This window comes from Meleagris gallopavo, chromosome 15, assembly GCF_905368555.1.
Source record: "Meleagris gallopavo chromosome 15, MGAL_WU_HG_1.1, whole genome shotgun sequence".
Classification (NCBI taxonomy): domain Eukaryota; kingdom Metazoa; phylum Chordata; class Aves; order Galliformes; family Phasianidae; genus Meleagris; species Meleagris gallopavo.
This window is the reverse complement of record NC_139418.1, coordinates 8964440-9252797: the sequence shown is the minus strand read 5'-3', so window position 1 is coordinate 9252797 and position 288358 is coordinate 8964440. Positions and strand designations below refer to the sequence as shown.

At 42.3% G+C, this 288358-nt stretch overlaps 3 protein-coding genes across 3 annotated transcripts; all 3 read right to left on the bottom strand.

Moving 5' to 3' along the window:
• Nucleotides 1–136099: 136099 nt before the first annotated feature.
• On the bottom strand, nt 136100–174711 carry NSG2 (neuronal vesicle trafficking associated 2). Its single transcript, XM_085236772.1, has 5 exons — nt 171738–174711; nt 171197–171347; nt 157849–157968; nt 139581–139691; nt 136100–138021 (listed from the first exon to the last, which is right to left on the bottom strand). The coding sequence occupies exons 2-5, from the start codon at nt 171323–171325 to the stop codon at nt 137830–137832; spliced, it is 552 nt and encodes a 183-aa protein (XP_085092898.1). The 5' UTR covers nt 171326–171347; nt 171738–174711; the 3' UTR covers nt 136100–137829.
• Nucleotides 174712–174863: 152 nt separating this feature from the next.
• C15H5orf47 (chromosome 15 C5orf47 homolog) lies at nt 174864–187451 on the bottom strand. The gene is made up of 5 exons (XM_085236929.1): nt 186918–187451; nt 185602–185690; nt 184011–184113; nt 181349–181394; nt 174864–180374 (listed from the first exon to the last, which is right to left on the bottom strand). Exons 1-5 carry the CDS (start codon nt 187405–187407, stop codon nt 180308–180310), a joined length of 795 nt encoding a protein of 264 aa, XP_085093055.1. The 5' UTR covers nt 187408–187451; the 3' UTR covers nt 174864–180307.
• Nucleotides 187452–195477: 8026 nt separating this feature from the next.
• On the bottom strand, nt 195478–234151 carry CPEB4 (cytoplasmic polyadenylation element binding protein 4). The gene is made up of 8 exons (XM_010718963.3): nt 231211–234151; nt 222138–222219; nt 207626–207799; nt 205309–205398; nt 204540–204658; nt 203569–203683; nt 203173–203354; nt 195478–199924 (listed from the first exon to the last, which is right to left on the bottom strand). Exons 1-8 carry the CDS (start codon nt 232330–232332, stop codon nt 199697–199699), a joined length of 2112 nt encoding a protein of 703 aa, XP_010717265.1. The 5' UTR covers nt 232333–234151; the 3' UTR covers nt 195478–199696.
• Between the last annotated feature and the right edge of the window lie 54207 nt (nt 234152–288358).

The following is a 288358-nucleotide window of genomic DNA, read 5'->3' as shown; positions in this document are numbered from 1 at the left end:
TACCCAGTAGTCTGAAGCCTCTAACAGAGGTCATTATGTTTGGTTCTGCTACACATTGCAAGGGATGTGCAAGGATTAGCAAAGAGCTTTTGGGTTACAGAGATGGAGGGAAATGAATGAGCAGTAGAAACAGTCAAACAAAGAGGAGCTTATTTTCTGCACGGTCTGGATGCTTGCAGAAATAGCCAAGGGAGAGGACAGCAGTAATTGCAGTAAGGCTGTGAGTGGTTACGGGGTTTTTTTTTGTGTGCCTTGTATTTATCTCTAGACTGGATTGTCACAATGCACTTTCCCATGCTTGGCCCAGAAAACGTTTGCCTAATCTTCTAGCCAAAGTGATTAATCAAGTGATTAAAAGATCACTTGACAAACTGCTAGGTTCCTTCAGCGGTGGTTAATTTCATGTGTTATATTTCATGGCACTGGGCCTATCTGTGAAGTTTGTATCCAGATCAGCATGTACAACCTCTGGAATGAGCTGTCAGTCCTGCAGGCCCCTCTGGAGCTACGGGCTCTGCCCAGAGAGACTCTGGCCTCTGAAGTAGGTCAGTGCCTGTTTGTGCAGGGACTCCTCTAATTGCTCCTGCAGCTCTTCTGACTCCCAAGCCCAGCAGCCAGTCTCAGCCTTGCTTGTTCCTTGCTTGGCACCCTGCATTTGTAGGGTTCCTGACCATTAGGGTCTCTTTATCAGAAAAACATTATCAAAATACAAGGCAAGTACAGAGGTTTGCCTAGACACACAAAGATACTTCTAAAGATAAAGATAGGTGTGGATTACTTGGAAAGAGGGGCTAAGAGGTTTTGCCTTGCAGTAGCCACACCATTCCCACAGCAGCTATACTCAGGCATGGTTGTGAAGGCAGTATTCCCCAGACCAGGTGATATTTAAATAATATTTCATTCTAGTACTTAATGTGGCCCATTTCTTTAGTTCCTGTTGAGGAGAGACTCTTCTACCAGCCACACGTGATTTCCTTATGATGCAATTAAACTGCATGCTCGGAACTGGCATTACCATTCACAGCCTGTTACAGTCACAGGGGCACTAATTACCCCCTCCCCTCCCAGCATTTGATGTCATGAAACTCACAGGATGCATCATTACCTTGGAGATTAGAGCACTCAAACAAGCTCCCCTCCCTCTGGGGCTGTACCTAAAAGAACAGCAGGAATTACTCATGGCTAGCCATGTTTAGGACAAAACAGGTAGCGGGCAGTTGAAGTTGTGTTTAGGAGCAACCCTGGACTCAGCTGAAACACTTTGATTATAAATTCAGCTTTTTTTTTTTTTTCCAGCTGGACTTTTGTGTCCTTTTCTCGCTCTCTTTTCAAATTGTTTTTCCTCTTTGATGTACTTATCACCGTTACTTTGTTCATTTTGTTATAGGTTCTGCACTCCCACATCCTCTTGCTCTGCATCTTTGCTCCCCCATATCAGCCACAGCAACAGCCATCTGCTGTTTAGCCACAGCAGAATGTGATCCATTTTGGAATAATCAGGCACAGGCAGATATCTCCACTTCAAATCCAAAGGAAGAATTTCCCCATCTGCAAAATCAACAAGCCCATGGCTGTGCAGATGGAAGTTTGGGGAGAAAATAAAAAAATAAGCCTAAAATCGCTTTCCAAGCTGGTAACAGCCAAGAAAAATCAGGCAGGTCCAGTGTCTGGGAGATGAAACAAACCTCAAAAAGAAATGGTGAGGTTGATGCCTATCAAACTAAGCTGTAGTGGCACTAGTGGTTTGTGTACAATAAGTGCACACGGAAAGCATGAGAGTGTGGCTGTGGTATGGAAGCAGTGCTCCTGCACTGGGCAGGAGGCCCTTGGGCATGGAGATAGAAGCATGCAAAGCAGGAGAGGTAAGAGGGAGTCCTGCTCTTTTCACTCCTGGAAGGAGTCATTTATCATGACAGCCCACCTTTACTTTGAAGGCTTGCAGATGCCTCATGATAAAGAACTCAGAACTCTTATTGTAAACATTTCATGGATTCTATGGCTTGGAGGCAATTTTGAGTGAAATCTGTAGGAAGCAGTTCACTTCTGTAACCTCAGGGCACAAAGGTTGTGGGAGTGGAGTGGTGTCTATGGTCTCCACCTGGGTGCAGGCACCAAGGGAGCTGCACCAGCTCGTCCATGGGCTGAACCACGACATGACAGCATTATCTGTGAGGTTGGTATGTGGGCTTCACCACCACCCTCCCCATACGCTCTCTTTCTTCCCCAGGTCAGCTAGTTTTCTAACCACCAGTCAATGATTTGTCCAAAGGCCGTCTGCCCACGTGGCTTCTGGGGGAATACAAGTTCCTGAAGGCCTTGCCTTTAGCCATGCCTCACATGCAATATACAATCCTGGCACACAGAACAATAGACAAAGAGCAAGGAATGCTCTGGGGGGGAAAGATAGCTTTAACTTGGCCTGATAATACCTGGGCAGGTACAGGAGTCCTGACTTCAGAAGTGTTATCTGAAATGTAGTATCTAAACTATTCTGAGACAGCTTCTGCTGGAGGTCTTCACCGGCTGAGATTGACTGCATGATCTTAATGGAATCAACTTTTCTTTTCCCCCAACATTTAGAGCCCTGCTGGCATGATCTATGTGAACCTTGTATCGACCTTTGTCTTACAGATCCATATCTCATCTGCAGATGATTCCCATACTTCTGTCATTCTGGGACAAAGACCAGAAAAGAGATTTAAGTTTGAGCACATTTGCTTCACCCCCCCCCCCCATCTGTCTTGCAAACTACAGGGAATAATTAGAAGATAATCTCTCTTAATTCCACAATACATAAAGCAATAAAACAGATGCCAGGATGGAACAGTCAGTGGAGCCAAGTTACTCCATCTAATCTCTTTCAAAAGCTGTGATTTTGCTAGAATGTTGCAAAACCAGAGAGATCACTCAGCATGCAATGCATCAGATTGGGACAAAGGAGACGTATGAGCTTTCTTTCTGTAGATTTGGAAGGAAATGGGAGCCTGGACTTTAAATGGCAAGATTGGGAATAAATCAACTGTGGATGTGATAATCTTCAATATAATTAGTACACTTACAACTAGCACATTTATAATTAGCACACTTCTGTAGGACTTCTACTGAAGAATCACAAAGCATTTTCACAAAGGAAACTGCTGTTTTTGGGCCCATTTTGTGGATGAGCCAACATTCAAGGAGGGAAGGACTTGCCTGAAGTCAGTAAAAATCATCTGACACTGAGCACGTTCCTACTCTTCTGGACCATTGCTTTTCTGGCATGTGAGGCAACAACTGTGGGTGTAACTTGTCTGTCTGGATAACTGTTTGATAATAAATAACAGATCAAAGGCAGATACTCTCTGGATGCTGAGAGTCTCTGAAAGGGTGTTAGTGGCAAGACATAAAGCTTAGAGGCTATAACTAGTTGCAGATTAAAAAACAAAAATAAACCCTTGAAAGGTGAAAGACCAAGAAAACTGGATTTACACAGGCAGATCATGTTCAGATGCAATTTATCTCTTATGCAGTAACGTGGAGGTGGTAAGATTGCCCAGGACTTGCGTGACATCTTACACACATGGAGTGTATTCCTTAGGCAGCGCTGCATAATAAGTGTCTAATTATTATTATGATTACACTTGGCGTTTTTAATAACAGCGGTAATTGGGTGATGTTGATGGCCTCATTTTAGGATTCTGTACTTGGCCTGGAGCTCCAGTCATTAAGTGCTAGCTGTGCAAAGAATAGCGTTTCATGAAATATATTTCATGTCCCAGATATCTGCCAGGCTGGAGGGCAAATGCTGACAGTGTCCTTAATGCCAGGAGAGGTGTATGTCTTTTAGACATTCATAAGACCTTAGTGACGCACTGTGATTTCTCACAGTAGCACACTCAGGTCACTGAGAAAACTAATTAAACAGAAGGCATTTGATTTTGATCAGCTGCTTACAACTATATTGCCGTGATAAAATCAAATGAAGCTCTGCTACTATCTTAATGCATTCTGAAATGCAGAAGGGTGTGGGTGAGTGTTATAAGCAATATGATCTAATGGTTTAAATCCTGGACTTGTAAGACATGGATGACGTGGATTTAAGTCAGAGAAATAAGTCTAGATATCCAAACACAAAATGGAGACAGCGATTTGGCAAAGGATTTTAGCAGATGCAGAGGTTACTCTTAGAAAAGCACATAACACGAGCAGTTGACTTGAGCCAGATGGGATGTAAACTGGTACTTAAGGATAAGCATATGTTTACATGCTTATTAAATGAGAACAGGTTGCTGAACGAAAGCATAAGAAGTAGTTGAGCTCATTCAAAATGCTGGAAGATTTTTAGTAAAATAAAAAGGGAATTGCACTTCTCTCAATCTTTGTTCTTGCAGTTTGCTACATGGCTCCCATCTCCCAGCAACTTTTGAAACAGGGTACTATTTTTTACTCAAAGTACCAGAAACACAGAAATCTCAGGTAAATTCCTACACTGTTGGTGTAAATCAAAGCCTGGGTTAAAAGAACACAGCTTGGATTCCTGCAGCCTCCAAACTGCCTTTCAAATATATTAGGAGGAAAGAACAGATTCACTCATGAATCTTCAAGCGCTAAGCAATGCAACAGTGTTAAGGACATACCAAGGCACATGCTAAAATTGAGTCAGTATTATGAAAAGCCAATATCCTTGGAAGGACCGATGCTTGGAGGTGCAGTCCTGAGCTCTAGTCCATTACCACAGATCTATAATCAAATGCAGCCATCACCAACTCTGAGTAACTTATTAGTACTCTATTTAGCTAAGCTCCACCAGAGGCCACTGTTGTTAAATATATGTGGGTATTTTAGGGTGTGCAATGCACAGATCATTTACTCTCTGGTTAGCAAATACAATGAGCATTTCCTATTTAGGAAATTTTAAGGCTTTCTTTCCCCACCTTTAGAAGCACAGGTAGATTTCTGAAAGACGTGTACATTTCTCCTTCTTAACAAGAAATGGATATTAATGATCATGATTTCTCAGAGAGCACAGCACGTACTGAACAGCTACTGCCCTCAGCACAGGAGCTTATGGAAAATACAGGAATACATGCATATAATAAAATGAAGGAGGAACAATTAATTGTTCCTTAATTTTTGCAATTCTTACTTGAACAGATGGCCTGAAAGTCTTACTGAACCAGAGCTTTCTTATACTCCATCTGTAGGATTCTGTAATACTAGGAGGAAAAAAAAAATCTCATCATAATTTGCTTTTTAAAATGTCCTGGCACACTCAAGATTCTTCATGATACAGAAGTATGAAAAAAAAATAAAAACACAGTCATGAAAATTCATTAGTTATCTTTGAGGAGAATGGTCTTGCAGGAATGACATTAGGAGTGCAGTTTATTTGTGAGGATTCATATCTCAATGTGAATGTCATCCACAGGGATCCAGCAAACCTATTTGAGTACCAGGGATGGGGGAAACAAGGTTTCAATAAGATATTGATTTAGTGAATGTAAAGAATATTTTAACAAGACAAATAGGAATGATGAAGGGCTTTTCCCAAGTGATAATTGAGTCTGAAAGGGAGTTCCTCTCCCTAACATGAGACAATGTTGAGTCTAACTCCAGATGAAGTTTATTCTTCTGGGATCAATCCCACAGCTGACAGCCTAAAACCAAACACTTTTGTTTTACCCACCTATATTAACTGTGAAGCTTAATAATGATAATTTAGACACAAAGATTTATTTAAAGGTACCTCTCCTCTGCTTTCAGCTTACATAGCAAAAGACTGGCCTTGCTATGGGGTATTAAAGCAATATAAATGCCACCGTAACTGGAGAGTTTGGGAGGGAAAGAGTCTAATAGAGACAGTAGCCTGTGCATTTCTATAACAAACTGCTGTTGACTGGTCTAACACGTTAAGGATCTTTGAATTCTCCAGGATGCAATATGTTCAGTGCAGCAAATAGCTGGCAGCTTCCGTACCATCTTAACAAACTGCCTTAGATTATCTGATGGAATAATCTGCATTACAGCATTCAATTTCCCATCAGCTGATGATGAAATCACTCTCAAACTGCTTTTCTGCTATTTGACTCAGGATATTGATTCTTGGCTAGCCTACAGCCTCCTTCCAGTTATCAATAAGCATTTTAATTGTCAAAATAAAATCCAAAACGTGAATCAAATCTTCTCAGCAGTTCCAAATTCTGTTTCTGCACAGGATCCTGTCCAGGGCTGCTGTTCAGCACTAGAGGGCAATCGAGGTACACATGCCAAATATTCTCCTGTTGGTAGCATTTGCTCTGTGGAACGGTGACAAACAGGGCAGTGATGTCTGTTTCACCCCAATCTCTGCATGGGGAAGCGACACAGCATTGCCCTGGTGAGGTGGGCATCACCTAGAACATAGTTCAGGAGACCAAAGGGTGAAAATGAGCCTTCTGAGGAAGCAGCTTCAGGTTGGATAGAAGAAAATGGGTTGGGGCAACAAATTCATCATCATCTTGGCTAGATGGAGAAGATGGGTGGAAACCCAATGACTTCATCACCTTTCTCAAGCAGAAAATCAGATAAATAGGTTTTCCTATTCCTATTTTGGGGAATTGGAAAATCTCTAGATCTGTGCCTAGATGCCAAGGGCAGATGTATCTCAGTGATATGTACTCCATGGAGCTGGTGCAGCCAGCAGCACACCCCCATCCACCCCATTCCATCTCACAGCTGCAGCAAGCCTGTGCGAGGGTTTCCTTGGTGCCAATGGCCAAGGAAAAACTGCAATAATAAACATGAATTAGAAGTAGTCATAGCAATTGCTATGTGAACTTCACGTCCTAAAATCTATGAATCTCAGAAGAAATCTGCATTGTAGTAAATCCTTCTGAGCTATTCTCTCTGCCACCTTATTTAAATATTTGCTTAGTGCAGCAGATACCCCCATAAAATGGAGTGATCTGTCAGGATGAAATAAATGCAATTTCTCCCTCCTCTAGCCACCCAGCTGCCTGTGCTCCCGCCCATGCTTCAAGCACAGAAAGCGCTGTGCAGCAGTAAGAAATTCTGCATATAATTTGGTTGGAGGTGTTAGGCCCAGCCCTGTGGTTGTGAATTCACAGTTTCTTTAGCCAACACACAGAACTCCGATCTCCTGCAACCATTACATCTGTCTGCCAGGGGTCTCTTATTGGTAACTGAAGAGAATCCTTCTCTGTTCTGATGAGAATAACAGTAGGGGCTCTTTGCATTTTCTATAGTGCTTGTTTTGTGCAAGTACTCCTGTCAAATCTATCACCAAAGAGCATCTGGGAGGGGACAGCGCATTCAAATTCGGTATTTCTGCATATTAATGTAAGTTAGTGGTGCAGTGTAAGAAACGAGCAGTCAGCCATGGCACAGATCGCTGCTACTCACCCAGTGAGAATTAATCACCGCAGACCAAAATGAATGATAGCTCATACAGTTACCGCCTCATTCAAGAAAGAAAATGCAAGAAAATCGTTTTCAGCTGCATTAAAAGTGGTTTTACTCTGCTTCAGTGTGAAGCCAGTACAGAAGATACAAGAAAAAAGGGGATAGACTTTTGCAGGGTCTGTTGTGATAAGGCAAGAGGAAATTGTTTTGAACTAAAAGCAGGGAGATTTAGACTGAGCACCTGATGGAGCTGTAGGTGTCCCTGTTCATTGCAAGGGAGTTGAACTAGATGACCTTTAAAGGTCCCTTCCAACTCAAACAACACTGATTCTAAACTATCTACATAGTTTGAGACCTTCCCATATATCTTGGGATCTAATTCATGATAGCATATCTAGATGAGTTATCCTGTTCACGCAGACCATACATACATATTCCTCAGCATAGCTGATCACATCTCCAGGCTTGCAGATCACCTTGGGTAACAGGTAGGAAGTTTTTATATTTATATTGCATGTGCAGATCATAATAAAAGGACTTAATACTTATACTGCACATCACACAAATGGGTCACACTGCACACAATGTGTTTATAAGTTTGAAGAATTTCACACTGGTTGAGCATTAAGGTTACTTTCAGAGCCCTCCTACGAGCTGGTGACCAACATTCAGAAAATAATCAGATTTCTCATGGCACTGGACTAGGAGCACACTTGCAGTCAATTACCACATCCATGCAGAGCAATATGAATCTGTAGTAATGAGCAGTACCTCCTAAAACACACTAAATTTTTCACGTGATCATCTGACCATATCCTGAAGCACCTAATTTAAAAGTGATCAGATGCACTTGTGGAACATAAAGCACTTAACATGCTACAGCAAACAACAATTCCTATATTCCTTTGTAGCTCCTAACAACACGTTTGCTTATCCATCTGCCTAAACTCTCTCTCTCTGCATCAGGCAAAACCTCAGCTTCCTGTAAGCAGTGCCCCAGGATGGGATGTGGCATATGGCAGAACGGAGCTGCCTTCCAGGGTGGCCATGAGCTGCTCATCTCAAGCTCCCCTGCCACTTCCCATGGGAGAACAAGTCATTAGTCCCAGTGTCGCAGCCAAATTTCAATCTAGGTCATTACTAGCAGTTTAATTTTCCCCAGCGGCTTCATTTGGACATGGTATTCATCACTCTCTCTGAAACAGTTATGGGAGAACCACTGAGCACTGATGACAGAGGTTTTTATTCCCACTTTTGGCTGCTTGACAGTGATGGAAAAAGCCTATCCAGGACAGACACATGAACATACTATACAGAAATCTTTGACATCCCTTCAAACGCTGTACGGAGGAGTATAGCATTTTTGTCTGCATCATTAGAAAACTTTGCACTTCGATTGCAAGTGATGTGGACACAAGACATACATGCGGATCGTGGGCCATGGTGGGACTGTTGTGTCCAAGCACTGTGCTTGCTGGGAGCAGCTGCCTCTACACCATGGGCACAGAGCAGATGAAGCCATACTTCCTCCTACAGCTTTTGCTCTCTGTGTCTTTAATGCTGTAAGCCATGATTGTTTTAATTCAGAAATGGAGTGGAATCTTTTGCCCTGCTGAACCTTGATTTCTACTTCCTACAAATTGCTCCTCCACCTTCAGCAGCAAACTTGCAGCTCTGACTGCTTAAACAGCCTACAATTTACTAGTGCTTTAGACAAAGAATATGGAAAAACAAAGGAAACCTCCATCCTTTCTGAACTATGAACCCCCCAAAAGAGGTCACTCTACTGTGTGTTGTGGGCAAGTCTGTAAGTAACTCAGAGCATGACACACACCTTTCTTGACAGAGAGATGTAGTTTCCTGGAGATGTTTTTGTTGCTGCCATAAAGCACAAGAGACAATACCACCTGCTGGTGTGAGGTGCTGTCTGCACAGCTTATAGATAAAAACACAAAGGAGTGAAGAGAGCCACGTTTCAGCACTGTGTTGCTTCTTCCCTCCCACATATCCAGCCTGCAATCTCCCATTCACAAGATCATGAGTTTCCAGGAAACTATGCAGAGACCCAGTCTGAACACATTAGATCCTGATCAAAACTAAAATCACAATTCTTAATGTTCCCAATCCAAAACAAATTTGAATCACACTGTCTAAGCCCATATGTACTATTGGTCTCTTGGATGTTCAGGAGTCTGAAGTCAAATGGGACCAGATTGTCATACTCTGGGGTGCAGGCAATGTTTTGCTCCTGTGAGTTAATGAGTGGGGTCTCTTATGGGACCTGATAATTCCTACACAGCTTATACTGTATTTCCTGCACAAATTCCTCTTCCAGGCATCAGGATTGTTATGCTGTAACCTATTTCTGAGACTGCAACAAGCAGACACACTACAGGGCAAATACTCTATGATAGCTTCCTCTGAGACTTCATCCTAGACAGTTGCCAAAAAAGCAGAGGACAAATATTCCTTTGAAAATCTGCCAGTGCCAACACCCAAGACTAAGATCAATGGGAAAGCAGCAAACCTCCTTGCATTCATATACCTGGCTCTGAAACCACAGCCTGTTGATAGCAAGCTTTTAGGGCTCCCTCCTCAAAGCAGCCAGCACCACTACAACTAAAGGTCACCAGATATGAAAGGGAGAAATGATACCCACAGGGAACAGAAGGTACAGCTCCCTTCCATTTAGGAGAGGCAGTTCCTTCTACAGATGCTAGTCTTCACTCAAGTAATTATCACCTCTGAACCTTAGATGCAGAATACCTAGCTATATTATAAGAGTACATATATAAATGCATGTCCTAATTATACGTACATAGAAGTGCAAATATAACACACAAAGGACTCTGGACCTTTTGCTTTCCTGAAGTTGTTGGTTGTTGATCATTCCTGTCCCACCTCTCCTCCCTTTCCCGCTTTTCTATTTTGTCCTCCCCCAACCCTCTGATCCCATCATGGCCATATATCAGCTGAGGTTTACAGAGCCACAGGGATTACTAAAGGGAAAGGAAAAGAGAAGTTTTCAGATAATGCATGTGGAATTTATGCCTTGGAGCATCTGCCTGAGAGATGAGAGAGGGGATAGGGCAGTGCCTGTCCCAGGCAATTCAGTGATAATGCTGAGTGACCTGAGCTGTTATCAGACGTAAGTGTGCCATTCCCTCAGTAGCAGTTTCTTTAGCACACAACAGACTTTAAACCCAGCAAAGCTGATTAGCTATGAAATAGTGACACAGTGGTGCTCCTAAAATCTATCCAGGATGCAAGCACATCATCTGTTCCTGATATCTCACCATAACAAGAGCAGGCTGCTGCCCTGCTCAGCACCCTGCAGTGGAAGCAGGGCTGAGCCTCCTCCATCATCACTAGTAATGCACTGCAATTGAACACTGAATGATGTTGCTTGTCCCTCCCTCGAGTGGGAAGCATAAATGAGCAGAAATCAGTGAGAAATTTGTTCTGAAGTCTGATCTCTGAGCTACTCTAGCCAGGGTAAGAGGCAAACAGGACTGCTGGCATCTCACTTAGCATGGTGGTATTTCACAGTCCAGTATTTTCCCCTTTTCAGAAAGAAAAGCAGTCACTGGGGTGGAAAGAAGAAATCACATGACAGGGAAAAAAAGCTACAGTTGGGAATGGGCTGTGCTCATCTCTGTGCATGAGGTATGTCTAGGCATCTCTCATTTTTCTTTATTAGCAAAATCTAACTTTGCCAAGAGCTGCTCTGCAATTTCAAAAGCAGGCGCTGGTTGCAAATAAACAGATGTCAACAGCATGTAGTCACCTAGAAGATAGCCCCTGCATTTCTCACCCCACAGTCCCCAGTCTCGTTAGAAACAAAGCATGTTTCTCACTGGTGGCTGAGATCACAAAGACAAATAGCCAGTGGTGCTGCTCTGCCCTGTGGCTCTCCCTTAGTTCAGGCTGTTAGTTGTCAGAGTGCATTCTGAGGTTGTTCTTGTGGCTTCGTCCTAAGCTACACCCCTTGAGAAACTGTAGGTTGTTTCCCTTCTTTGAAGGGCTTCTGGATCTTGCTATAGGGCCTTCAAGAAAAAAAAAAAGTATAGCTGGGCAAAGGAACATTTTCCACTGAACACAAAATCCTGTGAAAATAATTTTCGACAAAAAAATGGAAATCATTACTACATTTTGCTCTTTTGTTGAGGCAAAGCAAACCAGAAATGCAGATTTGCTGGAGAAATGTTTTTTTTCAGACCAGCATGGAGATGTGTCCATAGAGGCTGAGAAGTTGTCAGTTAAACAAGTCATGCTTGGAAATGCCCATCTCATAGGGATACCCTTGTGCTACTAAAGTCCTTTCAGTCTGACAGTGGTGTTTGTTCAGGAGGGATTTGATGTTGCTTTGCAGGAAAGTGGGGATCTTTCAGTCAAATGCAATCTTGCTGACCAAGGCTGCATGGCATGAACATGTTCTCCTTGTGCATGATCCTGTCTCTGCGTATAACAGTCTATCTACCTGGATGTCCTGAAGGATGAGATGTTGGATGATTCCATGTGCTGACAAAGGAGAGACTGGGTAAGGGCAACCAGCTTGGTTTTGTAATGGAGATTTATGCGCTGTCTTGTTCTGTTATTCATGTGCCGAATTGCAAGATGAAGAAAATTTTGTTCTGTTTTCTGCAATGGAGAGAGAGTAACTTTAGGGAGAAATGGCAGTGGAAATGGCTGGGTTTGAGCCACAGCTCCTCTTGCTTAAGGAAGGACAATGCCCATAATACTCTATATCAAATATCAAACATGAACATAGGTCTGCTGCAGTGAGCTCCAGATTCACAGCCTCAGGGACATTTCAGGGGAATAAGAAGAGAGTTTTCATCTTTTTTCTCCCATCGTTCTGATTTGTTTCTGACAAATACCTGTCTTCTCCATTTCCCCTTGCTAAATGCTGAGAAATTACCACTTGGATGTATGAGAAGTGACCCCTCTTCCAGTGAAGGAAACCAGCACAGATTAATGATGCAGGATAAGAGAGCAGTGTTGGTATCAAGCAGATAGAAGGCTTTCTTACCCTGCTCCTTCAAGAGGCCATTTCTTAGAGCAGGCACGGGGACATCACATTCTTGCACAGCTTGTTAGTGGTGTCAGCGACAAACAGTCAGGAATTAACATTATCTGCACTCTTGAAGGCAAGTTTTGATGTTCAGAACAACAGAACAAGTACTATGTTTTTCTCTGAGTTAGCCATAATAACAAAGCAAATACATGTCTCAGGTATATTTTATGAGCACTCATTTTTCAGAGCTTTTCCAGTGTAGCTTTCTCAAAACTCTTGCCATTCAGAGTCCTGTATGCCTCAGGTGAATAAGGCAGGGAGAACTGCTGTTTCTTTTGTTTGTGAATGGTCTTTGACATTCCCTGCCTGTATCATTAAGTGAAGGTCTGGTGAGTTCTGATATAGTCAAAGCTATCTGTTATGTTCTCCATTTTTAATTGTCTGCACTTGCAGAATTGTTGTGTTAAGATATGGTGCCAAGGTACAGAAACTGTAGACTTGAAAGATTTTACACTGCCATCACAGACTTTGTTCATGCATTATTACACTTATTAATGTCTATCACCAGGACATATGGAAGAGCAGTTACACCAGTCCTGTTAGATCATCGCTCAGAGATTAGAAGCGAGTAAAAACTGCAAAGCATTCTCCATAAATATTCATCAGAATTGTTTACAATGCAGTTACTCTGAAGACAGCCAGGCATCATGGCTGTAGGTACTGCATCGATTTTCTCCTACAGCTATCAAGATTAAATCTGCTCATTGTAGCAGTCAGGAGATTACTTCATGAAAGGAAGTTCATGTAAAGCCAATCAGCAATGTTTCTGATAAATTAAGCTTCTCAGAAAGTGCTGAATCACAAAACTAGAGCTGTTCCTGGAGATTTACTAGATTAAAAAAATTCTTTTGGAGAATTACTCACATGCATTCTGGAATTTCTTTGAAGATATTGGGCAAGACACGCACTAAGAAATGTCTTGAAAAAAGGAAACAAAATTTGGGATGCTTATGTTCACATCTTTCACAAGACAGATTAAATTAATGGCTGGGGCAAGGAAATGAACAGGACCACATCCCTCTTGTTTGTTTGTTTAGACAATGTCTTTAATAAATGATGTATTATCTGTTTATGCACAGATCAGACATTGTTAATTATGATTAATATTTCTTAAAATAAGCCTAAAAAGTCATTCTAGTCTCAAACTGAATATGAACACCAGATTATCCTTGCTTCATATGCATTAACTGACTAATTCAAAAGCTGTCTTCTAAGGCAACAACTAATAACAATACAGTAGGGAATAATTTGTGAACAGGGTGGTGAAAGCAACGAAAATACCAAAGGACAGCAAAAACTATAAGCATTCAACATACTTCCAACATCATCTACAAGACTTGCCAGAGAGGGAGGTTCAACTGGGCAAGCAGCTGTAAATATAAACAGCTAGGATCATGCATGTAGAACAGAATGGGTGGGGTAGGGAGCACAAGGTGATGGGGACATAAAATCAGTGCAGTATGCAGCAACAAGCTCTTCAAGCCATCTGCCTGGTACTTTCTCCTGTCCCCATTAGAGCTCACTTTCACGTCGCATAGATCAGCTGTCTGTTTTCACCCACACCCTGAGTGACAGTCTAACTGTGTTTGACAGAATATGTTTCTTTCCCACCTCCTCCACAAGCCCTTTTCTTTGTCCTCTTTTCAGCAGTTCTGGTTTCTGCCAGCAGATTATGCTGGCAATCTAGTGTGAAAAAGAAATTAGAAATGCACCAGTGTTCCTCACATGAGCAGAGCCACGGCTTGAATGAAGACATTAATTCAGATTAAAACTGAATCACTCAACAATTCATCTTTCCAGTGCACGTGTGCATGTGTATGCATCTTATGTGTACAACAGGGATGTTATTGTGTTAGGTCTCTGTATTGCGACCTACCCGATTAATAGAACAACACAGTCTGCCAATATAATTCCTACAGTGAAACTAGTGCATCATGCAGCACATATATCCCCAAGGAGGGGAAGCATGGTCTAGAAACACTAAGAAAGACAAGCTGATTTCTAGACTCTGCCTCGTAACTGTGCAAGAGCTTTGCTGCATACAGCTCAGCCTGATTCTCATACTGGCAACTAAGAGTCTCAAGCAGCTCTGCTCATTGAGCACCAAACCCAGTAAACTCCCAGTGCATCACCCTGAGCTGTTCCACCCAAAGCCAACAAGTGAGGGGGAGGTTTTAACCTGTCTTTGAGGATGCTACCTGCCCAAGGGAGCTGGCTGCCTTTGAAACTCTCCTGTAACACCTCTGACTGCCACCGTTTCCCTTCTGTAAATTGGAACTGTAATGAAATGTAAGGGAGTTGTGAGACTTCATTCCTAAAATTTTATGTGATTCTAGTGTAGAAAATATCATATAGAAACAATATCTTCCAACTAAAATCTAGCTGTAAATGCAATACTTCCTGACACGGGTGAAAATGAAGTGTCAGAGGTTCTAGTTTGTAAAGGCCAGGAGAGTCTAACCCTTGAAAACAGCAGAAAAATCTTTTTCTAAGTTTTTTCAGAGAGTGTTCGGTGTCAAGGAAAGAAGCACTCGTAGGTTGCCAAGGGCTTGTGGAACAAGTGACTGATTAAGTGCAATAAGAAATAACTCCATGAGACTCCATGACATTGTCTGGTCTACTCAGCCAGGAGTTAAGAGAAATGTACTGCTTTTCCAGATTCTTTCCAAGACAGCCTTCAAACTGATTAGTTGGAATGATGAAATAGCAGCACGAATCTATGACTCGCTTCAGATTTCTGTTCAAGAAGTCATCTTTTCCTTAGCAATTGCCATGGGCATCCCACAGAATTACACCAAAGTCAACAACAACAGCAGAATTACACTCAGTGCGCCAGGTTCATTTGAAAAAAAAAAAAAAGCAGTATAATTAGAAATAAATTAAATATTATCAGTTGGTGGGGCACTTCATGTTGTCCCTGCATAATTAAGGAGAGGGATCACATGGTACTGCAGGCAGCAGACGGTCAAATGAAAAGGAGAAGAAGATGACAAGGACACAACCAGAAAATGCAGTACTCATAGGAAGCAACAAAAAATCCATCTGTTTGCTTTTGCTGATTCTACATAGAGGATTGGTTCCTGTGATGTGATGTTTAGCTTCCTCCCTCCAAATGAATATGGTTTCTATATAGATAAGAGCAGACTAGCTGCAAAGGTTAGCACTAAGATCCCAATGCCCCAGCTCCTGTCTCTGCCAGTTGCTCTTTCCACATGTTCAAGAGAAAGATTCAAGAACAGGTGAAATGAAGTGACCCTTCCCCTTATCTGTATTCCTAGCTTTCCTCACTCTGTACCTTACTGAGATCATACATATCCATGGATTTATCAGCATCTCATCAAGGAATTTCCCTACATTAATTTGTCTACTAGTTTTTAACGTAAATGAATCATAGAATCCTTGCCTTGGAAGGGACCCTTGAAGATCATCTAGTCCAACTGACTGCAAGAACAGAGACACCTACAGATAGATTGGCTTGCTCAGAGCCTTGTCCAACCAGAACCTTGGATGTCTCCAAGGATGGGTCACCCAAGGAACATGACACCAAAATATCCTGCAGCAATGAGTCCCAAAGATGCCTTATAGAGGACAAAATTCCCTTGATTTTTTTTTTAATCTTTCCTGACTTTTTGAGGCCTGCAGACTCATGTAATGGGAAGGAATGAAGAATCATCCCTTGCTTTGTCTCCCCAATGAGGAAGTTGTTTTGCACTTTTAGTTATCACTGCTACACTGTGTGCCTTTTCTTGTTCTTCTCCATCTCAGGGGAACCAAAGATATACACAGATTTCAGGACATCTGAACAGTAGTTAATTACATTTCCTGGTATGGTCTCCATTTCTTCCCTGATAATTTCTAAAACTCTCTGCACCTTCTGACTCATTCCCACTGAGCCTTAAGCTAATGTTTTCATAGTACTATTCAAAGTGAGTCCAAAATCTCTTTCCTGAATGCTAATAGCTAATCTACAGTTCATCACTGTGTAGGTTATAATTACTGTTGTTTTTCCCAATGGTCATTATTCTGCAGTTCTTAACATGTGAATTTCATCTCCTGTTCTATCCTGCAGTCCCTTGGTACAACAAGAAGATCCTGCAGGTTCTTGAACTTATTCTTTCCATCATGAACAAATTCATATCAGAAAATGTTATTACCTTGCTCTTTTCAGCTCTTTGCATGTTGTTTGCCAACACCTTGAATAACACAGCCCCAAGCACAGGTCCCTACAGAATGCCATAGGGTAAACTCCCTCCAATGCCAGACCACTGTTCCACGCTTTCATCCACTTACTCACCCAAGGACCTTCACCTGTAGATCATGATAGCCTAACTTGCTGAAGATCCTTTGGGGAGGGAACTTCCAAAAAATTCTTGAAAATCATAGTATTTTGTAGTGACCAGATCACCTATACCTACATGCTTACCAATTTTTCAGAAATGAATATTTTTTTAGGCATCCCTTCTCTCTGCAAAGCTGTGCTTGTTCTTTGCTATTTTGTCATCTTCATCTCTCTGCCTTCTAATTCCATTCTTTAATACAATTTTTGTCCTTGACACCCAAAAGATTAAAATTTAGCCACAGGCTAAAAAAAAAAAAAAAAAAAAACAACAAAAAAACCTCCCTTCCCTTGGGCTTTGAGTTTGATTTGTATTTCAATAAAAATAAATCAAAGTGGACAGATTAGTGTGTTTTGAAGTGCAAATGCTTTGAAAACATTAAAGGACAAATATCAACGTGACATGTTCTTACAGTTTATTTTTGGTTATTATTTTTATTTACTCTTTGTTCTTAAATAATTATGTGTATCCTATATGCCTAATGGAAAATTTTGTTCTCTGCAATAAAATGGCTATAGGAAAAGCAGCAAGAATCTCTTCTCCAGTATTTTCTTACCACTGAACAATGCAAAGTAGCTATCTGAAAATACCCATGTAATTTGAATGTTGATCCCAAGGCACATCCTAAAGCATCTGAAAGTTACTCGGTTGTTTTGACTGAACCTGAATACAAGTAAAAAGCAGCAAACTGTTTTTCAATTTATATTCAGAAATTGGGTTTTGAGGGCTTGTTTCTGATCTCACTTTACCAGATGAGAGACCACAGAAGTACCAGAGTCAATGCTGAAAGGAAACACAAGGCTTAAACCAGACCCAAACATGGTTTCAGGAGGTAGGGTGCTCATTCATAATTAATAAAGCAGCATTGTGGTTCCAAACTAATTGGCAATGAATAGACAGCAAATAAAATACTTGCCTAGGATAAACAACACCTAATCTCAGAGGCAGTACAGAAGAGTTCATAGATTTTCTCAGAAAGCTGTTTTGTACAGAAACATTTGCGGCCTTCCAGTACTTTGAAGAGAGCTTATGAGCAGGAGGAATACCAACTTTTTACACTGTATCATAGAGGTAGGATAAGGGGGAATGGCTTTAGACTAGAAAAGAGGTGATTTAGGTGAGGTGTGGGAAAAAATTATTTACTTAGAGGGTGGTAAGGCACTGGAACAGGCTGCCCAGAGAGGTTGTTGATGCCCCATCTCTGGAGGCACTCAAGGCCAGGTTCGATGGGATCCTGGGCAGCCTGATCTGGTGGGAGGCAGCCCTTCCCATAGCAAGGCAGTGGAACTCAATCTTAAAGGTCCCCTCCAACCTAAGCTGTTCTGTTATTCCATGATAGTCTAATTACATTTGTCTGATGCAGCTCCAGCCCTCTTAATGTTACTACCAGAAGCCTACCAACACCAGAATACTTATGCCTTCATGCATGGCATCAATATAAGAATGAGAATTCACCCTGACACCAGCCTCTGGCCCACAGCACATCTGCATTCACCACTACAAAGGAGTCAACCCATGCACAAAGCAAATCCCTGATGTCCTCCACTGACAACTGAGCCAAACATGATGGATCTTTTTTTCTTAACGTGGAAAACTGAGTAAACAGAACTTTTAAACTATTTGCTTTTATTTCTTCAAACAGTTTAAGGGTTGAAGGAATGCTTTCTCTTTGAAATGGATCATAAGATCTTGTGAAAGCCCAGCAAATAGAAGGAAGAGAGACAGAAAGGCTTTCAATGTGTCTGAGTGCTGAGTAACAAAGACCTTTCTAAATTCCTTAGACCCCTCTGTGTTCCTCCCAAGATAATTTCATGTCAGTATTAGAGGGAGAGCTTTAAACCCAAGTATGACTCCAGTCTCGTGTTCTTCTAAACATCAGAAATATCTAGAGCTTGGCTCTGAGATCCAGTCTCATTTGAAAGAGGGATATTTCAGAAATTGTAGAGAAATAACCTCACAGCATCCAGCTGTCATACTTAGGGATATTCTGACCTCAGAAGTGGTATAAATCCACATGTATGCTGTAGTTTACATGATGCATTCATGATAATGTCCTTATCTAATAAGATATCTTAAATCTCCCTATGAAGCATGGCTGTGATAGATTGCTTCTCATACTGCTACTTGCTGTTGCCAGGGAAGCACAAAAAAGAATGTGCTTCAGTGGGATCTATCAAGAAGGAATTCGGCCCACTATGTGCCATCTACCCACCCACTAACTTAATTTGTCCCTGAAGATAAAGCATATTCACCAGCTTTCTATTGTACAGTCACCATTGCAGCCCCTTTCACAAAGCAGAAGAGCAGTGGAATGAATTTTTAGTAGTCCCATCTGCCTCCAGGAATTACCTTCTGTGAGATAAGTAATTTAGTCCTGTATTATGAGGGATTTAGATGCTCTCACTATTTTAGTGCATCAGTATCACCTTCAGACCTATGAATTACTTCAGTGTAATAGGGAAGAGCCATTTAACCATTTCATAATGGATTATTTAAGACCCTATTTGCATACTCAGGATGTTTAGTATCTGCACATCTGAAGCTTGCTATTCAGTACCACTTTTATCTAACATAAATGATATTTGATTAGAAGTTGAGAACATTAAACTTGTCTTTTGTAGCAATACAATATTTCACAACCATCTTAAGTGACAAAGGAGGGCCAAGATATCACCCTTTCCATATAACCACTCTGGGCAACATGAAAAGAGCCTGGAGAAATATAATATGCCTGAAGAAAACCTGAATTTCCCCTTTTATTCTTTTTCCCATGCCAGGCGCAGAAGCCTTTTCCAGAGGCAGCTTAGAAACCAGTGTGTGAGTGGAGTGAGAACATGTATCTGATTTTATAAAGCATAAACCATCCTTAAAAAATTACTGGCAAGGAAAAAAAGAAGTGTTAAACCATTTATTATGGTTTCAAGACTAGAAATGGCTGAGGAGCTCCACATGCACTGACAGAGGAAGTCAGTCTGTTGGCCAGGGCACACTGCCTCACATGGCATGGTGCTCACCAGCTGGATGCTCAGGTATACCTACAGCAGCCCTATTCAAAACAGAGTACTCAAACCTGCAGAGTGCTGGAGTGCCTACTACTACAGCTCAGCTACTCTAAGTAGCTACTCTCTAGCTACTTAGCAGCAAGAAAGACTGCTAAAGGCCAAGGCCCTTGCTACAAATAACAGCAGAAAATACTGACACAAGAACACCATTGAAATAGTCAGGATACAGTTAAAAAAATGGAAAATTTCAAAGCTATAAGTGCTCTCCTCTTAAGGACGGGTCTCATTCCAGAAGCAGTTACAGAGTACTCTTAGTTGAAACTCAGAACCATGCTGTTTACTACCCTTCCTAGGAGGCACTGCCACCCTGTAGTCAGGCATTCAGAACCCAGGATACAGCCTGGAGGTTGGATGAGGCCTGGCTCTATGCACAGCCCCTTTCCAGCACTCTCACTCCAGTACTTGGCTCTGCTGCACCACAGGACCCTTCAGCTTCACCTGGAGGATGCAGCTAGGAATCATCAACAAGGAGAGCACAGTTTAAAATTTGTTCTGGTACACTCCAGACTCAATTCTCTACCTTGCCTATTACAGATATCTGAAGTGTTTAGCACAGTTAAACAGGCTGTGTACAATCTATCAAGAGCAACACGCTGACAGTGAACTGCAGCCCTCAAGAATTAAACGAGTGCGTCACGACAGCATGCACCAGGGAATGAGAATCAGCTGGAAATAGAGGAGCCTCTCTCCTTTGCAACCAGAGCATGACAGGGACTGTGCAACACAAATACAACTGCACTTTGTATCTTTTTGCACGGATGTAAATACCAGACCAGCATGAGAATTGGCCCCTATTTTAATATACCAATAAGGCTAAGATGATCAATTCAGAACATAATCTTGTTTAATCCATTAGCTTTTAGGATAATACAGTATCACAGGCAGCTGCAGTTACTACAGAATGTAAGATACCTTCCAAACACCAAAGATTTTTGAAGCAACACCAATAACTTCGCTCTCTCTATATACATTTTCTCTATATGAATTCAGCAGAATATCGCTTGCCCGGTTTCAGCAAAACTGCAGCCAGATGTCAGCTTTGATCTCATCACCACATAATGAGAACAGATAAAGGACAAATAGGTTATACTGCACTTCAGCAATAGGAAGAATTAACTTCCCTGTTCCTTGCAGCACCATCTGGGTTTGGCAAAGTTAATTCTCATCCATGTCAAGAGTTCATTCAAGGAAAATAATTCTGTTTCCCAATTGCTATTCCTTCCTGCTTCTCCTGGATATGTAATGCCTGATCCCTTGACCTGCTCCTTCTGTCCTGATTATTCATACTTTAGGCATCTTAAAACAAAACAAAAAAAAATACTGAGGACAACTGCCAGAATTAGTGCAAGGCATTTAAAGCACATTTTTAATATGTTAAGTAACATGCTACAGTTTTTTTTCTTACACAGCTTGAAAGGAAAGGACCACAAATCCCTAGTCAGTCCTGGAGACCAGGAAAACCAGGATCTTGCCTTCCAGATCTGCTTTGTAACACCAGACACCTAGTAGACCTCAGTTTCTCTCCTGTAGAGAGGAACCAGCCATGATAGCACCGCAAAAACACGAGGCAGCACTTCCAGAGCTTTTTAAGACAAATTGCTACAGAAACACAGAGGGTGACTATTTCAACATAAGCCCAGGCTCTAAAAGCAAACAGGTTACAACCTCCCCAGTCACTCACTGCTCACTCTCCATCAAGTCAGTAGTGGGTCACCAACTCTTTTCTAAAACATACACAGCATTTCAGAGCCTCCAAAAGACAAAGTAAACCAGCTGCCCATCATCTCCTCACCCAGATACCTCCAGCAGTACCTTTGCCTTGGTGGTTGCCTCCATATAGTTGAGCAGCAGGCACAGTCAAAACAGCTCTTCCATGAGCTCAGACTCCCATCAACCACCATAGGCCACCTTCCTGACTTATATAATGGTTGCAGGGTGGAGCTGGAGGGCAGGAAATTCCCTTAAAGGGCCTATTTGCATTACAGAAGACCTTTGCATCAGCAGGTTCATGGGTCCTTGCAAGCAGACCCTTCTAAAAAGTATTTTGATCCTAACTGGAAAAAAAAAAAAAAAAAAAAGTTATTAAAAAAATAATAAATTGTATACAATTTGTTTATGTTTTCTATTCATTTTATTTTTAAATTTAAGTTGTAATGTGCTTTGGAAATAAATACTTCATGTTCATAACAATATTTTATTTTTGGATAGCTTCAATAATTGGTTTAGACTCTATTTATTGTATTTTCACTTTCAGGTTTCTAAACTCATGTTTCAATATGTCCAACACGTGGATACATTGATGATGTGTCACATGACATCAACTTCATCTATGCTTTTCTCATATTATACATGACATCATCTTCCCTTATGCTTTTCTCATACTAAGCATATAGCAAGCATGACGGATCATAACATATTTTTCCATCATATTTATTGTAAAAATCTTTAAGGACAGCTGCTAATTAACACAGATCTAAAACACCTGACTTTTTAGATCAAAGTGTCCCCTATTTGAGTTTGTAATGAAATAGGCTAACGCTTTGAAGAAGAAAAGGAGCATATTAATTGGAGGAAAAAAATGTTGTCAGTGTGTGCGGACTCGCCTGCAATCTCTTTTTTTGGTACAATTTAATGGACTTTCAGTTTCACTGGAAATGCTGACATACCAAAATTTCCAGAGAAATAGAAATTCAAAGTTTTAAGTTGCTTTTGTAACTTACTGTAACTTACTCCTCTTGTGGTTGCTCCATCCTTAGTGGTTCCAGATGTCAAAGGACTTCAGCTACAGAGATGAGTGATAGCTGTGATTTCTGCACTGTCATTTCTGCCAAATATCCAACAGGTTTATTGATCTGTCTTCGTGTCATTGCAAAATATGATAGCGCCAGGATGTTCTTTGCTGCATTACATTTCATTGCAGCAGATAAAATAAGTGGAGAGAAAACAGAGTCAGGGCCTTCATGGCTGGCGAATCCAAAGTTACATCCCCCCAGATGGATCAGATATCTACAGAGACCGGCAAGGCACAAAGATCATGTCTGTGGTTCCAGGAAATCTGTGGGAGCTGCCCCGCCGAGAATTTGACCCAATGCATTTTGTGTGGTTGGAAACGTATGTTTCACTTCTCCTGGCATGTGCTTGATGGCACAGTGTGGCTTTGCATCTTTCCTCCCTTTTACTTGCTGTCACAAGGAATATCTACAATAGCTCAGAAAGAGCACGTTGTTATTTTGTCGTGTGTGTGAGAGTATCAAAACAGGAGAGGAAATCACAAATCTTAGCAGGGTGAGGGAAAAAAAAAGTATTTTATAGATATTTTAAGTGCATTCACTGTCAATCTGCACACAAAGTGTCATATCTGAAACTGATTCTCACAATGCTGTGAGGTTTCCTCTTAAGGTGCAGAAATTTTGCGAGAGGAGATGATGTAAAGCAGCTCAGGGCTGAGGTGAATGGACAGCATTGTGTGAGATATCTGATCCAGCAATCGTTCTCTAGTATTTGAGATGGCTGTGTTGTAGGGCAGGCAAATTATGATAAGAAATCATGTTTGCCTCTGTAGTCATTGGAAGGGTTTTAGTGCTGAAGCTATGTTAGATCTCACTGCTACTTATGCTAACTGCTTTTATAGGTCATTTAATTATTGCCTCATTGTAGAAGATTGGACTTATTAATATGCAGGAGATAAAATCCTCTACATTTTAAAATGCTAATTTTTAGGTGTCCATATGGCAATAAAATCAGGCTTTGAGCCATCCATCCGTATCTTTATATGTCTGTCTATATAAAAAACAATTTTGTGGTCTAGTGAGTAGGGTACTGAACTGGGAGCTGAAACTGGGTCTGTTCTGTTCCTGCCACTGACTTTGAGAATGGGAACATGGACACATTATTATGGGGTACACACTGCTGTCAACTATCCATATGCCATCAGCTTTTGAGTAATGGCCCCAAAATAAACTTCTGTCCTGCAGAAAAGCAAAGTAATTCACCTCTTTAATGGAAAGGACCGCTGCTCAATGATCATTGAGAGGCACCACAGCTGACTGTGGGCTGTTACAGCCCCAGGCTGCTCATTGTACAGGAGACTCATATCCTCAGATGAAGCTTGTTTATGCATCTCCTGCATTCCCATGTTCTTTGGACAAAATGTTTTGGATCTCTGTGCATCTCTTTTCTGCCTCTTTTTTACTGCTAACCCTATAACCAGGCTAAAATCTCCCACTACAAGTAAACTTTGGGGGCAAGTGGTAGGAGGGTGGTGAAGGATGCTCTGCCTGGGCTCCTGAGCACTTCCATGTATCAACAACAAACATGGTGAAGGACTTCCCCGATTTTCAACTGATTTTCAACATTTTCCTGTGATTGAGTAAAGAAATTTGCATCATCTTTAGGTACCACAAAGCGTTAACTGGACTAATAAAGACCCATGCAGATGCAGCATTTTTACTGTTTCCTCCATTCTTATTCCTGAATTTCTGCTGTTCTGTGTTCACTTCCATGTGACATTTTCCCTGTTGGATTTTACGTTTGTTTTCAAACACATAAATGAGGGTTTGATTTCTTTAGCTGAAGACTTTGGATGACACTGGAACTGTTCTACCTGGTGAGAACAGAACAGCATGTTCCAGCTGAGATGCTGAAGATGGCTCCTGTTGGGATAGCTTAATTGTGTTTCTGTTAATTATCTTTCTTTCCAAGTCTTACTTACTAAGTCTGTCGTAGTTCCTCTAAGTCAAAACCTGCACAATTAGTATTTCTAAATTCTGCCTTTCATCTCCGTCTATACTCCTTATTCAAACCCAGGTTGGAAGAGAGAGAGAGATCTAATTGTGCAGCTCTTCACAGACAGAATTAGTGACTCATGGGCCATTTGTACTGATTTATGTTCAGAGATCACCAAAGTTAGCCTCTACTCCTTAGGAGAAGTGAACCTATCTGCTCCTCTCCTTGCAGAAAGCTTTCTTAGTAGGGTAACCTAATATTCCCCCCTGAATCAGCAACCCCCAAATTACTTTTTCTGCTGCAGGAAACATTTGGGTAGAGAACATAGGCAATGTAGCCTGCAAAAAGCTCTTTTTGTATTGCTGATATCTCTGACAGCAGGCAGAGGCTCGTCAGTGGTTAAAGATTGGTCAATATGTACTGGCTAAAGGCTGTTTTTTTTTGTCTGAAGTACTCCTCTAAACTGAAGGCCCATTCAACAGAAAAGGCTTCTATTCCTCAGAAAGCAAATTAATAATATTCTTTTTCTTCTCATTATTTAAGTCTTTTTTTTCCCCAAAACAAAAACACTATCTGCAACTGCTGCAGCCAAGAAATGACATGAATAATTCATTTTAATTTCACAGCATTTAAGCTACTTTACTAGCTTCTAATTAACACGTGTAGATTATTTAAGGACAAGAAAATTGCTTTTAAATGCAGGTAAGACTAAGCTGACTATCCCCAAGTATTACGTGATTTGATGTCTTTTCAGAACCCAGCTGTGCTGTTGAATTTCTCAGGGTCGTAGTAGCTGAAGATGAAAGCTTATTTTTATAAGATTGGGCTAATGACATCACTACAGAGACCATTAAATGTCTGGTATATGATGCAGACTGGGATTTCTTACGAATGCTATTTAACTACCATTTCAGCAAACGTTCACAGTTACACAGGATAACACTTTTTCTGTCATTCTCGCACTGCATTGCAGTTGGGATTCAAAGTTGTGTTCTATTCTGTCACCAGGAGTGGGACAGGAGGGGAATGAATAAAGCAAGCCTGGAAGAACACAGTGCCTATAAATAGGTGGTGCAACTGCTCTTTACAATTCAACCCACTCGGATTTTGTGCACTTAAGAATTGTTTTCTGAGTGTCCAGAAGAGTCAGTTTGAGTGTCAAGTTCAAGTGAGAAGGAAAATTTTCCCTCTGCTGGAAAGCCTAAACTTCTTGGGCTGTTTTCTTCCTTTACACACAAAGTGGGATGTATCCACCCTCATGTGGACTCTTTCCCAAGACTCCTCTTGTAGACTGCAGATAGAGCTCAACTACCTAGACCACTCACCATCTCATCTCACAGCAGTCATTGAACAATATGGGAGCGCTTATTTTGTCCCCTGGAGAAAAGGATCTTGAATAGGTAGCACAGAAGTGGATGCCTGCCCTGGATATGAGAGAAATCATTCACAGGGGCCCTCTAGCTGACATCTATCTGTCACAAGCATGAGTTTTTGCATGCATGGTGTCATTGTAAGGATTGCTTAAGGATTGCTTATGGATTAAAAGCCCAAAGCAAAAAGTTCATAGAATCATAGAATCATAGAATGGCCTGGGTTGAAAAGGAACACAATAATCATCGAGTTTCAACCCCCCCCTGCTATGTGCAGGATCACCAACCACCAGACCAGGCTGCCCAGAGCCACATCCAGCCTGGCCTTGAATGCATCCAGCGATGGGGCATCCACAGCCTCCTTGGGCAACCTGTGCCAGTGCCTCACCACCCTCTGTGTGAAAAACTTCCTCCTAATATCTCACCTAAACCTCCCCTGTCTCAGTTTTAAAACCATTCCCCCTTGTCCTATCACCATCCACCCTCATAAACAGCCGTTACCCCTCCTGTTTATATGCTCCCTTCAAGTACTGGAAGGCCACAATGAGGTCTCCCTGGAGCCTTCTCTTTTCCAAGCTAAATAAGCCCGGTTCCCTCAACCTTTCTTCATAGGAGAAAAGTTCTAACCTAACCTAAAGTTCAGACCTAACTGTCTGAGTTGGAATGAGATTTGTATGGCGACAGGGCCTGAATGTTAGCCAGGGGGAACAGCAAACTTACCTCAAGCTCAGTAAATGGGATAATTGTGTTTAAACTGCACTTTGTAATTAAAAAGATACATTAAATGAATCAGATCTTATCATCAAATGAAGTTATCTGAGGGCCAGGATTTGATCGTTGCGAAAGGAAACAGCAGTTATCAGATTCATGACAAGTGCATTTTCAGGCTGATTAGTTAAAAAACTAAGAAAACGGAAAAACAAATAAGATGCTGTTTATATAGGACAATCTGAGCATTTCCATACCATTAGTTGAGAGGTAGGATAATAACATTCTCATTAAGCTGCAGAGACCCATTTATTTTTGTTTTCTATTTAAGGATATATTTTAACTCTGCAAACAAGCAGAGGCAAAACTTGGGTTCACGCAGGGTTTTAATTGCCTGTTAACGCTTTGCCAAGTCCAACATAATGCTTCTGAAAAGCTCCTGCTTGTCACATGCCCTCTATCTGGCTGATCCTCACAGATAGATCAGAGAAGCATGCTGGTGTGTGTTTTGGCAAGCATTACCCTGATAAAAAATAAAACAACATGATTTTATTTCAATTTTAGATCACTGAGGAGAGACTGCACTGAATTCATTTTCCTTGTGGAAGCAAATGGCCAAGCAGCCAATGGGAACAGTCACATATACCACCTATTTCTTCCTGTCTCCAGCAGAAAGGTTTTGATTGTCAGCTGGGATCGATGGAGGATGACAATGATTTAATACTTTGAGACTGAAAGTCCCAGCTGGAATCGCTTGCTGCTCAGTGCACCAAATGGTGCTGAGCAGCAGACTCTCCTCTGAGGTCTTTACAGTCGTGGGTCCCCACCCTGCAGCAGCACTATGCCTTGCTTATTTTTACTAATCTGCCTAAAATTAAACATGGGTAAATATTTACCAGATTGAGACACAAATGGACAGAACAGGCAAGAAGAATGAAAGCCGGGAGGAATTATCCTCATTTCGCAGCTGCCCTGATCTGCTGGCTCGGAGTTTATCTGTGCATAAAGGCAGCATAAATCACTCCTGATCTGGATCAGATGTGTCCTGCTGGGCAAGCAACAGAGCACAAATCGAAGATTAATGATCACCAAAGCAGAGACCTTGGCCACTCCACCAGGAGAAGATGAAGCACCCTCTGGGGGACTCTGTCTCTCTCCCTGCCAACAGCAGGAGCCATGCAGAAAGCTTGGAGCACGCACCAAATTTTAGATGGCTGAAGTTAGGTCAGATGAATTTCCCTCCTGAGAAGCTGAGTGACTTGACCAAAATCAAACATGAAGTCTTGGGCATAAATTAGATTCTGCACTTGTGGAAACAAAGGAATAGGGTTTTTCAGGCTGCGGAAATGTATCAGTAAAACAACCAAAATTTCACAAGTTCGGAGCTAACTGTTCATGCTGCCATTTATTCTCCGAGCACATATACACATCAATGTTAATTTTGTCCGTTTTTGGCCACTGCTGGCCAATAGAAAGATCTATACAATAGAAACAAATTTGGATGAATAAAGGATGTCTGTGAAGAAAGGTGGTTTAGCTGGGTGGAGGCATCTTTCAACTACTGCATTTTTAATAATAAAGTAACCACATCTGTTGCTGGAATAGATTAGTTAAATTGAGTAGGCTTAAGTCAGTGGGCAATATCTGGGAATTTGAGTGGAGAGTGATTATTATTTGAAGTGTTACTTTTCTCAGAAACACGCAAATAGCAATAGGAAACAGGGGAAGAGTGTGCTTCTCAGGGCACGTGGCACCAGCACTGTAGTTTCCCAGCTGCAATGGCAAAAGCTGTGTCCTGTACAGTGGGAGAACACAGATACATGAGACAAGATTCATTAACTGTAATTGTGGCTTAGTTGCCATTATTGCTTTGTTCCGTTACCGTGCTCCTGGACAGCCTTACAAGAAAACATTTTGCAGCATAATCATCTAGTTCAGCCTTGTGAGATATTAATACAGAAAAAAGAAAATAAAAATAGCTGTTTTGGATAACAAATCCTCCTATTCTGGAGCAACTTCAGAGGCTTTGCTCTTTGGCTGAGATTGAAGACAGCGGAAGACCTCAAACACATTGTTCCTTGGCGTCTGTTTGGGGAAAAAGAGAGGTGAAGAAGAAAATGGATCTGTGTCACTCCTGGTGTCCCCATGACACTGCTGTGCAGTGACATTTATCGCACACCTCCTCCCCTCCATCGTGTGGCCAGGGGGAAATACATGTAATACTTCCACAGAATCCTCCAGTTCTCAAACAAAACAACATTTGGATCTAGCATGCTCTAGAAATGTCTTAATTTTCTATAAATTATAACCCTACTGCACTGGCATCTACCCAGGCACTTGACCAGCTGAGTGATGAGGCGTGTTGCTCACCTTTACTTCCCCCAAGCCAGTTGTTTCCCACAACGCTGCCATGTTGCAGTTACAGGTAATGTGATGTTTTACGCTCAGCGCTGCTATTACCTCCTTGCCGTACCTTTATAGTCTGAGCATTCAGATAGAGATGAAACTCATTATACTTCTCAGCAGTTTGAACACAGGTCCTTGAGTTGATTTATCTCCTTTATGCCTGTGCAGTTGGGTTCTCTTCACTACCTCCCTCACTTCTCTCTGATTTTTTAACTACGGGATGTAAGTAGCAGCTGAATAGTAATTTTCCATGCTTTCAGACATGGTTAAGGTATAATAAAATCCTCACGCTCACTGGCTGCGTTTGGATCAAGGTGAGTGGAGCTAAAAATAGTCATTTTGAAAAATAAGCAGTTTTTTCCCTCTAAATTTGCAGTGCTGAGCATGTTTCTATTTTGCTGAGGCTTTGAAAGTTGTTTTAATTGGGAGCAGTGCTTTATGGCTTTTACACCCTTTCTTCTCCAGCACTGAAGCTGTCTCTAAATATAAACAGAGATGCAAAATTCACCCCTGAAGTATGCTGCAGCTTGGTTAATGCCAATAGACAGTGGTGTAAGTCTGTTTCCTCTCTGTGTTCATTGGAGGTTGGGCTGTTCAGTGCTTCATGGCTTTGAACCCTATGCCATTTTTGCACTCAGCAATAGAAACTGAGCTGTAAGTAAGGTAAAATTGAATGCTCTCAGGTTGGATATTAGGAGAGATTTCTTCTCAGAAAAAAAAGTGGTCAGGCATTGGCACAGCTGTCCAGGGAGGTGCTGCAGTTACTGTCCCTGGAAGTGTTCAAGAACCGTGGAGATGTGGCACTGAGGGACGTTGTCAGTGGGCATGGTGGGAGTGGATTGGGGCTGGACCCGATGATCTTAGTGGTATTTTCCAACCTTAATGATTCAGTGATACTGTGATTCTTTGAATATTTTTTCCACCATCTCCTTGATCCCAGTACAGAGCATGTAGGCACATACTCCAACTTGATGTCCGGGGTTGTGTTTGCCCCTGTGGTGCCTGAGAGCCATGCATTTGCAGTGTGACAGTCACTCATGGCATGCACAGCCACTTGCCGAGGTGGCGAGGTCAGCTGTTGGTTGTGTTGTTTTTTCTGGTGTCCCGGTGACAGCCATGACTCACACTGGCTGAGCTGTGACATCTGCCTGCTGGAGATGTTGAGTTTTGTCTTTTGAAGGTCATTGCCTGGATCTGATCAAGACATCCCTTGCAAAATGTCATGTCAACAGCTGCACAGAGAGGGGGAAACAGGACCAAAAGAAAAAAAAAAGGCCTCTTGAGTTTACACTTAAACATGGTGCAGTGAAGCCCGGTGTTATTATTAGCCAGCAGCAGCATTTTGGGCTATTATCTGACTTGACAGCTCCAGGCCTCTAGACAGCCCTTCTAAATGCTGGTGCTGATTTGTTGCAAATGTTAAACAGACATATTGCAATTGTTTGTCAGCAATATAACTCTCCCCTGTTGCCCTCTGGTCTTCATGTGCATATGGTGATGCATGGCTTTCATGAGAAATGATCAGCTTGTGCATGAGAAAGCAGAGAGCTCCCAACACAGGTCTTCATGACAGAGCCACTGGATGACAAGCATACATCAGAGAGATGCAATTACCCATCATAAAGCCCTGTCAACCAGGCAGGTGTGATTGCATCTTCCTTGAAAATGGATGTGAAGCACTTCTTCTGGTCAAGGCTATTTACACTCTCCTTGCTGGAGCTGCAGAGCTGCCAGCATAGGGAGGTTTGCCTGCCTGTTCTTATTGAAGTCACTGAATAGCAGCTGATGCTGATGAATTGTTTTCTTGCTTAAAGATAAGGCTGTACTTAAATGCTTCACTGCATTGATTTTGATTCTCATACAGCATTTAAAACTTTAATTTTGGCGAAAGAAAGAGTATCAGAGGGGAGTTCCATTTATTACTGAGATTTATATGCTGTTTGGGTAACACTTGAAGCCTTTTTATTACCTCAGCTTATTTTTTGTACAAACAAAGTATACATAAATCTTGAACAAGTTTTTGATAATAACGTCATAAGTAAATACTGTTATCCATAACAAAGAATTTTCCTAGCTCAAATTTTAACTAGATGCAAGGAGAGCCATACAGGACTGCCAATATGATAAGCTTAAGGGGTTTCAATGACTGGGAACAATTAAGAAAAAAAAAAAGAAAAAAAAAGAAAAAAAAAAGATAATAGTTCTAATTTTACTTTAATAGAGCAGTAGAAAGAGCAAATATGAAAAAAAGAAAATTATACTAAAGATGATCTAGGTTCGGTTTTAGAAAATTTTGCTAAACCACTGTTAAATCATCCTACAACAAATTCTTTTGGGTGGCTCTTGAGCAGACAGGATTCTTTTCATTGCAAGTCTCAGGCTGAATTTCAGAGCTATGCAAAACATCCAAAGCCATCATGGGTCCGTCCTGCGTCTTGCCATCGAGATGCTTGGAGGATATTTCTTGAGATGAATACAGGAGCCATTATGTGCTCTGAGCCTACGTACCATGCAAGATGAAGCAGCAGCATCCACCTTCCCAGACCAACCATGGGGAGCAGCAGCCCGTTGATCCCATCGGTAAGGCATGGACTGCTTTGAATTGCTAAACTAAAGCAGTCACGAAATGGAGAACAGTGTCTTTCTGCCTCACTGAAAGATCAATACTGTCAGAAATGCTGGAAAGATCCTATGCATTTCTTGTGTTGCTAAAGTTTCATTTAACATAACAAGTAAATTAGGGTTTCTGCTTAGCCCTCAGGCTTGGCACGATTTTTTTGCCTTCATGTGTTTGGTGAATCTCCCACTGATTTTACTCACAGAGAAGTTACATCATAGTTTTGCAGTTCTCACTCAGAAAGTCTATAGTTTTCAATTATTAGGATTATCTTGATAGCAGTTTCTGGTGGACAAACATTCCTTTTACTGACAGAGGAATGCAGACCAACAAACTCAGCCGTGGCTTTCAATGTCTTTGCAGCCATCAACCAGTCTGAGTAACGATTTGCCATCATTATTCCAGAAACGTGTCTACAAACAAATGGAAATGCAACAAGTGGCTCTTTGGTAACATTTCCCAGTATTGACTTTTGAATTAAGTTAGTCTCATTGGTTTATACATTTCATCTGTGTACAGTGGGCACAGGAGTTCCCTTTTCTTTCTATTTAAGACACACCATATGCTAAAATGTTTTTAAAACGTTTATTTCCCAGTTACACACACACACACTTTTTTCTTTACAAATCAGCCTCTCTTTATGAAAAATGCTCACTCAAGTCTTACGAAGGGAAGAATGAAGGTTTATATCAGGACTTCAAAATTAATAAGTGTCAACACTGTCTTTCATTTCATTTCATCTGCCCCTGGCCCATTAGAGGTCACTTCAAGAAACAGTACACAAAATCAGGCCAATAGTAGTTTTACATGAATTAGAAAGAGATCTGGGTGAGGTATTATCTGGTGCTGAGCTGTCTATGAATAAAGTCAAATTATCCATTTCAGAGCCACTCATTATCTGATCACATTTCTGAGTGGATGATGATGGTTTTTCACTTGGAACATAGTAACCTCCACTTAGATCCTGGCATTGCTGATGAATGTGGTCATGTACCCACAACACAACATTTATTTGAATAAAATTAGCTTCAGAAAACCTATCACTAAAATTAAGCAGATACATTTTCTGTTCCTCTGCCATGGCATAATCTGGCTCTTATGCTTAGCAAATAGCTTCCACGTTAAGATGTAAGGGGAGACAACAGACCAGATTGGTCTTATTCCTCATATCACCAAATACCACATTCAGGTATCTCATTCAGGTATCTTATTCAGGTTCTTCTGATATGAACATGGAAAAAAGTTTTGGCTGGTAGATTTTGAAAGTTTCTGTCTTCTTTCCCAACACTCAAATTCATTAAAAACACATTAAGCACTGGGAAGCATTCACATACAAAAGTATAGCGGGTCATATTCGTACGTTGTCTCTCATCTGCATTTCAGTTGCTCTGTTTGCACAGAAGTAGGTTTGTTAGAATTGGAAGTGTGTGGATCATTCTGTGTGTGTTGTTCAGATATTTACATACACATACAAGGTGAAAAAAAAAAAAAAGGCGATTTTAATTGAGCTAAGTCAAGTAAATTTAGGCATGTGAGTAAATCTACTGAAATCATGACAACATTAAGACCAAAGTCAGTGATTCAGATGTTCAAATATGGGAGATGAACATCCTACCTCTATTCCCTTGGATGAGCAAAGCCACTTTGAAGCTGTTTGCCAGCAGGAGATCTGAATGCAGGATGGACCCTTGATCAAAGATGTGCGCTCCCAAATGAGACCTGAGACCAGAGTAATGTGTTTGAAATGAGGATGGCAGAATGGGCTTAAAAGACTCAAATATGTAAGGATAGAATTTCCTGCCACCTGGGAGTGTCTCATTATTCAGGAAATGCCAACTTTTTAATTCTTATAAACAGCAGTGTGTTATCCCTCCTTCATTAATTTAATAAAACATCTGGAAAGAGCAGATATTGTTTGAAGCATTGAAGTGGCATGTTGCTCTTCTCTACTTGCTTTCCATGCCTGTTTCAAACAGCCTTTTTTTCTGCTCACTTTTGGGTACATTCTGAAAGGTTAGACCTTGAACAGGAGTGGATTATATTTGTTTTTAAGTATTTCCCCTCCCCAAAATAAAAGGGATACCTTGAAACATGAAGGAATATTTTATATAACTGCAAGGTAAAGGAGGCTTTAGTTTCATGGATTAGCCATGCCCGTCTTTTTAATTCAAGGGCAGAAGATGAACTCTAGCTGTACTCATTCCATAATAGCAGGGTTTTTATGAATATAATTAGAATTTTCTCTTTTTTGCTCTGTCCTGCTCTTTTTTTACTTTCAAAGATTTCTTTGTTTAGAATTGTAATGACTTCAGTTAGAAATAATATTCATTTCAGCTCCTGTCTTTTATAGTATTGATGGATGCTGTTAAAGGACAGCTCTACTTTGCTCAGTGCTGGCTGCATTTTAGTAGTGCATTAAAAGATTTCTGCATAATGGTAGACTATGGACTTGCCAGCCTTGAAGAGGGGCAGTAAAGGGAGTCATTCTCTTAATCACCCCAGGGATATGCAGGATGTCACCATTGGCATTTTTTTCTCTTTTTGCATCCTGTGCTCAGTTGTTCTCTTAGCCCGTTGCTCCATCCACCACTGTTTCTAGCAACTCAACAAGAGACAAAACTCCCACCCTCAGTACATTACCACCATTGTACTACTCTTGTTGTAGAGTAGGCTGAATGAGTGGTGTGTTCCCACTTCATATAACCACCAAACTACTGGCCCCTCCTGCAAAGAGCAAAAGGAATGGGTGCACAGGAGATATGGCAAACCTCAGACAGGTTTATGAATATCAGCTTGATGAAAGCATAAAGATAATAATACAAACTTCCCCGAGCGCATCAGGAGCCAGAAGCCCAGCAGGGAGTCTGGAGAGCAGGTGGGTGCCTTGGAGCCCATGATGAAGATGAATTATGCGCATCAGCCCAGGTCAGAAGTTCAGGCAAGATACCTTACCAGATCCTTTCTCTGTGGGGGATAATGCAGAACTGCCTCACACTAGATTTCTTGTAGAAGAAGTCTAGGGATAAATGAAAAGAAACACGAATCATAAAAATTTCCATGAGCAGATGGGTTTTGCTCATGAGTTCGAGAGGAATTCAAATATGAAATTACTCAGCTGTTAATAGGGGGATGTTAATCTGTGGTTTACATCTTCCTCAGCACAGAGGAAGCCAAGGTATGCTGATTTTTCTAAATGTTACATGGGAAGGGAGCCTGGAAAGTTTCAGGCTAGCAGAATTTCTTTTAAATCTATTCTAAACTCCTTTGTTCTTGTTCAGTCAAAACATACATGGATTTCAATGAGTTTTGCTCAACCAATGAGTAACAGTACAGTGAAGAAGTTCTTTGACTGTTTGTAGCTTAGTAAATGCCCCCAAGTGTTGCAAGAAGGTCAAGAAACTGCCCTACTGCCACGATTACATGGAAAACTACACGTTTGTGGAAAATGAGGGGACCTACGGCAAAGATTCTTTGATAATTACATGACAGGCAGAGGATGTTGGTGACTGACAGGGCCCTTTGCTCCAGGGAAATGCAGGAGGAGTTCAAGCAGTTTACTCCAGGCTAAGTTCAGCTTCTGCACTGGGTACAAAAGCAGCTTGTGTCAAGAGCTGGAGTTCCTCATAGGTGTAGAGCGTCTACATTTCGATGCTCAGCATCAAACCACAAATTCTCCTATAATCCTAATGAAAGGAGCTGTCAAACTGGTGCAATTTAGAAATCTGCTTTTGTTTTAACAAGCCATCACTTTCAAGGAGGAAAAAACACATTGAATTCCTAATCAGTTCAGCTGACCCTATCAGATTGCAGGCAAGCATCCAGAACCCAAGGGTGACCAACAAAGTGGAAGCCGCCATCCCACTCTTCCTCCCCTCAGTGACAAGAAGGCACTGGGAGGTGCAGTTCACCTGCTGTGGTTAAGAGCTGAGGAGGAAACTCACCCAATTCATTGCATCTCGCTGGGATTTGTTAATGTACAATGCCTTCCAAAAGGCTGTTTCTCTGGTGAAAGGTGAGTTTTGCAAAGAAAGGGTTCTAAGATCCTTCAAGTAGATGTTATGCAAGTGCTGCCAGGTCTTAGCTCTAGGCAGGACTACACCGGTGAAATGGATGAAATGAAGAATGGCAGAAGATTCCATGTACGAGGCAAAAAACTGCAATGCCTCTTATATATCTTTTCCCCTCAGTGCTTCTTTCCTGTGAGCTAAAAGCTTACCTTAAATCACATTTGACTTAATAGGCAGATAGCATCACAGTGCTCACGGCCATTGCCTGTATTCTTTATTCCTGTGGATCGCTTCTACAAACAGGTCAGAATCGTAAGACTGAATATATTAAAATCAATGTATTCACTCTTCCAGGAGAGGTATTTTCTTAAATTGCTAGCCCTACCCGTCTTCTCTCTCCTCTCTCCACTTGCTTTGTCTGAATTCATCATATGTGAACTGACAAAAACATCTTCCCCTCATACCATATTATCTGCATGCAGAGAACACAGAACACTTCTCAGATCAGTGAGTGTTTTTAAGCATAAAGACAGATGATAGCTCTGTCCTTTTTAGCTGTGGATGAAATGGGGATTAGTTAATTGTCTAACTAGGAATTAGGGAATGGAAATGTAGGGAATTAGCCCAAGGACTTTATTTTTCTGCTGGAGGTCTGATGCTTCTTGTTACCATCCTTAATTCCTTTCTGAAGCGTTGTCCCTTGACAAAACACCTGGTAACTGAGAAGATACCTAGAGCAGCAGAGTATTTTCTTCACGTATGTCAAATGTTGAGTGTAGGGGTGCTAATCCTTACTTGCATAAAGCTGAGTGTACCATGTCTCCCCTCAGATCCCTCCCAAAGGGAATGTGTACGCAAGCAGGTTATGCATGGTGTGGAAATGTTTGTGTTTGCAAGTGCAGTGGTCTGTTGTGAAAGGACTTCTTCTTTGTTCTACGTGTGTGCATCTGGAAGTGCATGCAATGGGCAGTACACAGGGGGGAATGTGAGGGGAAGATTAGCAGCCAGAGCACAAGCTCTGAGGAAGAAGAATGACAGAAAAATGGAGTGGAAATTTACAGCTGCGGCTGGAAACACTTGAACTGTATCAGAGTAACCTCAATAATTCTACTCTCTGGAAGATGTTGCAAACGACTAACCCATTTCTTGTGTCTGATGAATAATGGAAAAGGCACTCCAACATTACTAATTAGGAAAGATTTTATTCTGGAAGAATTTAATAAGGAGTATTAATAAGCATCAAGTAGAACAACATTACAGAAGCGTGGAGATGTGCAGAGAAGCTTAAAGTGCAGGGCTCTGGCAAACACTGCCAATGAAGGAAGCTGAAAAGTCCACCCAAAGTCCTGTATGGAAAAGAAGCTTCTTGCCCTATTCCTAAATCTCAAGCTCCAGTGATAAGTACTGAGTTATTTTCAGAATTTTGAGGATAGTCATTTTTAATTGTACTCATAATTAACAGACCACTTGTCTCAGAATCTCAAGGATTAAATTTTCTGGATGTTCCGTGTTGGTGAGCAAAGCAAGGAAGTGATGTTTTGATTGCATGTCTCAACAGAAGTAGCGATGACTGCCAGCTGCTTGCACGCTGCAGTTTATTGAAAGCCAAAATGTACTCAGAAACAGCATGTCTGTGAAATACTGCATCAGCTACTAAATACTGCAAACAAGACATCATCTTGCAAGGCACGAACAAGCCAGGGGTGTTCAGGTTCACCACTGGCATCATGCTTCTGATTGTCCGAGGCACATGTACAACAGCATCTCATTCGGAATGGATCGAACATAATGGAAACATGGCTCAAGATTCAATCCTCTCTGTAAGAAATTTATGTGCAGTGTTTCTCACAGACCTTGTCTGCAGTGGCACCTTAGGTGACTGAAGCAGAGAAAGAAGGCACGGTTCTTCTTATTTTGATAAAATGGACAGTTATGACTTCTGATGTGAAGTGAGTCAGTTGATGAGAGCTATGTCCTAATGCTTTGTAAGTGCTCATCGTATATCTTCTGCTAATTAATTCTGGGCTGCAGTGTTATACCTTCTGCTATATTTTCAGTGGTAATAGTGTATCCGGCACAGCAAAATTCCACTAGAACTTAACATTGCTGTGAAAGCCATACTAAAATTTGAGGAAAAATTCTGAAATTGCAGAGCAACCAACTCTTCACTAATTATGCTCAACGAGGCTTCAGATAAGAAAGCTCATCACAAGAGGTCCACATCATTCCACAGAGGTCCACTTCTGCTGCTGACTAATGCTCCAGCACAGTTTGTTATCAGGACTCCTGCTGAGTACTCTGATCCATTTGGCCTTCCTTCCAGGATAGCTGCAATGTAGTTGCTCATACCACGTGCACCTTCAGGTCACAAGTGAAGTTGCCCCAGTACCTTCTTTTATTCAGCTCTGTGGTGCCAATTGCTTTGGCTGCTCTGACTAAAGCAGGGACTTGTTGAAAAGTGAGACATAGTCAGTGGAACTTCCCTGAAGTTGTGGAGAGGTGAACTATCACTGACTGTGCTGCAAGAGGGTTGTACTCCATTTAGGAAAATCTGTTTTCACAAAGATATCCTAACAAGTGCACCTGCTGGTACACATGCTTAAGCTCTGTACTGGAAAATCCTTTTGGAGGGAGATTTTAATTGAAGAGATGCAGGCCTATCCCTAATATGATAGTTCTCTAGCATTAATATTGAATTTCCTTATAGCTGTCACTGGAGAAGGCTCTCCTGTGGAACAGTTCAGCTTAATCAAATACAGATCTTAAAAACAGACCAGATGTGTCTACCTTCCCCAGTCAACTTTGTAGATGTCTAAAATTAGACAAATGAGTCCCTACACTACATATTTCTAAACCGCATCGCAGTTGCTGGTGTTAATAACTTGGCAGCAAGGTGCCCTTGATCTTACTTATTCTGCATTTATAAATATTTGGTGCATGAGTGACTCAAACCCATTGACTGAGGCAGTTATCTGTGGTCTAAATTGATTTCTTATCCCTGGCCAGGTGAGTATTTTTCTAAGGCTTGCCAATTGACTACTGCTTAAGAAGCTCATCAAAATGTCAGGCTTAGTTTGAATCCCAGCCAGAATAAGAGCAGTTCTGTCCAGTCCCATATTCTGCATAAGACCCAGGGAGATGCTATCATGAAATTCTCCAGAAACTCATTTAGGTTTAAAAGATATCCCACCTGATAAAATAAACTACAGTGAATAACTGTTTTTTGTTCACAGGTCCTCATGGCAAGAATCTTTCCTGAGTCTGAATAACTTAAGATAATAGATTTAATTATAAGCGGACTGGGGATTTTTCTCCATTGGAGATCACACTCCTGTGTATCGTTGCTGTTCACTTACTATAAACTAAACCAAAAAATCTTTATATAAGAAAGGGGAGAGAAAGGCATGGTGGCCATTGTGAGTTTTCTTTCTGCTGCAAGCTTTAATCTGATTGAATAGCTGCCTATCACTGAGCTATCAAGTTTGATGATGAAGAAAGGAACAGAAATGTGCTTTTGGCTGTGCTCCTTATCTAAAGGCTGTGATCTTTGTCAGGAAGATTGACAAAGCTTGTATTCATGGGATTTATTTATGCACGCTGATATGTACAGTCTGGGGACAGACTACTTCTAATGTTGCTTTCTTGGAGACAGATGTCAATGCTGTTCATAGAAAGGTGCTGTTGTGGACTGCAATGCTCTGACATGCTGTCCATCTTGTCATCTTGAATATTTCTCTCCTGAATTAGCTCTGTGCAAGGTACAAACAGGGAGCTACAATAGTATTTCTGTATATGGGCTGCACTGTGGTCTCTGAAAGTGAAGAGGTGACAACTTCCAAGCGAAAGCTGTTGTTGAAGCCACTGACCTAATAGTATTTAAAAGCCTGGTATTATTTCAAGTTGGCTATCAGAACCCAAGGGTCAAAGGCTAGAAGGAGTTAACATCAACCCGCATCTTGCTTCAGGATCACTAGATTTGAAAAATAAGAGGACCGGGAAACTAGAAGGAGCATAAATAAATGAAGCAAGGGCAAGTCAGTCACCCTGGAAGACTCCCTCCCACTGAACACAGAGCAATCCATTTGAAATGATTGGACTTCAGACTACCTTTAGTCTGTTATTTCTCATCGGCCTACAGTGGAGCATCACTGAACTTTAGAGGTTGGTCTGTCTCTAAAAAATCCTTGTGAATAGCAGCTGTCCAGTTATTTCCAAAACACTTCAGTCTTATCTAGCTTGTGTATTATCTTATGGGAAATGGCTGACAGATGCTGGCTGATAAACAGATGGGCGATCTTCCAGTTGTGGGGCACAAACTTAAGAACAGTCAAATTCCTTGAGAAGGGATGCTTTGTGTCTAAAGCAAAAGCAATTTTCTGGTGAACTTGCTCAACTGACTTCTACATTGCTTTTCACCTTGACTCAATGGCATCTAAATCTGTAATAATTTGTATCCACGCTAATATGTATAAATAAGCAAAAATTGTAGAGGCATCTCTCTGAAGCACGACAATACCTTAATGTCTTTTTGCTATTAGCGTAAGCGATACTAATCTCACATCTTTCCTTTAGTTTCCTTGTCCCTCAAGGAATCTGTTAGCAAATGATGTACTTAAGCTAATGGACACCACCAGCAGAATCTCCAAACCAGATCGCCCCAACTGAACTATTGTGTGATATTTCAGGATTTTTTAATACTCTGATCAGTATGTGCAGAGGTTTCTTGCAACAGAAGTAAACTACTGTTAACTAAGAGAGAATTCACTAGTTTAAGCCCATCATGATTTGACTGCAGGCCACAGCCATATCTAATGCTGTCTGCTTTCAGTCTGCCCATGGGTGACTTGGCTCCATGTTGGCAAGGTACAGTGGTTTCTGGAAGAGTTACCCGGACATACTACTCAAAATACAAATTCATTGACCTAAATTGGTTAGATACTTAAACAGAGCAGGAGTGGGAAGGCAGATAAGAATTTTATTATGGCCCTGTAGAAGCAAATTGAATTCAGTCTCAGCAGGTGTACTGCTGGATGCAATGTCTGGATTGTTTTGTTAGTTTTGCTGGAGGGTAGTGCTCTAGCCTTGCTCATCAGTAATCAAGAGTAAAGAGCCCATTTTATTAGTTACTGTGCACAGATTTTCCCTTTTGCAAGATATTTAAAACAGTACAAATCGGCATTCAACTTGAAAACATTAAAAGACTTGGAAAGGAAATTTCAAATAAGTGCATGGAAGGATATAAAAAGTGGGATCAATTTAACTGGAAAATGCATTACCCGTGTAAGTCCTAAATATCTGCTGAGTGTGGAAAGGCTGATAAAAACAAAAGAATCAATAGAATTAATTAACTGGGAGGTGGTGTGGTCTAACAGAAAGACCATAAGGATGGGAGCAAATCCTCTTGTGATTTCAGCTTGTACTGCAGTACTGAATAACTAGGTGTTTAGGTTTCAGTCTCTTTGTAAAGCTGTCTGAAGGATTCAGGTTTTCTCATCAGTAGGTCTTAGATCCTCAGACACCTTCCCTTTGACTGCACCCAAGATAAGAGTATCATGTAATCATTGTGCTTCCTAAGAGATCTCAAGGCAGGTAGTGGAAAATCAGACGTCAGAGGCTGAAAATTTGAACTGTGCTCTGGTGAATGCAATGGCAATCCTTGGCCTTCCCACTGAACAGGAGTAGAATGAAGTTCTGTTTTCACTTCTGCAAAATTAATTGTCTTGAAGTTACTATTCCTTGGGTCACTGTTTTCAACAAGGAATGCACTACTTGTAGGGAAAACCTGGTACGCTCTATGGTTCAGCACATGCACCACTTGTAAAAAGTCCTTTCTAGAAGAATCTTGCTCTGCATTTCATTTTCCTGAAAGTGCCTGGTTTCCATGTTGGCAAGGTAGCAGTGAATTCATCAAGCTCCCTCCCTACCAAAACCTGTCCAGCTATCAACAGCAGAACTTGTGGCATCCTAGCCATGAGACTGTGCTTTAGTAGAGTGAACAGAGGAAACTGTATAACAGCTGAGCTAAAAGCTACAGGAGACTTGCCTATTATCTTGACTTATCGCTGTTTTTTCATGAGTTTGAATTTTCATCTGGATTTTGAAGCCTTTGCAGCTTTAGGCATAAGCTTCCAGGGAGCTTAAAAGCACGACCTGCAGTAGAGGTATGCTTGAGAACCAGAGTAGTGGAAGATCTCATCTACTGAGCACTGTCCTATATCTGTATCTTTCTTTCAATACAATATTTTTAAAGCAGTCTTGTATCCTTGCCACCTGTAAATCCATTTCCAAACTGTTATATTCTATATGCTGTGTTTATTCAGCTTGACTCAAAATGCAATTTCTCCAGGGCTGGGATCACAGCTTAAAGTCTAACTGCTTGGCAAATCTACAGTGATATAATGTCTTCCAATGCATTTGGAAGTGTGCGCATGGAGACAAGGTCTGGCAGAGGCCATAAGTGACTGAATCTATAAAGGAGCTGACAATTTGCAAGGCTGGCAGCAGATTACTCCTACATTAATCACCAGCTACCCCATCTATAGTACGAGTTCTGTGTATATGACAGTCCTTTGACATCCCGGATGGCTTTTAGATGCCAGCCCTTTGCACTTCAATAAAATAATCCATAATCATCTCTGTAGCTCCTTTAGCTTGACCCCAGTGGGGTGATTTATTTCTGCAAAACAGCTTCACAATTCATCTTTGCCTTGTCCAGCCTTCTTGCCAGAAAATAAGAACAGACCTCTTCCCTCCCTCAAGACAGCAAGACAAATCTAGAGATGGACAGCTTGAGAAGGCAGACAGAGCCTTTTCCCTCTGCATATACCTGCCTCTCCCATGGCTATCATCAGTACAGTTCCTTTTCTGCCTCTCCCTGTCCTCCTGCAAATCCAAACTGCAGTTCTGGGTGAACTAAGCTTATACCAAAGCCTTTCTAGGGCTTTGCAGTCAATCCTACGATTGGCTGTCTTGAGTCATCCAGACCTAAATGGGCAGCCAGCTACCAGTGACCACAGTGCTGTCATCCTGGGCCATGCACAATGTGATCTGTCCCTGAATATTTGCTCCAAAATTATTTTTTTTTTTTCACTCTGATGTTCTTTTTATACAAATCTTTGAGTGACAGAAGCCTTCACTGACTGTTCCAAACATATGGGGCTGCTCCTGTTGGCCCATAACATCAGAGGTGGATATCAGAGATATGGCAGCAGAGGTTGAAACTTCCCACCAATATCCTGTTGCATTTTGTTGCTGTGTGACAGATGGCAGCACAGGGGCAGTCTGACACAATGGCATCTGACATGGAAGTGCAATGAAGCAAAGGTGTGTCACCAAATTCCTCTGTGCAGAAAAAATTGACGTTCTATTTCTGAACATTTATGGAGACCAAACAGTCAAACAGTGGATGGGAGCAAACTGAGGTGGTGGTTGGTGCAGTGGGGACAGTGACAGTGCCACCACCTCTGCTGGTGCAGGTTGTTGTGAGTGTGGCATGCAGAGGCTTGTTCACCACTGGCGAAAATGCATTGCTAATGCATTTGGTGGTGGCTGTGCTGAAAAGGAGTGTTTTGTAGCTGAGAATTTGCTTAATCAAATAGTGTTTTCATGCTCGTTGTATCTGTTGTAATTTTCATGGAAATAAATAGGAGGTATTAATTTCAGAGTAACCTACGTATATTTTCACAAAAAAATCAACACTTAAGAGCAGGGAACCTGGCTATAAAAATAATCTAAAATGTTTTTCTCCTATGTAGTGTTGGTGGCTGTAAGCCCCAGCACAGACTTGACTGAAGCTGCACAGCATCTGCTCTGATCCCTGAAGTAGTCCCTGGGTAAAGTATCATTCGGAGTGAGAGGAATTATGCTAAACTAAAAAGTAGCTGTAATTAAAAACCAGAATCAGTTGTTCTAGGAAAGAGAGAGAGCTTTCTTTGATGCATAGGAGGGATGTGAAAGTCTGCAAAAACCACGTTCCTGTCTCATGCAGTCACTCAGCCTTGTGGTATGTCTGTGGCTATATCACATAGGAAGTCACAAAGAATTTACTACATTTTAGAAGTTGACTTTATGATCAAGATGTTGCCAAGATGACCTTCAAGCAAAGTCAGCTGATGCCCTGCAGCATCTTGGTGCTGCTAGAGTGTAAGGAACTGGCTGTAAATGGCTGTAAGGCAGACTTATGACTGCTGAAGGAGACTAAAAAAAATGGGTTATACTGTACATGAATCCAATCTTGGTCCTGTCTAAAATGCTGGCAAGCTTATGACTGTTCGTAGTGATGCCTTAGGTTGTTTTTGTGCATGGGATGATAGCTTGCCTTAGAGGTGGTAATTTAGAAATTCACTGGTGTTTTGAGGCCTTAGACTGAAAAATATCAAAAGCCAGAGATGTCACAAAAGGTTCTGTTTCTGACTGCGTAGACTCATCTTTGTGTGCTGATTCAACTTGTAAATGCAGCTTACACTCGCTTTATTACCTCCCTTTAAGTTTATGTGTATCAAATTATCTTCAGTCTCTTCACCTCATGACTCCCCCAGAACATCCAAAACTTCAGCAATGGAAGCTTGCCAGCATAGGTCTGGTTGCCAGATGCAATACAACAGACCCCATATTTTGCCCCACAGTTATTCGTTGTGCATAATCTCCATCACTAGTCGGTAATTCAAATGCATATTTGCATTTTTGCGTGATGAAGGCTGCAAGAAGGCGGGACATAAAAATGGACTGCTTTCTGCAAGGCTCTATATGGTATTCCTTATTGTGACAGTCATTAAGCATAAATAGGAACAGTACCAGTGTTCAGAAGGCCTAAACACAGTTAAACGCTGTTGCTGTGTTAAGTCCTATTCTGACTCACATCTGACAGCGTTACCTTCTTCACACCAGGCAGCAGTATCTTGACTGCTTTAACTGTGCAAAAATAAAGGAAAAGTACTGTCCTTTTGCACTAAGCTGGTTTTACATGTGGTGCTGAAAGATCTTATCATGGTCTCAAAATTAGAATTTCTGAAAAGGAGTATCTGGCATAAAACTAAGGGATTCAATTGCATTTTCATGGCTGAACAAAACCAGTGGCTGCAGAGACATTTGGAGAATGTTTGTGATCTCCTCTGGGGATGTCATAGGACTGGTTATCCAGACAGCAGTTGTACTAGTGGCACTGCACGCAGACAGCGGTGTTTCATGGCGTATCTGGAGACAGCACATGCCTGGCAGCTTAACAATGTCAGCTCGTTAAGCAGCTAGGTGGGCTGCCAGGTTGGCCTGAACATGCTGTCCTCAACCACCCCACAAAGCACCAATCTGAGAGCTGTGTGCAGACAGATCACAGAGGGCACCAAGCTTGTGGCACTACACATCTTCATCTAAAGACTGCAGGGACTGTACTGCTCTGGTTTATTTGTGACTCTCAATAGCTATTACTGTGAGGAGAAGCAGCTGGGGAGTAGTTAGGGCAGCTAGCACCTCAATGAATGTGGGGATGTCACCAGGCCAAAGATGATTTCTGGATTCACTGCACCTCTCTTTTTAATGGAGGAAAAAGGAGCAAGGGCTTCCCAAGCTTGAGCTGGACAGAAGTGAAAAGAAACCTGCAGAGATTCAAGCAGATGACAGAGCATTTATTTTTGACAGCTGGTAGATCAAGCAGGCCTGATAAGTGGGAGCTTTCATATCTTGCACATGGGGTTAATCCTATCTGGAGGGAAGAAATGAAGGAGGAAAAATCTTTTAATCAGAAGTAGCAGAGCAAAGTGAGCATGGCAGTGGGAGAAGCCTTCAAAGGGTTTGACAGAAATGGTCTTTTCTCAGTTCAGCGGACTCTCCACCTTCCTGGTCTCCATGCAGCTATTTTAGAGCATAGAAAAGAGCCTCAGAAGCCACACAGAGCTCATCTCCCTCCACTGATAGCCAGATACTCAAGTTCCCTTTTCCCCAGTGCGATGATGATGGTTTGCCTGTCTACTTGCACTGCCCCAGTCTGTCCATGAGCATAGGACAGTTAAATGCATTTGATAAAAACTTCAGTCACCATTTTGAGCTAAATAAAGATCAAAGGTAAATTTGCTTGGAGCAGTGAATTGTAAATCCTGAAAGAAGAACTATATTAGCATCAACAATAGGATTAATTAGTCTGCTATTGAAGCCTTTCAAATACATACATAGCCAGTCCATGTCAGCTTTGTTTCTTCTCAATGCCTTACTGGTTCTGCACCCCCTCTGAGAGAGGTATGCTATTTTCATATCAACTTGAGCTCTATTTTGAGAGGGGAAGGAATAAGTGAGCAGGCCGAGCAACTGGGCTGTGTAAAGAACAGATAAGCTTTCAACAGTGCCCTTTCAAGGCTTTGTGGAAACCAGAGATAACAGCTGAACAAACTCTTTGTAGGAAATTTGTAACATACAGGGATGGAGTGTGCTGGTTCTCCATGATGGGATGTCAAGAGGGGGTGAATGTGCTCATAACAATCAGGGTTATCCTGGGAGCTCTGCCCTGAAGTTTCCCAAATTCCATTTCTTCAAAGACTTCGCCTATATATCTCCTTCATCAACAGGCTGTATGATCTCTGTAAGATAGCCATTGAACTGCACATTAATTGCTTTATGGACAAAATGCCAATCGATCTGAGTGTCTGTGTAAAGCCAAGTTTTTTCTTCAATTCCACTAGAGCTTGTGATGAAAACCTAAATTTATTAATAGAACATCATTGACTCCCATGAGGTTTCTCCAATACTGCATTGCTCATTTATTTGAAGCAGCCTGACATGCACATTTGACACATTCCCATAGATGAATGGTATGAACTACAAAATGCACCCAACTGTGTGCAGAACTGGCCCAGCTTTGCCAACAGTAAAATACAGGAGTCAAGTTAAGGTCTGAATCTGTGGGATGGAGAACAGCGTCTCCTCCCAGTTACCTTTATCCAGGCAATGAAATAGTAAGGGAGGGAAATGGATGCAGGATTCTCAGCTGAGGGGATAGGCAAAGGAAAGTGATACAGAAAATGGCTGTCCTATCTATTTATTATTATTAAGAAGTTGATTGACTTTCCACTCAAAATGAATCTTCCCGTGAGACCAACGTGACATACAAAGGAATAGCACAATGGATACTCATCTCCAGAGGCATCTGTTCAAATCTTAGCTTCAAATCACAAATTACAAAAAAAAAAAAAAAGAAAATCCTGTCTCTGTTATCATAACTCCCATGTGTGCTTCATAAAAGGAGCAGACGACCTGCAGTCTGTTCAAGCAACCCTTGTGCCTGCAATGAGATAGGGCAGAATTAGGGCAGACATGATAAGGTTTGCTACTGCATCGGTGGAGCCAGTGCTGTTTACTTGCTGACATGAATAAATAGTATTCTACTGCTTGTGTTTGTAGGCTAATGTTGCAGCTTTCCCTTTAGCCTTTTTTAATTCCACACAGCCTAAAAGACCTTTATCTTTAACACCTCTTTGCTTTTGGGAATTTTTTCAGGGTGTCGTGACATAAGCCTTGTTTCCAGAAAAACTGCTTAAGACACAAAAGAAATAAACTCACTGTTGAAACAAAAAGTCTATAATTCTGGAGTTTCACATAGGAATGGAGGGAAATTTAAGGGTTATACCAGATGCATTAAAGGGAATGCAAACTACTTCTGAACATTGCTTTTCCGCTTGACATCAATCTAACATTGGAACTGTAGTAACTTCAATAGCAGTGCTGATATCCAGAATAATTGCCATGACTGAGGCTTTTACTGTTTAATCTTGGAAGCTTCAGGATTTTCAAGTAACTTTCATACGAAGTAACTTCATCCATTGTCTCTCCATAGTTCCATTTAAGCTCTGGTGATTGATGGTGAGTGCATATCTGAGATTTGTGTGAATGGGAGATCTCTGTGCTGGGCTGAGGCAGCTGTAACTCAGAGAGGAGGTTCATCTTATTCACAGGAATAAAGAAAATACTGAGGAGTATCACACAGTGGCAAGACTGTCAAATGAACAGAGCAAGACAAGGAAAGCAGCCTTTACAAACGTCCTTTTCACAGCACTGACCTTGGCTGTGTTTCATAGGGTGGCACTCGCATTGAGTTTGGTCTTGCAGTGATTAAATATTAACGCTCTTGACTTAAGAGGGAGAAATCTGCAGCACTTCTGGCAAGGTAACAGTAAACACAAACAAGTTTATCCCCATTAGGTAAATCATTTAAGTTCATTCTCAAGTGTTCTGTTTAATGAACCCTAATCACTCCGCAAAACTTTCTGTGTATATTTGGGTGAGCCAAAAATAAATCCAGCGTGCCTGAATTCTGAACTATACCCCAGCAAATACTGCCTCTTACTCAGTTTGCTTTAAAGCTGCTGCTTTGAGAGCAGTATTTCTCACTGCTGATTCTCCACTAGTTTTAGCGTGTCTGTTTAAAGGTGGACCATAGAATTAAATGTGCCATCAGTTTTAGCAAATTTTGTTCAGCACCTCATAAAATACCAGCCTCCCTTTTAAAGTATCCAGAATGATTTGTGTGGCAGCAGTAATCCTGTGAACTCTGAATGCTGAAGAAATCAAAGAAAGCAGATGCAGTAAAATACATGCAACAAAACATCCCTGTGAGTATATGTGCTTTGCTCAGATGCACACAAGTTGGTGAAGAACCAGGTGTTGCTCAGGTGAGCCCTGGGGAGAAGATACTATACCTGAGCTCTGGAGCCTGAGGAACATCTTGGCTCCTCTGCTAAAAGGAATATGACTTCACTTCTGCTCTGAATTACTCTGGTACCAGGGAGGTCTCTATCTTGATGGTAGTTGAGGTAGGCTGATCTCGGAGGAGTGTGCAGCAAATGAAGTGTTGTAAAAACAAAATCATGTAATTCAAGGAGTAGGTTAAGAGCACTTGTAGTAAGTTTTGTGACGGATATGAACAGAGGACTGTACTTTTATTAGTGCAACTGTCTCTTTCATCCCAACTGCCTCGAAAATTTCACCTGTAAGCATGGGGAAGAGAATATTGCTCAACAAATTTAAGTTAGAATTGGTGGGAAGAGTCAAATGAGAGTCCCCTTGAAAGGACAACCACGCTGCAGGCCTGAATGGGGTTTCTCAGCAGCGACTCAGGAAAGCGGGCTTCTGGTCAGTCTCTGCTAATCATGCATCATTGGCATCAGCTTCTATGTCCTGATGTCTGCCTGGAAGAGCCAATTCAAATCTGTGAGGAACTCTCCAACTGACTGCAGAGCTCTCAAAGTTGTTTCTGAAATTTGTTTAGAAACCTGTTGGTGCTATGGAAGCAATTGTGTACTTGCAGCTACTGCAAAAGGATGAAGGGCATCCAATTTTTCTTCCACTATTGCAATGCTGATTCAGTGTGCAGACTGCTGTAACACCCTTGGTCCAGCTAGCAGCCCCTGAAGCTCATGGTGGTTGGGTGCGCTCAGAGTTGGTCAAAACACACTTGGCATCTGGTCCTGTGGAGATATGGCTGCCACATCTCACTGGTCTAGAAAGCACTCATATTTGCATATTAAAAAATAATCATGGTTAATGGGAGTGACAGATACTTATAACTTCTCATTTCGAACACAGGACTAATTGTCTTCTCTCCCTTGTAAGCAATTTAAAGAAATGCTGGTGCAGGAAGAATTAGATAATGAGGCTCTTTTCATCTAACACTTACATGTAATTTACTTCTAAATCAAATCCCCTGGGAGGTGGCACAAGCTGTGACAGTGCAGAGAATGTTTTAATGGTTTTGGCAAGAAGTCAAAGAGGAAAACTTTCCACATTTTAATCCTGTCCCCCAAGCGAGTAATATTTCAGAACAGGGGATCTAGGATTGGGTGTTAAATGCAACATAGACAGCTAGGGTCACTGATCAAAAGGAGCTGGTGAGGACTGATTCACACATCTTAAATATCTGCTTATTGTGATATTTAACTGCTATTACTGACAAAAAGCCTATGGAGAAGGTAGAGGCAGAATTACATCAGTTAGCTTATAGAATTACTCAGGTGGGAAAAGACCTTAAATATTGAGTCCAACCACAATCTAGCCATACTACTCTAACAACCCCCTGCTAAATCATAAATCATTGTGTTCCATCTTAAACTCCAAGAGAAAACAACTACTTTCAACAAAAGTACAAAACCTATTGCTTTGCCTTACTCTATAATTAACACTTACTCTATATAGAGTCCTATTATGGGCGGTCAGCAGTCTTTTCAAGGCTGCTTTGTCCAGACCAGGATATAAGTAGAATCTGATGCTAAACACTACAGAACAATCTCACTGTAGCTAGAGTTAACAACCATTGTTTTTCCTTCACTTTGGGAAGTAATGTTTAGAATAAGCTTATTTTTAGACCTTCTTAAAAAGTCCTTTAGGGAGTGTGGAAGAATTGGGCCTGGTCCTTCCTGAAAGCTTTGAAGAGAATGAATTCCCTGCATCTGAAAGGCTCTTAATAGATTTTTTATTTTTTTCTGTACTCAAAGATATTTTGCCAAGAAATGGTTGGTCAGTTCTAGCCACTTAATTCCTGGTTGTAAAGCATAAGCAAAGGGAATTAATCTCCAAAATGGTACTGTGCAGTCTCCCTTTGTTACAGGGCTCCATGCAGGCTCTTAAATCAGCCTAATTTCATTCAAGTCTTACTCTGCAGCTGCTGTTAAATTGAGTCCCCGAAGAGAATATAAGTTTGGAGGCATAAGAGGGCAGAACAGAGAATGTTCCTTTAATTGTTATTATCCACCACTCAGAGTCACTAGAGTAGAGGAGTAATTAGGGAATTGTGGTATATTTCAGTAAAAGCACCATTTTCCTCCCTTCTCTCTCTTCTTCTGTGGAAACCATATTTCAGGGTCTGTCATGTTTATAAGCCCTAGCAAGAATCTCATATGCAATAATCCCCACCTAATCATATCTTAACTAAGCCCTTTCTGCCAAGATTTATGGTAACTGAAAGAAGGCCATCGTAAATAACCATAACAGCAGGCCCAGTGAGACATCAAGGCTGTGCTTCGTGCTGTTTTTGTTAGCACCCTTTTTGCATCTGGCCCAGGAACAATTGGTTTGTTCTCTGCTGCTACCCAGGAGGTGAAGTTCACAGTGCACTGCAGTAAACAGAATTGCTTTGGGATCCCCAAAACATATGCACTGCTTCTGACACAGTAGGGAACGGTGCCAGCATCACCCAGAAAGAACAGACAGTACAAAGAAGGCTGAAGGATATGGCTTAACAGGCTGTTTCCCCACAGGCAGAAACTGCATGAGGAACTGAAGGGAATAAGATTCAGATTTTATAATCATTTGGGCTCAGAGCATGGAACTGATATAATCACTTTCTGCCATGTCTACATCACTTGTATGTAATGTAGGATGAAGAATACCTGCATGAGTCTGCAGTCTCCAGCTTGGCTAGTCAGAGCAGTTGGGTGAAAGTTTCTGCTGAGGTCAGCACAGTGGAATTCTATTTTAATTTAAGAATCACAGTTCTGGACCACTGTTCTTTGTCCAATAACCTCTCACATTTCAACTGGAAATGACCTTTTCTATCAGATCTGAGAAATATCAGTTATGGTAAGACTGTCCACCGCAGCCCTTGCATAACCACTTAATTTAGAAAAAAAAAAAATGCACATTTCAGAAATAAATGGGAAAGGTTTAATTTTTGGCAAAATTTAGTCTCAGTTCCCCTCACTGCTGCTTCCACCAGCAAGCAGAGAAGGCAAAGCTATGGGTACGGATGCCTTCTATCTCACTAAGCATGTTATTTGCCTGTTGAACCCATGCTGTTGAAAACTGAGCATTTTATCTTCCAGTTGGTAAGAATTGCTGGTTTTCTGCTCTCAGGCTGCACAAAAACTATTTTCTCCAGGGTACCTTAGAGAGACTGAACTTCTGTGGGATCACTGTAGCTCTGATAAATCCACTATCTCTGCTTTCCCATCTGTTAGCTGCTCCTCAGCCTGGATATCCGCCTCAGTGTTTGAAATTCATTGGATATACTTCTGTAGTGAGCAGACTTCAAATCACTGCTGCTTTGCTCCTCGAATTTGATTCAAGAAGTAAGGACAGTCCAAGAAAAAAGGATAACCTCTTTTGCCTGAGCATTTGTTACAACAGACGACTTCTAAACATGTCCAATGTTGTGAGGCTTGATTCTTCTTCAGTTGTATCAGTTGCATGCTGATGTAAATCTGTTGATTTAAGTAAGGGTACATCAGAGATGCAGCAAGCATTCCTCCTTCTCAGAGGAGAGCCTGGAGTTCCAAATCTGCAGGAAGGACTTCAGCTGCTGAACACAGATAGGCCTTTTGCTCCTGGGGGAGAGCTCACAGCAGCTTGTGTGCATCAGGTTCTTAAATAGTGGGAAACACCTCCTGTCAAAGATGTGTTGCATCTTAGCATTGTTGGAGGGATGTTGCTTTGGCATTAGTGAAGAGCACCGTAAGAAATGGGAAAACCTCCTGTAGGTATTACTCATTTTTGCCCAGCAGAGCTGAACTGTTAGAGTGTATTAGGTGAGCTCTGTGAGAATGGCTTGAGTGGAAAGAATCACTGTTTTTGAAGCCTGCAAGATTTTGCTGTGGAATCCTGCGGTGTTTCAGAGATGGTTGTCGCTGTTCATCCTTTGTAGATTTTCAGCTCTTTTAAGATCTGGTACAAAGTCAATGACAATTTCTTTTGTTGATTCCAATGGGGCTTTATATTGGCACTTAATTGATTTACTAGCTCTTCTCCTAAAGCAGCTACACATACCCATTATTAGATACGACTGATATTTTATCACGCTCTCAGATCACCACAGCTAGATTCCTCAACTTCCAAGAGACACTATGCAGGAAATGGGGTTTCAGCTGTTTCAGTTTCCCCAGACCTGCAAGAGACTTTTCCTTGCTGAGAATAACAGAATACAGACTGGTTCACTTTGCAAGTTCTGGCTTCCTTTGTCTGCTGAATTCAGCAGTCCTTAGTGATAACAGTGATGTCGAGATCAACAAAATGAGAGGGCGAAGCTTTCACTGGCCTTAATATCTGTAAAATGGCTGCATAAAGATTTTTTTTCTGCAACTTCTCTTGTATAATTTTTACATACTTTTTGCAAGGCTTTGGTTTTATGATATTTTCATTGTATATCAATGTCTGCTTTCACTTCTGTTCCTGAAAACATTAAATCAGCACCATAGCTTTCTGGAGCTCTTACTTTTTTAATGTCTTTTCTCTCTAAATCAATAAGCCTCTGCAGCAAAGTCTTATTCCAGATAAGCAAACAGTATCTGCAAAGCTGTTGTATTCAGTGATGCTTAGGAGTTCTGATAAACTGGTACATTTCTGAGGGAGAGATGGTTAAATCCTGAAAACCCTGCAGTGGTTTCTTTCTGTCAAACAATATTTGAGATTTGAGATCTTAGAGAAGAACCAGGAGGTTTCACTGAATATTTGAACACAAAGTATTTCTATGCAGAAAAATGCTGTGCAAGTCTTCACTGATTGATTACATAAGACTTCTTCATACTACTAAGATGCATACTTGAAGGGAGGACTGTGCAACATTTGTTATTTCAAATCTTTCCAATAGAGATTAAATTCTTCAGTCTTTAATTCAGCGGGAGATTGTTATCTTAAAAAAAAGTCATGGAAAAGGAAAGGAGCAGTGGGGGAAGGAAAAATGATAATGTGTCAGGATAGTGTGAGAAATGCCCAGGGGAGGTGGCAAACACTTCTGCAATTAGCAGTGTGAAAACGGCAGATTTGTTAGTGATCTCCATGCATTATTAAAAGCAGCAGAAACAAGGGCTGCCCACTGTTCCCTCTCCTGATAGGGATAGGTTCCTTATTTTTTCCTTGTTTTCCTTCCCATCTGGTCACTTTCTGACACACTGGCTTCATTTCAAGCCTGGCTGAGGAAACCATCCTGGGCACTTGCTCCGAGCATCACTTTTTTTTTTTTTTCCTTGGCAGACACAGCCAAGCCCCATCACCCCTGCTCCAACCCAGATAAGCTAATCCATGCTTGACTGGCAGAGCTGGGCTTGATGATGGAGTAGCTTCAGGCGCCATGGGAGATGGTCATCCTGCACCTTTTCTGCGTATTTACCTTAATCCTTCACAAGCTTGCCCTCAGCAAACTCACACAGGGATGGGAGACGGGGGTGAGCAATAACCTTCCCTCCTGCACTGACAGTTGATTTGGTCTGTCCACATTCTCTCCCTGCTGCCAACAGCTCCATTCATATTCACCTTCTTCTTTAGAAACATGGCTGCTTCCATCATTCCTTCCCCCATGCCAGAGCTGAGCCTTCTCTGAATACATCCAGCTCTCCTCTTTCCCCCAGTGCCAAACCTCAGTCTCTCTGTACTCGCCTCCTCCTAACACTTCCTGCTACAAATCATTGCACTCTGTTTTCAGATCTGATATCGTACCTGCTGCACTCTGCACCACAGCTTTCCTTCAATCTGGAGTGCTTTGAAGCACAGCTAATGAGAACTTAATAATGACACCATCTGGGTGCTAAACTACATCTTCTCACACAATTTGTCCTGCTAACAGCACTGGTATAAGGAACTAATATACATGCAAAATGTCATAAAACAGAATTGTTGCATTGCTACAACTTGTTAGGCTGGTGCAGAGAATATCCTCTAGGTTACACCAAACTGCTCTCATACCAGGTTTTGCGCTGTTACATCAATAAGTGAACTACACAAAGCACAAATCTTAAGCAATAGGGAAAGGCACCACTGAATTTCTAGAAGCAACAGCGAAGAGCTGTCTGTCGCTAGACTGTGTTTTGCTCTGAAGCCTCCCAACAGCAGCTATCTATAGAGAAAACAGCTGAAGCACGGTCCTTCCTCTGGGCAAGGCCGCTACCCTAACGTCACTAGATGACTAGATGTGAAATCCAGCTTTGCCGAAAGATGGGGCTAGAGACCTCCTTCCCCAGCAGGGCTGCACCCGTGCCTGCCCCTACCCCCAGAGCAGCTCTGCATCCTTTGCACCAACAGGCAGTGCTACCAAACCTGGTCATTTCAAGCTGCCGGGCTTCAAGGAGCAGTTCTAAAGGCAAGCATGGGCAACTGTGGTGCCATTGTGTTTGTACTACAGGGATTTACGCCTTTTGAGGCTGGCAAGATGGGACAAGACATATTGAGCCTCCTGGATATGTATGTTAAATTCTGATTTATTCTTGCAAGAGGGAAAGCATCCTTTGTTCATGCTTATTCAGTATCTGCACAAAACAAAAACTAATTAGGTCAGTTCAGCTCAAAGAGGAGCTGTAATTTGCTGGCAGCTCAGCCATTACAGTTAAAAGTAGTTTATTATGCTAGACAAAAACATGCTACTGTGGAATCACGCTATACAATTAGACCTTCAGTGCTGCCAAAACAATGTTTTTCATTAGTCCCACAGATGCAGGTGTTTTCTCTGAGGTCCTTTGCAGCTCTGACTTATGCAGAGATGCGAGTGCAGGCTTCTCGTCTTCCTGCATGCACAAGGACCCATGTACACCACTGACTTTTCACAGAGGAAAAAAAAAAAAAAAAAAAGCTGTTGCAACCCAGCCCCCCTGTCTTCAAAGCACTTTGGCTATTGTGAAAATCTGGCTGGATTTCCGTGAAGATGGCTAGTTTTGCCTACTGGAGGAACATGATTTATCTGGCTGGCGTTGAGATGGATTGACAAAACCCATGGAGAAGAGGGAAGATTTCTCTATCACAGCTTTTGCAATATAGATTTTATGAATTGACAACAGGGCTTAATCAGTGAGTAAGCAAATTCCAACCAAGAGCAGGTCCCATTAATTCTCAGGCTTGTACTCAGACGTTTTATAGTGAGGGCTACGTTATAGGAAAATACTACAGTTGCTTCAATTTTCAGGACCATCTAGATATGATAGTTCAAAATACTCTAATACATTGCTAAGTTGTTGCTCTATATGCAGCCCTTGAAGGCAAGCACATACATAAGCTCTTGCAAGATCAGAATTTAAGAAATAGGCCTCCAAGCTCCAGTTGTGGTAGGAATTGGGTACCTACTGTGTAAGCTGCTTTCAAAATCGTATCATCTTCTCTATTAACCTGCTGAGACAAAACTGATAGCAAGATGTATTTGCACTGAACTTCTTTTATGTATACATTTGGTGCATTCAGAGCAGTCAAGTCATTCTTAATACAGCCACTGTGTTCTTATTCGCTATCATCACTGCACTGTCACAGGCAAAGATGGAAAGTTGTTTTTTTATTTCCTGGAGGCTTAAATTGGTTTAAGATAGACCTTTCACACCACTCGGATGACTTCTAGATTTCTGCCTTTGGAGAGAAGAGGTCAACATAGGCTTTACAAGTAATTTATTTGAAAGAACGCTGTCAAGGTTCATAGACTCAGAACTGGAAATATTCAGCTGCCTGCAAATTCACATAATTCTTTCTATGTGTTGTTTCTAAGCAAATCTACCAGAACTCATCTTCCTAAAAATAAACCAGCAGATGTAGCCCAATATGCCTGAGCCCCTCTAAAATGTACACCGAGTACATAGTATCTGAAACATGTTACTATGAAGAGATGGGTAATCATACCCAGAGTGTTTATAGGTATCTGAACATATAAAATCTGGCAGTTTGTGAACCTTCACATTTGGGGCTTGATTCAGTGTGAGCCTCTCTATTGATGCTGATATGGGCATGAACATTGCAGAGATGCATTGTTTGCAGAAGCGTTCACTGACTGCAAAAGGTCTCATGTTATTTGGGAGGCTGTTTACTCACCCTTTCCATTTTTAGCTGCAGATAACTCAGAAAAAGGACTTCTACGCACCGCTAAACATCAGTTAGCAAAGACAACAAACACAAGGAGTCCAATGTTGACCGATCACAGGTGCAGAATGAAATGAGGGCAAACCAGTTAACAAACTGCATGGCAAATGTGATCATAGAGTCACCAAGGTTGAAAAAGACCTCCAAGATCATCTAGCCCAGCCAGCCACCTACTACCAATATTGCCCACTGAACCACGTCCCTTAGTACAGCATCTGAATGTTCTGTGAACGCCTCCAGAGGTGATGACTCAACCACCTCCCTGGGCAGCCTTTTAGAAAGGAGAATGGTGAAGAATTGCACTCAGAGTGGAATGGAGATTGAAAGTAGGAGCAATTTAGGACTGGGTATGTGAGGTGCTCTGCCCAGCTTGAGCAGCATCACTGCCACAAGCAACAGGTAAAAATCTCCTCCACCAGGAGCAGATGGGGAGAAGGCCAGGGGTATGATGAGTACCCACTTGGGCCCTGGAAGAGCTGAACAAAACAAATCCAATCTGGGATACATAGTAAGGGGAAATAAACATTTCTTGAGGGCGAAAAACATAAATACTTGAACAGCATCTGATAGTGCTTGTACTATTTCTAGTGAAAGATGTAATAAACTAGAAGATTAAATGTGTATCTTCTCACTATGAAACAGGCTGAGATTGCTTGCTGGTTACAGCAGAGGGATTTGCACAGCCACATGAGCAAAAGCAATTCTGTCTGGGTTTCAAGCTCAATTTCTGCTATTCAGATACATAAAATTATCTAAATCCTATCTTGCAATTGACAGGTACCAGGACAAGGTCAGTTAATCACAGCAGAGCAGAGGAGGGAGGGCAGGGTTACTCTGATACAGTTCAGAAACAAGAGCATGTTTGCCAGGAATTCAGCTGATCATTGCTTCTCCTATCTTGGTGTTGAAGGCAGCTGTGTGGGTGGCAAACACAAAGAGATGGAGTCTTTACTTAGCTGGGCTGCCATGCAGAGGGCCGTCATGAGGCTGAAGAAGGGTTTGCTGTGCTTATGGGGAGTGGAAGAAGAATTGCTGCAACTAATTGCAAGGCTCTGGACTGCAATTTAGATGTGAACTGTATTTAAAAAAAAAGCCAAACTCCCTTAGGAGGAGGACAGTGTGCAGCTGGAAAATTTTAAAAAGGAAGAAGAAAGGTCATATTTACTTCTTTTTGAGAGGGAGAAAAAGGGAGGCTGTTGCCGGATGATGAGCTCTGTAAGGCTGCAAAAGCCCCAGTAGTGAAGAGAAATTGACATATTAGATATATGTATTTACCTAAAATTTGCATTGTTTAATCTGTTAGTCACTGAGTTAGGATTTAAGGACTGAAGCAATTACACAATCCATCCCCTTGTCTCAAGGGAGGATCTCTTACACCTCTGCTGCCCCTAGTAGGTACCTGGTAACCTGTTGTTGGAGGCCACTCAGCAGTGTCTTCTCCAGACTGCAGAAAGCCTTCTCTATAGCTTTGCTGTGTATGGAAAGCATTTCCCACTACCTTATACCTCACCTATGACACCCCAAAGTCACTACAGCCAATTCCCATGGGAGCTAGCACAAATGCAGATACACTCTTTCTTTGACAGCTCTCCTGAATATTCAGCATGCAACTGTAACAATCAGAAAGATCAACACAACTGAATAGCGTTACAGTAGATGCAATGACAAGGGAACCAGAGCAATAGGAAGGCATTACAAGGTGAAATGGCTCACCTACCTCTGAGGATCCAAGTTTACAGGAAAAACACCACAAGAGAGGGATCTCCAACCAGAAATCCTTCCCTAGCAGCAGTCAGCCCTTAAATGAGGTCTAAGAGAGGTGCAGCCCCGCTGCAGCCCTTCTGGTCACACAGCTGAATTGTCTTCACCTGTGCTCCCAGGGCTGACTGGGTCCTTTCCCCAGGTGCTCAATCAGTGGCTCAGGCCATGACTCAACAGTTACCACACAGTAACATTCTCAGTTTTTTCATGCATATTAGTCTTTTGTTAGGGATCAGATTTTCTAGACTGTAGACGGCACTCATTTGCCTGTCTCCTTTGTGCAGCACACAGAGTGCAGGTGACTCCAGCCATAGCCTTTCTAACTCAAACAAATAATAGTTCAAGGTTCTGGCACTCTTTAGCCTTGTGTATTCCTCCTTGAGGCTGGCCTTTCTGCCGTGGTTAATATGACATGTAATATATAATATGCAGTGCCATAGAGGTGATTAAAGAAAAAAAACCTCAGCTTTTGTAGGGAATATCCTGTATAAGAGTGACACAAAGCAGCACAGGCTGCCTGTGATCAAGTGGCAAACTTTGGATACCTTGCCTGTGGCAGATGGAGAGTCTGTTCTCCTGCAAGCTGTCGCTTTTCCAGTCTGTGTGCAGGGAAGGTGTATAGGGGTCCCATCATATAAAGTCCCTCTGATGCCAAATGCCTTGGCAGCCTTTCCTCAGCCACAATCACCTCTAGGGCAACGCAGACCTCTCCCACTTCTCCCCTGCTCTCCAGTCCCTCTCTGTGCTGTTGATGTCCCAAAACAGCTGGGTAAAACACAGCTGAAAAAATCAATCAGCCCTTAGGGACAAAAGTTATTCTGCCTTTACAAAGTCAGCCTGATTGTGGCAATATTTTGTTTAGAGCAGCAGGACTATCCCAGGGTGTCTGACCTTGTACATTTGAGTCTTCAGTATATCAATAATGGTATCTGGGGAACAGAGCATCCTCTTGTGCTAGTAACAGTGCTAACTATTAGTGTGCAATTACTGTTGTCAGTCCCCTTCTCTCAGACATTTACAGTATCACCCATAATATCTCTAGTGGCTAATTTAAATAACTTCTGCAAGAAATACTAAACTGGAGTCTTAGAAACAGGCCTTCCACTGATTAGCTGAGTTCTGTGATGCAGATCCAGCAGGATGCAATTAAAATCATCCCCATGAGTGTGTGCTGCTGCAGGATGAGAGGAGGGTTCGTCTCACGCAGTGCAGCCACTGAGGCTGGAGCCTCCAGCTCCCTCTTTCTCCAATGGAGAGAAAAGTGCCCACGGAGGGAAATCCATCCCATCTATTCTAGTAAGGGTGGGAGTAGTCAAGCCAGGTTATCTTAAGCCCACCTGTCTCTGGCCCAAAGCATGGTCAAGAGTTGCTGCTTTTTCTCCTTGTCAGTAGCTTACTGCAGGTGCTAATTCAAGGTATATTAGTGCCTAATTCTATTTTGGGTCTGACTTGTTAGTCCTGCAAAGTATAACAGCTTGCAGGTGTTTGGAGGAATAGTTTAGCACATTTAGCACACTTTTTTTGGTGATTATTTTCAGGGAGCTCTTTAAATAACCATTAAACTTTGACAACACCAAGCAGAGACAGCAGGTATTTAAAAATAAAATGAGAGAGGAAAAAAAGCATATTGATTGTAAAACTAAGCAGCAGGGCCCTGGACAGCACACCCCTCCCTTGTGACCAGGCTGCTTTTTAGGAAACCAGTGCTTTGCTACTGCAGAGCTATAGCGGATTTATTTTTCATTTCAGAGGCATTTATCTGCCCTGGTGATATTGCTGTTCTCACTTCTGTACGAATGCATGGTCACAGGTCCAGCCTGAAGGGGTGAGTTAAGGAAAAGTCTAAACCCACTCTTAAATTTAGCTTCTTCCCCCAGCTTTGTCATGCAGTTGAGCTGCATTTGGTCTGAGCACTGGTGCTTGCCGGGGGCTGTTTCTGGCTGTGACTGCTTCTGCAGCACCCACTGTGCACCTGGACCTGTGGTTTTGATGGATCAGGTGTAGCTGCCACACTATGTCATGGCCTCGTTACATGCCTAGCACTTAGCACAGCCAGTCGCAGCTTCAGCTGATTTCCCTTTCATTTGTTTCATGCTCTCAGTAATAGAATTATAGAATCATAGAATGATTTAGGTTGGAAGGGACCTTAAAGCCCATCCAGTTCTGGATGTGCTGTGGGCTGTCTTCCCCCCCATGGGATCCCACTGCCCAGCACCCCATTCAACCTGGCTTTGGGCTGAACAAAAGCTGAACAAGGCATCTCTTTCTATTTCTATCATAAGGGCCTGACTGCTACACAGCCATGCTTATGTAACTGTGAAACTCAGATGTAGTAAATATATATATATATATATTCTGCTTTTTGTTTCAAAAAGCCTTGCTTGGCCTGAATCTCCAGAGATCCACAAAGTATTCATGTTCTGTTTGTCCTGTTGTCATTCTGCAGCAGTACCCTACAACACAGACACATGAAATATATCATCTTGAGGCTGGTTTGGTTAAGATTGCCTTCAAGAAGTAGTGGGTAAAGCGTTGCTATGAATAACTGGCAGAGTGCAAACAAATGCACATCACCAAGGTAGCAAACGTGTGAGTGTAGACTTTGACCTATTAACTGCCTCAAAAACATTTTTCACTTAAATGCTTGCAATTTATCCTGTACTTCCTCCTGTCTTCTGTGATATCAGGGTAAATGATGACTGTGCTGCTGAGCCCATGCAGTGGACAGGGCTGCTGGGTATCTCAGACACCCTGTTGAAGCCATGGGGTATTGAGCAGTGCTGGTTGTGCTGATGGCATGGACCTCCTGCCACGAACACAGCATAATGGGATGAGCTGGGAGTCACTGTGTTTGGGATGTTTGCAGAAGACTGTTCAAACAAATATTGCAACACCTGGAAAACAAAGATGCTCACAGAGGTAAAACGGAGAAAGCAGCTCATGTTGCAAAGCAAAGAGGCAGGATTAAACGCGTGCTGCTTGGAGATATGAGCAGAGTGAGTGGAATAATGGGTAGGAAGTATTAAGGGTTAAGAAAGAAAGAGGGAAATGGGTCCTTTATCTCGGTATTAAAGGTTTAACCCAGTAATTCTCCCTCTTTCTCTTATTTCTGGGATAAAAATAAGAACGCTTGGAAAGCTTAAGGGCTAGATTTGAGATGACAGCCGTGAGGGTAAAGATGCTCAGACGCATCTGGGGACTTCAGAAATCCCTAAGCTGCTTTTTCTCTGGGGGGAGAAGTCATCACTTGACAAGAGGGGGAAAAAATAATGTGACTGCATTTTTAGATGACTGCAGTCTTTAATAGTGGTATTATAATGGGGCTTGTTTATTTAATTTTAGCCAAATTTGTCATTGGTGAGAGCAAAACATGAGATCTACCCTTGTCATGCAGCATCCTTCTGCTGTCCCCAGAAGCACCTGGAGAAAGTGGTCTTATCCAGGCTAAAATAGGTGACCAGCGTGATGAGCCCTCAGGAAGTGTGTGCCTCTCTTCTTACATGTTGTGAGGGATCTCTCCCACCAGATCTCCCAGGAGATGTCAAGTTTCAGATAGGTAAAAATGAATGCTGTTCTGTGAGTACCCCAAGCTTATTTGTCTATGGTCTTTTTCTGCAAAACTTCTCTTGGAAAGTTTAACTTTAAGGTCTGAAGTCAATGTGGTCTTAAAAATCAGAAGATTAGTGGAATCCCCACAAACTTCAAGAAAATCCAGGCAGCGTATGTCTCAGGCTTCTAGGTAGCATCATTACCATCTCCATAGTAGCTTAGCCCTGAATTCAAAATTCTGAAACTCAACAGGAGGCCTCAACTGGTATTGCTTTTATTACTTTCCTAGGAAGATCTTGTAGGGAATCTGTTTCTCTATCAATTCCACTCTGTTTTTGTGAAGATCAGATGTGAGTAATCAACCACTGTGAGGCTTTGTGGCTTTATTTGCCTGTCCTGGTTATAGAGGACTGTCCCATTCTCTATAAAGGGAGCCGCAGATAAAATACAAAGACATCTGCAGAGAAATTACAAAGCAGCTTTGATTTTTTTCAGAAATGCTTTCCTGAAGGCTGATTCTCCAGTAGAAGGAGATCTTGGGTTAGGATCTCTGTCTTCATCCAACTGACCCTACTAAAAGAAGAAAGAGATCTTATGCTGCGTTCCCCACCTTGGAGAAGGGAAGCTTTGCCATGCTTTCTTCTTGTTCATCATCTTCAGTAGGAAGGATCCTGGAACCAGACTCTGCTCAGCAGTACTCACTGATGTTTGCACGAGATGGGCTGGAATACAGCTCTGCAGCTGTTGGATGCCCTTAAGAAATAACTGCCTTCCAAGTGAGGAAATGGAGCTGCTCAGGGGACATGCACCTAGCGTACACAAAGGAGCTGCTCTCAGACTCAGTTTTATGACAAGAAACGCATTTGAAGCAGGTTCCTGTTAAGACAGGAAATACTGTTCTTGTTGCAGAAAGATGCAGGCCTGTTCCGCAATGTACTCAGGATTATTTGCATTTTATGTCAGCAATAAAATACAGCAGATTTACAGGAAATCTGCCAACCTGTTTATTGGGCTTAAAATCTGACTTCCCCCTGCTGCTTTGTAATAAGCAATAAATGAACAAACACTGTTCTCTGAGCAGAGCCTATTCCATCTGATAATACCCAGGATGCTTCTCCATAGGGAGAGGCTGAGGAAGGGGCCTCTATTTGTTGCCCAGATCAGATATATTTGTTATCCCTGCAGTGCAAGTTGGGCATGAAAATGAAATGAAAGTGATAGAAGAGGGTGAGAGGAGACGTTTCTTATCCAAATGGAAGGAGAAAAAGGACTTCAGCCTCCACTTGTAGTGACCTACTTGCTGTTCATTTCTTGACTGCACTGTGTTGTGAAGTGCTGGTCATGTGAAAGGTGAGCGTGTGTCCCATGGAACTGAGCTGAGGCCACTGGTTGGACAAAAGTCTGAGAAGGTATGGTTGAAATTTGAGTTTGAGTCAAACACTTGTATTGTGGAGACTGCTCTCAGATGGAATTTACCTGGTAAGCATGTGGAGTGCTGGCTAAAGTCTCAGACGGAAGGTGGGTTGGTACTAAGGACAGTTTCAGTGTCCTCAGCCTCGGGAGTTTCTGTCATGCTCACAATGACCGAGTCAAAACTGGGAGAATGATGGGTCAGTTGTACTATAGAAACATAGATTCAAGTTGGAAAGGACCCTTAAAGATTATCCAGTCCAGCTCCCTTGCAATGATAGACACCCACAGCTCCATCCTGCAGACCTGCATTCTGTACTGCTTTGGCTCTTGATCATCCTTCCTGAAGCTCCATTGCCTCTTGCACTGCAACCACTGCACTGACTGAACCTTCTCCCACCTAATTTAAGCCATCTAATGATTTGGAGTGAACTGTAATCCAGCCCTCTAGTTTCTCTCTATGGTTAGTGAAGTAAAATGGGGAATGATACCTCAGAGGTACTTGGTTTGGACACCTACTTTAATATCACTCAAGTTTCCATTTCTGAAAGCGAGGAGAGAAGATCTGTGTGCTGTGATAGGTCTCCCTGTTCACCCTTCCTTTTAATTATAGCAATTTTTGTGATGCTTAAATGGCTGCCACACAGGCACAGGAAAAGACGATTCCTTCTTCAAAGCAGAGATGGAGGGAGCCCAAGAATCTGCTTCCAAAATGCAATGGAAGAACAGCCTCTTCCTCTCAGGTCCTGCTCCTTCCACCCATAACCAATGCAGCCCGATTTCTGTTCCCACCATTCTACCTCTCTGTGCTGTTTGCAGCTCAGCTTTTATCCGTGCCAGGTTTCAGGTTTCTCTTTGCTCGGCTCACCTCTGCTGCTGCTCTGAAAATAGGTGGACAAAAATGATTTTTCTCTGTGTAGCTAAATGTCTTTGTGGTTCAATGAGCTCCTTAAGAGAAACACAAGCAGATATGAAGTTCTAGAATCAGTGAGATCATTATAATTTAGTGGCTAAAACCTGCAGCTGGTAATGGCAGCTGTGGAGCACAAACAACAGTTGTTAAAAACAACATTGCAGTCCAGAGTCTCCCCAGAGGAGGATAGGATGTGACCTACATTAACTTGACCTTAGTTTCATTGAAAAACTTGTGGAAGAAGAAATAAGAGATTGAGTGAAGCACTAAATATACAGAGCATAAATAGGAAGGGACAACTCTGAAGTGGCAGAACTACCATTCAATCTATTTAGCAAGGAACAGAGAAAATGCAATTGATTAAGGTTATCAGTAATAACAGAATAGCCAGGAAAAGAGCATCTAACCAGAAAAAGAAGGTATCTTAAGCGATAAGAAACAATCAAATGACAGCAAAAAGAAAGTTGGTAATATTTATAAACTTGTTATAAACATTCCAAGTTGTCACTAAAAACCCAACTGTTCGGTAAATAACCTGTGTTCAACTGTTTGGTACAAAGATGGAAATGCAAAATAAAGCCAGTGTGCATAGTGTGTGCTTCTTACAGCATACATAGTGTTTGATAAGCCCCTGGTACCTTCTGGTAGATTTTGATGAGGTAAAGGCTCTGTTTATACTCACCAATTCCCAATACAGTAGTTACTTACCAGCATATTTAGTCTAATTATACTGTCTTCAATCTGGCAGTGTGAAACAGAAATAGGGGACATCATTCTGTGCATCACACATCCATTAAACATGATTTTAATGATTTACCTGCACAGGTGAGATGTTCACTTCTTGGCAACCACCTGGAGTGGATGCTTCAGATTCGTAGGCAGCACTCAGGAACAGAAGAAATACTTTGGATTTGATACTTCATCTCTCAGGGAAAGCCCAGTATCTAGTTGTGGTTTTTGATGGTCAGTTAGATTTTTGTTTTTCCTGATAGTAGACTCATAGTTCATTATGGTAAATAGTCTTTAATGGAAGCCGCTTGTGGGAGCTCAGAATTAATATTGGCATATCAGTGTTTCCAAATCAGTTTTGGTTTTCCCTCATTGTCCACTCATTCTGGAACATTATGATTATTTCTTCACAGTTCAAAATTACATGCTCATATTTTTCAGTTCTGCTTTTATCACTAATGTACTCTCTGCTCTCTTCTCCTCTTCCTGAAGCTTGAAATTAACCAGAAGGGCAATTGTTGAGGTTAGAAAGCAGAGCAGAGTCTGGGTACCAGCAATTCTGAGATATCAGCTTGAATGCCCTTATTTAGAGAAATGAGAACATGGTGAATAATTTAAACATAATATGCATCTGTGCACAAGTATTGTTTGTCTTTGGTACGGCCATCCAGCAACAAAGAGCAGAACCTGTTCCTGGCAGCGCTCGGATGTTATTGCAGCTTTGCTCCCAGATCTCCCCTTAGCCATACTTGGAGCTACTCCTGCAGAGTTTGAGGAAAGGTTTATCTCACTTTAGCCTCTAAGGATGATAAACAAACCTCCTGCTGTCCTTCCCTCTCCCTTTTTAAAGATTTACTTTGCCAGCATATTGCGGTGATTGGGAAACTGTCATTAGATGCCTGTGCTTCCCCTGCAACAAGCTATTCCTCAAGCTGGTAAATCAACCTGCAGGTAGATCCTGTCGCCAAAGGCAGGTGGTAAGCATAAAATAAAACTTGGGGTTATATAAGCAAGGTGGTAACTAAATTAGCCTGAAAATCTGTCAGGCACAAATATACAAGTTTATATCTCAGAGTAACTAAAATGATTCTCTTCTAAAAGCTGCATGCTGTTTGGGTCAGGATGAGTGCAAGCAATGAGGTTCATTTGCACATACTGCATAAAAGAGAGCTCAGACTTAACCTGCAGTCTGAGTCAGGGGAATAAGCAATTGAACTAAAAATAGTTCAGTAAATCTGGAAAAGGTAGTCTGCAGCTGCTATCCAGCTGAATGGCAAGTCCAAGTGAATGGGACATTTTAATATCAACTGCTCTTATGTTCTGCAAGAACTACCAAAAATAAATGCAGCACTTCTCCAAGTATCACAACTTGATGTCCTGTCTTTCTACATCCTAGTGCTGAGCATCACATAAAGGCACAGTGATAAAGCAGTGCAGATAACAACAAAACAATTGCTTTCATGAAATGTCTAATGTGTTGTTAGAACAGGATGTTCTGTGCTTATTCTAGCAAGAAGAGACATCAATGTGGTGTGTCCTCAGGAACATGAAACAGTACAGAAGAGGGGAGAAAATGAATTGAATTCTCTGTGCCTGCATCACAGAGGGACAAAGAATAAAGTGAAATGTGTAGAGATAAACAAGCCTCTGAGAGATAGGAGAGTCCAGGCAGATAGGAGTCAGATACCAAATCATCAACAAAATTAAGTCTCCAGCAATAAAGAGAATACATGAAATTGGACTGAAGAAAGGTGAGAGACAAATGAAAGTGTGAAGTGAACCCAGAAAACAAAACAAAGATTGAATCAGTGTGGGTGTATACGCAGGTGTCTGTGTTTGCAAGCACAAATATAGAACAGGAAACATGCTAAAGCTGGAAGGATGAAAAAGTGATTGGAATAACAATGTACAGTAACAGCCATTCCTATTCTGTTTCATTCTCTCAGAAGGAGGCCACTGCAATATCACCAGTTGGTCTTCGAGACTCCTTGCTGGTTAACTTGAACCCACAAACTATTATGCTGGTATCCATGGATGTGCTGTAGATATTGCACCGGTCATGATGGGGGGTACAAAGACATCGACTATTCCATCTGAGGGTATTGCCATGAGAAATTGAGCCTCTTGTCTTATTTTCTGGATTTGCAGTCAACCGCTTGTGCTTGTGCTTGCTGAGCACATTGGAAGCAATTTTCCAGGCACCAGGGAGTGGAATAAAAGCACATTCAGAGTTCAGTCATAGTGCAGTGTGGCAAGTTCTGGGGTGAAACAGAAGTATAATGGAAAGAGAAAGCAGTTCCCATTTTTAAAGCTTCTGTAGTATTTTTTTTTTTCCCCCTGATGTAACAGCAACTGTGTGATAAGTCTTGCAGGTCTCCTGAAAGCAGCTCTGAAGAGTCTTGTGTATTCTTTCTTTCACTTGTCACCTACTGACGAGCTTAGCCATAGGCCTCATAAAATCCTGTGTGACCAGGGAGCTAGCCCTCCCTTGCTGAACAGATCGGAGTCCTGTATGCCCTTCAGCTCACTTGCAAGGCTATAGCAAGCCATAAAGCTCCCAGACATCTGGGGCCTGGTGAGTGGTTGGGGTAAATTGAGGAAGACAGCGCAGGCCTTCAGGGATGGCCTTCTGTCTGACTGCTGCCTCTGTGACCAGATGAACCTGCGCATCACTGCAAGCTGCTTGGTCTCTCTGGTCCCTTTGTAGACTGGTTGTGTGTAATGCAGCCTGAAAAGAGGCTGTGCCGCAATGGGATCTGTGCAAGAAATACAGCAGTAAGCAACTGCACTGATGTCTCTGCTTTTGTGAGCACATTATCTTCAGGTTGGATGCCCTGTCAGGAGCTGCTCAGTATCAGCTTGGCCTAATTTGTCTGCTTAGCCTGTTGATACAGGTTAGAGATTGGATCTGATACATGACTCAACTCCTCAGGAACTGACAGACACAGTGGTTCCCCAACTCCCTGAATTATTTTCAGATGCCTTAGCAGTGTTTAAGCAGAATACAAATTGTGACACAGGAGATCTCTTCACAAAACACTACACTCAACTTCCTCCTAGTCTATTATATATTGTGCCTCCACAGAATACCCTTTGAGACAGCATAAATCATCCAGGGAAGCTTAGTCATGTGCCCATGTCTGATTCAGAAGAGCAGCCTGAACACCTGAATTAACACAGCCTGATTGTCATCTTCCCCAAATCTTTCCCTGTGCCAGATCTCTCTAAGCATAAGTGACCCATGACTAAGAGAAGGACATGGACCTCTGTGCAGAAAATGAGGCTGTTCAGCAAAATGTTTCCCTGTTCCCACTTCTGTGCTGCAGCTCACCACTACTTTGCTTTTGGCAGCACAGGCCTCCATCAGGCTGAGCTGTGAAGGAGGTCACTGGAAGGATCTAGGCTAAAAAAAGACACCAAGAAAAGGGAGAAAAAAACCCAAAAACACCACTTTGGACTATTTTCAGCAAGGTGGTCTCCTAAGAAGCAACTTCTTGATGGGGTCAGGCATGCAGAAGAGGAGCTCTGACCCTGCTTGTTCCCAAACGGAGCTTCCTGCACAACTAGCACTTAGCGTGCAGTAATCCCATCTGCAGGACCTTTCTGGCACTGCGTTGTTAATTAAATGACCTTCTGAAGAGCAACAGGATGTGGAAGGATGACTCATCGCTAGTCTTACTAATTTCAGTTCAGACCGATCTGGATAATAAGTGTCCTGGTTCCCACAGTACTGGAAAATCCATGTCACCTCACGTCCTTCCACCCTGCTCCCTGGGTTTACTTACACAGGCAAGGTTCTGTAAAAGCAGAGCCATTCGTTCTCCTACAGCATGATTTGCAGTGATGATGTCCCAGTCAGACTGCGTTTTGCTTTGTTATAGTTCACCTGTAGTTTCAATGCTTTATGGAATTCGTCTTTATTTCTATTCACAAAAAATGCCCTGAAAGAAAATCTATATCCTGCTTCCCATCCAGCAGATACTGAATTTCAATGGAGAATGAAGTAATTCATGTCATCTCTACTGAGTATAAAACAGTGGGGATCTGTCTGACACAATATAATCGGACTGTATACCATCAGTAAAATGTCCAAAGGGATTTCTTAAGCATCAGGTCCTTTGGTACCTCTATTGCTCAGGTATCTCTAATAATCCTAGCAAGGTATCCTGCACTATTAGGCATAGAAACAATTTAGAAACAAGTCACCAGTTTTACTCATTTCTGCCACATAGTTCCAGCATTTTCTGTTACTCTTTCAGCAACAGCACAACAGCAATAGAGAAAAAGGGAGACCCCAACCCTATGCACTAAACAATACTGTGGTTTAAATCTGTGCTTACCTAATAGTGAAAAATGTAGAATAGGTAGATAATTAAGTCCTTGCAGCAGTTGGATAATTGTACTTGTCTCAAAAACAAAGCAAAAAAAATAAGCATGCATGATGAATGGCTCAGTGCAATGAATGCAAATACCAGGCTATTATGTATTGAAGTTAATAGCAACCAAATGTTAGTAAGATGGCTCGAAAAGAACAAGAGTAGGAATGTCTGATAGAGTTTAGATATTCATCAAACAAATGTGAGTCGTTAGGGGAAAGTGTCATGGAAGAAGAATGGGTGATATAATGCAAGGTGTAAGGTAAAAGTCATCATCAGCCTCTGATTTACTACACATGCAAAGCACACCCTCTCCCTTGGCAGTTATAAAACAATATATTTTGTCATTTTTCAAAGCTGCAATCTACAGCCTGTTTTGGGTGCAACCTGCACGTTAAACAGGCCAGGCTGAATATCATCCCCATATAAATATGACTGAAGTTTTCAGCCTGTGCCAAAAGCAATCAAGAATTCTGGCTCTGGGTGTGTAACAGTGGAAACCTTGGGAAAATGGTATTTACAGAATCACCTTTGCAGTCCTTGCTTTGGCCTTTTTCCAGCATCACCTGTCCCTCTTCTCCAGCTCCACGCTGCCATGCTCTCCCACCTGCCTCTTATTTGCACTGGGGAGGATTTCTTGTCCCTCTCTGTGACCCAGGTTCATTCCCTGCTCTGTCTGTCATGGCATTTCATATTTTCAGGAAAATTGAGAATTTCCTAATAGGGCTAGAGAAAAAAAGCTAATAAACATTGGTACTCAATGGAGTGCGGGTTTTAGTATTTTAAAGATAGTTTTGCAGGTGTTTTTTGGTATCCTTGTGGTTTCTCAGCACCTTTACTCTTATAGGCTAGCTCAGATATGTGTAAGGTACCTGGAAGGGAATCTGTTCCAACCGGGTTCCAGTGTCCAGCTGGGATGCAGTGGAGCTAACAACAGAGAATCCTAGCTGCTCTCCATGATGCTTCTGGGCTCCAACACTGGATGTTCTCCTTAGCTTTGCCTTCCAACACACCTTTGACTTGTTTGTCATTTCAACATTAGACCAGTCCTGGAAACTCAATTCTAACCCAATGCTGTCCATGGGCACGAAGAATCTTTGCTGGGTATCTTTTCTTACTGGCTTACAAAGCCACCTTTGCTTTTTTGCTGTGTGTTGATGAGCACAACTTTGAAATACTCCAAAGGTCTAAAGTTTAGATAAAGACGCAGAAGCTCTGATGCTTATCTGAACTGACTTTAAATTGACTATTACTCATTTTCCTTCCCGCAAGCAATGAATTGATATGCCCTGTGAGGGGAGTAGGGGTGGGAAAATTATGTGGCCTGGTGAAAGTTTTCCTGAGGTCAAAAATTATTAAATTTCACTCGTTCTCATTCTTTGCCTCCCACTTGAAACTTTTTGAAGGAGGGCAGCTGGTGTCAGCCAGATCCTTTCAGACGTGCATCGTGCTGTAACTAAGCAGCCATCCACTTCAATGGTGAGGGATGATAATTGCAGGTCCTCGGCTGCCGACTGACGTCAGCTCTTCAGAGGAGGATGCTGACTGCTTAATGAATAACAGTAGACACTGTTTAGTTTCTGCTCGGAAAGGAAAATTCAAAAACGACTTTTAGGGAGCAGTCAGCATCTATTATCTTCTTTTTGATGATTATAGATTATCTCTCCTTTAATTTGAGATGGGGGAGGGAGGCCCTGTTAAGAGTTTGCTCCTGGAGCAGCAACTTCAAGCCTGATTATATGGCAAGCAGAAAAAGGTGACATAAGGGTCTAATTACAGGATCTTTTTCCAGGAGAAAATTAATTTCTATTACATGCTCAGCATGGAATGGATAGTCCCGTACTGACTTCTTGCAGAGGCTCTCTATTTCCTTTAGCCTAGCCTTCCTTCATGCTGCTTCTTTCCCTACATTTAAAGCCTTTGGAGTGTTGAGCTGCTCGGGCAGTCTGAGGGTAGGAAGTTGTTTCCTTTTTCTTAATAACATGGAGAGGCAGAATTGCCAAGAGGCCTATTGCTACGTATATTTCTTGCGTCCTGCTGTTACCCTTTACTATTGGAGGACAGCCACCTGTTTAATGTAATACACATGCAATCTGGAGCTAACCCAATTTTTGATAAATACCTGAAGCAGAGGAATTGGGCCTGTAGGATCATGAGGTGTCTTTTGAAGGCTAAAGCAATTAAATATGTGCTGTTTAAGCTCTTTGCTTGCTCTGGCATTGCACCATTCCTGTATTCTTGCCTTTGTTTCCACCACCAAGTCCCTACGAGAGGTCATAACGAAGCCAGCTGAAGTAGATCTCTCAGTCGGGAGTTGTCTCCATCTCAGTGGGCTGGATTCTGCCTCTTTTTGGTCTGCTTGTGATGTCTGTGAAGAACAGAGCATAGAAAATTAAGGAGCGTGCATCTCCCAAACCTGGGCTGTATTCATCATGATATAGCTCTGCAGAACTCAGGTGTTATACCTGGGGATGAATTTGGCCTATTAACTTCTCCATAATGGCCAACTTCTAGATTGGATGTACTTGCTTTGGGGTCTTGGTGGAGAAATTCATTTGAATTGCATCCCTGAGAAAGGGGGAGAAGGGCTAAAAAAGATTAGGAAAAAATAAAGTGTTGAAATAAGAGCTAATAAGCGTTATGGAATTGAGCTTTGTTTTCATTACTATAGTACGCAGCAAAATGCATTTCCCAGTGTTCCTCAAAGCATTCCAGTAATTTGTCTTAATTAGTATGATTTAAGTGGTTGTTTCTAGCCTTTGGAATTTAGCACAAGGTTAATGTACATAAATGTATGATGACATATAAAGAAAGTATAATTGCCTTTAGGATGAAGTGTTCTAGCAGCACAGAATAAGTAAAAAATTGGCTGAGTAGGTGGACTTTTACTGCCAAGACAAAACATAATATGCTATATTTCAGGACTGCAGATGTGCTATTCACAGGAGGTTCAGTGGCAGGAAAGAAGAGGTCAGAAGTCCTTCTTGAAATGCTTTTTCTTCTATACTTAAATGAGAGCTGGTTTGTTTTTAAGATTGTGGCTCTTAAAAACCTACTGTTTTGTATCCAGTAGGTGTCTCAGTGTATGTAACTGTATGGAACTAGAAGATTTAGTTCATACTTGTCCTTGAGAACTAAACTTGCCTGTCCTGGAAGGATGATAGTGAGGTGTAAAACAGATGGACTTACCTGCTCGAGTCTTCAAGGGCTTTTGCTCTTCATAAGCACAGAGTTGCTGCTTTCTTTCTGCCCTGACAGTTACATGCACACTGCATGCAATTGTCCCTTTCCTTTTGCTCTGGCACAGCTCTAGAAGCCCTTTTCTCTGAAATCCATCCTCTGCCCTTGAAGTTCTCTAGTCTCCATTCACAGGGGTCTCAGCTTTTGTTCACACCCCTCAGCATGGGGCTGTCAGATCCCTCCTTGCCCTCTCTTCCCCAGCAGCGTGTGGAGGGTGCTGGAAATTTATGAGCTTTGCTTTTATTATTTTTATTATTTATGAGCTCTTTTTTACTTTGTAATGCACTGGGGTGGGACTGACTGCAGCCGTTCAAAAGGAAGTCTCAGAGCAAAGAGCTCTGTTCTTTGGATTGCTTTGTCCTTCTCTTTCATTTTGCCTTTCTCATTTTGAACAGTAATACATGTTCATATATCCCCACCCATACTCTGCACATACACAGCTGCTCAGTGTTGTACAACCGAAAAGGCAGAGGGAGTGACAAACCACTTAATCTTACATGCCCAAAACAAGGTGACCACACTGTTGGAGGAAGATCTCCAGCAAACTTTGGGATTATTGCAGTCATGCTAAAATTTCTCAGCTGCCTGCCTTTGGGAGTTATGTAATAATTTCAAGCCATCAGTCTTCTCACTGATGGGTCCCCACAGTCCTCTGACCAGCTTCTGATTTGCAGTGGCATGGATGGTTTTCCCATTCTCCTCCAGGGAGTGACACATCATGTTGCATGTCTTTGTTTCCATGAGAAACACCTGCTCTGTTACCATAGCTCCTCCAGCTCCAAGATAGCACAAAGCAGTGTCAGCACACACAAACTCATACGGCAGTGGGTGGGAAACAGCAGCGTTGTCCTCCAGTGCAAGTGGCTCCAAAGTTTCCATGGAAACATTTGTTGTTCCACAGCATCATTTATTTATTTGTTTATTTCTGAGTCCATTTTTTGTTCTGATCCTTTGGATTCTATTTCCTGATGCTGAGAGCTGTATTAATGGCTTACACAGCAAAGCTACCCTAAGGAATTTACCCAGTGTCGCAGTCTCTTTGATGAGACACCAGTGGTCATTTTTCCCCCTTGAGTTCTGGTACAGCTATTCAAGAAGTGTTGCAGCAGCATCTCATTTGTATGGATAGAATTCTGTTACACAGATAAAGTGATAATCCCCCATTACTAGAAGCTAATTAATTTAATTCTTGAGTGTTCTTTGAGGTACCAAATGGAAATAAAAGGACTGAGATTGATAGGAAGGAATGGAAAAAAGAATGTTAGGATCTATCAGATCTTTCTCTCTGAGTCTGCTTTGAAGGAGATTGTGCTCTTTGCAGACTGTCTTACGGCCACGTCATATTCAGAATGCCAAGGTAACACCTGAGGAACAGTTAATGTTATTTGGAAAGTCTTTGTCATGTAAGAGAGGAGGAGGAAAGGAATTAGGGAGGAATGTAGGCATGCCAGTAATGTCACAACTAGATATTTATTGCTATTTTCTCCAACAGTTTTGTTTAGCACAAGTCAACATTCATGAGTGCGACTATGAATATGTGCCCATATCTGCACATACTACACATTATCCGTTCTGTACTCATAGCACACAGCTGGCAGAGGTGCAGGACTGGTTTTACCATGGGCAAACATACCTTTGTTGATCTGAGTGATGTAAGAGCCCCATAGGTCAGCCAGAAAGAATTATACGTTCAGAGCATATTCCCAGGAGTAAAAGCAGCAAACCCATTTTTACAGAGGTGTTCCAGAAGCAGTATGCAGATCAATTCTTTGCAATCTAGGGGAAGAAAAAAAACTCTCAAGCCGTGTATTTATTGCTCTACTCAGAGGAACTTTAGGAGTAAAAAGTCTAATCTTTTCTCCATTGCCTTGAATGGAGACTGAAAAGCACAATCCTGTGAAGGATGTTTCCTCCAAAATCCTGCACCTTCTCTGTTGAAAGATCTGCAGCATTAAGCAAAGGGAGATCTGATGTGAATACACTTGGCTTGATTCATGCAAATTGCTTCCACTGCTATTAATGAGCAAAGGCAGTGTGTGTGTGTGTGTGTGTGTGTGTGTGTGTGTGTGCAGAACGGTGCAGAGGGAGGCATCCCCAGGCTCTGGTGCAGGTGCACATCCTCTGCAGTGGGTGGGTTAAGCATCCCGCACGGCTGTGTGCTGGGGAAGGCAGGCTGTGCTGGCATGGAAATGTCAGCCTGCAAGCAGGTGTTAACCTACTTCCACCAGTGAGGCTGGGAATAGCCCTGGTGCGCACTCCCTGATCTCTCCTTGCCGTTCGTAAGCCGTGGCTGAAGAGGAGATTTATTTTCTGTGAGTCTGGAAGTGTGACTGAATACTCGTCGGGAGGGTTGTTTTGTGTTTTGAGGCTGCGGCTTCCCTGCTGTATTTCATGTTTACAGTTTATGATACACTGAATCCTTTGGTGCCTGGTTCTCAACTCTGCAATAGAAATGTCACGAAATCCACTGCAGTACGTGGTGTCTTGATTTTTCCAACCACTTGCTAATGCTTTCAATAAGGTTTAAATCACAGCTCTCCTGGAGAATGCTTATTACGGAGCTCCGTCATCTGTGGCTGTGGGTTTTATTCCTTCCCACTAACTGCCATAATGTTGCCCTTTGGGTCCCACCAAAGCATGCACACTCAGCAAGCAGCATTAGGAAGGCAAGGTGATTTGGTTAACGTGTGTTCCCTTGTCCATCCCTCATGAGCATATTGTACAGTTCATTGCCTTTTTCCAGGCCAACATGTCCTTTCAGTTGCTTATAATCTCTGTGGGTTTAAGAGAAATAAGAAGCATGTAGTAGTTTTGCATATTCAATAGGAACTTCTCTATTTTGTTGGTTACCAAATACCTTTACAAAGTGAGCGTCCTGGTAATGCAGTGGAAGACTTAGTGAAGACTTAGCATTGTTCCATTACATGAACATGCAGTACTGACCTTCTTTTCCACACAGCAACAGAAAGTGCATCAAAATTAGAGAGACAAAGGTGTTGTAACATACAGAAGAGAACTGAAAGGCTCCAGATCTCTCCAGAAAATAGCCTAATAATCCTGATGAGGGTTCTCCCTGCTGCAGTACCACCACAGAACCATTTGAGTTGGAAGGGACACTTAAAGGTCATCTGGTCCAACTCCCCTGCAATGAACAGGGACCCCCACAGCTCAGTCAGGTTGCTCAGAGCCTGGTTCAGCCTGATCTTGGTTGTCTCCAAGAACAAGCATGCTATGGCTTCTCCACTGTCTGGTATTCCAGGGGTTATTTGCATGTATTTCTCCCTAGGTCAGACTTGGGACTTGGCTTAGATCCAGGGGCTCTATTTTGAAAGAGCAATATGGAAATCTATCTGGTAAGGAGAACAGAGGAATACCGTGAGCTCCTGTATTTTTGCTGGGAGTTTCTCCTCCTGCAGCAGTATGTCATTGGAATAATGAGGCAGCATGCTGCTTGACTGTGCGGTGGCCAGATCAGCAGGGATTTCAAAAGATAAGTAATTCTATTTGATTTTGAATCCAGGAATGATAATTTACATTCTTTTCCACTTTAGAGAGAGAAAGGGAGTCTGAGCTATAATTAGGGTTTTTTTCCTGTCTGCTTTGGTCTTCTGTTCCTGTTATTGTCTGGAAACAGTGGCAGCAGCAGCCTTAAAAGCAGGGAGTCATGACAACTGACTCTTCCTGGAGTAATTTGGGTTGCTAGAAGGAAAAAAGAAATATCCCTAAAACACAAGTGCCTGAAAAACACAATTAGATCAGAAAACTGAGGCAGAAGTATGACAGCAAATGGCTGGGAACCACCCATGAGTTGGGAGTTTATCTTTCTACTCTGCTTCTGGGCTTGATCTTTCAGTGGTAAAGAACAAAAGTGAGCTGGAATCATTTATGTCAGCTGAGGGTCTAGTTTTATGCTTTCAGATAAATAAATGCCCACACAAACAGCTAATTAATTGCAGGAGGAGTGTCTTGCGTAAGAACACTTTAATGACTTCGGAGGAAATGCTGCACTGAATTTCACAGGATGAGATCTCAATCAATTAGCAGTTTTGAAGATGCTATCCTGAAGCAATGTCCTTGTATCAATGCACAGAAGTCCTCAGTGCCTGTCTTTATTGCAGGCTTGATTGGATGAATTCGAGCTTCCAATTGACAAAGTTACCCCCAGCAGTGAAACATTTGACCCAAATGTTAGATTGCAAACAAAGGAAGAGACACTTCGAGGCAAGCAGTCTTCTGAATAGCTGTGATTTGGTTTCTGCTTAGCATAGCAGGGAACGTTTTATTAATCTCCATTCTTGCTTGCATCTTTCACACTAATATCTAAACTTTGTAGTCATCCCCAACCCTTCAAGGGGAAATTGTTATTCATTGCACGCACTGACCAGGTGGATCCTTTTAAGTCCCACAAGGCATAACAACCATACAGTTTAGCCAGCTCACAGGTGCTAAGAAAGGAGACCCCAAACCTATCTATGGCTTTCAGGTAGCTTCCTTCCAGCTAGATTCCATACCTTCCATGTCAGCATAACATTAGTGCCTTTGTCTTGCAGGTAAGTACCAAAATCTTAAATATGAGCAGCCAGGGCTCCAAACTTGTGTTCACCTCCTAACCAGCAGGTGATCCAACATCTGTTATCATATCTGTGAACTGAATTTAAAAAGTCTTCTGCTCTTCCTCTGTGGTCTTCATTCTTCTCAATTGCACTACCTGTCTGCTCAGAAGGGTGTCGTGTGGGAAACCCCATATGACAAAAACCTTTGCAGTTTCCATAAATATCCAGTTTATAATCTACTAAAAGCAACCAGAAAAAATATTTTAAGAATGACTTTATCTTCAAGTAACTCCAGATGTAAAAGGCTCCATGGCTGTGTGTCAGGATTGGAAAAAAAAATATGAATAGAGCACAGTGAATTAATTTTTCTAATGAGCTTTGCAGCCACATTATGCACTTCAGCATCTTCAAGCAATTAAACTACAGTGCTATGCAAGGGGACCCCAAGTGCCACCCTTTGACACGGTGCTTCTAAAAGACCCTCCAAAGAGTTTTGTCTCCCCTTTAATTTCTTTCCACTGCAAAGCAGAGAATATATCGTTTGGTCACTTACCAACTGAAAAATGATGTGCAGAGTTAGTTGCAATGGTATTTTTGTAGCTCTCATTTATTCTGCTATCCAGACAGGAAAGGCAAAGCAGTAGCAGTTTATAGAGCAGAGAACATTTTTACTCAGTTCTCTTAAATCTTTTTAGCAGCCCTTGAGCAAAATGTTTATACTGTAAACAAAATTTAGTAAACAATTCAGAAGAGTTATTGTGACAACCTGTCTGTCCCTCCTAAACTGTTGTATTTCTATCCCATTCATTCCTTACACCTACTGCTGCTGACCATCTAGCCCATATTTACCTGTAGTACTCTCTGCAGTCTTAAAATATTTCATATTGATTTACATCTGTTTCTCTTCTATTGTCTTTGGCTGCTAGATTTTTCTTTTTGTAAAGAAGATGAAAAATGCTGATTTCTTACTGCTCATGACTAAGTGGATTAGCAACATGACTAAGTCCTGTACATTTGACTGTGACCAGGTAAAGCCATGAGTGAGAGATGCACATTCCTCCCCAGAGCGCTTCAGCCTCCAGTTGTCAACCCTGATCAGCTGGTGTCACTCCTGTGCTTTCATCCTGCTTCTCCTGGTCTTCAGTGCTCCTGCTTCCCCATTCTGTGTGTCACAGCCCTACTCAGACATCACTGCTGCTCAGTGTGGTCCTTCAGCGTCCAGGTCCTGCAAAGTCTAGAGGCTATTAGGCTGGTATTCAAGGAGAAGAGCAATGGTAAAAGAAAAGAGCATGCCACAGGATTACAAAAGTCAGGCTCTGTCACTGATACTCTCAAAGTGGAAACATTCACATGAACCTTCTACACAGCCAAACTGCTTTAATAATAAAAGAAAACCCACTTTTTAGTCTGAGTATATTAGTAAATGGAAATCTGAGCTCTGTGGACTTAAGCTTCCACCAGAAACCACCTCTGACACTAATCTTCAAGCAGAGACTTGCATCTGTTCTTTCCTTCAATGTGATTTTCTTCAGCTGAGGTCAGCCATATAGAAGCAAAGTTTTGTAGGCAGAAAATAGAGCAATTACCAGTAGTGTGAAATAGCAACTCTATTTTTGTAAGCCAGGGAAGTGTGGCTAATTGCAAGCGACTTCCCCCTTCATCATCAGCTCTTAAGCACAAGGATGGCACTTGGGAAACCAGTGTTTTCAGCTGAGTTCAGTTACAGACTTACTGGGTGAATTTGGACAAGTCAGCGGTGATACAGAGGCAATGGGTCCTCAGTTTTTAGCTCCAAGTAATGGAGTGAGGCAGAATCCTGGTCCCAGACACTCCATGTACTGGGATTTCAGCACTGGACAAAGCAGAGTCTAGAAAGCCTCTTTCTTCAGGTGTACAGTCCCTGTCTATTTCATGACAATTCTATTTCATATGCATTTCTCAAGATAACTCTGTAAAAAGTAGCACTTGGAGTCCTGGGGTACTCTCTGCTGGGCAGACAGATTTATCCACTCTAAACATTTACCTCCTATAAAAACAAAAGAAACAAACCTGCCATTCTGTCCAGTCTGTCCCATCTCTATCAGCTGGTTAAGTGGGCAGCTAATTTATTTTGTGTTACTTTCCATTACAAGTAGAGGATTGATACCTGGAAGTATTTTAATGGCACTGTTGACCTTGATAATAAAACTGTCTATTCTAGTTCACAGTGGTAATGACATCCAATACCTCCTGATGCTAGTGGGGAGGCCCATCTTCCATTCTGTCTCCCTTACATCAGTGCTATCTGCCCATCCTTTAGCAGATATTTGAGGCTATAGTGATGCCCAGAACCATTTCTGCGTTCTCTCCTGCAACTTGCTGGGTGCTCAGCACCATATGACTCTGACAGCTGCAACTGCTACTAGCTGCTATCTCAGGCCTGTGCGTAATTTGGAGAACAATTTACATAATTCTAAAGCCTAAAAATACCTCACACAAATGAAAAGCATTAATATGTGCTGTTCTAACGGGTATGGAAATGGTCACCGCTTTCCCTGTGCACTCTGAAACAGGGATTCTCAATGCTTCTTCTTCATCTGACAGGGCTGACATTTGTAAGGGATATTTAAGGACAGCAGAACAAGCGATAATTATCCTTACAAGCATCACAGGCATTTTGTCAAATGATTGGAGAAGCGCCTTCCAGAACAATTAGCTGTCTGAAATAGCTGAGCCCCTGTCCTTTACACATTGACTAAAAAGGATGTGAAGTCTAAAGATCAAGCAAGAAAATGCAGATCCCCACCTGGGGGCTCACCTGTCCACCCATTTCCATCCTCAGCCTGATAATGTTCACCCACCCCACTTTTCTCAGTTAATTATCATGCATTTTTCATGTCTTCTTGGTGGAGTATAGGGAATATCTGTGACCTTTTCACCTCCACGTACCAATCACCCTCGCAGGTCATGGCAGAAGAGTCTGTAACAATACAAGCTTCCTTGTGCTACCAAGGCAGCAGATAATACTGTTTGGACCAGCACTGAAATGCATAAGCTAATTACATTCAGCAATGCTCTGGAAACTCAACCCAGATAGATCTGCTGGAGGTCATGGTGACTTTAACACTTCCCCACAACAGTGATCATGGAACTGGTGATGAAAAGTTCTATCTGTATTCTGCAGTTGACTTCCCAGCACACTGCTTGGGGCCAGGAGTTTGCTTGCAGAAGAGGCTACACTATGTGATTTTAGCCTTCAGACTTTCCTCCTTTGAAACCTAAAGGTCTGTAAAAGATACAGCCAAAGAGTAGCAGCAAACCATATGAACTCCTGCTCTCTTTAAATAAGCATCAAGATAAACGTGCTAGCTATGCACATAGGCTGTAGGCTTCAGGTACTGAAGCTGCCTTGTACATATGCAGCAGTTCTTAAGAAGGAGAAGGTATGTGGGAAATTATCATTTTCAGGATCAGCGTATCAAACTGAAAATGATGAAGCAGACAAAGGCCCAATCAAAAAGCAGAGTGAAAATGACATAGGTATTGCACCCCTTGCTGTGATGCCCTACTCGTAGACATGCAAGTGGACTGCTCTGACAGAAAGAGTCAAAAGCCTGATTGCTGAACTCACTGTAAATAGAGATACTCAACCAAAAATCGGACCCAAGCTGTTCAATCAATTTGAGCGTGTTTCAAAGCTGGCTGTAACCTTCAATGGGTTGAGGCTTTCATGAGAGGAGTCTTTGTTGTAATAGGACAGTAGTCAAGTGGTTTTGTCAATTGGAAGATGCCTAGACAGCTGCTGCTGAACATAGCAGGGGTATCCAAGTACAGTATATGGGCTTAATTATCCCTCTTTCCCCATAAAAAGCCAAAGACTTTCTTTGTGAATATATTTGCTTGGATAGGCTGCAAAGTTTCTTAACTACGTTCATCAAGAATGTACTTCTGGCACTAAAACTGCCATAGGCATGCAGCCATGCAGTTTTCTCAGCTTAATAGTACTGCACTCACATCAAAACTCAAAGTGCTCCTTGTGCTGTGCTAGTGAATCTTTTAGGAATACCAAAAGCCATATAACTGATTGCAGTGGAAGACAACAGCTCAAAATACTCATAAAACCTTCTGAGCTAAAATCAGTTCATGAGTCAGAAGATACCACCTCCATTTATTGATTGATTCGGGATAGAGCTTGTCTCTCTTGCTTCTATCAGACAGAGCCCAGCAGAACAGGAACTCAGCTCAGGGTGTTCCCACAAACAAACGAACGGAACAACAAACAACATTTTGCTGCCACTCAGTGTGCTAAAAACTGTGACAATTTAAACCAGGACAAATTGTTTACCTTTTTCTCAGAGGCAGTGGACTAGTATTTTACTGAGAATAGCAACTACTTGGCTTAGAACAAAAGCATATTAATCTTGGTTGATTCAGAACTCCCTACCTTTCTTCGTCCCCTGCTTCCTTAGAACTCATTTGGCAAAATCAGGCATTTGTTCCCCCTGGTGGCTTATTGTTGAGTCCGCTTGTGTATAATGGAGACATAACTGGAACTGCTGTCAAATTGAACCAGTCTAGGAAACGGGGATTGACTTCTCCTGGATTAATCTATTTTGCTCTTTATCCTAATACTTTTCATTTCCTGGTTCTCAAATCAGTGTTTTCTTCTTCCATCTTTAGTAGCCATAGGTAACTCTATGGAAATCAGCTGATTTATAAGGATGTCAAAAAGCTGTAAAGAAACAATCACGCATTTTAGTGATTGTCCTTCATGCCCTTGATTTGTTTGCTACGCTCTTCTGCCTGTGATGCATGACTTGCAATCCTTTTGTACCATCACTGAGAGTCACAGCAGTTGATGAAGTTGTGCTTTATTACAAGCATTTGTTTTCTTTCTTGCTAACATGGCCAGGCTGATTCTCATCCCACTTGCACCGGTTTTACAGTACTTTATGACAGTGATCACAACAATTTCTCCTCATTTTGGTTTGACATAAGATCCTGACCAGCTGTAATACTAAAATGGGATGGAAAGTACCTCAATAATAGTAGAGTGGCAAAACCTTTGACTACAGCAGATGAGAATAAGCCCAGATATAGCAGCCACAAACACAAAAATAAAGGAAAATAACTGCCTACCCTTGAAAGACCTCAGGTAGGCACAGATCACCATCAAAAAATGCCTTCACCTTAAATGAGGTCTGGGAAGGGGTGGATCCTGGCTCCACCCCTCCTGGTCTCTCAGCTGCATTGAATTCACCTGAGCTCCCCTGGGTTGGCCCTGCCTTCTCACCAGGTGCTCAATCACTGCTTCAGGCTGTGAGTTGGTATTTCTGCTATGCCAGTAAAATACCGTTGACACAACTACATTGGTGGCCTGAAAAGTGTTTGACTTTGTATGTTTAAGATGAAGTTGAATGTGTTCTCCTCCTGTTTTTTTCCCTTTATACAGAACTGCCTGGGATGAAAGAGTTCAAGCCAACAATTCTTTCATCTTTTCCAATTACACGTGGACAAAGCAAATTGGCACATCCTAAAAGAAGATAAGACCAATAGGTTTCACACAGACTTGCTGTGCAGGCACAATTGATCTGAGTATTTGCAGCACATCTGATGTACTGAGGGTGGAGTGAACTCTGTGGATGTGCAGATTATTTTTAAAGGCAATAATGGACACCTAAAGCAGTAGGGTTGGGATGCCTTGTTCCACCCCTTACAAGAAATATGGATGTATTTGTATTTTTTCTGTGCTTCTGTTTCAGATCAGGAATGCTGGATGCCAGTTTCCCAGCTCCAGCAGTGATGGCAGAAGGTGTATTTGTTGCACCTCTGTTAGGGTCTTTTGTTAGGGTCAGGCAGCGGTGAGGCTAATTGTACACCTCTTGCCTACCCTTTGGTTCTCAAAATAAATAAATAAAACTACCAATTCAGAAGGGTTATAAAAAGAAACCTGCGGTGTGATTTTAAAATCCAGAGAAAATAACTGTGGGAATGTGGATGCATGCTTGGTCTGTGTGCTTTCAACCCCACTTAAAAGAGAACTGGTCCTAAGCTGTTGCTTCGCTGTGCTCGTTACAGCTCAGTGCTCTCCCCAGGCGTGTGTATTCACTCAGAGCACAAACAGCTGTCAGTCCAAGCTCGCCAAGATTTCCTGTGTGGAGTAATACTTCTGCAGTTATTCCAAGGTGCTTTTCCCAGGGGTAAACATTACCTCTCAAATCAGGAGTAAATACAAAGGAAGAGGAGAATGTCAGAATGTGATTTTGCTTTGGAAGGGAATGACTTCAAAGCTTTCTCGTATATTGTCTAAAGGAATTGACTTTTTTTTTCTCTCTCTAATTTTGCCCCTAGAAATGAATGAGAAGGCTAGGAGGCACATATTCAAATAAAAAAGTTTTCTGTAAGTACAGACACTATTAAAAATGGCCTTGTGTTTTGTCAGTTGGTGGGCACGGACCATAGTATACTGAAGACCATTCAAGAAGATTAACATATGCTCCCTGGAAAACTGCACTTCTCTTTAATCTTCCTTATTAAAATTCTTTCCTGTCTCAGAAACCATCTATGAATCAAGCAAACAAGGCAGCACTTGGCTCAGTCCTGCAGCTTCTTCCTGCCACATGCCCAGCTGTCACATCACTGAGCAACCAGCTCAGTTGATGCAAACAGAAGAAGGACGTTACCCAACTGTCAGGTGGTTATTCCAGGCAATATGGGCTTTAGGCTAAATATGCCAAACACTTGAACAGGCGATTAACTCACAGCTTTTCCTGAAGTGCAACTTCAGAGCTGAAGAGCACGGCTGAGTAAGAGTGGACATGTGTTGTAAGTTAAGAATGTGACTGAGTGAAGAATTTCTGCTCAGTCCCACGACACTGAGATTAGCAGGAGTTCAGCCAGTTCTTCCCCTGGGAGGTGGACTGGATTCTTTGGACCAAGGTCAGAAAACATAGTAGGCTCATTGGGTAGACAGTGCTGTTTTGCAAGGAGATGCAGAGATGGTAAGATTTGATAGAGGACCTCAGACAAAGAACTCATGAAGAATGAGAACAAACGTACATTTGTGCTGAGCTCTAACAAAAGTCTATTGAATAGTTGTTCAATCTAGTGGTGTTTTGATTATTTCCATTGTCTCTCGTTTCCTCTATGTGGTTGTGATGCATCCAGGAAAATATCACGAACATTTGCATTGAGAGTTATCCAGAATTTCCATTAAAATGATCTACTTTGTTACTGTAATTAGCCTTGTAAGTGGAACAAAGCACACAACATTGACAATAGTTGCTAGTGATCACTTCACTTCCCAATCAGGCTGCTCCTTCAAGCATTCTAATTTATTTCACTAATGATTATAGGGCAGATGCTGCACTAATTTACACCTCTAGGAAATTCAGAGAAATAAAGCATGAGATCTTACCCAATATGTCTAATCCTAAAGTATTCAGAGTCGTGGGAGGGGCCGATCCTAAAAGTTTACACCTGGTATTCAAGTACTTGTTTTGTCTAATCATAAAATCATTAAGGTTGGAAAAGACCTCTAAGATCATCTAGTCCAACCGTTGACCCATCACCACCATGCCCACTGAACCATGTCCCTAACAGTCTAAGCTGCAGGAACAGACTTCATACCCAAATTCTGCTCTGCTGGGATGGATTTGGAGTAGCTCTGTGTATTGCGTATTCATCTGTCCTCCTCGCTTCAGTTTCTCTTTTGTCAGACAGGGATGGGATAAATGCTAATTCATCCAACAGGACGAAGATGCATTCATCAGTAGTTGCAAAATGCGCGTTACTGAGAACATAAAATATATTTTGTGTTACCAGAGGGTTAAGATGCTTGTGAGTAGCAGAGTCATTTATCTGCCAAACTCATCCTAGAGGCTTTGAAAAGAAAAAGGGGACAGATTTCCTGCAGTCACTGCTCAGGCCTGTGTCTGCTATGGCCAGCAGCAAAAGAATCTCACTGCAGCCAGCAGCAAGGGGCTCCAGCTCTCCCTGTGCATAAAGCAAAGCTGTCCACAGTGCAGTGCCCGAGGATGACTGAGGAATTTAGCCCAGCAGTTCAGAGTTCGGCATTTCCTTCTGCTCACAGATTCTGCAGAAAGGCAAAAGCAGCCTCGATGAGACCAAAATATTAATTTTCTGTTATTGCATCAAGTTTGACTAACAAGCTGCATGAATAAATCTGCAGTCTTAGTTTCTGCCAGCGCTAAGTTTCTATGGCAACAACAGCCCATCTCATCTTTAGGAATTTCATTAGCAAAGGAGGGGAATGAAACAAAAAAAACACCCCAAATCAAAAAAGATTTGTCAAATTAAGAGCAGCATGTTCCTCCCCTCCTCCTTTTTTTTAGGGAATGTCCACTTGGATTTTTTATCTTTTGTAAAGGTGTTTTATCACATTCTAATCATTGTCCTAGACAGAAACAAAACAAAAATAGCAATGCCTTTGTCCATCCAAATCAGAGGAGGAGGGATCATAAGCATGCAAACTGGAGATGTGCTGGAGGACCAAGGAGGGCCATGTAGTGCACTCAGCATCCAGATGAGCCCTTTGTATACGCATAGCTCAGCACTATTTCCTCTCCCTACCCATGGAAATGAGTAGGAGCTGAGAATGAAGGACCTTGTAATGATAGTAGTGGAGGTCCTTGGATAAAAGCACAATGGGGGGAAGAGGCAATGTTTGAGGAGCTACAGTTGAGATTAATCTGTTTATACATGTGTGTTTCTGAGTATAGAACCTCAGTGTTTGATGTTCCTGATGTCAGAATTGAGTCTGTTGGATTTATAAAGCCAAGTTGTGCCTTCCCCTCCTCTCACCTTCGGTTGCCCTGTAACCTTGTGACAAATGAAATAAATGCAATTGAAAAACTCAATTGATTCAAAACATTTTAGAAAAAGAAACACAACCACATGAACAAAATCCAAAACGAAAAGGGAAAAAGGAAGGAAACAATGCATAACCTCCACCAGGGGAAACCTCTTCTGTTTAAGTAGGCTGATTTCACCTTGTCCCATCAACCTGCCCTCTGGTTTATCCCCGCAGCAGGAGGGACTGCCAAACTCTTTGCACTGGGGAATTTGGCTTTGACCACATATAAGAGGTTAAAAATCCTTACCCATAATACAGAGAGCACCAGGGGCTCAGCTTTCCAACCTCCCTCTGGATCAGTGCTGGAGGGAGATACAGAACCCTGCCTGCAGCACAGGAAGGACACTGACTGCTGTCGCTGCTCGTTGTGTCCACAGAGACCAGAGGGGACATGGATGGGAAATGATGGGTTGGAGGGAAGAGTCAGTTGACAGCAGAGTGGAGAGGACAAGGGCAAACGAGCCGATGCTGAGAACTTGAGTTAGGGTTTTGGATCAAGGAGGATGTGGTTTAGGCCACTGTTTTTTCTTGCTGTTCACCTCGAGGGAGCATTGCTAGTGGAACAAAATGCTGCAGCCTGTACTGCTATAAAGCAAATAGCTGCCAAAAAAGCCTTTATGAACCTCTTCTCCTGAGTCACGACTACACAGTACACCAGATTCATTGGTGTATTCCCATATAAATGAAATGAAAACATGGTTAAAAGAATATTCTGCTGCTTCTGTCTTTTTTTACCTGTGACCAGATGCCAGCTAGGAAACCCCTGGAGACTGCATTATTTCAGAAATACTGACTGTAATGCCTTTTTCACCTCAGTTTTACAGCCAGAGTTTCTGCTGACATAAGTTAAGCAATCTCCAATTATGTCAGTGTAAGTGGATGGAGAAACATACCTGCCATTAACAAGCATCCACGCTTACATTATTTTTCCCACTTTGCCTAGAAATGGCCAATCAAGACTTTTACAATCACAATCCACTGCACACTCCCTGGTGAGCTATATAATTCATCCAGTCAGAGATGGTATCACAAAACATAGCAAACATATCAAATCTCAACATGAATTCTGTATAGTGAATTACAACTATTCACAAAAGGCTGTTAGTGAACAAACTCCAGCCCAATTTCATTATTCATGGAAGAATTTTATAAGCAACTCTGAATAACAAACAAATCTGAGAGTTTTGTGAACCATCCAGAACCAATTCAGGAGCTGGGAAGGGAAGCAATATTTGTGGAATAAATTGTTTGCTGTGAAATTGGTTGGATGGTACTTTACAGGACACCCTTGGGGGCAACTGGCTTGATACTTAAAAATCAACTAATGCATACTCCAAAAAAGGGAACAGCAGTATTTATTCAACTGTATTAGTGAAGAATGCAAAGCAATGGAGGTAAACCAACTCTTTGCTCAGAATTTGCAGACCAGTAAAGAGATGATTTCTGCGGAAGGCATTAGCAGTTTCTCTTTGATTTGCCTTCTTGCTGTACCTTTGGGTGGTTTATGTTTTCTCATAGCCACAGAAAAATCCAGGTGATTTCAAACAGAATGTCTGCCTTCCAGTTTTTGTCATGAGTATCAATCCTTGCATCCTTTTTCGCCTCTGTGCTCTGTTCTGAGTGTCTGCAGGAAGGCACTCTGCAGTGGAAGCTCCAGCAGGGAATAAACGCTGAAAGTGTTGTACTTGTCCAGCCACCCTCTAATGAACTAAGCTGAGAGCATCCCCTTGTTTAGCAGCAGCTTGCCTTGAATAGAAGTTGGTGTGAAGTTGGTTTCATACTATTTGGATGGTGGTAAGTTATATGGAAAGCTCTTCTAAAAGAACTTAAGCATGGTTCTGTTACTGAAAATAAGAAAGGCTTCAGTGGCCATAGCTACAGTATTAGGCCTAAAAAAAACCCTGGGGAAAAAAAAGAAAAAAAAAAAAAAAAAAACAACCAGAAAAATACAATATTACAATGTATTCCAGTCAAACCATTGCTGCTCTGAAAGGGATGCCGTGGGTGGTTTTAGTTTTAGATTTCTTAAGCAGCCAGATCCCCTCTGTACCCTTGATTCATCCTTGTTACGTGATTCATCTTAATTGCATTCATTAGTATTGTTGTAGATACTGCACAAAATGATCAAAGAGAGCTGGCTGGGGAGCTGGAGTGGCTGGCATCCTTAATGCAGTAAGACTATTGCTTCTTTTCTCTTAGTGCAGTAAGATAGAGTCTCTGTGCTATTTTAATGTTATTTTTCATTACACAACTTTCTTGTGCCCACCAACAAGAAAAACATTAGCAGTGATTAGAGAACTTGGATCAGCTGCAATCAGGGTCTTGGATCCACCCTACAACTCACCACCCTACATTTCACCACCCAAAGAACCACACAGCATGAGGATATGGTATGAATGATGAGGATGTTTCCCATTAGGGAAAGTGCTTTCCATTGTCATTGCAGACACTCCCCTATTGTTTACATATCCACCAGGCATTCTGCAGAATTCTCTTCTCAAAACCAATCTTGCATTCATGTAATTACCATAAAACCACCCACTCTTGCACCAGCTTTCTGGGAGAAATCTTACGCTGCAGGATTTCTTGTATTCTTCAAGGGTTTGATACTCACATTTGTCACTCTGTTCGAATACCTTTCTTTAGAGATAGATGAGACTTGCTCTATCTCTTTTCACGGGTGATAGGACAAGAGATAACAGCTTTAGGTTGTACCTAAAAGGGAAGATTCGGGTTGGATATTTGGAAAAATTTATTCTCAGAACGAGTGGTAACTCATTGGCACAGCTGCCCAGGGGGAGGTGGGGTCATCATCCCTGGAGGTGTCTAAGAACCATGGAGACATGGCACTGAAAAGCATGGGTAGGGGGCATGGTGGGAGTGGGTTGGTGGTTGGACTAGATGACTTAGTGATCTTTTCCAACATTAATGATTCTATGATTCAGGGAGACAGAAAAAGAAAAAACTAAAGCAGGTAATTTGGTAACATGCTTTGGAATGCTTAAAGCTGCACTGATCCTTTGCCCTTCTTGTTCAAAAATAAGAATGAAACTAAATCTCTCCTCTGATTCTTCTGTGAGCTCACAAGATAGGCAAAGTTCCATATACTGATCTCTGTCTTCTCCACGGTCTCTGCCGTCTGCCATGCTTGGCCCCAAGGTTAAAAAATATCCATAGAACTGGATAGACATGAAACCTGAAAAGGTGGTATAAATACAGCTCATGTTATATACGTATATATAAATATATAAGTTTTCCGTGTGAACTGATACTGGCATTGTCCACAGCTTTAACAAGAAGGTTTAAAATAAACCACAGAACTCTGTTTTACAAAGTGGTTTTAACACATCAATAAAGAAACCACTGTATAGGCCTTAATAGGAAAAAAAAAAAACAACTAGCTATAATGTGGCAGTTTCTCCTGTGCTGCCACTATTTCATCATTTAGTTCTCAACCAAGATGTCTTCTTATCTGTGGATATCTGCTTGTGCCCTTCCTCCATTCCTTGTATGCACATCGCCTGTTTGTACGTGTTTACAGAGTTCAGCATCCCTAATAAACATCTCTGCATCCTGCTTTTACCCAATGAAAACATGACGTGATCAGGCAAGAGATTTAGCTGAGCTCTGTACTAAAGTAAACACCATTTTATAGCTCTGTTTGAAACATTATAAGCAACTAGCAAGAACCTCAGAAAAGCAATGACAGCACATAGATGCTGCTGGATAAATCTTGCCCTTGTTTGCTGTGTTCTCTCCCTTCCCCCATGGATTTCACACATCACTCCAGTGAGTGCTGCTATTATTAGGTAGAATTCTCTCTGATACTTCAGAAGGCAGTTTCCCTTCTTTCTGTGAGAAAAGAGGGAATATGGTAGGAGCCTAATTATGAATGCTTTCAAAAAAAACTCTACCAGAAACCAAAGCCTGGACCAGCTGATTTGCACTTAGCCCCTTCCACAGAAAACAACTGAAAAGTATACTTGAGCTGTAACTGTTATTATCAGTTGCTTTTCATAGTGACAACAAATGACTATTTTTAAAAAAGCATGAAAACAGAATTAACTCTTTCCTCAGCCTTGCTCTCCCTGGGATGGCATGGTCAACTGCTGTCGCAGTTATGGATCTGTTGTCTTTGGGTTGTTCTATATTGCCATTGCAATACCCTGCACTGAGCTGAGCACATAGTTTTCAACAGTGACTGGTGATTTTGAGTCCCTCAGCACATGCTGGATAGCTTGGCATGTCCAGGCTTTGGAAGGAGATTGCTTTGGTTCTTTTTTTTTTAACGATCAAGACTTTAATGGAAACTTCAGAAATGGATGCCAATTCCTGGCAAGACCTTTGGATTTGAAGTGTAATGATTCATTAAAATTTTGACACAGAAGTGTGTTTCTGGCAGTAAAAAAGCCCTGTCCTGGATTCACCTTGTCCCGGTAAGCACTGTAGCAGTTGCATCAGGAGCGTGGTCACATCAGGCTTTGTATTGGACCAGAAGTTCAGCACCTCTCCACCATCCATCTGGGACTGCTGTCACCTCCTCTGCACCCCATCAGCCTGAGCCCTGTCCTTATCTGCAGTGTCTACTCATATTTGTGCTGTCCTTCAGCTCAAGAAGGTCCCAGATTCTCTAGGGTTGAGATCTGATTCATTATCCATGCCTGAAAGGAAACCTAGTGTCCAGAAAATGGTGAAACAACACAGAGAGGAAATATTTCAATGAAAAACAAAGAAACAAAAATACACACAGAAAACAACAACCAAAACCCATAAGGCCAAGCCGACAAGAGTTTTATCTTCCATGATTATGATTATGAACAGCTTCCATGCTCCCAAGGATGGAGCCTTGGCAGGTGCTTGTTGCTCTCCTGGGATGCTGATGCAGTTGTAGGACAATGAAATCCAGAGAGGATGGGCGGAAGAGCCAGAGGTGGGGGACCACCACCCCCCAGTATCCAACACTCCTTTCTGTAGGCAGCAAGAAAAACCAAATCATGAATCTTAAACCACATCCTAGGATGCTGTAGTTTAATTTATGGCTTTCTTCGTATGTCTCTGTATTTTAAGACAATCACAGATTTAGCTGGATGGTAGAGGTGGCTGTAGCCCCTCTTTTGGGACTTTCTAATGCAGTGTTAGGCTCTCTTACTCATCCCTTTCACTGCTGTGGCTGCTTGTAGCCGTGTAACCATGTGCGGGCTGAGGGGTGAGGGGTGCTTCAGCCCTGTTAACTCAGAGTTAACCACATCAGAATTTCTTTAGGTGCCAAGGCAAATACGTGGAATCAGAAGCACGTATTCCTTCCATTCTAATAGATTTCACAGCCTTTGATAACAGGGGAAAATATACCAGGGCCATTTGTACAGAGAAGGCAACTGGGCCTGGAGGAACCGAGCGCTTCACCTTCACCCCCAGACAAGCTGGGCCGGTAGCAAGCTGGGAACAAAGCCCTGACTCCCACAGCTCCTGGGCCAACCCTCCTGCAATGGCAATGTGTCTTTGGCAGCCATCCTCGTGCCATGTGCTGGCATGGAGCATCGTCCTTGGCAGTACACAGGGATGAGGTGGCTGAGGGGAGGAAATGCAGCAGCACAGGGAAAGAATGAGACGATCAATAAGCACATGATTTTTAATCAGTTCAATATGTGGCCAGTGTCTGTAGGAAATCTGTTTGCAATCGTTTCTTATTAAAGACAAATGACAAACTGTTTTCCAAGGAATAAACCCATGCCTTTCTTCTCTAGAATGCCAAGACAATTATTTGTGGCATTATTTTTTTTCCCTTGCTTTCTTTCCCTTTTCACAAACGCTTCTCCCACACACAGAAACTCTGCATTTCTAACACATTTACAGTGGCAGGAGTTAATAAATAGAGTGTTGCACTGTTAAATAACAACAAGCTCAAACATGGGGTGGAGAGGAGGACCTCCCCACTGCTCAGCAATACTTTGATTCAAACCAAAGGAAAGAAGAAAACTCAGGGAAATTTGCAGTTTCAGAGCAGGCACCTCTTTCATGATCTTTCCCAGTTTTCCTGAGCATTAAGACAGAGTGCATTGTGCATCCACAGAGCTTCCCAGGCCATGCACATGGTGTAAGGGGAGGAACATAGAGCACTAAAGTGGATGTTTAGCACCAAAAGATGAGCAAGAGAAGCAGGAAAACAGGAATTTTGTTTACTTAAGGGATTGCTCTGAGTCTGGCTTGAAATACTTCTCAGAGGTCAGTAGTACACTTGCTTGTCCCATTGGCAAATGCAGAAGTTAGAACAGTCAGTAGGTCCTGTAGGAGTCAGTGTTGCTCATGGAGACCTTTAAACACTCTGATATGTGACTTCAGCTTCCATCTGTGGCTCCTGAAGGCTCCTTATGCTGATCAGAAATTCCTCCTGTTCCCTATCTCTGTTCAAGGCAAAGCTGTATGTAAATCTGCAAATCCAGAAAGTCAGATGCCAAAAAAGGGTTAGATGGTTCCCCTCAACCCTAAAAAGCTATTGCACGCTGAGGCAAAGGGCAGATTCTGGCAGGTCCACTTGAAAGAGAAAGACTTCACCAGAACTGCCATTACAAGAATTGAAACAGCTAAAAGCAAATCTCTACCACCCTGTCCCAAATGCCGATCATGCTTGTTGGCCCTAACCTGAGCTGAGCTGCACTGGTCACTATACAACTGTACAAAACAAGAGCTTTGCCCAGGAATGTGCACTCGTTTGCTTAATTCCAATTCTTCAACTCAGGGGACCCTCCTGGCAGATGCTTAAGAGGTTATGTATTGTTGAGGCTGAATAGAGCCATCAGGACCTGGCCCTAAAGAAACAATAAGGTAATCACAGCTAGCTTTGCAGAGTCAATCTGAGACTGAAATGAAGCATGACTGCATGAGTAATTGAGAAATGGGTAGATAGACTTTTGGTAAGGTAGTATTTTTCTCTTATTTTAAGTATGGAGGGAACACATCATCTCAAATTATATTTACATCCTAAGAAGTGTGCATACATAGTTAAACCAGAGTTGCGACCAATTCATTCAATCTCCAGTGATTTCTTTGTAGTCCTTTTTCTGGTGTTGGTAATTGTTCCTTCCTTCCTGGATGCAATTTGCATCAGAAACCTGGCCAAAAGTGAAACTGAGTGCACCCCCAGGGCTTGCTGCAGGATGCTCCTGCTGACACCTCAGACCTCTGAGAGCAGACAGCAGCCATTTCTTGCCTGTCTCTTTGCTTCTCCTGATACATCCACACCAACCCACGCAGGGCAAGGAGTGTAAATCAGAAAAGAGAACAGTGCGACAGCTCTGTATCTGCAGGGTTGATGCCTTTTCTTTGAACAGTGCTATACACGAGGGCTGAGATTAAAGACAGAGTAAATTGCATCACTTGCATCCTGCCTGCTTTTTTTCCTTTAGATGTTCGTATAGAGAGAGAGAGCATGTGGACACAGGGAGACAAAAGCTTTTAACCTGTAATATCCTGATAGTGAGAATTGTCAACAACACAACTCAGAAAAAAAAGGTTCCAAAATGTTACACTTGACAACACCATTATGAGCTACGAAAACAACTCTGAAATGGTGGGACATGAATAATCGAGTGAAATGAAGCAGATGGAGGGAGGGATCGACACACGGTTAAACATATAAATGAGGATCTGTATCTCGGATGCAGTTAGGCAAGTGACTCTTAAAGAAACCAAATGGAATCAAATGAATATCTTGGAAAAGCCAAGTCTGTATCAATACAAAGAGCCAAAGTGAGATTTGGCATGAATTCCTCACTCTGTTACAGATAATAAGGTCTGCGTCCCTCCAGGAGCCGTAGTTTCATTCATCCTTCTTCTGCATATCTTGGTACTTTCTGGGCATGATAGGCTTTTCCAGAATTGATTGGCATTGACCATCTGGGCCAGATTTTCAAAGGAATTTTGTCTCCTTTGAGACAGGGAGCAGATTGCATGTCACAGTGCTCCTGGAGGGTATTGAGATGGTTTGAAAATCTGGCCACAAGTGACACAAGAAAAGCAGCTGGTTGCTGATCACTTACAAATGTGACTCTAAGCCTTTGCAAAAAATCCCATATTGGGCATTTGAGGGTGCAAGCAGTCAGCTTCATCTTTTGTTGTGGATTCTTTAGCAAACGTCACATCTGAGAAATATCTTTGCTGTGTTAAGTTTTTGACATCAGTGCTTTCCTCTCTGTCTGTCTGTCCTGCCAGCAGCCTACTCTCTAATTGCAGTCTAAGGGTCTTTTTGTATATTCACATTGTTCTTTCAATTGTCACCTTCATTCCAGTGTAAATAATAGTGCTAACTACAAGGAAGGCCTTTGAACTAAGTGATTTCATCCAGTTATAAGTCAGGGACCTGTGGGTATGTTAGATAAAAGTCTAACCTCAGATAAATCAGATTGTGTATTTCCACAAATTACTGCTTTACGAAGAAGAGGGAAAATTTACATTCAGAGAGAAAGTAGGAGAAGGTTATTATGGGAGTGAGGGGAGGGAGAAAGGAAGGCAAGCTATGCACAGAATGGGCCAGCTATTTTTCCTCTTTTATTTCAAAAATCCCTGCCAATATGCGAGCTGTGCCATCTGGCATCCATGATAAATTTGACTATGTGTAATTGCAAGCTGCAGAGAATTTTAGAGAGGTTGGAAATTTCTCTTTCTAGGTTCTTATGTGGCCATTATCACTGTAATCATTGAATACAGGAAAGCAAAATTTTCTTTTTTAATACTCTCCTGGAATGAAAAGCTCTTTAGTCACTTAACTGTCTTTTTCACTTCAGTTTGTTTCATTTGAACAGTAAAGCAAAGGTGATGTTGGTACCCTCCCCATCCTCCATGAATATTTCATGTAATTTTAAAACTGTAATTTTAGAGAGACAGAGAACATAAAATTAATCTATTCCTAAACAAATTCCCACCACAGATTTGTAAATGAGAAGAAGAGTTTTAAACTTCTAATTTACATTTCAGCTTTTCTCCATTTCTTCTGCTCCGCGTTTTCTTTTCACATTTCATTTTGAAAGATGAACCTCCATCAGTCATTTCCACTTCCAACTATTTAAGCATTCTGCTTCCCATGTATTATTTTTACATTTCTGGAGTACGAAACTTCAGTAAAGCTGAACCAGAGAACAAGCCTTCAAAGGAGGTCTTGCCAAGCCCTTTTCTGTATGTATCCATCTGGTTGTCTGATATTTTTTCCTTTCTAGCATTTACATTTACCCAGACAAAAGCCAGAGATTTTATTCATCATTATGTCAAGTGCGGGATGAGGAATCATCTAGGGATTCCTGTGCCCTAGAGAAGACTTGGTTCCCAGACAGCTCTTGCACTCTGTACAGCTACAGGGGGTTGTTCTCATTTGGCTATGACTGCTATGGACTATGCACAAGCTCTGTGCACATAAAGTATGCCACGTTTGGGTCACGGCTCTCCCCATCCCAATGCACCTCTGCACTGGAGTTAAGTGGGCAGCAGCAAACATATTAGTTCAGCACCACCTGCCAGTCTGTGCTGAGCCAGAAATTGATGGCTGAATGGGTGCTGGATGCCTTCCAGTCGTGTGAGTGATGGGGCAGGGCACCAGAGGGGCTGTAACATCCCACAGCACTCAGAATAACCAGGGAGTGCTTGTTGATGAACGAAGAGGAAACTCTGCTGCGTTCCCCACAAGTGAAATGAACTTCCCATTGTGCAGAAGCTGGGTGTAGACAGCCTGAAGTAACAACAGGAAGAGAACAAGCAGACATACGTAGTGCAAATAACAAGATTTATTTGCGGGAGGAGCAACAGGTCTGCAGCCTTCTGACTCCTGTGCCAGAAACATTAGCACACCAGCAGATCACAACCAAGCTCTCACCTCTGCCTGCCATGTGTTCATCTGGTTGCTCATCAGCTTATTTCAATGAAGGGAGCCAAGCTACTTTAAATAGTAGATCGCTGCTAGCTTAATTTGTTTTGATCGAAGGTCATTAAGGAGTGACCACAGCAGAAGCTCAGCCATCGCCACAGGGCGCTGAGGACAGGTGGCAGACAGTGGGGATGCATTCCTTCCCATCCTCACAGATGGTGCCAGAAGATGACCCGTGTCCACAGCACCGGTCTCAACTCCTCAGAGAGGAGCAGAATTACCCAAATCGTTCCCTTAATATCTTAATAGATCAACTGTTCTCTGCCTTCACAGCAAACATCTTGCTATAAAAATAATTTGTTTGGCAGCAAAAGAAAAACCTGAGCAGGAGAGAGGGATGTATTTTCCAGGGATGCAAAGGCTAGAGCAGTGGGGAGAAGGTGATCAAACAAGGAAGCTGAATCAGGTGTGTCAGACGGCATCAGCACCAAGCAGCCCAGAGCAAGCAGCTTTGCATGTGCATATTCCAGTTTTGACACTGGTGCTGCAAATGGCTGTGGGTGACAGCACAGCTGGGTGCTGCAAAAGCAGCTGCTGCCTTCAGCTGTGCACACCAGCTTCTTCCAGGGATCCTGAGGAAATGTGCAGTAATTGTGCAGAACTTACCACAGACTGGTGCAGGAGGTCTGCAGCCTTACTTGCTCCCCCTGCCAAGGCGACTGGATGCAGGCAACGCAGGAAGCACCCAGGTCCATCTTGTGGGCAAGTGCTGAGTGTGAGCGTTGCCCTGTTCTTGGAGGGCCACAGCAAGCAAGCCCTTAGCCTTGGGGGGGGCTCAGTCAGAAAGCATCATGCAGAGATGGGAAAAGGTATGGTATGGAGAAAGTTGGTACGGAGTTCAAACAATGTCACTGTCTCCTCACTGATAAAGGAGACACAGAAGTCAGGACTGGTTTAACAACCTCCTTTCTCAGAAGTTCCCAGCCATCAAATTTCAAGGGTTGCTCCTTTGATCTTGAAGGAACTAGAAAAGATGTTTTTTTACTTTTTTCTTTCCCTTTTTTTAATTCCACGAGCACACCCTGGCACTGTACCTAACCTGGCATAGCTCAAAAGGCATCTCCTACTCTGAATTGTTTTTGTTTCTAGCTGGTCTCTAATTATTTGCATCTTGCAGAAAAGGGAAGGGGAAGAAAGGAATGCTGTCAGTTTGAGCATCTCACTAAGTGAAAATGAGAAACCGTAGTGAGGGAAAGAGGAATTGGTACAGTCTGTAATTGTTTTTTGTTCTTCAACCACTCAGGAAATAAATTGCTGTTAAAAAAAAAATGTCTTTGAACATCCAAAGCAGACAAGAGCCAATAAGGGCACTGCCTTTCCCTCAAACACAACCCCTTTTTCTCAGCCCACTTTCATTCCTTCTCATTAGTTCAGATAACTCTCAAAGCGCTAATTCATTAGGTTCTTCCAGGATTATTTCCCTTCAAACAGCTGCTGAGGAAATAGAAATAATCTCCTCGTGGCTGATTGAGCCCGTGATTACAAGCACAAGGGATACGGCTGCTGCAGCACGCAGGCACTGCTGGGGCTCAGCCCAGGGCGGCTGCTTGATGTGCAGGAGAACAGAGGGAGCGAGGGTGGGAGACCTGATTTGGACTGAGTTCTACGAATTGCATTTATTCCATCTATAATTGGCAGCCAGGACTGAAGGAGGAATCCATCTCTGAAAGCAAGTCTCTCCTCATGACTGCAGATTGGGTTTTCATGGGGTGAAGGTTAAGTAGATCCTAGAACATGTGAGGTTTTTTCCCCTCTTTTTTTCCACCTTTTCACCATCATCTCACAGCTGCAATAACTGTGAGTATCATTTTTTTGTCTGAGTAATGGCTATTTCCCAGTGGCAATTTCAGTCTCCCTGTGTCTCTCTGGGAGGCTTCGGTCCCAGGCAGGGAGCACACGTGCAGTCAGAGAGTGATGTTCTCCATCCACCTTCAAACTGAGCACCTCAGTTAATGAAAATATTGAGGGAGAAAGATTAAAGAAATCAGAGAATCATAGAATCAGTTGATTTGGGGAAAAAAAAAAAAATCACTGAAGGCTATCTGGTCCAAACCCCTGCAATGAACAGGGATACTCTGAGCTCCATCAGTGCTCAGAACACCTCCAGCCCTGACTGTGGGTGACTGCAGGGATGAAACACCAGCACCTCTCTAGGCAACCTGTCCCAGTGCCCCTTTGACAGTGCCCAGTGACACTTTAAGTTTCTTCCTTCTTTTTCTTCTAAAGGCCTGAAAGCAGAATCTAGAAGCCTATCCTGTAACCCAAGATGCTGCAGTGGTTTGAACTGCAGTAGCAAAAAGACATAGAGTAAATCCTTGTATAATCAATAGATATACAGATGGAATAGTGTACAATCAATGAATATACAGATGGTATAGTATATCCAGGAGCTTGGCTGATGTAAGTGTTATATTGGAGTAAGTGTTATATTGGAGTAAGTGTTATATTGGAGTAAGTGTTATATTGGAGTAAGTGTTATATTGGAGTAAGTGTTATATTGGAGTAAGTGTTATATTGGAGTAAGTGTTATATTGGAGTAAGTGTTTTATTGGAGTAAGTGTTATATTGGAGTAAGTGTTATATTGGAGTAAGTGTTATATTGGAGTAAGTGTTATATTGGAGTAAGTGTTATATTGGAGTAAGTGTTATATTGGAGTAAGTGTTATATTGGAGTAAGTGTTATATTGGAGTAAGTGTTATATTGGAGTAAGTGTTATATTGGAGTAAGTGTTATATTGGAGTAAGTGTTATATTGGAGTAAGTGTTATATTGGAGTAAGTGTTATATTGGAGTAAGTGTTATATTGGAGTAAGTGTTATATTGGAGTAAGTGTTATATTGGAGTAAGTGTTATATTGGAGTAAGTGTTATATTGGAGTAAGTGTTATATTGGAGTAAGTGTTATATTGGAGTAAGTGTTATATTGGAGTAAGTGTTATATTGGAGTAAGTTTTATATTGGAGTAAGTGTTATATTGGAGTAAGTGTTATATTGGAGTAAGTGTTATATTGGAGTAAGTGTTATATTGGAGTAAGTGTTATATTGGAGTAAGTGTTATATTGGAGTAAGTGTTATATTGGAGTAAGTGTTATATTGGAGTAAGTGTTATATTGGAGTAAGTGTTATATTGGAGTAAGTGTTATATTGGAGTAAGTGTTATATTGGAGTAAGTGTTATATTGGAGTAAGTGTTATATTGGAGTAAGTGTTATATTGGAGTAAGTGTTATATTGGAGTAAGTGTTATATTGGAGTAAGTGTTATATTGGAGTAAGTGTTATATTGGAGTAAGTGTTATATTGGAGTAAGTGTTATATTGGAGTAAGTATATTGGAGTAAGTGTTATATTGGAGTAAGTGTTATATTGGAGTAAGTGTTATATTGGAGTAAGTGTTATATTGGAGTAAGTGTTATATTGGAGTAAGTGTTATATTGGAGTAAGTGTTATATTGGAGTAAGTGTTATATTGGAGTAAGTGTTATATTGGAGTAAGTGTTATATTGGAGTAAGTGTTATATTGGAGTAAGTGTTATATTGGAGTAAGTGTTATAATGGAGTAAGTGTTATATTGGAGTAAGTGTTATATTGGAGTAAGTGTTATATTGGAGTAAGTGTTATATTGGAGTAAGTGTTATATTGGAGTAAGTGTTTTATTGGAGTAAGTGTTATATTGGAGTAAGTGTTATATTGGAGTAAGTGTTATATTGGAGTAAGTGTTATATTGGAGTAAGTGTTATATTGGAGTAAGTGTTATATGGGAGTAAGTGTTATATGAGTAGGTAGGTATAGTGTTATATTGGAGTAAGTGTTATATTGGAGTAAGTGTTATATTGGAGTAAGTGTTATATTGGAGTAAGTGTTATATTGGAGTAAGTGTTATATTGGAGTAAGTGTTATATTGGAGTAAGTGTTATATTGGAGTAAGTGTTATATTGGAGTAAGTGTTATATTGGAGTAGTAAGGTGTTATATTGGAGTAAGTGTTATATTGGAGTAAGTGTTATATTGGAGTAAGTGTTATATTGGAGTAAGTGTTATATTGGAGTAAGTGTTATATTGGAGTAAGTGTTATATTGGAGTAAGTGTTATATTGGAGTAAGTGTTATATTGGAGTAAGTGTTATATTGGAGTAAGTGTTATATTGGAGTAAGTGTTATATTGGAGTAAGTGTTATATTGGGTAAGTGTTAATTGAGTATATTGGAGTAAGTGTTATATTGGAGTAGGTATTATATTGGAGTAAGTGTTATATTGGAGTAAGTGTTATATTGGAGTAAGTGTTATATTGGAGTAAGTGTTATATTTGAGTAAGTGTTATATTGGAGTAAGTGTTATATTGGAGTAAGTGTTATATTGGAGTAAGTGTTATATTGGAGTAAGTGTTATATTGGAGTAAGTGTTATATTGGAGTAAGTGTTATATTGGAGTAAGTGTTATATTGGAGTTAGTGTTATATTGGAGTAAGTGTTATATTGGAGTAAGTGTTATATTGGAGTAAGTGTTATATTGGAGTAAGTGTTATATTGGAGTAAGTGTTATATTGGAGTAAGTGTTATATTGGAGTAAGTGTTAGTAAGTTATTGGAGTAAGTGTTATATTGGAGTAATGTTTATATTGGAGTAAGTGTTATATTGGAGTAAGTGTTATATTGGAGTAAGTGTTATATTGGAGTAAGTGTTATATTGGAGTAAGTGTTATATTGGAGTAAGTGTTATATTGGAGTAAGTGTTATATTGGAGTAAGTTTGGAGTAAGTGTTATATTGGAGTAAGTGTTATATTGGAGTAAGTGTTATATTGGAGTAAGTAAAGAAAGACACTCACCCTATCCTGGACTCACAAAGTAGACTCCAGTAGAGCAGATCTCCAGAAGAGAACCTTCCCTACTGGCTGTCAGCTCTTAAATGGGTCTAGGAGAGGTGGAGCCAGGCTCCACCCCTTTCTGCAGCACAGGTGAATTGCCTTCACCTGTGCTCCCGTGGCTGACTCACTGCTTGCCTCAGGTGATCAATCAGAGGTTCAGGCCGTGATTCAGCAGCCCCATACAATCCTAAAGCTCCTCCACTTTCTTGCAGTCTGTTTCTGGTCTGCACAGTAAACTCCCAGCCCTAGAAGCAACATGGAAAAATAAGGTGATATATATATATGTCCTTTTGAACTCAGTGGGGCATGGACCACGATGGGATCCAGCCATGGTTTTGCCCCAGCCTTAGTGAATAGCTGCTGGACAGGTGTCAGTGAGGTGCTGCATGCTTCAGTTTCCCCATCTAGGAGAAAGAAAAAGCAGAGAAGCATACAAAATCCTATGCATTAGTAGCAGTATAGATAAGGTTCTTTGTACATGGAAGGTAGTGCATAAGATTCTCCCTGCTCACAAATTTCCTAGTGTATCTGCTGTAGAGTGCAGCCCCAAAGGCTGCTTAGGTTGCCCAGTGCTGGTTCCCACATGTGCCTAAGCACAATGGGCTTCAGCCCTTGGTCTGAGCAGAAATCACTTTTCTGCATCCATTTTTCACTTTCTTACCCATCTTCTTGCCTTCTTTTTAATGAGATCATCTGAATCCAAGCAACATGGAAAGACCTTGTGTCTGTGTAAATGCCAACAGCTTTTAATTCCACACTTGCCAGCCCTTCATAGGTTTTCTGAGGCATCAGTGCATTTTGTAAAGCTGTTTCCAGCTCTTTCCTGGCATTTCTGGAATACAAGACAAATTATCAAGGATTCAAAATAGCACAAAAGTTGTCATTTGATATTCATTAGTCAGCCAGATATTTCATTATGGTCCCACACATCTTCTACCTGTTTAAGCAGAACCACACGCATTCATATTCACAATCTTTTTTTCAGACATACAGCAAAGAACCCAATGACCAGAGGATCCCAGCACTTGAATATCTTCTTTTTTTTTTCTGCCCGTCTGTCCATCCATCCCCCATTTCCTCCCAAAAAAGCTAAAAATAGCCCACCATGTGAGCTGCAATCTGACGCGAGGTTACCAGCAGCGATGGGGATTTGCAGAAGGCAGCCGGGTAGCCTAGCAACAGGGTGCAGATATTTGAGGCTGGTCCAGACAGAATGCAGCACGGGACCTGGTTTTCCTTGCTGTGGGGGTAGTAATAGGATGAAGGCAAGCTGTGCCCAAAGAGCAGAATGTACCAAGGGTTGTGGGTGCATTTATACCTCCATCCTGCTGTTACTGTTCTCCAGGACAGGGCTTGCAGCTTACTGATGTGACTATAGAGGTGCTGACATCCCGCTTGCATCAGTGGGGTGGAAAGCAAGACCTGAAATTTATTAGGACTGGGGGAGAGGAAGTTACACCTGAAGAAAAATGCCTCTGTTGTCAGAGCAATCTATAAGGGTCCCTATATACTCTGTGTTAAAGGGAAGGTTTGTCTCTAATCACATCCTTCACGCACACAGAGCCAAGATTCACATGATAACTGGAGGGAATCTTGTGCAATTTATGGGCTCAGCCTGCATCCTTGTAGCCCACGGGGCTTTTGCTGGAAGCTTCAGCGGTGCTTCATCAAACTCTCATGTCGCATCCTGACAGGGCTGCCCTTTCAAACTGACTGCATGGCAGCGATTCAATGTCCCTTAAATAACATCTGGCCCTTCTTTTAAATGCTCGGTTCTTGGAGCCTGCAGCAGCAGTAGCATCGCCCACCCCTCGGCGTAACATTGGGTGACAGCAGGTGAGGGCTGAGCCGTTCCTCATGGGCTCATGGGTAACCTTGATTCAGGTCTTTGATTTCAGCTTTGGGAAGGAGGAACAATGATATTTATCCCCCTTTGTGTGGCATTCTGGAAGCTAGGCATGAAAAACACCTGTAAAAATACAAAGCATGGCTGTGATTTATTTAACAGCCTTCCCACCCCAGTCCTCAGCCTCTTCATTAGAAGGATTGACAATGGTGCTGAATGCAGGAGAAAACAATGTGGGGGGTCCTTGAAACAAGCCTTGGAGGAGGCAGCAAAGAGGGCTCAGCTGGAGGGGAGCTCTGGCATGCCAACTAAGGGATGAGAGCAGAGGGGACACCTTCATCCCCAAGTATAACTCTGCATGTAAGAAGGGTGCTGGCAGGAAGGAAAACGTAGCAGAGCAGCTCTTGTGACTGCAAGGCACAACGTAGAGCAAAGCATGGCACAGCTCTGCTCTGGGAGCTAGGCAGAGACGTGGCCACAGTGACAGTGTGAGTGTGTGTGACGTGGCACAGGGTTTTGAACCACAGATAGCGTCTCTTTCCTGGGCACATTGGGCAATTTGTCACTTTCACTGTCAATTAAAATAGCCTGCTGAGGAGAAGGCTTTGCTGTCAGGATCAATAAGTGGTCATCTTCCCTTTCTGTGCTTACTGTGACCAGTTTGCATTCATCGAAATGCAAATCTATTACCAGCCCAAAGTCTCAAATGAAATGGGGAAGAGAAGTCCACAAACAACATACAGGGGACTGATTCCCTGATGCCAACACTTTCAGTCCCCATCAGCCAATGTACTTTGGTGCTGAATCCTGGTGAACAGGCTGAGACATCTGGTAAATGATCTCTGCACTCCTCAGTAGGGACTCCCTGCATTCATCTCTAAAGAGGGGCATTTCGTTTCCATCATCCCATGATAATTAATCTCAGAGAGGTTTCTCTCCAAGCTCTTCAGATGTATTTGCAGTCAGCTCTCATCCGTATTTCAAAATGCTCTTCAGCCCAGAGAGGAGAATTTGTAAAAGGTTTATATATCTACGTGTTTTATGAGTGGCATCAGCCACAGAATCTTTCAATGCAGGCTGCTGTGTTACTGTTAAGCATTAAGTTGCACCTGGAGAGATTCCTTTTCTCCACTTTGCTGATCATACACAAGACCATGCTTTCATGGACACAGCATCCCACAGGTAAGCAACAGAGTTGTGTTTGCCCTTCTATTCCCCCCAAGATCTCAGTGCCCATCTTCACTTCTCTCATCTTTCCTTCCCTCCCAGCTCCTCTCTCTGCTGCCACTGAATAAAGCTGATGCAGTTCTCTCTGCAAATGCCCGTCCTGTGTCCTTCTCTCGAGAACAGCTGTGACTTTTGGAAGAAGCAAGTTCACCTCTTCTGACCTGTGGAATGGCTTCAGATATTTCATAAGAGCCCAAAAAGCACTGAAGCAGACCGTTCTGCAGTCTCTTTCACCCTGATTTAACATCAGATCTCAGGTCTGAAATGTCATCAAGTTAAGCATATAATGATAAAGCTAGGTCCCACAGCAGCGGATCAGTTAAGCGTGTACTTTAATTTAAGCACGTGAGTAATCTTACTGAGTGTGTATGGAAACTGAGTTGAGGGGGAAGAAATTCTTTGTCCCATTGGGGAGTTTGTAGCCTAAAATATTGGTGCGTACCCAGGAAAACGTATACATAGTCATCTTAAAGCTCTTACTGGGGAGATTACTTAAGCACAGATGCAACTATGGCAACACTATGGGTACTTGGCTCCTGCCAGGGGGTCTGAGAGTTGTACAAAATCCATGTGTTTTACCTTTTATTTCCTAAGCTAAAATTAATGCTGCAATACCCAAAGTGACTTCCTCAATGCATCTTTTGTACCTTCTGCTGTAGCAGATCCTGAAGACTTAAGTAAAACTGCTGCTTCATTCCCAGGGGATAGAGACTGCAACGCAACTCAGTAGTTTGCCTTTTCCATATTTATTGCTTCAGCGCTCTGTCTGGCAAGGCTCTGCATGGCCGAGCTGCAGCTAAGAAGGATTTAGATGCTTTCTGCCTCATCTTGTACCCAAAAGCAGGACCAGAATTGCCTGATGAATCTCATCCAGTACACTGGGTGAAACGGGGGAGAATTTCCTGATCCTTTCTATACCAGCAGTGCCCCCTGGAGCAGTGAGAAACCCCAATGGTTGCATCACCACAACCTCTTGGTTCTCGGAAGAGCTGCTCGATATTTTAGTGCAGCATCCCCAAGCCCCATGGAGGGCCCTGCTCTTGTCCTGAGCTCAACCCACATTGACGTGCAGAGTTAACCTGGGGGGGGTTTCATCCCCACAGCCAGCCTCTATTATGCCAGATCTGCTCTCTGGCTTTGTTTCCTAAGCTTTCATTTAGCTGCACCGCTTCTGCCTCCTTTAGCCCCTCACTTGAAGAAACTGCCTCCAAGCCCAGCATCCTCTCAGTTCCCTGACACACAGATTAGCCAACAGCTACAAGTAAAGGCACCAGCTTTGCTTTTCTGGAAGGGATTAGTGTGCTTCCAGAAGAATATCAAATCCACAAGCTGGTCCTTTTGTTCTGCTTCACTTTGTACACATGTGTTTTTGTTGAGCTTTATAAAAAAGAAATGAAAAAAAATAGGGGGGGAGGGAGAGGGCAGTGGGTGAGGGAAGGGGGAGAGGAAGAGACAGATTGCTTTGCTATTGCCTGGTGTTCTCTGTCTTCAACTCTATCAGGGATGGAGAAGAGGCAGTAGTGTCAGCACAGCAGTGGATGCTGCGAATGGTGCAGCTCGCCATTGTACGAGTCAGATGTTAATAATTATTTAGCAGTTGAGTGTGCAGGGGGTGGAGGGGGGGAACTGAATTTACATGCATCACTACAGTGGCCTTTAAAAGTCTTAGTATGAAATATGCATGGCTGCCCATGCATTATTTATTCAGCAATGAATAGAATTTCCCAAAGATCAGACTCGCAGGTCAAGACTGACAAATTTGGCAGAATTAAGCATCGTGTCTATCAGCCCAATAGCAGAGATGAAGGGGAACAATGCTACAGCATGTAAGGATGGCTGCTTTGTTGCATAAATCAGGCTTAGAAGGACATGCAGGGTTTACCCCATCCAAGCAGCGCCTTGCCAGCCTGTTTTCAGCAGAAGAGAGTTGTGTATTTCCATTCATCTTGGGTTCAGCTTGGTCCCACTCCCCCTTTCCACAATGAAAAGCTTTTTAACGCTAAGTATCTGTGGCAGAATCTCATCTTTTTGATCCTCGAAGCACCATTTGTTTCAGGTTTTCCTGTCTTTATTCTGTCATCAGCAAGGCAGCTTGAATACAACCTTGAGGCTTTCAGCTGACAAATGCCCCCAGAATTCTCCCTCTCTCTCTCTCTTTTTGCCTTTCCAATTGTAATTCTTGTTTGAAAATAATTTTGTGCAGTCTCTAGCCTGGCTGCCACCAGAATACCAATGAAGCACGTCTGAGACAGCAACTCTATTTTCACTGGCTGGTCTGATCCAGTATCAGGCAGTATGCAGCCCCTACCAAATCTGTGCTTCCCTCACTGTACCCACAGGGAATCATCACAGTGTTCTGCAAGCTGAGCTGCTCAGCAAAACCAATGCTGTCTGACAGCATGTCCCAACAGCAGGGAGCTGCTGGTCCTCACAGCACGGAGTGTGCAGGGCACCCAGCTCTGCAGCCCAGACCAGTGCTACCAAGGGTCATTAGCTAATGAGCGGAGGAACTTCTGGCCATCTGTGGGCTCTTACTGGGGAGAGAGAAATCAGGAGTGCTGCGAGTTCTCTCCCTGTCATGGCCAGAAAGCCACGCAGACAGGCACATGTCAGGTTTCTTTGCACAGCTTAGCATAAAAAGGAATGTGTTTAACTTGCATGAGGGTCTCCTCACACAAACATTTGTTAATACAGACTTTCAGCTCTGCTGGTCAGACCCTTGACATGGGATGAGCGACAGGTATTGAAGCTTAATAAATTCCAGCCCATTGTTTAGTGGTGGGAGGAGCAGATCTGTAATCACATTTATTTCCTTGCAGGTCTTCCAGCAGTTTTGGATGAGAAGTAATTCCCTTCTGGTGTAGCTGTTCCAGGAGTGGACAGGACAGGCAGACACTGGGCAGCCCAGCAGGATTTAGGGAGGCAAATGGCCCAGGGGAATGAGAGGGGAAAGCTGGGAAGGAGGCAGTTTGGTGGAAATCCTGTTTTCCACAACAGGTGCCATGCATGGAGATGAGCAAAAATGTGAGCGTGGGGGGAAACTGAGGCACAGCGCTCTGCAGCAAGGGAAGCCAAAGGCTGCAAAACTCTATGGAATGCAGACTGGAAGACTCCAGCTGAAACCTTTCTTACTTTGGCTCACTCCTATCATGGATGACTTTTCCTGATCGCAATACTTTCATCTGTGGAGGGCTGGGAAACACTTCTTGGGTGAGTTGAGCTGCCGTTTGCAGGCTGGATCTCTCCCATGGAGACAGGGGATCTGGGAAAGGATACATCACTCATCCACATAGGCAGCAAACATCTTCTGTCCCACCACTGTGTCACCTACTTCGTGCATAGGGTCTGTTTGAGCCCTAAGTCTGCACTCAGAAAATAAATGAAAAATGAGGTTGTGTGAAACAGGCATAAACCTGCACACACTAAGAAAGCTGTGGGGCTTATCAGCTTGGTGCACTGTTCCTCTATCAGGTCAGCAAGCTTCCCCATTGCTACCCCCCTCATAAATGCATAACACACATCCTACAAACACAGAACATCTCAGGAGCAATCTATTCTGGAGCTTGCTTGAAAATTGCTGTTTGCTGTAACGGCACCCAAGGGAGCACTGCTCTCTAATATTTGTTTAAAGCAGACTGGTGAAAGTGAAGTAATGCCCTCAGACGCTCGCTGACTGCAGGCTGTTCCCCACAAGACTGGGCAAAATTGAATATCTAAGCAGAGCTGCAACAAAATGTTCTGCTCTGGAGTGAGGGTTCCAAATCCAATTGAAACATAGAGGTAGAGGAGCAAAAGGCAAATAATTTTCTGCAGTTGGCATTTGATGCCTATAGCAACATTGCTTCCCTAAACACGAGCTGCCGTGGGGCTTGCATGGTTGTCTGATTAGGGAGTCATTTTTTTAAACAGCTACGTGATCTTATCACAAACTTGGAAGAGGGAAAAGGCAGCTGCAGCGGCAGGGGGTGGCTTTGGCTCATACCAAAGCCAAGCTGAGCAGTAGTATTTGGGAAGACTCGAGCTCTGAATGTCTTTAGGAAAGAATCCAGTGGGACAAAGCCGTCAAGGTGACGCCGCTTACCATGCACTGACCTCTGCAATGAAGCCAGAGGGAGAAGGAGGAGTACAGTGCTGCCGGAGAATAACTGGAGGCACCAAAAGTACCTGCCTGCCTCAATGCACAACACTGTGTTTCTGCACTGGGGAGATGGGAGGACCATTTCTGCACCACTCACACCCTAGAGTTCTATGGGAGCCTGGGCAGACCCCACTGTACCCCTCCCACTCACAGTTGTGCCCAGAAAATAATCACCCTCAAGCCCTTTTGGGGGCTCGAGGCTGTTGCCTTTCCCTGCCCAAGCAGTGGTGCCTGGTCACACGAGGGACATAGTGCTTCCACTATTGCTCTCCCTAATGGCAGCAGCAAAACCCAGATCTGCAAATTACCCATGCAAGATGTGTGACTCCTGGCATTAATGTCTGCAACGAACTCAGAGATCTCAACAGGGAAACTGCTTTACAGTGAAATATTTAACAACGTAGATCCCTACCACCTTGCAGGAAGGCACCAAATGACCCGCGAGGCTTTTTCTTCTTCCTCAGCCTCTTGGTTTCTGTACAAACTATGGTTCACTGGGTTCAAGATCATCTGCAGTTCACTTGTAAGGAATATCTTCATGCTATTTCCAGGGAGAAAGGAGGGCTGATAATAGTGTAACGCTGACTCTTTTGTTGCTTGAGTCATATTTATCATTAATTCAGCTACCATGCACAGATGCAAAGAGAGAACTAAAGTGACGGTCCTTAAAAAATATATCGTTTGAAATAATTCCAGGCATTGTTATTCCTATTGCATGCTGTCGTGTTCATCGTTATCAGAATGGCTCTGTGAAATTGCCGTGGATGTACAAGGCTATTTTCATAATTCACTCTTGACACGCATTCTGGGCTGCTGCTTTTACGGTGGACTTCTGCTTCTTGCCTTTAATCATTTGGGTTGTATATTGCTTTCTCTGCATTCTCACTGAAACAAGCAATCATCACAGAACAGGTATATATCTCTCCTCAATGTGATACTTGTTCGTACTGTGAGCTCATGAATTCTCATCATGCCTCAATTTATCCTCGTGGATTGGAGCCCTTTGAGACAACCAGCGTTGCACACAGAACTTGCCACGCATTCTTTCAGAGCTATGCTTCACTTGGTTATTTGTGATCACAAAATACTGAAATCAACCTTTTTTGAAAGATTTCTTACAATGCCTTGTGATTCCTGTAGTTACCTTCCATATGAAGACATCCAAATGTACATTACCAAATGGGATTTGTAGCACTTCTGGAAAGTATAAATATTATAATTCCCTCTTTATGGGCAAGGAATTTGAGTAATGAAAAGGAAAGGCAACATAATTAAGGTTGTGCTGAAATAACGTTGGATAGAATAGGATAGCACGAAACCAAATATAGCTCTGACCTCCTAAATCTCACTTCATTAATTTAAAATTTAAATGGTATCTCTTTCTTACCCAGAGGGCTGTACATTGATGTACTACCACCAGGGCATTTTTCTGCAGTCTATGAGGTTCAAAAGGGCTATGAGCCCTCATGTAGAGCTTGGTTGGGGATCTGTCTTGGCTACAGGCTCCACGAATGGAAAGACAGAAATGAGTTTTCTTCATTTGAAGGTGTACTTCCTAATGCTAAGAAAACTTTGTCGTACTAAAAGAGTTTCTTTCATCCATTTAATGAAGTGGATGCATGCTGTGTCTCTGCCGCCCTGGAGACCTCTGGCAATGGAAATCTGGAGCTACCTGTGCAGATGGCTTTTTGAACTCTGCAGAGCTGAGACCTTGTTTATGTCCCTGGAACCAGAATGAATTAGTGGACTTAAATTTCAAAGCTACTCCTTTTGTGTCTACCTCTCAGTAACCTTTAATTATGCTTTCGTGCTCACTCTTGCAGGCTCTGTAATTGACCACAAATTTAGTTGTACGGCCCAAATCAAAGGCAAAGGCACATAACTGTATTAAGGTCAATTATCTTGTGCTACAGTTCTCCTGCAAAGTGAGCTGCTTCTGGTAAACCCTATTATTAAACAGGCGACCATTCAATGCTGAAGTTGCTTCGGTTGTGTCTTTTCCTCAAAGCAGCGCTAACAGGTCATCAGCATCACAGAGGATTGCAGCATGGAGGCAAACAGTAAGGCAACCAAATCTCTTTGCATGCTTCTGATCAAGGCTTGAAATTCATTAAAAAGGAACAGTTGATAGTGGACTGTGATTTTGTCTGTTTTACATCCTGCTCTTCTGGAGAGTGTAACATCTGAACCTATCAAAGTCTTACCATATTAATTAAATTATCTAATACCCTCTTGAATTAGTAAGCATCTAACAAATGAAAACGGAGCCTTCAGAATTCAGTTTGTCTAAAGCCAGTCTGAACATCAGCAGCAAAGGATCATAAAGCCCAGAGAAGAAAAAAAGCCTATGAGAACACTGGGTCACTTCCCTCTTAATGCAGGATTATTCTTAAAGAATAATAGGCTGAACTGAGTGCAGTAGAGGTTTTAAAACTCCATTTTAAAAGAAACTAAGAGTGTTACGATGATTTTAGTATGATGCTAACTGGGAAATCAATCTATTCCCTTGTTTTCCATCAAAAAAAAAAAAAAGCCAGAGAAATAAAACATCTATATAAACGTGGAGAACCGTGTCGGGTAGAGTAATTAGGGAACTTCTTGATCTGTGAAAGACAAATTCTACCTTCTTTATAGCAGTACAGATTTCAGCAGCTAGCAAGGGACTTCATATTGCACTGTGTTTTCAGAGCAAGGCATAGCGAAACAGAAATAGATCCTTGTATTGAACAAGGGGGGGAAAGAAAATCTACAGCATTGATATTTTCTCCCTTGATAACAAAAGCTACGGTCAGCAGAGAAGTTTTGCACACACCTGACTTTGGGTGAGCACATGGTGAGGTGTGCACTCAAGCCAGGTTGGTATTCCTAGCCGAATGGCATCAATTACCATTGTACACCTGTTACAGATAGCCTTCCTCTCTGATGTCTTTTCAAATAGGTGGCCCCTGCTGGAGTTGCAGATGCTTCTGCTGTTTGTTAAAAGTCATTGCTGTGTGCAGCCAAGCAGTGCTGATTATATATCAGCTAGAAGCACCTGCAACGTACAACTGCATTTCCCATCACACACCACTTTGCTCTGCTGTGAAATACTGCTTTGATTTTATTTATTTTTTTTTAAGAAACATCACATATATAGAAGAACATACACGGGGAAAATGTTGCTGTTTCCATTTATACAGTATAAGACAGTGACTTTTAAAAGAAAGATAAGGAAATTGTTCCACTGTGTAAAAAATGAACTTAGTAACTGAATCAGAAAATAATCATAGTTTGAGAGAGAAATGCTTCACATTCCACGAATGAGGGATTTCAATCACACAGATATCTACTGGGAAAAAAACATGATGACCTGCAAGCAGTTCAGGAGACTCCTGGAGTCCATTGATGACAACTTGCTGGTTCACATGTTGGACAGACCCACTAGAAGTGAAGCATTGCTGGATGTGGTGCTCAACAACACAAGAGAGATCACTAGAGGGGTTAAGATGGGACGCAGTCTGGGCTGCAGTGACCAAGCCCTGGTTGGGTTCATGATCTCAAGGAACATGAGCTGAGCAAAGAGTGGAATCAGAACCCTGAACTTCAGGAAAGCAAATTTCAGGCTGTTTAATGGGTTGTTGGATGAGATCTCCTGGGAAACTGTTCTTAGGCACAGAGGAACAGAACAAAGCTGGCAGCACTTTAGGGATGCCTTTCTGAGAAAGTAAGAGTTCTTCATCCCCCAGAATAAGAGATCAGGCAGAAGGGGCAGGAAACCTGCATGGCTGAGCAAAGACCTGCTGATCAGGCTGAAGGAAAAAAAAGGAAAAGAATAAGCAGTGGAAGCAGGGATGGTGGCCTGGAAAGGGTACCTGGATGCTGTCATGATATGCAGGGATGAGATCAGGAAAGCGAGGGCACAGATGAAATTGAATTTGGCAAGAAATGTGAAAAACAGCAAGAAGAGTTTCTTTAGATACATTGAGCAGAAGAGACAGGCAAAGGAGAGTGTACTCCCTCTGATAAATGGAGAGGGAGAGCTGGCCTCCTCAGACATGGAGAAGGCTGAGGTACTTAATCAGGTCTTCGCCTTGGTTTTCCACAGACAGCCTACTCACGTCTCATGTCCCTGACCTTCTGAGCAGGGTCAGGGGAGCAAAATCCCTCCCAGCGTAAGAGCAGAGCAAGTCCAAGAGCATCTCATGAGGCCAAATGCGTACATGTCTGTGGGTCCAGATGACACAGATCTGGCAATGCTCAAAAAGTAGGCACATGAGAATCTAATGAGGTTTAACAAGACCAAACGCAAGGTGTTGCACATGGGTTGAGGCAATCCCAGATATGAGTACAGACTGAGATGAACTCGATGAAAGCAGCCCTGCAGAGAAGGACTTGGGAGCCTTAGTGGATGAAAAACTGGACATGAGCCAGCCAGCAGTGTGCGCTTGCAGTCCAGAACATCAACAGCATCCTGGGCTGCATCAACTGAGGGTGGCAGTAGGACAAAGGAGGGGATTGGTCCTCTCTACTCTGCCCTTGTGATGCCCCATGTGGAGAAACATGTTCAAACCTGGGGTCCTCAGTACTGGAAGGATGCAGAGCTGTTGGAGCAGGTCCACAGAAGAGCCATAAAGATGTTCAGAGAGCTGGAGCACCTCTCCTATGAAGAAAGATTGAGGGAGTTGAGCTTGTTTATCTTAGAGAAGGCTCCAAGGAGACCTCAGTCTTCTAATGCTTAAAGGGAGCTTATAAGGAGGAGGAGGACTGACTTTTCATACAGTCTGATAGTGATAGGACAAGAGGGCACAGCTTAAAGGAAAAGGAAAAGGAAGATTGAGTTTAGATGTTAGGAAGAAATTTTTTACTCAGAGTGGTGAGGCACTGGAACAGTCTGCACAGAGAGAAGACTGCAGGTACTTCAACCCTGGAGAAGCCCAAGGCAGATAGGATGGGGCCCTGGGCAGCCTGAGCTGGTGGAGGTATTGGAACTGGATGGACTTTAAGGTCACTTTCAACCTAAGCTGTTCCATGATTCTTTGAATAAAGGGCACCTTGTTATGAACTGAAGGTCTATGAATAATCCATTAACTGGAATCTGCAGAGGATTCAGTAGGAAAGTTTCCTTTACACTTGCTGGAATTCAATTTCATTTTGTATTCTTCTTTGACGTTAAAATATTGATGTTTACAGCACTACTACACCTAGATGCCAAAACGCGTAATGGGAAGACAGTCAAATGCAGCTAACATGAAAATCAGGAGAAAAATAAGTTCTCTTCTGGGAGATTTACAGCTCCCAGCAGTTTTGTGGTGTGGGGTGGCTTGTACTGCCTCAAAAAATATATTTTTTTAATTTTTTTTTTTTTTTTTTTTTTTTTTTTTTTTTTTTTTTTTTTTTACAGCTCAGGGTAAAAAGTAGTTTAGGATTTAAAATCCTGACTAAAATAGCTTGGCTCTTTCTTTTTAATTTCCTTGTAGCCAGTGGCCAGGATAGTCCCTGAACCTACAGTGCCCTCGCCATTAAAAATAAATAGATAAATTCATCTCATTTCTAATTGAATCTTTGTTGAATTCATCTTTCAGCAATTCAACATCTTTTTCAGTTAAACAGCCCTCTTATATCAAATGTTCTCCCCATGTAGGTACTCACAAACTGTGATTAAATTGTATCTTAATATTCTTTTCAGTAAGTTTAATCGAACACCATAACATCAGTTGAATCTCCTCAAAAGGACCACCTCTTAGTAACTGATTTTCTAAGGAATCCTTAAGCCACAGGAATTGATGAAGTACCCCCTTCTCTCCCTTCTCTTTTTCTTCTCCCTCTATTAAATAAAAACAAAAAAGAAGGCAGAGAATCAGCCTTCCTTCTTCTTAGGCGAAGCTCATTTCCAAGGCAGGCTGATGACATAACAAATGAAAATGTTAAAAGTCCTCCATGGTGCCAAGGTGCTCCTGGTTCTGAGTTCAAAATGAATTTGAATAATAAAGGAAATGGAATAAATTCTAAGATATGTGGATAAGAGATATAGTCCAAGATGTGGTAGAAGAGCTGTTAAATGGTACCTGGTTATCTGTTATTATCACTTTCACAAATCAGAATTGCTTTTTCCTCTTTATGACCCTCACCTGGCCATGCTGCAAGCAGGATTGCCGTTCCCCAGTGATTGCAGGGGTCAGGGTGGAGCTGGAAGGCTCAAAACCTTTTGTATCAAATTAAATCAATAACTGTGCTTACTAGACAAAATTGAGAGCTCTGTTAGGGGACACATGGCAGGGAGGGTCTGCTGTCAGCTACACTGAGTGCTGGGTGTGAAGGGGAGCAAAGCATCCAGCAACTCTCCAACCTATATAGAACCAAGCATGAGGAGGTGCTTTCTTCCTCTTTCCCCTTGTGAGATCTTCACTAAACTTTTTTTTTTTTTTCCTGTTCTCATTGTAAGCAATGAGAAAACAGCATCAAAACAGCAGATTCCAACTCTGTGTGATCCCAGGTTAAATGCACAATGTGATCTAAGGATACATAAACAGCTACTCCTCACAGCACAGCAAGAGCTCCTATTCCCAAGGCAGCTAACAAAGCTCAGCATACTACAGCTTCCAAAATAATCTAAAGCTTGTTAGAAATTTTGCAGACACCTTGCAAACAGAAGGTCTGACCAGCAGCCTGCTAACCTGTTCCAATCCCACGTCATGCTGCTAATAAAGCTTGTAGGAATCAGGGCTGCAGGAAGGTCTCCAGAGCAGCTGGAGGGCCAGGAGCTTATCATGCATGAGTACAGCTGGTGCAGACACCCTCCTCTCTTGCCAGGAGGTTTTCTCAATTTTTTTTCTGAAGTTTTAAATCTAAAAACTCTGATCTGAGCCCAGTGCAGTACAAGAGATGCTTCGATCAGCAAACTGGGGGTGTCCTCACACTTGTGCCTTGCACGGTCTTCGGCAACGCTGTGAAACACAGTGTGGTTGTCACGTGAGAAACACAGAAAATGAGCAATGGTGAGCTAAGGCCTGGATGTCAGCTTTGCCATTTCTGCCTTTGTATGTCACCCTGGCAAGGTGTCAAAAGCTGCAGCGTTAATGTATAAGCAGAGTTGCACCCTCGCTGTTCGCATGTATGTCTGATCTGAACACATTCCTCTGAAAATCTGCTTCTCTACAAGTCTGTGCACATACATCCTCCTGCTTTAACCATGGGTAGGATCTGAAATAGTATCTGTGTGACAGATCTGAACAGATGGAAAATACGAGTGTCAATGTCTCAATTATTGAGCTTCTGTGTTTTCCCAATGCTTGCTGCTATGCTCTGAAGAGCTAAGTACATGCAGTAAGCCTCTTGCCTGGGCTTCCAGGTGCTGGGGTTGGAGTTTTTAGCTCTGCAGAGCACTGCTGAGAGCAACTGAGCTATTGTAGAACTGTTTTCACTTCACTCTCTTAACTTCCTCCCAAACTGTAGACATAAAGGCATTCCCAAACAAATGTCTCTTGCTCATCCACCACTGTTTTTATGTACTGCCAGAAGGCATGCTATGGGCCACTGCCAAAATAAAACATTAATTGCAAGGAGATGCTTTCAATGCCCAAGCTTCAATGAGGAAAAAAACCAAAAAAGTTCAGTTACTTGCAGAATTGCAATCTTGCATCCATACAGCCACAGGCAGCTCTAGGGACATGTACACACAGAGTGGAGAACACAGTCCTATGATCTCACAGTCCTATGATCTGGTTGTATCTGGTGTTTAGGAGTTGTGTGGTTTCCAGGTCAGGGGAGCTCCATTGTTCTTGGTGCAGGTGTGTTATAACTGGAAAGATCAACACAGTAAAAAGGCAATAGAAGAACCTAACAGCAAAGGGACTAGTGCAGATGGAACGGCATTACAAAAGAAAAGTACTCACCTATCTCCAAACACCTAGGCTCACAGAAAAGACTCCAGAAGGGAGGGATCTCCAATCAGAAATCCTTCCCCAGTGGCAGTCAGCCCTTAAATGAGGTCTAAGTGAGGTGCAGCCCGGCTGCAGCCCTTCTGGTCACACAGCTGAATTGCCTTCACCTGTGCTCCCAGGGCTGACAGGGTCCTTTCCCCAGGTGCTCAATCAGTGGTTCAGGCCAGGACTCAAAAGTTACCATACAACATCCATGACAAACCCAGATAACGTCAGTGAAACTCCTCTTGACTTTAAAGTTAGGCCTGTTACTGTGCTTAACTGGGGGTTACACTGGAAAAAAATCAAAGATATGTTGCTCCAAATGACTGAGGAATGTTTAGAATAATTTTCAGGAACATATGGTGTGTGCACACTGGTTCCTTTTCTTCTTGCTAATATGTTTCTGGTTGCCCATTCATCTTATAATTAACAAACCCAGTGGGATCAATCATTGTTTCCAGCAGCTTAGTGTATAGCTGGCCTGGAACCATAGCACAGTGTGACATATATCAGCTAGTTCCCATACTCTGGCAGCCAAAAAAAAGATCTCTGTGATTTAAAGTTGTTCCCAGCACATTGGTGTGCTTTAACCTCTGAGCTGCCTACACTGTCCCTCGCAGGGCTGCTAGACATGGTTTGACTGCACCACTCAGCCTATGCTATGGGAATATCGATTATTTATGCCCCAGCTGCCTTATAAGAGAGAAAAGCAGCATTCCCAGGAATGCAGCTGAAGCAGGTCCAGCTCACGGTTAGTTCACACAGTGATTCTCCTTCAGGAAATGAGTATTTGAATCTGTTTTTCTTGAGGGAAGTGCTTAATCAGAAGCGTAATCCTAAGCAAGCTTGCATGGGTGGGTGGGTTTTTGGACCAAGGAGACAAGCAGGTGGGAGGAATGAAAATAAAGTAAAAGAGCCCAATAGGAAAGAAAAGAAAGCAAAGGCAAAACTGAAATAACACATACACAAGAAAAACAGAGCTGTAATGAAGACCAGAAGAAACAAAGGAACCAAAATTAGATGTCCAACTCGGAGGTGGAAAGGGAGAATTCAGAAGTTGCTGATGAAAAAAAACAACCTAGCCTTCCAAAAGGTTTGGAAATGAAAAGCAAAACCCTTATACACCTTTCTTAAAAACTTGTTAATATTCCAGTGACAAAAAATTACTTGCATTCTACAGCCTGCTTTCTGTTTTCCCGATAGACAACTGGAAATGTTTACTATTATTATTGTTATTTAGAGGAGCTGTTCTGGGGGCAGCCCTAACAAACCAGATCTATTATTTTCCTTTCCCCTTCCCGCTCTCCTGCAAGATTACCACATATGTTGCGAGAGCCCCAGCCCTTTGCACCGCAACACCGTGCCAGCTGAGTATTTGCAGCAGCAGCATTGAGGTGAGGTGCTTCTCGTTGCATTCAGAGGGAGCCAGGCAGCCTCTCTTCTGCTCCTGTCTGCGCAGCCCTTGCCCAGCAGACTCAAGATGGATGTTAGAAATGCAGGCTGAGAGCTGGAAAGCATGCGCTGTAATGTGTAGCTGTGTTCTGGGCTAGAGCTGCAAAGTGTACATCACATGTGCAGAACTAAAGATAGTAATGGAATTCTTACACTGTGTGTTAAAATACATATAGCACGTTCTATGGGGAGGTGGAAGGTGCATGGGTGGTTTGTTCAGGGCTGTACCAAGGAAGCAGGGAGAGAAAAGCTGCCTTTGTCCCTGCTGACTGTAGGGAGTGCAGGAGGGAGAGAGACATTCATCCTGGATAACAAAGTGCCTTATTACAGTCTGAAATGTGTTCTGCTCCATCAGACACCTTGCTGTTCAGTGTTGCAGGTGAACTGCTAAGCTTCGAGACTCAAATCCTCACCCCTCAAGTGTACCTGCTATTGATGCTGATTTCAAAGCCACGATGCCAGGAAGAGTCACTGAACTTAAGAGGAGGGTAAACTCAAATCCTTCACCATTCCCTGCCCTGCTGGGTCTCCTAAGTACATCTGGGCCACCTAGGCTGGCCTTGCGCTGGGTTTCTGTGTTCACTCAGGGGTTTCTCTCCTTGGGTGAACATAGAACTCAAAAGGCAGCCATGGAATAAGGAGTTTTCTCCCAAGAGATCTTTCCAGAGCAGATCCCACTCTCCCATCTCAGAGTACCAGCCAAGTCAAACTCCCACACAGCCTCTTTGCTCCAGGGAAGGAACACAGAAGGACAAAGGAAAGTGTTCCTCTAAACCTTTTCAGTTCATAGCCAAGAATTTAATTACGTGCCATTTTTGCATTTAGCACATACCTTCCTTCCTCAGGGGATTGCTGTTTTTTTCACTGTTGAAACAAATCCCTATCAACTTGTTTGGATGGTTCAGCCCCTTGGCTGGCCCAGGTGCCTTATTGCTTCTGCCAAAATACTGTTCTAAAATTCACAGTTTCATGGCAGTCTACTCCTGATGATACCATTGATTTTGTTCAGTGAACAACAGCAATCAGGACATAAGGACGTACTAACAGAGAAGTGTCACATGGCTTGCACTGCCACTGGATGTTTTTTTCCTAGAGGACCTGTGCTGTGAAGATTATGTTCTCCTTGCAAAATAGAAGTCATGTCCGGGGACCTCTCCCTTCCAATTCCGTGCCTTTGGAATCATCCTTTCACAGCTGCTAAGAAATAGATCTTGTGAGCATCTGCCAACAGCACAGTTTGCTGGTCTCAGCTCAACAGGACATATGTGTAATGCCAGTGATCTCAGTAAAGATGTGCAGTAGTCTTTGTCAGGAGGGAAGATCCGAGAGGTCTTCAGTGGTATCTCATAGGCTGGTCACAACAGCACTGCCAGGGCAGGTCCAGCATCCCTTGAGCATTTCTTGAACATTGTGACAGGGAGATTTTGCATCTTGGAGCACAGCTTTTAAGGCAGCAAAGAAGACACAATGGCTTACAGGCAGGAAGAACATCACCAATCTATCTTGGGCTTCGGGGTTTGCTGTAATGTGGGTAAACAATGGGATAGAGCAAAACACGCTATCCATAGGCCAGGGACCATGTGTGACCTTTGCATTGTCATAGCAGCTTAGAGAAGAAGATACTCAGTTTTCTTCATAACCGCTGAAGTACCCTCCACAAGTGGTTAATGCATTCCACCAGCACATGAAAGAATAATTGGATAGCCTCTTTTTTAAGCTGTATGTAACCAACCATACCAAGTTTATCACTAAATGTCACAGTTTATCATAATCTAATCACCAGAGAGCAAGAAAAATGAGCATACTTGTCTCCATCAATAAACAAGTGATTATTCAGACAATAACTGGGTTTATTTTCTTTATTTCCATAATGTTTGAAGTCTTATGAAGATGCTCTGGAGAAAAGATTATTTATGTTGGCATCCGGACAGTAGAATGGTAGGAGGTTTAGAAAAGCAATAGAGAGAGATGTTCAGCTAGGAATGATCCTAAAAGACTTAATGATTTTCATTCTGCAGAAGGAAATTGGGACAAAAGATTATTTGTCAGATTAAAAATGCACTGCTTGTTCCATCTTGTAGCATGCAGGCACAATGCACAATAGCATCGAGCACTGGAAGGCCAATAATAATGAAAGAACCAGCATTTCTGCTTCGTTTTTTGTTTCTAAGTTCTCCTGCCAATTGGCCCTTCTTCCATGCCCCATTTTTGGAAGTTACATAGCATCGGATGCTGACATGTTACCACTCCACTGACAACAGTAAAAACTGTTTTGATCAGCATCAGCAAGATAAAAAATAGAAACAAAATCTGGCCCCAAGTCTCCGCTGTGTTCTAACACGAAGAAAGTTACAGCTTGTCCCTAGGGGGATGACAAAGTGCATCTCTGATGGCTGAGCAAATCTAATGCCACATGACACCTGCGCACCCACGCATGCCAGGAGACAGGTGTGTGCTGTAGTATTTCATACAAACAGATGTCCTCAGCGAAGGCAGTGGGTTATCTGAGCCTCATATGAGAAAATAGAGATGTCAGGAAAGGAAAACAATTTCCTCTGTGATACATTTGCCCTTGCGGCTATTCCTCACGCCTCCAGACTTATGAGTGAGCATCTGATGGCCGCTCGGGCAGAGGCACTGCTTCTGGGGCTGCGAGAAGGAAGCGTCTGAGGGAGAGCTGGAAAATGTTTTTGTGACAAAAAAAGCAATCCATCGGCCTGAGTGAATGATAAGAGATAGGGACTTTTTTCTCCTCACCCATGTAGGAAGATCAGTGTCAGCCATCTGGGGGAGAGCTCTGCCCAGGCTTTGGCCATCGGAGTCCAATGGGTGCCTGCAGCACAGACCTGGTTAATGACATCCCTGCAGTGAGCTGCAGTTTTGAGAGCATCTCCCCTCGGTCTCCTTGGAAACACGGGGACATCCCAAGAGGCAAGAATTTCTCTGTGAGAACCTCCCATACTCAGGAGTGTAATCAGGATGATAGGCTGAAATCCTGGAGCAAGCATCCAGGAGATCTTTGCTTATTCTCTTCTGCCTTGACTTTCAAAGCTGCCACATCTCTTTAGATGTCAGTTGCCCAATCTGACTGATGGGGAAGAGCCAAAATGCCTTTTCTCTGTCCCTGCTGTTTTATCATATTACACATGCATGAAATACTTAGAAACAATAAATCTGGATCTTTTCACTGCTGTTGTAACATAAACAAGAAGCCAGCTCCACATATTTCTTCCTTAGGTTGCCAGTGACCTCCTGTGACCCTATGGCCAACCCGGTTTAACTGGAGGCACTGAGCAAGGGCTTGTGCTGGAAAATATGCAGGGACGTTTGTCCCTGTAGAAGGGTTAAATGAGAATTAAGGAAAATTGAAATCTGTGGCTTGGTGAGGATTGGCACACTGTGACTTGGATATATAGCTACTAGAGGTTTCCTTTGAAAAAGTATTTTAACCCCTTTATAACATTCATCCTTGAGCTTCTTTTGACCTGACATTTCTGTAGTATGTCACTGCAAAATATCATCTAAACAGCTGCTGGCAGATCATGGCATCCTGGTGACATAAATGCTGCTTTTTGGAGCAAGTACTCTGGGTACTCACATTTCCAGTAGCCCCACTGGGAAGAAGGAAGGGGGACATGGTGACAGGAGGAGGCCCCAAAGCTGTGGGCAGGAGGCACAGGACAAGATGATGAAGGTGACTGGAGTGCAGCAGGTGCCATTTCTGGGAAGTGAGTTGAATTCCAGTCTTAGTGGGAAACTGGTGATCCGCTGATGTGTGCTATCAGAAAGCCAGCTTAGGACACACGAGTGCCCTTGCTGCCTATTGCTGCTGGGCTGCTGCTTTGCCCACACAGTAGAGGACATCAGCTCAGCCACACAGGGCACCACAGCATCCCTACAGTCTTGGATGTGATTAGAAAAAAAAAGAAAAGTCACTCATAGAAAAATCACTCATAGTTTAATAAGCTTTTGGATGGCAAAAAATGGTAGCTCAGAGCTGGTATGTGAGAAACCCATTTATTTCTGCTCTCTCCCTTCTTATTTTAATGTACCACAGTTAGATTAGCCCTGGCAGAATTTATGGCCCTCTGGTCTATTGGCTTCTCTGAGCCTTTAATGTCCCAAGTGGTCCTATGATCTGTTAATTACCTTATTGCACGCAAAGCTCTGTAGGGCTATTTCTCTACAAGAACTATTCGTCAGGATCAAATTAGTTCTGGGGACCTCTCTCTGTGTGATGTGGAGTGTCCTCAGCTCTGCACAGGGAGCGTAAGGTCCTCTGCTCATAGCAGGAGGCACTCAGCCCTTTGCAGGATGAGACAGCGTGTGAAGTAAATGATCAAAGTGGTGTTTCAATAAATCCACACTCTTGTCATTAACCATCCTGAAAGTTGCAGGGGAATGGTTTACATTTTTCATTTTGCAGTCCAAGCACTGTGCAGAATTTTGATGTTTCCTCTCTTTGTAAGGACTGTTCTGGTGTTCGGCTCTGAAGGGCTGAGCAGCCGACACAACTGAGCTGAGGCAGTAAGAGATTTTCCTGCTTCTTTCTAACCCTGAAGAATTGTGACAAGAAAGAGGAGATTTTGAATGATTTTTTTTTATTATTTTTTTTTTAATTTTTTTTTTTTTGTAACAGACAGCGGAATTCAAAGGTAATATTTGAAAAGGCATGGCAGCAAACATTTCTGGGAGATCTGAGTTTTCCTCTTCATATACAGTATCATTCATCCCTGCCTAGAAGAAACACCAGTTGAGTAGAAGAGTTTTCTGTCCCATCCCCTGAACCCTGTAGCACAGTTAATGGCATTTTTCTGCTTCTGCAAGTAGCAAAGACCCTGCAACTGAAGGCTGCAGCCCCAGGCTGCAGGTCCAGCATCCATCACTGCACAGTTGGCACAGCCAAACTGGAACACGTCTTGCAAGAAAAACACAATTCCAGGCAGATGAGTACAACCAGGCATTAGAAGATGTTGCTTTTTCATGAGTTGGGGAGTGTCCTGCAGGTGGAAGACATTTTGCCATCTGTTGCTTCTGCATGACCCCAGGCCTGACATCTCTCATGGCCTTATATCCCTTCCCCTTTGCTGACGTGTGTCTGTTGAACATGGCTGGCCCTGCCTCTTGTGGGTGCCTTGCTGCATGAAGTAGCTGACAGGATGTTCCTATGGTTGCCACAATGGCAGTGTATTCTGGGTGCTCCTGATGGCTTTACAAACCTCAGTGACTGAAGGGTCTCCATTAATGACATCACAGTTGCATTGCTTCAGCTCTCTTTTCTGTCTCATCCGTGTAGGGGAAATTCATAAACTTTCTCCACCTGAGGACTGCTCATTAGGAGAAGTTGTCACTGTATCCTCCATCCTGAGCATCTTTCTTGCCAATCCCTTCCATAAAAGGGGCTCAGGGCTCTGTGCCCCATCCTCAGCTCCTGCAGCCCAGCTGGCAGCTGCAACAGTCCCAGCTTCTCATCTGGATTAGGAATCTGCTTCAGCACTGGATTAATGCATGTTCAACTTAGGCACCGGGGTCAGACTGCACTGTGTGGTTTAGCTGAGCCTGAAAGAGGATGTCTTTTAAAAGCTGCTGTATTTAGGCCATGGAGGAAAAAAAAAAAAAAGAAGAAGAAGAAGAAGAAGAAAAAAAAAGCCTATAAATCAGAGAGAAAAGGGGATAAGAAATAGGCATCAAATAGAGCTATTATTTCTTTGTATATCTTACTCTTCAGCAAGCCATCCCTGGCTTACATTTGGGCTGGACAGTTCATTTTACCTGTTTTCACATTGTCCTCTTTTTGGGTCTGGGCTGGGGATGTTACAAAGAAGGAGCAGGACCGTCCCTAAGGAAGAAGCGTTTTCAGCTGTGTGGCAGTGCTGAAGTGTGCCCTTGATGAGCAGATCTTATTCATACCATCCCCAGCAAGCAGCAGTCATTACCAATCACAATTATTAGGTTAACTTGGTTTCCAGAGAGACATCCAACAGATCAGCTTCTTAAAGTGGTGCAAACTGGCTCTTGCTGCCCACAGCTGGGGAAATGCAATGCCCACATCACGTCTTACTGCCTTCCCCAAGGCAGCTGGGTCAGACCAACCAGCTCCGATGGGCTCTTCACTCTCCATGTTGTCTCCTTGCCACATAACACATCACTCCTGGTGCTATTAATATAGTGATGGGCTGAACAGGAGTTAAATTATGCCAGGAATAGAAATGTGTAGGATTTTTTCTTAACTTTCCTTGTGGGAAATAACCACTTCAGCAATATTCCTATTAGCAGTATTTGTGCAATGTTAAATATAAGATTCAGTGCTGCTATGTGCAAAGAAAGAGTATTTCATTCCAAAAATAAGGCCTGTTTTGCATTTCTTATAATAGTGAATCTGAATTATGGGGCTGATGTGATTTTTATGGATAAAACAGCAGACATTTTCCTTTTGATTTCTAAAATATATAGGAAAAGTCTTGACATGAAGCAGAGGTATTCTGAGGTGTTAGATCGCCACCAATGTGGTGGAAGTCATGGACAGTTAATGGGATATTAGGAGAGACTGAGAGTGCACTTGTATCATCACTTAGAACCTCCTCAAAAGGAAAAAAAAAAATCATAGAATCATAGAGTATCCCAAGTTGGAAGGGGCCCATAAGGATCACTGAGTCCAATAAAATTAAGTATTAAAGAATGGTGTTGGGGTGCCAGTTAAGCTCTTAAGTCCATCTTCACATTTAAAGCATAAACAAAGAATCATATATATAACATTCAAATACAATTATAAACTGGATAGGGAAAACAGAAGGATTAAGAGGACATTAGTAATGTGCAAAGACACAGTTGTGAAGTTATACAAAGACATGTTTTATGCCGATGAGAAGGTCAGAAGAAAGGATGTGCAGATGTTGCAGAATAGGGGGATATAATGATAGTAAACTATGTGAGAGATTAGCAGTAGAATTCTCTAGGAGCACAGCAAAATGAGGACTACGTTGAGATATGGAATTAGAGAATGTCAAGAAATTCATAATTAAAGATGGAAAAAAACAAAACCCAAGGTGGTGATGGTTGTCTCTGAAAAGACCATGTTGGAAAAGAATGTAGCAAATGAGAGTCTTGTCAAGGCTGGTTTAAAAGGAAGAACTACAAGTGTAGTCGTGTATGTGCCGATATTCAAAAGCAAAGATAAAAGGTAGAAAGATGTAATCCTGAATATGCAGCCATGCTGCGGGGTATATTGGTTGTATTACAGGAGGATGTACAAGGGAGCCAGAGGGAGATATGAAGCACAGCATCTGGACTGAGCACTGGACGCTCTGCTGGTATGAGATACGTGTTCCACCATGAGCCCAACAAAATGATAGAGGAATAAGAGAAGAATGATGGAGTTTCTTGTTAATTGCTCTTCTTAAAATGGTTCCTAAAGGTCTGGCAAGGCTAGCATAAACATACAGTATGATCGTGCTTCATGGTGGGCTTTGCCACTTATTGCAAGTGCTTCATTAGAAAGAGAAATACATGTATATAAAACTACAGCTAAAGATGTAAATTGCTAAGGATTGTAAAAACAGATAGGTCTAAAAATGATGCCACTTATTCATGCAGGTCTGGGATGTCCAGAAGCTGGATCTATGGAGCCCTTCTGAAAGCTGTACTGATGGCAGCAGCAATAAATCGGAGGACAGCATTTGAAAGGATCCCTGCCCTTGTGCACCCTGCAAAAGTCAGTAGCTGATGGCAACCATATCCTCATTACTATGTCATGGTAGTGTCAAACTGGAAAGAAGGGAATGTCAGGACTAGCATTGGTGGAGGTTCTCATCTCTCAAGCATGTTGCCACGCTGCACATTTACAGTCATTCCCTTTGCTCCTAGCCCAGCAATTAGATGTGCTTCAATATCTTGAAACTCCATGCTCAGCATTTTGTATTTTGCTGGCTGGTACAATTTACTACAGCCTTTTCACATTCAGCAGCCCATGCAGGTGTATGAAAGTCTGCTTTGTAAACAAAAGTGCAGTGATGGTGCATCCTTTGCTTGGATTGTAAATATCAGCCAAGTGCTTTGGGGGTCAGGGCTTCCCATTGCACACTCATTTTTGAGAGGGACTCTATTAAATGATGGAAGTACTTGTATAAAAATGGCAGGCTCTGGCTGCAAGTTGGGTTAATAAATAAGTACACTGTGTACTCTAAAGAGTACATTACCCTGCCTTAGTCACCGAAAGCCAGAGCTAGGACCACAGCGGTCTTCATTCTTTCTGGCAATGGGAATGTTTCCAGTACTTCTGCAGCCACAGAGGATACCTACTTATTCACCTATAGCAAAACTCAGCAGGCTGCCAGGGGATACCATAGGAGATAACTGGGAGAGACACCAGTCCAAAGGCCTCCTGAGGTGATAAGCAGTGCAAATGGTTTCTAATATCCTGTGTATTACTCTGATTAACAGCCATTGGTCATTAGCACTAATGCAGTTTACATGGCAGAGCTGACTGGAACAAAGGCAACAACAACAAAGCCTTTCTCTGATTCCTAAGCCCCCTACCTGGGATGCAAGTGCCAAATTTCCCCATCCCAGGAAAAAAATAAATGATCAGATGGAAAAGAGTGTGAAACAAGTTGTCTAGAGAGATTCTGGATGCCCTGGAGGTGTTGAGGGCCAGGCTGGATGGGGCCTTGAGCAACGTGGTCTACAGAGGGAGATGTCCCTGCCTACAACAGGGGGGTTGGAACTAGATTATATTAAGGGTCCCTTCCAACCCAGACCATTTTATGATTCTAAAGTCAGCTTGAACTCCCCATGGCCATAGCAAGCAGTTCAAGCACAGAGGAAAACGTTGTGCGTCAGGCTCTGTCAGCACTCCTTTAACTACACCATACCTCTGGAGTGTCTGAGATGTAATATTGAACATTAATGCAATTAAGGTGAGATAAAAGTGTTTACTTTACTGTCTCGTGTTGATTTTTTGACAAAATGTAGGTGCTGAGAGTGAAAAATAAAATACTTTAATGAATAGCTGAAATAGTTGCTCTTTATTTCAACACCTCCCTAAATTAAATCATTTCTTTTCAGTATGCTTAGCTCCTGAGTAGGAAAATTGCTGAAAATGGACAAGACCGTTAAAGAGAGTTATAGCTGGCATAAACAGACCATTGAGGAGAGAAATGGAAAAATAGATCCTATTGCAGCCCTGAAAAGCAACTGCCTGGTTTACATCGTAATTTCTAAAACCTGCAGGTGACTGTGGGAATACAGACAGGTAGAAAATCAGAGATGTGAGTTATTAAAAAGTAGGCATATGGACCCTCTATTAATATGGCTGTGGGCCCTCAGCATCTTTAGGATATATGGATAACTGTGAGTATAGCTGGGCAGGTTTTAAGATAGTGAAAGGATGAGACAAAAAGCTGCCTCATTACAATTTAGGAACAGCTGTGAGATAATTGTGAACATAGCAGGGTTTCTTAAAGGAAATCTTTTCACTGGTTATTGGTTCACCAGTTGTCTCTCCAGTAAAACCCCACATGATCCTGCCCTAGCAGAGGAGATGCTCACCAGCCCAGGGGCTCAGGGAATCCACCCCAGCAAGCTGCTGCCAATGGGGCTTTGCTTTTCAATGTCAGGAAGGAAATTCCCTGGAAATCATCAGCCTGAATTCAGATCAGGGAGCAGCCTAAAGCTGGCTGATGGATCGTGTAAGGATGGGCACCAGAACTCCCAGCGCATCAGCATATCCCTCCTTCTGTACACCTCAGCAGTCAGCACCCACCCAATTCCCATTATGGCAATTTGGAGGTGAGGTTACTCTGGGATACGTTTGTTAGCCTCTGCACACTCCATACTCCAGGGGATCTGGCAGTTACACACTCTTATTTCTCGATCGAGCCATTTGTCAGCAGGTGCTTGTACTCATTCTGTGTTATATAGCATCAGGTCCTTTTTATAGTACAGTCATTACATTGATAATTAATCCAATAATGTCTATACGTCTGCTGTTATCTCAGAGGTGCAAGCAGTGAGCCATTAGCACACTTCTCCAGTCATCTCACAGCAGTGATGAAACTCCCTTAAACTTCAGTGACTGCTTCCAACCACCCATCACAGTCAAGGTGAGATTATAGCCAGTATTTTATTTTTTAATGTGATTTTTTTGGTGATGTAATCTACTCTTGTCTTTGAGGCCAATGGTGACGTTCCCAGTCCCAGTAAATTTGATCATGGGCTGACAGATAAGTCATAGAATCATGGAATCATTAAGATTGGAAAAGACCTCTAAGATCATATAGTTCAACCACCCATCTACCACTAATACTGCCCACTGACCACATCCCTCTGTGCCACATCTCCACAGCTCATGAATGCCTCCAGGGGTGGTGACACCACCTCCCTGGGCAGCCCGTTTTCAGAAACTTATCACTCCATTGAAAAACTCTTCAATAATATTCAACCTGAACTTCCTCTGGTGCAACTTGAGGCCATTCCCTATCACTGTTCTGGGAGCAGAGTCCAACCCACACCTCATCACAACCTCCTTTCAGGGCACTGTAGAGTGCAATAAGATCTTCCCTAAGCCTTCTCTTCTGCAAAAGTGAGACATACTTCAGCTTTGTACTGAAAGCAGAGAGCACAGGCGCTCACTAAATGAACTAAAGCAACTTTGAGGAGGGAACAGCATGAAAGTGATTTCTGCTGAAGCCCACGAAGATGTACTATAGAGAGAGGAAAAAAAACTGGAGGGAAAACAGAGGCAGCACATCAGTGACAATGGTCTTCTTCCTACACAGAATCTAATGTTTTTCAGACAGTCCAAAGAAATAAAATGGAGATCTATTTTATTTCACAACCCAACCACACCAACTAAATTTCTCTCCAATTAGGTGATGCAAATCACATGGCCAAAGACAGTTCACCAGCACAGCTCAGTGTCTTCCTTACTCGCAGATGGCACAGTCACAGTGTGGTCCCTGCCTCCCTGCTCAGCTGTGGCTTCCAGCTCTGCTGCCTGGCTCAGAGCTCAGCAGTTTGCTACATGTCTCTGCAGAGAGAGCACATTCTGCAGGCACAGGCCATGAACAGAGGGCTGGGAGCATCCTGCACTCACAGCTGGTCCCAACCATGCCCCCAGCCCAAGGATCCAGTTGGGCTGAGCACCTGGGCTGCATTCCTGCTCTATGGAATTGCTAGCATTGCACTTACCAATGTACAAACCACGGAAATGTGCAGCTCCACACAGCCCGATCTGTACTCTAGTCATTCTCCTTCTCTTCCTATCCCCCAAACTTCCCCTACTCTGCTGCATTTCTCTGTCTGGTGAGAAATTTAAAGGGCTCCCTGAGGAGCACTTACATTATCTGTTGTGCATAGAGGCAGATTTCAGTGCTCTCAGATGAGGTTGTAACTCACATTCTTGGAACAGGCCACTTGCTATTACATGGCTGTGAGTTCTGCACGCATGGTGTGATTACAGGGAGCCAGTGTTGGGATTTGAGGCTGAACTTGGTGCCTTTCTTTCAGAGACTTTAAAGGGAAGGAGGGGAAAATCTCTTCAATGAACCAGATGATGCGTGGCCGGGCCATGCTGCTCAGTGATGATGCTGGAACTTGTGTGCAGCTCCACGTTTCCTTCCATATGGGTCCAGGATGCTGTGGGATTAGTGGCACTTCCCAGCCCTTGCAACACAAAAACTCGCAGCAAAGCTCTGCAAATCCTGCGTGCAGCACATCACTCATAAAGACTTCTCTCACTGAGACTTGGACAGAAAGGCTTAAATAACCTGAGGAACAAGCGGGAAGTCAATAGGCACTGAAAGTACAGAGGAGCTGCCAAGTGCTCCTGACTTCCAACTGGGAGATGAAAAACTGCCGGGAGCTTCTGATGTTGTTTGAAGGACTTTTCTCTGAGCACAGCTCAGGCACAGCTCCTGCCTGCTGCTGCCTTTCGGGGCAATACGTGTGGCCTGGCTGTGCACTGGGGTTGGCTGCACCCACCCCGCAGCTCCCAGCCCCAAGACACCCCAGCTGCACTGCCAGGGCCCTGAGCTGTCCCCCAGGGCTGTCCCCGTATCCTGGCTCTGTCCTGTGTGCTGCTGGTCAAAGCCCACATTGGTGCAGGGATGTAGTGGTCTGAAGGTAGATGAACTTGTGGAAAATATCCCAATGGACAGACACATGTACTATCCAGAAGAGGCCAGTCTAGGGGAAATATACTACATATTCTACCTTATGTTTATGCAAAAGCATGTGATCTTAGCTAATGGAGAGCTGTGCCATTTCTCTCTAGGTTACATGGTGCCTCCTAAAAACCTGTGACTCCTTAATGACATGTTGCTTCCCACAGGCACCCAGTGACATAACACAAAGCCCACAGCAATGCCTTCCAATGTTTCAGTCCTCTGCATGTGGTTCATCAACATGAGCCCACCCTCCAGCCAAAGCCCAGTGCAGGTTACCTGACACACAGTGCTGCTGTGGGGACCATCCTCATCATCCTGCATTGCTCTATTCAGCATCTCCTTCTTTCTGACCAGCTGGAATGAATATTTCCCATGTGTTGGTCTTTTGCATTTAAAACTCAGCTGTTTTCTAACTTCCTTCACACCTGAATCAAGGTGGTCTGTGGGCTGAATTACTTCAATTCTCAATGCTTAAAACATCAACAGGCTGCAATCCTGAAGCAATTGGTGGGCATCTGTGTCACATCCAGTGTCATCCATTTATTTATTTTAATAAATGAGAACAAACTCTTGCAGATAACTGGTCTGTGAGTTTCAACTGGGTGGAATATTAGCCAGTGCTGATGGGGTGATCAGCAAGATCAGTCCTGAATACTCTTTGTTTTCTGAGTCCATCTCAATCCATTTCTTGCTCATGGACAGAACACCTGAACTCGGGTGCCCAGGGCTCACAATGCCTGAGGAGATTATTTTCTCCTTATGGTATTTAGTAGAGCTTCAAAATACTGATCTTGCGTTGGGCCTCCATGTCTCCCTCTGTGCATTGACGATGCATAGATGGGGCCGAGAAAAAGCAGTGTAAGGCCCATTTTGTAAAGAGTGATGATATTTCAATAGCACTAAATCTCCCTTTAATCAGAATTAGTTCTGGCAGGTGTATTATGGCTGCATGTATGTCCCTTAAAGAGGTACTAATAGTACCCCCAGGAGATATTTGCTTGAAGACATACTTACATTTTAGCAGAGTTTCATCTTCTTCCTTGTATGTGGGATTTTGTGGGGAGTGCCTGTGTGTCTGCAGCTACACAGAGAGGCAGATGTATGCAGGTAGATGTGTGCACGCCATACTCACAGATCTGCAGGGATGCCAGCCCAGGTATGCTCCTCTTTGCTCCCTCCAAACACAGCAGCTCAGCCTTCATCTCCCATCAGTCTCTGATGCTGCACTCAGACCCCTCTGTCCTGCTGCATTTTTAATGGACCTCATAATAACTTACTGCAGAAGCAACCAGTGATACCTACTAAATGTCAGCTGATGCAGGGACCCGGGTGTTTTATTTCCCTCTCCCTTCCTACTCTCCTGCCCTTTCTTGTGCTCCTTCTATTTGGCAGGTTATTAATGTGGGTCTGTGCAAAAAGCAACAGCTTTTCCATCTGACACATGCCAAAATATTACTGGAAATAAAAGGGCTGCAGAGGAGGCCAGGTGTCCCTTCTTTATAGACAGTCACTGCAGCACCTCACAGATTGAGCACAGCAAGAGAAAAGCAGCAAAACCACTGCATTGAATGAGAAGCAGAATAGCTTTTCTGCCTTTCTTTGTATATTTAGTTGGAGGGGGTTAAAGTGACACATCTCACTTTTTTCAAACAAAACCTACATAGTCAGCTTTTTAAAGCAAGGTCAAGATACAGAAGTAAGCAGATAATGGGGTATGCAGTGAATTGGGTGACAGCCCTGTTGTGGAGCACGCATAGATTGCTATCATTTGTAGAACCCAAAGACTTCAACGTGTTAATTACTCATCTTAAGGTCTTGATGATTATGCCAACAGATCAAAATCATCAGCTGGCATTTGAAATACTGGTTCTGCTTAAATGCACGGAGCACCATTGCTCTGTGTGTTTGCTTGAGTCCTCCTTTTGTTATAGGAGCACAGAAACAGCCATGGCTCCTCTACCACTGTGAGGTCTGCAAAGCAGATCTCTGAAAATCTGTGTGCACTCATATGGAAAAGTATAAGCTATTTGTATGGAAAAGTATTGGATATGTGGGTGGATCAAATGTTTTTCTAGCAGAAAACTTGTGGAAAAAAACCCAAAAGGTCTTTTTCACTGTTTATATACTTTCACTCCTATCTCTGTTTTTTCATAATTATCCTTACTTTTCTTTCTTTTTTTTTTTTCATTCTATTCCACATCCCCAAGACAATTCCAACAATTTCTTCTTTATGATGAGGGGAGTTTTTTTTCCTAGTGAGCCAAAAGTCCATAATTCACAGAGTAATTCTGTTTGCTGCAATTAAAATAGCCACATCTTCCCAATGGATTAAGCTGTCTTGCTCACCAGACTAGCCAGTCCGGACCACTGCCAAATGCTATATTTACATTTCCAAACTGGAATCTGTTTCTAATACATTTTTATAGGGAGTTTTGACCCCTTATATTTATTGTTAATGAGCTTTCATCTCTATAATAGGCTTTCATCCCAAAGGATACTGAAGAGTAATTGTAATAACCTGGCATACAAAATATACACAGAAATCAATTTACCCATCATGGAAATGTAGCCACAACTGGAGGGGCTGAAAGCAAGCAACTGCTCAGCAGAAACCTGTGTTCATTTGAATGGCTGGGAGAGCTGATTACCTGTTCTGGCTGTTGGCCAGCTGATCAGGATTCACCCTTAGGCCTGCAAAGCAACTCACTGAAAAGGTTTTAGTGACTGAGAACTCAGGAGTTTGGGTTTTCGGGTTGTCTGAAGGCCACCATTAGCTGTACACTCATCCAGCAAAGCAAAGTGTTGGTGAAGACCCCAGCACCAGTACAAGCATAGACTTGTAGAGCTTCCAACCAGCATCTGGAAACTGCTGGCATCGTTGCTACAGCAGGCAATAGATCCCACGGGTTTGTACCATGCTGTGCATAGCTGCACTTGGTGCTGTGCAAGTAGAGATGAGCAGTGAGTATGTCCTGGAGCAGCCCAAGAGGGTTTTCAATGAGGCTGAAGCACACTCAGAATGAAAGCTCAGGACCTACAGGCTCTGAGGGAGAGGAAGACTCATTGTGACTTCACTCCCCATGTAGCACGAGAGCTGCTCTTCTTAATCACCAGGTCTGAGAAGTTGGATGCTCCTTGACCATGGGCAAACACTGGCCTACAAAAATCACATCAATAGAGAAGGCCAGTGGAGGGGTAAATAATGCCATCATCAACCCCAATATACATGGGGATGCTTTGGCGCTTGATACATCTAAAACACCCTGCTCACAAGTGTAGATATTGTATTACTGGCGCCGTTTTCAGCATTTTTATTGCTGCTCACACTCTATCAGCAAGGGTCTGTGCAGGTTCTCCTTTCCTACCCCCTGTCACTGTGCTCATGGGGTGCAGGCAGCAGCATGGAGGGGATGTGCAGCCACAGCAACCAGTTTCTGCTTCAGGCATGGCCAGTGCCACCACATCAGAGCAGAGCAGGGCAGCAGCTGTGCCAATGAACTGTGTAACATGCTGCTAAGAGGCTTTTCCACTTCCTCTTTCTCTGCTTTTAGCAGCCATAGACTGCCTACTGTGGGACAAAAGCCTCTTCAGGACTGATCCTGCTCAGCTCTGACAAGTGATTCAAGCATAATGCCACTGCATTTGTTGTCTTCCTGTACTTTAGCTTACCCTAGATTATTATCCATGAATTCATTGAATGACATCTCAGCCACCCCCCCCAGGTAAAGTAATGTTCTTAATCAAAAGGATTTTTACTTTTTTGCCCCCAAAAGAACACCAGCCCTGCTCGGAAGGGGATCTGAGACACCCCTGACAGTCACTGTGTTCTCCCAGTGGGATCCCAGCAGTGCCCCAGTACTGCACAGCATTCAAAAAAAAAAAGCATACGAGGCAAAAGATAAAGCAGGAAAGAGCTTCCATTCCCCTGTCCTCGCCTGTAAGTCATCCTCTTGGCCTATTTTACAGGAACAGGAAATCTATTAGAGCAATAGCTTAATCCGGTTTGACTGTAATAATTAGGGTGCTTTAAAAAGACCCTGACTAATCGTATAAAAAGTGATTGTAGACAGTTCAGTGCATGACCCTTACACTTATCACTTGAGGTATTATTACAAACCAGAAACAGCTGGCAAACATGGAGGAGGATAAAGGGGGGGAAAAAACCACATGTGAAGGGACAAAGACTGCTCCTTTTCTGATCTCGCAGCGAGGCACTGCCAGCACTTTGGGCTGTCTGTCAATGCAGATCCAGAGCATGAGATCCCCTCGACTGACATTTGTGTTTTCAGAAGGGGTCATCACCAGCCAGCAGGGTCCTGCATCAGCCCCTCTCTTTCTGACACTGCTTTTCCAGGCAGCCCAAGACGATTTGCACTCGAGATGTGCAGTGATTCCCCTTGAGTGTGCTGCAGTCAGCAGATATTCATAGCAACAACGGGCAGCTTTTCCAAAACAAGGTGATTTGTATTAGTCAAGCAGGATATAGTGCTTTGGGGTCATTAGGTCAGAATAGAAAAGCCATACTTACTTCCATGCTGGTAGCAGCCTCTTTTTCTCTTGCTCTCAATTTTTCTCAGGCTCAATCACTCACAATTTCTTCCTCCTACTCCTGAGCCTTGGCTGAGAGCAGTTGAGTTCCCATCATGGCATCCCCATCTCTTTAGTGATTCCTTATCTTTTCCATGTGTTCTGCCAGTAACACCATGGGATGGCTGCCTGCTCAGGATGCCCTTGCCCCTTTAGGTGAGCTCATTCACGTGCTGATACTTTTCATTCATCCCTTCCTGCAACTTCAGATAGGACAAACAGTTCCAGAACCCACCTCTTAGATATGAAATCAACTCTTCCAGTCCCAGTGACTCAAATACATATTTTGGTGGAGAATTCAACATTTATCCATCAGAAAAGGAGTCTCCCATGTGCCAGAAACAGCCAACATCAGGGAACGTCTATAGAGAAGACTCTATAGAATGTTTTGAGAAGCTGAGCCCACTGCAGCTATCTAGCAATTAGGAGAGGCTTGCCCAAAGGGACTCGTGGCACAGACAGAGTAAGTCACAGATGAAGAAGCAGGAGATGACTTGGTCACCACACACACATTGGAGAAATACAGGGAAGGCTCACTTTAGTCAGCTTCATGAAGAGCTGAGATGGAGATCCCACCCAGGCCATAACCTGCAAAAACACGACTCTGCAGAGCCAGTCAGAAGCTGCAGATTTCACAAACAGGTAACAGCCAGGATGAGATTGCACTGTCACAGATATGCTACTATAATCACCTCTGAAAACATATGATCGGCTTTGAAGGAGGCTTTTAAAAACTGAAATTAGATACGCTGCAACTTCAATATAGCCTATCTCTGTTTGTTACTGAGTTTAAAATATATTGTTGTTATTGGAAGCTCTACAGCAGCTTGTACAAGAACCATAATAACAACATTTGCAGTAATGGAACTTTCAGCTGGAGTTGGGTTGTTTGCTTTCTTTTGCTCTCCCATGAGTCTTCTCTGGGTCTGGTTTTTTTTCCTCCACTCTGCTCCATATAGATTTTGATCTTTCCTTTATTAAATAGAAATAGCTATCCCCACTGACTCACTTATCTAATAATAACTAGACCCTTTCAATTCAAATGAGTTATTAAAGTAAATATATGGTTAGGGTATTACTGGGAGAGTGGCAATAGAAATACCATGGTCAAATTATCCTATGACTCAATTCTGCAAAGCGTGCTGAAGCCATTTAATACATTTCACAAGTACTCAGTAGTGACCTCTAACACCAGAGCGGTTTCTCTCCTACAGTAGCTCAATTTCACAGTTCTGAATACACTTTTTTTTTTTTTTTTTTTTTTAAGGAAAGGTTTTTATAAATCATTCTTCAGCCTTTGGGAATGAGCCAATTTAATGCCAGAGTATCATTCCATTTCAAAGACTTGAAGGATTTGAGGAAACACAATCTGCTTTCTGAACAATGTGAGATGAATAAGTTGTGGTTTCATTAGAAACTAAGCTGTGGAGTTTACATTCAGAGCTCAACTTTTCCAAAGTTCAGCAGCAGCTCTTGGCTTGTCAGCAGTATTCCCCCGCAGCGCTCTTCTTGCACCAGCTCTCCTTCCTAAGCTTGCTGCAGCAGGAGAGCTCACTTGCCCCAGGAGCAGATGGCAAAGGACACATTGCTGCCAGCCAAAGTTTCTAGCAGTCATTGGCCTTAAAACAGCAGGGGAAAGGAATTCCCTCTGTAAAGTCAAGAATCACCAATCAAAAGCATAAGTCCTTATTTTTAGCTGTTTAATCACCGTGTTTGAGAGGATGCTGGAGAAAAGACTGATGTTGCTCCAAGCCTAGATTCTGTCCCAGATCCATCCTGACTCTGAGGCTGTCAGAACCCACCTGGGTCTTTTCTCAAGGTCACAGGATAGGTCTGAGATGTGCCCTGCTCCACAAGGACCTGTGGAAAATCGATTTTGTAACCGCTGCATTTCTTTTCCACCACGACTGCTGCACTGCAGCAAGTGCAGACATCCTGATAGGAGTAGCACATAATAGCACATGATGATGCAGGCTAAAGAGAGGTATTTTTGCCTACTTTCCATGTCAAAACATTTGGGAAAAGAAAAATAGGATTCTAATAGAGTAATGAGTTCAGCCTCATTCTGCAGCTCCGGACATGCACCCATCACCATCCCCACCACCACCTCCCAACATGTCACCAAAGAAACCTGCCCAAGCCACAGAGACACTCAGTCACATCTAGCTTTATTTTAATCCCGTCAGAAAAGTTCAAGAATTACACCAAAAAATACTTCAGTCTCTGCTACCTACTGACAAAAAATACACCACAAAATTATAAACTGTTCAGTGGTTTGCTGGAGTTTGGATTTTTGGTGGAGGGAGTGGTTTGTACATTTTGAGTGAGAAATGAATTTACAGATGGAAGGAGAAGGGAGGATAGGAAATCAGACAATGGCATTTGGCACTACATTTTTAGCTACACTATACAGTTATTTATCATGATGCCTGTTAGGACTGAGGAGTTCTGCCCTCATTTACACCCTCTAGTGTCTATGTATGCAAAATGGAGGACAAAACTGCCCAATGCGGGGAAGAAGGGGTCAGTTCCTAATTTCCATCCCAGTCTAGCCACAAATCTGAAAAAAGCAGCCTTAGAATGACGTAAACCTTGCACTCTGCTCCTGCTGCTCAGCATCTCCTGCCAAGCAGAATAACCTCACAATAATGAGCTGAATGGTGGCTCTGAATAACAGAACCCCTTTTTTTAAAGTCCCACCACTCTGTTTTAACTGCCATTTGTGGGGAGAAGATGTTTTACACCAGCTGGTATTGGCCAAAGCTTGGGGTCTGGTCTGGGTATGCAAGAGATCCAATGGGACCCTTCTACTCTGAGAGCATGTTATGGCCAACCCCTCCCTGACTGCCCAGAGTGACATTAAAGATTTCGGTATTGGGAGTTGGAGGAGGGAAGCTGGAGCATCTTTTTTCATGGGTGAGGGGAAAATTAAGTTAGAGGCTTAACAGTATTTTATACTATCACCACTCTTGGGAGGCTCCTCATGCTATAATAATGGCATTTCCTGGTCTCCTTGTGACCCTCAGGAAGAAGGCCTCAAAGGATGAAACCTCACATCACTTACTAAAGGTCGCTCAGGAAATCCATGCCAGAAGTAGATAAAGCCCTGATCTTCTGACTGCCACCATCTCTGTGCTCACAAATACACTCCTGCTTTCACTACAGCAGTTTTTATCCTGCTCCACATCCACACACCAGCCAGGGCTTCAGAGCCCAGTTGAGATCAGCGGAGCAGTGACAGCTCTTTAGGAATGCCTGGATCTTCCTGGATTTGCATAAGCCCCTGTTCAGGTATGTGTGCATGTGCTTTTGCACCTGTGCATATTTGAGGGAGGAGGGGATCCTTGTATCTATCAGCAAATGCACATTGATATTGGATTCGGTTTGATACCAATTATCCCCCCTTTGGCAAGCTAAACAACACTACAGTGTCTTTCTGACAGGTTCTCACTACCCTGTCTCTTAAAAGGGTTTCAGCTATTCTTCAACTGCATGTTAAGTCTGAGTCACAGCTTTCAGCAATGGCAATGTTTTGCAGGATTCCCTTTGCTGCTTTTATCCTCTCTGGCTGTTTATCTAATTTGCTTTTTTTGTTTTTTAATTTCTTTTTCTAACAAATAGTTAAGCAATGATTTAAAAATATTTTTACATCGTAAGGTACAGTCAACATCAAACATGCCTTTGTACAAGAGCTCGACTCGGTTACAAATCAACGAGAACAATGCACAAAAAGAAATATCCATTAAGATGACTCCCGCACTTGGGTCTTATTTATTCCCATCGTGCTGCTAGGACAGCACCCACTCTCAATTAGAGCAATGCAGTATAGACACGGTGTTGTCCCCCCACCCTCCCACTTCGCCCATCACCACTCGTTAATTTTAATGACCTTCTGTTTTGGCAGCCTTGGCTTCATGGTTTACTGATCCTGAGGACAGCCAGGGCGATACAGCCCGGGAACTGGTCTGCTTGGCCATGCTGTAGTGGCTGATGACGGTGTAGAACCTGCCCCGGGAGTTGGAATCCTGTGCAGAGTAGTAGGCATCCAGGGAGGCTGGGATGCACCGCTTATGCTAGAAAGGAGGAGAAAGCAAGAGAAGTAAAGAAGGGTCCTATCAGCCTTAGGCTCTCCTTTTAAAAATCTCGTTGTTAGGTGCTTGCGTAGATGAAGTTTGACTCATATGCTGCAGTGAGAGCATCTGCTGCACAACCCCTACTGCCTTTCAGCAGCCATGTGGGAATGCACAAAGTTTAGACTCGGCAGCAGCCTTTCAAGCCTGTTGCTACTGGCAACCCTGACTGTAGGCAGATTTCGTTGCTGGGTTGGAAATGGGGGCTGTAAAATGAAGATTTGAGGGTTTCAGTATGTTACTGGCACAATACAAGGGCCGATGTCCCTGCCAGGAGTCCTACTAGAGTACATGGGGCAGCTTCCGTCCTGATGCAGAGAGAGCTCCATAGAGTGAAGTTCAGAATTAATCCTCAGCCAGGCAGAGGACAGACAGAGGCAGAGTAAGCTGCAGATATGCAGCTCTGTTGCTATGCCTCGTCTCTGACCTGTAGGATAACCACCTTGGAAGGATGGCAGGAAGCATGGCCCAACTGTCCGGACCTTGTCAGAGTTTCTTGGCTGTGCAGACACTGCCAGTGTGTCTCCTCTACGCTACTTGGGTGCTAAGAACTGCGCAGATAAATCAATTCACTTTGCAACAGCTGTAAAAGAGCAATGAAACAGTACAAAATATCAGACAGGATGGCATTCACAAAGTAGGACCAGTGATATAAAGGGCCCCAGGTATGATTATTATTAAATGATGAGACAACCCAGCTCCCATACCAATGTGATTAGCAGAAATCTGAGTTCAAAGCCTTTAATCTTTCCAGAAGTTCAGGTCTGGATCTGATTCTAAAATTCACGTCTGAGTCCTAAATTCACTTTTATACAACCTAAGAGAATAATTCACAATAGCTACTGTAAAAATAAGCTTACTCTATTTTCCAGCTCACAGACCATTCTCAGTGTGGTCAAGCCTCCTGTGTGTTTATGAGTTCATTTGTAGCAAAGAGTGAGAGACCTATTTTGCAATTATTATTATTATTTTTTAATCTCAACAGAGCAAGCAAATAGTTCTCTGTGAGTATTTGATGTAAAAACTGCAGGGCAGAAAGTTTTCAGAAACTAGGTTGCATGCTTTTGTTCTTGATAGATGCTCAAAAGCACAATAAATGAATACAGTGGGCAAATTTGGATTTCTTCCAGAAAGGACACATGTGCCTGCACTCTGGGAGCTTGCCTTGCATTAAAATGTATGCTAGTAAACCTTTGTCCCTTCAATGCGTGGGAAGCAAACATGGGATATTCCAGCTGCAATAAATCTATTCACAAATAGGAGGGATTGTTCCTGAACATCTGTCTGTAGTGTTCACCAAAGCTAATCCCAACAATTACAGTGTAACAGTAGCTGATGGAAGCAGATGCAACCCCACATTTCCCATAACACTTTTCCCATTTCAACACATTCTTGCCAAATGTTCTGTTTGGCCTGGTCAAAAAAGCAGACCAGACTGTAACCATGTAGTCATTTAGAGTCTATCATTATCTCAGGCAATTCATCCGTCTGAAGTTTCTTACCTTATAAACAAATCCATCTGGGCAACTGTGGTCATAAGTAAAGGCTTTGTATACCACAAGAAACACTATGCAGGCAAGGAATGCAAGAGCCAGACTTATGAGAATAGTGACCTACAAAAGAAGGATAATGTTACTCTACACATGTTAAAATGGCATATGAGCAACCTCATAATTAAAAGACTTATAGTAACATCCATCCTAACAGACTGCAGCCTTCACTCCACTGTGCAGTACTTAACTAAGCATGGTAATTGAATGAAGGCTAGATCCAATAGCCCTGAATCATCACATCATTTCCATTCCCCCCAGCCCCCTACCCCAAGACTTTCAGGAGTGCACATTCCTGTGTTTAACTCTTGCAGTGCTTTTGGCCTTCTTGGAGACTTTGCGTTCCCAGGCTCTCATCACCTGCTGGCCCAGCAGGACCCACCAGCAGCCAGAGCTCCACATTCAGAGCCTAATCTGTGCAGATAAGCTGCCTCACAGCCGTGGCAAGATATAATTTTTCTGATAGCAGAGGGAGGTGAGCAGTTAGGAAGAATGAAGCTTTAGGAGCACGTCCCTTTGTGTCTTCTGCTGCAAGGTGATGTTACTCCTTGAGTAGCTTGCAGAAAATGGGAAGAAATCCTCAATTTATCAAAGCTGTAAAAAGAGAACAGCCGACCACTGACAAAAGCCAGCACGTATACCCACAGCATGCCCAGGAGCAGGGAGGCAGAAGGTTTACTCTCCCCCTTCAAATGCCTGGATTGAAGCCCTGACCCTTGGTTTTAGCTGAGCTAAAACCTGTGTCCTTCCTACAGGCTGAGCAAGAGTCTCAAACACACATTGTTCAAATGCACTGAGGTTCAAGTTGATAATCACTTCATCAGAGTGTATGCATAGGGGTGTATGTCTGAAACACCTGGGACAACACCAACTCCCTTGTCCCTTTGCCTGAAGCTTTCTTCGTCCCAGCTGGTAGTTCAGCAAATGCCATGCAAAAGCCTCTGGACTTCTACTATCTTATTACAGTAATTCATCCTGTTGAGACTGCTGTCTCATGCCAATCCAGATTGGCATGAAAAAAATCATAATCCCTGGAGCTTCAGTGTTAGCACGCAAACTAGGGCTCATAATCAAATAAAGACACTTAGTGAGATGATGGGGGTGGGAACAGCAGTAAAGGATCATTTAGAACTGTTGCATAGCCAGCAGCGTGGGCAGGGAGCTGGAGCTGGGCACCACCAGGCAGAATTTGGCAGAATGTTTGCCTGCATGAGGAAGGTGCTGCAATTTCCTGAGCTCTGTGAGCCTATCGGAGCTTGCACTGAGGATGATCCTACAACAAAAGGTTGAGGTTAAGCATGAGTTTACAAGAGGGATGAGGATTTTTGAAGCTTTTTCCTACCTGCAGACTCAATCTGCTTGCTCCTGGCTCCAACTTTCCCACCAGGAGCAGAGCTCAAGACTGCAGACTCTCCCTGATTACATCAAAACTGAACCACTAAGGGAACTGCAATGGCAGGAAAAGGCATGGACCGTGTGTTTACCCTGCAGGCATATTCCCACCAAACCAGGCATGTGCTTATCCTTATAGAGAAAACAGACATCCAAAATATGCCCTCTCCCCAATAACAGGGCTGCACTTACCTGTATGAAAGGTAGCTATTGTCATTTACTGTCCTAGCAAGGAAGAGCTAGATTTTTTCATTTCTATCTAATTATTCAGTAATTCTAATTATGTTGGTCCACCCATCCTTCTGCTGTTCCAGTTACATCACAACTATTTTTATGTTCTTTTACAGGTGTCTAAGGAAATTCAATAGTATGTACAAGCAGAAGTTGTTCCTTTACTATGCGTAGGAGATTGGTCATAGTACAGAGGGGAAAATCAGAGTTAATTCCCACAGTATAGCGACCAAGCTTGTAAAGAACAGCAGCTAACAAATAACACACTGGATACATCTCAGAATTTGTCAATATAGTATTGCTTCTATATCAATAACGTAATATATCAATACATGCATGCTAATTGCTTAACATTGACTCACTCTGAATTTTGCTCCAAGTCCCCCCTTTAGTCATCGCAGTAGCTGTCATTCTGCGAACCTGTAAGACATGCAATCCCTGCACAGACTCAGAGGGATCACTGTCATTGCTTTGCTGTGCAGAAGGGACATCCCACACTCACCGATCCTGTAGAGGATTGCAGTGCCTGGTGAGATGCATTTCTAAGCACGTAAGGCATTGGCACATTTTCTCAGAGAAGCTAAAGCAGCCTTGGCGAATTCTAGAAGATCCAGAGCTACAAGTTTGGTGGCTTTTTTAAGGCAAAAAGTAAGAGTGAAGTTATGTCTACATGTACTATGCCAAATCTGACCCATCACATCCTGTTCAAATCCCAGGAAAAAGAGAGGTATGGAGACTTTGTCTAGCAGAAGCAATTCATAAATTCATTGTTAAATCAGAATATTTTAGAATAAAAGTGCAAAAAGGTAAGATGACTGGGTAAGATTGTAGCTAATAGGATTTTCTAGTGGTGAACAGTTCATTAAAGTCCTGACTCTCCTTTTAGAATAACTGCTCATATTAAGCCATCCTCCTTAGGGCTTAATCTGTTGCAAAATGGGTTAATTAAGCAAAAGGCAGGTGCACAGGGGCACAGGGAGAAGAACTTATTACTGGGTCTCATCAGAGAACATGTGTAAAAGTCTTGGTGTGCTGAAGAGATAGCTGGTAAAAGAGAAGAACAGCTGTATGAATTTGACCAGTGACCAAGAAAAAATGTGCTCCACTTCCTCTCCAGCAAAACACATCTGACTGTGAGTTTGAACGGACTTCCTGGATTATGCATGCCTACACTCTCTACTCTTTCCAACAGAAGACCTGCAGAAAAGAACCCTCTCCAAAAAGACCCTGATCTTGCAGGTCAATGTGAAAGAGCATGTCTCCCCATAGAAAAAAATGTCCACCAATTCTTTCTCATCTAAAAGAAGAGCACAGTAGACCCAGTAACTCCTCTCATAACACTGTATGTAGTAATGCACATACGAAGGCAGTACCTTCCTGGTCTTGGTCTACCAAAGCCAGTGTTCAGAGGCTAGTCTTGGCAACGGGCTCAGTAACTAAGAAATGCTCAGTTCTCCATAATTACAACCTACAGTGAATGAAGAAATCTTGCTTTGGTTAACCTGGAGGAACAAACTTAGGATCAGCTTAAAGGAAGTAACAAAGTTCACTGAAATTATGCTAAATACCATCCATGAATATACAGAGCATAACTCAGTGAGAAAGCATCTCTTGTTTCTGAGAAATAAGATGCTCATTCTCTAGCTTTGTTTAGCAAATAGAAGGGCTAGCTAAAGATCAGTACATCCCTAAGAGTAAGAAATCAGACAAAGATGGCAGGAGAACCACATGGGTGAGCAAGGAGCTCATGGAAAAACTCAAACAGAAGAAAATCTACAGAGTGTGGGTGCTGGCAACTTGGGAGAAATAGAGGAACATTGTCAGGGCATGCAAAGATGCAACAAGGAAGGCCTACTTCAAATCAAATCCTTCGGGGATCCTTCAGGGCTGACTGCAGCTAAAGAAGAGGCTGTGAAAGGGGAACATTCCCTGAGTTGTTGGTTGTCTCTCCCATCCAGAACAGTCCCATGCCTTCCTTCCGCAAGAGCTGTTGCCGAAGTTGTTTTGAAAGCCTCTCACTCTAAGCTAGATAAAATGGCCAAGTTCTTCTTTTGGCTTTCAAAACCAGAAAGAACTGAGCTGTCTGGAGTTGGAATGAATGTCTCTTCTTTTTCTAAATCCCCTGTGTGCACACAGCCTACGGAAATGACCATTAGTAATGTGATTTGACTGGTTCCTTTCCTCTTGCCTGCCCACTGAGCCCCTAAAATAATAAATTCCCATCCGCTCTGGCGCTCTGCTCCAGCAAAGTGCTGACACCCAATTCATTACCTCCCAGGAGCAGGTCCCTTCCGCTGAGCTTTCTTCTCCCTCCTGGGTGTAATTGAGCCCATTTTCACCTCCCTCCTGCCATTTCGTGCACTTGCAAAATTACAGCGTGACACAATATTACACATGATGATGCATAGTGTAAAATTGTTCTGGGATGAAATGTTGCATCCGATGTTAAAGCCCAGAGGAAAAGGAAGGAAAAATACATTCCCAGATATTTTGTCAAGTCAGAGCTAAGATCCACCTCTATTCCAGAAAATACAAAGCTTAATTAGCATTCAAACATCAAAGAATCATAGAGCTGGAATACCTAATAAACCTCCCTTTTTTTCTTTTTCTTTTTTTTTTAATGAATAACATGAACCTTGGCAGTCTCTGAGCAATATAAACACACACAGAGGGGAAATAAAATTTAGTGAGCAGATAAAACCTAGAAGTGCTACAGGCATGAATTTATCATGTGTGACTGCTTGAGAGGGTAGCTGGAGGGGGATACTTGCCCACCCCTTCCCCACAGTCATATACAGCTCCCAAAGGTTCCCCTAAGAGTGGAGTGTGTCTGCTGGAACAGAGCAGAGATAACATCACAGCCACACCAAAAGTCTCCCCATCCACCATAAAACATGGAATAAGGTTTGATCTGAGCCTCCTGACATCACTGGAAGATGTTAAGCTCCCACCAACACAAGCGTGTTGGCTTGTGTTCCTTCCCCCCTTTCCCATAGAAGTACACGTTGCATTTTCACAACAGCACAGACAAAAATAACATACATTCTCAACAAGCAACATGAGATGCCTCTAAGTTTTTTTGTATCGTCCATTCAGGTATCCTTTCTGCTGTCCTCATTTTGCAAAGACAGTGTGCACCCATTGCTCCCCAGGGTAGTCAGCAACACCTGGGAGCAGTGAGTCACTCCAAAACTCAAACCTTAAGGCTCTGACTTGCATATGAGGATTTGGATGCAGTGTTGATGACCTGCTGAGCTACAGAGCCTTGGGCTGTTCCTGACTGCGGCACAGATCAGGGACATACTGGTGCCTGAGAGTCCTGTGAAATCTAAATTCTCTAGAAGTACCTGGTAAAACAGAAGAAAGCAGAGAAAGACAGATCCCGAGCTGCGGCTGATGGGAACACTACCACGTACTGCAGATATTCTGAAGGAATATTTTTCAGGCAGTGCAGGTGGGGGAAGGGTTGACAAATATTTTTTTTCCCAGTGAGTATTGGATGCAGACTGCTCTCTATTAGTGTTCAGCATCCAACCTGCGCTGGTTGGGTTGAGGGATTTGTAGAGTAGTTTTTTTTTTTTTTTTTTTCCCACTTAAACAACATATTACTTACATTACCAGCTGGAAAAATATAACTTATAGTCATGGCTCAGGTGGTGGGGCTTGTCATTCCACCTTTATATATTGTTCACCTTGTGAGAACTCAGCATAAAAATGGTTAAAAACAAAAATAAAAAATTGGGCAGGGAGAGAACAGAACATGAGCATTCAATTTTAAGCCATCTCACCATGAACATGATGTCTTACAAAACTGTGAAGCAATACCTATTGGAAAAAGGACGTTGCAGGTTTTTTTCCTAACCAAAATAACAACTGTTCTATGAAATTAATCATAATTAATCTAACAAATTTGCTCTGAACAATATGGTCAGCAGAGATCTCAGTAAAATTCCTGAAAGATTAGACATTCATATGGAGATTCTCCATGTAGCTTAAACTAGGACTTAGTAAAACTAAAGGGGCAGCTCCCCCTTTCCCCATTGAGCTCTCATATTTAATAAATTGAATGAGTCCTTCAGATTCAGACCTACAAATGTCTAAATCTGCTCTAGTTTCCTACAGGACACTAAAATCAGCAGTAATTCGGCACTGTCTGTAGGCCCAGGTGTCTCCAGGGGGGTAAGAAATTGTCCATTCTAGGCTTTCATATATTCCTTTGACATATCTCAGTCTGGGTTTCCAGTTGAGAACTCAGCTCACCAGATAGAACATTACAATGCTAAAGCTCAGCCCCAGCACAGCTGATACTCAGGCACCAGTCTTGTCATCTGCTGTCTGAAATTTCTTTTGAAGACCACTGTGCTGCTGTTTCTTTGAGAGGAAAACAGGTACAGGGAGACCAGCCTTGGAGAAACTCAGCAAGAACCTCCTGCTCTTTGTGGACCAGGCATAAGTCCTGGAAGCCACAGCTGGCAGAAATTCTGTCAAGATCATTTTCGTAGACGAGCTACATAAGAGCTATGCTCGCATAGGCAAAAGGGTTCTTTCCATGTTTTATGCTAATGCCATTCGACCTGGAAACCTATCAACCCATTGACAACCTTGTTAACAATCTACAACAAAAAGGCAAAATCATCAGTCAATTTGCCACTGGGCCAGTCCCAAAGATCTTGATACTCAGGAGAAATTTTTCAGCTGTAAGGACATCACACTCTCATATCATACACTCATGATCTTATTATAAGAATTTATGCTCGACAGTGAAAAATTTAGGAGAGTAATTTATTCCCCTTCATTCCATAACTTCTTCCAACTGATAATTAGATGTAAGATTGACAACATTAAATCTTGACATGAAAGCTACAGCTAAAGTGAAAGACTCTGGAGCAGTTCCTAGCTCCAGATCCAGCTATCCCGGTTACCTCCTACCTGCATGCCAAGAGGAAATCCAAATGTGAACCACTCCAACCTTTGCATCCTGTAAGAAAACCCAGAAACAGGCAAAGAGGGAACTACTGCATGACTCATATGGTTTGACCAGGGAGACAAGGGCTCTGAAATACGCCTTAAAAAGAGCTACTCTATTGTTTAGACAACCAAAGCAGCAATGTAGTGAAGCAGCACCATGTTATACAAGATGATCTGCTGCACCAATAAAATTCATCCAGCTGCACTTCTTCAAAAATGGCATTTCTGTCCTGATTTATAACAACCCTTTTGTAATATGTTGCTGGTTTTGCTGATTTTTTGAGAACAACAGCCTCTAAAATTTTGAAAGGCTAACAAATAAAGTGGTAAAATAGTCTTCTTCATATTTGCCTAGTACTGTTCAAGAAGATGTAAGATTTGTCCTTTATTATTACAGCCCAGTTTTATTCCAGATGGTGTCCAGATTCTTAAGTAGCCTCTAGGAGATGCTTTGTCAAGTGCCTAAATCTTCAAAGTTCTGGGAAAATACTTCTTTGTGCTACATGGCTTCTATACGAAGCTTAAAGGTTTGTGTTTGGTTTTCTTATCTTTGAATTCGTGACCATAAAATAACTTGGCACCAGTCCTCCTAGAACTGCTGAACAATATCTGTGAGGATATTATAATCATGGGGTGCAAAAAATCTATCATCTGCTCAACCGTTTCATAGGTTTCTTTCAGCCCACACATCCCAGCAACCAAACTCCAAAGGACTTACAGGGTAGAGGCACGTCTCCAACCATTCTGAGCCACAAATGTAGCCACTTATCACCAGCTATCTCTGAGCCAGTTTCCTGTCTTTGCTATGTTCCTTTTGGCTCTACTATGACTGCATACAGTACTCCACCACATCCCCTTTACATGCTCACAAATCTTTAAAGTAAGTATCTATCTGCTGAGCTGACTAGATACCCACCAGCAATTCCTCAACTCTTTGCCTCTTAATACTATGAGTGCAGCACAAGCATGGAACAAGAACACTGTGTTCCTAAGCAATTTGTCAAATAATTAAATTATGTGCAAAATAACTAGCTGGCTCAATTATATTAGCCAGTCTCCATCATGTAATGTATTCCTACTGGCTGTTTAGGCACCAACAGCCTCAGATCTTTTAACTGTGCCTGATGCCAGCTGTGGTCTGCAGGATGTCTTTCTATGCCAAGTCAAACCCCTTGAATGGAAAAATCAGGGCTCAGTTTACACCTGTTGCTTACAGAAGTTCTGAAATGCCATTTTCAATAAGGATGCTTCGATTGCTGAATATTAGTGAATTTCTACTTAGGTGTAGATAAAAAAGCTCTGTTTGTTTTGCTTTCCCTTTTCTGCCATTTACTGCCATTAAAAATGTTTCCTCCATTACTCTAATTCAAGTCCATTGGAAGATGAACCAAACTGGGCTTTTTGCCTGCTAACAAGTGCTTTCCAATACGTGCCATGTTACACATGACACACAGATTCTCATCATTCAAACCATATTATGTGTGTAGAAGACTTGATGATCTCTTCAAGTGCTCCACTAGTGCAAACAGTCGTATTTTCAGCTCTTTTAAAACGTAAAGCACTTCTCCTTACAATAGACTCTAAGAACAGTCCCTAAGGATAGGCTCAGGATAGGCTGTGTGTATTGAGATGATGTACTATTACTTTTAGGAACACCAAATAAATATATGGCCTTTTTGGAAAGGTGTTAAAAGGTCTTTTCCCCTCCTAAAGGAATAATTGTTTCCTTTTCCAACTACACAAGCCCTCTCTACTTATTTCTGTCACTCTGTACGTTTAGAAGAACAGAGCAAAGAAGCAAAAACCTAAAAACAAACAAGTGGAAAGACTCAGGAATACTGCTTGTAATGGTAATTTTCTTCCCAAATCCCATGGTCCCATTCATAAAATGGCACACTATTTCACAGGGAAAAAAAAAAAAAAAACAACCAAAACTGATCTGAGCAATGCTGGAAGAGACTTCCTTCTATATCACTAATTTTAAATGTTTTTTTTTCCGTTAGTGGAATTATGGTAGAGAGACACATCTCTAAAGCTAACCCTTCCTCTTTCCATTGTGCAAAGTCTTAGCAGTGACGTTTCCTCTGGTCACTGTGAGCAGAACATGATGGATACCTTTTAAAATATACTGACAGGAATACAAGAGAAATCAAGCCATCAGAAAAATGTCTCCTGGTCTACCCTTTTCCAAGACTCAACCTATAAAAAGAGTTTTATACGTGCATAATCTTCCCCCCCTCCCTGCTTACCTCAAACTGGATTTGGCACAGAAAAAGCATTAGGAACTCTAAGAATAGGTCCAGGGATTGGCACATGGCTGCACACTTGAGAAAGGCCAGTTGTGTTCCTTCTTCCATTACTGCCTTTCTGTGAGACCTAACACACACTCAACAAAACCAGCCAAGCACTGACACTGTCTCATGGCCAAGGACTGGTGTGGCTCTGAGAAAAGCTGATGTCTGTTTGCTTTATGCTTTATCTTCTTCCATAGGGTAAGTTTTGAAGCAAACCTTTCAGGCTCAAGTACTGACGTACTCAGTCTAAGGCAGAAAATGGTATTCCTCCATGCCCTCTTTCCCATGCATTTTCCTCTCCAACTACTTTCTCACATTTTCATTTTGCATATGGCACTACCGTTTCCACATCACAACAGAAGGCTGGATTTTAAAATGTCCAGAATAATTTAAGCTCTTCATATTTCAGAGAACAAGATAACTCCCCCCTACCATTCTCCAATCCTAAATACTTCTTAGATAAAGTGAAATCGAAGGTCAAGTTCGCATATATTGAAACACATACGTTCACTGCACCCTTGTGGTTAAAATAAAATGGATTGGAAGTTTATTCCTTCAAAAAGGTTAACATATTCACATGCATTTCAGCTTCTATGTCTACCATCTCAGGAAATAAAGCTAATAATGTGGCAGCATTCATGGTCCAGTACATCCACTTCTCTTTAAAAAATTGTTGTGTGGGTGATATATAAAAGTGAGGACTTGGAGAGCAAAGTGTTCCCTAGGTAACTTGTGAATTAAAAGCCTTTTCATTTTAAATTGGAAATAAGAAGCTTTTTGCTGCAAATGACTTAGAAAAGCTATTCTTTTAAAAACAAACAACAAAAATAAATTATCTTGCTGATTATGATGCCTTCAAAGGCATGAGGCCAGCTCCATTAGCTGGCCCAACAGGCTTAATATGTCTGCAAGTGCTAACAAGAGAGAGCTCAGGTTTGTTTAGCATTCAATCAGCAGCCTGTGCTGCTTTATAAATGGAGAATGAAACATTACGTAGAAAAAAAATATATGAGTAAAGCATTTCACATCTCTCTTTTTTTTTTTTTTAGCATTCCGTGGTTTGGCTACAACAGACCAAATGGACTCTACAACTATCAACAAACTGCCTTGGCTTCAGCTAGCTGAAATCTCTTCCGTCTCCATTCCATTAGGTCCTTTTAGCTACAACAGCCAAACAGTGTTAAGCATCTTTCATTCCACCTGAAGTGCTAACAAGAAAATTACTCAAAAAATAGGCTTTACTGTGGGGCAGTGAAGACACCACAATGTACCATGGCATTGTGTTGTTGAAGACAAAGATATAGTGTAAGAAATCATTCAAATTAAATAGAAACTGCAATTACATTTTGTAAGCAGGATGAGTATCACCATGCAATCCCTTATGAAAATCTTTTCCAAGCATTTTATTCCAAAGCAAAGGGTCAGGTGAGGTTCCTGCTCTATAACTCCTTTTTTTCTTCCAATATATCATGGTTTAGAAAATCCAGATTCAGCAGGTCTACTTCACAAACCTTTAGTCATGTGAATACTCTGCGACTTCCATTTTTAGACATTTTCTGCATAGCAATTAACTTCTTTCTTCTCACCAAATATCAAGTTAAAAAAAAAAATCCCTGAAAAATTCTCTTCTGCTGATTACTCTGCCAGTACTCGCAGATGGTAAAAATAAAACATATTTGAGGTTTGTTTTTTTTTTACTTTGGAAAAGTGTGCATGTGTTTTCTTCATTTTACTAGGCAGCACTCAAGCCAGTCTCCGACCATTCTAGTTAAATCAAAATGTACTTCTGTGCTTTAGTCATGGAAACTCTTTCTGGCTTTTCCTCAGACCTCATCTGTACCAGAAAGCTAGGTATTACCTAGAAATGCTCATAAAAACTTCAAGCTTTTACAGAGACACGGCAATGGGAAGCTTGCAGGGTTCATAGGGATTGTACCTGAGAATGTGATTAGAAATATCTGTTTTCTAGCACAAATCCACACTCAGCTCACTGCTCTGAATTGTCACTGATGATCACAAATGTCTCCATCAATCTATTTCCGTGCAAGCTGTGAGACCAACTAGGACAGATATAACCTATTCTCTTCTCTTCCTATCACAGCCAGAGGAGAAGAAGAACGATCGCTGAGCTGGGGCAAAAAGATGATGAGCAATGTTTCTCATTTCCTTTAATAGGATCACAAGTGAGAGTATAAATCCACTCAGGTGCTAACCCACATCAGATCAAGGCCAGGCTGGGCAGTGGATCTGTGAACAAGGAGAAATGGAGAACCTCTGCATTGTAGTGAAAAGCACTCAGCCCAAAGACAACTCAAAGCTCAGACTCTGCAGATAAGCCATACTACAGAATCGTTGAACCATTAAGGTTGGAAAAGACCTCTATGATCATCTAGTCCAACCATCCAGCTACCACCAATATTGCCCACTGAACCATGTCCTTAAGTACCATATCAACACACTTCTTCAGCACCACCATCACCACCTCCCTGTTCCAATACCCCACCACTCTTTTGGAGTAGTTTTTCCTGATATCCAACTTCTCACTGTCTGGTGAAGACTTAGGTGGAGCAAGGGCTGCCTGCCACCCCTTCAAGAAGAACATGCCTGAAGCAGGGAATAGAGAATTGCTAAGGCAACCTCAGATGGAGCAGAAGAGCACTTACAACCACCAGAAAGTGAGATTTCCTGATGACTGCTGGGAATTTCCATAGGGTTAAAAAAGCCCCCAAATCAGTCTCCTCATACAGACACCTCCTCAGCCCCCTCTTTGCGGCTCAACAGAAACCCATTGCAACATTCTCTGTGCTGATACAAGTGCAACAAAATCCCAAATGCTATTGCCAGTGCTAATGTGCTCCACATTACATTGTCTACCACTTTTCTAGTTTTTTCTCCAATTTGTCCCTTGTTCTCCAGGATCACACTGCCCACAGGAGTACTGTGCAGCCTGGAATCAGCCACAGTAGCAATTATCAGAAGAGTGAGAAAAATCTCTGTTTTAGAACATGTTCCCTCCCTTGAGCACCACTCAGATTAGTCAGTGTAATGGGATCTTTCAGCAACCACTCTGCATCTTCCAGATTACTGATGTGATGCGGCAGTCACCATGGTAACAGTGTTTTATTAGCATTAAAAAGCAGTAAGGAAAATTGCCCATCTCACACTCAGATAAGCCATAAGTTGCTCCTGCCCTGTGGAAACTAAACAGCTGAAGGAACCTTTAATTTTATTTAGCTGTTGAATGGACATGATGAAATGCCCCATGCCATTTTCCTGGGATTCATGCCTTTGCAGGTTAGAGGAAGAACTATCAGCATAAATCAGCAACATACCAGTGGAAGCAGAACTTGCAGACATTTGCAGGAAAATGAGTTCAGGAAACCACATTCAGAGTGAAGAAACAGGAATGCAACATTTAGTGAGGGTGCTGCAGAACAAGGAAGAGTTATCATCTACCCAGCTGCAATTATGATGTGTCCTTTAAAACCAAGGACAGGATGGACAGGTAGATAAATATATGCATTCAGGGAAATGATGCATTTCTCAAAGCTATGCTCAAGGTGCAGTCATTTGGCAGAGTGTCTGTAGAGGTCACACAGCAATTCTCTGCACCACTCTGTAAAGACACTATTGCTCACGCCTCAGTAGATCTTACCCACAGAGATAAAGCGATTCAGACCTGTTCCTGCTCATGAGTAAAACTCTACATCTTCCTCCACAAGCATCCAAGCCCAGAGCCTGCCTTTCCCCCTGAATTTCAGTGCTTGTCACATGAGGAACCTCCCACTACAAGGTTGAGCTGAACGCACTGGGATTCAATAGGTTACATTCTGGTGGTGCAAGCAGGGAAAGCACCTTCCATTTCAGCAGAGCTGTTACCAACATGAAATCAAGCCCTGGCCCTGGCCCAGAAAAATCTTTCTTAATTAAGTGTTTCAGATACTGGCTTCTTTTTGATAAGGAACAAATATTGCATCACAGTCAGCTTTGTAGGGTGCGGTTGGAGACAAATACGTTCTGTTCTACATCGTTCACATTAGGTCAGAGGAAAATAATTGTTTCAGCATGAGTATTTCAATAACAGAAACATTTGAATGGGTTCCACTATATTTTAAGGACTTGATGAAAACTGTTGAATCATAACATCCACTGGATATTGCATGTGTCAGAACTGTTTCAGGGTGGAGAGAGGGGAAAGGATTGATCTGGAGATAAGAAATATATTGGCACTGCATACTCAACAGGAATGGATTACCCAGCCAGCAATTTTAAAAATGAATCTTCCCAACTTGTAGCAAAAAGAGTGAAGTTCCCAGTATTCTTCAGTGAAGTAGTGATCAAGGCTTTCAGCTGATTTTTCCAAGTAGATAAATCACTTCTTAAATATCTCAATTTCTCCCCCATACACCCACTCCCAACTTATTCTGTTGGAGACAAGCACATGGTTTAATTATTCCAATCTGAGAGACTGAGTTCAGCTTTCTCAAGAAAATATTCCAAGAAAAGGAAAGAACTGTGGAAGATCTGAGAAGTCAGACAATTACAGTAGGTAACTATCACCTAGATGGTGGTCACTGAAGCACTGTCTCTCTGAAAAAGCAGTAATTAACAGCTCTGTGGCATTTGGTGATAATAGAGGTCAAACTGGTTGCACATAAGCTTGGGTAATAAGAAGTGCAACTTGCACAAACAAGCAGATGACAGTGCATCAGCCCAGTTCTCTGTGTTGTAAATTCTAAGCCTATGCTGAAAGGCCAGCCCCTGGTGCTATTAGGAGATAGACAAATTCGGGTCCAGCACATGTCTACCAACACTCCTGATTTCTGATTAGATCACATAAAAAAATCCATCAGCAACTCCTCCAGCTTGTTTCCCCACAAGCAGGTGCTGACGTCTTGAACCCAAGCACAAGTTCAGTGACAGCTAAGAAAGTTGGTAGAAACTCACTCTTTACCCTCTAAATCCACCTGGTTTCTGTAAAATCTGGACTGCTTGGAAGAGAAACAGAGTGATTGGAAAACTCGTCCTCCAGAAGTAATATGATTTTTGATTCAATGGATAATCTGCTCAAAAAACAAAGGAGATTTCAATTTCATTTTGACATTGATGTAAATTAGGGCAGAAACTCACTCAATTCATGTAACTTGCATGAGATATTCATTCTCTATATGTATAACATGCAATATAATTGGCAAAAAGAAGCAGTAAGATCTACTTCAAATGTGTAGACTTAGGTGTACTGTTCTGCAAAGAAACATGAGTCATCACATTTGCAGACCCTTTCTTTACCCACTTTGATGTCACTACTGATGGCAAAGCATGGTAACGTGCAGTACCATGAAAAAGTGCAACATGGAAGGCAAAACACCAGGCACTATTGCCTTCAGACTGAGAAACCTTGGTGTACATCACTACTGCACAGTAAGATCATTACAGTTCAAAAACTTCCTCAGAGGGATGCGCTCCAAAGGCCTGGAGGAGGCAAGGTCTACAAATCACTGCCAGTCTGCTTATAAAAAAGTGTTGCCATTGCTTCTCTGTGGAGGAGTGAAACAATAAAAGAAATTTATTTTATATATAGATGGTTCAATCATAATGCTCTTTTACATCACTTTCTTGTAACCCATCTACGCGCAACTATTTAAACATTTCTTATAAAGTATGTATGGGGTGACTCATCCAGCTGAAGAATAAGCCTAATTGGTCAAACTTCCAGGACACTGTGTGCTGAGCTATAGAGAATCATAATCTCATCTATTAGGAGATGTGACAAGTTGCAGAAGCTATCTAAAATTCCTGGAAGAGGTAGTGTGAAATAAGAACTGTTGCCTAGGGACAGTCTCTTCTTTACAATAATTAAAGAGCTCGGTCCTGTTCTGGATGAATGAAAAATATTCATGCATAAGCTTAGATTCTGGCTTTGGCTTGCTCATGCTAGAAAGCTGCCTAATAATTTATTAGACTCTTCAATAAAAGATAGCCAAAAGGCAGAGTAAAGGGCATCTACAGATTTGACTGCCATGTCCATAAGGTCCCACACTTTCCCCAGAGAGTCTCCTCTTCTTTGTAATGCAGCTATGACTCAGAAAAAAAAAGAAAAGAAAAAAAAAAAAAAAAACAACAAAAACTTGGGAAGTGTCCTTCTCTAAGAATTTTCCCGTATCCAGCGATCAGAAGAGCAGAAAGTACTTCCCAGATTGAAAGAAGAAATTTAAAAAATGCTCCAAATAGATACAAGTGAGTGGGGAGCACAGTCATAAATACGGCATTTTTCTACAAACACTGATTAATGATAGGGACTCACTTTGTCAAGTTTCTGTTTGAACTGAGGATAATTTTACCTTTCGAGTGCAAAATAAAACATCTCTCTTTGCACTCTACTAAAAGTAGAGTAATAGCAGGCAGAAGATGACCTCTTGGCTATTTCTTTACAGTTGTACCATCCTGCCTGTTCCCCCAGACAGGTATGAGGTGCCTCATATACAGAGCAGTAGAACAGCAATATCAAAATGGCTCCTTATGAAAATCCTTGAATTTAAGATTATGGTGCACTCATACTAGTTGTACGTTGGGTGGAAGAACATGCAGTCTGATACGCGTTATTGGATACAGATCTCACGGATTTGGAGTGTGCTCAGCTAATAAACTGGCTCAAGTATAGGTTGATACTTTAATCAGTGAATTAGCAAGAACGTGTGGATATTTCCAACACATCTATTGGAAAGCTACACAAAGCAACCAGCCAGCAACAGAAAATATGGTGATCTCACTTATATTATTTTTTTTAAGCTTTTAAAATTGCAGCCAAACTGAGATAATAAAAGTATTTACTATGATTTCCTCTTACAAGAAACAAATGTAATATGATTTCATCAGTACCAGATAATAGGCTTCCTTATAACCAGAGGGCAGTATTTTTAATAACTTCACTAAAAATATAAACTGTTATAAAAATGTGGTGCAATAAAAAAAAAAAGTACAAAAGGTAATGAAATATTACCTATTATCTCAGCTCATTTTTGTCAGAAAATAATACTACAAACTTATTATGATACATGGAAGCGTTATGAAAAGCAGGCAGGGAGAGGCTTATAGTCTTATCCAGCATTAGACGAGAGGCTGACTGATTAATAAGTTGACATTGAACAGCAGAGAATGGAAATCATATGGACTTTAGGGAAAGGAAATAGCTTAAAAATGAAACTGTCATGTTGCCAGGCTGCATAGGAATAGCCACAGCTCCCACAGCCATCCCCACTGTGCAGCAAAGGGCAGCTTAAACCTTCACGTTGGTGCCAGTGATGTGCATGCTCCCAGAGCCTCCTACTTCCCTGTGCTTGCTGCTGCATCAGTCCTTGTGCACACACGGGCAAAAGCAAAGGCAAAACAGCACAGAAAATAGAAAGGGAAAAGGAAAATGCAATCCAAAAGAATTTGAATGCAACAGCAAGCTGAGAACTTGAAGAAAGGGAAGAATAACTTATGGAAGGAGCTGATGAAAGGAAATATATCCTTTGTAGTGGATGAGCTACGCTTTAACTTTTGGGCCTTTAGAGTGCATAGTGTGTAGGGATGAGATGCTCTTCATTGCTTTTTTAACTAATGGAGCTTTTGATAGCACCAAACCTTGGTCTAACACTCACACCAACGTTGTTCAGGGCTGCAGGATTAAGTTCTAAATACCCAGTGATCACCACCACTTCCAATATCAGCAATAATGCCATTTATTGAGGGTCAGAACCCAACCCTTCCCAGAGACTCTACATTTTACTGTTGTTTCTCAGGCACATCGTATCTGGTTCTGATTTGTATGTTGTTCATGATGGAAAATGTCTGTTGTGGTATCCAAGACTGGGGATTTCAGCACAGCTAATTTGCTGTGTACTTTACCAGTGGTAACAATGAACTTGGCTATGCATGCAGCAAGATCAGTGAAGAATTTAGTTGAAATCAATAGCATGTAAACCCTTTGTAATTTAGATCAAAATATGGGATCTCCACTGGAAAAAAAAGTAGAAAAAGGAAGCTATACACAATTATTCACAGACTCCTTAGAAATAGATCATAGTTTTAAATATCATGGATGAAAGCTACAGAATTCTCCTCGTGAAATAAATTATTGAATTTCTGCAGAGAACAGAAACAGTTCCATTCTGTGGTACTTCAGAAAGAGTAGCTGAATTTTTTTTCCTTTCAGTCAGTTCAAATAAGCCTTATCCCTCATTTTAGAAATAAAGAATGATTACAAGTCTTCCTAGATCATATTACAATTTTGAAAATAACACTGTCTTCTAAATTACTAGAAAATAATTACAATTAACTTCTCTACTCTTCGCAAGATTAAGAACAACTGGGCCAAATGGAAGCTACTTCAGTCAATTATTCAGTTGCTTGGGAGAATTCCTGTTAATTGTTGAGGATCATGTTCCGTTCTAAAAATGTATAAGCTCCATCTCAGTTTTTCAAGGAGAAGAACTATTAATTAGGCACTGCCAAGTCTCTACATTTTCTACTTAAATCATGGATATTTCCTCTGGCTTTAGAACTGTGAAATCATATCTTGCATTTTTTTTTTTTTTCCCAACTTTTATGCTCTGTGCTTTAGTAAAAGCATCATATCTTTTCAATGAAAAGGCAGCAAACACTAGCTGCTACATGCTTGGAGTCTAATTTTAGGAGGAACTGAGCCATTCTAATTTGCTGCAGTCAACAGGAACTGAAGGCATTCAATAATTCATGAGTTTCTTTCCACGTTTCAGTAGAGCCTGTTGAAAATTTCTCAAGGAAACACTTTTCCTCAGAAAATTCTAATTCCTGTGAACAAGAACTGCTTACTGAACAAGATATGCTTGGATACTTTCTAATATCTCTTCTTTTATCCAGTTTGAGTTTCCATCTATAATGAAATAAATGCATAATAAAAAAAATTTTAAATATGAACAGGGTTATTTTACTACAAAACAAAAGAATTTTTGAAAGATGACGAACCGTTTCAACCCATTTTCACTTTTTTTCTTAAACACAAATGTTTGAGGAGGAAAAAAAAGATTTAAATCTCTTTTTTTTTTTTTTTTTTTACTTTCAGTGTGTGCTGGAAAACATTTTCATCACTCTTCCTGGGAGAAGAAAACCATTTCCTATAATATCTAGTTATAAAGGTATTTTCAAGCCCGTTCTAAAAAAAAAACAGCTTCGTATTCACTCAGATAAACCTCTCTTTGACACAAGTGATGACAGGAGCATTAAATTTGTTGTGTCTTTACTGTCACTTTGATTTAGCATTTCTAAAATGAATGGCATTCACATCAGAAGGCAGCAGGATAATCATTTCTTACCTTTAGTCTTTCTGTTACACCATCAGTGAAACTGACTGTGAATTCAGCAATTTTGGGCACTCTGAGTTTTCCTTTGTTCTTCTGGTCAGGCTGATACTCTGTTCTTGTTTTCACAATTACCTGGAAAACATCAACACTTTTAAGGTTCCTGCACACAGCATGCACTTTTTTTTGTTGTTGTTGTTATCTAAGCCATTGTTTTTCTACTCCAACTTTCCCTTGAACCTACAGCAGGATCTCATAACCATCAATTAATAACTCATAACTCTCTCAGGAACTAAAATACAGATAAACAGACAAGCAGATAACAGAGACCTTGGACCATCTTAAAATAGCTGAGAGCAAAATGCTTAACATTCATATTGTTTAGGGTCAGGCATATAATTTTTATTCAGTATTTAATGGGCAGAAGATGTAAAACAACAAACAGCTCAAAGAAAAGAAACTCACGTACTAAAAGCCCCAGCCTAACAAGTTCCATTAACCCCAAATTAAAGTTAGGCTGTTTGGCCTCTCATTTGTTCAGGCTCCATATTATCAATATTAATCTCATTCTATCACCTTGGGTTTTCCCCAGAAGATCTCACTGCCATTTGCTGACTAATCCAGTTCCTGCTAATCTTATAAAACCAAGGTGGCTTACGCCAGTGGAGCCGTCTGCAAGTGGTTTTTAAAAGGGTACAGTTAAATTACCAAAATTGCATTTTCAATCTACATTGAATTTATTTGTAACCTAGAATGATCCTAAATATTTTGGGTAAAACACATCCCACCACTGTCACCATGACAACCACAAACACAGAAAATATAACACCTAATGCCAACTGCTCCCAGAGGGTTGTGCACTGAAATCAATAGTCCTGATGTATTAGTGTGAGCATATCCATCCTATTATACATGCCTAAAAGACTACTCGACCATGAGCCTGTGCAAGAAAACAACATTATGAGAGGATGCCAGCGCAGATGCACTGTCTTAATCTAGCTGGGGAATGCTGGAGGAGGCAAAATGTCCATCCTCAGCACCAGCCAAGGGTTTGAGCTCATCCCTGCAGAAGTGGGGTTGAGGCTCTGAGCAACCACAAACAATGGTGGATGCACAGCATCCCATCAGACACAAGGCACGTAACAGTTTGGTGTGACTTGCAAGGCTCAGAGAGATTAAGTACATTAAAGCTCCACATGACAGGGCCAGCACTTCCACATTTTGGCCTCCCATTCACATTTTGGCAGAGCTACGCAGGTGTCAGCCTTGCCAAGGTGAAAATAAAACACTAGAGGAGGTCACAGGGTGGATCCTAAAGCTCTGCGTTAGAGACAAAGTCTTGAAGGTTTGTAGGGAAAGATTATAAGGCAATCCATGAGCTTGAGTTACCAGCTAATGAAGAACTTTTATGCAAGTGAAGACAGTAAAGTGTGGTTTAGACCACAGAAAACCCCAGGTATTTAATTTTCTAGCACTTAATGCCACATGGAAATCAGAGTGAGAGAAAATCAGCATGGAGTCATAAGCCAATTTTCTGGATTCAAATGCAAATCATTAAAGACTAATGAATATTTACATCCTTCAGTAAATCCCTCTCCATAACATTTACTGCAGCAGTATTTGCAACATTAAGTCTTGAAAAGAACAGAGAATAAAAAAAAAAAACACACAAACATACCTATGTTAGCATTTTGGATCTCAGGACTTCTAATGACACAACATACATGCTAGGATGTAACATATGGAGACAAGTTTGATTCAGCATATTTGGGATGAACCCTAACTCCACAATGACTCTACTACTGAACTGAGCTCTGCCATCTCTGAAATGCAGCCTGACACACTTTGGACCAAACCAAACAATGCTCCCTCTCCAGTCAGGAGAAGCTTGCCCAGGTTAGCTCTGTATTAACAATAAGCAACAACCCCATTCTCTTGCTCAAAAGAGGACAGATGTACTCAGGACTGCATACAGCTGGGCCCTAGCTTCCAGTCAAGGAAAGGCCTTTTGTAACCCAGTACAGTAAATTATAGAGTCAGCCATCAACACCTGCCAACCAGGGCAAAGAAATTACGCTCACTCAGCTTTTAAACCTACCAACCACAATACCAAATTGTCATCAATCCATGCTTCTTGCTTGACAATAATGTTGTTGCCGAAAAGATTTTTAAATAGGACATTCCTACAAGCTCTAACATTAGGTCTTAGAGAAAATCTGTGACACCAGAAAAAAAGAAAAAAGAAATTAAAAGCCTGACATGTTTTTATATATATAATTGACTTTTTCTTCCACTCCTTGTCATCACATTCAACAAATATCTCCTAAGCAGGTAAGTATGAAATATGCTGTCTACATATATGCATTTACATACACGCATGAGATTGAAAATAAAGCCACTCAACCCTGCAATAAGGCATCAGGTCCAAGTCCAATAGCAACATCTATCAGGTTTGGGGATAAGTAAATCAGATCAGCTCCCAGGCAGATCAGAAGCTGCTTGAAACCCAGTTTGCTGACTGTGCCAGCAGTGAGATTCGTGTGTGTAGAACCACAGACATCATCGGTCAGTGTTCTGCAGGGACATTTGCAGAGGTATCAAAAGGCTTTAGTAGAGGACCGAAGAAATACCTTAGCTAAATGCCTTTTGGCACTGCAAAAGCTAAATAGCTGCTCTGCAGAAATATCTTTGTCAGACACCTGGTGGCATTACTCAGCAGAAGAAAGGGCAGTCACTGAGGTCTCCTCTTAAAGGAGAGCACAGAAATAAAATGAGAAAGGAAAAACAGAAAACTGAAGACCTGTAGCGTGGGGGTAACGCTCAATATTGTGGCAGTAAGGATAAAAACGCAATTTTGCTGAGGGCTCTGGGCACACATTTAGAAGAAAAGAGCTACGTCTTGTTCAGTCGCCTACAGTCTAAATAAATAAGGCAGAGTACAGATCCCACTGCTGCAGCAATGCTCACCCCCTCCATCCAACAAGCTGCCATCAGGAAGCCCACGCAAAGGCTTCTGGAAATTGAGTTGTGTTCATCAAACGCTTGTGCCTCGGGCCCTAGTGAGAGCACCCCAGGCAGGGCTGCCTCGGCAGCACCTGGGGATAGGAGGGAGCACTGTCAGGTGGTAATGTACACACGGAAAGAACAATGAGTCTCATAAAGAAATATTTCCTATTTTTTTGCATGATTGATTGCTGCTATTTTGGTTGTTTGTTCTGTTTCCACTTTCTACTTTATGACTCAGGTTGTTAGGGTGGGACAGGCTTTCTGCCTCCCCCCGTTTCCCTGCCATCACTTCTTTTTCATTTTTTCTTCCCATTTTATCATAGAGAAAAAAAAAAATCCCTGCAGCGAAGTCTTCCAGAAATTCTAACCAAATTGCTGTTGGATGTACAGTAATAAAACTCCCACTGACTCCACAGCCATGGCAATGATCAGAGCTCGTTTATCACCAGCTGCCCCAGAGCAGTTCCATCAGAGACCAGGATCCTACTGTTTCACTGCAAACAAGGCACATTCATCTCACTCTACGACATGTTTCTTGGGAGAGGGATGAGCGTTTATTACAAACCAGAGCAAACAACGATCCTGATTCTCTCTTCTTGTTCATTTTTTGCTGACTTCGGTAGAGTTGTTCTCGACAGAAACTGGAGAAAGGGGATATAAAACTGGGGTCCTGTCTAGGTTACAATTCAAAGCAAACTGAAGTGGGAGAAATGCCCATCACTTCATTCCCTTCACTGCAATGCTATTACAATGAAAATGTGCTGCAGTAAGAGGGTAAGTACCAGAGCTGGCAGCAGGGCTTGGTTGTGCTCCAGCCTCATGAGAACAGGCAACAAATGCAAACAATCAAATCAGTGTTTAATTGGACAAGAAGTCTCTTGAATACTCCCAAAACAGACCATTAGTGCCTTTGCCACTCCTAGCACAGCAACACCGTTCAGCCCATCCTCTGCACTTGGCTTCCTGAGTTCTCACCTCCTCCTGCACACTCTCTAAATCTTAACTCATACTCCTCGTGATTAAACATTGGGCTGTTCTGGGTCACCATCCATAACTGTGTGAGCTTTCTGTGGCAGAGAACTGTTACTCTTATTTTCATTCATCACACAGAACAACTTGCATATCTGCAAATAAATATTAAAAAGCAAGAACTGTCCCACCAATCAGCCTTATGGTCTAAGACTTTGTGATTGCTGGATGAATACTCTTAGAACAGTCCTGGATACCTATCAGCCTTCCTGTTTCCTCATCTAAGCCCTGATCCAACATATTCTTATGCCTCATTTTGTATTGAGTTCATCCATGAAGTAGAGCAGCTTCCTGATAGCTCATCCCAACACTGCTGTACGCCTTTAAAGCCTGCATTGTGGATGGAGTCTGGGTAAACATCATCTCAGAACATCTCCCTGCAAATTAGGCTGCTGTTGTATCCCATTCTCAAAGTTTTCACACTGCTTCCCAGAGAACTTCCACTTTTAACTGCAGATACACTGTGCCATGGCAGATAAAATAAGGAGGACACAAACAAATTATCTGGGACTTTCTTCATTTTACAGCCAAGATCAAACTGTTCTTTGAAAGTTGCTTCCTAGAGAAGTTGACAGAGGAGATTACAAGAACACAAGAGAAAAGGGCATCCACAGAGCCGCAAAAAGACACATCTAATTACAAGAATCCACATGCTTAGTCCTGGCAGTTTCCTCCAAAGCTAAGTTTATCTAGCATTTGAACTCATTAAATTCTAATTCAGTGAAGCTTTTAAGCTTGCACGTAGTCTTATTAACATCAGCAGGATTAGTCAGATATTTAAAGTTAAGTGTGCATTTAAGTGCTTTTGCCAGATCAGAGCTTAAATCTGCTCCGATCACCTTCCCACAGCCAATTGTAACTATGAGGCACAGGGCTCCTGTGGCATTCTTCTGCAGGACCACTCCAAGAGCTTCCCACAGCAGCATGGGCCCAGTACCTGCAGGGGCAGCCAGAGGAAAAGCTCAGTGATGTGCTGAGTCACACCAGCAACCTGTGGCTGCTGCCGACAGAGCTCAGGTTTTCATTAACTGGGCAATAGGAGCTCCATATAAATGAAACATTCTTGGGATTAAGCGCAGGCAAATGATACGGCTAGGATGGGGAGGAAGCCAGACGCTATATGGAAAATGGCAGTCCTCTGCAGAACTGCTGCCCTCGGTCATTCTAGGATAGCAGATGCAACTTCACTATGTCTTGAAAGGTTTTTACTTTCTATTTGCTTTCTTGCATCTTCTCCCTCTTTTTTCCAATCCCACAAGTGCCCAGTAGCAGCCTACACAGTACAAGCTATCTAAGTTACAAAAACCCAAACACAGCAAGACAAGCCACATCGATCACGCTGGCCCACGCAAGCAAGATTTTTCCAGTGATGCTGTTTGCTAAAACATATATTGAGTACCAAATGTAAATACGCTTACTATTCTAGGCTTAACACTACTGACACCAGTGGAGGTAACAGGAAACCTTTCCTTGTTTGTGATGAATGCAGGACCAGGGACTTTCTCTGTGGTGCTGCTTTGGAAAATTATAGGTGTGCTGAGGCGAGAAACAACAGATCAGAGGCTGCATACACCAGCAGGAAACGCAACGCGGACAACCTTGAGACAGCAAACAGTAGGAGAGTCTGGGAAATCTAGACATTTGGGATGCTGAAAGGAAAAGAAGGGCAGCTTCTCACCAAATGGACTATATTAAAAGCATTTGCTTTCAGAGGGAAGGAGCAGCCCAGACATGAAATGTGACAAATGGAAAAATGCCACATTGAGCATGGAAACTTAAAAAAGATTTTCCTGCAGTGGGATGAAGTAAGTGTTTCAGAAAATGAACCGATATGAATTCTGAGTCTTGTCTCGCACTGACTAAATGTAACATCATTTATTGCCACTTTATATTTGCGTTTGAGCTCAATGGTTTTCCCTGAAGAAATGAGTAATAATATTTAACATAACTGGCATTGTGAAAACTTTAAATTATTCATTTGGAAAAGGACATGCAGCCTTGCTGTAATTCCCACTTCACTGCCACGGTGCATGTAATATATTGTGGTTCAGGTGCTGCAAAGTGCAGACCATAAAAATTTAAAATACTACTTCCCAGGATTATTAATAATGAAGAGTCTCTCACTCAGAGTGGCTTTCAGATTGACAGAGGAGATAAACAAAATGCACATCTCCTACCAAGGAGAAAGGTTTCAGCCAGGTTCAAAGCTGCCCTTTGTAGTCCCACAAAATGGTTGTAACACACCCATCAGTTTCCTTATGGCTCAGTCATGATCACTTTTAAATGACAATAAGACTCTCAGCTTGCAAAGACATGCCTGTATTCATTCCATGCAAAGAGAGAACAGAAAATAAAATCTCTTGCCACTGACACGGTGGTTTTCTTTGCTGTCATTACCCAACTGAGCATCAGTATATGAGAAAGACCTTTGACAGAGTCCCAGCTGCAGTGTACTGTCCAGGTTACTGATGATAGCAGAATGGTGACCCCCCAGTCTTGGCACTAAATCTGCTGTCACTATGTCTGTTTCTATGTGTATGTCTACGTGCCAAAGGATGGCTAAAATTCACCACCTGCTCCCACGCAAAAATCTCCAGTGACCTACAAGCTCTAATCCTCACACACAGCCAGCCTCAAAGGGCAAACGAGCTGTGCACAATGCCAACAGCAGCTGAAGTTAAAATACTTCGTAGTAAAAGAGTGTAAGGAAAGAGATGAAGAAAAAAAAAAAAAAACCAAACACGTTTTGGGGCTTAAAACAATCTCTCTCTTTACAGGCTTAGGATGGAATGTCCATGGAGCAGAGCAGTTCCGTATCTACCAGTGCATCTCCTGTATGTCCTTCTGACACTTGCACAAGCTAGTGCTAGAAATGAGGCACGCTGGTCTGGATGGATCAGTGATCTGAGACTACATGTCAATCAACTCTTGCAAATCCCCAGATTTATAGACAATTAGTCTTTAAAAACTTTCTCAAATAATTGCAGCTATGTCCCACCTCATGGGAGAGGCAGCAGTGATTCCAAAGCTAGAGGATGATATATCTTAGCAAGCAGACTTCCCAGAGATTAATAATAAAATTGGTGTGTTGGATGGATGCAATTCTGGTCCCCATGACACCCTACATTCTACTTGAATGCACAAAATGCCTGAAACACCATTCAGCAAAAGGAAAAAAAGGAGATAAAGAAAAAAAGGAAAAGGATGTCCAAGGATTAAATCCACAGCCTCCATAGTCAATAAAGAAAGGCGCATTCTACGGGAAAAGGCTGCTTTTTGCATTTCTCTATATGAACTCATCTAATGAGTGTTGTACTAGAAATGATCTTCACAGAGGATGGTAGAAAAAAAAAATGTTCTCTTGAATCAGTGCCAGGAGGATATTCCAGGCATAAGGAACATCACAAAAGGACAAAGAAAGCAAATGTAATCAGCCCTGGCATCACCAATGAATGGCAGCACAGAATGCAGAGGCTGCACTGGGAACTGAAAGCAGCTGAGAAGGAAAAAGCACAGCTCATAAGCAAAGAGGTGATTGGAAATTATTCAGTTAAGTCTTCCTACAAATCTCCAGGTTACTACAACCAGCAGGAACCCATGGGAGGCTGTGAAGGGGCGACAAAAATTGATTTCTATAGGTTCAGATGAGGAAGGGTGCAGCAAAGCAGACAAAAGAACCAATCGCTCAGCAGTAGTGACAATAAAATTGTCCAGGGTAAATTAGCAGAGCTCCATTGATTTCGTTTAAACACCACAGATTTACACCAGTCAAGAATCCTTCCCAGTCTTACTTCATACATCAGTAAGCAACTGGTATGTTGGGTTCAACCAACAGCCTTGCTGAAATAACTTACACCTCCAGCAAAGGCATTGCATCTTTAGCAAAAAGAATGGATTGCAACAGGCTTAACCAAACACCCATACCCCAACACATTTTTCCTGTGTCCATTTCTGCTGCTTCTGCAGAACACAGCTCTGAGAAATGCAGTGCAGACATAATAGGGTTTCAGAGAGGCAAAGGAGCTCATGTAAACAGGCATGAGCTGGCCTTAACTTGCCTAATTCAGACACCGACCGACAGCAGTGCTGTTAAGGAGAGACATTTCTGCACAGGCTACACAAATCCAGAGACTCCATCCTCCAGAGCTGCAGCAGCAACACGTTATCTGTATGCAAGCAAGGTAGCTGCGTGCTGCCCCGTGCCTGTGCAGGCTTTGAGCACACTGAGATTGCAGCACAGTGTTGCCTGGAGTGGACACAGAAACCAGAGATCGTTGGTGTGTTAGGGGAGGGCAGCCCAACAGCATCACGTCCAGAGAAGAAGAGCACCAAGTGCCAATAAGGGTTGTCCGAGCTGAGCAGATAAAATCAGAAAGGTTACCCCAGAAACACAGCACTGCCAGCGCTGAGCGTTGCTGCAAATATTTATTATAGCTTAATGAGCAGAGGCGGTGTTTACATCCAAACACACATTTAGAGGACAAATGGATTTGCACAGTGCAGAAGGGGGACAAATGTCAGCGGGGAGGAAGGCTCAGGCTTGGTATTTGTGGAGATTAGGCATCATTCCCCAGATGCAGAAAGGGAAGAATGAGGCAGGACAGCCCCCCCATTCCTTCCGATTTGCAATAAAAGATATAAAATTTTTTTTCACGCTTTCTTTCCCTTTGTTCCCTCCTCCTCCCTTTCACTCTTCCTTCTTTCAACTGCCCCGATCACTAACCCTGCCCCATCACTTCTTTTACCGTTTGCTCCCTCCCACTGAACACCAAAGGTCTCCAGCAGGGCGAGCAGGAACACAACACCCAGAGCCCTCCAGCCAGCGGCAGGGAGTGCTGAGCTCTGCCCATGCAACGTGCAGCAGCACCCCAAACCAGCCCCACGTTGCCCTACCTGCTCTGAGGGCTCTGCAGAGGGCAGGCAGACATCAGGGCTTCAGGACAGAGCTGCATGTATTCCCTTGGGCACAGGAGCACTCATTCAGCCTACTGTTAATTATGCCTGCTCAGCTGGCCAGGACAAAACATTATTTTCTGCTAAACCAATAGGGACAGGCTACGAGCTCAAGGGACCCTCCTGATTTTCAGGAATTCTTGATTACACCATATAAAAGCACAGCATGGGCTGCAGCCACAGAAGATAAGCAATGGACCATAGGGTGGGAAGCACGTTTGAAGAGAGCAGTTCCATCAATTTTGTTTCTTTCTTGGGCTGATGGCAGGAATTTGTCACCAGAGAAATGATTTCTCAAGCCTCCAGATGCATTCAGAACGAAGAACAATGGACCACATGATAAGTCTTCTGCAGCCTTCCCCACAAAAGACACGCTGGATGTTTTTTTCAGCCCTGACAATAGCTTCCATGAACTTCGGTATTATGTAAAATTAGGATTTTTACTGCCAGAACAGAGGCATTTCCTGCAGGATTAGCACTGAAGCCGCTGTGACCAAGAAGTCCCCGGTTGTTGGTCTCATTTAAGATTTCAGTGAAGCAGTGTGGCTGTGAAAAGCCGCAGATCAGTTAGGATTATCATTGTAGGGACACGTCACAACTACAGCCAAAGCATTTTGCCTACACCTAGGAAAAGAAGTGAACAGCTACCCTTCTGCCCTCTGCTCCTAAAAGAAAAATACTTCTTTGTTTTGCTTTTTTGAATACAAAAGAAATTACATTTGGAAACACAAAAAGCTAGGTCAAAGGCTTGACACCAGTGACAGCTATTATTCCAGCAAAAATGATTCAAGAGTGTCTGTCCCTGCCTTCTGCAAATGCTCACCAGCAAGACTAGGGAGGAGCAAGGGAAAAGCTTGGAGATAGTCAATAAATATAAATGCATAGCAGGCTTAGCACCCTAGTGGGAAAAATTACCATCCGGGTATATTTTTCCCCTTTCAGCCATACAGCTGCAGACAGAATGTTGATGCTGCAGGAGGAAGAGTGTGAGCCTTTGCAGGAGACATCCTTGCTTGGTGCATCAATGTCAACAGCATCAAGGTGGGAGCCAGGGGGAGCTGCCAAGCTCACAGCACATCAGAACACAAACTTGTTAGGGAAGCATCCCCAAAAGGACAGCCAGTAAGTTAATGCATAGCTTTAAGTATTTCTCCCCTACACCACGTGATTTATTCTAATCAAGAACTGTCTGCAAAGAGATGGGTTTCAGGAATTACATCACATGAGCAAGTCTCACTTTGATGGCCTTTCTCTGTATCCTTTCTCTGAAAGTGGAAACAGACACAAAAAATCACTTGGAAAGAGGTCAAGCTACAGTGAAACACCTACAGAGGCCAACACCAGTTACAAAAATATTCTTAAAGCAAGGAAAAATTCAGATATCTAAAGCCCATAAGAATGATTTTCAGTCTGTAGATGCCATGGGCTTTGTGGGTCGCTTTTCAGGAGATACACAGATAAGTATGCTGTCAAACCACAGGATTGTTTTTCTTTGACGTGCATGTGTGTAAGACTGAGCTGGAAAAGAAGCAGTGGTCTACGTATTAACAGTGCTTGAAAATCTTTGCCATGCACTGTTCACACACCAAGCAAAGGCGTCACTTCACACAGTAATAGCAGTGGGCTGCCCAGCACAGACCCAGTATATCTTGGATCAGAGCCTTCCTCACTCCACATGTACTAGACTGGAGCTAGAGCAAACACACAGACCCAAGCTGCTGCCAAACCTCTTTGTTCTGGTTTTGATGCACCCTAAATTGCAAAACAAAACAGGATAGATCTGGGTTGAGAGCTTGCAGCATCATAAATGAAGATATCCTCTAATGGCCAAGATAAGCCCAGAAAAGGGAACACAAAGCAGGTGTTCGGGTATTTTCCCCCCTGTAGATTTCAGCTACAGGAAAATGTCAGGGGGTACAGCCCTTTGTTGCAGTGGCACAAGAGATGTTGTTCCTTGAAGGAAGCTTGGAGGCCAGGAGCATTGCCTCCTGGTGGATAAAAGCGAGCAGCAATGGATTTGCAATTAGGAAGATGACAGCAAAACCCATCTGAGTTCATACACACAGACCCCAACACCAAACCGCTTTTACCTCCAGTGATTTCTGCAGCGTTCCATGCAAGAGGCACAGGAAGCACCCTAGCTTGTGCTCCCAGTCTCACAAGTTAAAATCAACTGCTGGCAGGTTTGGCAAATACACAGAAAAATGTCAAATTGATTTCTGTGTTGTGTTGGCTTTTTCTTTCTTTCTTTTTTCTTTTTTTTTCTTTTTTTTTTTTTTTTTTTTTTAAACTCTGCCTGCTGACTGCAGGGCAAGTCCAAACAAAAATTCATTCTGAAAGACATGAAATCCATGTTTGCTCTACCTCAGGCTCACAGTTTTACTGAATTCAGTAGCAGCTTTGCTTTTCCAAGTACAAAGCTGAAGTTTCCCCCACCACTTAACCTTCACCCAAGCCTTTCACCCAAGGCCCCACTCCTTATCATCAGGTCTTTATGCAAACCCTTTGCCCCAGGGTGAACTCACCCTCATAGAATCTGTTCCACAAAGTGCAAAGGAAATGGGCAGTGAATTATTTTGCTTTTATCCTAAATAATCTCTCCTTTTGGTAACAGATCTTCAGTTACTGTCAACTCTGGGTCTACTGCAGACAAGAGCTGAACCACAGCCTGCAGGTATCAATACCATTGATTCTAATGAGTTCTGAATCATGCTTAGCTCTCCTGGAGATACATCCCACTCTCCCAGCAAAGAAAAATACGGATGTCAGTAGATGCATTGACACTAATGTATGCTAATGAAGGTAATGTAACCTAACAACATGTGAATTATTGATGTAGGCATGTTTAAACAGGAAAATCAGCACGGAATCACACCGGACCAATACACTCCAATATTTGTGCACCAACAGGCAATTGGAATGTGATGGTCATGAGAACAGTCATTACCACTTTATTAGCTTGAAAGGATTTTTGTTAGGTTGTCCATGTCTCGTCTGATACACGAGCCATTATATTTCACATCATGCAACAGCGTGCATGATATCAATAAAGCACTTGTACCAGCATCAGATGAGTTACTGTTACACACCAATACTCTCCTCTGATCTTCCCAGACATTTGTCATAAACCATATTGTTTTGCTTAAGTTATTTTGCCTAATTGTTTTTATGAGAGTCATAGACAAAGGCCAGTTTACCCTCTCATTCACAACAATTCATGGGAGCAAAACTCTCCTGAATGCAGTAAAATTTCTCCTAGTTGCCATGAGGCCCATGGGGAATGAAGCTAACTCCTTTCTCTGGTTTGCCTCTGGTTCCCAGGATGTCAAGGCATTTGACTCAGTTCCATCATAAAATAAACTAAGTTTGTCTATTGAGACAGTTTTATCACATCATCATCATGTTCTCCTAATGTATTTAGAGAAATTTCACTGCGCGCTACAGTAAAAAGAGAATGTATATTCAATAATAATCAGTGTTAATTTTACTATTATTCCATTATCCTGTGAGATCTAATCATTCTGTCATGTACTTTCAAGTGAGTTGGCTCCATCTCTGTGGTATCTGGGAACTACACTGCAGACAGGCTTTGTTTTTATAAGCACTGTTGGGGCATACAGATTTTTACGATCTCATCATGTCTTCACCAAGTTGTATTGATATGCACCAGCACTGCATTGATATTGACAAAAGACTTCCAGCATATGCATTGCATCTAAGAAACCCTAGCCACCAAACCTCAGACAAACACTAGGACACCTTTCTGGACATTTTAGTGCTGCATTCAGAGCTGAGAATGTGGAGTGAGCAAGGGAGGAAGCTGTTCCCTGGCAGGTGGGACTAGTTGGGGAAACCAAACGTGGGATAGCTCCATCACCACCCTATGGATGGGGGAATTCATGGGTAAAAAGCAGCATCACAGATGCCCAAAAGAGCTTTGCACAGACACAGAAAAGAAAACAAAGCTTGAGTGAGATAATTAAAATAGCTTCTTATTTTGAAAGAGTCATCACATTACTCTCAGTGCAGGCAATTAATCTTACTGATAACAATTACGCACTGTAAATGCTCCTCAATTTCTCCAGTGTTCATAAGAGAAACACATTAAACATTATCCACTTATACATATGAAGGAATATTTGGATATTTTCTGAGGAAGGAAAGAGTAGGGGACAGCTGTGTGCTCATTTGCCTCTTTAAAGCAGATAAACATGGCATGAAAAACAACCTCTTATTTACTGTACAGACACTATGCCACAGCCTTTCTCATCAGAGACCACTGATTGACACGGGGCAGTGGAACCCATGGGGCAGTAAACCCAAGGGGATGTCCGTGTGTATGGCCATGCAGGAGTGCTGTTGGGTTCTGCTTTACCTTTTCCGGAGCCGGGAACTGCAGGTGATTTACTTCCAAAGGTGTGATCAAAGGAACTGTCTGAAACCCATCTTCACTGGATGGTGGTTTGCTGTTCTTGTCGTTCAAATTACTCCCCAGCTTCACCATGCTTAGACCTTTCTTTCCAGACCTAAAACCATTGAGACGATCAATGTCAGAGGGGCAGCAGGAAGAGAATTTCTGCCTTGCCCAACTTGCTCTGCCCTGGCATATTGCTTCCCTGGCTTTGCAGGCACACGGCGTGCCCCACCGAGGCTGACCTCACCCACGGATTTTGCAGTGCCTCATTCAGCCGCCCCACAAACACATCCCTGTGCAACACAGCCGCTCCCAATGCCCCACCATTGCCAACACCATCCCTCAAGCAGCACCGACCACCCCAAATCCTGCCCCATCCCTCTGACCGATGCTCCCCTCCCGCTGCGCACCCGCACCCAGCTGCATTCCGGGCTCCCACACCCTCCCCGGTTTCCCGCAGCCCCAGGGGTCTCCCCTCCCGCCGCCCCCAGCCCCTACTTACTGCAAACCACGCGGTCACTGGCGGCGGCTCGGCGCGGGGGCGGGAAGGTTCCTCTTAATTTTGACTCGCCGCAAGGAAATGAATGCGACGGGAGAGCGGGCGGCCGCCGCGTGCCGGCGGTGCTGAAGGGACAGCGCTGCGCGCGGCTGCGGCTCCGCAAGCGCGACTGAGGGCGGGCGCGGGCGGCTGCTCCCACCTCCCTCCTCCCGCCGCCGCCGCCCGCCGCGAGCGCGCCCCCGCGCGGCCTCGGGCACCCCCTGGCGTCCCCGCCGCGCACGGCCGCGCGCCCCGGCGCCCCCTGCAGGCACCAGAGGGAGCCGGGGGCTGCGAGATGCCCTTTGGGTTCAGCTCGAGACCCAACAAGATTTTCACCGAGATTACACCTCCTGCAGACCGGCCAGGAAAAGATACCTACGTATAAGGGCGGCAGAGCATATCCCAAAGAGGCAGGAGAATGTGGGATTGTAGAGTCTGTCATACAGTCATAGAATCAGTAAGGCTGGAAAAGGTCATCCAGTCCAACAGTCCATCTATGGATCCAATCATAATTCATCGTGGATTATGCTCTGTGCGTCTGAAGAGGCAATTTAAACCCACTCACTTACAAGGATTATTACACTGTACCAATTTAATCAATAACTTATGTTTGTACTGATACCAGAAATCAACCAATCATTACTTATCCAGGATGGGATCTGTGAAAATACATCATAGAATCATAAAATCACTGGAAAAGTCCACTAAGATCATTTCATCCAGCCCCAACCCATCCCCACCAATACTGCCCACTGTGCCACACACGCACGATTCTTGAACACCTCCAGGGCAGTGACTTCACCACTTCCCTGGGCAATCTGTGCCAACACCTTGTCAGAACCAGCACGTTATAAACCTTGAAAAGCCCTTTGCTCACGCTCTGTGCAGAGATTAATGTCTTGTTGGCCGTTTGGCTCAGGATGATCTTTAGGGCATTCAACACGTGAATGTTGTAAGGAAATCTAAAAGCACAAAAAGCAGATGATGACAGGAGCCCAGTCTTGTCCTAGACATTATCAGCACTCCAGATTCTACACCAACCCTTAAAGAGCTCTGCAGGTGTACTGAAGTAGGCTCCCATCAGACCACCCCATATCATTCATGCATCCCATCCCTCAGGCTAGCAGAAACCTCTGCACAGTGCCCACTTCAACTGGAAGAGCTGATCCTCCCAACTCTCTCAGCCTTTTCCCATATGACAGATAAAAAAAAAAAAGTAAAGGCAGCAGCTCTTTCCTCAACATTCATTACATTATAGATTATACCACGTGAAGTGATTTGACTATCCAAGGAGTCACAGAGTCTGCAGTTACCTTCTACTGAATGCATACATTTGAACTACTCTGGCTCCTCTCTCAGCAAAAGAGCTGTTTTCAATTGAGGGATTGGGAAATACTACCAAAAAAATGCAGAGGAAACAATTGCATTGTAACTCCACAGAAATGGCATGGTGGTTTTCTATCTTTATCTGGCAATTATGAAGGGGCATGAGAGTGCTTTGTTGAGAAGCAAAATGATGCCTTTCATAGCTTGAAAATGTGCACCATGACATGAAAACCAAACTATTTTTATGCATGTCAACATCAGAAATGAATGTTCTACCGTCCAAATACTGTCCTAGCAACAAGTAGATAGATCCTCTTACTTAAGAAATGTCTTTAGCAGCAACTTTTGCAAAAACAGTCACTGTATATCTGCAGAATCACTTGCGCAAACCCATGGGAATTGCGGTTGCACCATGAAAAATGAAGTTGCAAGTAAGGCACCTGCTTGTTTAGCTTGTCTACTCCCATGGATGCAGTGATATGCTTGCAGAATTTAATTTATTATCTTCAGTTGGTTATACCTGAGTATTTTTCTGCGTAACATAGCTAAGCAGTGGCGAGGTGAATCCCATACCTTCTTGTGCATTACTTCCACTGCTAAATACTTTCCACGTAGCTGCAAATCTGATAACTAAACAGAACTCAATTCTGCTGGGGATACTCTGTATAACCCAGAGAACGCAGATCAATCTGCCAGCACTCCAGCACTGGCCATTAGAGCCACGTTATCACTAGGAGAATCCCAGCAGGAGAACCTGCGATAAGTAAGCAGAATCAGTTTCTACCTTACGACTCTTCAGAATAGGAGCACATTTCAGGCAATGTCTTTTGGTGGCACCAACTGAGAATGGTGGTAAAGTAGCAGAAGGAGGTGTGCAGGGAGATACCATATCCCCCAAAGCTGTTCCTTTCATGACATCCTCAACTGCCATTTTTTTTTCCTCTGTGAGACTGAACCATCCCTGTATCTACTTCAGGTCATATGTTCGATTTCAATTTGAAAATACCTCTTTGCCAGATGCCAGCTTCACAGGCAGACTCAACTCCCAGCAGTAAGTAAAAGCAGGGTGCTTTATGGAAAACCACACATGCTTAAAGTTGCTAGCAAGATCCTAAGAGAGAAGATTTTCTGCAGACAGCATGAAAGTAAACCCAAGTGAACACGACAAGTGAATTCACTCTTACAGAACGAACACAGAGTCTGACATTTCCACCCACACAGAGCAAATCAGTGATGGCAATAAGACAAAGCAGCAGTATGAGCAACATGAGACTCCAGAGGAATAAAAAACACATGCCTTCTGTCAACAAAAATATATGCTTCTCTTGATTATTTTAATAAGACTCCCGTGATGTATTTTCTAGTTTCAGTTAAACAAATCAAAGCGGAATTAATGTTTTCATTACCAGTTTACACCGAGGATTATTGTCTGTCTTTAAGAGGCAGAGTATTTGCAGCAAGGTTTGAGAAGAACATCTCACTGTATTCAAGAATTCTGCAACTTGTAAACAAAATGTCAGCCTCTCCGAGTCTGAACACAGAAATCAACTGCTCTTCAATGCTCACGAACATTATTTTCCATATTTGCTCCATGATCTGTGAAATTCTTATGGTCATTATCTCTCTTCATCAGACATATTTCCTCCACACGGTGCACTTTCCTTGCAGTGTTCTTGTAAATTATTGCACGTAACATTGTTTTTATCTGCTTTCAAACGCTGAAAAAGTGGTGTTAGGCACTCAATAGAAGTATCTGAAAACAGATGGACAGGCTGAAATTATTGAGCTGAAAAACTGCAAAGCTTGAAGGCGCACCATGAAGACAGTCTCAGGAAACCAGAGCTGCGGAGGCAGGGCAATGCTAGAACACCAGCCACCTCGGGCTCTTCCAATGAAAGATCAGGTTTGTCTCTCAGACATTCCCATCAATTCATTTCAAAATGAGTCCGAAAGAGCACTAACAACCACTGAGAGAGCTCAAGAGGAGCTTGAGGAGACATTCAAGAGACAGCTCAAGGCAAACTCAGCCCTGAGTTGTCATCTGACTGAAGAAACCTATGCAGTCACAAATTCACATCCAAGTTCTCCTCTAGATAACACCGTATTGTGATAGAAAGCAACATTTAGAGCACATCGACATGGAGAGCAATCTCACAGCATCGACTGAAATCCCAAGTAGACCCGATGAGATTCTAACAGGGCAAGTCTCAGTGCCCAGCCATGCTCTAAGCTGCCCCTCATTTCATGTCCCTGTTGTTCTGCTCAGTCTGGGCTGACAGATTGAAGCGAGGAGTTCATGTGCATTCTTTTCCTTGGGAGATCCTTCCCTGGACAAATTAGCATCACAGTCAAGAATTTTTATCCTGGAATTCAATAAATTTTAAATAAAAAAGAGTGTAAAAAATGATCACGGGTATTTCAAGTTGGGTTTAACTACTTGTAGCTTATGCTATGGAGATCACCCATTATGCAGAATTCCACCAGCAATGCTGACTTTCTTTCATACATCCACTGGGAACAAGAAAATAAGCATACAGAAGAACAGGGAAAAAAAATGCTACGTTAATTAAGTATTCATTTCAAAATACAAGAGTTTGCAAAGATTCTGGAGGAAAGGGAGCATTGATCAGTGCCTTAATGAACCTGCATGCAATAAATTTCACGCATTCACAGCACGAACACACTTTTGTCATCATCTCTGGTAAGACTACAGTAATCAGACATATTCTTAAGCAGCCAAGCAACATTTTGAATTCAACAAAATCTCTCAGCTAAGACGTGTGTGAGCCTACAGTTTAGAGCAAGAAGTAGAGAATCTCTCACTGATAGGCCCCTGTGCATACTGTGCAGAAGATGCAATACAATCTGTCCTAAAAGGTGCCACAGACAATGGGAGATTCAAATATACAGCATTTTCCAAGAAGTTTTCCTCCTCTCTCTGCATCTAGGCATACTTCCATTTAATTTACAGCCTCCATATCTTTTTCCTCTAACAAATGAAGCTGCAGCACCTCCATTTTCACTAGCTACAAGGCAAGCAGAAAAAGTTTCAAATATATATATATTTTTTTCCAACAGATGTCTGTGATGCTGACACTGACAACAGAAGAGCTTCCCACAAACATTTGTTAAAATTCACTATCTTCATATACTTAACATGGTAGGTTCATCTGCTACTTCCATTTGCTGGAAATGCTATTATGCTACACTCACTGTAGTATGGTCTCTTCAATTTTTATGCAAATTTCTATCATCACAGTTACATAAGTGCTTATGCAATGAAAATATACATAACACACAAACCTGTCACTGAGTGTTATTTACAAGAGCTATAAAACAAAGTTGTACCCTGTTTGGTTTTATATTTAAGGATCTACTGCACACATACATAAAATGTCACTTCTGCACAAAATTTGTTTTAAGTCCCCTTCTTCCCCCAAAGAATAGAATTGAATTGTCTGCTGAAGGCTGTTCTTTAGTCAGAGGCCACGGAAAATTGTATTAAATGTTTTGAAGTGAAAACATGAACATCGATACCAGCAAGGGCCCTAAAGACAAAGACGTTTACTGGCATAAATGTTCAGTGAACACAAAGGTCACCTTATTCTTTCCCGAAATCTGGCCATGGTTGAAGCTTCACATCCTGCTCTCAACTTTTCTCAAGAGCTGAAATCTTTTTATGGGAGGAAATAGCAGTGAAATACGATTAGCCTTGGTGATGGCCAAGTTAGAACCTCATAGGCCATAGGATTGCAGAATCACTGCTGTTAGGGCAGCAGAATCTGATTCATCTCAACACCAGAGCAGATGGGGCACAAGTAGAAGAGCTGCCTGGCAAGGCAAGCCTCCAGTTTGCAGGAAATGTGTTTTTATCTGAACTGGTGGCTTTGTTCCAAATCAGGCAGGAAACTAACTCCTCTGAAGATGTCCACAAACTGGAAATTCCCAGAAAGGTCACTTCAGAAATACCAAAACACTTCCAAAACACAGATCCCAAAGTTCCTGAGTCCAAGCTGATCAGTGGCACTGACTCTGACAGCAGCAGCTCAGCACAGTAGTAGTGAGAGCACCCAGGACTCAGTGCAGCCCTATCACTGAGATCTGCCCAGGGAAGCCTGCCCAAAGTCACAGCTCCTCATCAGGCCTGCTGCTGGCCAAGCCTCCTAGCACTTCCAGGCATGGAAATCAAAGTGGAGATCAAACTGCCAGGATTTTCTAGTAGTTTGGAAGTGGTAGCCTAACAGCATGGGCTAGAGTTTCAAGTCCTCTAGCCCTGGTGTCTCTGGGCAACATGAGAGGCTTCAGCTCCCAAGACGACAGACAAGAAATGCTCCAGGAGCCAGGGGACCTCGATTTGGAAAGAACTCACCAAGTTGGAAAACTTCCAATTAAAATATTTTGGCCCCAGCAAATGTGCTGTTTCCCATTAAACTTTGTTTTACCAGTAAATTTCTAACTGAAGACCTTACTCTCCATCACTTAGTTTCCTACAGAGTCATCTGTATTTATGAAAACATGGTACAAAACAATGGCTTTTCAGACCAGCTCTGAGATCTTGAGACAAAATCTGGCTCTGGTGCTTACTGATAGAGGAATTCAGCAGCAATGCCTCCAGCTACTCTGCCAGCTCCAGCTGCTCCCTCCCACCTCAATACCACAATGTACCTCCTCAGATCTCTGGCAGCTGTTCACAGGGCTGAGCTGAAAGGATTGTTCTTGAACTTTCCAAATATGCTAGTTTTTGTTCTGTGTAGAAAGGTAAATTATGTCCAGAGAAAAAAAGCTGCAGAGCAAAGAAACATCATGACCTCTATATTCGCACATCTGCTTCGGTTCACACTTCAAGTGAGATTTGTTATTAAAAACTTCAGGTATGACTGTTATGAGTTCTGAAGAATGTGAAAGAACAACACTGCTACCCAGGATCCACAGCAGGATGGAATGACACTTGGTTTTGCTTCTGTGGTGATGATTAAAAACTTCAGAGAAGGGTCAGCTGTTTTGATGAATCTCAAGTGAACGATCTAGTGCCCTGAGGTTCCCTTATTTATTTCTGATGCCTTTTAATGAAGAGATTTAAAATAAAGTTCTTCCTGTATAAACAATTCATTTTTTTCCTATGCCACTTACTTAGATCATATAAGCATATTTTAGCACAACACAGCAATTATTTTCTTTTTTGCAGTTTTTACCTAACTGATCATAGGAAGGAAAAAAAGAATCCATTGCAACAGGGATCTGAGAGGATGGTGACAGTGTACATGCCAGATGGATTTCTTCGTACATCCTGAATTCAATTCTTCTCTAGGTTGGCTTCTCAGTAGCTTAACTGCTCTGACTGCCATTGTTCAAAACAGTACCTTAGAAAGCTGGACACAGCAACAGAAAGCTACAGAAAGAACTAGAAACTAAACCCAGAAGAATTAGAAATCATGCAAAGAGTTAGAAATGGAACCTAAACCAGCAGGTATCTTCCTGTCCTGCTGCATTAGCTGATTTGTCCCACAGTGATTTCAAACATAAGATCCCTTTCAAAGTAACACCAATCAGAAGTTCTTTTCTATTAGCAGACCCCAACCAATTAATTATATTGTCACCACCACAGGGTTTTTGGGAGGCAGTTTCTGGCCCCTGCCTGCACTATCACACACCCCCCAGGCTGGGAAGCACTGCTGCTCACCACCTTCTCCTCCAGACATGGGCTGTATTCTTGAGTGAGCTGGAAGTGGGGTGATGGCGGAACAAGGGCATGTTGGAAAAGGGCTAAAATAAGTAGGTAAGAAGACAGATATTAACAAATATAAAGTCATACAGCATATTAATGCTATGTAGGCTCTCTCCTCAAATCACCACCACACCTGTTTGAAAAAGCTGCAGAACAACAGAAGCACTAAAGCTTCGTTTCCAGGGCCACTTCCATCTTGCGAGTAAGGGGACAAGCTGCAGCTTACAAGGAAAGAAACATCAGAGCAGCAACTCTACAATTTACAGTCTGTGTCTATAAAGTACTCCTCATGCAAACATTACACTGACAGAACTGGAAGACTATATTTGTTATTAAATAAATAAATAAATTCATGCAACTCCAAACACGAATTTTGAAAATACCAAAGAACTGTGACATTTTTGCTCTGCCAGAAAAATAATCATGTCTTGATTGAATACTTTGCTTTCTCACTTCCTTTTACAAGCTGAAATGTCAACTATTTCAAGTCAAATCAGAATATTACTCAACCGCAAATCAGAAAAAAAAACCACCTTGATGCCAGAACTGTCGTCAGGAGGACACATGCCATTTACATATTTGCAGTTGTGCTGTTAAGTAAACAGAGGTTAATCCCTTCCAAATGCTTTGCTGCTTAATGACACAATCACTGGCATGTTATTAAAGCTCAACACTCAGACATTCCAGTTACCATGTCTGCAAACAGTAAGACATTATGCAATGAGAAAACCATCCTTTTATTGAAACCAATGATGTCTAATTGTGACAGGTGAATGTTTTATCTATGAAGGTTGTATACACATTATTTGTATGCAGTCTTTGTGTTCCATTTACACAATTTGCTAGTTTAAAAGGTTTTAATAGTCAGGAGTCCAAGTGTAAAACTCCAAAATAGAAGAAAATGATACTGTGTTAATGAAGTCAGCTAGGTAAATGCCTTCTGGTTATGATGATATCATTATGGGCCTCATGATGAACAGTGAGGCAGAAAACATTCACCTGGTTCTAAATTCAAAATATTTGCTGAGATTCATGTCTAAATGGATGAATGAGCAGAAAGGTAATTGTGTGTTATTTTAATATAACAAAATCAAAATTATTCAAATCACTAAGAACAAAAGTGTTTCTATATGCTGCGTGGGGTTCTGCTTTACTGAATTTATGTTTATGATTCTGACAGGCTACAAAAAAAAACAATAAAATAGACATCAACACTAAATGTGTGCCTTTATTCTTTTACAAGCAAACTGTCACAATACTATGCTCACTAAAAAGCTTTCAAAAACTAATAACTAAGTGAAATATCAGACTTAATGAGTTCAAATATCTTGCAACAAGCTATTTAAGCCTCTCTAAAAACAAACCTATTGAACAGCAGAAACATATATGCCAAACAAACAACAGAGAAACAGTGTTCATCCAAATCATTTGTAGTCTTCTCACTAATTTTAGTAAGATCTAGATGAAAACAATTTCAGTAGTTTTATATTTCCTTTTGGCCTGAATCTTCCTTTATTTTCTTGCTACACCCAACCAAAGATGGACTCCTCCTAGAGAAAAGGAGATGACAAAAGTGAAGTGGTACATTCACTTTAACAGAAAAAAGAAAGTTAGATGTGAAGCGTGACAAACAGACTCTGTTCAGATCTTCAGGCACACATCACATGGATAGGCAGCCCAGAGAGAGAGCACTTAACTACGTGCAGGAGATTGCTGTAAGGGGCCAGCTAGAGCTCATGAGAAGCTTCCACAGCACCTAAGCGAAAGGACAGCCTTACACTACTGTTTCTCCTTCCCCAAGCTGTTATGCCCACTCTTCCCACTCAGCCTCTCTCCAGAACAGACCAACATGTACTTCTTTTGATAGTGTTCTCAATACCAACTACCAGCACTGCTCAATGGATCACAGAAACAGTTTTATAGCCATAGAGCTAAAATGTGAAATCACATGAGCATGCAAGCTTACACATTAAACATTTCCTAAATGCTGTACCTTTCTGTCCTCTGCAGACCGTGGGTGTCCCCTCTAGTATTTGCTGAGGGCAAACAAATGCGTGCATGCATTTGAATGCTGACACCATATGGACATTGACCTGAGTTTTCAAACATGCTGCGATTAATTTTTTGGGGTTAAAGGAGAGAAACTGTATGATGAAATATTTCCTCACCCCAGTGAGGAAGCCAAGAATAAGCTGCAGAGGAGAGGAAGCAAACAGCCCTAGTAGCAGACTTGGTCTAGAGCAATAAGGGCAGTCATTAACACCACGTGCACAAAGAACTGACGGGCAGGAACACGGACTGTGCCTTTGTAGGGGAAAACCCACTTCCTTGTGCTGGGGTGCATACAACCCTTCCTACTGAGCACACACTGCTCAAAATCTTGAAAAACAAGTGAGGCAGACATCATTAATACTGAAGTGTAAGGCTGGTACTTATTAATAACATTAAACAGTATCAAGTGAAACTTTTTTATTAATATTTTGCTTATTATTTAATCTTGTTTGGCAATTGACTCCATACATACCCTGTCCAGGGGGAGCCCTTCTGTGAACTTTGGTTTGCATTGTTGCCTGTGGGATAACATCAGTTGGAGAAACATCAGCATTTTCACTAAACTTAATCTAATCTTGCAGCATTCCAGAGATTAAATAGGTAGCATCAATAGTCGCATAGATTGTTTCTCTCAAAATAGTTTATTAATAGAGGCAATAAAAAGCAGCATTAATTTTCTAGATCTATTAATCCAGAAAAAAATGATGCAAATTTATTCGGATTTGTTGATCCCTATCTAAAAGTCTGCCAGAATTATTTCCTTTGCTTCTCATTCAATCAAGCATTCAGAACAATAGGATACTTATCTCCATGATTTGGTGTTTGTAAAATCTACTAATTAGAAAAGTGTTAGAATTGATGGTTTCCAGCTAAAAAGAGCATAATAGTAGATTCTCAATTAAAGCTCCTGAAAAATGAGGTACAATCATAATTAAAGACACAAGAAATGTTTGGTTGGGTTTTTTTAATTTTGTTTTTGTTGCGTTTTTCTTGTTTGTTTGGTGTCGGGGTATTTGGTTGGTTGTTTTTCCTTTACTTGTTATTTGTTGGTTTGGTTTTGTTTTTTTTTGCCTTTTTTTTTTAAAAAAAAAAAAAAACAAACTTCTTTGGGGTTTTATTTGTTTAAAGAGTTAGTAGAGATTACATAGAAAGGTAATACTTTCCTTCCAGATGACAAAAAGAAATGAGTATTTGAAAATGAGAATGGGCCATGTCTGCTCAGTCCCACGATTAAATACAAGCTCAAAAGAGCGCATTGCATATGCATAAAAACCAGAAAAGCAACCAGACTGTTGAGATGGTAAATCCAAAGAGGAGATTTTGTATTAGCAGCACTTTTTTTTTTTTTTTAAATAGTTTGAAATTTTGGAGGCAATCACATATTAAAGATTTCCACTCCTTTTTCCCCTGTCTCCTGTTCTCCTTTTGCTTAAAAGCAAGCAAATACAAACCCTAGAAGACTTATTTTTTTCTTTATTGACTGCTAAATCCCACATATACATAAACATTTGTGCACTAAGATTTTGCAGAGATACAAGCCATTGCAGAAAGCGCATAGAAGCTGCTGGATCAAAAACCTTTAAGTTAGGTAGAGAAGCACAGTTTTACAATGGCTTCTGCGACAGGTTTATCAAGGGATAACATCCTAAGACACCTCCTGTGAAAGGCTCCTGTTTGATCCAGGCAAACCTCCCCTGGCTGGGAGGAGCCATTGAGCTCAGGAGGAAGGGTACCCACCTCACCTCCATGGAGTTCTTAGTGGAGCTACTGACTTGTGCAAGCATGAGACAGATACAATGTTAGGCTTGCCTTTAATTAGTGTCTCTAATCACCACAAACAAATGAGCAGTAGTAATATCGATGAACTGTACTGCATATAGAGAAGCAGAGAGATAGCATTCTAAATGACAGAGACAACAGACAAAATTATCACAGCTGAGAAATAGTTCATATGAGAGAGATTTCATAGGCTAAATTTGAGCAGCTTGAAGGAGAACTAGGTAGAAAATTTGACTAAGGCCAATGGAATTATGATTGGTATAAAGAATACAATAGCACATCATTAATATCCTGCATCTTGTAATAGCAGAATTAATCAGAAATTGGCTTTTAAACAAACAGAAGTAGTGAATATTTTCAGAATAATTGCAGATGTTGTGGTGTTTCCTCTATTGTTCCAACAACATCCACTGTAGGTTGCACAGGACAGGCTACTGGAGTAGAAAGATTTCTGTTCTGAAGCAGAAATGCACTTCTGTTATTCTTATGAAGGTGAATGTAGGGAACAATGTAACTTTTACGAAAACTGGGAAGAATTGACATAAGTTTTGGCACATAACTCTTAACACGCATGCTTGTGGAGAACTTCTATCAGCCCAAAGGTAAACTAAGCAGAAGCACTGCACATGAATACACTGTTTTTAATTTACCTGGTAACTTTTCATGGATTAGTATATTCTCTATCCTAAAAACTCATCAGACTATGAGGCCAGAAACTCCCATTATATTTATAAGTGTACACTGCATTATCTTAAATTGTGCAGCAACTACAATGTCTCTAATTGAAGCTGTCTCAGGGCAGAGCACCACTTTTAATTCCCTAGCCTTCTGCCAGTAATGGAATAACTGTATTCAGGGCACAGTGTGAGGACAGGTTTGACAGTTATGTTAAATTGTATTACAGTTACCTTTGGGGAGCATCTAATTTATTTTTTGCCAGTATGAAACCAACTACTATTTTCCACTTTACCATTGTGAAGAAATAAATTATTATTCACCCAAATGCTGCCTTAGATCAGTCTGAGAACAATAGTTTAATTATATTTTTAACGTGTCCAGAAAAAATTGCAGATATTTTGGGTTCATATTTTTAATCTTACAGACTGCAGAGAACACTCTTCCCACCTTGCAAAGTCATACACTTTTTCATAGAGCCTTCAAATTAAACACAAGTCAATCAAATATGGCTAGAAGCATTTAAAGGGTGGGATGAATTCCATTATTTGTGAGCTATAAAGCATTTTACCCAAAATAAACAGCTCAATGAACTTCAAACCTAGACATCTTGAGTTAAAGGACTTGCAAAAATAGCTTGTATTCTCTAGTATAACAAATATTATCAGTTCATTACTTACCTTCTCCACTGAACTGACTGCTACTCAACAGTCGATATCTGAACTTTTCATTTTCTTCAAGCATTTTTGAAATTACTTTCCAGACTTTAAGCCAGACTTTGGACTGAAAGACAAAAATGAATTTTCTCAATGAAGCATATAAAAAGTTTGTGTAAAAACATCTCTTGTGTTGCAGAACCTCGAACTCTTCAGCATATGAAGTCTTGCTGTTTTTCTGGTGGAGGATTTTGGGAGGGAGGGGAGGAGGAGAAATGTGACATCAAGGGGGAAAACCGGAGGAAGGATAAATCAGTGGGATATACTGGAAGAGTCATCTCAATTTAAAAGACAACAAACTCGGAATTACTCTGTGCTTTTCCACATGAGATATCATGCTACTTCCTTGCCTAGCATTCCCTTTTATCCAGGACTTGTGAACTACCCTTGTAGATAAGAGCTTATGAAAACCTGTGCAGACAGTAAATTCTCCACAAAGTCATTCAAAATGGGAGAAAAATTAGAATAATACAAAATTGCTCATTTTTTCTGAAAGCAGGAACTTTCCTGTCTGATTCTACACCAGCAGTGTAATTCAGATCCTGTGCTTAGATTCCAGCATAGCAGTGGCCTGGCCTATCAAGTTGGTATTAATCTGTTTCATAAATGCTGAAGACTTTTATTTTAGAGGCATAAAAATACATCTATAGTGGGTTTATTTCAAATACACATTAAAAATACTAATTTGGAACTGTTGACAATGGCATTCAGACAAAGAGGCAGACTAACAAATATAAATGGATGTTAACATGCTAACGTTATGACTTTTGCTGGACCCCATCTGTGAAACTAGTTGAAATCTAAAGGTAATTCCTCTCTCATGGACATTTATTACTAAAACATAATGCATTTTCCTCATTCTTTTTGAAGACTATTTAATGTACTAGAAGAGTGATATTACAGTATGCTATTAGCTGTTCCTCTGAAGTCTGTAATATTTTTCTGGTTTTAAATCAAGTATCTGTGACATTACTATATTATAGTCTAGCTGATTACTTGTACCTAACACATTACAAAATCTCATCATGAGTTTCTCTTTTAACAAATGTGCCTTTGTAAATTTCAAGCATTTGTTGAACTGCTGAACAAGAACAGAAATACATTTGAGAAACAGAAAGTAATTTCATATCACTGTTACTGCCATGTTAATACCTATTGTTCTTGCCTTCATTTCTTTCTCACTGGTGGAATTTCTTTGCTTAGAACAAAAAGGGAGGAGGATGTGCAAAAGTTTTAACCTGCCAGGTTTCACCAAGCAAGGTGTGCAGTGCCCTGGCCACAATGCATTTCTGTACATGCTGTAAGTCAACAAAATACTCTAAATCTTCGAGATAAGCACAAACTTAAGTGCTTTATTGAATGAGAGCCAGAATTTTAAGGTCCCCAGAGAGGGAAAATAATCACATTTTTCTTTTCAGTAAGTGAGGCTTTCAGTAACAGACTACCAGTTCAATCTTCTAATCTCCCTTATGATCTCACATAGACATATACAGAACAAGCAGGAAGCTATTATCTCAAATGCAAAGGCAGCTAATTCAGCTCCCACATTTCATACCTCCTTCTTCTTTCGTTTAATTACTTTTTCAACATTTCTTGAAGGGAAGGGGAAGTCAAAGGCATCAGCCTTTTCCTTTCGAGGGCCACCTAGGAGGAGAGTTCAGAAAGCATATCTTCAGTGTTTACAATAAATCCCTGAGGAAGCTGTACTTCCCTTATCTTCCAGAGATACTTATTTTTGGTCCCAGCAGGTTACAGAACATCGGTCTTCACATTATGTTGACTATCATCTAGCTTGTTTTCTGCATTATAACCATGTGGCAAGTCTCACAAACTTCACTGAAAAGATTTCAAAACAATACAGCTAGTGAAGACAGCAGGCTTCTGGGCTCCAGAAGTCTGGACAGCAGCTTTCCAAGGAGCTGCTGGGAAAGCAGTGCAGCTGAGTGAAAGTGTGAACCATGTGGGGATGCTGAACTCAGTAGTGGCTGTGGGCATGTTCCCTCTTGCAACAGGGCTGCAGGCAAACCAACATCCTGCAGGCCACCACAGCCTGCCAGTGGGAGCCATGTTGTGGGAGCCAGGCTTCCAGTTCCCAGCAGCTGCCTCTGAGCCACCGGCTGGCATCATCTAATAACAATCCAGCAGAACTGATGCTATTAATTACAGACTAAAGTAAGATTTCCTTTTGTCATCTTTAGAAAAACAGCTTTTAAGAGGAAGAAAAGATACAAAAAAAAAAAAAACCCTGCTCAATTTCTTTTTCTACACTTTAAATAAATAGAAGGCACCCACATCCATGCCCATCCCAACTTTGTTTGGTCCTAGCCACACAGGAAGACAATTAAGAAACATCTTCAAGCAGTTGCAGTGGGAAAAGAGCAAGCAGCTGCAGTGGTACCCTGCTTAGACAGAAATCACTTGAGAAAAGACAGAAAGAGCCCAGAAATAAAGTGTGTAAAGCAGCAGTTCTGTGCCCATGCTTCGGAGTTGGACTCTGATTCTTAAGGGTCCCTTCCAATTCAAGATGTTCTACACTTCTTAATTTGTCTCATCACAGGAAAGGAATGAGGTAGACTGCTCCAGACATGGCCACCTCACCTTGCAGGATGGTGACACAGCAGCTCAGCAGCACAAGAGTTTGCAGCCAAAGTAACGAATTTTTCACTCACATGAGTTTAACATATTCCAGCTCCTCCCTAAACACCCAGTCTGCCTGAACCCAGCACATTACAAAACCTTTAGTGCTGTGTTCACCTCCCAGCATACAGTCTGACTGGGCTACCACATGGCTACGGCCTGCCCCAGAGCAGAGCATGGCAGAGATCTCAGTGTAGCCCACACTCCTGAGACACGGGGTTCCCCAGGTTCAGCAGCACATACCACAGCGCAGACTGACGTGCTTCACCCCACTACAGCTCCCTGTGGCCTGCACCCCATCAGCAGCAGCCATCATCTCAAGGTCAGCCTCTTCCCTCAGCACCTGGGCAGCCCTCTGCCCCCTGCTCCTGTCTGTGAGGCTCTGCCGGGAAAGCAGGCTCCCAGCCCCGTTCCTCTCAGCCTGCTGGCAGCCCTTGCCATAGCGGATGATAGATCCACAGCGGTGGGAGCCAAAGCTGTGGATGTAAACATGCTGCACATGCAGCCTCGCCTTGCCACGGCCCGGCTCCATGCTGGCGGGCAGGCTGCTGTGCTGTGAGGTGCTGAGCACCTGGCGGGAACGCAGAGCACTGCCCCGTCCCATCAGCCACCACTGCCCCAGTGCAGTGTCCTGGCTTGGCAATAAGAAATTGAAAGGATGTGCAGTCTGAGCAAGAAGGAAAAACAAGCTTAGCGCAAAGCAGGCCGTGTACCATCCAGTCATATGTACACAAAATGGCTGCCCACAGAATTCCAGCAGTTCAGGAAACACCCTTGCTTTAATGATCTTACTCCAATCTGGGTATAACTCAGTTCCCTGCCAAAAAAAAAAAAATAATATATATATATATATATATATATATATATATATATGGAGATAGTAATCTACTCCACAAAATTGCTTTTGGCCACCGTTATAGAGTCACAGAGTGGTTTGGGTTGGAAGGGACCCTGAAGACCATCTAGCACCAATCCGTCAGCCATGGCAGGGGTAGATCCACCTGACCAGTTTGCTAAAGGCCCATCTGACCTGGCCTTGAGCACCTCCAGAGATGGAAAACCCACAGCTTCTCTGGGCAGCCTGTGCCAATGCCTCACAACCTCACAGTAAATAATTTCTTTGTTGTCTAACCTCAGTGTATTCTCTTTTACTTAAGATTTAGCACAATGCACGCAGTCTGAATTCATACATTAATATATTTGATGCAACTTACCGATACAGTGATACGCTAGGCTCCAGGCTAAAGGCAGTGATGTATTGTTGGCCGTTGCTGCAATTTCCAGGAGGGGAACTAGCAGCATCTCTTTAGTGAGGGCATTCCTACAGTTTTTCTGCACTGATACCATGAGTACACCCCAAGCTAACAGCCAATCTGCCAGTGGATGGGTGGGTGCCCAGCTGCCTAGTGAGCATATAGGGAACATTAAATACATGTTGTCATTTCATCCTTCAAGCAGCAGCTGGTGGACACAGGCACTGTGTGACACCATCACAGCAAGGAGCCCTTCCCCCAAACAGGCTCTCCATGGGAAGAGTGCCACTGCAGCACTGGGGCTAGGAGGTGACAAGCAGGTTTCTCAAACCACTTAAAAGCATCCTATTGATTTTTGCTTTAGTATTGAAACATCTCTCAATATTATTTCTCAGAGGTCATCAGAGGAGGGTGAGAGCCCTCGAGGTCTCAGGGCTGCTGCCCCTTGTCCCCTTGGCAAGACAGGGTGCTGTGCAGAAGGACCCCACCAGATGGCAGCCTTACCTACCGAACTGGAGCTTCCAGCCCTGCGGGAACCTGCAGTGCTACGAGGAGCCAAGGGGAGGGAAAAAAAAAAAAAAAAAAAAACAACACACTGTGAGAAGTATCCCAGGATTTTCAGCTATTTTATACACTGTCAGAAAATGGCAGTTTGTGTACACAGTTGAAGAAAAGGGAAGTAACTTCCAGAGGCACAGCCTGACTGTTTGCCAGGGTATTTTTATTTTTTTTTTTTTTCCACTTCCCAGTGATAAGAGGGCATCTTTTGCAGGCTCCAAAACATAAGGAGCAGAAAGGAAGTTGTGGATATTTAACATAACCACCAAACCAGTCACCTCAAAAAAAAAATAAAATAAAATCCACCAGGGACTGCCTCTCTTCATTTCAAAGATTTGAGCTGACATTCTGGCCTGGTGAGTTAGCCAGTGCATCTAATTTGGGGGAATTAAGCACAGAGTGAGGTAACCAATTAAAAACTGATCCTGCAGAGCAAACTTCATCATGTCCATTAATCACAGAGCCTGGGTAAAGAAAGCACGTCTCTTGCTGAAATACACATCTCGTTTCACATGTCCCCCAGCACAGAAATACAGACCTAAGCAGGACCCGATTCAGTACATGCTCTCATTGCACTTTGCAGGAACACTTGCTGCTGTATGTTCCTGAACAGGAGCCCACCTTGCCAGCTGGCAGGCTTCTCCCTTCCTATGGCCTTTTCAGGGCATCAGAGCTGCCAAATCAGCGGTTCATTCATCTGTATTTATGGTGTATTCTCTCACCCTAATACAAACACAAAATTAATACAAATCCACATCGCTTGTGTGACACATTTTGCCTACTTTCCACAACAGCACATTGCCAGGACTTTAATGTCAAAAGCAAATTCAGCTCAGACCCCATTTAGAAACTACTTCTGCTGACAAAATCAGCTCCCCCCCTAAAATCTCTGAGAAATCTGCAGAACTGGGTACTTCAGCTATTCTTGCTGTTCTGCACCCCCCCTTCCCAGTGTGACCAGACCAGCAGCCAGCCTCTGGTTTGCTACTTGTTGCTGTGAACAAACAGCTCAGCTTTTCACCACATCTTCAGCTGTGAAGGTAAAAATAGAGCAGGCAGTAACTCTCAGCCTGCACCTCATCACACTGCTTGTTTTGCATTCTAATGTCAGCCTCTCCAGCTCAGAACTCTCATTGTTTCCCGAATTCTATTGTTTCGGTTTTACTTCAGCCAAGCATGCATCATCTTCTGCTAACCTCAAATACCATTTTAAAATTAGATAGGTTTGGTGGTGGCACGCCTTTCAATTTATACCAGGAAGGAAGGAAGGAGCCAACGGGGCATTGCTGCATGCATTTCTAGTGATGTATCTCATGTCACTGCCCTGCAAAAACAAAACTTGCTCTTATTTGAGAATTGTTCTTCTATGAGGATTCTTTGCAGTGCACTACAAGGAATTATTCAACATAATTCTGGCAAGGCATGTTGCTTATTAAATATTAGCCTGATCAAATTGTGAATTCATCTGAAATATGAATTTTAACACTGTTAACAGAGGTTTTTATGTGAAAAATATGCTAATTCTGAGAACAGCTCCAGTCAAACCTTGTTAATTATATCCTCAACAGCAGCACAAACAATTACTGTATCTCTGTCATTCTCACAGAAGACTTGATAGGAGTTGCTGGAGTGAGGTATGCCATCAGAACGTGATGACTTCACAGAACACACTCACTGGAGAACGTTTATAACTAGGAATCATCATCAAAACAAAACTCACCACTTCTGGTAAATGCAAGCAAGGCATTATGCCTGCAGTTTTTGCTTACTTGTAGCATTTCTTAATTCGCAACAGATCTCACAGTTAATTATGGAAGCGACAAACCAGCGCAGCAGAGATGTAAAATGGCCAGCTGCCATTTCAACACACCTGCACTTCATATTAATGAACCCACGTATCTCAGACTGCCTTACAAACCATACACGTGGGAATCACTTCATCCACACCACTCATGAGGAAAGGCATGTTTTCCCATTTATTCGTGCTGCAGATAAAAATATTTAGCAGACTATAAACTAAGTTTGTTACATAAAAGCCTGAGTCCCCCCTTGAGAGATTTTCAAGTCACTGTGAAGATCCATAGGCCTTATAACCAAAAGCCAAGCCAACAAGACTAAAGCCTTTGGTTTGGAAGTACTTTGTGTTAGGGTATTTGAACAAAGATTCCCAATCTGAAAGAAAAACATAGGGAGGGGACTCAAAAAGGAAAAAAAAAAAAAAAAAAAAAAAAAAAAAGAATGCTGCTAACACAAGAATTAAAGGGAATTCTTTCTGGGAAAGACGTGCTGTCCAGAGGTTATCACAAAAGGCAGGTTAGGACTTCTGTTTCTCTGATTTCACTTTTCCATGTAAATGTGCAAACTATTGTTACGTAATATGGCATCCTTTGTTTCCAAAAGAGAGAGATGAAAACTTTCCCCTGACTCTTCCAAAGGCTGAAGGCTTTATAATAGTAAATGTTACAATTCTAGTTCTGGGCAATGTGCAGTAGGACCCTGCGTGAGCAAACAGATGGAAGCTTAGTCCTACCTGAGACAGAACTGCAGATTGCCTTCTCACACCATGGAAGAATCCTGGCTCAGTACTGCATATAAAAAGCAAAAAGCAATAAATCATCCTCCAAATTTAGTATTCAAGGTCTTCCATCTGTCCCAGCACAGAAACTCGTGCTTTCTGAGCTTCAGACATTCATCACAATATCAGCCCAAGGCATGCCTGCAGCCCAGTGTAACCACCAATGCACCTGTCTGCACACACAAGACAGTCTTATCTACCTGCAGTACAAATATATCACTGAACATACTCTCCCTTTATATATCACTGAACATACTCTCCCTTTAGCACGACATCCACTTTGTAATGGTAGTTGGGCCCTAGCAGAACTGCTCCAGTTTACTCCCTTCCTATTCCCAAAGACTCGAGGATGCTGCCAGGAAAGGAACAGAGCAGGGCCTCTGTCTGCAGGGACTGCCAGCTCCGCACAGAAAATTGAAGCAGTGGCTGCTTTGTTCTGCCATAGATTCCTCCAAAGACACCCCTCTGTATAAGCAACCCATGAGCAAATGTCCTTGCTACTGACTGAAGAACTGAGTTGATTGTGGCACTGTGTACTGAGCAGCATCTGCCTGTGAACAGCTGGCTCAGTACAGCAAAGCTGGGGGCTACTGCCCGCTGCTTACAGTAATAATGTTCCTCAAATACCTAAAAATCACATTTAACTCACTGAAAGAAAATTCAGAAATGCTTGGCAGGAGTGTGCTCCATACACAAACCAGTACTGGGCACGTGCTTATAGTGGCAAAGATTGTCTTGAAAAATGACACTTTTCTAAACTGACAACTTAATGCTTTCACATGGATATCAAGGCATCAGAGATCACTAAGCAAACTGGTCCTGGCTCATAAGTCAAAAGCAGTGAGAAATGGCAATTTCGGTTGAAATAACATTTTCTGAAATGTTGGACCAGAGAAAGTCAGCAGACCTTTTTTGTAATGCTTTGCTCTGTGTGTGAATTGGTATCCTCCACAGATTACAACACCATGTTAAAAGTTACTAAGGCATGCAGTGAGCGCGAACTGCATCTACACAGCCTGTCACATAAACAAAATCAACACTTCTCAGTGACACGAAAAGCACCAGAACTAATGCAAAACCAAAAAAAGTGTTCTCACGGTGCTGTGCTCAGAGGATTTAATTTCAGTTTTCACCACTCACCAAAATTAACTCTGAGGAAGAAAAACACGATCAAAAATAAATTTTATCTACTTCCATATTTTATAGTGTAATGCTATAATGGGATGGAAAGTGCTGCAATACTAGCAGGGTAGCAAAACCTTTGGCTGCAACAAATGAGAACGAGCCCAAATACAGTAGCTGTGAATGGAGAAATGAAGGAAAAGAACTGCTTACCTTTGAAAGGCCTCAGGTAGGCAGGGATCTCCAGCAAGAGATGCCCTCACCTCCACTGCCGACACTTAACTGAGGTCTGGGAAGGGGATTGACCCTGGCTCCATCCCTTCTGGTCACTCAGCTGCATTGCATGCACCTGAGCTCCCCTGGGTTGGCCCTGCCTTCCTACCAGGTGCTCAATCACTGCTTCAGGCTGTGACTTTGCATTTCCACTACAAGGAGAACTGAGAACTTTTCCAAGTTCTCAAATTCTGTGAGGGACCCCAAACAGAATAGCACCACACTATGGTTTCCCAAGTGTCCTAAACAAGACAACTGAGAGAGCTTCCTTTAGTAATAATCACATTCAAATTAATAAACACTCATAATGAAAAAACTTCTGACAAGCCATACAAATAGTCAGCAAATAAGAGTTTGGGTGTCGTGAAAGCAGGCAATACCTGATAGCACTAATGAAAGCACCAAGTTTCAGAATGACCTTCTCTCTGTCTTAGGGAGTTCAATAACACCTTGGGAGCACTGATTCAGCCTCTCTACACCCCTTCAATTTCTATGACTGGGAAGACAGCTGCAAGTATATTCTTATCCCAGAGGCTGTTTTTCATACTGGCAGACTGAATCAGCTTATTTTACGCAGAGGAAGAGATGTCAGTGTTTTTTTCCTCATCTATCCTTTCTAAGGCTATTATTTGTCTTAGATTTCCTGTAGGCTAGCAATGTGCATTTTGGACTGTGGCTGAGCAGGCTTTCATTGCGCTGAATAAACAGCAGCTGGAGAACCAGGACAGACAGTAGAAACTGTCCGACAAGAACTTGACAGCCAGGAGACTCTCTTTAAAACATACCTTAGCCTTTAACTCTGTCCTAGATGGGTTTTATCCATCTGCACCCAAACTGAGTTCCTTCACTGATGCGGAATGTAGCAGTTCATTTAGTGAAAGCAGCACCCTAGAGAAAGCTGGTGGCTGACTGTGCTCAACGAACAGTTTGTGCTGAAAGAAAATATTTGAGATTCATGTACTGTGGAAATTCTGAAATTCTACCCCGCAGGCAAACCTCCACCTTCTGGAGTCAGCTTGGAGCATTTATTTATAGTTTCAGGACAAACTGAAACCCAGAAGAGATTTGATATATTATCTTTCCTAGAATGTTCTTCTCAGCAATTCAGAATCAGCCAAGGCCATTGCTAAAAAGGTGATTATTTTCAGTTTGGAACGCCCCAGACTTCTGGTATTTCACCTTATTGAGGTGATTTTTTTTTTAGACTCTAATAAATTAAATCTCATTACACAGGCAAATATTCACAAAGTATTCTGCAGTCTCCAGAGGGGAAAAGCTCTTAATTAATTTACACACCAATCAGACTTCATCTTGATAAGCATTTGTGAACTCAAACGAATGTGGGAGTGCCTTGTCTGTGGAAGACACCACTCGTTCTAACACTATTAAAAACCCCCACCGCAGGACCAAATTTCAACTCCATCCTACTTGTTAGAAACCATTATCAGATAAAGCACTGATAAGCACATGCTTTCTAGAAGACCACTCTGCACTTGAAAGCAAAGTCAAGAACTCGTTATCACACTGGGAGAGGCCAACCTATAACTATTTCCTAGCAATACAAATACAGAGAATGGAGAGATACTTCCCTTACCAACCAGTGCTCTGCCTGGTGCAAAATGCAGCAATGTGGAATTCATCATTTGCCAGGCAGACTTCCCATCTCCAGCCTCTGTATTTTTCCAAAGTTTACCAGCATTTTATGATTATTTTTAAGTAGCCATTTCAAAGGATTGAAAGTAGACGCACAGAGTCACCAGCAATTTTTTTCTTGTTAAAAAGGCATTAGCTTCTAAGTTTGCATCATCCGAAGCCAATGGGAATTCAAGTGATTAGCACCTTGCAGAACTAATCCCATTACAGCTCAATTCTACATTTTCTAAAGTGCCCATGGAAATAATTACACTCAACATCTATAAAACATTTACAACACCATTCCTCAAACGGAGGCACAAGAGATTAGTAGCCCAGATGCCAATGACAAAGCACTGGTCAGTGCAATGCTACTTGTGTCAAAGTTTAGAAAACAAACAAAAACAAATTTGGAACTCCTAGCCGCTAAGGATAGCTTCTGAAGACCAGATATAGTAGGTGGCAACCATCCACAAGACTCCTTAGACATTTCAAGATCAGGTATTTTAAATTAATGCCAACACTAGCAACCTCATCTAAGAATGTTCTTTAAGATACCAGACTTATTCCTTCAGGGAATATCAGATCACAGCTGCGAGACAAGTGAAAAGCAATCCTTGTCTGTCTGTGCCATGCTTGGACAGGTCCTTGCCTGGTTATCTTTTTGTCCCAGCTGCACGGTGGTTTCTGACTTATGTCATGCATTGCATGTGCTTCAGTGGTATCCTTCTCATTAAACATATCACCCGCCAGTTAGCTTGATTTCTCAGCTGCATAGCGGTTGTCTTTTGACCCCATGAATTGGAAGCAGAGAGCAGAAAGAAATGATCCAATTCCTGGCTAGGCTGATACTCTTATAGCTGTGAAAAAAAAACAGAAACAGCAGTGCTGAAGCTGCTGAAAGGTTTTTCCAGAGATACATAAGATTACTCAACAAGCACCAAATCCTCAACAAGCACCAAATCCACAAAATTAAGTAGTTAGCATTCAACATTCCCTAAAGACAACATCTGCATGTAAGCAGAAACAATGGTTCTTCTTGCAGCCTGATTCAACCAACAGCAGTTCTACAGCCCTCCAGACATCGCCCTTCCCATTTCTGCTGCTCTGCACATTTATCTTGCGGTGCTTTAATGCACTGTTCAGCGCACTCAGCATCTCTCCAGTGGTTACAGTCTCTCTCACACACCCTCTACAAAACCATGCTCAGTGTTCTGACCAGAACAGGACCACAGAACACAGCCTTGAGTACTTCTCATATATACAGTCAGACATGTGCCCACTTCATCAGCATCACCTCCCGAGCCCCAGGAGCTGCAGTCACAAAGGAACATTTATCCACTGAAAGCTTAAAAAAAAAAAAGAGGTTAAGGAGAAGCACTGAGTTAAAAGTTTTATTCATTCAACATCTCACATTACAAATATTTAAAAATTATATGCATACTGGTATAAATAGTCATTTGCAAACTATTTAATAACATTAATTTTCACTAGCACTTCAACAAATGAACTCTTTAAAAAAAGTAACTTGTGTTATATAACTTAGAGTAGAACATACAAAAATATGAACTTAAACGTGAAAATGACTTTAATAAAAAATGAATTACCCTTATTTAAAATGCTATAATAAATACTACAACCTCCCCATACACAGTAAAAACTATATGGAAATTCAGCCAAGTAGTACAATTAACTGACATACTTAAATAACTTTTCCTTCTGATAATATGAGCAATACATTGGGGGGAAAAACATATTAGGGATTAGTAAAAACTAGACACCCACTTGCTAAAAGTTTCACTTCCAAAAAATATAACAAAAAAATCTGATGAAAATTATAAAAACTAATTATACTTTAAGATTTAAAAATATAAAAAATAAAACAGTTGAATACAATATTGTCCCAATTCTTACAATGCTATCACAGTAGCTTTAAAATAATAAAATAAAGCAAATGACCAAAACCTTTTATTCCATTTTTTTTTAAAAATAATCTCAAATTTACATTAGTAGAAAGATCGATTTCTGATTCTTTTCTTTAGAAACGCCAGCAAGAAAGAGGATTTACTAGAACAGTAGAAAATGACATTTTTAAATGTCTGCAATTAAAAACAAAGAATTACACTGCAAAGATCTTCCAGAAGTCTGAAATAGGTATTGCACATAACTTGAAGTTAACTTGCCACAATTCATCACATTCAAGTTTTAAATCACCTTTTAACAGAAGGTTTCAACTCCTCTAAAAACAAAAGGGGTGAATTATCAAGTCTTTCCAACAGCATCCTTAGAAAACGCTAAATTCATTCACTGCAAGTTTTAAATTTGCATTCTGCAGAGGTCTGTGTATGGAGAAGTAGATACTATACCAAAAAGCACGGGGCAGTGGGGTTCCTTTACATACAAAATAATCAGAAACACTTTATTTTACATTGCAAAAATAACCATGTAATTACTCTGTAACTACACTGTAAATACATGGCCGGTGCCATGCTAGTGTGATAAAACTACATGCTCATCAACCCCTTTGCAAATCGAAGTGATACCCTAAGACCGGTAAACTAATTACATGTTAATTATGTTTGGAGCTACACGGTAACCCCAACTACAAATCCCATGTAATCAGAAGGACGTGTGGTCACTACTTAAGTACAGAGTAATGCCTATAATTGTTTATGCCCTGTAAATCGAAGTGTAACCAAATAATCTGTAAACACGCTTGTCACACAATCACAAGTGAATATTAGTAGAATAACAACTTCTTACATTAGTCATGCATACTAACATTACGCGCCCGCCACCTAGCAGGCTCTCTTTTATTCTTTAAATATAATTTAAAAGAGTAGACACATTTCTGCATCAAACACCTAACATCAATTTTTATTAATATTAAAAATGGCTAAACATTCACCAAAAACGTCTGCATTTGTGTATCATCTTTAAAAACTCAGTAAGAAGCGGTAGACAATTTTGATGTTTCTTTGCTTTTAAATCCTACGCTATATTTATGCATTTAAATTTCAGGGTCTAAAGACAGTGTCATTTGTCACTTTCATGCTTTTCTTCTTTAATTCTCAACTTTACATATACTATTTCTTAAATTATATGTACACCAAATACCTGGTGCTGGGCTAAGATGTTTAAGCAACATGCTTTCTTTTCTCTGCAGATTCTAAAATAGCATTGCCAGTGCACAACATCCATAATTCAAAATGTATGCAGAGCACTGAAATGTATAAAAAGCAGAATATAAGAAAATAAAATTTATTAAAATTATTTATATTAAAAAATGAAGTATATGAAGATCTCTCAGTAATAAAAGTACAAAAAGCTACTCTTTGCAATATGAAAAATTGAGGTATTGCATAAAGAGATATCCCGTCAGTGAAAAGTGTGCCTAAAAATGCTCACTGTTGGAAAAACAAGATATACAAAAGTAGTGCATAACAAATATACATTATGTGCATGACAAAATAAGTTAGCTACAAAAACACTGTACCGAAATTCAGCAGGTCATGTACAAAGGGAAAATTATTATTCAAAGCTAGTTCTCAAACAGTGTTATTTCTCGTAATGGTAACCCATCTCACCTGTTTACTGGGTAGGATCGGCACAATAGCACACCCCAAGCCACCTACAAGCATTAAAAAAATTAAAGGAACATTCCAACTCTAATTATGTACTTCAGAGAAAAAAAAGTCCCTGACAATCTACACAAGAGCACTCTGCATTTGCATTACTGTTGTCAATATTTTCAGGGATTTCATTAAAAGCAGCTCCCTTTCTATACTTGACTAATAGACAGCAAATGTCTCCATTTTGACCTTTGGAACTCGAGAAGGTTCATTAAAGCCTGTATTGAAAATAAAAACTGCTTCTCATAAAGATAATCTGGGCTGGGGGACGGGACGAGGGGGCCGGCAAACGCTTTCAGCGCAGCAGATGTTTCCCAAGCAGTGCTGAGGCAAGTCTTTGGTCTGAGAGAATCTAGGATGGTACCACGCCGGTCGGGCGGTTTAGAAGATTGCCACTGAACCTGTTTGGTTGCACACTGCTAAAGAGTAGTTTCAGAAGTTGGCCGGGGCTTTAGTTCAAAAGTAAGAAAAATAATGTTCAGAACTACTCCTTCATTCAGCTATTTCAAACTAAACCCCTGCACCCACTCTTTGTCATTCCATTAACATGTACTGTGTTAATGCTTCTCAAGGTAGAATTTGTTTATAATAAAGCAGGCATTAACTTAGCAATGTTGGCACTTCAAATACCTGTGTTTCTCTATTTTTCCACATTAAGTTCTGAAGAAGACGAATTTTAGCTGGGATTCTTTCTACAAGAAGCGTAAGAAAGGCATAGGCATGCTTGCACCGTTTCATGCACAAAACAGCGCAAAACGGGACCTGGAAACTATGGAGGTTCATGCCTTCTGTTACAACTAAGTTAGAGAGTATTCAAAACTGACTTTACATCCATGATGGGAAACCAGTAAGCAGCCCATTTTACTTTGTGTGACACACTGGAATATCAAAACTTCAGTAAAAATTAGTGATATCCTTGAGGTATCTTAAGGTTTTCTAGTTTTTCATGTCAAAATGGAGAGCAAAGGCTGGCCCCTGATGAATGTTAGTATATTAGGATATAGAGTTATAATATAGCCATCAAAAATAAAATCTATATATTTATCCTTCAGGAGAGGAAATGCCAGTTAACTAGTTGTCATTACTCTAGCTTTGGTTGGACTTCTAGGGCTGTAACCAGACAATTGAATTCTCTTAAACATAAAGAAAAAAAAAGTGCACTCCCCCCTCAGTAGTAACTTTACTCAACTTTTACATTCAGGAATTCTTAAAATGTAATAATTTTGATGAAAATATAGTAAGCTCTGCCTATCTCATTACTAATTTGGATGTGGGTGGTAGTCAGAGGCAAGGTCAGATAAATACCGAGCAAAAATTTCAGCCTCAAAACCCTTAAAAGATTAAAGAAAGAAAGAAGGAAAGAAAGAAAGAACTATCGTTATTAAAATGCTGCTTCAACTTTACTCATGCATTTTTGTTGCTTTAAACATGCTCTTTCCCGTTGATAGGTAAACGCTAACTTCATCTGTTGCTGGAAAAATCCAAAGTCAAAACAAAACGAGAGGCAAAAACAGGCTTCCCTGGGGAAAAGTGTCAGAACAGACTTATAGTGTTATTGTTACACGGTTATTTTAATAAAAGTATTCTTATGTTCTTTATTAACAATAATTTAATTAAAAAACCAAAATACTCTATTGTTTCAATTCTCTTTTCTTAATATTTTTCTCTCCTCTAAGAAAATGTTGCATGAAATTAAGTGTTCTCTCCCTAGTAAAGACAAGAGAATGCAACTCACTTGCAACATGTTATCAATACGAAAAGGAGTTCCCAATACAGTTTTCAATGACAAGATTCTACAAAATACCCATATTATAGGTCATTCTTTCATTATACTATTGTTAAATTACAGACTACTACAAAAGGACATGCTATCTTGAATAAGAGAAAGGGCAGGGTGGGTAGGGACAATCAGGATAACAGAAGAGTGCACTTAATTTGAGGCCTGCATATGAGCGCTGCAGCGATCATTTAGTTCCAGCGGAATGAAATATGTCTTGGGCGATCTCCTCCCTCCTTCACCAGGGGCTTGTGGAATTCCCTGCCAGCGCGTGAATGGATAGCAGCCCAGCAATATTCACAGTAATACTGCAGACAGGTAACATTAGCACAGAAAAATGGAGCAAATTTTCCACCGCAACGGGCCCCCTGACATTCATCACAAAGCTGATCATCCAAGACATATGGCTTAACTTCCACCTGCATACAGAAAATGAGAAGAAAGTTTACAATTCTTAATTACAATGTAGATGAAGTCAATTCCACAACATAGACTATTTGTATTCCAGCAGAGAACAACACAGACAAGAATTACATGGCAAAACGCATAGGCACTTAACGCGAGAACAATCTGGTTCCCACTGCCTTCCTTCATCCTTCAAAAGCCACCAGAATCCAATGCTCAGCATCAGTTTCACACAGGCTGTCGTTTGTTTGCAGAAATCAACATGTGGCTGTAGAACTGATACACACAGATTCACATCAGAACACTGGAGAATTCTGAGGATTTATTTCTAAGTAGCGTGATGCACAACTAAGCTCCTACCCGTTCAGGTAGGAATGTAAACTGTTTACACAACACTGCCTGCAGATTAAAAGCAGTTTGCAAATTTCAATGTCTGAATCCCCAGCTTTAAAAAAAAAAAATCATTATCTTCAATAAACAGCACATCTCTGTTCTCTTTTTCTGTGGCTTTGTCCACTCAGCAGAAAGAGACCCACCTACTCTTGCTGGTATCAAATACGAGGCTTAAAATGGGACTGATGACCATCTACTCAGTTGGCATGAAGGGCCAGATGAGCAGCAGACAAGAAAGAAGAAACATTTAAGTACTTAATTGATAATGACTCACAGGAACTTACCAGCTGGTGCTACAAGGATACATCTACACTACAACATCTGCAGGCCACTAGCTTTTAATCTAGGCATTTGCATACCAAAAACAAACCCCTGCCCACAGTGCAGAATGCTGACTGTGTGACAGGAAGGCAAAGCTCGCTGCTCTCAGTATACAAGCTGGCTGGAGTACAGCTTGTTTAGGCATGCCTACGTGTTCAAATAGCACTGCCATCCCTTACAGGCTGGGTTTCACCTCATAACCAATATCACCTCTGCTCCCACTCCTTCACTCCCTAGGACTACGAAAGGTCCATGTGTGCATCAGAAGCGCATTAACAAAACTTAAACCTCACCTTAAAGAAGCATACAAACAAGTTCCTGTCCTGACAGTGTTTGTGAGCCCTCCATGAAGCCTGTGCCATCAGGCATTTTCACAACCATTTCCAAGTATCCAGACAGCAACTGGTGTCTCTACGTTGTCCTGCTATTTCTGCATCTGCTTAGGGATGGCTTCAACTCACAAATCTCAGCTGTATGCCAGCTGATTCACAGTTCCTAGCATTTTAAACTCACCCAATCCTAATAGGCTCCAGAGAAGACAATGCAGTAGGTTCACGTCATTTGTGCTTACAAACTACTTGAGAGACAATACAGCAGCCTTTTCCCTCCTTCTTTTTCTCCTCTCCCACTGATATTGTTTCTCAAACACTCCTCCACACCATCTCAGAAGAATAGATGTATAAAAGAATAGCAGAAGACTGAAGAGAGGGAGACTTCACTTTCTCCCTTTGTCATCTAGTTTGCTAAGCAGTTTAAGGTTGGGTACTCAGTGGTGAGTAAGAGGACAAAATACAGCTATGCTGTACTGACCTCCTTAACATGGCAGCTTTGCAGCTTTACTGTACTTGAATATAATGCATTCAGAGGCTGGCTTAGGCTGCAACCTAAAGGCCATACTACAGGACGGGTAATTACACCTCTGCTTGCTTTAGCCTGTTATTGCACCACTGGTTTCTGTGCAAGTCTATAAACCACAGGTATGAGTCAGAGTCCTCAACACATTTATTCAGTGTGTGCTATAGTGCACAGGACCAACATGGCCTGCATTTCATACCTGTGCTGGCTACATGGAGGCTTTACAAGAAGTACCTTAAAGTACAGCAACTTCATCAGGCACACTTAGGGTGGCAGCACACAGCAGAAGCTCAGTAGCAGTGGGCACTGCAGGCCACTGAGCATTTACCTTGCACTACCTCTCTGAAGGGCACATCTCTTAGCAGCTCCTCCTTGCCTAATTTTATAGGAAATCCCTTCTTGTTATTACTTTCATTTTTATTTGTACAGAAAAACTTAGTTAGAAAACAAAACAACTAGCAAGTAATTAATGAAAAGCATTGTTTCCATTGTTGCCTTTTTATGTCTTTTATGCAACCAAATGCTCTCATAACGAATCCTCTGAGCATTTATCTCCCCATGGCTTTTCTGAAAACACAAAATGGGGAAATACAGAGGAGGAGGAGAGAAGGAAGGGGAAACAGATTGCAAAATATTTGCCAGAGTTCACAATTACTTAAATTTCTAGTCCCGACAGCTTCAATGGACCTATTCACCCAAATGTCTGCTTATGCAAGCAGAAGTTGCACAAGGGCAGCCCAAATTATTTGTTCAAAGCCATACAGAACTTATTTCAGAGCCAAGATCAGAACAAAGACATTCCATCTCACAGACCCTGAGACAAACAGTTGTTCTACCCAAGCTTTATAGCCAAGAGAGAAGTGAAATGATAATCAGCTCATCAGCCAAGTTTGGGGGTTTTCTTCTGTAGTGATAATAAAATTGAAATAAATAGTGACAGTCATGTAAGAAAATTCAGAGACAAACCACCAGTGAGAACAATAGATAGAGGGATCTCAGTTTATCAAAATTGAGGCCCAAAGATCACTGCAATGGACTAAGTCACATTTGATACAGATGAGGGCAGACACAAGCAAATTACAGATCTTATCAACATATTCCTTTAATTTATATTAACAAATTAAGCAATAATTATAGATTATCACGGAAACAACTAACTGGGCAGCTTTTACATAAGATGTGCAGGATGACTGTGAGGCTGTAATGCCTGCTGAAGAGTTCACAATGCATTACTGCGATGTTCTTCCGAACCACTCAGCATACAATGCATTACAGTAGAGCTACATTCTGCCCATTCTCTACAAAGATGCAGAACAGGAGAAAAAACTGCTCCACTCTTAGCAGATACCCTCCTCTCTGACATTATACAAACACTACAAGTGCAAATCCTTGCAGTGGGAGTATATGACGAGTGTAATATTCTTATAAAAGGGCAAGGCAGCTGACATGCTTCCCATTATGCTAAGCAATTTGAGAAAGTCAGCTTCACAGTTGCCTCCCACGCTCCACAAGAAACAGCTTTGCACCACTCCATCATTTTTATTCTGTGTTGTATCTTAGTGGCACAATCTAGCCTTAAACATACAATGCATCTGATATAACATTTACAGTCTTCACAATGACACACATTCACATGGAAAGCCATTTCTAGAGAAGGCACTGAAAAAAAACAGAATACACTTGAAGACCTTACCCGTTTATCTATCTCTCCATGCTGCAGCTGAACAAAGCGAGCACTGATAGCAGCTATGTAACTCTGTTGATTAGAAAATGCAACCCGCCCAGCTCCTTTTGGGTACTTCAGCTCAGGGTCTGTGTCAATTCCAGCATAGCACACCCCTCCATAGAGTCGATCCATTATCATTGCAAGTTCCACTAAACCAGAAAGGAAAATGAAACAGTGTAGGCTTGGTTATTTTTTTCCCCCTCTAAAAGCATCCAGTGTGATAGTTCATTTGTATCCATGTGCCCCACTGCAAGTGTCAGGAACACTTCATAGTTCATTTGCTGAAATAACTTCTCTCCCCCCTTGCTCCCCAAATCAGACTGCATATTCAACATGCCCAGTGCTGCGGAACACGCAGTGTACCTGCTCGTAAAGGCCGAGGAACACCACCAACAAAAATGGTTTTTCGTGGGTCAAGAGGCTGTGAACCATCCATAACAAAATCACTATCACTAAGGTTCCAAGGCCGGATCTGAACCTATGGACAAAAAGCCTTTTTTTTTAACCATTCACAATTCAAAGTATATCAGTAATATAACTTAAAACAGTATTCTACAAAGTAGAAAGCCTCCTAAACTACACTATTTTTAACTCCCTATTCAGCAATCATTTCCCAAAATGAAACGTTAATAAGCTCCACTTGATTGTACCAAATTTCACCACTTCCTTGTTACATTTCTGGGAAAAAAAAAAAAACTCCCCCCTTACTTACGCATTTACTTAATCATGGCCAAACGGTGCTGCATGAACCACACTACTGCACACATATCTTCACTATTCGAGTTGGTCTAGGCAAGTAAGCACCAGACCAGTGTTATCTCAATGGAACAGGCTCAAATGTGTGTGTTTATTTACTATGACAAAACTAGCAGCTTTATATTTACCTACTGCTGGCTGGATTTGAAGTGCAAGAATATGACAGAAGTCTCCCAGCTATTAACAGACTTGCATCAGTCACAGAGTCATTTGTATTAATAATGTACAGTTCTGTGCAATATTACGCTTTTTTTATTTGTCTCTGTCAAAACAGGTTGCATGCAACACTACAGATAATATTACAACTTTATTCCACGAGAAGGAGAAAATATGTTTATTACATCAAAGGTGAAATTCAGCAAACCTTTTTCTAACAAAACTGAGAATTGTAACTAGACTTCAACACTTCCTGATGTCTACTTTAAAAATATGTTATTCCTCTTTTTGAAAACTTAATTTGGCAATTTGGAGAAATTTAAGCATTAGCATTCTGAAGACAGGAAAAACAAAAGGCACCTGAAGAGTACAATTTCTGGTTATCATACAGGAATTGTGTAGGTCCTGAAAATTCTACCTACCGGTTTGTCTTTGATAGTGGGGCTGGAAACACAAAGATAGAGCTTTCCATCTTCTTCAATACATGCATCAATCAGTGCCTGCACAGAGCTTTCATCTTGGAACAGCAAAAATGCATATCCTACCAAAAGGGAAAACAAGCACACAATTTCTTTCCTCTATTCACCTTATTGTACAGTAACTTAACCCAAAATTATGCTTGGCACCGTGTCATCATGCTACTATATGATAAAGGACAAACTTTAAGATGCCCCCGCACATTCCCAACCAAACTTCCTGCAAGCCCTCTGACAGTCACAAAGGAAAGAAGGGAGGGAGATTGCTGATCAACACATTCTCTCCCCATTTCCTTTGAAAAGGAAAAGCCAGTAGTAAGAACTGAACAAAAGCCACAGCTGTGGAGGCATGCTTCCCAGCACGGCTGTTAATATAAGGTGCTAGTACTCTCTGGCATCTGTGAACAGTATTTAGCTGCTTTACAGAAAACTAGCCTTGATTATTATTACAAAAGCAAGTAAAGCAGAACGAAGAACAACAGGGGAAAAAAAAAAAAGAAAGAAAAGGAAAAACGAATAAAGTAATAACAGGAAGTTAGGGAATAATTGTTTTAGTGCAGAATAATTGCAAAGCCCATTCTAAAATCATTTTATAAGCCAAGGATTCATCGATCTTTCCCCTAAACTTTGGTCTGATGACCAAAATCTCTTTTGAAGTTGAGTCTTATCAAGAAAAATAAATTCTAGAACAATGATACCATTATCAGATATTTACCCTTAGGAGGAAAATAAGATTTGCTTTCTGCCTTGTGTGGCCAGTCTACAATCAAAGGTCCAAAGCGACGAAAGCTAGCAGTGATCTCATCTACACAGAGAGGAAGAAGGCATGAACTGAAATTAAAATCAGTTGATTGCAAGACAACTGAAAAACATAGACTTCATTTAGCTTCACTATATAAACAAACATGCCATAGCCCTAATGGTTTACCAAATTATAGAAGTGCTTATTAGCTGATGGGGCATCTTTAGGACAAGTCAGAACACATGTTACAAAACAATACAGTTCAAAGATCCATCTTTTATTTTTACTGATGATTTCAAACCCACTAATAAACAGAAACTGAATCTATACAGCTATCATAACACAACTTCAACTATTCTGCCACAAAGAGTTTAAAGGCAACTTGCTGACTTGCTAGTAAGCAACCAGCCCTGTCAGTGGGTCTTAAAACTGCAGAAAGACTGGAGAAAAATGAGCAGCCTATCACAGGAGTCAGTCACACCTGCTCATAGTGCATGCCAGTGCCACATCAGCAAATACTATCTGAGTGTGACCTCCAACTAATACAGAGCGAACTTCCACAACACTGTTATGCAACATTATAGGAGAGGTGGCAAACAACATTCAACTACAGCAAGAAGCAACTCTTGCATCCATTTCAAATTTGCCTTCCACCTAAAGTTGCTGGTAAAAATGTGCATATGCTAGTCCTGTAGGAGTCTTCTAGTTCTAATTCTTGTTGAAACTGATTGTTCCCTTCTCCACAAAAGACATTTGAACCATCACCAGTTAAAGTTCTCTGAACAAGAATTTTTCAATAAAAAAAGGAAACGAAAAGAACAAACTTTCTGTTGCTGGAGTGCCATCTAAATTGGCACAATGCTTAGCTGAATTCTGCTCAAGGTGTTACAGACCCTTCTACAGCAGCACAGTGTTGGGGTTAGAAATCTGAAAAGGTGCTACTGGTTATGTTCCTTTCAGTCTGTTTATACCTGCTGATGACATTGCTAATGAAATAGCAGCTCACAAGCCATAGTACTGACAGCTGCTTTGTACCCAATGATCATCAGAAATGCACCCAGGAAAAGAAGTGTGTCAAGGTTATGTGGTGACGAAGATATTAACCAAAGAAAACATTACTTATTACATCTCTATTCCTACAACAAATCTTCATCTAGAACAGTAGTAAGAAAAAATTCATTTTAAATTACATTATATAAAATGCATTTTAGAATTACAGTCAGAAAAAGTTCAGACTCAGGTGTGAGACGCTTTAAATCACATTGTCCTCTTTCTAATTCACACTCGTGCATTTAGCAAGAGGAGTGCTGACATGAAGCAACTCTGACACATTCAAGCTACCCTCCCAGCACACATTTTGCAAAGGCTTTGTGCCTCGATAACTCGGCTTCACACAGACAGAACTATTTGTCTCATCTGTTTTTAAATCAACAAAAGTGACAAAGACACAAACAAAAAAAAAAACTGTAATAAGATTTTCCTCTTGTAAACGTCATGTTAGACTTGACCTTTTAAATGCTGAAGGAATAAGTTATGTTAAACAGGATAAATGTAGCTCTTATGTTGGATGTGACAGTCAGGTTGTCATGCTGCAGTAATACAAACTGCAGCGCATAACAAGCTCTCTTCCTGACAAAAAGTGGGGATGAAAAATAATTCTGTGGTTGGAAAAAAAAAAATAAAAGCAACTTCGCGGATTTACAGTTGACGTTCTTGTAGCCACCCCACATCATGCTCTATACACACAAAAAAACAGAACTTTCTGATGAAAAGAAGCTTCACCACAATTGTGACCCTCACCATGGACGTGTTAGAAGCTACCACAGGATGTGATCATGGCTAAAAATCACCTCTAAGAAATCATACATAAACTTCCACATATGAATTACATTACATACACCTTACAAATCTACTAGAAATCCTTTCCCTACTACTAACTTCTGGTGCATACAAAATGACTGCAAAGTACTGTGACTTACAACAGGGATATTTACTTGTTTATTGTTGCATCACAACCCCCTTTTTATACCTCTTATACTGCAAACTTCAGTGCGATAACGTAAGCTTTTGTCCCTCAGCAGCAAAACAATATCATAGCCAAAACTAGTCTGAATTATCTCGCATTTGCCACGGAGTAAAAGTGGCAATATACAAAACCTTATTTACACATCAAAGCTCTTCTGTAGAGTTAGAAGAACATTCTTTCAGTCACCTAACAGGCAAAAGTTTTCACACCTCTTTTCTGCCACTAAGCCAAAAGGAGCTCCTGGGTAAGATTTTCGGAGCGTACCTTCATCGATGTCTGGGGGCAGCCCACCAACAAAGACCTTCCTGGAGTAGCGCTCCACTCGCTCCCCATTCTGATGGGAGAAGCAGTGAGGTGACCCCAACCCACTGTGCAGAGTCTGATCGCCACGTCCGTCATCCAAGAACCCGTCTTCCATTGGAAACAGCGAAGACTGACCTGAAGAGGGGGTTAAAAGAAAAAGAAGGAAAAAACATACTAACAGAACAAAGCACAAACTGTTTTAATAGGTACTAATGCATATTAATGTTTTTGTGTTGGCAGTAGAACTGTTTGCAGTCTTCCCTTTTAATGAGCAATTCTGTTCTTGATTTCATATGACTCTCAAAGTTTTCATTATCGTTCAGTAATTCAAATGTATTGTTTCAGAGAAAAGGTCACGACCTCCTTCATAAAGGCACCACAACTAACAGAAATTTGAAACAAAATGGTACTTCAAATGGATGCTCAGACTGACTACTTTCCATAAATGTCATGTTTCTAATTAAAATTCTTTTAAAAGAACTTTCAAATGAAAGAGAATAAAAGCTCCACTTTCCCCCACATCCCCACCTCTTTTTAGGGAGTTTCCCAATTGCAGACATTAGAACCTAAGCTGTACATAATCTCTTCCCAGTGAACAGCTTCTTACAAGGCAGAGAGAAAATTTCACAGCGCAGATGGCAAGAAAAAGAATTCTGCAACTAGATACGTTACACATTTAGATCTCCTGATAGCAAAACAAATCACAAGCCACCCACTTGCAAATAACAAAAATATCCTGATAAATCTGGGAAGACCCACTCTCATTTACCACAAATGAAGACTGAAAACTCGGCAACACTGAGACATTCTCAGAAGAAAGCTCACTTGGATGTTACAAAGGAATTGCGTTCATGAACTCGCTCTAAGAGAAAATGTAAGCATGCTTCCCCTCACTGCCCAATATTCTTCTGTGGTAATCCTTTTATCATAGATTTCTTTAATAACATTCATTACTTTTAAATAAGATTATCTGAATGCAACTGTATAATGTAATAAGCTGAGCACACAAACTGATCTCATCCCTGAATTCTTTCTTTGGTTACAGTATTCAACAGCTAGACAACAAAGTGATTTCTATTCACTTAATGAGTGCTTTAGGAATAAATACACATAGGGAAAGTAACCAATTAATGAGGTCTGCCACAAGTTTTGGGATACATTTCCTTTCACCTGAGCTATGATATAATGTGTCTGCTTTTCCAGAGTTCATTACAATCCACCACAGTAGTGTATTGCTACGGTTAATCTGTGCTGCTCTGCTTCCTTCCTCTGAAAAGAAATTACTGTCATTTACTCCATTTTAAAAAAGGAAACAATATATTGAACAGCAGATTTACCAGATCCAATATCCTGGCTGTTCCCATGCAAAAATCAAACAGTTCACAGGTTGAAAGCAAAAATAAAACAAAATAAACAGCCCACAGAATTTATATGAATAAAAACATGGAAGACTTGGCCAGCTTTCTTTATTTGAAACTTCAGGGATCTTTTTACTTCTTTGATTAACAATCTCTATATAATAAGACCTACTTCTGTAACTAGGTAAACTTGGCTCTGTACTGTGACAAAAATATTGTAATATATACTTAAATGATGCTTTGTTTTTCCCTAATGAACTGAGGTGTATTTCATTTCTTTCATCTCTGAAGGCCCCAGTCCTGCAGGCACTGTTGGAGAGGAGCAATTCTCTGTACCTTCACATCTCTTTTTAGGTTCATTACCACTGCTGTGAGATAACTCAATACGCATGCTTGCAGCATCAGGTTCTCTAACCTAAGAGGCCAGGACAAATACTCACTACAGTCTCTGCTGCATCAAGAAAACCATCAGCTCTCAAAGAACCAAAATAAGCTTCTCCAGCATTGGCATTCATAACATACACACAAACAGCAACACAGCTCTACGGTATAACATATCATACAGATGTCCACTGAAAGGACTGTGATAGCCTCAATAGCACTGTTGTGGAGTACAGCCTAATTCAGTGAAAATGTTTACTTACAGCATGCAGACTAGGGAAACTTGTGTGAAACTGATGCTTTATACTCAAATATTTTGGAGTTTGCCCACTAGTAACAACTTAATGTTTTTTCTCCCATGAGACATTGTCAACATTAGAAAATTAAATAGGAATATTGTTACCTCGCCTTCTCCCATATGTCCTTGCTGCATGTTAAATGAGAAAGAAAACAGCCTTTCAAACATTGTTATAAGGACCAAAAGACCTTGATTTATTGCCTTTATTCTAACTCGGTGATTCTCCAGCCTTTTCATATTCCAGGTCATTTAAATTGGTGTTCATGAGCTGACCTCCCCTCCCACCCACAACACCACGCCTTCCTTGCACCATCTCTTATTGACAAAACATGTTGCTTTGAAGCTGACAAGGTATGTGTGCAGCCAAAGAGACTTTCTGAAAGCAATGTAACTTCTTAAGTTGCACATTTCTTGTAGCATCTATACCTCAGTCCCCTGCTGGATGTGCACTCGTACACAAATCCATCTTTTCTCATGCAGCAGGTGTCCTGCACTCAGCCCACCATGCCCTCTCCTCACCAACATCAAGCACTGCCATCGATGGTCATCAGACCTGCAGGACCAGGCCTAACATCAGAACTGCAGGACCAGCCCTAACAAACACACTGGACCTGCAGGACCAGCCCTAAAACAAGGAAAGTGGAGAACAACAGTGCTCATTTCTGTTTTCAAATTCATTTGCTACAAGCACTTTGAGCCACTCACAAAATCCTTGCTTGAAATTATTACCGGCAAATAACTAGCTGAAAAACTGAAATTCAAGGAGAAAATGTCAGGGTGGATAATCTGGCTTTCTGACCTCCCGCAGTTTGTGCACAACAGTACAGAATCCCTCACACTGACTTTGTACTCCACTGTAATAATTCAACAGCTTCCCACTGCTTCCTACTTTTCATTTCCCAAAACAAATCAACTCTACCAGCAATAAGTTCTGCACTTTTCGGTGCCAGCTTCCAGTACCTGTTCAGCACGGTTACACTTTGTCATCACATTTGCACATTCTTTCTGTTTCAGCCTCATTAAAATCTGTACCTGAAAGAAGGCCAACAGTTTGAAAGGCTCGGGTTCTGCTGGCAAGTACTATGAGAAATTCAGAGCACATCACACGTTTTATTTTGCTTCCTCGTTCAAAATTGAGGCTGACAATTAGTTTAAGTATTTAAATATCTGCAAACCGCAATAAAACATGAATAGTTCCCGCTTTCAAAATAAAAAAAAACATATCAGTTCAATTTCCCTCACAATTATTTGGCACCTGTAAGACCATTTACGTCTCTGATGCTTGGCTGATACGTTCACACTTAACACGGAGATTAAAAAACAAAGCCTTTGTCTTCAGAGTGCAGCACATCACCTCACCTTCACACAGATCCTAGCTTTAGGGAAGAACCTGGGGGCTTTACATGCCTTGCTTATGCACAGAATCCAAGACATAGCTCACATAGCCCTCAAAGTGAAAAGTTTTGGGAAACTTGGCTTTCAGGGAAAGCAATCAGCAGCCTTCCAACATTCTGACAGAGATCAGAAGCATGTGCACGTTTCAGAGCACTTTCAAAACCAGCCCTGCCTATAAAGCCATAAAAATCCTGCATGCAGTTCCTGAATCAGAACCAAACCGCATGAACTCCTTGCTTGGAACACCCACCCTTGGCAGCACAGCTCTCAGCCCAGGCTCGGCTCCCACTGAGGATCTGTGTGCACAATTCAGGTCAGTCCTTCCTCGCTGCTTTGCCACCTGTGTCACTCACAACAATAAGACCTTTTCTCCTTTCCTGGCATGGAAAGCAGCAAAAAAAAAAAAAAAAGCTCAGCCAGCAGCTACAAAGCATTTTCAGCGCTAAATACCACTGAAGAAGGTTTGAGAACCAAATACTGAGATTTTTTTTTTTCCTCATTTAACTTGTTTTGTGCATTTGCTTCCTCTAACCCACAAAATACCAGCACTTGACATTTCAAAACGTTTCTCAAGAGCCACTTGTAAATTACCCCAGCACAGTACAGATACAAACTTTCTCCTCTCATTGAATTCAGAGCTCATCACATGCCATTAATTTTGCACAATGTAAAACAACCCTGAAACAAAAGAATGCTCTCTTGGCAGGCCAGGAAGGCAGTTAGCTGCCATCTACCAGCCCTGACTCTGGCTTTCATAATTTCATATTAAGAGAAATCTTATCCTAGCTGAACTGCAGCGCAGCTGAAGTGCCTGCTGTCTCCCACTCTGCAGACTGGTAGCACTTGCAGCTGTACTTTGTGCCACTGAGTGCAGGGGATTTTCACAAACAGGTCAGCATCGGGGATGGAATGTTTCAAGCAAAGGGACGAGCAAGCAAGAGGCACTGCATCTCCTGTGGAGAATGTCACCCCAACCACTGAGGGCCACGCTGCAACTAGGAGAAATATGCCAGCATCCAAACACAGCATTCATACTTAGTACTGATGTAAACATAATGCTCCAGAATGATCAGACCGACTGAATGCCCAGAGCTGAATGATGACTGTATCCTCATTCTCACTTCCTTGCTATAGTCCAGGTTGATGTAACACCTGTACAGTTCTGTACTTAACTCCTCTTTGGTCCACAAGCTGCTCAAGGCAGTGATTGTGTTCTGTACATCAGCACAAACACCAATCTAACAACAGCCCAGTCTCTCATTCTCATGTTAGGCACTGATAATGATGCACGCAACACTTACGATTCTCCTTTTTTTTTTTTTTTTCTTTTTTTTTTTTAATTATGGAAAAATAATTGAAGTAGAATCTGACTTCATTTCAAGAGCATACACTTCTATGCCAAAGCAGACTACCGGCATAGCAACATCTTATAGTTTGGTCAGAGACAACTTTATACATCAAACACTGGGGGGTCAGCAAGGAGAGAAGCTGAGATACACTACAGTGTGTGTCAGTTTATTAAAACACACAAATGAGGTTTGTGTGAGAGCTTCCACCACCATCATTATTCCTTTCCTGCAGATGCTCTCAGGTAATCTGCCAGGCTAACACAGTGCCACGCAGACTGAACCTCTAAAGATCTTTCACACATTTCAAAAACCACTTAACTCCTCCTGAAAGCTGACAAACCAAATCCAGCCTCACTCCTCACAAAAATATGGAAGCTTCAAAGCTAACTTTGAAGTTTTCTTTGCTATCAAACAGAATAATGCAGAGCCATCTTTTCCAAAACAGACTTGCTTAAAATCCTAAACATAGCTACAATTTTGTCTAGAAGGTACTCAATTTTTTTTTTTTTTTTAATAATTCCCACTATGCTAAAGCTGGGTTATAGTAAATCAATCTAAGTGGAACCCATAAATATCACTGATACTTGAATATTTCTTCCCTCCAGGAATCCCCATAGGATCAGAGATTAAAAAAAAAAAATCAAAAGCAGAGAAGCAAATCATGAAGCACACTTCCCTGCTGCAGAATGGATGTTTGAATTATGTGTGTGTTTCAGAGAAACAGCCACCCCACTGCTGGTGGCACTGAGCTTTGCCTTATGTTAATGTATGACTTCTAAGGAATACACAAGTTATAAAAAATATCCAATCTTTTCCCTCTGTACCTCTCCCAGTTTATGAGATGGAACAACTAACAGCATTTATTTTCCAGACATGTGTGATACTGCTATACTTCAAAAATAAAAAGATGAAGGCAGAGTTTGCAGCTGGGAGAAGAAAAAGTATTAAACAACTTTGCCAATAAAGAACCAAACAAATTCTCAGATACAAAACACACACAAAGGATGGACTTTCCAATAGGAGAAAAAAAGGATGCCACATGCTAAAGATCAGTAGATAGAATTTATGTACTGAGTGACAGAATAAGGTATTATTAACCCACAACAACTTACTACTGATTTTATTGAAACACATAGAAAAGATGCAAAAAACTTCACAAACCTTGCCTTCGTAGTTCTGGTTCACACACACTGTTCCTGGAGCTTTATACTGAGCATACCCTCAAGAGAGGCAGATATCTGCCCATGCCATCAGCCTGACACTTCTGCAGAAGGGCAGGCTGAGCTCTGCCCATGCTTTAATGAATACCTTGAAACGATTCCTGCATGTGACTCAAAGCTCAATTTACATTGGCATATAGCAACATGCTGCAAGATTTAAAACCAGAGTTCCTTAAGCACAATAATAGGTTCAAAGCAACTTATTTTTGTCTGTGGAAGGAATGATCACAAGGCAGCCTGGAATGCAACATGACAGCTTTGTTCCTTTTTTAAGCACCCTCATGCTTCAGTCCCAAGCAATACGGGAAGGGTAGCACACACAAACTCAAGTCTCTGCAACAAAACATTTCCCCATTTTTCATATTTACAGTAACGTAAAAAAGACACTAATTTTTCCAGTAATTTATTTGAAAAATAAAGACAGAACTGTACTACAACCCTACTCCAATTAGCAAGAGAAACAGAAACTGCATTTTCAAGGAACCAGCACTTCATTTCCTCTGCCTAGATACAGCACAGCAACATTACTACAACAACTCTAAATCACACATGAACAACCAAGACAATATTTAGAATGCTTTCATGAAGTTGTCTCCACCTCCCTAACTCTTTGTGCACTACTGACAGTATTTGTATATAACATTACTACAAAACACGGGAAAATTATTTATTATAAATAGTTTTATATGTGTTACCTATCACAAGTGTCCCCATGCTCCACTTTTCTCGTATCCATGCACTCTGACTGCCAAGCTAGGAATCCTATTATCAGGATTTCTCACAAAGTAAAACTTAAAGAATACATCTCTGTGTACCTCTGCATCCCTACAGCTATCAGAGATATGCAAAGGACTGCTCTACTCATCTAAAAACAACTGCTTGATTTACTGAAAACAAAACCCAAGACACTCAGCATCACAGCTAACCCATCTGCATTGCAGTGAATGACAAATTAAGCCAAGTAAGGATGAATCTACTTCAAGATGTATTTTCAGACTCCTCTAATCAAACATTCTTCTTCTTATGTCTCATGCTTAAGTACTAAAGAAACTAGACAAAGAATGCAGAGCTTTATACTCCCAAGAAGTCTATAAAAATTGCTGAAATAATTTGAAAGAATTTTTATTTTTATTATTATTTTTTTTTTTTTTAAGATAAAGCACCTGGTAGTAGACTTAGGATATATATCCAGCCTAGAAGAGTTGAGTAATTTGTTCTGATTTTTAAACAAAAATGAAAAAAAGAAATTTTTAAGAGTTGTTAACATCTCTTCAAAAAGCAGAATCCAGGCACAGAAGTTAAGCATGGACCTTGCTGAATCATTACTTGTCGACAATAAATTGAACAGCATTCAAAATTTAGTTTTCCTCTCTAATCCTTTAAATAAAAAGCATTTCTGAATGATTAAGAAACACAACCAGACATCTCAAATGTGAGAAACACCACACTTGTTTGCATGTACACTCTTTAATCTGTGCCTCCTATGCCATCACACTTCACTATCACAGCCAGTACGTCAGCTGAAGTCTCCTGTGCTGCAGAGCCTTGAAATGACAAGCATTCAAGAATCAGCTCCCTTATTTTCACACCCAGGCTTTCAAGACAAACCAGTCCAAATTGGATTTGTTGCAGGTATGCAGAACTCCAGCTGGAAAACCACTAGTAGAAATTTGATAGTGGTCCAATAGAATTGATACATTAGTGGTTGACATGAAGGAAGGGTATTATAGAAAGGTTTGCTGCTTTGCAAATAAAAATAAATCCCAGGAAACTGCAAGTCTTTAGCAGGTAATCCAGTTAAACTCCTGTGTTCTGATCACTTTCTATGATAGCAAAGATACTTGCAGAACAGCCTGTCCCAAAAGATTGGCTTAGCAGTGCCACTTGACTGCCTTCACCAGAAGAGTTCTAGTAACAAACCACAGCAAGGTAATGCAGTGCTGTTACACAAACTCTTGTCCCATTTATACCTAAGTCTGATCTGCTTTCATTTTTCAAAGCTCATCCTCCTTTTCATTAAATCTCTCATTTCTTCTTGTTGCTCAGGTTTAAGAAAAGCACATCAGCCCTTTCATTCTGCTCCTTTCCTGCAATTCTGTCCTGATAAACATGGTAGCGAGCATGCAAAATGTGGCTAATAAAGGATTCAAAGAACAAACGATTCAACATCAAGGAAAAAAGCCGAACAAAGTGAGCAAAAAGACGAAGGAGAGCTATTTCCATCAGCCTGGGAGGGGCAGGGAGAGCTCTGTCTTCTAAAGCCATGAACAGAGACTACTCATGGAACACAGCTCCAAATTAAAGGCTTCTTTGAAGATGATCTAGAATGACCAGAGATTATCAAAGCAACGATTCAGAAAAGAAAAAAAAACATTTGGTGGACAGTAACGCTGAAACAAAGCAAAAGATTAAAAACACTTAAAAAAAAAAAAAAAAAAGGGTGGGGGCTAATCTTAAAAAAAATAAAAATAAAAATGTAAAACAGAATCCAAGAAAACTTTAGAAAAGATCTTAACCAGATTAGCAAGGCTGTGGGTCTGGTATTCAGGACAACTTTGTTGGCTTTAACACCTGTCAAGATCAAGTCAGTGGTTTCAACTCTAAATACTCTAGCAGTATTGTTGTTGCTTTGTAGTATTTTAAACATCAGGAACTGCCTGCACTTGCAGCATGTACATCGTTAGAAAATATCTTCTGTAAGGAGTATGAAATGTATTTTATTTAATTTTCCATGCAGACTCTGGAGATGGGACCACATGGCCAGAAGCCTATGAGAAATGTTTCAAGACCGGAGAAAATAAAAACACAGAGCTCATACCCTAATGAAGTTAACAGGAATCTTCACATTGATTTCAAAGCTGGACCAAGATCAGAAAACCCTGGGATATTTGTACTGCTCTGTGATGGCAGGGGAAGGAATTTCCTGGTCTCAAAGGGTGGTTACATTAATACCCTCTGCTCTTTGCTCGATGGCAGCACACATCGAGGTGTTATTCCTGCTTAGCTGAGTAACTTCACCCAAAATCCTACAGAAGTATAAACGTGTCATTCTTTGACATCTGCATCATCAAATCCTGTACTTCTACAGAAATGCAAAGGTTATGAGAGGCAAATTCATTTTCAAGTACTCCTCAAGTATTTCCCTCTGAGCAGTGCCATCACCAACAGGCTACTTTAAACACTTAAAATTAAGGGTGTCAATAAATCCAGAGGAATTAATTTAATGTAAACAGTAATTCAGCTCTTCCAACAGCTATTTCCTATAACTGGAAACAAATGTTTCTGATCATTTCCTAATAATTTTGGACGATTGCTAAAAATGTTTACAATACATCACCTGAAATACTGCACCCCTGCCTTGGCATTTTTGTAGTATTTGTGGTACAACGCAGATTTATAGCAAAGAATAAAGAAGGCAGCAACAGCAGTTGGACTCAATGATCCTTATAGGTCCCTTCCAACTGAGCTCAGTGGCTAATGGCAGAGCTGGGAATTCCCACTGTCAGGGGGCTTTCACTGTTCCTAGCTGAGGGCTTTCGTGCACTCTGAACAGCTCAGCAAAGTGTTTCAACCAACATGTGAGAGGAGCTGAGGGAAAAGCACAGCAACAGACTAAAAAGTTAAACTACTGAATATTGCCATTAAATTATGAACAGCAGATATATAAATAAAGCTCTTATGGTACTTCTGTTCTAAGCCAGCTGAGAAGTGTGGCTAGAACAGCAACAGGAGCTGCTGATGGTAAACAACCACACAGTTTCCCCACCACAATTCTGTCAGCACAGGGTGTGGGTTATTGCTATTAGATCCAGTTCAGCAGTACCTTGAAACAACGTCACAATTGGTTTTACCCTTAACTAATATGCATCTCAGTCTGAAAGTGCTGTCAGCTTTTCCTGGTTACAGCATAAGAGGTGAAATTCAGGAAGATCCCACGCAAAAAAAAATAATATCCAAGTCCTAAAGACCATTACAGCAAGCCCTGCTGGTGCCAGAAGCAGCAGAGAGGAAGTTTTTGCACAATTTACTGTAAGTTGGGTGCATCAATGTTGCAAGTGAATGATCCTTTGATAAAGACAGCAGGCACACAAGTGCTGATGCTGTTCTGCAGCCTAAGGGGAGACCACAACATCTGCCCTGGACAGGACACTCACAGAGGCCACGAGGACACCTGCAGCATCGGGCTGCAGATGTATGCTCTGCCAGAGGCCTCTGACTTTCAGGGCTCAATAAAGAGAATGATTTGGGTTGGAAGGGACCTTAACATCATCCAGTTCCACACCGCTCCTGATTGTGTAACTGCACACAACAAGAGGGAAGAAAGTTTCACCTCGGCCACCAAATTAAAGCTTTACTCATTGCTACGAAAACTTAAAGATGTTTAAAAAAAGCGATCTATTATTTTATATTCTAAACCTCAGTTAAAGCTCAGTTTGTCTGCAAACATAAAGGCCCACTTGTCTACAAAGAATCACAGTTTTTCTTATTGAGCCCTTAGCAAAAATTGGGCCATATTCTCACTCATTTTCTGGTTCATACAGGAAAAGAAATGGCCCATTTTACTCAATATGAATGTGTTACATAATCCATACAGCTAGAAAAGAAACATCTAGTTCATCTTCTCCAGCACTCCAAAAATGCTGTCAAAACAATTTTTCTCCTTCTGATCAAAGAACACTTTTTAAGGTTCACTATGGAATCCCCACGTACTTCCTTTACAGCTGAAATAGTTTTTCAGATCAATACTAAGGTGCTGATGACTTCTTTGAATATACAATTGGGTTTATACCAGCTCAGTCAGAAAAACCCCAAATGGTGCCAGTTGTCATCATTCTGGCACCCCTAAAATGCAGAGCTGCTGGCTGACTCACTCTGCTGGTGTCTGTATGCAGACTCTGACCTTGCCCTACCTCTGAAACACTTCTTTTTGTGCATACTTACGTTTTTTTTTTTTACCATGCAGCATTCATACGGATAACGAACTATTCACACCCAAATTTTAGAGAGCTGCGCAGTGCCATAAGCAGATGTGCTGGTCTGCTTCAATTTCAGCCCGTGCAATTTGCAGGCAAAAAGCCTTCCACCCTAAGCTGAACCATAGGGTATTTCAGAAATAAAGCAGTCTGCTGCTGTAAAGTATTTAAAGACATTTCAGTGTCACTTAACAAGGAAATATTTAGTCAACCTACTACTATTACAGTAATGCTCAAATTGCCATCTGGAAGAGCCAGATTCAAAAAATGAGGCTCCGGATCCCAGGCTCAGCACACGAAGGCCGAATGCACAGCGGAGAAGATGCAATTAGTCTCCGGGGAAAGGCTTCTGCAGATTGTCACTGGCTGTGCAGAATGCAGCACGCTCACTTGTGTGGATAAAAATAACATATTGAAATGGCAGCTGCTCCGCAAAGGAAGAGGATTCACGCAGGGGTAAAAAATATACATCAGAATGAGGAAAAGAAACGGTGAGAGGCCTATCAGAAGTGCTAAATGGGAAGGCCGAATACAGTCAGCAGCGGTAGTTAAGATTCACCTTTGAACTTCACACAGCTGGCACTACTTTGTATAGTGAGACAAGGCAATAACATGACTATAAGGCTCCTAAACAAACTGAAAGCATGGCTAACCACCTCAGTCAAGAAGTACAACATGCTGTGAATGGACTTGGTTCAACTTTGAAGAATTCCTGTTTATTCATTTTGCAGGACCCCAAAACCCAAAACCTGATGCTTTGAACACAGCTTTTAAAGATAGAAAGAGTGGGTTCCAAACTGATTGGTATCTCCTGTCTTGTCCATACTCTTGTTGCGAAGGTATATTTTAACATTTTCTCTCTCTGGAACTCCACTACAATATATAAGAGGCTGGCGTTAGCGCTGTGTACTAAACTCACATTAAGTCAACATTACAGCCTCTCAAGGACTTGGAAGATAGCAGAGAGACCTATTAGATCATCTAAATTATTTCCATGCCATTCTGAGATTGCTCTCTGCAGCATGTGTTATTAGTGTCTTGTCCAGGCTATTTTTAAATCTCAAACCCAGAAGCTTTTCCCTTTTGAGAGTATCCAACCTCAGTTTAAAAGCATTGCACGCACAAATTAGCTCATTTAAAATAAATAATGAAAATCTTCCTATGAAACTGATAATCTAACTGCAGGTATTTGAAATGGAGTGCGAGATTTTGAACTGACACCCATAACTCACAATATTTTAGGAATTCCAGATCGAAAGTTCTTAGATTCCTTTCAATCAGTTTAAATAAAGGCAAGAAAAAGAAAACAGAAGAACCTGTATTAAGACAATCTCACCAACAGATATTGATAGGAAAAAAAAAAACATGTGAACCCTTCTTCAGAGTTGAAATGCACTTTGCACTGGCAAGGTGTAATTTTTTTCCAGTTCTAACATTTGATTTAGCTAAAGGTATTTCTTCTCCTTAGAAATCCCACCCTGCTTACAGATGATCACTACAGCATTACCACACCATGGGAGGTCCTAGTTTGAATAAAGATCCATTTCTAAGTATATTACAGCAAATTTATTTCTGCATCAGGTCTGCTGCAGCAGATAAGCAGCTGCCAAGTTCAACATTCTGCACTTTTGAGTACAAGCAAGCTTAACACATGTGCTGTGAAAATCCTTGAAAAAAAATGAAGAGACTTCACAACAACCAAGTATTTCACATGGGAATACTTGAACTCTTCTTCTCCATTTTGCGGCTTTTTTTCCCTTATGCTTTACACCTATTAATTATGAAACATAAAAATGTATAAAGAACTCAGGAAGAAACATCCAGAACACAAACAGATTGATACCACTCTGTTCCGATCAGCATGATGCAATGCCTACAAAACTCAACACAAAACACAGGTGACTCTGCAAAGGAGATTAACAATTTCAAGCAGGAATGAATGTGTATCAGAATTATATGTGTTCTTCACTGACACACTTATTCCATCACTCTTATAGCATGGGAAGCACTCAAAAAACACCCAAAGATTACAGTTGCAAATAATCCTTTCAAAGCATTCGAACAAAATATCACACTACTCTACAGAACCATTCTTATCTAGTTGCTGAATACAAATACATACCAATCTGACTTTATTAATTCGATTTTTAAGAGAAATTTTATTTCCCTCCGGTTATGTCACTTTGTGTTGCTGTGTTGCCAGATCTGAGCAGCTAAAACTTGGGTTGGGCCTGCCTATGAAGATAAGGTCTCACAGCAAATCCCAGGTGCTGCTGTCAAGAAAGAGCACCCTATTCTTGGTTTAGTATACAATGCTGAGGCATATGATGATGCCATTTAACAGACTGCATACTAAACAAACAAAAGCTGTTACTATCTGTAATTAATGAAAGCCTGCTCCCACCACATAAGGTGGGAATTTATTTTTATTTTCTGTGAATCTGTTTGTTATTAGTTTATATCCACACCAAGCTCCCCTTGTCATTTCAATAGGAAAGTGTATTTATTGGTGTTTCTCATCATCAGACTATGGAGAATGCAAGAAACAAGCTAGTGCCAATTAATCAAAGGTTGGTCATCTGAGAAAGAATCACCACTAGAACAAGTCATATTTCATTAACACCACAAGCCTTGGTATCTAAAGAAATTTACTTTTAGAAGCCACAGGTCTAGCTTTGTTTCTTAGTGTTCTCATGACTGGTTACAAAACTGAATTCTTGGATAATGAGCATAAAAAAAGATTGCCTACTTTCACTTACATGATTAACTCTCAAACTGACACAGATTACTCATTGTACAGAATAAGAAACTACACTTCTGAATCCATCCCATAGGTAGTTTCTAATCAGGCTTCAATCAAGTGTGTAGACAATGTTTTGAGTACTTTGTCAGTTGTAATTTCAAAGAAAGATTATGTTTGCCAAAAATAAAAACATAAAAATAGTTAAGTCCAAACTGCAAGTTGGTTCAACCTGCCCCCTTCCCTTTTCCCAATGTAAAAACATTCTGCAATTAAGGTGACAAAAATAAAGAGAAAAATAGAAAGGTAAAGAGCTTTTTAAAATAAAACAAAAAGTCAGAAATACTCTGTTCTCCCAATGACATACCTAAAACTCATTCTTCCTCAGGACTGAAAGAGCTATGACTTCAAGCAGGAAAATACTATAGAGCTGATAGCTATGTTTCACCAATCCGCTTAAGATTTGTAAGCTGATCATTTCTACAGGCTGCACACATCGTATCTATTAAAAACAACACTGGCAACTTACACAAAAGATTGGTTTATGTTTGCGTTTCGCATTGTTTTATGCAAAGACAAAACATAACCAGCATCCATGTGCTGCAGTAGCTTCATCAAGGCACAGCTGAAACAGCAGGCCTACCTGAGCTGACCTACATGCACCAGGGTGCACAGTAGAACTTTACTTTTTCCTAACCAAAACTGCAGCTTTTTATCCTAAGCAAGCACATCTTCCCAATTATTTACTTCTAAATTTACCTTTCAGTGAATCATTTTCGGCTCTCATTATGTCAATCAGCGAATTCTCCAGTGAATGCATGTCAAAAGTCCTTGTGCGATCCTGCAAGCAAATACAAAGACAGTTTAGGCAACACAGTGTTAAAACAAAAAGCCACCTGTAACATAAAATCTTCTGTTTTATTCTATAGCACATGCTTATACACCACTAAAGTCAGTCTAATACAGAGAACAAGGTATTAGAATATGAATACAGGGAATATGAATCTGATATATAATAACCAATCACTTGTTTAAGAACTCCAATATTTAGTTTGTGTTCCTTGCTATACAGATAAACTATGTTAAAAATAATTTGAGTTCACAGTCAGGAAGTAAAGATCAGCTCCCAGGAGACAGAATGGCAAGGAGAAGTCATAAAACAGGTATTGCAGCCTGAACTAAAGAAAATTTGAATTCATGGAATGACACACAGAATTCCTCTCACCTAAATTACCACCCTGATAAACAGTCTAATTCTGCATAATCACTGCTGATTCTGCACAATTATAAAGCATTTCACACAGGTAGCAGCGCTGCTGCAGTCTGGTTTGCTAGGTGACAACTTAGCTCTATTTTTAAAGTCCCCAAAATCACAAGTTCAATATTCCAAGCACTACTAAAATTGAAGGATTCAGAAAACACGAGGCAAGGTGTCTCTTGCACCTTACCATTTCATTACATCAACCCAACTGAAGTATACTTCCCAAATATTTCTCCTTCGTATCAGCCAAAGCCACCGTTTAACACAGATACACCTCAGACTTCCCCAGCTAAGACAACAAATTCCATATCTTGCAAATCTGGTGCTATAATAACATAAGACAACACAAAATATCCTGGCACTGCATTCTTTTCATTTTCAAACTCGGGTTAGCCAAACTGAAAGTGATAAAAGGTCACTAATGGAAGCAAAAAATCTCCTCCCCAAATCATTTACCTCTCCATTACCCATTTTACATATAAATCAACCTCACATTTAGTTTGTCTGAGTCTAGTAACTCTAACATCAGTTCTAAAGGTTTTATTTCATCCATGTTTTAAGGGATTCATCTCTGAACAGAGATCAAGCATGGAAGGTATCCATTCAAATAAGAAGGTAACTCAACGCACACTGGGTCTGATCTGCTTCTCTACAACTACTGCTATTACTGCAGTGAAAATATATTTTTTCTCCCTAACTCCAGCTGTAAAGCTGAAATTTCTCCAGTGCAAACAGATCCAGAATTGATCACACCTAAATGAGTGAATTCAAAAGGAAATTGCACCTCTGGTGCAGGACAGAATGCCACAACGTCCCTACTTCCAGTAATGAGGTGCTAAAGCAGAAATCGACAGCGCTGCGAGCCATTCTTTCTATCAGACAACAATCAGTCATCTTGGACTTGAAACACTTAATACTATGTTAGAAGCAGGAATCCATTAGCTCTTAGAATCCTGATCCATTTCCAACGAAGTTATATTCCGACTGCTAAAAAAAATTCTGTTTTCCAACTAGACTTTCTTCATTTTTCATTTCCTCAGAACAGTCGATTACTGACGCAGAACCGGTGAAGTATTTCCACTCCATTGTACTGCATTTCAAATAGCATTAGAGAGATCAGAGTTAGGAACCATTTGTTGTATTAGTCAAGCCCCAAATCAATTTTGCTATGAAAAGCATAGCACTGCCCCCTCTCTATACAGTATTTACTTCCTTGCTCATCCGTGTACCTTAGAGGAAGCATTGCAGGCATTTGGATTCTTTAGTTTCACACTTCCAGCTGGTTTCTTGCTTTGGTAGCATTGTTTAGTTCATTGGTTTAGTTCATACATTACTAGTTCCTACCTATTTCAAACTTCAGTTGCACTAAAATAACTTATGAAGATTGAGTAAAAGTTCCTGGGTCTGCATCCTGAACCCACCGGGATCCAGCTGCTCAGGGGTGGGTACTGGAAGACAGTCTCTATATTTCCAGCCGTGTTCCTAAAGTGACAAAAACAGCCTAAGCTACAGATGGGAGCACTTTCTGAAAACTCTGTATCACTCAGGTGGTGCTCATTTTTCCATTCCAGCTTTTGCACTGCACTGTGTCTCTGTCTATGGGATGAACCTCAGCTCCATCCAATAACAGTTCTACAACTCTTAGCTCACAGAGAGCAGAACCTCAATAGTTTCAGGTCCATTAAAACTTAACATTTCAGTTGGCTGAGATGAAGGGAAAACCAAAGTTGAGCAACTTCTCATGTGCTGCACTAAGAAAGCCTCCTGTCTCTAACCTGTTATGTTGGATTGAGCTACAGTAACAGAGGGACCTTTTGCAATTGGTCAACACTGCTCAATGCTGAGAACAGAGAATTTGAGCAGTAAGAACCACTACAAGTGCTACATGGTGCTTGGCTGTACTCCTGAAGGGAGACCTCTTTGAATACGTAGCATGAACTCTGCCATTCTATCAGGAACAGATATTACATCTGAATTATGTGCATAATTTGCATATATAGTTTATCTAATATATCGGGAAATTCAAACTGAAGACAGGTTAGTGGTAGTGGCCTTATTGCCAAATAAATGTGTGATTGTGCATTTAATTCTGAAACATCAGAAAGTTGTCACAATTGAGATATTGACCATAGGCTGGAAATGAAGCATGGGAAAGAACAATTCTAACTACAAGCTGCAAAGCACTTCAGTCACACTCAGTACTCCGTAGGGAAAAGTGAAGTTTTCTTAAGAAGCCTCACGTAATAAGAATGAGTAACAACACAGCGGTGCTTTTATTGGGCCGATTCACAAAGTCACAGTGCTCTCCATGGAGCTGGACTGCTTACTGTATCCTGATTTACTTATTTATATACAGGTAACAACTACCCTGGAATCAAGCAGAGAATATACACTTCACTGATAAAGGAAGTTAACTACAACCTAGTATTAGTTACATAGATTGATCAAAAGAACTTGGCTTTATACAGGTTTGGTTTAGTGCATCTAAAATTCTGTTTTCTCAGAGGACTCAAAGGACATGTGTTTACCCCTGGGAAATCAGAAAAGAAGTAAAATGACCAGATTGAACACGAGACCATGAAAAAAAAAAAACCAAAAAACCACACAACTTGAAGTCTTAATATATGACTGTACTTTAAATGTCATCTAACGTTTGTAAAGATATTTGTTAAACATCATTCTGAGAAAGTGGCATTGTTTTCACAAAATACAGATGAGGTGACAGCTAGCAGGTCGGGCTGCGAGCTACTGGGACTATCAGCATTCAACAGCAGCAAACACAACAGTTTTGAACTAAATCCTGGCCAATTATATCTACAGAAAAATAAAAAGGATCCTGCTTCTCCTACTGTCTAGAAAGCATTCATAAGTAGTAGGGTGTTCATACTAAGTCTCATTGCTAAAGCACAGGCAGTTGAACCCAGCACTTCCAAGTCACAATTTTGCCGTGGGATCACACAGGGCAAAGTACCTTGTCTCTGTGACAACAGTGGTCTCTCCACTCCTATTCCATTTTTATTTTTTCAAGTCCAAAGACATTTCATTCAAAAAAATAAAAAGTGACAGTGGTACCAAGCATGTACAAATGGATAGGATATGCTCCTACATAAAAGAAATTAAATGTGAATGTTTGATGCACAAGAAGATCATGCTTGGCACTCACAAATCCCATACCTAATCTCTCTTACACATCAAAAAAATGTAAGTCTAACTTTACTAGTAAAGTGCAGACCCATTACAATTAATCTGCACCACAGTACTCTGATCTCCTGAGCAATTCAGACTGAAGATGATGAGAGTTTTCCATTCAGCACTTCCCAGGATGAGCCTGCCAATGCTAAGACCCCTAAGTGTCCAACAGGTAAAGCACGGCAAGTTCTGAGCTCCTGCTGATAGCCAAGGCTGTACCTGATTTTATAAATTGCAATTTCTCTGAAGACTGAGGAATCAATAACAGTGCAAAACCTGGCACTGAGTTAAGCAATTTATTGAAGGTGACTTAGCAGGATTTATGAGGTAGGCTCAGCTATAAAGCTGAGGCTTCATTTTATTTAAAGCTTTGTGAAACCAGAATACTTGCAGAAATTAGAAAACTTAAAACTACATTTGCAACCCTCATTATAGCACAGGAAGCTTAAAACCTTCTGAAACCTCGTACCTATTTCCCACAATTAAAAAGCCTGAATCTGAGGCAAAGTAAGATGCGTGGGGAGAGGTAAATTGTAGTACTCATACAGGTTCCACATTTCTCTATTAATTGCAAAACAAATTTGGACTTGATTATACTCCTGGATAGGCTTCTCCTCCTTCCCAGCACCCTGCAAATGCTGTATTCCAGCTCCTCATCCAGAAGGCAGCGAATTACAGGCTTTGAATAAACAGGTTTTTCCTGAAAGGATGTTGCTGTGCGCTGCCCTGCTCATCCTTTATAGCTTCACCAGGGAACCATAAGAAAATGCTGAAGAAGTGACGCCAAAGAGGAGCGTTTTGAGGAGGGTTTGTCAAACCCGATTTAACCATCAAAAATCATAGACCCTCATAAAAACTTCTAGTAACACGTCTGACTCTATGTTAGCCATATATTAAGTCTTTTAATGTGCCTTCTATAAAATATAATCCACAATATCTTGTGTTCTCAGCCTTTGTGCTGTGCTGCTAAGTACGCAATTGATTTTCAAAGCAAAACGCTTAATAAGAGTACTCCTTTTAATCTTTGGAAAATACAAACATAATTCAAATAGCTTCTATCAAAAGCTCCTTTAAAAAGAAACCCTGAGGTCAAAAACGCACAGGAGGGCCAAAGCCGAGATATTAACGTCAGTAGTAAGTTTATAAAGCAAGAAGAGCGTTAACTTCCACGGCACTTAACTTGTGCATGTCGTACCACATTAGAGCGCTTCTAATTCCACAAACCAATAGCTGTGGGGAACTGCACACAAAACACTAATTACTACACAGCTGATGGTCTCATTGAAAAACGGGGGAACTGACATTTAAAAATTCAACTTTGAATATTTACCCTATTTCAAAATGATAGATTGAAATCTTTCAGAATCGTTGCTGCCGCTACAAGGGAGAATAAAATCTGACAAAGCTCTGCAAAAGCTGCAGCCTCATTTTGCGCAACCAGCCATCGTGATTTATGGAAAGGCCCCTCAACTACAAAGAGCAAATATGAAAGAGGCATGGTAAAGAAATTTACTTGCAAAGTTCCTTCAAGAAGAAAGATTGGCAAATGTATTCAAGAGGGTTTTTTTTTTATTCCAAATTCCTGGGTATTTGTTTTAATGCACTTCTTAAATCAACCCATTTCTATGGGCAAACAAACCATGACGTATAGCTCAGAATTAAAACACAGTCTGTAATCACGTATGTGTTTTCTCAAACATTCCATATCAGCCTGAAGGAAGAGAAAGTCCCTCTGGCACAGCCCCTCAATGGATTTGGAAAGGGTTATGTACCTGGAAATCAGCCACTTTAGAAGAAAGGAAAAAACAGTTTTGAACAAGTGGATATGATGAAGTGCTCTCCAGCACGAAATTCTTTGAAATGAGCATTTATTGTCAAGCTCGAGTTTCTGGGAAGAAACACAAATTATTCTAAATTATTTTGTATGGAAAGTTGAACGCTATTGCTTAACTCGCCTTCAAAGACCAATTTAAAAAACATCCCCGCACACTGGAAGATGAGATCTGGAAACCTGGAAGCGCCTATCAAAGCAAGATTTATGCATTGCGTAACAGGCAGGATGTTCCACTCTCATGAGGAAGTGCAAGCACACAGCAAAAGGAAAGCCAAAACAATCCTGAGGGCGATGCTGCAGCAAAATGCAATTACTGAACATTTAGTCTGCGAGAGCTGTGAGGAGGGAAATAGAAGGAATAATTTTAAAAATCAGTACTTTGTTAAGATGCAACAGTCACAGCTGAAAACATTTTCATGTATTAATTCCCAGGGAAAACTGCTGTGCCCAAAAACACGCAACTATTTTTTATTATTCAGGAACCGTTTTTTCATTTGGACACCATTTCCTTTTCAAATGAACACACAAAGAACAATGGCTTTTCTCTTTTCAAAAGATCTTTGAAGGGGGAAGGCTGCCCAGCGGTTAAAACACAATATCAAAACTTAATTTCATTAACACATTTGGTAGTAGTCTTCTCTGACCTCGCTTCAAGTTCCATCTCTGCAACACGAGGTTCCTACAGATGTGTCACTTCTGAAGTGTAACGAGACAGAATTCCAAATAAAGAATACAGACAACAAACAACACGGGGCTTTATAGCAACTCTCAAATACCAAGCAAGCTACCACCAAACTGTAAGATTATCAAGTAGATCAACATGGGATTTTCCTTCTATCTGCGTTGTTTGGAATGCCCATTTCAAAACAGAAGTCAGATGTTTTTCAAGTGAGCAACAGTTCACACTGTTTTGGGGACATTATGCCATGGCGTCCTCTCCAAATTGGAAATTAGCACTTCTGCTTGGCTACCCTAAGATTTGCATCTAAACATAGACCTCTGTGCTTCCCCGAGATTCAGGGTGAAGACAAGCTTTGGAAAAAATAACAGATCCCCAAGTATCTGCAAGTGCTGGTTTACAGCTAGCTTTCTAAAGAAACTCATTCTCACTAGGCTGCAGCAACACTTGTTAATGATTTAAGCAGCAAAACATAAATATTGAATGAAAGGGTTAGTTGTATCAAATTACCCCATTATGTTGCTGCAGCAAAGACAGCTTTCAATTATTTCCTAAATAGGAATCCAAGAAGATTCCAGTAACAAAATAGCCTTGACCAGTACATGATTGCATCGAGGATAGTTCTCATCAATGTATGTATGCATGAACACAAATGTACAATAAGCACAACTCCTTATTTCTGCTTTGAGTCAGGCACACAATGAGAATAATCCAGAAAAAGAAAAGACAAAGGTCAAATTTTACATCATTTGTTTCCAGTGATTCAAAAATTCGAAAGAGCACAAAGTGATCAAAGGAGCTGAAGATTTGCACACAAAATAAAAGTTATAAGTGGTGAGGTGGTGGAACAGGCTGCCCAGAGATGTTGTGGATGCCCCATCCCTAGAGGCGTTCAAGGCCAGATTGGATGGGGCCCTAGGCAACCTGGTCTGGTATTAAATGGGGGGTTGGTGGCCCTGCGTGTGGCAGGGGGGTTGGAGACTCATTATCCTTATGGTCCCTTCCAACTCTGCCATTCTGTGAAGATGGCTTCAGAATTAATCAGCATCTTTCTAGGTCTGCAGTGATGAAGTCCTGCTCTGCTGCCCTGCCCTCTTCTTCACAGAAGCGATTGTAACAGACTGGAAAGCACTTCACTCCAACACTTTTCCTTTTCTTGGCATGAAGAAGTGTCAGACTTGGTCTTGACATGTACAGCTTCATTTCAGCATTCATGTAAACAGATACCAACAGGCCACACAAAAATTATTTCTTTACTGTGATCAAAATAAGCGTGTCAGATATTTTATGTTGGAACACAACCCAAAAGTCAAGGTTGACTTTGTCACTTTGCTGAAATTTCCTTGATGTCAAAACAAGCACGCTTCTATTGGTGCACATACATTTGGGCCTTACACACAGCAGCAAGGACACGCTTGATCTCATTCTGTCACTCTGTGCATCAGCTACGTGTCAGGGTAAAGAATGAATTAAACTGTGAGCCAAGTCGTGCTGCAGTGAGGCTGAAAAAAGACCGACTCCAGCTGTGTCCCTTTTTCTAATGGCTTCAGTGTATAAATTCAGTTTGCTGGACACAGGTTCATTATATGAATTACAAATCCTGATATTAACATCAAGTGCTACTCTGCATTCTAAATTTACATGGACTGTACCTGATATTGAACCAGCCAGCCCTGCAGCAGAAAGAAAGATCTCTAATGGAAAGTTATTGCCAGCAGCTGCTCAGTTGTCTGAAGGCTGCATAGGCCGGCCCTGCAAGTCAAACAGAAACTGAACACTTTACTAAGGAGTACTGAATGCTGCTATGTCTGAATCCACAGTGTCATTATTACACGTATTTATATCTCTCAGGTGATTTAGAACATGAGACATATTGCTTCTTATCTAAAATCTTTCAAATTATTTTAAAGTAGGTCACCCTGCTTCTCACACCATGGCTAACAACAGTGCAATCATTTCAAAATTCTCACTTTTGCCCTCATTTGAAGGCCTTTAAAAGCAACCCACTTCACATTAAAGAACTCATAGTCTTCAAAAACCACTTAAAAGGACTTCACAAAAAGTGGAAACACACATACAAAAAAAAAAAAAAAAAAGCTTTGATGAGTGGTCAGATAAAGAGCTTTAGATTTTACTGCAGGCTAGACTCAACATTATACAGCTCATTTCAAACTCATAAAAAGTCAGCCTAGAAGGAGGGGCTAAAGTGTCACACAACCTGTCTGCTGTCAGGATGAGACCATCTGAAAACATAGGAGACCACTACCTGACCTCATCCAGATCTATTTTGGGTAATGAGTTAATGGCCTGTAACTAAAATTCGCTGCCACTGCTGAGGAAAGCAAAATGTGTTGATCATCGTTAAAAGATTATTTCCCCAAAAACATCACAAAAATTATACTGAACTACAAGCCCGTGAGATTCTCTAAAGCAAAATACAATCACTTAATACTTTTCTCAGATGTAATATGTTTTCAAATATTTCAGAAGGCCCCAGATCTCTCACACCTCATTAGGCAGCACTGTTTTCCTTACTCCTCTTAGTGGATATACGTGCTGCTTACAAGTAGATTTGTTCATCAGTTACTTGTTAGCCTAAGTATTAAGCTGATGGAAACTGGCTAATGGGAAATATATGGTGGGAAATAGATATTTATATGATCACCACTACTGAAAAAACAAACACCATGATTCACAGCTCAGTGTAATTCACACTGTGGCATTTCAAGTTAGCTGTGTGGCTTTTTTTAGCTGCCAACACAGAATTAACACAATCATAGTGTATCATTCAAACCCCCATTCCACCCTCTTTACAGCATTTTAATGCAGTCGTGTTATTTTCCTTATGGTTATAATAGAACATACCCACCTGAAAAGGAAAAATATTGTCAGCTCTACTCAAGCTGTCTTCCATCCACGATTTTGGAGCAAAGGCTGAGCTGGGTCGAGCATATTTCTGCAACTGGATGTGATTACTGGCAAAATTCTTCTTTAAGGGTGAGATGGAATTCAGGGGTGTTATCCCTCCGTTCAGTCCCCGGCGGTGGTCTCGACCTTGGGACCCACCCCACCCACCATATCCACCGCCACCAGGGCTCCATGAAGATGGTGTAGGCGATGGACTTTGGTAGCTGCTCCATGGAGAAGGTGGCTTGTTTAGATTATTAGCCAAATGAGGCAACTGATTAAAAGCAGCATTTCTATGCGTAAATGGTGGTGGGTGAGGACTTGCAGGAGACCTCCTCTGTTGTTGATGCTGATTGTGATGATGCTGAAAATGGGGGTGATGAGGGTGGTGTTGAGAGAGGGGTCCAATTTGAGGGGAAAAGCTACCACCAAAGCCAGGGCTGACATGATGTGGAAAATTCTGAAACAGCAGAGCACCATTGTTAGCTGAGGCAGCAGGGACCCCTCCCTGGTGAAAAAAACTTGCATCTTCATTGATTATCGTAGAAGAAGAAGGAGCTATCGCCGCAGACCAGTTACTAAAACCAGTCAGAGAAGATGCAGTGGATGTCAAGGGCTGTGCCGAAGTACCGAGCCCCGAAGCCTCTTGATAATCAAATCCTGTTAACACCGGCGATTCTATTCTTATTTTCTCCTTTCCATTGCCATTCTCCGAAGAATTATCGCCCTGATTTTCTTCAGTTTTAGCTTTCTCGGATTCAGAGAGCATGCCTGCTTCCTGACTTTGACTGGGGGAAAGTTGCTGTTTTTCTAGGGACTCTTGCTTTTCCTGTTGCTGAGTTTTAGATTTTTCTGACCCCAGAATCTCATCCTGAATATTATGGGCAGCTGGAGCAGGAAAGAGCCAAGCTGACCCAGCACTACTGCCATTGGCAGCTGTGTTATTATTTATAAAAGCAGCAGGGCTGGGGGTTGCATTTTGATGATGGTGTGGAGGCTGCAGATGTGGATGAAATCTGACTGGAAAAGCTGACTTATTTCCAGTGTTGTTTTGCACTAACACTCCAAACCCGTAATCCCCCATTTATTATACTTAGGGTTTGAATCTTCCCTGTTAGAACAAGTTGATGTTTAGTGTTTACCTCCTCCTCTTCTAAGGAGAGATTAGCAAGTAGCCTGTTTTTAGCAAGATATTCCAGTTTCTCCCTCCACGCAAATTTATCTCAGATTTGGATCATAGATTTTTTTTTTTTTTTTTTTTTTTTTTTTGCAAAAGATAGATCTCTTCAACTATTTAAACGCGTAAATTGGTGTCCGCTTCCTCCCTTCAGCCAAGAGAAAGGGAAAAATAAATCTTTGGTTCACAAAATAAGAGGTTTCCTTTCTTTCCTAAAGGAAATGCACAGCAATGACAGAAAAAGCTTCTGGGGAATAAGGATAAAGAGATTCTAACTATCCTGTTTTCTTCCTCCTCGGCAGCCTTGACTTGCCCATAAATGAGTTAAGAGCAAAAAAAAATATACAATGACGTCTGGTCCCCCGACCCCTTGGCAGCAAAAAAATAGATTTAAATCTGGAATAATTTAATACATCTCTATAATCTAATATATATTTGTGTCCTGCTCAAAAAGAGTCTTTGCTGTGGATAAGAGAAAAAAATTTACCTCAGGATTTCAGTATTCAGAGGGATGAGGAGGGGGGGTGAGTTGCAGAGGAGGCTTTTTACTATGCTGCTGGGTTTAACCTGTTCTGTGTAGAAATAATATACACTGTGTGTGTGTCGTTTAAAGGGGTAAGATCTTATCGCAGGAAATTAGTATTCTGTATGTGCTGGGTGGGGAGTGAGTTGAGCAGGAGAAGGGTGGATTATCGATGCTGCTCCTTTTGGGTTGGGTTTCTGAGATCGCCAGACTCACTTCTTATTTGCGATCCGATATCTCCGTGTCCTTCAGACGAGCCCTGGCTGCCCGGAGAGGATTTTCATCTCAGAAATCAGTATTCAGCGTTCGGGAAAAGGGAAGGGAGGGGACAGCAAGCTGCGCAGGAGGAAAGGGAAGGAGGTTTTCTCGCTCTCTGTGCTGCCGGAGCGTGTTCGCGGTGCCAGGCTCGCTCCTTCCACCCAGATCCGTGGGCTCCCTCCGGGCCGGCTCTTCTCCTCGCGGCCGGCAGCAGCGGGCGGTGCTGCGCTCCCAGGCCCGGCTGCGGTGCCCCGCGGTGTCCCCCCACCCCGCGAGAGTCCGTCTGTCTGTCGGGAAAGGCGGGAGGGGTTGTTTGCTGTTTCTGTTTTTTTTTTTCTTTTTTTTTTTTTTTTTTTTTTACCTCAGGAGAGGAGCAGCCTCCGGCAGGGAGGGGAAGGTGCAGGCGGCGGGGGGCCGGGCTCCTCTCTCCCCCATGGAAGGCGTTTAACCGGTTCTCCCAAATCGCCCGGAGATGACGGGACGGGGGCCCGGCAGACTAACCGGGGCGCGGAGTCCGGCGGCGGTTCCTCGGCGCAGTCCTTCCCGTGCTGCGCGTCCTCTCGGCTCCAGGCGGGCTGCCTTCCCCGTCATGTACAGCGGCCGGGCGGGAGATGAGGGACGCTGCCTCCGGGCGGCGGCGGAGGGGGAGGCTCCGCGGGAGACAGCGCCGGGAGAGGGGGCAGGGCTCCGCCGCACCGAGAGAAGCTGCGGTAGCCGGCGAGCCCGGCCGCGACGAGTCCTCCGCGCGGAGCCTCCGCCGCCTCGTTTCGCCTCTATTTTTTTTTTTGTTTTCTGTTTTCCCCTTTCTCCTTCCCTTCCCCTCCCTCCCCCCCCAGCGGCCGCAGCTTCCTGCCTCGGTGCCGCAGCCGGTGCCTCCCTCCTCCCCGCCCGGCCGCTGCCGAGCCCCGTCTCCTCAGCACCGAGCCGCCGCACGAAATGACAACCAGCTGGAGGAGGCAGCGCGGCACTTCCGGTTCGGCGCCGGGCGCGCCCCCGCCCCACCCCCGGGCCCGGCTCCCCGGGCATAAGCCACGCCCCCCTCCGCCCGCCGCCATTTTTGGTAAGGGCAAGCACCCCCTCGCCGCCTCCCGGCTGTGGCGGCCACTTTTGTTTTGGGCACGTAGCCCGCAGCCTGCTGGCCGTCATAGGTGAGGGCAAAAGGTCAGGCGGATGCCGGAGGGGCGACCATCTTGGAGCGGGGCGGCCATCTTTGTGCAGGGCAGGGTGTCCTCCCCGAGGCAGGGCACTGGCAGGCCGGGCACTCCGTTCTGAAATCCACTGACGGCATTTCGTCCTGTATAATATATAAGAATTCATTAATATCTGAAACGCTGCTCGTTTTTAGCACCCAAGGGCTGAGAATCTCAAGTGAACCTTTCCCTCCCTGTTCTGCCCTGTCCCAGGCCTTTGCCTCCCATCATCGTGCTGGAGGAAGGGGCAGTCAGCAATGCAACGTAACAGTGCTCAGAGAGCTGTTGGTGTAGAGCAGATATTACAGTACCTAGCTTATGGTGGCTGTTTGAGTTCTTGAAATGTGGAAACAGGTTACAAAGAAAATAAGTTGTGCTAAAAATATTCTCTTTAGAAAGAAAAAAACAATAACAAAAAAAAAAAAAAGGTCATTTTCAGGCCATTCTATGATTCTGTAGATCTTAGGAGGAAGTTTTTTACACAGAGGGTGGTGACGCATTGGAATAGGTTGCCCAAGGAGGTTGTGGATGCCCCATCCCTGGATGTATTCAAGGCCAGGCTGGATGTGGCTGTGGGCAGCCATTCTGTGATTCTGTTGTCATTCTAAAATTCTTTTTTGAAACTTTAACTCATATATCTTAAAGGATTTCCCTAATAAATGGTGGTTTGAAAGAGACAACAGATTAGTGATATATATAGATAGAATATATAGATATATATGTAGAAATGTACAATAAATTGGAGTTCGTAGAATCATGGAATATCCCAAATTGGAAGGAACCTATGTCCCTTGGATCACTGGTGGATCACTGAGTCCAACTCCTGGCTCTCCACAGCACCACCCAAAAATTAGACCATACATCTGAGAGCTGTCCAGATGCTTCTTGACCTCTGGCAAGCTCAGTACCATGACCACTGCCCTGAGGACCTTGTTCCAGTGCCTGACCACCCTCTGGTGAAGAACATTTTCCTGATATCCAGCCTGAGTCTATCTTGTCACAGCTTCATGTAATCCCCTTGGGTTCTATCACTGGTCACCAGAGAGAGGAGATTATCACCCGCCCTTCTGCTTCCCTGTGAGGAAGCCATAGGCTGCTATGAGGTCTCCCCTCAGTTTCCTTTTCTCCAGGCTGAACAAACTAAGGGACCTCTGCCATTTCACATATGTTTTCCCCTCTAGATCCTTAACCGTGTTTGTAGTCCTTCTTTGGCACTTTCCAGTAGTTATCCTTGAACAACTTTATATCAAGTTTAGATAGCTTTTAAATACTTTCTTTCCTCACTGAAGGCAGATGCCTTTCAGCTGGACTACAACATTGCATCAGAACAAAGCAAGAAGAAAACCTGTCAAGGAACGACAGGCAAGGAGAAGGAAGGCATGGGGCTGGAAGTAAAGCTACATGCCCCTTTGTCACAGTCCTCATCTGTGGGCTGAGTCATAGATCACAAAATCATCTAAGTTGGAAAAGACCTTCATCACCATCCAGTGCAACCATCAACCTGTCCTATTGAGTCCTATCATAAAATCATGTCCCTTAGTGCCACGTCCAATATATTTCTTAAATACCTGCAGGAATGGGGACTCTATCACTTCCTTGATCAGCCCACCCTCAATGGTAGAAAAATGTTACAGCAGGCTGAGCAGCCTGGAATATCAGTGTAGCATGAATATTATATATAATAGAATCAAGAATCCTTACAGTTGGAAGGGACCTTTAATATATCTGTGGTATTTATCAAATATTCAGTGATCATTAGTTCAGCTACCTTAGCATATGTGATAATGGGTTTGGTTGTCCTTGCCTGCCAGAAGCATACAGTGAAATTCCAGTTTTCCTTTGACTGTGGTTACCAGAGGAGTAACACCATGCATTGCACATCTGATTGACTTTCTGTGTATACAGTTATGTGCTCAACGGGCACAACTGACACAGGCTTGCTTTCTTTAAAATTAATTAGCACAGGAATAGGGCTTATCCAAGGACATAAATCAAAACTCTGGTCTAATACATATCACTTCTGTAAAATAGTCCATTTCTAGAGATGGCTGTCCTTTTTGCACATCTACAAGTCAAAATTTGCTGATAAAAATGTAGTTCAAAATTAAATAACAGAAATAGTCAAGTTAAAATAGATATAGATATTATCAGAGGAAAGATCAACAGGGAATAGAAACAGTCCTGAAAATTTTTCACTCGGTAGTGGGGTGTTCACTACTACTTCCTCCAAGACTCTCTCCCACCTGCACAGTCCCCATTTGTGAGTTTGGATTGTAGAGACATCTTTGCCAAACCCTGAATGCTTCTCAAGCATTTTATTAAATTATTATTTTTTCTTTGTAGTCATGTATACGTTACCTGTGTGAAAATGTACTTGTTTACATTTCATGAAAACATCGCTTGTGAACATGTAATTACAGGGTTTTAATTTCCCCTTTTGTTTACTTGTAATGTATGTGAGCCCATTTGATATGAAGTACTATTTTCTTCTGTACTTTTCTAGTCATACTGTTATTATCATCATCATCGTCGGATTCAGCAAGCACTTCTGTCAAAAAGCTATGAACCTTGCTCTGGCAGTATATTGCTATTACATGAATATTTTGGGGAAGACTGAGTAGACAGCCTCACTTTAATTTCAGGCACACCCTTGCAATGCAGTGGGATGTATATCAGCTTGAGTGATATAAAAAGAACTTCCAAAGTTCAAAATTGGACTTTGATCACTTTGCTTGACAAATGAGGCTTGCTGAAACCATGGGAGGCTTCTTAACAGCTGATATTCTGATAGTATCAGCTGCCCAGCAGGATTTGTGTCATTTTATTCAACCTCTTTGACAAAAGAAATGCTTGAGCGAAATATAGGGATTGCAGACATTACGTGTAGTTGCGAAGAAGAACAAATCTCTAAAGAAAATGAGCAGTGTCTATAAATAAGTGTATTTAACAACCTGCGAGGAAGTTGGCACTTTGATGTCTTGGTGATGCAAAGAGAGTCTCAAATAATGCATCTGAGGTTTTTTTTTTCTGAATACATAAAAAACAAAAGAACTTCTTTGAATTGCCACAGAAGTTTCGCAGAAGCCAATCATCAAGTCAACTACATGATTAGCTTACAAATTTGTCAAACATTTAAAAATTCTTTATTACTAACAGCAATAGAATTTCATTTGCTGCCTTCTTTCAGTGGAGAGAATCTTACTTTCCCTGCTGCCTAGCTGTGAAACCAAGCTTGTTTCCATGGAGTGACTGAGATATTATTGCTGTTTTTGTTACAGGCACACCAAGAGGGTGACAAGCATTTCTAAAAACTGTCCTATTGCCCTAATTCAACATATAGCTAACAGGTTAAGCAGGTGTTTTTGTTGTGTTTTTTCTAATCACAAACCATTAGCTCGCATTTTGCAGTCAGATTAGTCCTTTATCACATAGCTTATCATAGAATCACAGTCACGTAGGTTGGAAAAAACCTTCAAGATCATCAAGTGCAACCCTCTACCTGACCTACAGTCTCATCAATAAATTCCATCACTTTCTCGAGCAGCTTGTTCCAATGCTTGACTACCTTACTCAGGAAGAAGTTATTCCTGAAATCCATTCTAAACCTCCTGGCATAGCTTGGAACCATTTCATCATGTCCTAATTTTTGCCACCTGAGAAAAGAGAACAACACCTCTTCACTGCAGCCTCCTCTCAGGCTGCTGTAGACAACAATAAGGTCTCCCCCCGTCTGCCTCCTCTTCTCAGAGTAAATTTCTGTTCCCTCAGCTGCTCCTCACAAGTCTTATTTTCTAGTCAAGCATTCACAAGCATGTTACTCTTCTCTGCACACTATAGTAAGGTATAGTGACAGTTGAAACATAAGAGCAACACAATAATAATTACAAACAAAACATCTTGGACATCTAAGTAATGTGAATTGAAACAAATCGGGAATTTAATCCTAAATTTCCCTTTACCTCAACAATTAAAATGATGTTTTCAAACGTTTTCAATAGAAAGGAAGGAAAAGTTTTCCCAGTGGCATTTGCTCACATACAGGTGAGATTCAGTGTCCAGATTTGCTGCCACATCCACTAAGAAGGTCCCTGCATCTTGGCCATGGGGTATCTAACACCTTTCACCTCAGAGGTCCTTCCAGCTGAATTACACTTGGAATACCTTGGAGTACACTTGGAGTCATTATGGTGACTCACACTAATCACTAACAGGACCGAATGGATTCATTTCTGGAAGCAATGCAGCTCTTCTGGTGATCTTACAGGAGAGGATTCCCTGCCACCGTGGCAGATGACTGCTAGTGGCACTGGCATCCCAAAGCCCTTGGAAGACTCTTCAGTGGGAGACAACATCACAAGTGGGAACATACAGCTCTATGCTGAGGACTTGGTTTCCTTGCCTGCTTTTGTTCTGATAATAGCACATCACCTGATGAACGCTCTGTTATGATTTAGGTCACAGAAAAACTGGGGAAAGCAGATCTGATGTAGAAAAATCTGTTCACTCACTTTTTTACTCAAAAAAATAATGAGATCTATGGTTTGCTTGAATCTCATACAGTGCCTTTCGAATAATCAGTGTTACACACTTAATAAAACACAGCAAAGGGTAAATATTTTCAGAGCAAAACCGAACTTTGATAGCTGGACCATGCAGCCTTGGGAAGACCATATGACCATAAGAAGGGTAATTATTAATAATAATTTAATAGAATCAGTTGAAAGATACAATAAGCCTGAAAAAGAATAAAGGAATCCCCAGGAAGAAGGCTGTCCCTGGCAGACTGCAGGAGCAGATGTGTGAAACCCCAGCGCTAGCAAATCAGGGCCCTATTGAGCTGAGAAGTGAATTGAGTTGCAGAGCTTAGAAGGAACTCCTTATGGAAAATGCCTTGCCAGCAAAACTCTCTTTTTTTTTTAAATCAAAGGACTGTCAGCTCTCACACATCTGCTGATTGCAGCTGTCATGGTGTCATCCGGAAAGAAAGGTGAACCCTCTATGACTCAACAAACGAACTTGGTGTTAACATTGCGCACTGCCGACTGCAGAAACATCAGGCTGATGCACCTATTTAACACTGGAGGTGGGGAAACTGAGAATTCTAGTCTCACTGCTTTAAAAAAAAAAAAAAAAGAACAGAAAGAGGATAAGAATCCTTTTTCTAGGAACAAAATTATCAACTGGATCTTATGTATGAAATGCTGCAGAAAGCTTGATGTTTTCTTGAATGTCAGAAGCTCAATCAAGACGTTCACATCTCCAGCTCTGTATTAATGAGTATTGGTGTGTCTCATCCACACCAAACTCTCTGGCATCTGAACACAATTTAGTACATTAAATCAAAAGTCACAATTAACACTATGCATGAGCATAAGGACTTTAGAATGAATGCACTGGGCTGTACTAAACTTCAGAGGGATCCTTTATGGGATTATTTGTCACTCAGGTGTTCCTCCACCTTACATTAGGTCTAATGAATCTCAGAAGACACAGTACTGCTTCACGTTCAATGGCAATAAAGGCAACCAACAGACTCAAAAAGCTGCATCAGCATTTCATCATCAACAATTGCTCCAGGAAGGCTGAGTTAAAAACTCCAGCCAAGCTGTCAGTGGCTAATATTAGCCTACACATAGAGAAAATTTTAATTTCAGGGCAATTTTCAAAGACTGCAGAAATTGTTCTCTTGGCCTCAGCGAAACTCCAACTATTGGTTTTTGTGCTGATGCAGCTGCAACTGCTGTTTGCTGGATCGTATCTCAGCTTGGTCACTGCAATATCAAAGTATGATTTTATAAACCCAGTAAACCATTTAACTCTTGTGTAAAACACATTATACATGCTAATGGCTTCATTTGGCTAAGCCAGCTTTGTCATTTTTCTGCAGCTGGATGAAGGTGCTATATATACTGACATACTCTTATACATTAAGCAGCCCCTTAATGGCATACATTGCCATGGAGTCTTTAGTCTTTATGAAAAAAAATCCTTATCACTGCCCAGAGAACTATTTTGTGTGCGATAATTATGTAATATTAATGAACAATATCACGTACAACTGTACTTTCCAGCCCTATTCTTTGTATGGAATGTACTTTAGAATGACCTGACACTGCAAAAATGCCTCTAGCTTCCACGGCTCATGTAAAATACAATAAATACATAAATAATTTAGAAGAGGAAATAGTGTTGTGACAGCAGTGGTGTTCTTAGTGCTATACTTAAGAATCTGGCAGTGTGGCCTTTCATTTCTCACTTAAGAACACCGCCCAGTCTGCACGCAATGGGCTGCCCCAAGAAGGGCTGCTCTGCCACAAACACTGCTGGCCTGCAGGCATGGCCCCAGGCACAGCCATGTGCCATTTCCCAAATGTTTGGGAGCAGGTGAGCCGGCTCCAAGCCAGCCAGTCTGCCTGCCCATGGCACCCACAGTGTGTGAGAGGCAGCTGGATGGCAAGAGCAGTGTAGCAGCTGCACTGGGATAGGATCTGCTGGTACGGGGAAGAGTTGGCTTCCCAATGTCTGTGTTATTCTTCACTTCTGATATAAAATAACTGGCTCCTTAATTCCTATTAAGAAAAGAGGAGTGCATCAGGGTTGTTGGAAGGGCCAATTAGTCAGGGCTTACAAAGTGCATTGGTGCTAAGTATAATTTTTGCTGCAACTCGGTGACACCTTCATTTCTCAAAATAAGATTTCATAGCCTATTCATTTACAAAGTGGGCTAGTGCCTTTGGGTATTTGGGAAGGTCAAAAAGACAAATTGAAAAGCACCAAATCATTTAATTTCGAAGTGCATTAAGCACACACTTTCCAATTCTCTGACTAAAATGTTCATCAGTTTTTCCAAAGAGGTTTGTATTCAGGGCACAGAAATAGTTTGCGGATTTTCAATTCCTGAAATACTTCACAATGCTGTTCAGGGAAAAAACAACAGTGTCTTCCTGTCCTAAAAATCTCAGATTCACGTGCAAGGTGTTAATGATTGCAAGTGACAGCTTAAAGATAAAAATAGCATTACAAAATACAACTGTTAAAGAATCGCTTTTGAGAACAGAATTTTCCTTCGCTTTTGAAAAGCATGAGATATTGTAATTAAAAAAAAAAAAAAAGAATGGAAAGCAATATAAAGAGTCCAGTTCAGAGTGACAAAGATGTGATGGGTGTGCTTTTTCTCCCGGAGTCAACATACACTTCAATGCAGCACACCAGGACCCAGCCCTGCCATTGCGGAGCTCTGCCTGCTACACTGGGAGTCTCCAGGCTGCAGCTCTATTATTAAAAAGGAGAGCAGTGGTAATCTGCTCCATTTTAGGCAAATTAAGCGCAGCTCTTTTACTCCTGGCACACTCCCTGTACAGCTCTGAAATGAGCATAATTCCACGAAATCCGTAAAATTCTCTAAGACTGCTACTGTTATCCCTTCTCTTGCAGACGGAGTCCTCTTCTGGGGTACTTCACAGGGAAGGGACATATTCTGCATAACCCTAATGAATGCTGGTGCCTATGTGCTGGGGGAATGAGTTAAGAGAATTTCAGTCTCACCTTGGAGTTCTCTACCTAATAGGCCTCGTGTTGTACCCTAGTGGCCAGGGACAGAGGACACTGCGTATTCAGTGTTCCCCACTTCTGCCTTGCAGGGGAAGAAGGGTGTGTTGCCACTGACAGTAGGGTGAACTCATGCTTTCCAATTTTTCCCTGTGTTAGGAAATAGGTCCTGTCTCATTACTGATGACAGCACATATTGGTGGGTCATAGAGCAAAGGGAGAGCCTTGCATAGAACAGCTGGGGCCCAGAGCCAGAAATCTCATTAAAGTAAGCTGCTGCTATTTCCAGCCTGTAATAGAGCTTTGGAGCTTGATTATATTCAGTGAAAGCAGGTCATTACAAACACAGTGCTTTTTGCATATTATCTAAATTGAAATAATAATATGTTCTCTCCTTTCATGTGCTATATTGATAAATCCCAACTTATGAATGAAACATGTTGATTAGTTAGTTAAAAATAATTAGTTCCATATTATGCCTACAAGTTTAAGGCTTGATTAGTGCAAACAAATAACTTTTTTTTATAATAATTCATTTACAGATTATTCTTATAAATGGAGCACACAGGCATAAAAATCATCTGCAGAAATAAAGTGTGTTATTTATTCTCTCTTTTCTTTGCACTTTGACTTGAGATATAACAGTTCTTTGAGAACTTCATGGACAGAATATCTGTAATCAGATTCTGATCTCAACAGCCAGTTACCACAGTGCTGCTCTGGCATTATTTGATTGAGACAGTGGTGTAGCAGATAAGAATGTGACTCGTAAGTGTTCTTTGATTCAATCTTTCTAGCCACATAGTCCCAAAAGAACAACACTTATTGCTTACAGTAACTGAGAATATTACTCTGTTTAGCTGCTCATTATTGAACTCATATTTAAATATTCTGATATTAACCTTTTCAGTTCTTTTGTGGAAAGGGTAAACACGTGCAATTTTTATTTTCCCAAATATATCACCATTACAAAGGAAAATCACTGAATGATGGAGGGTGATGGAGGCTCAGGCTGGTGCCCAAATATAGTGATGGACTGTAAGATCACCGACGAGGGGCTGTAACTAGAGCAAGAGATAACTGTGATGTCGCTAACTCTCCCTGTTTAAATTCGGGTGCTGGCAGAGTCCAGTGTCCACTCATGCCTGGACTCCAGTTGAGGGTAGCTGCGAGACTTGGAGGCCTTGGTTGGGTTGTGCTGTGGGGCTGCCGGCAGCAGTTCTCGGTGCCCATCCCACAGCATCACCGTTTCCCTGGCCCTGCCTGTCTCAGGTGTGCTCACAGCAGGAGAGATGAGTGGTGTGGGAGCACAGCTCCCAGGGAGGCCAGTGGGGAACAAGAGCTAGGAGGATTTGCTGCTGAGATGGGGGCATTGCTGCTGCCTACCCCTGGGTCAATGAGTGGCCATGGCCTCTCTTCCTCCCTGTTTTGCAATTTATAACATCTTCTGCCCACTTTTGCACCAGTGAGAGTCACAGCTTCCCAACCTCTGCTCTCCCCAGCCCACAGCACAATCTGGGGCCATAGGCATGGCGCTGGACTGGACCTGCCACATCTGTTGGCAAAGTTGGGATGATGTCACCCACATGACCCCCTATTTACACCAGCTTTGCTGTGGCTGTGCATTCTGGTTGGCAAAGAAGAAGCTGAATTGTGCGGTATGTGGGCACAGAATAAAGACTATCCAATACTCAGTGTGGACAGATAATGATTATGTCCAGTGCTGTATCCCGCAGCCTGCAGCACACTCAGGTTATGGCCTGCAGGGTGAGCAGGGGCCTGCAGAGCTGCTGCTCATTGCTCCTGAGCATTACTTCCCTCCCGAGCTCCGGGCTGCCTTTTTTCAAGAATATGCAGAACCCCTGCTCCTGTGGCTCCAAGAAGAGATCGAGAGGATCTGCAGCAACGAGTGGTGGGAGATGCTTGGAGAAAAGTGCACAGTTATGGGCTTCCTTTGTACCTATGGGCTCAACCAGGTGGCCGTACTGGAGGGCTGGCCAGACTGCGACTCAAGTGGACTTGGAGGTGAACATCTACCTCTCAGTCTGCTTCTGAGAGAAAATAAAAATAAGTAAATATAATTTTGAAGGAAAACAAAACCCCACAGTAACATCTTTTTCCTAGTCATCAGTTCACTGAAGCCAGCAGGATTTAGCAACTTCCAAAAAGTTTAAGTCCGACCCCAATACAAATGTTCTCCTGAACCAGGGCATAGGGCAGTTATAAGGACTTTTCTTAGCTCCCTGAGATCTCACACTGACAAAAAATGGGTCCATAACTGTACAGGAGACATCCACTAAAGGAAGGTTATACATTGATAGGATTATGGAAAATATACTGTAATAAAATCAAATAACAGCCTGGTGAAAATCCTTGACTGTTGATACTACTGTCTCTGCTGTTGCTCCCACCTACAGAACCTCCCTGGTGGCTCTGTGAGAATCCAGCCCTATTTTGGGAGTGCTTATAACTTCAAGCAGTCATCCACAGTGTGGGAATTGACAGGGTACTTAGAGAATATGAGCCTGTGTATTTAGCTGCTGGAGCATGACAATTCTGCATGAGGCAAAGAATACACTGTTGTAAAGCATTTTCATAGAATGCTTTATAGAATGTTTTACAGAAAACTTGCCAAGATTGGGAAGACAACCAGCCACGTGCTCCTTTCACTCTCTTTCCAGAGTGCCAGCAATGGAGCTAACATGGTTGTGGTGTGGATACTTGTCTGCTCGGACTCAGCACTGACATGTAGTCACCAGATAGCCAGTAGCTGGAAATGACTAAATCTCCACTGTTCTGTGAAAGACCTGGATAGACTTGCTGGTTAAAAACTCTTCAATCCTTCTCAATCCTCTCAGAGAGCACTTACAGAGGGATGGTAATGGGTTACAGACTCAGAGTGCTTTTAAAGCACTCAATATCGAGTAAAAAAGGCATTAACTTGCCCTCCTTCCCACACTTCGGACCTGATTCTAAATGCTAATTAGGATTATTTTCACTGAAGTGAAGGGAGTTGTACAAGCATAAAATCTATGTAAAAGTGGAATTGGATCCATGAGCTGACTCCTGGCAAATTATTCCCTATTTGCTTTAGGAAATTAAAGCATTTCAGAGAGTCTGGATGATTTAAGAGCTATGTTCTTACCTCCTAGAAATTAGAATAGTACATCAGGTAATCAATAAATGTATAAAATCGTCTGAAATGAAAGCAGCGCAGAGGTCAGCAGCAGAAAAACTGCAGCTGAAATCACTTTAGATGATATACTGTAAAAGCAACATTATTTTTACCAACAACACCTAGAAACCATTGCAAAAGGAAAGAAATTGATTTAATGGTATAGCAAACAACATTTGTTTCATATACTCTTTTTTTTACCGCTCCCTTCACAAGTAAAAGTAAGCATATAATGACCCTGTTCAATTAATCACTTGTGCTCCAGCCTCCCTTGAACTTAAAAAAAAAAACAACTGGGGAAAGATGCACCCACATTGGGCCTATTTGTATACAGCACTGTATTCAAAGCACTTTGTCAGTATTTTTTTCTCTTCCAATCCCAAGCACCAGGAGCTGTGTAAATTTCATCAGTGGTCTATAGTAGAAACTCCTCAGTTGCATGTGAAGCCTCTCCTGTGCCTTCCACAAGCAGAGTCCCCTTAAAACCAGTGGAAGTGCTGGTCTTGCTGAAGACATGCCATAGGAGTACTTTGGGAAATCAATGCATTATTCAGCAGGTGGGAATCACTCAGCTTGCACCCTCAAGTCTAAAAGAACTGCTTGATGAGGGTTGGCTTCTGATGGAAGCTGGTGGCAAGTGAGAAATTCAAGAAGGAAATTTCCAGGACTTTGAAAGTATAACTAAACTGCACATAGCTTTGTGACTTGTAATAGCTCACAAATCACTGCTTCAACTCCTGGGCTTCTGCTGGAGTACTGTGAGGCTGTTAGAAAGAGGAACAAACGCCTCCGTGCTGCTCCTTCCCCCTGCACTACAATAAGCCAAGGCTTGTGATGTTTGGCCAAAGAATGGGGAAACCTAGGAATGACTTTGGACAATAGATGCTGGTGATCATGAGTCACTAGATAATGGTAAAGACAGATCTACAGTCAGATGTGGCTTGGGGAACAGTGACTTTATTTGCCATGTGCTTTGTGCCTGACCTGACTTTTGCTTCCTGTGTACTCTTAATGGCATTAAAAAGAATTTTTGTGAATTTATAGTGAGGGGTGCCCTTTGATACCAGCCTTGGTTCTGAACGGGTTGACTTTTTGGCTTGTCACATCTTTCTAGCCTCTAAACCTCTGCCTCTGTATTGTAATATGACATGCCGTAAATATCTGTGATGGAATGGATTACATCAGCTGACTTTGTGTTGCCAATCTCAATATTAAACTCTGCAGTAGTCAGGAACCCTGCCCAAAGGACTATGACAAGCATTCAGCTCCATTTATATTTCAATACAAAGTACAGAGTAAAGCCACATGGGTTTTGGCAGCTGGAACTACCTGTCAGATAAGAACAGCATACAGGAAAGCAGTGCCATAGTACTGAAGTTCCTTCTCAGCATTAAGAGCTGTCAAGTACCTGATACACTGCCTTCCTGAATTTGCTGTAGATTAGTAATTTATTTATGTACTTTTAAACAAATAGTAACTCCTTATCACCAGTACTCAAGCAACAGTAAAAAGCACTGTCCTATTTCTGCTGACTGTCTGCTCTGCTCAGGGCTGCAACAGAGGAGGGGAATTTGGTGGAAATCAAACATATTCTCACTCCGTCTCAGATACTCAAGTGGAACTGGTTAAAGTGCTTTTATGGTTCAGCATTTTCTTGAGGTTGCAATACACCTGGTCAGATGCACATTGACTAACTGCTCTCACTGTAATTCCAAGTTTGCCTGAATTTGTTTGGTGCCACCATTTGTGGGAGATCAGTCAACATTTGGTTCCAGCGAGTTTGACCAGAACTTTTGTCCCAGTGTTAGACTTTTTATCACAATTTTTTCTTTTTCAATGTGAATGTTCTCAAAAGAGGTTGCTCAAAGATCCATGTAGCAAGTGTGAAATAATTAGACTCAGTGGAACACAAGTTCTAAAGTGTGGGAGGCATGATTCAGCACTTCAACTTCCCAACATTAATGACTTGTTTATTTTTGGAGGTTATCAAGGTAAAGCCAGACCAGCCACTCCGCATGGGACTTAAAGATTCTTTACCTGCAAAGATAAAGAGGTTGGCAAAAACTCCCTTTATCCACCATGCTGTTTTCTGACTGCTGCTAGCCGCAGTGAGATGGTTTTATTTCTTTAGTATTTACTGCACAGAAATTGCAAAGAGCAGATTGAGATGCTCTGAGCAACAAAACCACAAAAAAAGCTCAAAAATTGCACTGCACATGGTACAAATACGGAACCAGATCCTGTGGTCCTGTACCTTTATTTCAGCAAAGGAGCTGCCCTACTGTTTATTTAAAATTGGTTGCCATGGTGGTATCATCCGGGCTTCCACCCCAATGGAAATTGTTTGCATCCGTGACGCAGCAGTGCTGGCAACCCAATGTTTGCATGTACCTCTAACACAGGGCTAATTGTGAAAAGGGAACCTGACTGTTTACCTTTGCACGGTAGACAGGTTGCTCAAACATGCACATCCCACTTGCTGTTAAAACCAAACGGAGGAAAAGCTTCTGAGACTGACAGCTTCTGAGGCTTCAGAAATCTCAAGTGAAATGGAAGGGCCGAAATAAAGCTCTGCCACCAGGCTGCCCTTCCCCAGGCACAGCACTGGTGGAAGGTATTGATTTTGCAGCACCGTGTGACATTTCCAGCAAATTTGTGGTCTGATGTTTTCAGATGGATGGGGAGCCCTGTCTGACATTCAGATCTGCTGATATGAGAGTGTATCTATTCCACTAATGAGCCTCAATCATTAGCTTCCTTACTTCACAGGCAGATAGTGATCCCATTAGTGAGGTGAACAGCAGCCACCACCGGAAGACTCAGAAATATCACAGAAAAATACAAAACATTAAAAAAAACCCTATGTTTGTAGATATTTATTTTAGGTGGCAATTCAGCTTGTGATCCAAACTCACTATGGCTTCAAGTTTATGAGTGCCAGAGCCTCACAAAGCCCTCTGAAGCTTCAGCCTGCTTCCAACTTGGATCTGGTGCTGTAGGGCCACGTACTGAGTTGATTCCACATCTCAAAGGGACGTGTGGGCTTAAAGCTTGATCTTTGGTGTAAGAAGTTTTCCTGGAATACTGGATCTAGCACAAGGAGCAGATGGGGTTAATGCTCCTCCCTGCATAAGCTGTCAGCACTATACTTTGAACAAAACAGCAGCAGCTTTATGAGCTAGAATAGTGCTTGTTAAATTGAATTAGATCTGGAGCATTAGTATCAGCCTCTTCCCTTTACCTTTATTGGGAAATCCTCATTTCCAGCCTATGTGATAAATAGGGGGAGGAGGAACCTAAGAGCAGCTCTGAACAAAGAACAAGGACCAAATGCTATCAGCAGAAAAGAAAGCCTGGCAGTGCCAACTCCATTGTAGCATGCAGGCTTTTGCAGAGCAGAATCAACCCAGGCTACCGTGTCTACATCCCTTCCCAGTTTACAAATAAAAGAGCTGGACAGTTGCCTGTCTGCCTTTACAGCATGCATATTTTGTTTCAGCTGATGTGCCTGCAATGCTGATTCTGCTGAGCTGTAAGTGAAAGATCTGCTGAGTAAGAAATTATTAAAGGGAAGCAAGAGCCTCATTGTCTTTTGGTGATGTCAGTGCAACCCTTATCAATAATTGAACGGCTTTTCCAGGAACCCAATCTGGAGAGACCAGAGCCCAAGGGCCCATGTAACCACATCTCTGCCTCACTCAGATGTTCCAGGAAAGGCTGCTTGCCACCGAGGCAGTGCTGTTTCTTCTGCAGCCTCACAAGGCTGTGAGTGAGACTGCTCCATCTGATACACCGCTGCCCGCCCACACGCTGTCAGACTGAAAAGCATTACAGGCTCGAAATAGGGACTGTTTTATAAGGCTCCAACCCATTTTCTGAAGCCTGGAGCCAGTGGGGTGTTGGGGGCAGGCTGTGTTCTTTGCAGTGCCTTGAATTTTCACTGCAGAGAGGAAGGCTGGTGAGCAGAGCTTCCCCTCACCATTACTTCGCAGACTTGGAGTGGGGAGCAGTGGTCATCTCAGAGCACCTGGATACTGAAACCAGAAACTTTGCATAAAGGCTGAGAAGGGAATTCCTGAAAGCTCCCTGTTAAAATGCTGACCCCAGGGATGGTAGAAGCCAGGAGACTGTGCATTTGTATACTCCTGCAGAAGTACTTTTTCTCTTAAGCTCTCCAAATCAATATATCCCTCTCGCAATAAATACATGAGGGGAGAAAATCAGAGGTTACATGTGATTAGGCCTTTTATACACATACGTATATTCTAAGTGACACAAGCTGATAGCTGCTGTCCTAGCAACAGATTTTGTGGGACAGGATTTTATCCCTCACTCCAGACCTTGTGGGTTACTCTGATGGCATAAAGAGCCTAGAAATGGTTCCCTGTGAGGCTTTGCTGCCTGGTTAGACTTTGGGTAAGGCACTGGCCCCTTCTCAAGGTCAGCCCAATCCTTGTACTGGACAGAGAGAAGCACAGCAAATATCCTATCAGGCATTCTGGGCTGCTTCAGTTGACAGCAGCTCATAAGGAGCAACTAAATATAAAATCATCCTCAGGGCAGCTCTAGTTTAAACCAGGGCACGTCAGCTCTCAGAGAAGCACAGAATCTCCTGGATGCACATAAGATAGAGGAAGGATGAAAAGAATTTGAAGTGTACAGCTGAAATTCTGAAAAACAAATGGCAGGTGTGCCATGTAAAGGGAGAGAAGCAAAAACAGCATTAGGAACATGAAAAGCGTCTGAACTTCAAGCATTCCCCACCAGTTTTTGTAGTGCTCATGCACTAATACCTGTCCTCCTCACTTTGGTGTCCTCTCTGCCCTGAAGGACCTTTTGACTTGTTCCAACCCTTCTCTCCTACTATATTTCTTCCACTGTGTTTCTACAGTATCCCACAAAATACTGGTGCCCTAAAAGCCACAAGCAACAAAAATAAACACAGTAGCTTAAATCTTTCAGCAACAGAATTGAGACTTCCTGTTGCAATCTAACTCCACATACTAGAACAGCAAAAGATACTCTTTGTGGTTTTCCCATTTGTTCCCAGTTCTGTGGATAGTGGATCTAGATCTAATTCTACACTTTAAACTGTTATCTGGATCTAATGTGTAAGTGTGCAAGAGAAGATCTCCAAAATGCCTCCAACATACTGGATACCTAATGAAGTCATGTTCCTGCTGGATAATGCTGAACTAGTTCAGTGATACAAAAAATGGAGATGAACTTTGCTACTCTGGCCTATATCTAAAAGAGATAAAAAGATTCTATCTATATCTTTTGGGCCACACAATCCCTTTCTAAGCCATATTGTGTTTCCAGGTTCTATTGCAGACAGCTGATTATGCTGACTTTTGGCATCTGAATAATTCCCCCACTTTTATCCATGTATTCAGTTGCAGATTATAATTAATTCAACAATCTATGAAAATCAACAATTATCAATTACTGCTGATGTTAAATGAGGTATTGACAAGTATTTAATTATCCAGGCTGACAGGTTTACAGATACCTTTGCTGAGATTCAGCATTACCACAATTCTGTATAGTAAAGGCGAGTCCTCTCTTGCAGTGCACTTGCACCATCCCTGAGCTTGATGTCCTACGCTCATTGTGCTGCGTGTGAAAGTCTGAAAATAACCTTTTAATCACAGCCTTAACAGCACAATTTTAAAAGAAACAATAAAGCAGATTCTGCAGAAAAAGACAATACCAGTAAGGAGAAACAGCTACAACCTAATCTGCTATAAGATAGTCCAATTTAACCAGTGCATTTGTGCTCTCTTCCTATGCCTCTCAGAGAAAGCACACACCTCTTCTAAATGGCTCTCTACCACTGAAAGAGGTACCTCACAGTCTCTTATCCCTGGAATCATATGAGCATCTAAACATCTCCTGTCACCTCGGCCCCATTGACTTGGTCACCATTCACTCACTAAGTCTGGAGCAGAGCAATCCAGGTATCTCCATGTTCTCTGCTAACGCTTGAAATAATAACGTTACCATGGAATGATAGAATTATAGAGTCATTAAGGTTGGAAAAGACCTCTAAGATCATCAGGTCCAACCACCAACCCACCCCCACTGTGCCCACTGACCACATCCCTCAGTGCCACATCTCCACAGCTCTTGAACACCTCCAGGGATGGTGACTGCACCCTCTCCCTGGACAGCCTGTGTCATTGCATTGTCACTCTTCCTGAGAAGAATATTTTTTTAAATCCAACCTGACCTTCCCCTGGCACAACTTGAGCCCATAACCTCTCATCATATTTGGGCATCTTAATAGACGGTTCTTCAAAATAGGAAAAGTAGTGCATTTGACTTATTGGGCCAGTAAAAATTCACTGGCTTCTTCTTGTGCAGTGGTGACTTATTCTGATAGTGTTCTGAAGTGTGTGTGACTTGCCCCAGAGCTAACTACACCATAGGTTGTGGTAGAAATACATCCACAGTTCTGTAGATCTTCAAGCCAAAGTCTGCTCTCTGTACAAAATGTGTTGCAACAGTCAGGTCCTGCCCAGCACCAGCAACTGCTCCAGGAAGGACAGCACTGAGTGCTGGGGTTGGGGACAGATTGCTTTACTGTTGCTTGAAACAAGAATACCGACCTGCGGAGTTAATCGAGCAGTTGTTGCTAGGAGGCTTCAGAGCTGCCTTCTGCAGTTCTCCTAAAGTGAGGGTTGCTTTATCTGGATTTTCAAAAAATGTTGAAAACTAAATACTGCTGTATCAAAATCACCATAAAAAGGAATTGGATTTTGTGACTCTATTTTACCGAGACTAATATTTTCTGGGCACAAAACTGCTGTTTGAATCAGTCTCTGAAAGATTCACAAATGAAAAACAGTTTTTTTTGACACTGTTCAACTGCAGTAAAATTGGACAGAATATCTCAGTTCAGAGTGCACAGCATACACATAAAAAAAGCACTTTTGCTCATATTTAAAGCGATGTGTGTATATGTATGTATAAAAAGAGTATACAAACAAACCTTTTTGCATTCATGTATGTCATTTAGCTGTTGTAACACTTGTAGAGCAAGGTGCCATTTAATTTTTTTTTTACCTAAATCACCAACCCAAAAAACATATGATTAATTTATACTACTAAGTGTCTACACTGGAACTCAGATTAAATAATACTGCCCAAAATCAAAGTTACTGCATGAAGTTCATGCTCTCTGTAAAGTTCTTTAGTATTTGAGAAGGATCCACTGAGCAGAGGATAATATATTTCCTAGCATCCCACTCTAATCTGAGTGCTATTCACTAATTAAAAGTAGATTTTTTTGGCCCAATCTCCACAGTATGTCATCAAGAAAAATGGGAAGTACATTTAAACCAGGTGATGAATTATCAAACCTGCAACTGTCTGAGGTGGACCCCCTCCACACGGGATCTGCTGTTCGTATCTCTGGTTGAGTTACCAGCTATTCTCAGAGAGAAGTCACAGGAGTTAAAAAATCACAGCTTTTCCCATGTACCTTCATGAGCAATTTGTATATTTGATTCATGTTTCGGAAGCGGAAAAATCATTAACCCTGTTAAAGGGATGATATTGAAAGCCCCAGTGCAGTGGGTGCAGCCTGCTCCTGCAGCTGGATGGGGAGCCAAAGGGAGAAAGCAGCCTGCAAGCCCTGGCCACACTGCAAAAGGCGCTGCTCATTTAGCATGGTGAAAGCATCTGCCTTTGACAGAGATCCTCTCACTGAGGACGGAAAGGAACGTTCATCAACGGCAACAAAAGACCTTGGAGCATCCCTCCTTGGCCCTTTATTTCCTGAGTGTGTAAGCCATGAATGATGAGCATGCCGAGGGTTAAAGTAAAAATAAAAAATCACTCTCTGGGAAAACATACAAGAAAAGGGCAGCTAAATCTCTGACAGATGAGAACACTCCCAGGGTGTCAGCTATGGGAGTTCTGATTTACTTTATCTGGAGGGAGAGATAAGGACTCCACACTACAGCAGCATCTAATAAATGATGCCTGCAGCACAATAACAAGAGAGAGCTCTTCATTTTATTTATTTATTTTGCAGTTAATTTAGTGTTCCTGAAAGCAAGGGCTTTCTTGCTGTGGTCACTGACAACACATTACAGTTCTCCCTCCCTTCTGCCTCTGTCAATAGGCAATTTATAAATAACCGGGTAGGAGGATCTTCACCCCTGACCTGTGGGATCCACCACTTGAGAAGAAAGATGAGGAGCACTGATGCCTGGCCGACAGAGCATGTCCCTGGCTTGCAGACTGCTCATTCAGACCTGGTCTTCAAAGCAACAGACAGCTGGGCCATGTGTATGTATAAAGCACACAATGCACGTAACCAGCAACTCTGGTTATAAAAATGAGTTCATTTTGACTTCTGGTTTCTGCTAGAAAAATTGAGATGAAGTCATGAGACAGATCAAAGATGAAATACAAAAGAACAGCTCCTCTACACACACCCCAACCTGAAAGAAAACTGTTCCTTTGGGGAAGAAATTAAAAAATCAGATAGCACCTGATCTGGAGCCATTGCCTCTGCTTTGCAGGAGGGACTACTGCATAATTTCTGTGCACTTGTGCAGAATGGAAGGTGTTGCAAACACCTAGTTTGTTTTTTTTTTTTCCTGCTGTTTCTATGTTCCTCATTCTCTCCAGACTGTCCCCAGCTCATTAGTCGTGTTGGGGCAATGATAAGGTGGAGAATGATTACATAGTTGGCTCAGACTTTTCCCTTCCCAGTACAGAATGTTCTTGGTTACTTCCAGGGTGGAGGCTGACCTGAATGCCTTCTGAAAACCATGTGCATGCAGCTTTGCACTGTAATGATTTCCAGTTTGGTTGTGTCCTTTTTCCTGTTCCCTAGGTCCATCTTTGAAAGCAGGATGAGATTGATTCAGTTCCTGTTGTTGTTTTTTGTAGAATTGGGTGACAAACTACAGGTCCCCATTGAAACAACTCACCTTTACTCAGCTGTCTTCTGCAAAATACATTACTATGTCCACTCCTCATCTGGCATTATGTGCAGGTGAATGTGGTGAGTGGGTGTTGGGATTGTCCCTTAGGGATCATTGCCTCTGTGATAACTTTCTGAGCTACTCCACAAGCTCTGCCAGCAGCCGTATCTGGAGATGCTCAGTGGTGACTTTCTAGCTTTGCCTCTCCCTCTTCTGAGTCCTGGGTGCTCTGTGACAGCAGTGGTTTGTCCCTCACAGCAGTACTGCACACTTGATAGACCACAGCTTGCTTTGTGGGGAACACACAGTCAAAGCAGAAGGCAGCTCTCCTGTAACGTGCCACACTGGCATGTGTGTGATCTGTCTTTCCCAGATCTTCTCCTTAGATCTTCTTTTGCAGATCTCTTCTTTACCGTCTTAAGCATGGCTTCCTCCTTGGCTCAGACTTTGACTCAACATTATTTCTGATGCTTGTTATATCATAACTATACATTCAGCTTTAGCCTTCCCTGTCTTCCCACACTGGGGAAATGAACCCGAGCTCAAATTGCCTTGTGACTTGCCTGTGGCAAACTTCTTCCTGCCACAACCACTGGAATTACCTGTTCAAATCACCCAGCTTGCTCCTGCTCTTGCTCCAGAGCCTCCCACCAACTGCATCCTCACACCTGTGCCCTCACACACAGCGCATACAGATGAAGAGGGGGGAGATGCAGAGTGAGGACAGGAGGTTTGGGCAGGACCTGAGTTTGGGCAGAGCTGCCGGCAGCAGCAGTGATCCCAGTGCTCAGCACTGTACTCCTGCAAGGCTCTACCTGCTCTTCCAGTTCCCAGCTCCCACAGCTGTCAAAACACCCTGTCAGGAACAAGATGGGTACCTGCCTCTGGCCATATCCACATAATAAGTTCTTCTGCCTCAGCCCTTGCCTGGAACATCTCTGGTGGCTTTGCACCTCTGCATCCAACTCAGCTGCTCACAGAATCCTGCTCTGCCCAGCCCACAGGCAGCTTCTGGTGCAGCTCCTGTCCCTCTGTGTGCCTATACACCATAGGCTGCACTGAAAACCCCAAGCTAAACCAATTTCCTATGTGGGAGAACATATCACTTCCCAAAGGAGAGGGAACCGCCTGCCTTACAGAAGAAGCCTACAAAGGCAAAAGAATGGGACCAGGGAAAGAACAGTGGAAGCATGTTCACAGTGGAAACTGCTATTGATCCTTCACTGTAAGAGCAATAGCTGATGATACTGCAGCATGAAGTAACCTGCCCACCAAAGCAAAATGCTCAGTGATTTGCAAAGTTCCCTCTAGAACATAAGGAAAAGACCAGAAAAGCTATTTAAGGCTTGCAGGTTTCCTCAGGCAATGAAAGAAATAGAAGCCTGATTAAGTCTCAGAATTGTTACTCTGCAGGCAAATAAACACATCCCTTATGCTCTCATACAAAAATTGCTAGTGAAGGGCTGGTTGCTGCCGAGGGAGAACACTCAGAATAGGGGGAAATGCTTTCCCTACCATGAGAACATGCCCTCAGCTCCCATCTCATATAACTTGCACAGTCACAGCAACACTGAGCATAGGGGAACAGCTTGCCTGGGACACACTTTGTGGTGGGGACGGATCATCTCTGCTGCCCCCTCTAGTAAAACTTCTCATTCCTTTTTTCACTCAGCTTCAGAGCTGTAGCTTGCTAGGTTCACTCTTAAGTGCTAAAGAAATTCCCCCTTATGCACAGGAGCCAGTAGAATGGTTTGGTATGGTAATGCACTATTCCAGATACAGGCTGAAATGACTATTCCATAGTGCAAATAAATGCATTCTCTCAGAAAACACCCTCTGGAGAATTATTGGAAACCATTTCCATCTGACAGGTTGGCACTCAGCCTTTTCCACAATCAGCATCCATCTCTTCTGGCAGCTACTAATAAGCTCTGTGCTGAACCAGTGTGTAGCACAGGTGGATAAAGCAACAGCAAAGAGAGGATTCCTGACACTGTCTATCATGTGCCTTGAAAGAGAGAGAAACCCTATGCTGGATGTCCACCGACTTCAGAGGGAAATCACAGAATCACAATAAATGGATCAAACCATTTAATATTATTGTAATACAGTAGTGCCCAAAGGGCCATGGTAATGAAAGAGATTCCGTGGCAATGAGTGGTGCAGCAGCACAATGCACCAAGAGCATAGTGAGCTGTGAATAAAGGGAACAAGCAAGCATAGACAGAGCAGGCAAGGGAGCACGGGAGCAAAAGAGTTTTCAGTTTGCTGACAATTCTGTAGACAAGAATGAGAAATGTTGTTTGTCAGAGATTTTAAAAGTTAAAAAGGCAGCTTGGCACCGGACAAAAGTGCTTCTCTCTGGACTTTGCAATAACCAAGCTCCAGAGCTTTTTTAAATGAAGAGTCAGCCTGCATCCAAAACAAGAAAAAAGGAATATGCTTCATTTGAAATGTAAAGTGAAATGATCTGGATGCTTCTGTGTCTTTTTCAAAATGAAACCAAAAATGGGGTTTCAGATTAGGGTTTTTTTGTTGTTTTTTGTTTTGTTTTGTTTTGTTTTTTGCCAAATTTTCTGTTCTTGCAAGGAGGAACAGCTGGGTTGGAGGCAAAGCATATCACACAGCTCTCCAGGAAGACCACGTGGAAACAAACCTCCTTATCCAGACAGAGCGTCAGCTGACTAACTACTGCTGAGGTTTTCAGTGCACTTCTGTCCCGAGCAGGATTTCAGGGAAGAATATGGAAAAGGAGATGGTGGCCTCAATGGTACCCAGCAGCACTAGAGAAGAGGCTCTGGGAATAAAGGTGAGGGGTATGGGACAGATGTGTTTTGAGAAATGTAAGATGGAGATAGAACAGAGAAGGGATCTGAGTGTTTTACAGCCTTGCAGACATCACAGATAGGACTGGGGTAGAGTACCAAGGCAGTTCCTTCCCTGGGATATCCTGGAGAAGGGAACACCCAGGGCAATGGCATGAAAAGGGATGCTCCAGCCCAAGTGACAAGCCAGAAAAACAGATCCTTGTTTGACAGAAATACAGGCATCTTAGCTCAAGAAACTAAATGCCATTTCCAACACGAAGGGATGGCACCAGCCAGTTCTCTGAGACTCATGCTAAGCCCTGACCCCTCAAGAGGCTGTGGAGGTTAATGTGGAAAGTATTCTATTGACACAGAAGTGGGGAGCTGACCTGGCCATTTGCGGTGAGCACTGCAAGGAGACACTGACCTCCTTGACCAAATGTTTGCTGAAGGCTTAGAGAAGACTGCGTGCTGTCACACGGAAGCTGACAGTGACCAAAAATGTGGGCCCTGATGCAAGGGTCTGAGCAGCCAGCATGGTTTCTCTCTGAGCTGGCAAAAACATCTATCGGCACCCACAGAAGGGCTGGGCTGTCGCACACAGGCTGCAAGAGACCTTGGCAAGCAGTACTCCTTGTTCCCTCTGTTTGAAGCAGCCCGTGAGTGGGCAGCATTTTTCTGTATTATTCAAAATCATTTGACAAGCTATTTATTTTTTACCCTCTAATTATTATTTGATATTCAGGTATCCGGTTGGAATTCATTCCTGCGCTGTAATGTGAGAAATAAAACTGCTGGGAGTTTTCCCACTGTGAAAGCTCATGGAGAGCCCATATAAAGTTTGCTCCTCCACAAGCACTTGCATACGTGAGCTCAGTATTTCCACCCAGACCAGCACGAAGGCTGCTTAGCTGTGTGGGAATGCCTGGAGAAGGCCTTTGAAGCAGGCTGGATCAAACTGGAATTTCAGTTTAATTAATTGCTGTAGAAAATGTCACCGGTATTATTCACCCAGCTGCACTCTTATGTCATATTTGCCTGAGACAAAGTTCTCCCATGTACTGTAATTTATCATAATATTTAGAATGAATATGAAATAGTGGTGATATTCACCAGGGCTTTCCACACCAGTCTCCTCATCCACCCTGGAGCTGCTGCCCCACCCGTGAGGCCACTGGGAGCTGCTGGATGTGCTTCAGCTCAACCTGTCCCAAATCTCCTGCAGGTGTGGGGTGCAGCCGGGCAGAGCCCTGCAGTGGGAACAGGATGGCTGGAGGGGAGTAGAAGTTGGACTGTAAATCACCTTTGCTTCCTGCTGAATTCCAGAGTTTCCAGAGATCACTTTGCTTCAAGCTGAAGAAAAACTGTCTAAGCAAAGGTGGGAAGAGTCTGCTATTATGCACGATCAGCTTACGATGCAATTAATACTTCTTTTTCTTTTCTTTTTTTTTTTTTTTTCCTTTATGAAATATCCCTTTGCAGAGCAGGTTCCTCTCTGCTCTCTCCTTTGAGCTAAGCCTTCCACCACTCCCATCCCTGCCAACACCCATTGGTTATGAGTACTGCAGTGAAATCTAATCAGAGGGGAGATCAACTCATTACCCTGAGAAGTAAACGTGTCTCTCAGACAAAGCAGCAATTTTGTCTGAGTCATTGCAGCATCCCTGAGTGTATCCAAAACAATCAAAAGCTGGCTAAACCAGTCCGTTAGTAGCAGAGCCATCACCTTTTCCTCCTGCGCAGTCCCAAGCACTGCTCTGCTTGCCCTACTCCTGGCAAAGAACCCTCCTGCTCCTTTGTTCCCACGGATAATAATTTAAAGAAATCCTATGGCCCAAGTGCTCAGAGGCTTCCTTTTCACTGCAGGACTTTAAAACGTAGCAAGAGAATGGACATATTTAATTCTTTGGACTAACTGGCGAAGGACTGAAAATGGTGCGGTTTTCCATATAGATAAGGATAAACAAGGCAGACTTGGGTGTGCACATGCAGAGGAACATAAACAGGAGGAGAAAAAGCGTTACCATAGAAATGAAGAGCTGCCCGTGCCAACATCGTTTGTCACACCAGCATCTCTACCACCGCGTATTGCTCCAGCCCTCGATACTGCAACAAAGGTGATGGTGCCTATGGGTGTGCAGGTGTTCCTATGCTCAAAGCTACTTCCTGCTACCATGCTAGAGAACTGATACTGAACTCTGATAAAGGTCAGCAAAGTTTTGGTGAGAAGGCCAAAGAAGTATCTGCAGTGCCACCCAGGAAACAGTGTTTCCCCAAAACCAGAGGATGGAGAGGGATTGTGGGAGACTTGCAGATAAACACCTTGTCAGGAAGCCAACTGCTTTTAATTCCTTCCTCAGTATCAGCAAGTCATGTCTCTGGACCAGTGCCAGCCTATAACCTAGCTGAGAACCTTTCCCTTGAATGGGATTATAGCACTGTCATGAGCAAAGTGACCTCATTTATGGGGAGACACAGAAAGGCTGGGGGTGCTGCTTCCCTGGGAGGTGCAAAGCCAGCCCACTTTGTTCCCCTAAAAGATCCTCACTTATTAAAAGCAACAACACAGGCAGTGTTTCCTAACAACCCTCCCCGGAGGACAGCAGGAGCTGACAACACCAGCAATTTTCATGCAAGCCTTGTGAAATTTGGCATTTTTCATGAAGCCTAAACTCCTGGACTCTTCTCATTAACTGAAAGTCTGAGCTTTCATTTTTTCCTTGGTCTCATGGCTGCAGAGAAAAGCTTAAAAACATGACCCCTAAGCCTCATAAATCAGAAGTTAAAGAATTTCTTCTTTAAGCTCAGCTCAAACATCCTAGTTTAAAATAAGTAAAAAAAAGAGAGAAAAGAGTGAGAGCTCGTGGCATTTTTTTTTTACCAGGAATCTTTCTATGTTGCAGGTAGGAGCTGAGAGGCTGCAGAACCAAACCTTGATTCTTCAACACTCAGAATATGTAGATAAGTATAATGCACATAAAGAAATACCATGTAAAATACATAAAGTGTATTTCAGCTCTGACCCTGTGTGTCCCTTCTAAATTATGAAGAGAATTTATTGTCAAGACATGGTCTCCCCTTGGCCTCTATCAAAACTGCCAACAAAATAGACATTCCTGGAAAGAACAGAGGAACTAAAATCACAAACACTGATGACACAATCAAAACATGCAAGGCCTATAAATAAATATACCTGATGCTAACAGCTTTCAGTCCCGAAAAACTGTTGTTGACCACTGGCCAGCAAGCTGGCAAACTGCTGCAGAAAACAGCTCTGTACCACAGTATGGTTTGTGGTGCCTTGCAAACCACAGGAGCAAAGAACAGGCTACAGGACTGTTCTGTCCCTTTTTGAACACTGCCCCAGTAAATGATTTTCCTTGATCAAGACTTAATCCAATAAGGAAGACACAGTAAGAACGTGACTGTCAATTTTAGTTGAGAAATTTGACCTGTTGGTCGCAGAAGCAGCTTAATTTAATTAAAGCTACTTATTGGAATAAAATAAATGCCCATTGTAGTAAGGCTCACAAACAGCTGTGTCAAAATAGCCCAGAGAAGAGAGGGAGACCTGACCCAAATTGCTCCAAGTGAGAGCATTGGGGTTGGCTGTGGGACATACAGCTCTACGTGTCGCCTGAGCTCCTGGGCTGCCGAAACACTGCTGGCAGTGTTGGCACCGAGCTGACAACACACCACATTGTGAAGCAGCTTTCATTGTGGCCCTATGCTCTTTATGTTCTAGGAGAGTTTTGTCAGCTTTGATTATTGAAAACTGATGCTAGCCCATTGCAGATAGGACAGGTGGACTTTAAAGAGGCTGGGGGACTTCTGCTCTGGGCCCAGAGGCCTGCGCCCTGCTCTTGCCAGCACAAAATGCCCTGCTCCCTGCAGCCCACCCCTCTCATGTTCCCATTAAATCAGATGTTGAATTTCTCTGCTGTCACGTCTGTGCAGTGTGTGGGGCTGCAGGGATTTCCCCAGGCTTTGAAGGCACAGCCTGGTGTGCTTTGCGCCCTGCAGAGAGCTGTCAGTGCCTAAGGCCTGACAGGGCCTTGTAAGATCGAGTATTTCAGTGTGAGCAGTGCAAAATCCCCAAACCAAGGGGGTGAGTTGTAGGCCAAAGAGATTCAGTCCTATACAACTGCCTAGAGGTACTACAGCTTGATCTTGATGCCAAAAAACTGAGTTTCCCTCAATCACTGAGACGTTCACTAGAGTAACTCTCGTAACACTCGGTGTTCAAACACTTTTAAACAGGCCTTCAAAAATACTTCCAATTAAGTAGGCAAGTTTTCACACTTACAGGTCTAGATCTTTGTTTCAGATTTAAATGTGGCCTCAAGGAAGCGGATTCAGAAAATGGGAGTACTGAAGACAGAGTGATGTTTTCCCTCAGCCTGATGACTTGGGTCTGCAATCGCAGTACAGATGCAACTCCGGAAAGCAAAGCATCTGAATGTATATTTAATCAAAAAAGCTTGAGGAAAACTGCTTTAAGAAAAGATACATGAAGAAAAAGGAGCGGATGGAAAAATAACAGGAATAATTATTTTAAAGCCAAAAAATAAAGAATGCTGAAACAGAGCACAATAAGCATTGAAAAACATGTTTGAGAAAGCTATGGGATTCCAAGACATGGCTTCCTCCCAAGAATCCTACAAGCGTGGCACAAGCAAATCTAGATACAGGCATTTTTAAACAGCCCCTCAAAGCAGAAATTAACAGAAGGAGCTGAACTAGAAAATGTTCGCATGTAATTCCAGAGCAGATGGATTGTAAGTCTCTGAAACAGAAGGTCTCACCCACAGAAGTTCCTATCCATCCTTAGAGTACGAGAGACAACAAAAGCAGTGTTTATAGATCTGGATGCATTTGTGTGAGCTTACCTATATGAGAACGAGAGTCTCAGTGCACAAATTCAGAGATTTAACTCTCCTCATGCTGAGAGCTTTCAGCCTCACAGTGCTGTGGTTGGGGTACAGAGGTCACTTGGACCTCACTGCAGCCAGATGGGAGCTCCTTGGTAGGACCATGTGCTAATGAAGAACCCATCCGGCTCAGCATGGTGGTCACTGGGACCCTTCACACTGCACTTATTACACAGTGGTCCATAAAGCTGCAAAACTGGGATTTAGACCCAGAGTTCTTTAGTATCTGTATGTGAAGCTGTGGGGCCCACCTCTTCCATGTAGAGAACAAGTCTATTGCTGGACACTTCACCGAACTGTTTTGGGAGCACAGGCTGGGAAGGAGAAACGGCCAGGTGTCTGCACACTATGTTGCGCAATAACAGTGGGTTTAGGCTTGTGCAAACCTGATAGAAAACATGTTTTTTATACAAGAAATCTCCCCAGTAATAGCATTCTGTTGACCTGAAGAGCAACTTCAAGAATTGAAAACTTTAAGGCTACCTGTACTGGCATATTTCAAAAGGATGGATGGGATGTAAAGCACCTGAGCTTGCCTGGGAAGTTGCCTGGATTTTTGTCTGCCCAGGCAAACCTTTGATTGTAAGAGATGAAGTAATACAGACTTTTTCCCTGTGTTCCAGAAACCCCAAACTTCTCTGTGAATTTGGGTGGGTGTGGGTATCTCAACCTTTTAACAGACTAAGTTCTGAAGCAGTGAATGAAACATCAGTAACACAGGCAGGACCCTCGCCAAAGGGTGGGGAGCCTGCAATCAGAGTGACGAGGGAGTTGGATTTGGGGATTGCATTGAGCACTGGCTCTACCTGAACCAACAGATATGGATCTATTGAACTGGTTCTTCCAGCATAGCCTGAGTGCCTGGACACTTGGAATTTTGTTGCGTAATAGCACACATGAATGGTAAGGAGTGGCTGAATGAATAAAACACTGCAGGGGAAGCAATAATTCAGGATTCCATTTAACAGATGATGGCTTTCAGGGCTGTAAATACCTATGAAAGATTCTGCTTACAGGGACAGAAAGACTCAGTGGGATTGCTCTAGGGACTACACAGGCACTGATGCATCAAAACTGGTGCAGAAGGCAGGCAAGATTGCAGTGCCCTGCAGCACCCCTCACACTAGGACCCTCACCCACTCTTTATCCCTTGTGCCCATCAGCCAGGTTTACAGAAGGATGTGGGGCAGAGCATCTCATTTTCCAATATTCAGCATATTTGAGAGGAGAGGTTATTTCCAAAAGAAATCCTTTCAATTTTACACACCAAAGTACAGGTTGTTAAATTCAATCTAGAACCTGAAGCAAAGCTTCCACCAAATCCTGCCTGTCCTCCAGGATGCTCAGGGCACCCAGCCCCCTTCTTCACCACACCTCAGTGACTTTGACTGCCAGCCCTTATAAACATAAACCTGCATAAATCACAGATTTACTGCCATAAACAGAGCACCGACCACAATTGCTCTAGCTACATACGGTAGCCCTGGCTAGAACACAGTAAGAATTCTCCCCTGCAGGGACTTTTAAGCAACTGCCAATAATTTCCCAGGCTCCCAGTGCCAATAATAAATAAATAAATAAACAAGGAAAAAATGCAAATGGAGAGGACATATAAAACTGCCAAGCCAAATTCAGAATGCAAAAGAAAAAAAAGGGAGAGGGGGGAGAAATAAAAAGCACTGAGAAGCGCAGTCTAGCCAGTAACACTTTCCAGTCCCATCCATAGCTAAGCTCAGAACAGTAATTCCTTGTTTGCAGGCCCCTCTGTTAGAAGCTAACTGTGATTGCAACTGAAGTACATTGATTAACCCAAAATAACTTTCCCTCAATTTGCTGGCTGCTCAAGAATACTCAGGAGACCTGCTTTTGTTCTGAACTAGTCACTCAGGAGTGCTGGCTCCAGTCCTCATGCATCTATTGAAACTGAGTGAACCAGAAAACCTCCAGGAACTGCACAAGGACACATAGTACAGTTTAATTAGTTTAGAGAGAAGAGTTTATTTTTTCCAAGCATCACTTGGGCAAATTGTTGTTGTTGTTGTTGTCTCTTTTTTTTTATGGTCTTGTTAAAATAATTTCATGGTTGCAGTTTTTGTTCCTGTGCTTAGCAAAGCAATCTGTAACGACTACAGCCAGGGGAGCCAAGGGGGAGGGCTGGGACAGCCTTTTTCCCAGTACAAAAAAAGTGTGCGGCATTTTATCACGCAGCTTGCAAAACGATGCGTTTAAAGGGCAGAATTGTCAATGTCAGATGCAAGGGTGGAGGTACCTATTAATAAACAGCCTCTGCATAGAAAAGTCTTCGCAGACTTTAATCAGGAATTTTCCATAGTAACGCTGTGTTCCTACAGTTAGCCCAGTGACAGTGGTCTAAATTCCACCCAGTGGACTTTGCATTCGTCTTTGAGAACAGAAATAATATGTGTGAGGTCACAGGTGCTTTGTTCCCTTCATCATCTAACAGTTTATGATGGCTTTCTATTCCTCTGCTTTCCTCCCCATATGCATGTGCATGCTGGAAACTGAAGTTAATTTTAGAATTAGTGAAAGATCTGAAATCAAATCTATACTGAGATTGAAGTTCAGATTCAGCACCATCATCATTGTAAAAGTTGATCTCTGAAATGCTTCCACAAAATGTTGGAAATCTCACAACAGTCACTGCTCTGCTAAGTCCCGCAATGATGCTCTCACAGAAGTGAGACTACTGTAACCTGAAGTTTTTTGCCTCTTATAAGCAAGCAAATACGCAGCTTCTACTTTGAGATTTAACTCAGACCTTAGAAAATCAAATCTCAAGTCTCTAAAGCAAATACTTCCCTTTGATCCAGACTCCAACAACTGCAGGGCTTTTTCCATCTCAGGGTTAACCATACAGTTTCTCCATAACACTGCTCAGCTCAGCGTGAGTGCTGGAGGTGGAAAAGCCATGTGCCAGTCTTTCTGCAGTGCCTCCCTATTCCCTTCAAAGTTTTTGCATTCCTTCAGGCCAGTTTTGTAAACCAGTCACTGCAAACGCTTCCACCTTATCCTCTCCTAGGCATGGTTGCAGCTTTCTGTGCTTGGTGCAGCAGCACGGCCACAATCCCATTCCATCTTTCTGCACTGGCAGCGGAAGGGCCCTTCAGAGTTATCTGTGGCTCCTAATAAACATTTCTGTGCCACCCACTGCAACAAAGAAGCCTAAAATGTCAGCAGCCCACTGACTTAGGTCTGACTCCTAAGCTAACCCACCTTATCTCAAAGCATTTCATTTGTCAGGTAGGTTCTCTGACTACTCTTCTGCCAAGCTCTACATATGCCATGCATGCCAAAGGATAAGTGAAAGCTTTATTAACTCCATTTCCCAAAGGAAAGATGCCATTTTTCCTTCTATTTTTCAATTTTATAGACCAAAAAACCACCTCAAAAGCAGTGTATTTCTGCTTCAGCCACACACTGCTTAAGGCAGGCACATACATCCTGTGGCCTGCAGGTGCATAAGGTGCATGTATACCAAGTAGATACCACTGGCAGTTCAGATTGTTCACAGCTTTTCTCTATACGTTACATCTGCTCTAAACCACTGCTGAAGGGAAGACACTGGGCTAGGAGATCACCTGGTCAGATGCAAACTGCACCCTATTCTTATGCTTTATAAAGACATCTACTATATGACCTAGCAAGAGAGGGCTAACAAGTTAACCAATGTGAACACAATGCAATTCCACCCAATGTGATGAGGACAGCCTGAAAACGCGACATCTGCAAGAAATGTTACCATAAAAATTTGAGATTTTTTTGTCTGGTCTTGTATGCCAGGATCACTGCATTTGGAATGGGCTAGAAATAACAGCTAGTGAGACAACCTGGTGGAAATACAATAAGCTTCCTGTGGCTTTATTTCTTTTTCAGGAGCACACATTAACAAATTCAGCAGCAAACTCAGACCCCGCATTCAGCAAAACTTCCATGAGCAGCTTAAGGAGTGATTGACGGGTAATTTTCCAGATCTCAACAATAATAAGAACAGTAACAACATGAAAGGATCCAGCAGCATTTTTGTGTGGCAGTGTTTAATGGCTCAGTGTCCTATTGTGACGATTGTTCCCTGGGTCTGTGGGGAGAGCTGGTTTTAATCAATGGAGCCCTTTGGAATCAAATGCAGGTATTTACTGGAACGCAATACACAGAGCAGTGTTTGTCTAGCTAGCAGTCTGCCTGTGTCAGCTAATGCTGTTTGGAACGGGTTTCTGACTCTGACAAAGAAATGGATAACCAGACATTTCCTCATCAGCCCATCTAAAATCTGAGAGTGGAGTGCATCCATGAATGAGGGGAAAGCTCTCTGCAATCAGTACAACAAAGTCAGCCTCTCAATCTCAGCAAACAAACAAAGCCATGATCCCAGGTCAACCCTCAGATTTCCAGCAGTATAAAGGAGTGGAGAAGACAAGTTCGGGATTTTCAGCATCTGGCTGTGTCCTTTCTTCTCCTCTTGGCACCTTCGGGAACTCCACCAGCCAAGGAGGTCAGGAGTGCCCGTCCACTGGTGAAGGCTGGGAACCCATGGCAGATTAAAACAACAACTATGAGAGTCCCAAGGCTCTTCATTTCACAGAGAATGATCATCTCCTCTTTCCAAGCACGGTGACGTGCCCAAGGTCAAACACGGAAGTGACAGAGCCGCAGTGACAACCTCCAGCTCTTGAGGAAATGCCTAATCCAACTGATTGCCACAGCAGATTACCTTCATGTGACACACTGCACCATTGCCCTGTGATCCCTGCCCAGGGAACCAAAGTGAGAAGAAGCTGAGTCACGTTTCCTAACATCAATTACCCTGGCACTGCTTTGTAACAGTGCTTATTATTGCTGCTTGATAAGAACATGTCCCATTTCTCTTGTAAGGCACCTTTGGACCCTGGCTACAAACAGACTTGTAAAATACAGATATGAGCATCCCTTAGATCTTGTAAGTGAAATCACACTGGAGTGAAACTCTGTCTAACTCTAACAGTTGTTACTAGATTTTCAAGCCGAGTATAGAAGCAGCATTTCTGTTAGTTGGGAGAGTGATATGACCCCAAAATCAGAGGCTATGAAATCATTTCTATTTGCACAGCCTCCACCAAAAGTGCTTTATTAGCAGGTTACAAAGTCTCATAGGCTGGAATTTCTGCAGTAAATTGCGTTCAAGCCAAGCTCACAAATCATTAGCCATGCAATCTTGTTTATCCTGCTAGGACTTGGTAGTTTGTCCTGTTACAAAATCAAAGCGGCAAGGTTGAATGGTTCCAAATGAAAAGCCTAATGAGTGAATATGATTCTCTGAGGAGCAACGAGGTGACTTGAGGGACAGTCATTAATGAAAACACGGCTGAGAGATAGCATATGAGATAGCCCCTTGAGGTGTTTCACCTCAGAATCACACCACTATTACTCAGAGCTGACTGTTTATTCACCAGCGTGCTGGTGAGTTTGGTCCAGATGGCAGCAGCCCCTGAATCAGGCTAACAGCAAATTTTATTCTTCCACTTATGCATGTGATTCAGACGTGCACAAAATGTTCCCCAGGAAATGAAGCACACTCCAGGCCACGGAGTTCTGCTAGTGGGGTGGCCAGTCACAGAGGCTTACAGAAAGAAGATGGCTATGGTGATTCCATTATCAAAAGCTCTCTAATTTATATATATTAATTGAAGGTTTCTTAGCACGTCTCAGCATGGAGGGTCCATGTAAAGAGGTGTCCTGAGAACCAAGCATGAAAGTTTGGAGGTCCTTTCCTTACTCAAGTCACATCCTCCGCACCACTTCTTAAGCACAGATGCTATTTTTGGTTACTTCATATAACACTGACATTCACAAAGGCCACCCCCTGGGCCTGTGAGACCTTGTATAAACTGAAGTATAACTAAAATAACTGCCAAAAGCCAATGTCTTTCATATCCTTCTGCAACTGTCACCTGCTATATTTTGATAGTATTCTCTGGTTTAAAGCCTACAGCCACTTTTTTTGGGAACAGCGCTGAGATTGTGGCAGCCCATCACCCACCACAGATTGTCAAGGCACCGGATTTGCAAACAATTCATAGGCTGAAATTTATGTGCTGATGTTCAGCAAACTCTTCTGCCTCTCAGCTGAATCTGGGAAGCAAATTTGGATCAGGAGAGAGCAACAAGAAAGAAGAAAGGTTGATTTTACCAAGAAAATATTTTTTTTCCACTTCCAAGGCAATGTTTTTTAAACTCAGGCTAACTTTGCAGAACCCAGAAAATCACCAAGGCGACGCTAAATGTCACGACTGGCTAACAGCAAACGAGCCATTGCAGCACTGCTCACGTGAGCAGAGCTGTACTACCTCTGCAGTCTGAGCAGGGAAAGCCACGTACAGCTCCATGTTGTGTTCATCAGTAATTACACAGAAAGCAACACACTGTGCCCTGACCGATAAATAGTCAGGAATGACACAGGCTGTCCACAGATCACATATAGCTTACAGAGGGTCAGAGACTGAGTTCAGTTCCAATATGTAACTGGAAAACTATGGCATTTCATGTGAAAAGTCAAGAGGTTTTCTTTCACTGCAGCATGCATTAGCACTGCTTGTTCCCAAAAAGAGAGCTTTTTGCTTCTTCCAGTTTGGTAGAACACCTCTATATGTTTGCATTTACTTTTCCCTCTGTGAATGTATAGCTCATCATATATGAAAGACACCACATTTCTGCGAGTTCCTTCAGGAACTTATTTTGTGGTGTCCTGCAAGTTCAGTACCCAAAACAATCTAATTTTACAGCAATTGCACTAAAAAATTGCATTTTTATTTAAATGGTAGAAGGTACTCTTTGGGTTCTGTCTGCTTGAGTAACAAATGTACTGAGAATAAAAAAATGCCACAAGCAACTATTGTCATGCTTTCTTCATGGGCTCCCAGGTGTATTTGCAGCATTTGCTCTATTATGTTCCATAAGTACACACCAAGGAAGGGAAGCTGCACATCATAGCTAATATTGGATAAGGTTCCCCTTTTGCTTTTTCAAACACATCTATCTCTTTGAAGGAGGATGTGTGGGGGAAAATCCATTGCCAAGGGAAATGAGAGTCAGAACCACTCTTTGAGGACTGTCAGCACCAAGCAAGACTCAATTCTGCTGCACGGCACTATAAGTCCAAGTACCAGAGTGGAAAGAGACCATCTCTGAGTAATGCTTATAGAGCCAACGTGAGATTTTGGTCCAGCTTCTCCAAAGACAGCACGTGCCTCTATCTGGATTCCGCTGGCAAATAATGGTATCACAGCAATCACACCCACCACATGAGCCCAGCCATGACAGAGTCAAACCCTGCACATGTGTTCGTGCACACACAGATACCAGCCATCAGGATCTGCAACACAACGTGATCGGGTCCCAAACCTGCACAAAATCATATTTGAACACATGAAGAATTATTGACATCACAGGCCAGCTGGCATCAGGCAGGATGGGAAAGTAAGAGCAACTGCCAGCTCTGATGCTCTGCAGCCTTGTATTGCATGAGCCACTGCACATGTAATGTGGCTGTGTGGCTCTGCTGCTCCAGAAAGAACAAGCAGCAGCGAGCACTGCAGATGAAGATACTTTCAAACAGCAGATTTTCAAGAAAGTCATTCTTTCAGGGATTAAAACATAAAGACATCACAAAGACACACATGGAGAAATTTAACACAAGCTCTAGTTTCATGGAGATAGAGGCAGCGGATGTGCTGCTCCCTCTCTCCTGGCAGCAGCAGGTGCTGGTGCTTGCACAAAGGTCCGGGGGTGGGGAAGGCGGGGGGCAGAGGGAGACACGTGCAGGCAGAAGCCATAAATTAGAGCCCTGCAGACAGCATCAATGAGGCATGGAGCCAGCAGCCAAACGAAAGGTTACCACCAAATCCCGTGGGGATGAGTGATGCTGGCACTTAGCTGTGAGAGAGATAACTTCACCAGAGGTATGGGCTGTGACTGGGGGAGATTGGGCAGCAAATACATCACCAGCAGAAGTGCTAGAGAAACAAGTTATGGGATTCATTTTGTGAAGCACCCCAATGTACAGCCACGGTGCATGGATGTTTTATTCAGCCAGGCACAAGAACTGAAAGGAAGAAACAAACCAACAAACCAAAGCCCATATCACAAAGCTAGTTTGTGTCCCACTACAAAGCCCCATGTCCTGCTGAGCTGTACCTCAGCTGCCAAGCCCTGCTGTGTGCAGCTATTCTGGGAGCTGGAACAAAAGGCAGAACCATATCTTCTTGCAACCAAAATAAATACCTCCGCAATTGTTCATGAAGGTTTTCCAGCTGGGGAAAGGTTATGTTGTCTATGCACCTGCTGTGGGTTCCCCTATATGTGGAAAGAACTTGCTGGGTGGCTGCAGGGTATTGGCTACTCGGCAGAGGTTCCACAAAGGAATGAAATTTTCGAATCCAGGCTGGGCTTTATGGGTGGATCTGTGCAGCAAAAACGTGTGTGCAACGCACATCCAAGCCCACTGATTCATGCCTCGGATCTATAGTTAATATTCGTTGTCTCTATGGGAATTTGAGGCTATTTGTAAAGATGAGTAAAGGGTCTGAGAGCATAGCAGGGCACAGTTCAGAGTGCACTGCAGTGCCTTGGTGCGGGTCCATAGTGAGTGCATGTTTCTGGGAGCAAGGCATTGCAGCCAGAAAACACATCTCTTCCTCACACATCCATGAATTCCAGCTGCACTGGCAGCTCACCTCTCGCCTGGGAGCAAGGAGCAGGAAAAGGTTTGGGCTCTTTTCAGCCCTACGGAGGCTTTTGGGTTTTTAATTTTCAAACTTCTGCACAACCCTGAACTGAAGCATCATGCATTAACGAGGTGACTTCTTAACGAGTGCCTTCATTAAGAGGGCAGGCCTGTGTGACCAAGTTAACCCTGTGGTTGACAGGGAGAATAAAGTATCGATTTGTCTGTGTTTTTTAAACAGCTTGAAACCATGATACGATTCTCCCTCAAAGCAGAAATCCAGCCTGTATTTCATTATTATAGAAGGGGAGAGAGAGAGATTCCTGCAGAGATTATTGTATTTCTGAGACTGGCTTTTTTTTTTTTTTTTTCCTCCCTGCACATGAACAGCCCATGTGAGACTAAGCACTTTCCATGTGACTAACTCATTCCCATGCTTGCTGTGTAACAGGGCATTTAAAGCATCAACAGGCAAGGTCAGAGCCTGTTTGTTGATGCTAATGTGAGGACAAACACTGCAAAAAAAGATAAAAATTAAACAATACATATACGTTGCCCCCACATCTGTTTCCTTTAGGGGAATTGCTGGGTTTGCAGGGATTCACCTCCTCCCCTGCCCCTCTGTGCTCTCTAATGGATGAGATACAGGGAAGCTGCACAACAGCTGCAGGGGAGGAAAAGCAAGCAAAGCCAGGTGCCTGTGGGTATCAATGGCACTGCACACACAGGTATGGACACCAGGGAGAGCATCCCGTGTCCTGGAAGAGCTCCAGTACATCCTGCCCTCCTCCAGGGGCTGAGAGCTTCTTAAGCTTCCCCCTCAGTATTTATTATTTAGATTAATTCAGTCTGTATAATTTGTAGTGTGTGCTTGGGGTCTGCCTGCCCTTTCTCTCTGCAGCTCTTTGGACAGCAGCTCTGATCAGACGAGGGCTGAGCAATCCCCTGCAGTAAAAGCAGGAGGTGAGCTGGTTCCTGTCCTGCCTCAAACTGGGATCTGAACAGATCTGCTTTTTTTTTTTTTTTTTTCCCTTTTAGTCATTTTCTATGGCTGAAAAGAGCAGAGGAATCAGATTAAGGTACATATTTCAGGGTTATGAACCTTTTGGACAAGCATTACATTTTTAACCTGAACTGCTGTTGTTTCAGTAGGAAAGCTAATTTGACCACAAAAGAAGTGCAGAATAATCAGACCAGCCCCACAGCAACAGATCTATTGGTAACTTTAAAAGTTCCTTGGCTAAGTTGACTTCAGGTCAACAGGAGGTACAGCCTCAGGCACTGTGCACTTCTTGGCACTATATCCAACGTACTCCCATTACTGCTACAACAACATTAAATGCTCTTTTCTTCTTTTTTTTTTTTTTTTTCTTAAATGACTGCTGGAGCATCTTTTTAATCTTTTTTTAACCTCCAAGCTGTACAGAAAGTAACAGCACAGGACCTCTTTGCAGTTTTCCTTGATGTTTATCATTGCCTGGGTAGAGACACAGCTGCGGGCTGCCCTGGGGAGAAGCCCTGACTTCTCCAGTTCTGGAGGACAAATCAGTGAATGGGCAGGAAGCAGTGAGAGGCAAACGTTTATTGATCCACTGCTGGAAGAAGGAATGGGCTTTGCAGCATCACTGACAATGAGGGGCTGCTTGTACTGATTGAATCAAGTAAAATGAAGAGGAACAGATAAACAGCTTCTAGCATGAGAGATGAAAGTGCTCAAAGCTTACATTACATAGATCCTCATCTGTAGCACTTCTACTTTTGACTGGCATAAGCTTATAATTTAATCTAATGAAATGTAACAGAAATCCATGAAAATTGTTCAGACCAAATTTCAGCTTCCTTCTGATCCATGATTTTTTAATGCAAGCAAATCTGTTTTCTCTCCATGTCCTTAATACACTGTGCCTTTCAGGAACAACTGCATCTTGTTGCAGAGGCTGCAGCATATGAACCACAGTACCAACAAATAGATGGTAATGGTCAGCTGTACAGTCCACATGGTCACCAAGTCACTAGATTAAGTGCCAGATAATTCTAGTTTTTACCAATCAATTTGATCACTGGGGTCAAAGTTAAGGAACTGGATTTTCTGACAACTTTCTTACATCTCAGCTCACCTAAAATCCTGGAACGAGAGAATGGGCTGCCTATAGCTTCTCGTGTATTTGGCTCTACAAAAATACATTAAAGCTAGCTAGATCTCTGCTACCCACAATAGCACTGACCTGCCTGCTGCCACCTCCCATGTTTAGCTGCTGGAGGACTAGCTGTGCATCTGAACAGAATGGCAGTGGGATCAGTGTAACTGCAGTAGGCTTTTTTTTTTTTTCCCCCCCCACTCTTTGCAAGCACGTTTGAGTGATTTGTGTCTTTTAGCCTGGGGAGTAAAACTGAAACCACTGAGGGGTTAACATGTAGGACAGAGAGAGATCTGGATGTGAAATTAAGAAATGCTTACCCTGTCACCCTTGAACACAGTGGCTGCAGCAAGGGAAAGGTGAAATTATTTGGCAAGCAAGAAGCAAATTGAATGGCAGTTGAAAGGCAGCATTTTGATAGGCACTAATTATTAAACTGCAATTAGCACAAGGATGCAGTGATCTGTTCAAATCCCAGCTAAGCAAACAGGTAGAGGTTAAATACAAAAGCAAGTGCAGAGTTGCCAACCTTGAGGCAGAAGCACAGGCGGGCACAGTACTTTGGACACACATAGAATCATCTGATACTGTGAGGCTTTAAAACTATTTCCTCCAATATAATGGCAGCTTCAATCATGTTCCTCCACCATTCGGCGACACATTTCAAAACCTGAGCCTCTCGCAGCAGCAAACCAAGGTTAAAAATATTGTGCTACTGAAAGGTGTCACCTTCCCTTTCCTACAAAGCTGTTCTCAAAGCTGTTCGAAGGCTGAAAGAGACCTGGAAACTTTTCTCTTTGCCTTGAGGGTGTAGTCAACTTGTCACTGAATCCAAAAATAGTCCTCAGAGTATTGATTAACCTGTCTGAAGCAAGCAGCAATGAACTTGAGAGAAGAAAATGAAACCAAACAAAGCATTAGACTATGTTTGACTGCAAGATCTGGGTTAGGAGAAGCACAGCATCCTTTGTTACAAGTTACTGTTGCTTTGTAAGGATCCTATAATCCTATTTGTTCTCAGCCAGCAGCTGAGATACCCATAGAAGTCCACTCAGCATGATGGGAAGACCTTTCTCCTAGGACAGTTATTTGCCTACTCAGTGATTTGCACCTGAATAATATTTCATGACTCTCATTTTTTCTTTTATGTAGGTTTGGTTTTTTGTTTTTGTTTTTTAATATAAGGTCATTTTTCACATAGTATGGTATTTAAGAGTTCACTAAACAGTCTCCTGGCTATTTATGTAGATTTGAGCGTATAACATTTATAAAGATCATCACCAAGAAAAGCAAGTCTCCCTTGCTCAGGGAGAAGGTCCAGCCACACACACGGAGTAGTACAAAATCCCACAGAACATGCTCAAATCTCATGCTCCCATCTTCTGCAAGATTTTCTGATCTTCTTGCCTCAAGACTTTACATGAGATCATTGGCTGACTGTTTAAATCTGCGAGCTAACAAAGGTCAACCTACTCTCCTTAGCAGCATGGTTTCACTGGAGATCAAAGAGAGTGTATAGATTGCATGGAGCACACAGAAGTGCAGCGTCAAGCGTGGATTCCTTCACAAACATTCCTGTGCTACCAGGAGAAATCCAATTACAATAGGGATAGATACCTATAATCACATCAGCTTCACGATAAGTCTTACTGCTGTGCCTTAGTACCCAGCAATAAAACAACAATCAGTGTGTGCAAACACCACATGATGGCTGATCTCTGGTGTTATGACCTTTCTGGTAGTGCATAATCTCATCTGCCCTCACAAGTGGAGATAATTGCTAGATTAGATTAGTGCTCACATATTATATTGCATATCACGTGGATACTTTTCCAGTCCTATAGGCGCAGTAGGACTGGCAGGGAAAGCTCAGGCTGAGATCTATGAGGAGGAATAGGAGACTCTGAGGACTGCCAAGGCTGCAGGAATGTCCAAATACAGTCATCAGTGAGGTGGAGGTTTAACTCCTTATCTTAAGACTCCTTCACATGCTTCCCTGAGACAAGTGGCTTCAGCTGGACCCACTGGTATGAAGTTCAGGAAGTAAACAGCTGAGTCTGGAGAAGGAAATTTCACACGGGGGAAAAAAAGAAAACTGAAAAGTCCAGACAAAAGCAACAGTAATAATAATAATCTTGCTGTTCTTGAGCAGGGCGATCACATGAAGGAAGCAGGGTAAGACCTGGAGCTCTAACAAAGCCAGCCAGGGATGCTGTGCAGAGAAGGCACAGCCATGGCATTACCTGGCTTCTTGCCCAAGCTGAACACACTCCTCATATTGAGGTTTCTTCAGAAGCCAAACTGAGACCTCATTAGAGACAGTGATCGGACAGTGATCATTCTGGGTACACACAAACCAGCTCAGGCTTGCTGGGTGTCTTTATGATACAGAGCCTGCCTGCATTCAAATCTAAATTCCGTCTACCACACAGTTGGGATGCAGGTTCCTGCATAAGCAAGCATTTGCAAAATTGTGTGAGGAAAAGTCTGCTACCCATTAGTGTGAAACCCTAATGGCAAGGGGAGATGTGCTCAATATGCTCACACTCACTCCACCACCACCAGCCCTTGCACTGCTGACACATGGCCAATGAGCAGACAGGCTGACCAGACTCCTTCCTAAGTCCCAAAATACAATGCTGCAAATGTAGGCTGCCTGTGCTCTTGGTAAGGGCTGTCCTGGATAAATCAGATAGCCTGTCTGTGGAACATAGTTTGTTTTTGCTGACAGAAGTTTGAACAGATGCTACATGGCTTTAGCTCTGAAGATGTGCATTTCCTCTCTGCCTAACTGATACAGCTCTTGAAACTTGCCTAGGTTTTGGGAGATACACAAGGAAAATAGATCCTGCTCTTTTCCTTTAGAAATTCCTTGTTGCTTTGTTCTGGGGGGAAAAGCTGTTAGATGCAAAGGAGACACAGCAAATTCCTAAACGTATAATCTCCCAAGAGAGCCAATACATTTGCAATGCTATGAAGACAGTAGTTTAGCAGACAAAACTTTTGCTGTAGTGGGATTCATGCCAGCTCTCCACAATCTGGGTCCACCGGGAGCATCCTCTAGAGCATCTGCAACCTGAAGGCAGCAGAACACCTAGCACAGTTCTGACAGTGAATGGGAACTAATTAACACAAGTTGTATAATCTTGTCTTTCTTCTTTTTTAGTGATCTATCACAAGATCACAACTGTACCAGCAACAAACTAACAGAGCCTTGCAGACTTCTAGAGAAGATTAGCAGCCTCATTTCACAAAGGTTGAAACAGACTTGAGCTGATGCTAACCAACAACAGAGACCTCTGGCATTCAATTCAGCAAGGGTTTGCCCTTAGGAGTTATAAACAACTATGGCAATGTCTGAGCACAGCCAAAGGGCAGCCAGTGGGGAGTTGTAGCTCCAGGAGCAGCAGTGCTTCAGTCACACCAGATCAGCCCTGTTTCCATCAGTTGCTGCCTCCACAGAACCTCCACCTTGAGTTTAATCTTGCTTGTGAAGGATTGGTGTTAAAAACCTATTTCCCCAATATCTGTGCATCTCAAATGATCTGAGGAGAGAGCTGGAAAAGAAATGGTCTTAAAATGCTGGTGTCTGCATCACCTCATAGAACCTGATGGCAAATTCAATAATATATTTTGCATGGAAATCTACCTGCAGGTGGGTGAGTGCTTTGCTATAATGTAAAGAGTGCATTTGGGAAGGAGGGGGCAGGCAGCCTCCTCTTGTTTGGTTTTGTTTTTTTTCTGTTTGAAGATGAAGAGGAAAATACGCCTGCCAAAGAAATGAACCTGGGTTGTGAATAAATGAACTCGCAGAAGGAAGGAAACATTTGTTTAGCTCCCTTTCTCTGTATGCTACACCTGGCTGCCAGAGCTACTGCAAAATTTCTAACAATCCTACCAGGCTATTTGCATTTAAATCGTTTTTCCTGGCATTATGTAAATCCCTCATAGAGCTGAAGTTTTCTGTTTCTCTCAGGGGCTGCACCCAGTGCTTTGCTCCCAGCGCTGCCCCACTCTCCTCCCACTGCTCCACTGGGTTATGCCAGCACCGTATGAAACTATGGATGAAACTCCAGCTGTTAGGGTTTGGTTTGGACCTAGGACAACAGAGGTGATGTGTGCAGACTTCGCATATCTGCATAACAAAATCACATTGCCAATTAATTCATAGCTGGGTCTAAAAGAGCATGCACTTTGATCCAGCACGCACAAAACTCAGAAATGTTTTTACAAGGGAGTGTTCCCAAAGTGATTCTTCTGTGGTATTTTCAGGACTGTATATTTAAGGATTCTGTTGCCTTGGACAGCAGAAAAGAAGGCTGCTGCTTTTACCAGCGAGGAAGTTGTGCAGATAGTTCTAAATACAGAAGGTTACATTTTTCCCCCTCTGAGAATTTGAGAGAAATGAATGTGGAGTGTTAGTTCTGCAGCTCTAGCTCCAGTTTAACTCCAAACACAGAACCCTTATGTGAAAACACCTACATTTGAGCAAATACTTGATTTCATACTGAAATTCTGTAACCTTGGTTTGGAATAGCATAACAGCAATGGGGTCTAAAAATTGCAGGCCAAGGCAGATACAGGGCAGTGTCAGCTGTGCATTCTGTGGCTTTCGAGTAAAGACAAAGAAGACAGGGAGCAAGTAATCTCAAAGCAAGTCCCTAATTCAGGCAGAGAAGTCTCCAGCTCCTACTTAAATCACCGCAGCACCAAGGCTTTCCTAATTAACTTCATACAGTACCTACAGACTGCAATCCAGAAGAGACATAGAATGGAGAGGCTACAGCTCAAACTCTTTTGATAGTGAATATTCAGGCACTCTTGACATGCTTCATTGCTTGGCCAGGGAAAGCTTTGCAACACAACAGCATTTACCAATCTCAGGTTACCCAGAGAGCGGCCATGTGTCAGGGACATTCCCAGCTGGTCACTGGGGTGGGCTGCTTCCTATAGGAGCAGAACAGGGACATGCCAGTAGAGACCTGGGCGGGAGCCAGGGCTTGGATACACTGTCATGAAGTGATCTGGATGCTTGCTTGGGCACAAGCACCTTAATTTGGAAAAAGAATTTAAACCTTGTTATTATATCCTCTTAATGCCTTCGTAAATGAAAGAATAAATGTCACAACTTGACAGCAGACACCCCATCAGAGCACATCCCCTGGTACGTGTCAGTCCTACTAAACATACCATTCTGCAGCACTCTGGTAGCTGCAATGTACTTTTCACCCTGCACTCTAGGTAATATCCCCTGGATTTATGATAAGGTTTAGTCTCTTCCAAGCAAATCACTAGTGTTTGTCAAGTACTTGGAGATCATCTGTTGAAAGGCTCTATGGAGCCACGATCTATTACGTCTTGGTCAGAAAAACACAGTTGCTGAACAGGAAGAACAAAAGAATGAGTTGCAGACCCCCAATAAGCATTCAACACAAGTTAATTTGTTCAGCAGCTATACTTTCCTGAGACAGATTGCATATTTCCATTGTTAAAATAAAAATGTCCACTGGGCTTGCATCCTCTATGCTTTATACTGCTGCCAGTCTAGTGAACAAATACAATTCCTTTAATAAATATGAGACCCACTTGACTAATTTTGCCTTTGTCTAAGCAAAAAAGTGAACGAAGCCAGAAGATACATGAGGCTGGGTAATCTTCCCCCTCCTAGAAAAAAAAATAGTGGAAAACTGGCACATGGCAGGGCTAGGGACATGTGAGCCATGGCTGCCACATGTCCCCAAACCACCCACCCTTGGTGCCATGCAAATGGTGCCAGCCATGGATGGATGGAGCCTGTCCTGCAGCCCCCGTGGTGCTGCTGCCTCTCTTTGTAAATCACAGATTTGCCTCCTGTTCACTTTTTAGCCTGGAGGTGAATCATTTGGGAAAATCTGATAAAATCCATTCAAACACAGTTCAACTATCAAAGCCTGAACAAGTCTTGGTTAACTTTTAAGTTTACCCAAGTTTGACCAGAGCTCACATGACTGAAGAGAGTGAGTGTTTGTTTTAACTCCAACAGAGTTGCTCTGGACTTAGAACCTGTGGAGAATTAGGTCCATGAACATATCCCACATTAATGAATGGAGACATGACGAGGGCAGAAGCTGGGGGGGAAAAATATGTCCAGAAAACACCATGCTTTTGGGGAAATGGCAGAGGAAGAAAATGTGCTGCATTGAGATCATTGGCTCCAATGAGAAGGGCTACTTCCTTTGGAAAGGAATTTTGAGGACGGAAATGGCAAGATAATGCTGATGTCCATAGCACATCTGAAATGCAAGCTCATCCTCCAGCCCCAAAGTGCTTCACGTTGGGAGAGCAGGAAACATGCTCTATGGCCCATGTGGGACAAGGAGGACACCAGCAGTGGGGACATGAAGGCAGAGAGCTGTCACCATGCATTTCTCTGTGCATTCATTGCTGTCAGGCAGATAAATCCAGGCTTTTCTCAGGAAATACCCAATGGGTGCTGCAAGGTGAGAGGAAACGGGATGCTGAGCTACAGACACACAACACGCCATGCACAGTGCATTTTTGCTACAGTGCCAGGCTCCAGACTGTTCCAACCCTTCTCCCAAGAGGCAGGTAAAGCCAAATGTGCAATATTGTGAAGTTTAATTTTTTATTTTTATTTATTTATTTTTTTTTTTTTTAAGGTAACATAAGAGCCCTATGTACTTGACAGCCAGCATCTCTAGAAGCAACTTGTGCAAAGGGTGCTCTGCATACTGGATGTGACCCTTACAACAATTCTGTCCAGCAGCCACCCACGTATAATATTTATATCTAGCCCCAGAATAAACCCTTTTTTATAATCCAGCTGCAAGCTGTTGCAGGACAGCCCTAGACTAGATTTTGCTGCTGTTGTGGAAAAGGAAGAACATGTCTCATTTTATTAGAATACTAGAGCAAGCCTGCCATATCATAAAAATTTAAAAATAGTGCAGAGTGCTACCTTACATAAAACACTGCCCTGAGCTGCGTTCTATTCGCAGCATCACATCCCAAAATATACTGTAATCCCAGTACAAGCTGTGGACCAATAGAGATCTGATGCTGACATTTCAGACACACACACAAATACACACCTTCCACAGCAAGCGTGCATGCAAAAAAATCAAAACAAATGACCATTTTCTGTGCAATTGAACAGTATACCCATCCAGCCACAACAATCTTTCATTCCACTCAACTCTCACTTGCAAGCCTAATTTAATTAACTGGATTTTTCAAAGACGCCCAAGGGAATTGTGTGCCCTTCAAAAATCACCGGGACTTGGCTTCCCCCACCATCTGTGCTCTTTAATAGCCTCTTCAAACCCTCTACGTGGGAAGGAATGGACCCTGTGAATACCTGGGATGCATAAGAGCCCTCTCATTGCATCACTGGTGCCCTGTACTCTGCTTCTCAGTGCTGCCCTATTTCATAGGGATCTAGTAGGTCTGTGGGTTGGTGCTCTCCAGGACTTCGGTCCCTCTTTCACAGGGCCCCCCAGGTGCTGCCTTGGAGGCTCTGGGTGCTGCTCACCCATCACTTGGGCTTTGTGGAGCCCCACGTCTATCCCACTGCAGTAATGAAAGCACATCAGAAATGTCATTGCCAAAATATTGTCATTTTTCATGCCTGCAGCAGCAGAGAGGTTATCATCCTCAGGCTGCCTTCAGTCTGTTTGTTGTCTTCCTATCCTTTCCACAAACATCATCTCCCTCCCTGTATTTAAACTAACCCCAAATATTTTGACAGAGCCAGGATAGGAAGCAATTACACTTGCAGTTACACTGGCATATCAAAGGGGACGGCAACCTCTCAGCCTGACACAGCAGCAACCACAACAGCATTTCTGCCAAGTTTTTATTCCCACTCCTCTTCCAATAACTTCACCTATCTACAATCTTCACGGGCAGTGGAGAAAACCTCTTGGTCTGACCACATGATGTGGCTGTCACATGAACCTTTGTGGCTGAATCCTCAAATACAAACTTCCAGGACACATTGGCCATACACCCTCAAATCCAGTATCACATCACACTGATCCCGTGACCAGCCCGGCAGCAACAAGGAGTTATTTTGGGTAGGTTGGGGTCTGCTTGGCTATGCTACATGCTGATGGATATCAAGTTAAACACAAATTAGCCATGCGCCCTCACAGCAATGAAGATTAACCATTTACTGGGTTGTGTTGGCAAGAGCAAAGCCAGATGGCCAGTGGAAGGAGCCATGCCTATGTAGCTCCTATGGGTCTGTGGCCAAGCGCTGAGAGGGAGGTCTGAGTACAGAGGGGACGAGATTCATACAGAGACACTGGGGCCAGTACATGCAACATGCAAGCCCAGGCTGAGAGCCAAGAGGATTTTTAGCATTCAAGAGAAATGTCTGGGGAGGGCTGATTGCTATCTTCCACAAGCTAAAGAGAAAATAAGAAAACAGAGTCTGGCTGCTCTCAGAGATGGACAGGCAGTAGATAAGAGGAAACAGCCATAAGTGACAATAAGGACAATTCTGACTGGATATCAGAAAATAATTTGTGAGTGTCTGCACTGCCTGGAGCATCCGTTCCACCTATATGCTTGGAGGCATTCAAGGCTCGACCAGGCAAGGTCCTGAGTAACCTGATCCAACTTAGAAGCTGACCTTGCTTTGAACAGCACGTTGGATGAGGTGACCTCCAGAGGTCCCTTCCAATCTAAATTATTCTATGATTTCCTGGAAGAAGTTCAGATGTGGAAGTTATCTTAAAAGCACTTCTCTCAAAACTTCAGCTAAAGCTGTAGAAGCACTCCAGAGGCTGTAGCAATTCTGATAAGGTGTCTGTTATCTGTCTGTTATCCACAGCTGACTTCCCAGGAGAACAGCTCGTGGGACTGCATGCTGCAGGACAAGAGGCCCAGCCCTGGTTCAGTATGCCATCACCCAGACTGATCCAACTCAATGCAAACAGTGCTCCCTCAGCTCTTCTCTAATAACAATAGGGTGTTTATTTTCCCCAAAGAGTTCAGTCTACAGAGCTATCACAACAGCAGTTCTTCCCCCTGCCAAATTCACTTTTTGAAAGCCATGAAAAATGAAGAGGAGAGATTATGGAATGATGTATCTGCACAAAAGTGGGACCAGAATAAATGTGTTTCCATTGCAGGGCTGGGAGGGGAGATCAGACTGTTGCGAGGATTAAAGAGATCCCAATCCTTTGGGAAGAGCCATGTGCTCCCTGGCATGAGCATCTCTCACTCCCCAGGCTCTGTGATACACTGTTCAAATAGCACTTCCCCAGGAGCTGTGCTCCAGGAAAGGCCATAAGAGGAGGAATTTGGCCACAAGAGCACAAGACATCCATGGGATGCAGTCCAGTTGTGCTCACGTTAGTGCAGGTACATCTTTACCTGCACTGATGCCTTTTGCAATAAATACTTTCTGCTTCAACGCAAATTCAGTACTCCAAAAATAACTCAATTACCCAAGGAGCAGAGGAGCCTATTTACAAGACTTAAAGGGAAAGAGGAAAGAAAATCTTGTAGAAGAAATCTTGCAACACCTAGGCCTCAAAATACAAAATTGAAGAGAAAAGGGGCAACTCCATCCTGCTTGTCTGTCGGAGGAAGACCTCTGTGTTCGTGTCTTGCCTGACCCAACAAAAAGAATTGCTGAAGTTGAATGGCAACAAACTATTATGTGAAAACCAATTGTTCTTCCTGAACAAGTGATCTAAAGGTAGGAGGGGGCTCAGGCAATATTCACATCTGCAAAAGTTTGAGTCATTGCTGAGCACAGGGGAAAAAAAGCATTAAAAAGTCACAGGTATACACATACTAGGAAATAATATTTACGAATAATAAACTTGCTACAGTGGCAGCAATGATTGCTGCGTACCCAAGTGGTGAATAATTCAGAAGGTACCTGCTTCACTCAGGGTATTTTCAGACCTGCCAGAGTTTTCTGCTGGTAAATAATGCATCTGTGGTATTCAAACACACATGATCCCCAATTAATAGTAAAGATTAAACAGGGATGAATTTGAAATAAGGGAAGTCTGAGGAAGGAAAATTCCTATTAAGCTGTTTGGGGCTTTTTGTTCTTCCTGTGTTCCCCCGCAGCTGGGTGCTAGAGCCTCTCTGGCAATGAGCAGCTAGCACAGCTCCTTAGCTCGGTGCTGGCCTACAAAATAAGTCACAAAGGGTTCCAGAAAAGCAAACAAGCAGTGCATGAGGCAAAACAGGAAACAAACCATCTAACAGTGCAGATAGCCCCATGTTTGCATTGATCTATTAAACAATGGTGACCTGCATGTTGCAAGACTGGAAAGTAATCATGTAGATAATTCACATTACAGAGGGGGAGCAATCTGAAGGCTTTTCATTTAAATTACTGAACATTGGTGATTTGGAGGAAATGCCTGCTGAATCTCTGAAGGCTGTGCTTGCAGCTCCTGCCCAAAGCAGGGTGAGCCAATTGGCAGCACTGCAGGTTCATGAGGGACCTCTCCAATTGCCCCCTCCTGTTTCCCTGACCATTTCTACCCCATCTCTGAATGTTGAGAGATTTATAGCTGCTGAAAGTGGATAAGCACCTCCTCTGGTTTATATGGTGGCTTTAGGAGATTTCCTTTATCAGAGTGGAGATGCAGCTACGTCTCCAGAAAAGAAGCCAAGAAATGGAGAAAGGAAGCAAGAGCACAGCCCAAGAAAGCAAAAGTGCAGTGCCCTGGAAATTAATCCATAAAGACAAAGACAAGCCTTTTTTTTTTTTCTTCTGTACTATCTGAATTTTTCTTGAGTCAGGCTTTATTCCCTGTGAATTTTCATCTGATAACATCTGTTCACCGCAGGAAGGGCACAGAGCGCTGCAAACACCAGCAGCAGCACTGCATGTCAACCCACCAGCAGGAGCAGGGACACAGCACTCATGATCCTGTCTTTAAACCAGCCCTATTTCGGGACCAGACTGAGACCTCCACAGGGCACAGGCCACCCTTCAGCCATCTGAGCTCTCCTGTGTTCCTGTGGGGACAGGTGGAGCTGAGCTCAGTCCCCGATGATGCACTGCAGGCACTGGTCCTGCTCCTCTCCTTCTGTACCAGGGAGAGCAGCACCTCTGATTTCAGGGCACTTTGCCCAAACTTTTCAAGCCTTGGACTTCTTCAATACTTCGTTTATCGTGCTACTGCAGTTACTATTGTTCCTAAGTTGTTTTTCTTATTTAATTGCAGAGATTTTGAGTCAGAATAAACTCTCCTTTGCAAGTGCATCCACTAGCAATGGGCTGGCAGCAGAGGGGAGAGTGCAGGCACAGGGGAGGGAAAGCAGAGGAGAATTACATGGTTTCAGATTCCTGTAAACAGAGAAACATTTTTCCAGTCATCAGCCTGAGTCCAGTGGAAATAGAGCTTCAGTTTCCTCCTGCTAACACCGAGGATCCGGTGGCACTGCTGCTGACATGCTCCCATTTTCTCTCCTCCAGTTGCTGGATGCAGCTCAGCCCTGCATGCCAGCATGCATTGCTGCTGTTTCCCTCTCCTCATGCCCTCCAGCTGCCCTGCCTGCAGCCTAACCGAAGATGCCTGCGCTATGGGAGGCCCCAAAGCAAGCCCACTTCCCTCTGCTCCTGCTGCCCAACTCCACAGGCATAGGCAGAAGTGGGTTTAAGGACTGCAGCTGAACAGACATTAAAGGGCAGCCCCAAAGCGTCCCCATGCAGCTTCCATGATGCCAGCATCTCCTTGCTCAGCCCACAGCTGGTGCTTCTTGGATTAGCTGTGCGTGGCATCCTTATGTTCTGTGTAAATACAGCACCTAGTGCACATGTAGCCTCGCTGCACTAACGGTATATTTAGTAATCTGCACAGTGCAAACACAGGGAGTTGCACCTCAGCCACTGTCACCAAAGATTTACACATTTTTCAATCAGTTAATGTCAATATTTTCCAGTGTGGTATGCAAACACTACTCATTTCAGAGGAATATCCTCTGACCTGGATCCTCTGACCACTGATCCTCAGCGGTTTCCCACCAAGCCATAAGACAACACCATTCAGTTCTGCCTGTGAAAGCTGATTAACAGGTGAGAGTTTTCCAAATATACCACTGAATGCTTCCCTGGAAAAAGCTGAGTATGAAAGAATGTTAGAAATGACAAGAAGAGCAAAAGCAACGTGTTGACGCTCACTTAAACGTGTGCAGTAATAATATTAATTTATATCCTTTGCATATTGCTACTGCCAGGTTTTAGTATCCATGCATGTACCATTCATTAATACTGTTCATGCACAAAGGGCAAAGAGTTATAGCTCTGCATTTGCTGACAGTGCCAGCTGACACATTTAGCAGGAAGCAGCCTGGTGGTTAAAGCTGCTGTCTGGGCACGGATGGAGGCTGGGTTGTTCTTGGCTGGGCTGCAGTCCTGCTGTGTCACCTTGGTGAGATCACCTCAGCCACAAAGCTGCCAGGACAGCGCGTTCAGAGTCACCCCACAGTCACCAGAAGACCCATAGAAGTGACCTTGCACCTCTGCATGCCTATGTACGTGCTTAGGTACAGCACAAAGGGCTGGCTAGAATAGATCTGCTCAGACACTCAAGTTACCTCCCAGAAGCTTTTGCTGGCGGGGGTGCTATGCAGGCTGTGACAAGATCTCCCTGCTGTCACACTGCTCTGGATGAGCTCAGGGCAAGTAGCGGCCTCAGCAAAAGTATCCCTGATGCACCTGTCAAAGATTACAATTAACTCATGACTGTTTGATGGCTAATGCTAAATGAGTTTGGCTCCCATCCAGTTTCCATTGGGCAGGCATCTCCATCCCCGAACACAGCAACATTTGGCGTTTATCGTCATCTTGGCTGGCACTGCTACCCAAGGCTGCTTATGGGACACGTCAGGAGAACAGGCTCGCTCCTCCGACCCAAATTATGCATGTAAGCAGGGCAGCATAGAGGAGCCTTTTGTTGTTAATTGCATTTAACTTCCCTCTTGGAGACAGATGGAAGGGTTTGTGTGACAGCATCTCTCACCAACGCCAAACTCCTCATGTTCTATCTGACAATTCTCAAACCGACTTCATCCTAACATGAGGAGTTTGCTCACAAAGACTACACTCTGAGCTCTCCCCAAATGCTTAGATTAGCACATTGCGATTCAGGAACTTCCTTTGTTACCAGCCCTCTGCCCTGTCAGCACATTCACTTGATATTGTTTTAAGCTTCATCCTTGCATGAGGACCAAGCTGAACAAAACGAATCTGATAGCAATGCTTCCACTATAGGCAGCCCTGGGTTCCCAGTGTGCTTTTAAGAGCCATGGCAACACAGCTTTCAAAGGACTGCCTCCCTCCCACCCATCCATTACTGCTCTTGGACCAAACAGGGAGACAGTGATGTCCCTGTGCTCCAGGGGATGAGGGCATGGGGCTGTGAGTGCAGGCAGGGCACTTCATGCTGTGTGCACCAGCAGCAGGAAGAAGGAAAAAGCAAATGTGGGTGTGCACACATACATGGGTAGCACGGTTTGGGAGGAGAAATAGGGGAAACTCATCTCTTCAGAGAATCAGATGTGGGGGGTCCTGGCACTATGTCTGTCCTGACTGCAAAATGTAGAGGTGGGGAGGGAGTCTGGCTGGCTGCAAACACAGGGTTTGCTGTAAGACGTCTGTCAAGTTTCACCCAAGAGCCTCTCCTGCCTATAACCTTGAGTGCCACATATCCCTCCATGAAGGCAGGAGCTTCAGCTCCCACAGATCCCCAACCACCTGAATGACAAGGGTGCACCCATGATGCTGGGCAGGACAGTTCCTAAGGGCACTCCAGCAAAAAGTCAGACTCCCACCTGCTCAAACGTTTCTCCTGCACAACTTCCAGCTTCAAATCCTTATCCTGGAACACGTCAGCACCCAGCCAGCAGGAGGGAAATGCCAAATTGGTAGCAGATTGGAGTTTATTTTTAAGCAGTGTCAAAATAAAAACAAACAAAGCAACCTTCCCAACACACACACAGAGGAATGAAATCAGCTCATAGAAACAATAAGCCCAGCACAACACCAAGACCCGGGGGCTCCCAGTGCTGATCACAGCCCCCATGTGCTGCCTTCCCTCCTTACCAGTTGGCACAGGGGCTGTTGAGGCTCTCAGCACCAGGACACAGCCCTGCAGGCTGCCATGCAGCACCTGGTGCACACCAGGCTCCATTCCTTCTCTGTTCTGCAAGCACCCCATTTATTCACTGTTTTTAAAATGAGATTACAGCATGTATGAGACCAAAATCTGCCCTCATTGAGGATGTGCCCTAGTGCTTTCCAGTTCCATTACCTTCCTCACATCTCTGCAGGTGCTTCCAACTCAGCTTCCAGCAGGATAAACTAGCTGTATTTTAAAGCAACATTCCTAATCTTTATAAAATATAAAAAAAAACCTCCCTTATTATGAGTTTAAGCCATGACAAAGCCCTTAATAAGTTACCTGGCCCACTCCTTTATGTTTTCTCTTCCTGGGTCACCCATTTTCTGTAGGAAACCCAAAGTGAGGAAGCAGTCCTAGGTGGTACTGCTGAAGAGGACAAAGCTGTCCCCAAATTCTGGGGCACTCATCCAAACAAGGAGGATTTTTCCCCTCAAACAAACAATTCATATTTGCCAAGGCGAACTCCATCTGTGTGAGTCTGCTACAGTCAGTGCTGACTGCAATGGCACAAAGTCAGATGTGCTGAACACCTGGAGGGATGGCAGGTGAGGAGCTCCTGGGGCAGAATGCCCCTTCACACGGCCAGAGCTGCCTTTACTGTGCTGGGGACAGGAAGGAGGAGCTGGGCAACAGCCAAGCCCAGCTTAGCAGCAAACATCTGCAGTGTGTAAAGAGAAATAACGTGCTTGGAAGCAGCAGTGCAGAGGGTGCAGGCTGTCCCACACCCAGCTGCCTCCTTCTCCAGTCCATGGGAAACCCTCAGGGAGTGCTCACAGCTGGCAGGTTTCAGCCCAGGTCCCTGCCCTGCCTCAACTGCATACCCACCACACAGCCCTCATATCACACTGACACCCCCACAGCCCTTCCCCTTTGGTCACCCCGTGGGTAGAGGAGCACTGAGCAACACGGGTACATTTCTATGGGCCCACAGGTATTTGCAGCAGCAAACTCATAAAGCAGACAGAACATGAATTACCTCCTCATTAAGCTCCTGCCTTGTGTTACTGAAGCACATAAAGAGCCTCCAACGTCACATCTCAGCCATGTACAAAGCTGTCTCCATGCTGCATAAATCATGCATAGCCACATCATCTGTTGGAGCTGCACAAAGCCGCAATCACTACGCTGAGGAGCACAGCATTACCTGCGGGATGCAGCTGCAGTGAGCAACGTACACGTAGTATGGCATATGCCTCTAGATTTGAATGTTACACCTCTGATTTTTGCCTCCTTCAGCACATGGCAGCTTATACATCTAGAAGAGGGTGCTGGGACTCTGCATTCAATTAACAGTGACAACTTCTGCTTTACTGCTCTGGAAAGAAACCACAGCACCAATGAGCCCATGCGAGACCCCAGATGAGTAAGTCCCAGATGTCTTATTACACACAGGCTTTTCATACCCTATTTCCAACTCGGAAAGTGACTTACAAAACTAAAATTACCCCTTATCTACTGATATTACATGACATCCACTAGCCAGGCACAGGATTGCTGGGACAAAAACAGAGCTTACAGTTAGGGCACTCCTAAGTTATTTTGA

Excerpts from the sequence above, each read along its gene's own strand:
- NSG2 (XM_085236772.1), bottom strand. The coding sequence starts at position 171,325 with ATGGTGAAGCTGGGGAGTAATTTGAACGACAAGAACAGCAAACCACCA. Across the intron at positions 157,969-171,196 it reads AGTTCCCGGCTCCGGAAAAG|GTAATTGTGAAAACAAGAAC; the intron begins GTAAAGCAGAAC and ends GATGTTTTCCAG. Across the intron at positions 138,022-139,580 it reads CAGATGGATTTGTTTATAAG|CATAAGCGGTGCATCCCAGC; the intron begins GTAAGAAACTTC and ends CCTCCTTTCTAG.
- C15H5orf47 (XM_085236929.1), bottom strand. The coding sequence starts at position 187,407 with ATGACTGGATGGTACACGGCCTGCTTTGCGCTAAGCTTGTTTTTCCTT. Across the intron at positions 181,395-184,010 it reads CAGTCAGTTCAGTGGAGAAG|GCAACAATGCAAACCAAAGT; the intron begins GTAAGTAATGAA and ends GTTATCCCACAG. Across the intron at positions 180,375-181,348 it reads AAGGGCTCCCCCTGGACAGG|GAGGAGTCCATCTTTGGTTG; the intron begins GTATGTATGGAG and ends CCTTTTCTCTAG.
- CPEB4 (XM_010718963.3), bottom strand. The coding sequence starts at position 232,332 with ATGGGGGATTACGGGTTTGGAGTGTTAGTGCAAAACAACACTGGAAAT. Across the intron at positions 207,800-222,137 it reads CGAAAATGATTCACTGAAAG|GTCAGTCTTCGCTGTTTCCA; the intron begins GTAAATTTAGAA and ends CCCCCTCTTCAG. Across the intron at positions 203,684-204,539 it reads CCACTATCAAAGACAAACCG|GTTCAGATCCGGCCTTGGAA; the intron begins GTAGGTAGAATT and ends TTTTGTCCATAG.